The sequence below is a fragment of the Harpia harpyja genome, chromosome Z, assembly GCF_026419915.1.
Source record: "Harpia harpyja isolate bHarHar1 chromosome Z, bHarHar1 primary haplotype, whole genome shotgun sequence".
Classification (NCBI taxonomy): Eukaryota; Metazoa; Chordata; class Aves; order Accipitriformes; family Accipitridae; genus Harpia; species Harpia harpyja.
Genome location: NC_068969.1, coordinates 106,495,430 through 106,778,534, shown reverse-complemented (window position 1 = coordinate 106,778,534; position 283,105 = coordinate 106,495,430). Strand labels below are relative to the sequence as shown.

The window sequence follows — 283,105 nt, the reverse complement described above, 5'->3', positions numbered from 1 at the left end:
TTAATAATGTCATCCAGCAGCATTGCAAGCCAGGAAAAAAAAATTTCTGTCCACTGTTCCCATTAGTGGAGATGTTCCTGGGGATCTGCAATGAGAAGAGCCACCATGTCCATACTGATCTGAGATGGCCATGTTCCTGGCCAGACTTCCCAGGAAGAAATCAGTGTCGGACACTGCAGCCCATGTTTTTGGTAGCATGTGGGCTGTGGGACTCACTGAGATGTGAGCACTACAACACTGAAGGCAATCTCCAAGCATTTAAAACCCAGAAAACATGACCTGGAAAAGTAGCTCTCTGGGTGGCCTACCTTACCAGCAGCATATTGTTGCACATCCAAGCTGCAACCAGAAAACCCATACTTGCAAAAAATTCCAACAGTCCTGCAAGGGAGGGGGTGTGCTAGGTGCTAGAGGGAGGCTAGGAGAGGTTTGGATGGTGTCACATGCCTCATCGCCCCTCCTGTGAAGGACTATGTCCATCCATGACCTTGACCCCTCTACAAACATCACAGGTGCATCTTTCCCCGGAGGCATCTCTCTGGGTTGCCTGGTGGAGGAAAGCACTGCACCAAGGTGCAGCTGAGAGGGGACATTTTTGCAGGACACATCATCCCTATACCAGGACCCTCCCAGGTATAACTGACTGTAAATCAGAAATCAGTCCTCTCAGTGGCATTGATATGTGAAGTGCCAAAGCTGGGAGGAGATCCAGGGGAGATTTTGCTGAGTGGGAGAGGAAGTTAAAATTAAATGAGTGACCCTTGTGCTCTGCATGGGAGACCTAACTTTTTTGACTTGAGGTCAAGAGACATAAATGGTGCCAAGCATGGAGCTGAGGCCCTCAGTTACAGCCAAAATGCCACCACACTGGCTTCTCATTCAGGCATCCAGGGGTAGTGGTTGCTTTCCAGACCCCTGGTTCTCACCACACCAACACACCATTGCAGCCTTTGCAGAGGTGTCTGCAGATTTACAATGAGGAGCATTGACCTGCTGCTCCCCTGAAATGATGCTTTATGTTTCCATAATGAAGACAGGTTCATGGATCACCACCAGCAAAATCTGCCACCCCACCCCCCCCCCGGTTCCTATTGCAGAGGGGACTAGTACAGTGAGCATGGTGTTCCTCCTGGCTTCTGATGACTGGGCCAAGAACTGAAACCACACAGCACAGGGTCAATGTGCTTTATTAGTTTTCGGAGGCACAACCCCTCCAGGGCTGGCAGCTCCATGGGAGATGGGTCACGTTTGTTCTGGGCATCCTATCATGCCCTTTGTGGTGAATGACACCTTCTTTTGCCCACTGGCCAGGGTGTTGGCAGGCCACCCTGTTCCCAGCACCTCTTTGGTGTCCCTCCCATGCACACTCTGGCAGCCCTGTCTCAGTCTCCTAAGGCTATTCCTTGTGTAAAGGACAAGATATAACTGCAATAACCTGACAAGTCACTTACCCTTACAGCATGGCTCCGTTCCCAGTTTCTTTCCTATTATGTCCTTAGTCTGAAACAATTTGCATTAAGGTCATGGGATGAGACCATATAGGATTGGAGGCTCCCACATCTTCCAGTGGTTTGGGGAAAAAGAAACTTGCTAAGGCAGGCGAGGACTCTGTAGGGTGCTTTGCACTCGGGGAAGGAGAGGAACCAGCTGCCTGCACCATGAGGGGTAGGAAATGTTGGAGATGCCTGCTTCCCTGCCTGCATTTGAAATTGCGGTCTCTCACCAGCTCTGTCTTGCAGCAGTTTTAGGAGGGAGGGTAGCACCTTGCACCACCCTGTCCCCTGGATGACCAGGGAAGCAAAGTAGGTTTTGTGCAAATGTGCCCCCTTGGAGGCTGCGGTGAGCTGAGACCAGCTAAATGCTGATGCAGCTCATGCAGAGACTGTCATCTGAATGACTTGTGGGGAGCAGCATGGCTGAGGGTGGAAGGTGTCACAGGAATTAAAACGACTGTCTCCAGATTATTTGTGAGCCAAAGATGGAGGCATCCATCAGCAAGTCTCTCTGTAGAGTATAGTTTCCCAACCGTTCTGCATTTCTGCTGTAATGTGTACATATGCCTTATTGCAAGGGGAGAGATGGCCTGTAGTGCCCTTGGGGACACCCCCAAGGACCCAAACCATCTGCGCAGGGCTCACAGATACAATAGCGGACCCAAACATTTGCACCTTTATGAAGAGCAGATGGGATCTCCTGGACATCTCCCCAGGGGCTGGAAACCTCCACCAGATACGTGAACTCCTCCCTCAAGGTCACAGAGTGGAAAAGCAGCTGAAGTTGGTTCACATTTTCTTTTTTTTTAAACAAAACAGGCATTTTCCTAAGGAATTTCATCCTAGATACTGTTTTCAGGAATTTCACTGGGAAAGAAAACATACCTTTCATTTCAGGAACCCTTTCATAATGCTCCAAACTGACATGTACACTGACAGCAAAAACATTCTGAACCCTCCTACATTTTTATTTTTTGCACACAATAAAATTTGCATATGTTGCATATGTTAGCATATATATCCTCTGAAAAGTAATTAGTATTTTTTCAACCAGTTGCAATGATCACATGTTCCTAGGCTCCGTGCTGGCATAATTGGATGAAACTCTGTTGTACGTGTTACACTGCCGGTTTGAAGAACTGATCCAATATTCCCAACTGGCCTTAAGATTTCAGAATTTCTGTCAGTGCTCTAAAGCAGCTCTACCACGGCCAAAAGGTCAGTACAATGTGGGAGGCTGCAAGGACCGAGCCTGGGTGTTAAAGGTCATGTCCAAAAAAACCATCAGAATTTCTGCTCACTCCTGAAATCAGGAGGTTGGGGAGAGAAAGGAGTTTTGAAAGCTGCAGTCCCTGACAGCACACCTGAAGAGTGGGAGCCATGGCTTAAATAATATTGTTACTGCTTGCTTGCAGTTATCACATCATGCAGCTAAACCTGGAAAGCTACTCCTGACAGTGATATGTCATGGAAGAAATAGTTTCTTCTGAGGGCACTGTGATGGCTTCCTGAGGATAAAGAACAAGACTCATGCAACTTGTTAAAGAAGCTGCAGTACAGCAGGCAAACTTTTGAGAGGAGAACTCTGTGTAACGTTGGAGATACAAACTAGCTGCTTAAAACTGACTGCCAACATGCTCCTGCATGGGAGTGAAAGTTGGGTGAAAGTGCTCCTCATCCCCCACCCTGGCTAGAATTTGTCACAGGGAAAGTAGCAAGAGGCAAAATGCAAGAATTATTTACATGTTTTCCAGTGCAGCAGCTGGAGTATTTTTTTTTATCAGCAGATACAAAATGCTTTAAATCTTGTGAAGAGCTTGGATGAAGAGGAGTTTAAGAATTAAGAAAGGATAAGGTTTGCTTTCAAGTCCCTGTTTCGCTGGGAGTTTTGTTGATGCTCATGAGCAAAGCACTTTGGGCTTGAGGGGGGTGAAGTTCCCCATCTATAAAAGGAGGTCAGTTGCACTTGTCCACTTTGCAGGGGCATTGCAGGGATAAGTGCTGACAAGTGCTGAGATGCTATAGCAATCACACATAACACTTGAATTAGATGGTTTCCATGTGGCCCAGAGGCAGTCATTCGCCGGTTGGAAACTCACTGCATTGAAAGGTTTTGTTTCAAAGCAAACTCAGCAACAACAGCAAATGGCATTCCAACAGGTCTGGAGGTGAGGGATGCCATGCTGTGAGGAGCTCTAACAGCAGGCTTTAAAACACTTTTGAAGAAGCAAGTCTTGGTAGTCATGCTGGTGGATGGAAAGCAGCATTGAAGGCCAAGGTGAGGTTATTTGCTGCTTGTGATGTGTTTGTTGGAAAGCAGGCTCTGGCCATATGACAGCACAGGCAACTCAGATCTTCAACCTAGATAGAAATGAGGAATATTTTTGCTGGTTTCTCTCAATACACATTTGAGCTAACTGCAAAATGTGAAGGATGATGAACGGCAGCAGAAAAAATGCCTGACAACAGAAGGCTAGGGAAAAGGCACTGCATGTTCAAAAGAGTCTTGGACACTCAGAGGAAAATGCTGGTTCCCTTTCAGTCAGGCATCATCAAGGAAATGTAGCTACTGTCGTAGGCAGTGCAGAACCCAAAATGTTAAATATTGAGAAACTTAATTTAGAATGGCTGAGTGGGGGAAAGAAATTAGGAAAATTTTATTTCATTGGCCATAGTTGTGGATAAAATACCAATGCTGCTCTGGACTTTACACTGTTGCAAGTTTCGAAGCTATTGCTCTGTGCTTCCCAGTCAGGGGAACCTGGGCTTTGTGGACGTCCTCTGGTCAACACAGGAACAATTCATGTTAGCAAAAGTGTTACCACTTTGCTGACAGGGCAGGCTGGCCTCTGGCATGAGTACAAAATGCACAGCAGCATGGCATACAAAATGCCAGCCCAGCAATGCCAGCTCTTGGTGCTTGCTGTAGCCTGCCAACATGCTGTGGCCAGCAGGCAAACCATAGCCAGAAACACACCATGGCCAGGATACATGCTGTGGCCAGGCGACGGCTACATGCACACCATGTAACACCACTTGAAGATAAGTCTTTTAGGCTCTCTAATCGTTTTCTCACTCTGCCACCTGCTTTCTCACCAGCCAAAGAAAGGACTCCTGTTCAGGCTCTGAGCGTTACCATGGTGTTCAGGGCAGCAGGGTCATCTTTGCAGCTCTATCAAAGCCCCTTGTACAATAAACTGCTAAAATCACTGGATATCTCTGGGCATCCAGCAAAACAAGGGTTACAGCTCTCCTTTGTCCCCAGAGCAGATGCTCTGAGATGTCTAAGGGTTTTATGAGCCCAACCTCTGACCACTTTTCCAACGACTTGTGCAAGTTGGAGACAGAACTGTCCTCACCCTGATGCCCCTTGGCAAGCTTTTCTTGAGTCTGCAGTGGCATGAGGGACGCGACACTCGTGTGGTTCTCACGCTTGCTTATCTCATACTCTTATGAGGGGTACAGAATTGCAGCAATATTTTTTACAACTGGAATTTTTTTTACACCTCCAGGTGTTTCACTTCCTCTATCCCTTCCCACCTCTGGTGACACAATGAAGAGAGATTCATTCCTGGCGCTGGGTTAAGAACTTCACCTCCAAGCTTGGGCATTAGATTTTGGGGGATTGCTTTCAATTTGTCTTTTCTAAACTCAGGCAGCTACTGCTTACTGCCAGCGCTTCCTTCTGCTAGATGACGTGGCCATAGGCTTGTTCTCCCCTAAGAGGACTCTGCTAGCTTAAGTCCATCCCTGCAGAGCCCATGTGAAGCACAGACAGGCTTCCATGGCTACGCAGTTTTGCATTTATCTCACTTAGAGTTCTCCAGCTGCTCCATCTCCCAGTTTGATCAAATCTTTCTAGGCTTCTCACAATTCTTTCTATTTCTTCCCTCCTTTCATCCATTTCTTTCCTTCTTCCATTAACAAATAAAACCCTAAATAGTTTGATGCCACCTGGACAGATTTCACCTCCTGCTCTGTCCTCTTGCTTCTCCAAACCATTAATAAATATTTTCAGCCACACCCCTCCCAAAGCTAGTCCCTCGAGTCTCTCCCATTTAACCTCTCCCTGCTCCAAGAACCATTCATTCACTCCAAGTCTTTGTATCCCGTCGCTCGAGCAGTTTTTGACCCACAACAGGATGCTGCCCCTTACCCTGCAGATATTTATTTTCCTTAAGAGTCTCCTGTGAGGGACTCCATCAAAAAGCCTTTAGAAAAATCCAAGTAAATTATGTCCAGAAGTGCCCTTTATCCCATTTTCTGTATTAACTCTTTCCCAGGTTTTGGCAGGCTCAGAAATCACAGTTTTCTGGGTCTGCTGTGTTCGTGTTCTTCCCAGTGTGCTGTCTGTTCAGAAATGACCAGATGTCTGCAGGGCTGGGATGCTCTGAGGGCCTCACCCACTGTTGGATCCCTCAGGATCCTACCAGACCAAAGACCCAAAGGACTCCAGAACATGGTGCCATCTTAACACAGGGAGGGTTTTTATAGTAAGCAAAAAACTGTGGAGAAAGTTCCCACTTTCATTAGCCTGATCTCCCCTATGGAAAGTGTATTGAGAAGAGAAAAATTACTTCCTTGCATATTTTCAGATTTTGTTTAATTCTCTTTATCTTTCATTTGCTCTTTTTGCTTCATTTTTAAGTTTCTGTTTATGTAGGACTTTGTTATGTTCATGTTTTTGTTATGGGATCTTTTAGGCAATCAATCATAAGTCTTTTTCAAATAGAAAAAAATCCTTTTTCAAACAGAAAAAAAACTTTCTTGACATCACAGTTTTGAAAACAAGTATAAATGAAATTCAAGAAAAGGAAAAATATATTATCATTTTGCAAACCAGCTGATCTTTGCATTTGCCTGCACGGGACAGGGTTGCAGTTAGAATGAAACAAAACATGAGTTCTTGGTATATAAGACATTGGCAAGATCTTTGTTTGAACATCATCTTTAAGTTTGGTATTCAGCTTTTAGAAAGATGTTAAAAACTGAATGAGTGAACAAAAGAGCTGTAAAAATGATGGGAGGCCTAGAAAAAAACCCTTGGAAATGAGTGTGAAGGCAGTTATTCTATTTAGCCTGGCAGAGTGAAGGGTAAAAAGCAATTTGACCTGTAGGTATCTACACAGGAAGATGGTATTTGATATTACAGTGCTCTTTAATTGAGCAGACAAAGCAAAATGAGGTCCAATGGCTGGAAGCCGAAGCTGGAAAAATTGAAGGTGGAAATAAGGTGCAGCTTTTTTTTTAATAGGCAGAGCAATTAACCACTGGAGCAATTTGCAAGAATTGAAAAGATTATCCATCACTCGAGGTTCCGAAGTCAAGACTGGATGGCTTTCTGAAGCGCACATCCCACATCAGTGCCCAGTCGCAAGCGCCATGCAGGATTGCTGTAATTCCACGGATCAGGTCCTGCAGGAGGTCAAAACCAATTACCATAATTGCACTGTCTGACTTAAATTCCCTGAATCTTCACGGCCCTTTCTCCACCATGCTTCTAAGACATGACTATTAAGAGCTGCATAGCGGAAACCTCTTTTTAGGTTGAAAATATATATAAAAGAAAAATTACCACAATGTCCTTTTCCCTTGCCCTCTGCAGATGGCCTTTGGGAACAGAGAGGCAGCACTGAACCCCATAGCACCCTTCCCCACTGCTCTTGTCTCAATTGCACACATATGGAAAGGCTGCCTGAGGCTGATCCCTCCCTGCCCATCACCTCCCAGAGCTGGGCAGTGGACTTCCTCCAACCGTCATCTCTCTATCCTGGCATCTCCCCAGATGAGCTCTTCCCAAACCAGCTACCTTGAGTGTTTCCCCCAATGGGGCTTGTGTTTGTGTATTCCCTTCACCATGTTGGCTTTTGCTGTGATGTCTACCCCAATATTGACAAACCACGGCTGCCTGTGCCCTAAGACCACTGCCTGAAACTGGTCTCATTGTTTTGATGCATTCCCCCCAAATGTCTGCCACTTCCTAGTGTTTCATGCCTTGCATTAGGAAAGCAAGCTTTCCATGTGAACCCAAAACTGGGCAGCCCAAAGGTCCTTTTAGTCCTGCTGCCCATCTTTGGCAGTGGCTGAGAGCCAATGCAAAGGGTGAGAACAGGAACTGGGCATGCTTTTGTGCCTCGATTTCCAGGAAAATCTCCTTGTTGTGTGTTTATAGAACACCTCCCAGAGCTGGCCTGCAATGCAAGTTCCCCAGGGGCATTCTAAGAGGAATCGTTACTATCAATTATTGCAATTATTTCAATTATAATAATTATTATTCTGTCACTTAAATTTCAGCAATTAATTTTTCCAGAGTCTAGTTTAAGCCATTTTCTCTCTGCCAGATGCTGATCACAGCAAGAGCAAGGTGCAGCATCTGCTGCTGATCAGAATCTGCTTTAACTCATGAGACACCATGGAGGCAGGTGCCTGGTAAAGCACAGACCTGGGTCTCCTTGATGGGCTCAGAAAGAAGCAGTTGGGTGTGTAGTGTGATCTTTATGCTGCAGATCAGGCACGATGTTAGTCTGGGGACATTGTAGGCTGGAATAAGACTACAGTAAACGGGGCTAGATTTGTTCAAAGCCAGGATGTCCAGGACACCAGTTTAACTGATTTATCAGATTAATGTGAAGGGTGGAATAGCATTATTTGGCTTTAGGTAGCTGAAGGTTATGTCTCTGAGCTACGGTAGTTGTCTAACAACCCGCCAAGAGAGCCTGGACCTGCTGAGGAGCAGTTCATCCCATCCTCATAGAAGCGTCTCTGATCAGTGCATCACCTCACCCTCTGGAGATGCCTATTTTTCTCCACTGATATTAGAGTAGCCCAAAGGGTTCATTTAGTCTATACACCTAGCTAAAGTGGGAGGAGACGAAGCCTACCCTTCATGGTCTCAATTGTAGGTTTGATGATAAGAAACCTTGACATGTGAGAGGGATCCAGCAATCCAGAGGTTTGAGAACCACCAATTCAAGATAAGTGTAGGAAGGGCAAAGGTAGCAACAGTTTCCTCTCATCTCCCAGTATCAAGTGACACTAATAACACACTGCTTTGGCATAAATGAATGCACAGTATCCAGGTCATGTTCCTGAGTGACAGCTCTGAGACCTAAAATGAGTGTCAGTTGGACAGGTCCATTGAGTAGTATTTAGCCATTTCTATTTGCATCAGCTCAGAGCTGGCTTACACCATATTCAGGATGTACCATTAATCTCACACAATGAGATGCTCTTCCTTGGGCATCACTGCTGCTCCCATTAATAAGCCCTCTCTTCTACTGCAAACTCTATTGAGGAATTTCACATCCAGGCCAGCAAACCTTAAAATGAAGGCAGGGAACTATATCTCAGAAGGCAGTCAGTCTTGAAATGACTGAAGGTTCATAATAGATATTCAGTTCACTGAGGGCTGTCTTTGCACTGCTATAAGGAAGGGAGTGAATGATATCTTCGAATCTTTCAGCAACAAGACAGTAGGCAGGAACTAGGAGATTGCTGCTATCTTGTTATTTAATATTGTGTCCAATTCTGGGTTTCCGCTTTCAAAAAAGAGCTTTAATTAATTAGAAGTGGATGAGAAATTTGCTGCTATAATGACTTGATTTTGGGAAGGTTGTCTTCTACTGAGAAATTCACTCATGTTATTTATCCAAGGGAAGATTAAAAGGCAATTTGGTCATGGCCTATGGGTCTGGGCATTGAAAAAAGGTCTGGGGAAATAAATGGTACTTTGATCTATTGGAAAAAGGCAGACAAAAATCCATTGGTAGGAAGCAGAAATGCAGTCACACTGGGAAAAGAGTGCAAAAACTGAGGGGATAACCAGAGGGGGGCTTTAGGGGGTGTTCCTTACTCATCTTAAAGTCAATACTGGGGATGTCCTCTGGTGCACACAAATATTATGTGACTGATGCAGAAATTAGTGGGGTGGGTCTTTGCTCTCCTCGCTGCTGTTCATTGTGTTGGATTCTCTAACTGTGTTCCCAGGGCTACAAACTGTTGCATTACCTCCGTGACAATAGATACAAAGCCTTTCTCACATACCGCAGTATGAGTTAACGGTGTAGCAAATAATCTGCCATTTAGGCATCAGGGACAATATCTGGTCTTTAAAAGACAATACTTCACTTATGTGTTTGCTTGAATGTTTCTTGGTGATCCATGGGAAGACATCTGGAGAAAAATTAAAATAAATGGATTAGAAAACAGACATGAAACATCTTCCTTTCAAATTAAGAAAAAGAGAAAAAAAAGGGCCAGCTTCTTCATGATCCACCAGTAAAGGCCATGTTTAAGGCCATGTTAACCATGGGGAAGCTTTCTATTATTTCAGTAGCCTTTTTAGTGAGCTCTGCTTTAGTGAAGGTGTTGCATAGTTCCCTAGCTGAAAAAAGGAAAATAAGCATAAATTTTCCTATAAAATCCCTTGGTTGATGGCAGAGCTGCAGGAAGCTGCAGGCTGAAACCCAGGGCTGTGAGTGGGGTTCTCAGTGTGAGGCTGGACCCTGGCTCTGCTCTCACCACACACATTTTTAAAGGGCTTTGGAACATCAAGACTGGAGGGCTGGGAGTAAAAAGAGTCTTATTACATGAAGGCAATTCACCCAAGGTAGCTGATCAAAAAAGAGATGGAGACATGGGGCAAATAAATTGTGTAAACACCTTCATGAGGAATAAATACTGTTTTCTTTAATCTAGCGAAGGATGGTACCAGCCAGAACCAGCAGCTAGAATTCAGTTCAGGTAGGCAAAATCCAATTCAGAAGGAAAGCACAGGTTTTTCACTGTGAGACTGATTAACCACTGAAATGACCAATCAAGGAAGCAGTGGTTTCTTTTCCAGCCCTGCTCACATACTAGTCTGGCTGAGATCCCATAAGCAGCCACACGTGCATCCAAAATGGGGTGGAATTAGGCTATGTGAAGTGAGGGAACATCTCCCAGTGACGGTAACCAGGTGAAGCTCTGCCCTCCATGTTACCACTGGACAGAACTGGTGATCCTGTGGTTCCTTTCCTCTTTCAAACACAGACTGGACTTTTTAACTAGGAACATGCAGAGAGGCATTTCAGCAGGTTCTGCTTAGCTACAATTGCATAATGAAGTCCTTTAAGGAGTAAATGTTTCTGTTTAGTTCAATAACAGGGCTTCATTAAGAGCCTTTATAGACCAAAAGGGGAAGAGTAACCCAATCAAGAGTTCCTGATGAAGAGAAAACAGCAAAGTAGGAAAATCAGAATTTACTACATACCAGGAATGTGTGAGCCCATTCCCTGCAATGAACTAAGTTGTAGTTTCTTCCTTTACTTACAAAGACATTTAGTGCTAATTTGCATAATAAAAACATATGCACAAAGAAGCAAAAGCCCAGGGAGGTGTCAGCATTCCAAAGGATCAGTCCTGTCTGGGATGGAGCACATCCGTCTTGTTTTACAGAATGCAGTGAGGTAGATGTGAGAGTCTGGGTGGATGATGGATGCCTCTGGAGCATGGGGTCTGGGAGGGCGAGAGAAACTGCAGCATGGTTCTGCAAAGGGATAAGATCTAGCCCTGCCCATGCTCCGAGGAGCCCACTGTGCACATTTTTCACTCTCTGCAGGACCAGCCACATGCCTGGATGCTCCCAAAGCTGAGCCTGAGGTGGATGTCTCCCCAGCTGCAGGTGCTTCAGGAGGACGCAAGAACACAGCTACCAAGCCACCTCTCCCCCTACATGCCTAATCCAGGGGGTGGAGGGACCATGCAAATGATCCCAAATCCTGCAGCGCTTCCCTTGTTGGAAGGCAAATACAGCTCTACGACCTGGCCCTGCTGCACTCCAGGAGAAGACCCCCTCCACTATGCTTGGTCTTGACCCTTTTTCTTTACTGGCTGCATCTGCTAGTAGAGAAGGGTGGCTGGGAAAGCCTGCAAAGGGATCCTTGCAGACACAGTGGTCTCTGCAGCTTATCTTCTCTTGGCCATCGGAGGTGGGCAGTCCCAGCTCTCTCCAAGACACAGCATGATCCCTATGTCATGCCAGCCAACACCAGGGCCTGGCAGTGCTGGGAAAGGAGACCCTTCTCTCACAGAAGAGAACAGAGTAAAAATAAAATATGTCCAACAGTGAAATGTTTCCATCACAGTAAACTGTGGGACAAAATTTTCCATTGGAAAGGACCTCCTAGGCTGCTGCAGTCACTCATTCACAAGAACCAAATCCTCTAATCCCATTAAGAAACTTATCTTTCCTGATGGACAAAAAAGCTTTCCCCCATCAAATATCTATTCTGATGGAAATCTTTATACCAGAACTCTTTCTGTCTCACAAAGGGCCAGGGTGCAATCTAAGCCTTTGATGTTGTGTTTGGAGTATAATGAAAGGCATTAATTTGAATAGAATTATTGAAATGGCATGTCTGTTTCTGCTATTAATAGAAAAGAGTCTTAAAACAATGAGCAGCAGAGATGGGGCCTATTGCAGTGAACAGGAACAAAGGCAGAGGATTTTGCTTTGTTTGTTGCATTACAGGAATGGCCTGTGGTCTCCAATGTGCTAGGCTCTGTACAGAGCAGAAAGGACAAACCTTGCAGGAGGCTATAAGACAAAATCTTGGGACGTGGGCTCTGTCTGCAGACCTCTTATGACTCAAGAACTGCAGGGCATTAAGCAAAGCTGGCACAGAACAGCTTCAAAACAAATCAGAGGTGACAAGTCTTCATTTAGCTGGGGAACTCCTTGCCAGAGGATGCTGTGGCTGCTAGAAGTTTACCTGGCTCTAAGGGGACATTGAATGAGTTCATGAAAGAGAGATCCACTGAGGATCAACCCTGTAAGTCTCTAGTATTTGTAGCCTGGAAAGAGTGCAGGAGGGGAGCATCAATATCGTTGCCATGATATTATGCCTTCCCTACACATCCACTTTTATGAGGCTGCTGAGATATCTGGCCTTTGATCTGACTTAATAAAGTTGTTCTGATAGTCTTGAGTTCTTCTGATCCCTGTATGTAAAGAAGTATTTGTATTTTTATATCTGTGCAGCATTGCATAATAAGGTGAAAATCATAGAAGCGGGTGGATTCTGCGGCAAAGAAAAAACCCAAACAAGCCTTTCCAGGGGCTTGAATTTCTAATGAATTGTCTCTTTGTCTTTTGTGTTTGCTACCCAGGAACAGGCTGGCAAAGCAACTCCATGATTGCTGCTAATATGCTGGTGTAAGCTGGGAGCAGAGGCTAGCGAGGTGGTATGAAGCAGCGTGGACTTACCTGTGCTGGTTCCCCAAGAAGCTCACAATGGGAAACATCTTGAGGAAAGCTGTCTGCATGGGGTGAAATGACATTCTTCCTCTGTGGTCCAGGAGGAGACCTAGACCCTCTGAGGAGAGATGGCAGAAACATGTCCTTACCACAGGGTGCAACACTGAGCCCAATGGAAGAGGACAAGATGTAGCCTCGAGAAGAAACTACCTAGTGGTAGATGTTGCTGATGTCCTCAGTAGCTGTTTCCATGAGGGAAGGACCACAGGGAGGCATGTCAGTTTATTCCCTGCCTTGCCAGGGGCTTTCTACAGCTCTCTGTCTGGGATAAACTCTTCACCTGTATCCACTAACTTTACCTGTGGAGCTGGTTCAATGGGCACAGCGTGGCGCTAGTCCCAGACATAGCTTCGGTAAGAGGCTAAGGGCATCAATGGCAGTGTGGAGCTTGGGGACCAGCTGCAGGAGCACTCTGGAGAAAGCCCGTGCAGTCTGGGATGCCCTTCCCCAGTGTTTCCTCCTGTCCTCCACCATGCACGATGCAAGAAGACTTGCCTCGCACAGCTGCTAAGAGGCCCTCACACAGCTTTGCTTGCTCCCCAAGGCACCAACACCCAGGCTAGCAATATCCTCCCTCCTTCTGCTCCTCTGCGGCCCTGGCTTGCAGTGCACACTGTTGGGGTTTGAAAACATGCACATGCACAGGTCCTGCAGGCTTTGGCTGAAAGTAATCAAGGGTGGAAACGACCCAGGGGACAAGCAGAAAGGAGAGAAAACAGCAGTGCGTTTGCAGAGCAAAGGAGCAAGAGACAGCGATGGGAGGCTAGTTAAAATTAAAGCTGTGAGGTAGGGGAGACCAGAAGCAGCTGAGACAGGGAGGCAGCATTGCAATTTCTGATCTTTGCTGCTCTGGTTTTAATTACATGGCAAAGCCTCCTGTAACGTTCCCATCCCTCTCATTCATTGCACTGGGGTTTCTTTCTTGTTAATCACTGCAGCCAAAGCCAGTGCAATGTTTTACCTTCCCCAGCTTCGGAAAACAAGACTGAAGATTTGCATCTAGGCTACGATGGGAATGGGCAGCTTGGCAGACAGCGCCATTGTGTGTTGCTGCCATTATGTGTGTGTACCGCAACGAGGAGTCTGCTCTATATCAGTGCCACTGAGCTTTCTGCAGGAGCCGGCTGGGCCGGGCAGCCATCCCACCGGCCGTGCTGTGTGAGTTAACGCAGTTACTCTGGTCCCTGTGGGAGGGTGCTGGATCCGCTTGTGGGCCAGAAATCAGCAGACTGGTGGCCACTGTATAGCATTTGCTGCTTGGGGAGATGCTGCAGTAGCAGAACATTTTTCTTCTCCACTCTGCAGCAGTAACACAGCCCAGACCCCCTGCTTGAAAACCCTGAGCTGCCATCACTGCTGCATCACTACTACTTTTGCATGCTACTGCAGAGCGATGCTAGCTAGATTATCTAGCAATGTGAGCAACTTAGGGCATGTCTGTATGTGTTCAAGAGCATAAAACAAACTCCAGTGCAGTATGCAGGAAGCTCAGCTGGGAAGCTGGAAGCAGAAGACCTGCCCTAGCTTGCCATGACACAAAGCTGGTTAGCCCTATGGTGCATCTCCTGCAAGGATGCAGCCTCCAGCTCCAGAATGAACCCCACCGCATTATCCCCGGAACCTGCTGTGTACAAGGTATGCTCCATCCCTGACGCACCCTGCAGCAGAACCTGCCCCCAGCATGCATTTGCTTTAGTGTTGTATTTAATTCATCCCCCAGCCACTGCGTTAACCCCTCTGTCTCACAAGGCTGCCTCTGAAGCAGGGCTCTGCGATGCTTTTTGGGGGGCTGTGTGGGCTGACATAAAACAGATACAGAAGCTCAGTGTACCTGAAGAACTTGCAAGCTGTAAACTTTTCCCTGGTCACTAGCCTGGTTGGTTGGTTGGTTGCTGGGTTTTCACACACACTTTCAGAAGCCTGGTCTCCCATGAATATCAGCAGAGAGGACTGAAAACCAGTGTAAAATGGCAAAGCCAATGAAGATTTTAATGGAGTCAAACTGAGCATCTGCAGCTAACGTAGACACAAATATGACACCAAGTATGCCTTTAAAGGGTTACCTCTTCACTCATGATCAAAGGGAGCTGCAATGAGGAGAGATTTCTCCAGCCTTCCTTCTTTCCTCTTCTTACTCTTCCCTGAAATTCATCTTTGTTGAGGAAATGGCAAGACCTGCAGTAGGTGGGAGGAAGAGACCACATCACACAAAGCCTGGGACAGGACAAGCAGCAAGCAAAGGTCCATATGATAAAGCAGGGACAGTTTTGTTAGAGGCTAGCAACTCTGCTGAGTGCTAATTGCTGCTGCACAGGTCGGCTGCTGCACTGGTGTGGCCCCACAGCAGCCCCTGCTCCACCTCTCCTTGGCACGGCTCACCACCTCCCTCCTCTCTGCCCTTTGTTAAATCTGTCCTGCGCATTTGGAAATGATGAAATAAAGCTCCTGAAATGAAGAGGCTTTGAGCATGTGTTGGATCTATTGATTCGTCTGCTGGCCTTTCACTTATCAGGGTTCACATTTTCAAGTTTAGCCATGAAATCACAATGGCTTTAAATAAAACAAGCAGGCTGAGATTTTTCACAAGACTCCAGTTGCTAGCAGCTTCAAGAAAACAAAGTACCAAGCAGTACCAAAGTCCCCAGGATGGACACCAAGTGAGTCAGGCTGCAGTCCACGAACACTTCTCTTACCAGCCGTACCGGTGAACACATCTCTCACCATCTCCTCTGCCTCCAGCAGCTCTTTCTCCCCTCTCTGCACCATTTCCCTAGACACATTTGCACAACTGGTTGTGAGGCCAGATGACGAACTGGAGCTGATCTGGCTTAAATATAGGTGCATGTGAGTATTTCTGTATTTTGATACATATACCTATACAGGCAGCTTACTTTCTGTCAGTTCCCTGACTGGGGTTGTTGTTTGGCTTTGGAAAAAGGGGATGCTTTCCCATAATTTCCGCCATTTGCCATGAACAAGCACTGTGATCTGTCTAGCCTGCTGTTAAATCACTTAAGCAGCAAGTCCTCTGACACTTTCCTATGGAGGGGGTTCGACAGCCAAAACCAGCTCTCTCTGAGAGCACTCCTCCCTAATCTTCAGCATAAATTTTCTTTACCCTCTGCTTTGTGCAAGACAGCTGTGGTAAAACGGGTATTTTATTTGCAGCAGATCTTTTAGACAAACCCTCCTAGAGTTAAATACAGCTGTTGCTGTGCAAAAGCAGCTTGATGCAGGGGCAGAGGCTGAAGAGCGGGAACCCAGGGTGGGCTTCCCACAGCAGTGGGGGGGCTGCTGAGCTGGGGGAGCTGGCAGTGCACAGTGGGGGAGCAACCTGGCATCCCCAAGGACTCTTGTGAAAAGATGGAAGACAAGTGAGTGCAAGGAGACAAAGCTCAGCAGAATGATCTATGGCAAGGCTGGAAAGTGATGTTAATGGCAAGGAACAGAGTTTCATGCTAGGAGTCTGAATGCGATGGGGGACCACCAACAGGTGCTGAAGGTCACCTTATTTAAGTTCCCTTTTCCATTGCCAGAAGTATTACTAACAGACAGGTGTGGATGAACATTTTGGCTGAGGATCCTGGGGTGTTGTGTTCTTGTTCCTGCTGCTAGCTGCTCCCTTGTGTGCATTTTATCAGGCTGAGCCCCCAGAGCAAGTTGCTTTGACTCGCCGAAGCACTGCGTGCCAGCTGAGCTGTGGTAACTCAGCGTGGTGCAGCCGGAGGTAAAGGCTGAGCCAGAAGCTGTTGTTCGGCTGCAAGTGAGGGGGCTAAGAACCTCAGCCAAGAGCAAAACAGCTGCTTTCTCCTACCTGCTGGCACTGACGGTCCACACTGTGAAAGCTGCCCTGCGACAGAAGTGCTTATGCTAAAATTGCCTGTACTGCTCAGGGAGAAAAAAGGGGGGGGTCAGTACACTGTGAACTGTGCACTCCACTGCTTGGCACATTACTTATGTCTGGGACTCCATCTCCCTTCTGCAAAATGGGAGCTTGCAGTTGAACTTACTTCTGCCCAGCCTTTGCAAGCCCAGGGCTATGTAGGTGATACATATACAACCAGGGGTCCTGCATTTCGGTGGGGTGACTGTCCTGGTAGTTGCATTGGGCTGGAGGCAGTGGGGCTTTGAGCTGCAGCTGGGTGGATTCTCCTTTGGCTAGTAAAGTGTGAGCACCACCACCATACCACGGGGTCTTTCTGTGAACAGGAACATTTACAGGATTTCCTCTACTCCACCTGGTGCCCACTACAATATCCCAGAGGCTTCTCACTCTTCACATGCCCTCTCTCCTGTCAAATGGGTTGAAACTGGTCTGCATGCTCCAAAATGGAGAAGGGAGGCACAGCAGCCCCCCATGCACATCTTCACAAAGGCAGTGCTTGAGCAGATGTCTGTCCCTGAGGAAAATGGACAAGGAGAGCGTGGTGTGCCTCAGCCCGGGGAGCTGGTGTCCCCTGGGGGAGTGAAACTTGGCAGGGAATGTACAAGGACAATTCAGCGAGGCAGGTGGTAAAATGTAATTTCAGATCCCATGCAGGCAAGGGAACAGAAAGAAGAGACTGAGAAGACTGAATTATTTGCTAGTTTGAATGCTTAATTTTTCATCTTCTCTGAGGCATTTGCATAATCTTTTTTTTGTGTGTTTTTTTTGTTTTGTTTTGTTTTAGTTTTTTGCTTGGGAATTTTTTTAAAAATTAAAACTTTTTTGTCTGTGCTACCTTGGCAGCCTCTGTTTAAGCACCAGCAAAACATTCTGTGTTTACTGTCATCAGAAAACAACAGCTCCTGGGAGCCTCGCAATGCAATTACAACCGAAGTCTTGGAAGGGGGAGAAGCTGGGGGGGGTCACCGCTCTGGCTGGAGCCACCATCCCTGCAGAGCAAATACTTCCTGCACCCAGCCCCAGCTCCCAGTGCGGTAGCCTGCATGTATCCACAGCCTATCTCAGCCCTGCAGGGCCATTGTAGGTCCCTTTGGTTTTAAAGCCCATGGCTCAGGGTTCAGGCAGGGGATGGTGCCCAGTGTCATGTGGGTGGAGGTGTGCTAGGCAGAGACAAATCTTGCTGGTCTTTGGCTTATTCAGCATTTCTTCTGATCAGAAAGCACTAAAGCCCAGAAACTGTGAGTGAAGGCTCTGCAAGGGTGTTTCAACTAGTTTTTGAGATCCTTTGCTAAGTCCCTTCAGCACATCGTCAGGCTGAGAAGCACAAGCATCACTGAAAAACATGGAGACATTTCATTTAGAAATTCTGCTGAAACTCAACATTCAGCCTTCTCTGCAAGAAAATGTGATTAAACACCCCCTCTTTAACTTGGAAACACTTGCCAAGTTTAATCTGAAAGTTCATTACACCCTCTCCCCAGATACATTTTCCAATGAATGAACAATTTATCGTACCCCATGCAAAAAAAAAAAAAAAAAATCTGTCTCTTGCTCTAACACCAGACCACAGTGCTCATGTTTGGGTACAGAACCAGACTTGCTCTGAGCCTCTCCATTCCCCTGCATGTCCATAACTGTGCTGGAAATCTCCAGATGACGGGCTTTCAGTCAGCTCCTGGGGAAGGGAGAGGCCACTCCCAAAGGGAAAACTGGGTCAAATCATTAAAAAAAAAAAAAACCAACCCAAAAACTCTTGGAAAAAAAAAAGACCGATCTTCTAGTTCACTGGTTTCCTTGAAGTACCAGGGAAGTGATCCTTGATGGCTAGCACAGACCTATCCAAGTGCTTCACGTCCTGATCTCCCCAACCCTCCTCCTGATGGGTAATATTTATTCCATGTTGACAGAAACGTGCTCCAGGGTGGGAGCTAATATTAATTATATGACACACACATCCTTGGGCAGTGATTTGCATGCGGCCTTACATCAAACAACTCAAGGTCCTATAAAAGAGGAGCGGAGTCTGTTCCTGCTCCCTGCTGCATATTGAATTAATCCAGGCACGATATTTGACTGCTGTGACCTTCGGGAAGGTCTGAGCATGTTTCCAGCCCCTGCGCACCCATGCAGGTGACTGGCTTTGTGGAAGTGGCTGGCATGGACCTAGCAGCCTGTCTCAATGGGGCTGTTCAAATAGCTCGGAGAGCCTCTTGTGAAATACTCACGGGGGGTGCAAAGGCACGTGGTGTCACAACCTACAGGCTGCCTTCGTAAACCAGCATTATATTTACAGCTTTATCATCTGCAAAGAGCAGCTGGTGCCTCATCCCACTGCATACTCCACAGTGTGACTCTCTAACTTGCAGGCTGATTTATGGAGCATGTCTTGCTTTTCTCAGTAAAAATTATAAACGACACCAAAAAAAAGAGAAAGAAAAGTGACTGAGTCTCTTCACTTCGCGCTCTGCCATCATAACTGACAGGTAAAAGGGCAGATGGGAAAATACCTGCTGAGAATGAAGGAAGATCTACTAAACAGAGATCTATCTCAATTCCCCACGAGGTTATCAATGCTTTGGTGATCAGAGTATGAAAATAACATATTGTCAGAGCCAAGTGGCAGCAGAGGAATAGCCTGGCTACACAGGGCCTCATAAAGAAACAAATCTGGGGTGTTTGGAGCGGCCCAGCCAAGGGATATCTGATCCCAGAGCTGTCTCTTATTTTGCTTATCCATTTCATTACCCGTGGTTGCCTTTCACTGCCAGAAGACAAGGAAACAGCACCGTGAAATCCTCTGGCTCAAGGGGATTGGCTTGGAGATGTTTGGGAAATCTTATGATTTTTCCCCCCATCCAAAAAATAAATTCTGATTTCTCAAAACCAAAACTTGCCTGGGGAAATGGTTGGGATTGATGGATTTCCCAACTCTAAAGTAATTGTTCCCAATACCTTTTGGAATTGTAAAACTAAGGGTGTCTGACTTCTTTCAGTGCTCACTTAGAAATGCAACCCCAGGGTAACAGAAATGTTTGAGGCAGGAGCAGAGCAGTCGGCAATGACAGGAGTGAAATACTTCTATTGTGCCAAACCAGTCTTGAAGGATTATTATTCCTGTTCTAGCCCAATCTGGAATAGACATTTTGTTTGTTTTCTTTTTTCTCCTTTTCTTTTTTTTTTTCCTATCTTAAAAATGTTCACAGAATGGGAAAATAGCTCTGGGCCAGGCTCCTATTCTGCCAGAATCCCATCATCTGTGTGGGGACTGCATGGGTATGCTACTGGTAGAAAACCACCAAGGGTAAAGGATTGAGGTACAAAGAGTGGCCTTCTTAGAGAGGAGTTCCCCATGCCCTGATGACATGAAGCTTGGGAAACCCCTGACTGAAGGACAAGAGAAGGAAAATGAACATATGCATTAAACCAACTGTGTCTTCTTCTGAGTGTTCCAGCACTGGGCTGCACCTTAGTGACTTGAAGATAGGCATAAACCATTTGTGTGGAGTGTCTGAGGGGAATCCCTTTCAAATGTCCATCACCCAGAGATGAGAGCTCAGCAGCTTCTCATCCCCTATTTTCCTTAAACTCTTTCCTTCCAAAATCATTATTTGCTGGTCTTTTGTTTCACTTTTAAGTTTCCTTGAGCTCCTTTCTCATAAGTTGGGATTCAGGACCTGCATCCCCATCTCACTGGAGGAATTTTTTTCCTCAAGGAGTGTGTGCAGCTCTTGTCAGACCCCTGCCTTGCTCCTCCATTAGGACACAGTCCTGGCAATGCTGGGAACACCACAGGGCAGGATGCAGGGTGAGTCTTAGCTGCAGCCGATAGGAGCCTTCCCGTCAGTTACAGTCAGAAATGGAGCTTGTCCAGGCACAGTTATCAGCCACCTCACCCAGTAAGGTCAGAGTACTGCAGAAATAACCCTCAGGACATGGCGTCTTTATCTTTTCCTTGTTGATGTAGAAAAGCCCAAGTTATATGGGAATCTCATTTCCTGGTGATCCTGAGAGACGTTCCACCAAGGATGGAAACAATTTAAGGGAGGCTGCAGAACAAAAAGGAGGGAAATGAGGGGAAGATGTTGCCTGACAGTATGAGCATTCTGGAAACCCCAGTATCAGGTGATGGAGTAGAAAGCGGAGGTTGAAATGTGGAGAGCAGAAAGAGAAAAATCTGAGGATGAAAGAGAACGGCAGCTGCTGATACAGTGTGGCTTTGATAGAGAAAGGATATACACAGCTGCCAAGGTTTTTTTCCACCTTCTGTGTGACAATTCATGTGAATTATTTAATGAGCAGATTTACATATTTTCAAATAATTTGCAGTTACCCCTTCCATTGCTTCTCATAGTGTTGCTGTTGCCGGAAGCTGCTGCTGATCTTGGAGCTGGTTTTGTGTAAGGTTTTATAAGAGATGCTCACTGAGACACTGTTGCTCCTTCCAGGAATATACCAGGAGGGGGAAAGGCCCAGGAAAGGGATGGGGTTTCTCTTAGGACCCACACCAAGGTCCAGTTTCCCAGGGAAAACAGGATCTTTTACAGACTCCATGTTCCTTTCCAGCCAGGGTGGGAGGAAGCTGAGGGTGAGCTTGCAGTGGCATGAGGACCAGCGGAGTTAAAGTGCAGGGAGATGTCAGGAGACTGTACCCTCTGCAGACTGGCAGGCAAAAAAAAAATTGTGGTGTATTAACAGAGGCTGGGGATGGTTTTCTATAAATACGTCAGGGGAGTAAGTACCATGGAGGCAGGAGAGCTATTTCAGCCAAAGGACAGTGCTGGCATGAGAACAAATGTATATAAACTGGCCATGAATAAACTGGGCTGGAAATTAGTCAAGGGTTTCGAACCAGTACAGCAATTGGGTTTCGAGCAGCTGCCCAGTAGGAGCCATGAGGGCAGAAATCCAAATAGCTTTTAAGAAAGAGTGGACTCCAGCTCTGAAAGGGCGTTGTGATGTGTTGCTGCAACAGCAGGGATTGGATTTGGCAAGTTTGGAAGTCCTTGCCAGCCCCACATTCTTGTGTTTCAAGCATTTGGGATGTTTGACTTCTCTTTTGTAGATAAATATGGCTTTGTGAGCAAAACCAAATAAACTGCTGCTGGAAAAATTTATCTGAGCACTTTTCAAGATATTTTAAGAGAAAAAGAGTTGAAAACAGAAGTCAAAAAGCCAGCTCTCACCTCCCTACCAGTGCTGTGACAGCCTGGGGTGTCCTGTCCGGATGGGTAAGCTGAGAAATGAGGGTGTATTGAAATGTCACTAACCTGTGGGCTCAAAGGGCGCACGGAGATGGGCCATCTTGCAGGCAGTGCCTGCTGGGTTGCAGAGGGGTCACCCAGTCTTAGACAGGAAAAGTGTCCCACCAGGGGTTACCTGATGGTGGAATGGATTGAGTTGAGTTTCTGTACCAAATTCCTCTTCACCAGTGTCTTGACAGCCCTCTTATCAGAGGCTCTGGTTCATGTCCCAAACCAGTGACGGATCTCCTGTCCTGCCCCAGCCTATGTTTTTATTTGCTAGTTCCCACTAAGATGTGGCCCAGCTCAGCTCTGAGCACAAACTGACTTCTGCACAGTGATGTGGACATGTCTCTCACAGCTCACACTATGGCCGACAGCAAAGTCTAAGGAAGATAACAAGGAGAAGACAACTCTCCCAGACATCCCAAACCAATACTGGCATCCTTGTAGCTAACAATCACAATAAATCCACCCCCCACATACACCTTTCATATAATTTATTTTTGGACCCACGTAAATGTTTCATATCAACAATATCATGCAGTTTGTGGATGAGCAACCCATGCACCAATATATGCTGGGGGCCACCCAGCTGGAAAGCAGCTTGGAAGAAAAGGCCTTGGGGTCCTGGTCAACACCCAGTTGGCCATAAGCCAGCAATGTGCCCCTGCCACAAAGAAGGCCAACAGTATCCTGGGGTGCATTAGGCAAAGTATTGCCAGCAGGTTGAGGAAGCTGATGCTTCCCCTCTACTCAGAACTGGTGAGGCCACAGCTGGAGTGCTGTGTCCAGTTCTGGTTTCCGCAGTATGAGAGAGACTGGACACACAGGAGAGAGTCCAATGAAGGACCACAAGGATGATGAAGCAACTGGAGCATTTCTTATGAGGAAAGGCTGAGACAGCTGGGACAGTTCAGCCTGGAGAAAACACTGAGAGGGGATCTCATCAACTTGTATAAATACCTGAATGGAAGTTGTAAAGAGGACACAGCTAGGGTCTTTCCAGTGTGCCCAGTGAAAGGAACAGAGGCAATGGGCACAAACTGAAAGACAGGAGGCTCTCTCTGAACGTCAAGAAACACTTTTTTACTGTGAGGGTGACCAAGCACTGGCACAGGTTGCCCAGAGAGGACTCCCCATCCTTTGAGATATTCAAAAGCCATCTGAACACAGTCCTGGACAGCCTGCTCTAGGTGGTTCTGCTTGGGCAGAGGAGTTGGACAAAATGACCTCCAGAGGTCCCTGCCAGCCTTAGCCAGCCTGTGATTCTGTGTAAGGAGTTCCACAGGCAAATGATGTGTTGTTTAAAAAGATCTACTTTATTTCCAATCTGCCACCTACAGTTTTCATTTGATGTAACCTAATTCTTCCATTGTAAGGAACAGAAAACAACTGACTACTCTCCACCCCTTCCTTCCACCTCACAGTCTTGCAGACCTTTCTCACACCTTGGTTACCAGTTTGCCAAATCTTAGTCTTGGCTTATTTGTTTGTTTTTCACACAGCTGCAGTTCTAGTGCTTCGCTTGCTATTTTTGCCTTTCTCCAAACCTTTCCCAAAACTACTCACACTGAGGGAGTATCATGGCACTAGAAAACTGCAGCCACAAGCAGCAGAAGACATATGATGAATTTATAGGCCCCAGACATACATAGAAGATGAATTTGAGGTCATGGAGACCAGATAGGAGCAGTAGTGACTGGCGAGCTGATGGACCAACAGACCGCTTTGAGATGCTGAGTCTGCTTGGTTCCACCAGGAGGATCACCCTCATGGAGGAGCTCCAGGTGGACCTCCTAAACTAGTTCTAAACCTGTATCTCCTCACCCACACGAGATGGCCAAACCCCATTAAACTGTCTGTCTCTTTGAGGCCAGAGGGACCTGTCCAAATTTACCTCTAATAGACTCTGAGCATGATGTAATTGGGGTTCAACAGCCACTTCTTGTGGTGAGAGGGCTGGAATCTGTTACTAAGGTATTCTATGGCTCTCCTACGCATCTCCTCCTCTCCTTCCATCAGTGAAGCTCTCTTTGTTTGAACCCATCAGTTCCTGGCATGTGAATGGAGAAACAGCAATTGCCAGGAGTGCTGAAGCACTGTAATTTAGCTCCTGGTCACTGGGCAGCAATTTAAACCACTGTAATTTCAGGGGACCCATAGAGGAACCCTTCTCTAATTGAGCCTTTTCACTCCAGTCACTCAGGGATACTTACACAGAGGACAATGAGTCACTATAGGAAACATCAATATGAGAAGTCACTGGGAAGGGACAAGACAGAGTCCAAGCTGCCCTAAAACTGACTGCAAATTTCAGTTCAGCAACAGCATTTAGTAAAATCGACCTCCTTTAACACATTTTTGAGAGTTACTGGTTTAAAAAAAAGTGGGGGAACACAAAATCAAATTAGCAATAGCAAGTCTGTTGTCTCCCTCGGAAGTGTTTTCTGGTTCATGGACATGTGGGAAAGGAAATATGAGGCAGCCAAAGATGACTAGGAGCTCCTTGCCTCTAATGAAGCGCAGGGTGAAGCCACAGCTCTTCACCCAAACTTATGGTTAGAGGAACCCATGGTGTGGGAGCCTAGAGGGTTGGCTTTGGGACAGGGCTGTGTTCCACCACCCATGTCCACCACCCTTTTGCTTTGAGTCTGTGGGAGCAGAGGGGAGTAGGACGTGTGCCTGGGCGTAGGACGTGTGCCCACACCTCAAACCGTACCGCTTGTCTTTCGTCATTAATGCCAGCCCTGTTCCCTTGCACTCCCCTTGCAGCTCTGACCCCTGATATTCCTTCCTCTCGCCCCAGCTTCTGAAAATGCTAATTAAAAGTGGTCACCCATCAGTCCCCATCTGGGACCAGTTCAACCCCGTTTGCAGCTGAATGTCTTTTCAGTATTCATCAAGCTTCATTTTCTGGCACTTGGTGACAATTTTATCTTCCTCTGGGGACACAAAAGAAGGAGAGATGATGTTGCTGTAAAGAGATGCTAATCGCGCTATGGGGATCTCCTGAAGAAATCGCAGAGCTCTTTGTTGCGGGATGCTGGGTCTCGTTGTCCTCGGCTCTTTGTTTCTCCTCTGATTTCTGTAAGATGCTCCGCGGGCAGGAAGGGAGGGTAGAATTTATAAAGATATTGAAGGGCAAGGGAAGGGCAGTGCTTAATATTGCATTGCAGAGATTGCTACAAGCTGTTTTGAACTGGGTCTGCCTTTTTATTGCACATGTGTGCAGTGCCAAGCTCACGGGGACGGGGTTCTGCTCTCACCCCACATCAGTGGGGTGACTGCTTTTGTTACTCTTATGATTTCTGGTTTCTTTCTGGCTTGCCAAGAGCTGCAAATGTATCAGATGGGCCTCATAATATCTGGGAAGCTCTGACCATACATCTGCATTTCTTCTTCTGGAGTTTGAGAGGAGCTCAGGGAGTCTCTGGAGGAACATGTGGAGCCAGGTGTGAAAGGAAGATGCTTCTGGATTGGCGGTGACTGGTAGCTTCAGGTGAGTGGCTTTCCTGCAACACTGTGAGCAACAGTCACCACCTCCCGATGGCAAAACCCACAGGCCATGTGCTCCTCCTCCAATACAGCGTGCACAGCCTAAGGGTAGCGTTTTGCAGTCTGTAGCTAGGTATGTCCAAGATCTGCTTCTCTGCTCCCAAACATAGCCTAAGAAATAGGTCACCTTCTGCTTGGGTCTTGGTTGCAGGCGGCAGCTGGACTGTATGTTGCGTACAAGTACTGTGAAACCAAGTACTGGGCCTGCAGTCCCTTTGAGGGCTGCTTTGCTATGTCCATCAACAGTGACTTCTTCACGTCCTTCACCGTCTCCACAAGTGAAGCTGCACGTGCTTGGACTTGCCTTGCAAATTGGCCCCATGCCTGAGGGATATACATCTCGCCTCTTAGCCAGCCTGGCATCTCCTGACAGTGCTGGCCCTCTGCAAAGCCTTTTGGCTATGGTGGCCAGGGCGCACACTACATCCCAGGGGTGTCCCCAGCACGCTCCACGGACTGGCATTTTCGATGCCTGAGGAGGTCTTCGAAGAGTTAACTTCCCTCCAGATACTCTCAGCAGCTCCCTGAGTGCAGCGACTTGAAACAGGGGCGGGCGTACTGCACCACAGCAAAGACTGGAGCAAACCATATGCTTCTGCACAAGAATAACAGCACCATTAAAATCCTGAACCAAGAACTCAAAGGAGCATTTGAGGAGTACATAGCAGCGGGTCCTGAATCCTATCAGCTTCTCTTCCCCTCTAATCCTTCGCATGGGCTGAATGTGAAAGCAAAATGTATACTCGATCACAGCAACCCACTTCCTTCCTCAAGTGACTCTCCAGGCATATGCCCACCTCAGGAGTGAGCTGTACTCTATAACAGCAGGGAAACAGGGAGGAACAAACAGGTGAAACAACAGAGAGAGAAAGAGTATGGAGGAGAGAGACAGACCCCGGTCACTGCTTAAACTTTGCTTATTTACAGCAGTAGCATACATATGAAGATCTATAGCACTTACACCCAAATAAATCCTCCCCTGGAGACAGGTGGCAGATTTCCCCCTCCATTATTTACAGCCACTTCTCAGTGAAAACTGCAAGCTGTAAAATGCCCATACAGTGTTGGAGAGATTTATAGTCCTCCTGTATTTCACACACTGCCTTGCCCCGCTGTGCTGCCTTTGGGGAGACATGGCAAATGGACTCCAAGGTGTTTGACAAAGATGAAGACTCATTTATTACTTGATGCTTTGGAGAGAAATATTTGTACGCAGTAGCCTACACAGGTGGCGAAGGTTAATCCTCTCCTCTCCTGTCAATTCAGCTTTTTATGAGCAAGGGGAAAGCAATGTGTTGGGGAGGAGAGGAGTGAGGGAGGAGAGCCACTGAGCAGCACCAGTGACCCATGTCACCCTGCACCCTTGACCAGTGCCCGAGGAGATGGGGGACTTCACTCTGCCACTGACCCATCACCCAGACAAGGTCGATCTCAGCTTTTTCTTGCACAGATCTTGGTCCTACAGGAGGGGGACTGATGTCTTCATTTCTCTGCAGCAGATGGGATTTCCCGAACCCCGCTACTAGAGGAGACTTTTGGCTTACAGGGCAAAAGCATCCGTGACACCCATCACCCTGAAATCCCAATGTGATGTGCCTGACTCCCTCTGGCACAGTGGGGTGTAAGAGCATAAGGGCTTTTGGCAAACTGGGCTTCAGAGTGTCTTAGCCTAGGCTGGGGCCCTACAAATACATCTCCTTGTCCTTCTCTGCTAGCAGTGCCAACAGTACTGCTCCCACATCTCTAAAGGTGATCCCTGTGAGTGGAGTTGAGGCAGAGAGCCAGTGTGGTGCCAGCAGGCTGCTAACACGCTGCCTTCTCTGGATATAGACAAAGATCTTCAATCTCCGGGACTGTCGATAGAGTGCTTTTCAGCAGCACTAAATTCTTGCAAAAACTCGAACATGAAAACATAAAAATAAAAACATGGTGTAAAAAACACACAATAAAAATATAATACCAAATATATCACTTAACTAAAACCGCTGACCCAGCGGCTTTGATGTTAATGCATTGTCTGTAACAACGTGGCGTTCCAGCTGAATACTAACCGGCTGCAGAGCCCAAGCCCAGCCTTGCTTCAGAGGTTTCTGATTTTACTACCCTGATTTCTGCAGACAGTCTTCCTCTCCTGGGGTTTATTAGGTCTCCTCCCCTGCCACGATCAACTAAGAGCTGTTTTCACTTTCTCCCCAGTGTTAATTAAAGCTGGGATGGAGTAACCCCCAGAAGACTCCTCAGAGGAGGAGGAGGAGGGAGAGGAAAACTGAGCCCAGCATGACGGCAGGGTTCGATCGGTGGAGAGCTGTGTTAACAAGAGCCCTATGGATGTGAGAGGGATGAACAGTCGGTGGGGAAGGCAGGAACAGATGGTACCCAGCTACATGCAGCAAGACTCCCGGGGTCTGGAGGATATGCAGAAGCTCCTGCTCACTGCACATGCTGCCTCGTGCCTAATGACAGCACCAGGCACATCCTCTGCAGAGCCATCTCTACCTGTTCCTGTATGCACAGCAAGGAGACACCTAAGAGGGGATGTCTCCTGCTTCAGCCCTTGCACGCTGCTAGCATGGAGCCAGACAGAAGTCATTGATTCCTCTTTGATGGCAAGATATAGGAGTGTTCCTGTGCAGACCTGACATAAGCGTGACAGCTCTGTGCAGTAATTCAATGCCCAGGTGCAGGAGAAAGGCTGAGTGAAATCCTGGCATGAAGCAAAACAGAAGGGGAGTCTCCAGTTGGGGACAGTTTTGAACTGTGACACCTGGAGACACAGCCTTTGTCCCACACTGGAAGATGCACCAGTTATTCCAAAATATTCAGGTCACTTTCTTGATGGAGAGCCTGGTGTAGTCCAGTACAGAATTTCATTCCCATCTACTGTGGTCACCGCTGACCACCGCCAGACAAAGAACAAGGGAAAGGGGAAGCATGCCCTCTCTACTGCTAAGTCAAGCCCCTGCGCTATGGTAGCAGTCAAGGGGCAGGAACTGGGGCAGGACACAAACTGAGGGGCTTAACCCTGGAGACGTTCACTTCAGACAAACTAAAGATGCTGTTTCAACTACAGCTAAAAATGCAAGTCCCAGAGGTTGATGGCCCTGGGTGGCCCTGACACAGCTTGCTGAGAAAGCAATTGCCAAACGGACAGCTGGGGACAGCTTCCATCCAGAGCCTGTAAATACACACCATGAGCAGCTCCAGCCATGCTGTGTCCCTGGATTTCAACAGGTAGGGTCATGTGGAGCAAAGTGATCCAAATTTTCCATTCCTGCAAGATCATGGTGACTACTGTCTCTTCAAAGGATACCATCCCATCTGTGCATGGCTGCTTCATGCTGCAAAAGGCAGGTGGTCCCTCTTCTGTCCCTGGCTTAGCCAACATTTACTTCCACACCCAACCTTCTTCCAAAATACATTTTTATTCTCTAACATAAATCCTAAGACAAGCATCAAGCAAAGCAGTTGCTACGCTTTGTGGCTGGGCTACAGCTCCCTGCAGCTTCTCCCTTGGCCACTTCCCTACTGCTGGAAGGAGGACATGCCCTTCACTTTTCCAGCCTTCTACCCTTTTCCTGCCCTGGTACAGACAGTAGTGCAGGGCTAAGGCCCATGGTGAGCAGGTGGAGATGTGCTTGCTGTCTTTAATCACATGGCAGAGGCTAAGAGCAAGGCTGCAGCTGTGACGTGTTGGCAGCAGTGTGGCTTCTTCCCAGGTCTCTGAGATTGGATGCCCAGCGTGGCTGGCCAGTGGGGAGTGAAAGGCATCAGTCAGCTGAGACAAAGAAAACCTATTCTGAGTTGGTGGAGAAAGTGTCCCTCTTGACTTACCAGAATGAGAAAGGAAGCTAAGGAGGGGCTGAAGCAGCTGAGGAAGAACCTAAACATTATGTACCATCTTGATAGTCTGCCCTTTCTTTTTTTTTTTTAATTTTGGCAACTTATTCATCTTTGCAAGTTGGTATTTGCTCTTGCTTTAACCTAGGTCTTGGCCTTAAGTGACCCAACCTACAGCAAGCTTCTCTCCCACATTATGACACAATGTACTTGAAAAGCTCTGCAAAACCCTTTTGTTCCTCCAGGCACCTCAAAGTGTCCAGTGATGCTGCTGTTTGACAGCAAGGGATACGATGGGGGGCTCAGGTGGAAGGAGGAGAAATGTTTCCTAGTAATGAGTGGTCAGTAGGGAAATTCCTCCAGTAAGTGTATCTATCTACTCACTAGTGTCAGGGAGTAGGAGAGAAACCCCAACAGTCTCCCACTGAGGGTGTGATACTTACCTGCCTGCCCCTCTCACCCAGCCCTGGATCCAGCACTGCTTCCTGCAGCAGCTCCTGAAGTTGTGGTCCCACTCCACAGCCCATGTGCCTCCTACACCTGTGGAGGATTGAGGTGACCACCTCCCCTCTGCTCTCTCATGCTCCCTACTCCCATCAGAAGTCCCGGAGGAGCATGATGCTCTGCAGAGGGTTACACCTTGCCCTGCCGTGCGTTGTCTGCAGTGTCTTGCATTGGAAGCGCTCCCTAGTTTTAATTAAGGCTTTGAGGACCCAAGTCAGGCAGAAAGAAGAGAAAATGCTAAGAACAGCTAATTTCTTAAACTGCTCTCTGGCACCTTTTGAAACTTACCTCATGTAGCAAATTAAAAATGCTAATAGATGGCCAATAAAAAATACCCAAACCCCTTTCTTCTCTGTAATTTCAGTGAGCTGAGTGGCTCTGTGCATCAATTAGTGGTGGGAAATGAGATTTTCTCCACTGGGGAAGCACCAGGGTGGAAGCACAAACCCACAGGCTGGCTTCTGAAATGGATCGCTCTCCAGAATGTCTTCAGCAAAGGCACATGGGGCCATGCTGAGCTGCCCCTCTCACTTTTATAACACTTTCAGACTTATTTAATCCTCATTACCTTTTGTCTCAAGGCAGACTGTAATTCTGGACACTCAGGTGGAGATGGAGACTTGGAGCAAGCACCGTCCCTTGTTTTTCAGAGGACTTGATTTCATCTGGGTACTGCTTTAACAGCAGTAATTAATACAAAATTAGAACAGGCACATGTAGGTACTACTCTTGTACTGCCTTAAGTTGTCTTTGCAGAAATGCTATCTGTTATGTTCCCTAGCTGCTTGCTAGACTGGCTAGCGATCTCAGCTTGTGTTAAGCTGGGATCACAGCAGCTTTCTGAGTTTAGAAAGCAAGTGGGCTTTGAAGACCTTGCAGATCCTAGGGATAAAACATGAGAAAACCTGCATTCTCCCCCATCCACCCTTTGTCACTACAGGTTTGCAAATGAAACGTATATACCCTTTTTTGCTCCAGTCAGTGATTTGAGTACCAGGCTCCTGCTGGCCAAACAAGCACCGTATTAGTCAAGTCCAGAGACCTTTGGAGGAAAGATGGATATTGATGAATACTGAATAGTTTATCCAAAGCAGGACAGCCACTAGTCTCATGTGTACCTGCACAGGGTACGAGTGACTCAGTGGAGAGACGGACCTCAGGTCTCCCACTCTCAGGAGACTGCCCAAATATCAGGATGACTGAAACATGTGAAAAGGTCTGCAGTCCATTGGATCTTCCAGGCTATGCATCGGCAGTGTGAGATTGTTCCTGGAGCAAGAAGGGGGACTATGCTATTTCTGCTCAAGAGCGTGAGCTTAGTCCCTTCTTGTGCCAATGTTTACACCCGTTTCATTCTTGTCTCCCAGTTGTCTTTTTCCAGAAATACTGAGCAGTGATCTATGTCTTGGAGGTCTTGGCCCAAGACCAGCACTCAGTTAAATATACAGTCCTAGCGTATTGATTTTACAGGTCAGCTGGAACACCTGGGAGGTAAAAAGTCCAGAGAGCCTGAAGGAGGTCATGGACAGCATCACAGTCACACAATTTGGCCCATATCCAGTGGCTCTGCACTTAAAAGCTTTCAGCCAACTACAAGCAGCCTTGGAGCACCAGGAAAGTCTGAATAATAACTCTTGAGCATGGTTAATGAAGCTTCTGGGTTTGATGTATTTCAGCCACATCGTGTGTTCCTTCTCCTTCCACCCTCCCATCACTGAAGTGGAGCAGATGGGAAAGAATGAGAAAATTGCAAGTGGAAGCTTCTACTTTGCCTCTGAAATTGTCTTGACTTTTGAGTCCCTCGAGGGCTACATGAGTTTGTCGCACAGCAGGCTCAGCCAAATGAACAGTGACACCTTAATAATTGCACAGGGCAGGGAAGGCTGCTCAGCGAGAGCAGGGGGAGAGGACGGTGTGTTCCCAGGGGTCCATGACCTGCTCCTTCCACCATCACAGCAGGAGTAGAGGGAGGACGAAGATAAGGCAGCATTGGAGACCCTGGAGGAGCAGAGGAGTTTCCGAGCAGCAGCTGGATTTTGAGTTCAGCTATCACACACCAGGTGCTTCACGGGGTTTGAAGGCTGTTGTGGTCAGGGAGCCTCTCTGCAGTAGCATAAGGCAACAGAAAATCCATGTGGCTGGGAAGACAGGCTGCTCCTTCTGCGGGGCAATGTTAATGCAAGGGCCCCAGCTGGTGCCCAGTTGGGTGCAGGCAGATTCACAGGCATTAGTTCCCAGCGTACAGCAAAGGAAAGGATGAAGCTGTCCAAATTTGGGGTGTTGAATATTTCTTGTGGCCAAAAGACAGGACCAACCTCTCCACACTTGAAACCCCCCAACATTCGGTGCAGCACACCAAACACAACCCAAGGGCAGGTCTCCATGGGAGCAGTGCTAGCTTCCACTGCTAGAGTGCTGCTGCAAAGGATTTTCTCACTGTTTTTTTTCAGCTCTGTAGCAAATATGCTTCAGGCTCACTACTAGCTCTGTTACATTCACAGATATGTAAGGAAGAAGGAAGGGCAGGTCTATAGGTCCAGCTGTGCCCGGTAGAACAGAGAAAAAAACAGCGCAAGCTTACAAGACCTTGGTGATCTACATGTCAGCAAATAATGGCTGGATGGTGATGGGATTTGCCAGCACTAAGGAGCAGAACCATATGTAGTCAAGTCATTTTTTTCAGTGGATGGTTGGAAATCTTGGGAAAGCAGTGTCATTATGGTTGGTTTTGAAGATTCACCTTCACTCATGGTGGGACAAGGTGCTCTGTCCAGCCTTTGAGAGCTTCGCAGTAGTAGCTGTTATCTAGATACTTGCCTTATTTCAGGTCACTTGCAGACAGAAGTTGTCTCAGGAGAGGTTGCTTTTGATTTCTAGAGTTTCAGCTTTTTTTCTGTCACTACTCTCCAACCCTACACAGCAGCACAGGTGTCACAGCCACAAGCACCATTTCACCTAGCTAGGCACCCTGGGTAGGACAAGCTTCTGTGGTGTTTATCGTGCTTTCCCTTTCCTCTGCTGGGGGTCACTGCCTGAAACTCCTTGAGAAGTCTAAGTCTCTCCCTGATTCCCCAGCGAGAGGTGGTTGCACTATGAGCATGCCATAGCTGGGCTATCAGCAGCTGCAGCTGAGAGCCTAAGGACCAGGGGCCAGGGAGGAGAGGACTATGCTGCCCCAAGCAATGTCCATGGGGAGCTAGAACCAAGACATCCAAGGCTATAAGCTCTTTATCTTACACAAACATTAAATTCAATTCAATACAAAGGAGGGAAAAATTAGATTTATATCTTCCAGATTCTGTTGGCCTGGGACACAAACTTAATTAGAAAGACTGAAATGTCATCATCTCCTGGAGGAGGGTAAGCATCTTTTTCCAAACCCTTAGCATCTTTCTTGGATGCTCTCACTGGCCAAATAAATGTGATCCGTTATTTCTTAAATGGCAGTGTCTCATTGTAAAGAGTGGGGAAGCGACCCCGTGGAAGAAGAACAATACTCTGCTCATCCTCTAGTCCATTTAGGGAAAATTATTAACCTGTCCCAGCTTTACGTAGATTGTGCAGGTTTTTAAGGGAATCCTGGACCCGACTGTGCTTTTGCAGCCATGAAAAGCCCTGCGGAGAGTTGGAGGCATAGCATCTCTGAGCCGTGCAGCTCCCGGCTGTGGCAACAGCTGCAGGCAGGGCAGAGAGCATATGGAGGAACACAGGTCAGTGCCTCTTGGTGCCTGCCTCAGCTGTGCAAAGCATGAGCTGAGCAGAGCCGCAGTGACAAGCAATGATCTTGTACTAGTAGACACTGACATCTCCAAGGGGCCTGTGAATTTTGCAAGTGATTATTTAATCTAGCAGGTGATGAGCTGTCTGACCTGGACATCTTCCTAATGGAGTAAGTGGTACCCATGCTTGCAGGACATCAGGGCTATGGTTCCCACAAGGGGACCTTGTGCTTACAGCATGACAAGGAATTCACAGCAGAGGACCTGTGGTCGTGCTCAGGAACTGTACTAGTCAGTGTTTCTTCCTCAGGCGTACAAACAGCCTTACAACATTTTGCCTCTGCCACGGGATAACACCCAAGGTCGAACTGTTCCCATGGAGCAGCCAGGTCACGGCAATGTGCTTGTGCAGTATTTCATGTTTTCCATTCTAGCTTTGCTCCATTCTCTGCAGCATCTTTCACAGCATGGGGAGGGTGTGTGCAGGATGGAAAATCAGGAGGGTGTGGGGTGTGCGATAAAAAGCAGAGATAGGGTGGCTAGCAGGGGCTAGGGAAGGTGAAGCATGCATTAGGAGGCTGGGGGATGGAAATGGTCCCGGGACTGGAAGCTTGGTTTAGGGAGATATAACAATACAGAAGAAGGAGAGATGGAGATGGAGGGAAAGAGGCTGGATGGGTCTGTAGGATAGCCTCCAGATCTTTGTGGCAGTTTGCATTGTCTAAGGCCTGCTCCTGTGGGTCAAAATATTTGAAGACAAGTGTATGGGGAACAATCAGGCAGTGGTGATGAAAAAGAGAGGATGAAAGTTCAGGACTTCTCCATAGATGCTTGATCCTGCCTTGGAGGGAGGGAGAGAGTAGATTACTCCACGAGATACCCTTGTGATCCCAGATCATGCAGATCTGACATGAGTTCCTGGCTTTCAGGCAGCTTGGAGAAGGCTATGTTATCCAATCTCTGTGAAGAGATTTGCATTCAAAGAGAGAAGAGCCCATTGTCCTAGCAGGACCCACTACTACTGCGTGGGATCACCCAATCTCCTGGCCAGCTGAGGTGATAGCAATCACATCTTACCATAGCAGAAGATAGCATGGCAGGATCCCTTGAACACCATGGTATAACAAGGCAGGGCCTGTGAGCTGCTGGCTTCCACCAATGATCTGGCTGTGCTAGGGCTTTGCAGGGCTGAACCCTGGTTGTGCTCTTGGGACAGGCAGTAGGAGCTGCGTGGGCAACCCTCAAGTATGTTTGGAGCCCCTCATTAAATTATTCACATCCTATCCCCAGGGCTGTTAAACAGCCACCCAGTGTATCTCAGGGCAGTAGGGGAAGGCTGTGCCAGGGTTGATTGGGGACTATCTTCCACATGTTGTTGCCTGAAGGAATTACAGGATAAATGAAGGCAGACTCAGTCTGAGTAGGCTTGGCTTGACCCCTCTCCAGGACAGGACTTGACTCTTGGACATGCCTTTAGAGATGACTGATCCCAATCTGCAACACTGACAAGCCAATCCCCAAGGCCTGGTATCCAGTCAGTTTGGAAAGAAGGCTGGTCACAGGTCTTTGCCAATGCAAGAACATAGTCTATACGTGGCCATGAGACAAGAAGTCCTTTCCAGAGAGGTGTCAAGATGAACAACACAGACAAGATGCTTCTAAGGAAGGCTGGGGTGTACCTCTAGTGCTGTGACCTAACTAGGATGGGTCCTAAGCCTTGTGCCCAACAGCAGTGGTCTCCCTGCCCCAGTATGGCCCACAAAGCACACTATCCTCCCAGCTGAACCCCATTAAACCATTAATTTCTCAGTTTCCCCTCAATTACCGAGATCAATGACCCCTTAGCTCTGCTTTCCTCCATACATTTCCTGCTTCTTCCAAATGTGGAGCAGTTAATTGCAGTTCACTGCTCATCCTAATGTTTCCTCCCTCACTCACTTTCTCTCTCTCCTATAATTTACTGGCATTTCCTAAGCACGTTTAGGCTATGTTGGCAGCTGGATTCTGCGATAAGGTTTTTTGACATCTAGTGATTGTTGGTCGATAACATTTCTATCCCATAATGAACAGAGGAGGGGGACAGGGAGGGGAAAAGCAGAGAAGGAGTGATCTTCAACAGTTCAGAGATGAGATCATTATCTCTTGGAAATATGGGAAAGGCAGAAGTGAGAGCAGAGAGGCGAGGCTGTCATCACAACTGAGAACAACCTAATAATCGCCTTTCACAGGGCAGACATTGCTTGGTACAAACACAGGTGCCCCAGGGTGCTCTCTGTTTTCCTGGCTCCAACCATGGGGCGTCTCAGGGAGGGAGTCTGATCACATTGCAAGGGATGTGGCCAGAGAGGGGGAAATACAGGTCTCACTTTCCCTCCAGCTAGTGGTATCGCTTGCTGTTGGGTCTGCCTGTGTGTTCCTGGGTGCTAGCGGGCCGCCAGCCCACTGCTGGGGTCTCCAGGGTGGGGAAGGTAAGCTGGGGGACCACATCTCCCTCTGTCTTCCTTTCTCTTTCAGCTGATCTAATTTAAGACCACATCTGCACTGACAAACCTGTGCTTGCAAATTCCAGCCTGAGTTCAGTGTAGGCTGAGGCAACAGGGTGGGAAACTCCTTGAGCCTAGGCACCATCCAAGCAAATCAAGACTGCTAAAAGTCAGGATATGTGTGCTTGGGTTATCAAGACCCAGCTGCCCCTGGCCTGAGATGGTCAGGCTTCAGAGTACTTCACTATGTGATGTGGACTTACTGTTTCGGGTTTGTCTTGGCTTGGATCTCTGTGCTGTGCTCTGTTTTGCAGGATGGACATGTTCTACACAGGTTGAATGCACGTAGACGCAAATAATGTCTCTGATAAAGAGGCCAATGTGTTTAGCACAAATGCTCTTGTGTGGGCTGGGGACCATGGACAGGGGGTCATGTTGTGGCTGTGACATGGGCACTTTGTGTGGACTTGGCATGAGGAAGTCCTTCTTTTGTCTTTCAGGCTGCAAAGCAATGATGCTTCAGGAAGCTCCTCTGGCCAAGGGCTGCCTATTCCCTGCCTGCCTGGCATGCCGGAGCTTTCTCCTGAGCTCCCAGGCTGACACTTTTCCTCAAATATCAAAGCTAGAAGTGCTTTCATGACCTTGGGCTTGTGGTATGGGTGCTGTGCTGCTGTGTGAGCCTTCCTGGGCACTGCTCCATGCCTTCAGCACCATGGGGTGTGTGGGTTGAAATTGCAGCAGTAACCTGGACTAGACAGGGAGGTGCCACACCTCTGGGAAGTGCACAGTGCTTAATGCTCACATGGAGAAACGGGAGATGAGACAACGCTTGGCTCCTGACTCCATGCCCCATCAGATCTTCAGCTGGAGTAAATCAGCTGAGATATACAGCATGCAGAGATTCACCAGGAAGCTGGGCATCTGCCTGTCACTGGCTAATGGCATTGCAGCCTTTCGCAGTCACAAAATTTGTGATGGAATTAGCGAACAGAGAACTGCTCACTGCTAAGGAAGTCTCAGAGCAGCGGATTGCTGGCAGCAGGGAGGATATGCTGGGGAAGCACCACTACATGCTTGTCCTATCGTATTTGTTTGAGGTGGACACTGCTGGCTGCTGACAGGGACCTCTGGTGAGCCTCAGTATGGTCATCCTTATCATCCACCCTGTGACAGTGCCTCCATCTCTACTGACTACAGAGAGGGTTGAGAGCAATGGCACACCTTGTTAAGGAGGCAAGCTGAGATGCAGATGGGGTAAGGCTAGACCTGGGTTTCTTCTACTGCCTGCCAGTCTTTTCATCATTGGGGCCTAAATGGTGCTTCTCTCTGCTTCTGCCCGTGACCTGTCCCCAGCCCCACCCCAAGTGTCTACCAAAGACCATAGGGATGGTCAGTGAGGGTCAGAACCAGCCTCCTCCTCCCAAATCTGCCTTCTGCCACTTCCCACTAGTGAAAATTTTGGAGAGAAGCACAAAAGACAAGGTGCATATGGCCATAGCCTCTCAAGAGGGTATCTTTGCCCTTAATAGCTCTTGATGGGATTTTTTTTTTTTTTCCCCAAACATGTTGCTTAGTTGCTTTTGGAAACAGTCAAAACTCTTGTCATCTACAAGATCTGCTGGCAACAAGCTCCACAATTCAAATACATATTGGGGGAAAAAAAAGCACCCTTTTGTGTTTATTTGAAGCCTGTTGCCTGGTGAATTCCCTGGATGCTTCTTTGCCCTTGCATTGTAAGCAACAGCAAAGAGAAATACTTCATTTGCTACCTTCTTTAAACCTGTCAGGTTTTTCCCGACATCTCTATTCAGCTTTTCTTCTGACCTGCAGATTTGTAACCGATTTAGTCACTTTGTGTCCAGAGCTGTTCTGTGCCTCTGATTAGTCCTGTCACCTTTGCCTCTGCTGTTTCCAGCACTGTGTTTTGTCTGAGACAGAGGTCAAGGCCACATGCCGAATCTGAGATGCAGCTTCACCGTGGTCCGTGCAATCACACATCCATCTTCCCCATTCCTCTCCTAATAAGGCACAACTTTCTGTTTGCTTCTTTGACTGCTAATGACCAGGATAATAAGACTGGTAAATCTGTCCAAACCAAATCCACTTTCAGGAGGATAATAGCCTGTTCTCTGTTGGATACAGCTGTGTGCATCTCTTGGTTTTTCTCCAGCTGCATCACTTTGCATTTGCACGAGCCACACAGAGCCAGCAGAGCCACAGGCTACTCGTTGCAACTTTCCTAACTGTGTCAAGTCATGGTATGGAAGCAACAACCTAATTCAGCCACTGAGTTTCTGCACCCCAAAATCAGTCAGGGCAAGGTGGCACAGGGCTTGCTTTAGGCTGGTAAAATATTAATGTCTCTGCTGTTTGCTGAGCTGGTTTTTAAGGATGTCTTAAGACACTCTCTTCTCCCCAAGCCTGCTGCTGGCCCTCCTGGAAGACACAAAGCCTCTGCTTCCTCAGCACACCCATTCTTCCTCTTCCTCCTCTCACTGCTCTTAATTTGGTCCTTCATTTATTGGGTCAAGGAAAGAGAAACATCCCGTACATTCTTACCAATCACTCCAGATAAAATTAATGGGATTTCAGGCTGACAGGACTCAGAAAAGGATATTTTATCTGACTGAGAAACGTAACCACATGCCTCAAACTAATGAAGAATTACCTGTTGAGAACCAGAAATGGTGGAGAGGAGCTGCTGGATGCTCTGTTTGGTTGTTAATATCATCCAGCTTTTAAAACCTCTTAGTTATCAGAGTCTGCAGATCAGCTTAAAAAAGCTTTGCAAGATCTAAAAAATGGGAAGCATTTGGTCTTTGTTATTTTAGGAATACATTGGCCAGCTTTTCTCCACAACTAGGAAAGCAAAAGACTCTACTCTAGAAACTGAAAAAAAACAGCTGAAATTTCCTGGAAATAGCCCATTTCCACGATGGGGGAGGGCTTCAGAAAAATGACTACCATCAAATAAACTGATTAAATGGCAGGAACTGTGCATTGTCTTTCCATCTGTACAGCTAGCAGGACAGCAAGGAGAGAGGGTTGTAATGCCTGGGGAAGGATGTTTCTGGAGGTGCTTGTGGGGAGGATGCTCCAGGAACGGGACATCTGATTTTTCTGTCCTCCTCAAATGGGAAAAGGAGCTCAAAGGCATTTCTTCATCGTCCTCCCAGCAGAGGGAACTATCGGCCCTTGCTGGAGACAGGTCACTTCGAATCTGGGAAGTTTTGCAGATCTTCAGGGCACACGTACAGGGGTGGCTCCGGTCTGCACTGGGGGTCACATGTGCTGAGGTGGCAGGAGGTGTTTGCAAGCTCACAGACCTGTTTCATCCTCCAAATTAGAGTCCATGCAGCAGGTACCAAGCCCTGCCTGGTCTTGGGTAGGGTGATGGGAGCTCTTGCTGCCTCTCTTAGTCATCTCCTGCACCAAGATGGTTCTCTTCTCCTCAATACACACACAGCCCTGTAGGAAAGCAAAAGGAAAATTGATGCTTTATGTCTCCCCTAGCACAACCCCTGCCTGTTACAAACCCTGCCTGGATTGGCCATTTGATGCCCAAAGCCTGCAGTTAGCTTTGCTTTCCTCCCACCACCCAAGGGGCATCATAAGGTGCTGGACAGCTGCACTTATAATATAACCTTATTTTTATTTAAGAGGCATCACAAAAATGCTAAAAGCAAAAATCAACTGAACAGAAAGCAAAATTTATGAGGGAAAAGCTGTATCTAAGGCAGCAAAGTAAAAAACCCCACCAGATTCACTGTTGCCGGAGTACCTTATTTCTGCCCCTTTCCACCTGTGCTGCTTTCAATGGCACTCAATTTTATTATTTTTTATAGGTGCCTATACCTCATTTAATCCAGGAGGTAGATGCATAAAGAGGACAAATTAAATTTACCCAGATAATCATGAATTTTCCTTTTCCCAGTTTTCGCCTGTTTGACCCTGCAGCCCAAGTAATGTACTTTCAGAGCAGTTTTTATGTGATGCCGCTGTAGCTGTACACGCAGCCAGACATACACACACATGCTGTGGCCACGCTTGCAATGCAGGCGGTGTGCCGGGGCTCTGCGGGGAGGTGAGCGACTCCCAAAGAGCAGATTACACTTCTCTTCACAGGCACGTGAAAACGTTCAGTACGCTTCAAGCACAAGCAAATGGCTAATGAGAGGAGGAAGCTGGCGTTTTATTGTGCAGTATAATAGAATAGCAGAGCAAAACACAATAAAAGGCAGACAGCCATATCCCCGCAACATAAACCTGGCTGGGCTTTGGAGCACTTGGGGTCTATTACACGAAACTCCATGGCCTGGGGAAGGCAGAGGATTTCAGCTCCATTTACTGACATTAAGCAGGGCTGCTGTTAGCATAGGTTCACCCAGTTACAGCCACCTGGCAGGCTCTCCTGCAAGTTGGCTCTCCCTGAGATCTCAAGATATCTCCCCAGGAGACCTGGATGCTCCTGTAGGTGCCACAAGAGTCATGCCCAGTCCTTCCCAGTCTGGCTGCCTGTTGTGGTTTTTTTTTATTATGGCTTTCATGCTGCCCCCCCTTTCTGCTTTCCACATCCCCCCACTTGTAGTCCAGCCCCAGCAGCAAAAGGCTCCCCAGATGGCTGGTACAGCCCAAGCCTGTGTGTTCTCATGGTGCCGTGGCTGGTGGCTCTGTTTGGTTTGACTTCTTGCCAGTCTGGTTCAGGAGATGCATAAGCTTTGTTAACCAGCAAGTGGCTCTAGGGAGGGGACTAGGGGCTAACATACATGCCCAGAGCCAAGAAACAGGGTTGTCTTCTGTCCTCTGCTTTGATGTCTTGTAATGCATGTCACACAGAGAGGGAGATTGAGAACTCTGCAATTAGGGCTGATTAGTTAGCATTCGCTAGGCATATCTCATTCCTGAGCTGCAGGACCTCTGGGCTCTTTCAGACTGTGCTATTCAGCATCTCCATGAGCAAAACCTCTTTCCTTTTTCTTTTCCCAGCCTCGTGTGAGCCTTCCCCTCCTCTGACCATTCCTCCTCCGATGCTGGGCTCTGGGCTATGCTTGGTTGCTGATGGACCTCGACAACTCCATCAAAGATGCAGGAGAAGGCAAGTCCCCAGGTGCACACAAGCCGCCAGAGCAGAGGTGACCTGTCCTGGGGAATTTGGATTTATTTTAGTGGAGGGACCTGCCCACAGCTCCACAAGCACTGCAGATGGGGTGCTTTGCTCAGATACACTTTACAACCCCAGGTAATCACACCCTGCTTCCCTCTCCCTCCAGCCACCCCTTCTGCTGTGGAAGACCCCCAGCCTAGGTAGCTGCTCCCCACCTGAAAACCAGCCCTCTGCTCATCTTTGCCAGTATCCTCTAAATCTTTTGCCCCTTCATCTCGCTGAAAGACGAGGAACGGAGCTGCACCCCATGCCCCAGGCGGAGGTGTATGTGGTTCTATCCTGCACCATAATGGCATCAGCAGATGGTTCCTAATAATTCCTGCCTCTTGCTTTGCAGTTTTTATCACCACAATTCACCAAGCTGACATCTCACAGAGGTGTCTGCAGCTCCACAATTTTGTTCCTTTGCAGCAATGCCTTGATCAGAGCAAAGGAAGTGCTCTAAAAACCTAAGGAAGCCTTTTTAATATTCTTCCAGTAGGCTGATGGGGCAGCGAGAGGGACTCCTGACTAACACCTGCTGTATAATATACATAAGTACACCCTGCAGAGCCTGCCCTCTCTTCCTGCCATCTCTCCATTCCCCACAGCCAGGTTTCATGTGGAGAGCAGTGCTCTCTGTAAACTCATCACTCCTCCAGGCTGCTAGCACAAACCTTCCCAGCAGGACAGAGTTTGAAATCAGTTGATGTTGCTCTTGTATTTTTCCCTCCCTGGGAGCAATGAGTCCTCCACATGGGTCAGCGCACATGTGTGGGTGTGCAAGAAGGCAGTGAAACAGGAATTGTGATGCTCACTGTAGGAAGGTGGCTTTCCAGCAGGGCTTCTTGGAGCAAAGAGTCCCACTGGGAAGCAGGAGCCATGCAGGGAAGAGACACCGCTGCTCTGCAAGGCAGACGTGGCATATGAAGCCCAGGGAAGAGGGGGTAAATCCTCCCAGCCAGTGCTGTCCCCAGCCACCCTTGTGGTAGCATCTCACCATGGTGTTGTCCAAAGCCCGTCTCTGCACCCTTGCTGCCCTGCTGCACGTTGCAGTGTTGTGTTAGAGATGCATACATGACACCTAAAGGGTGAAAGGCAAAGGACTGGTTTGAAATTATGAAGTCTCCCCCCAAAATCTCATAGCATGGATGGATGTGCATGTGAGGGTGGAGGTAGGGGTGTGAGAAGAGCCGTATGATGGGGTCAGGTCAGGCATTTGCTTGCTGAATTATTTGGGGAGCCGACTGCCCAGAAGACCTGTAGTGAAAGGAAGCAGGAGGTCTTGGAGATGAGGATGAGGGCAGTTCAGATGTGCCCAGATAGGCAATGGCAACTAATAGGTTAATAAGGCAGAGACAAAGTCCTGCCTAAATATAACCACTGTGCTGGAGGGTGGTTAGGCCATGTCCCCAGCAGGTCATTCTGGTCCTGGCCTGACCCAGTCGCAAGGACGCGAATAGCCATCTGTGAGTTTTGGTGTGGAAAATATTACTAATTAAAATTAAAAAAAGGAAATCAAAACATCTGTACTCAGCAACATCTGTCATTCTTGCTTCTTCAGGGCATTGTGCTTGGAAACTTTAAAATGAAAGGGTATTTTTAGTTTGAAAAAAAATTAAAAGCATAATTTTAAAATTAAAAAAAAAAAAACCCACAAAACCTTTTTTTTCCCATTGCTGCCTGTGCAGCCACAGAGAAGCTCCTTGCCCGCTGAGGAGCTGAGCGTAGGGAAAGAGCAGGCATGCAAGAGGGCAGAGGTGGCAGTCCCATCACTCCACATCGAGACCTTGCTTGCTTCTCCAAAAAGAAGGGATGGCTGAGTGAGGACAAGGTCTGGCTCCAGGTGTGTCTCTGCCCCTCAACCTGCTGATGGTGTCACATGAGTTAACAGCAATGTTTTGTTAATTACCATGGGACTGGCTGGAGGCAGGGGGAAGCAAATTGGGCAACTTCCCTGCTAGCACATTGGAAGAAAATAAATAAATAGATATCCATGGCAAGCCAGTGAGAGACAATGTTAATTTAATTTGGTGGAAAAGACCAGGGAAGGCAGAGAAGAAAGCAGCTGGCACCAGAGGAGGGACAGGCATGCAAGTGCTGCACGAGCTCCCTGGGTAGTCACAGCCCCCATGGCCCCAGCTCAACCCCACGGTGCTCCCCTCTGGTTTCTCACTCCATCTCCACACCCCAGTGCCATCGCAGAGCCTGGTCCTCAGCCACCATCCAGCAGTGCCCCTGTCTCAGAGGAACCGTGCACTGTCTCCAGCCTCCAGAGCTGCGGAAAAAAGAAAAGAGAAGCCAAACTCTTGCCTAAGCAGCATCCATCTCGCCCAAACATACATGTGCTCTTGCCCTCCTCTCTCCTGCCCTATAAGCCCTCACTGCCTGCTGGCAGAAGCCACGCATTTTGGGGATGGAGGGTCACATGCCCCAGAGACAGCCCCAGACTCGTTCTGCAGATCAGTTTGATTCCTACAGCATCTGGGTTGAGCTAGCTGGGACATGGTAAGGCTTTTCTAAAGGGCAGAGGAATTGTTTTCGGTTTTTCTAATGAATATTTTCTAGATTTTTTTTTTTTTTTTTAGCGCATGGTAAAATTACCCTAGGGCTTGCATGGTTGCCTGTTTTAATGTTGAGAATTTTGCAGTTTTTAATTGGGAACCTGAAAGATTGTGAATGAAGTGGAAATCTTTGTCTGGAGGGCTGGGTCTGCATTAAATACAGAAAGCCTAAGGAGACAGGGCTGGCAGGGAGGTTTGGGCTGCTTTGTAACACCACCGAGAGCTGCAGGATGCTAGCCAAAGAAGGGGGTCTCTGCATTGTCCAGGCTCTCCTGTACCCCACGGATCTTTCACTTCCAGGGGTTTTATCTGTGGTGGTGGCACCGGCCTTCGAGTGGAGGCTCATCATTTCTTGTCTGCTACCATGATAGAGGGCAGTCATCCATCTTTTCTACTCAAGGTGAACCTAAAGCTAGGGAGATCCAGGTGGGAAATGCCAGGATTTATTCAAGGGCCAGGCATGGCACAGGCTACCCTTCATCCATGGGCCTTTCTTTATTAGGTAGGCTCAAAAGAAATAATTTCTAGGAGCAACCTACAAGGTACAACTGGTTTTCAAACACATTTAGGTGTCTACATGCGCATTGGAGTCCAAGTGCTAGTGTGGAGACCCCCAGAGAGATGTTCCTTCCTGGGAGCAGATGCTTCCATTTCTAAAGCACAGTGGAGAACATGGGGACCTGATCAGATGTTGCCTACCCTGTTGCCTTCCCAGTAGCAACATGCCTTTGCCCTGTGTCCTGCCCATCACCCATGCCATAGCTGTCTTTGCAACTAATGGGCAGACAGGGGCTCTGGAATAACAATGTGGTGTCTTGGGAGTGGGTATCTCAACCATTATTCCCCCCAAAAGACAAACAGAAAAGAGACCTGTGCCACCAGGACTCTGGGGTGCTGTGCCATTGCTGCCCTGTCGCAAGATGCAATTTGCCTCTCTAAATCAGCAGGGAAATAAAGATGATAATTCAAGGCACGGCTGATGGAGGGGTGAGGGGAGAACGCAGGGCAATCTGTGACTCCAAAAGTCTTTGTGCTTCCCAGACAGATGGCACTTGGCAGAAGCTGCTGTCGTACTGCTCGTGCTTGAAGCCTGGCTCGCTTTTCTGGGAGCGGACAACCCACGGACGGAAAGTCATAAATGCTCCCAGCCCCAAACTCTCCCTGATATCAACCCAGAGCTCTGCCCAGAGATTGGGGATACAGGAACTGTGCTGCGTTTTGGGCAGCAATCACTGGTTTGTTATTGTAGGGTCACTTGGGAGCACATTGAGCAAGGGCAAGGCAACATCGGCAGGGACACATGGCAAGTGCTGGAGGGGAAGGGCACGAGTTGTTTAGTCCCTATTTCTCAACAACTCACATGGAGGGGAGCTGCCGTTCAGAGTGTTTAGGGATTTTGATTAATTTCTGGAGTGTTTCCAGCGCTGCCTGGCCAAGGAGCCAGGGTGTGCCAGGCGTGCGTGGGCACGCGCGTGGGCACGGGGAGAGCCCCCATGCATGTGAAGCCGGGAAGCCGTTGCAGGGACAGGAGCGTAGCCTCGCGTTGCCTCAGCTGCAGCCCATTAGCTGACCATGCTCTCTGCTCCTAAATCATTTCCTGAAGGGATTTTTTTCAAACCAAAAAGAAAAAATTCCCCCTCAAGACGGTTGGGGGGGGTGGGGGGGATGGTGAAAAGTTCAAACCCAGCCTTGTGCCCCAGAGTGGCTTTCGTGCCCGGCTCCATGTACCAGGAGCCTTGCCCGGGTGTGCAAAAGGTAATGCCGAGCACCGGCAAACCCTCCCCTCCGCGGGGGTGGGAGCCCAGGGACCCAGACTGAAGCTTTTGTCTTTTTTTTTTTCCTGCTTGTGACTTTTTAGCAGTCCTTAGGGGACATTCCAAGTATGTGGCCAGGCATGGAGATAGTTTAAAACACATTAAGTTCACGGACAAGGTGTCATTAGGGCTTCTTTGGAGGGGGAGAGAGGGAGGAATTATTTGAAGTTCATTTACCCAGAGGGAGTGCTCTCTGAAGAGGAATGGTTTCGGGGCACGGCGGGCCTGTTTCAGGGTTTTTGCTCTTCCTGTGACTTCGAGGAGCTGTTTCTTTTGAAGACATCAGTTCTTACGGTGCGGGACAGGACGGGGAACAGAAAGCATCAAGAGTATTTTGCCTGCTTTGCCTTTAAAGTCAGTCTCCGCAGACTGTCTAGGAGAGCGGGTCGGAGCCCCAGAGTCCTGTTTCGTGGGAAATATTGACCTCTTTGTTGTTGTTGTTCCAAATAGGAATAAAAAATGTAAATTTCTGGTCAAGCAAACATTCCTCAGGGCTGTTCTGGAAAATTGAAATGACACTTTCTCAGCATTTTTGTTACATTAAAATTCAGCATGCAAATTGGGTGTGTGATATATATTACATAACATATTGTGAGCGAGTCGCAATAGAATATGAAGTATAAACCTAAACTTCAAATTGAATGGTTTCCCCTAAATACGTTACCAGAATGATACCTTTCTGGCAAAAGGTTTGGATTCTACTGAAACAGCTTCTTCTCCTTTTGTTTTGGAAAACTTGCCTGTTGCAAATAAATCTGAGCCGTCCGCAGGCATTGTCCCAAGCCAAGCCTGCCCTTCTTCAGAGCCATCTTTCCATCAGGGCCATCTCCTCCTCCTCCTTCCACTGCTCCCTGTTTAGATTTCAGAAGAGCTTCCTTGTGGCAGGGGCTGCATTTTTACGTGGTCTGCTGGGCTCTGGGTTCATCTTGATACTGGCCACCCACTTTCTGGAGGAGGCAGGAGAAAATTGGCCTGACCTGGAAGAGTTTCTCTTTTTTTCCCTGTGATACATCTGCAGTAAGTCCCGTGATAGAGCTGTTTTGGGGTTTTTTTCCTTTTCTTTTGGTGCTGTTGTCCATTTGAGGAATAATGCAAGAGAGCTTTTTTTAAGCCCTCCCAAGCAGAAATGCTACATCAGTACATGTACTGAAGGATGTTCTGGGTACAGAGGAAGATGAGGAAGTTGAAGAAGATGAGGAAGATGAGGTAAGCCTGGGCTGACAGTCACCGGTGGTGCAGGAAAGGCTGGTGGAAGCCTGGCGGACTTGGCAAGAGCTGATTCTTGGCCGTTCAGCAAGCTGGGGATCCAGCCAGCCCCCCAGCAAGTGAGCCCTTGGTCTGCCCTGGGAGGTTGGGGCATGAGGCACCAGCTCAGCAGGATTTGCCTGGGGATCTCAATTCCACGAGCCCATCTGGATTTCGTCATTATAAAAAAAAAAAAAACAAACGTGAAAATTGCCCTGCTTCCTTCAAGATGGGATATGGGCTTGTTCGGGCTGTAAGCCATGGAGATTGATGAATCTGCCTGCAAAGACTTTATTCGTGCACTTCCCAGGCTGGAGCAATATAACCCAGCCGCAGCTCAGCATGCCTCGCCAGTGATGGAGGTGGATCGTGTGTGGGGACAAGGACACGGTCCGGGAAGGGCTCTGCTGGTCTGCACAGGGAGGACCAAGGTGGGCTGACGCCAGGCTGGGTGCTGTGCTCGTTGGTGCAGCTGGCTGGGGCTCAGCAGCAATTCCTCGTGTCTGTGCCACTCAGTCACTGCGTGGTCTGGGGCACGTCCTGTACCCAGACCTGCCTCGCTTCTCCACATCTGAGACAGGAAAGCGGTTTCTCCCCGGCCTTGTTCAGGAATGACTCTGGATTAAGGACTTCCACAGAGACTCATGTCTATTCCCACCATTTTGGATCAGCCCTGTGTGAGAAGGAAAATGCAGGGCTTGTCTGCAAGACACCAGCAGGTTGTGCTTGCTGCTGTCTCTGGGCAGAGCTGGCCAGCGGCAGGCGCAAGCCACCGAGGCACATACAGCAAGGTCCTGATGAGGTTGTAGCATCGCCAGCCCCCAGCGCAGCACTGGACTGAGCACAGGGCTGGCACACGGCAGGCTGGTCTGCCCCATAGTGATATCTGGGGCTGCAAATAGCCCTGGTACATGTGGAAACTCAACAGGAAACAGGGAAGGACTGTTTTGCTCTGGAGCTAATCACAGGCGAAGGAGAGCAGACCTGAAGTGGCTTCTGAGGTTTCCACATGAGTACTTTCCCCAGCACTTCAAGAAGGGAAAAAGCAGCTTTTGAAGGTACAGTTAACTTCGTATTCATTGCACATGAGACCGACCATAACTGCTGCAAATCTGCCCCAGGCTCAGGAGGTACATAAACCTGAGCATGCCAGGCTGGTTCTGCGCTTCCCCCTGCATTTCAGTGAGTCTGGGGCAATGGGATTCTATGGGAAAGGGGCTTAGTGCAGGCTGCAGCGTGGACCTGAAGCCCAGATGCTACAGGGCAGCTGCAGGGCTCGAGAGGTGCCCCAATGAGGGAAGGAGCCCTCCACCTTCCCAAAAACCTCTCCCTTCTGTCCGTCACCCCACTGGTGACCAGACAGCGTATGAGGCAGGGCTACAAGTGTTTCTAGCTGTCTTTTTAAATTCACAAAGGAACTGAGAAAAGCAGGGTTACCTACGTATGTAGTCGCGGGATGGTTTGGGGAGGTATATTTTTTAATGACAATCACTCTGTTGAAGGCTGCAGGAGAAATTCTGTCCGTAGCCTGGTTTTTTTGGCCTCCCTAAAGAAGCCACCAGATTGGTAGGTTAAATCTGGGGCAGGGTGAAATGTCCCTACAAATTGAGGGACATTTGGAATTGAGTGGGGCAGGACCCAAGCCCCAGCTCTGCAGGAAGGAGAGGAGTTAACACTGCTCCAGGACGGCACTGATTTAAAAATAAAAACTCGCAATGTTTAAAAATGTCTTTGTAACAATAAAGAAGAAGGCAGGAGGGGTGTGGTGTCTGGGATCAAATTGGCTGTGATCAAAGCCTCACCTAGAAAGCTGTTACCTGCGAAATGATGCTTTGATGACGTGTTGCCGGTATACCAGCAGGCAGGGCACCCATGGAGCAGGCATCACCCCCAGCTCTGCAGCACCCACACTGGAACAGTGGTGGTGTTGGTGAGGCAAACCATGCCATGGAAGAGACTGTTCAACCCCCAGGCTGGTTGGTGCCCAAAGTGTAGAAACAGGCGCTGTGCCTCTCCATCTGGTCTCCCTCCCAATGTGCCAGGGCAGACCTAGCAGGTATGAAGATGCAGACCTCAAATGGTGCCTACAGGAAATATAGGCTATAGGAAATCCCTGCCAGTCTGCTTTTGCTGCAGCCAGCCTCTCTGGGACAGAGGCTATCGGGAGAAGGGGAATGACTTTAATTAACTCCATCTGTTTCTAAAGTGGGATGGTTAAAATTGTTCCCCGATCTCTGCACAGCGCAACCCAGGGAGAGCATCTGCTCTGAAGGGCTTACATTAAAATCATGGGGTGAGACACAGTGGGTGGAGGCAGAGGACCAACAGGTAGCCACGAGGTAGCTGTGAATAATGCAACAAGCAAACTACCTGCACACGTAGGAAGAAGGTGGCAGTGGTTTCATTGCTGTGACAATTGAAGCACCTAGGCAAAACCAGAGTTTAAGAGAAATTTAACTACCAGCAGACTAACTAGCATAGTCAGAAAAAAGCAACTGGTTTTGGAGCACGCCAGACCTTTTCCAGGTCTCAAATACAAGGAGTAAACTTCAAAGGAAAATGCAAATGGGGAAGCATGGCTGGCAGTTTAATTGGACTTGTTAATAAGCTAGATGGTTGGAGTGAAGAAGTAGCTGATACCTGCAGCATAGGGGAGAGCCTGTCCCCTGCCCCACCGAGCTAATGATGCAGGAGCACAGGCAGCTCACCAGATTGCACCAGATTGATTTTTAAAAAGTAGAATAAAATCAGGCAAATTACCCATTCACCTGCCAAGTTCAGGCAGCAGGTCTCCTGGGGACAGGGTCTGCCTGGTTTTGCTGGTGCAGCTCTCATCCCCACTGGGTGCCAGGGGCATGGCTTAGGTACAGGGGAAAGCGCTGCACCCCAAGAAGCTTCAGAGCCGAGCTGGACTGGGATGAGCACTCTGATGGGTGGCCTCACTGGGCTTCGCAGACACATCAGAGGTGACCAGAGATGGGAATTTTTCATTCTACTGAAATCTCTGATTTTTCTCCAGCGGAGGCATCACCAGAGACCTCACTGAGCTGTTGCTTTGGGGGAAACGTGCTGCAGAAAATCAGGAAACCACCCTGCTCACTGAGAGACCATTTGGGGATCACAGCCCCAGGGCTGCAGCTTGGGAGCTAAAGAGGGATTTGTGCCTGGCACCACTGAACAGAAATAGGCATGTCTGTACCCACAGTGGGAGAACAGGAACGGGCAGCTGTAAAACCCGGCAACACCCGCTCTAGAGGAAGACTTATGTTCAAAAGCTCAAGTCCTGAAAAGCCTGACAGTCTCATTTTCTCATTTTTGGTCACTACAGAAGAAAACTTGCAGCTTTCCCAGCCTGAAGCACTCTGCTTTAACTTTCTGAACTCATCCCAAGTGATTGTAGCTGGGTAAGCATCTCCTTGGAGCTGGACTTTGCTTTGAGGGTATTTCCCTTTAGGAGCCCAATGCTTGTTCTCACTGAGTCCTTCTCCTGGCTATGGGGCTGCATCTTCCAGTGTCTCCCTGGGTCACTGGGAAGCTTGTCTGGAGCAGTCTGTGCTGCATTGTGAAGAATGAGGCTTTTGGGGGGAAACTCTGCCATAGGAAAGGTTAATTCACTGGCTCTAGGAAATGCAATCCCTTGTGGGACCACGCTGGTAGATTTACAACTCCTCATCCCTTTTGCACAGCAAGAAACATTGCAAGACAACATCTTGCCAACCTTGAGATGCAAATCTCTGGCATTTCTGGAGGTAGCAGAGGGCAGAGCTTCGCGTTGGGACTGTGGTAGCAGCAGCGGTGTGTGACTGGCAGGAACTGATTTGAATAATTGGGTGTCACGTCTCTATTTTTCTTTCAGTTTAGCTACATGTGCAATTAATTAAAATAATAACCTAAACGGTCTCCTGCTGGGGTTGTGTTTGCTGCTCCGCTTCAGTCAGCCATCAGCACTGCTGAAAGAGTTTTATCGAGAGCTGCTTCTTGCTGAGACAAGCTCGAGCAGAAAAAGGCTCTCCCAGCAGAAAGACTTTTAATGCTTGTGGTGTCTGTGCTCTTCCCACCCATGTTGTCTGGGTGGTGGATAGCCAATAAATAGGGCTTTAATGTATCACTTCCCACATCCTCTGCTTGCCCTGTGCTTTGCCTGGCATGGAGAATTGCCTCATCCATGTCATGGGAGATGCGGTCCTTGTCCTGCATCCAAGGCAGCCTGGTAGTGCTGCAGAAGGGCTCATGGGGTGTGCTTTGAAATCAGGATCCCCCAGGTGTAAGCACAGGATAGCCCTGCATATATCTGATGATGGAGACAAGGTAGAGGAACACAAGAGCTGTGCTGCTGAGAGGTGCCCCAGGACCAGCCCATAGAGTGGCAGTGCGCCCAAGACTCCAGGCACTGAAGTTTTCCTGGAAGTGTCATCTCCTCCTCCTTGAATTAACTATTTCTGCCAGCTCATCACATGTGTAGCTGCCTCCAGACCCCATCTGCACCATGTTGCTGCCTGTTTCCAGCTGCATTCCCTTCCTCACCTCTGCTCTGCAGCCCAAGGCTGGCAGATGCCCTCAGCAGCCTTTGCAAGAGGAGAAAGCTCTGGTCCACGAGGAAACCATCAGAGGACCTTCATTCATTCACAATCCTCCCTAAGCAAAGGCCAAGATTTTGGTGCATGCTGTGCTGACCACATCCCTTGCAAGATTGTGGTGCAGCCTGTACTGTCTGATCCCATACTGCAGATCTCTGTGGAAGAAATGAAATTACTTGGGGAACCGTGCTCCCGCTTGTCACACTCCTCCCAAACACCCTTTATCTGCAAGCACATGGTGCTACAGTGGCAGCAGGACCATACTTTAAAAAATGGGGATGCTTACATCCAAAGCCTTTTCCTGTTGCCATGTTCATTGCTGGTACAAGAAACATTGTTCCCTTGCAGCTGAGTGCATTCATATCTCATCTTGCTCCTTTTTCCAGTTCTTTTTCTTGCCTGGCTGATTCCCTGTCAGCAGCCAAGACTAATCTATCGCTGGCAGTCCTCTCCCTCCCTGCTTTAGTTTTAAGGATGTTTGGGATACAGGGTATTGACATGGTTGTGATCATGGTGCTAACCAGCCCCACAATCCTTGCCTGCTTCTGGCAGAGCTGACATAGGGTTTGGGGGCAAGCTGGCAGGCAGAGCTGCCTGTCCCGAGATGGCCCTTTTCATCTGGGTTTGCTTGAAAAAGGCTGAAGCAGCCTGAACTAGATGGGTGAAAGAAGACAATGTTAGAGATTAAAGCACCTGGCTGGCAGGAATAAGATGATAAACTTGTCCAGAAGAAATTGAATTGGGATTTAGCTGAATGGGAAAGCAGCTGAAATTCAAAGGTTTTTTGCTTAAACTAACTGACCGAAGCAGAGATCCCAAGGTTTTAAACAGTATTCATAAACTTTAAGGCCAGCGAGGACCATTTTGATCACCTGGTCTGACTTCTTGTTTGGTGCAAACCTGGTCCCTCATGTCAGCCTGAGGACTCCTGCATCACGCACAGGACTTTTGTACCTCTTTTAGGAAAACAGCCTGTATTGATACAGAGAGGTCAAGAGAATGGCGAGTCTCCCGTGCTCTTCTGTGGTCCATAAGTGGAGGTTAAGCTAACTTATAAAGTCTTTGAATAAAAGGACGCCTCGTGCTTGCCCCAGAGATAGTGAGGACACACTTCTGCACCCACTTCTGGGCGCAGGGCTCCCAGATCATGAAGGATATGCCAGGAGGAAAAGCCAAAACACTGAGCCAGAAGAGAAGGGGAGGGAATCCAAGACCTTGATCTTCACTGCTTGGCAAAATGCTCTCACCCCTCTCCTCTCAGCCCATTACCTGAAAATAAGAGTCGATGTGCTTTTTTTTCCATCCCTACTTAAATTAGCACTGTGGGGACAGCCATTAGTACCCAGCACACCTCGCCCAGAGCCCTGACCTCCACAGAGGCCTCTAAGTACAGCTGTGGTCTACAGGTGAGGTCACTGCAATTATTTATCACTTATTACTGTAGTGAGTGACATGGCAGGAGCTGTTACACCCCATGTACCAGGGTTACGGCACATTCATAGCATGGGCTTCAAATGGTGCTGATCAGGGGTGGGGGTGGGAAGGCATCTTTTCTCTGGCCCCAACAGGATCCAAATGCTTGGGAGGTGCTGAGAGGCAATGAAAGGCGAAGTCCTAAATTGTGGTTTGCTCCCTGGCCAGCTCAGAGGTGGCAGGAGTTCGTGGGAAGAATCCAGCCCATGGGATACACATATGGGACGTTGCTGACCTGGGCACAGACAGAGCTGACCAGGACCGCTGGTGGGGACAAGCTGGGATCTGGCACACCGAGGTCTGGGCTGCCCCAGCCCCATAAGGAAATTTGGTTGCTTCTCTGTTCCCTGATCTCTCCTCTTGCCTCTGTCTGCCTTATCTGATGATGGGCTGTGTATCCTTGGGGGAAGACTAGCCTTACCAGCTGGCTCGTGGGTACCTGCTACCCCCCTCTTCTCTCTCCACAGATGTTCCAGGGCCAGTTCACATTGGAAGCCAGGTCCTGTGCTGAGTACACCTCTGCTGCAGCAGCCACTGCAGGTCTCAGATGAGAGCCCCCACACTCCTAAGTCCAAGTACACACTCCCAGAAGCAAAACTAGTGCTCAAACGCATTGATGGAGCAAAGGCCACTTGTAGGGGTGGAAACTAGTGCTTCTCAACTCTTCTCCTCCTCCATATGACTGCTGCTCTCCCAGGAGTGCCTGCAAAGCCCAGAGCCCACTGCTTGATACTTTGCAGACACAGAAGTACAAGCCCTTGCTTCTCCACATAGCTGCAAGAACAGGCAAATGACAGGGGAGGGATGTAGGGACAGCACACAGCCACCCTCAGAGCTTCTCATTTACACCATGCTGCAATGTCCAGCATTACTCCTCCCCTTCTGTCCAGGCATCAGATTTAGCAAGGGTCTCTGTCACCCTACATGTCAGAGAAAGCTTGTCTCATTCAGAGGCCCCTCATACAAGGCGTCTCTTATATTAATGCAGGGAAATGTCTGAGAAAACTGGGGGGTTGTTTGGTTTGGGGTTTTTTTTTTTTCCCTGCAAGCTCAGCCCCTCGGTGCTCAGCCCAGCCCCTGGCAGGCTGGGGGAAGCAGCCCAGGCTGAGCATTGCCCTCCCGAAATAGGCGCCCACCCTCGCCCCCCACAGCAGCTCGGCAAGCGCAGAGCATCCTCAGGCGGTCCCCGAGCAGGCCCTGCCGGGAGATGGCACTGCAAGCAAGGAGAATTATGCCGCGGCACACCGAGGGTGGCAGGAGTTGCCAAAGCAAAAGAGACCTTTTATTTGTATTTTCCCCTCCTTCCCCTGAGACCCTGCTGGAAAAATTCTCCTCTTGTCACCTGTGATGCCTGCATCCTCGCCGCTTATTAGCATTTCTTTCGTGCCAAGCAAAGCTTGCTGTTAACGAGGCAGTGGGTGTGCGAGACATGGCTGGAAATAGCTGGCATATCTCTATCAGCATCCGAGAAAAGAGGGATGGAGGGGGGGAAAAGTCTCTTCCTGTCCTTAGGGGATGAAGACAGCCCTCTCCATGCAGGGGGTCTGCAGTCTCAGACCCCGCCTCGAACCCTCTGGGGCATCAGTATTTCAACTGCAGCTTCCTCCAGTTCCAAAATTGCCCAAAACTTCCATGGGAACTTTTTTTCAGTTCCAACAATAACCTGTGCAAGTATAATGAATTTCCCCCCTCTAGGTGGGAAGTTTTGCTGAAGTGGCTGTCAAGGAATCAAAATTTACAGCACCTGAAGTTTTGCTAACTCTCTGTTTTGCATCGAGGTACTGGGGGAGGTGCAGACTTTCTTGTTTCTCATGAGAGCTTGAATCTCCACCTGGACAAAACTGAGAAATTTCAGCAGCCTTTTGCGATGCCAACCCAATTATCCAAGGAAATTTCATGGGCTTTTCCACACCCTGCCAGATTTTTCAACACCTTGCAGGAAGTCACAGCTGAACAGTTTTGGTTGGGATAGTTTTGTGTTTCAGGGAGAATACTTGGACCATTAGGTCTTCTCAGCAGATGATAGTTACTGAATGCTCCCAGGACCAGTGTTTCTGCTCCCCAGCAGTGTATTGTCCCAGGCAGCAAGGTGTTCCCAAAACAGGTGATATCACACAAACCCCGTGAGAAGACACCCATCAATTCTCTTGTGAAAACAGATGTGTTTGGGCTCAGATAAAAGACTCCACGCTGAAGCTGTTTGAGACTATTGGGGGGGGGGGGGGGGGGAGAAAGATGTTTTTCAATTGGAAATTCTCAAAACTGAAGTTTTGAGAACAGGAACGTGTTGGTGCCCTTCCTGCTCTGGGGCGATGATAAAAAGCAATTATACAAATTGTCTTAATGTCCCATTCTGGCATTTTTGCAAAGAAAGGGTCTGCTTCTCATTTTTGAGCAGGAGCCAAATTAATCTATACTGAAAAAAGAAGCAGTGTTAAAGGGTCACAACTGAAACATTTCAACATGAGGTAAATAGGCAGGTGTGCTTAACGCCCTGTGATTTTGCCAGGTTGTGGGAGAGGAAAGCAAACATTTGTCCAGTTTGGTCCTAGCAGTGGTGAGGCTGAAGGAAGGGATGGCTGGGACATGGCTAATGAAGGAGAGGACATGGAGGAAGATGACAGAGGATGCAGGATCAGCAATAAGAGGGGGTATTTCTCCTTTGCTGTATAAGGGCTATATGGTGCATAGCTGTGTCCATACTGTCTTCGTTAGTGACTACAGGAGTCACTCATCCTCATGGTACAGACATGCCCCACGTAGAGGCACCAAGTAGCTGTGGGGTGTGGATGGGTCTTAGCCCAAGAGGGTTTCACTTGCTTGATTGAGCTTCTGGGCTTATAGGAGTTTACCCTCAAGGCTAAGGAGGAGAAACCCAGCAAATCATTACAAGAAATGCATCTTTGAAAGGTTAATACTCATTGAGAGCCAAATAGTGGGGGGCATAGGAACGGAGCCGGTGGTGGCATCTCTTTCCAGGCATCATATTTGGGATGGTGATTTCACACTGTGGCACTCCACCCCGAATGCGGCAAACAGGAGCTCATGGGGGCTGCTGGCAGAGATGGGTAGCTCCCCCTCCTCTCTTCCCCTGCTCCCCACACCCAGCACTGATGTTTCCCAGGTGTTTCTGACTTGCAGAGTTTGAAACTGAGTCACCTTCGATTTTTCCTGACACTTCCCAGAATTTTTTTAACTGCAATATTATATCTACCCCAAATGTGGGTTTCTGGGGGAATCATGCTTTTCAGTTAAAGGCAAAAAGAAAGAAAGTGAAACAAAATTAATCTCCCTCCCTTAAAAAAAAAACAAACAACTTTTGAAAATTGTGGGGGCAGGGGTTTGCAAATTCCTCACCAAAAGACATTCAAAAAGCAGCTCTTTCACTTTTTTCTTTTAAACCCAACCTTTTCATGCTAAAAAACTTCAAACCGCTCTAATCCCTGGCTTCTGCTTTCTATGCAAGGAAGATGATTCCTGATAGAAGCCAGTCCCACAACCAGAGCAAGGAGCCATGCTGCAGCAGATGCTGCGGTGCCTCAAGGTGTTAATCTGCACAGAGATCATGGGGGACAAACAAGCCATGCCAGCATGGGCCACAGATTGCGATGCGCTCACACGTGGCTGGTGACTAGAAGCGTTTTGTGTCAGGGGTTCCCAATCCAAGCAAAAGCCATAACCATCAGGACATCCTTGCTTTTTCAATGGCAATGAAGGCACCTCTGCCACATGTAAAAGACTGCAGACCCTGTGGTGGTTCGGGTGCAGTCCTGGTACAGGAGGGGCTGGGGGCAGGATGCCTGGGTCCCCTCCTGAAGATGCGCACTAGCCTGTGTGTGTTCCTCGTGCCAGCCACTTCCCTCTGGACACCTCTATGGCCCCCAGTCCTGACAGTGGGACAGCATGGGCCCACCCCTGTAAGATGTCCTGATCCATGGTGGGAAAAACACCCCACATGGCAAAACCACAGGATCTTGGTGCTAATTTCCCAGTTCCAGGAGCGTTGCAACACCTATCCTTTAATTCAGGATATTCAAGAAACAGTGATGCAAAACATGATTGCTGTAAGGTCTTGATGCTTGCCTGAGATTATATGCTTGTGCTTGTGGCACCAAGGGAAAAAAAGCGCTGGGGGGAAACCTTTTCCAGACCCCTCTCTCCTGTTGTTCCTTGCTCAGAAAGACATATGCGAAAATGTATTTTAAATATGGCTTTCATTCTACGCTGAGCCTCTTCCGAGTGAGGAGCTGGCAGCAGTGGGCCACGTGCTGAGTGGGTGATGGGATGGACGTTATTTATAACAGGTGTCAGGCGGTACTTTGTCATCGAAATCTTACCCGGCAGTAGCAGCGAGGGGTCTTGCCATATGCCAATCTCTGTTTTCCAGGAGCAGTTTGATAACAGCATGCACCGAACTTGACATCCTTGCTGCACATGGAAACTTACTCACATATTTTAGCTGACTGGTGGGACCTCGTTCCTTCTGCACTCCTCTGCATCCCCAATCATGCTAATCATGCACGTCCAAGCCATTTGATGCCCGTGATCAGGGTTGCATCCAAGGACGTGATTTTCTCCCACGCAAACCTTTGCACACACATATGGCCACACCACACTCTGTCCAGGCTCTGGGAGGTCCCCACGGCCTTTCCTCGCTCGCACCTTGCTGTGTGCACACACACAGACGCTCACCACCATCAGCCTTCCCAGGCAAATGGGTAACAGGCTGGAAGGCTACAGCCAAGTCCTGTACTTACTATCTCCACCTTTGTCTTTCACATGCACCTCCTGCCATTCCCCGCTATCTACACAGGAAGAAGTTTGGCAAATGTAATAAAGACAAGGTGAAGTTTTACATAAATAATCTCTCTTGCCATGAGTCCTGAGGAATTTTAATCAGTCCAGGAGTACCGGCAGACTTCCTTTGCCTGCAATCTTTTCATGATCTTGCTTTCCCCTCTTGTTCCTCGTGGGGAGCATTTGCTGAGAAGATGATTAAATCGGGCTGGTAAAAAGCTCGTCGGCTCCATAGCTCCCATCTTTTCCTGCTTCTTTGCAAGATCATTTGTACTTTTTTCTGGGCTGCGGCATGCCAGGTCAGCTGCTTTCTTTGCCTACCCTGTACGTTTCCTCACCATTGTTGTGGGGTTCCCCCCCCCCCGAGAATCTCTTTTGTGCAAAGGCGAGAGACAAGGCTCCTAGCTCAGCCTGCTGTGTTGTTGTTTGCCTGAAGTCCAGCAGGAATTCAAGGAATGGTTCCCCACATCTCCCATTCACCTTGCTCCTGCCAGTAGCAAGGGGTTGGGCAGGGGGCGGATATTTTGGGGAAGCCGTGAGCGAGGAGCGCAGTCTTAGGGGCTGATGTGAACTCGGGGATTTTGGAGGACTGAAACTCATCTGCATGTTGCCTGCCAGTAGTTCAGTGTAGGAATTTGGGCATTTTACTTTGAACAAATGATTCACCAGTAATCATTCAATCAGCTCTCCCGATGGTTGAATAATCTGTGAGTGTGAGTAATTTAGTCAGATGTTTGCCATGAAGTATCAAATAAACAGTTTGGAAAGACACTGGCTCAGACTCTTGCCTTATATATACTCAGTTTTGGGGTACAACCAGGCAAATGCTGTCCCCTGAGCTTTGGCCCCAGATGTCCAAGGGATCTGTGTTTCTTTACAGCTGTCCAAGTCCAGCCCAAAAAGTTCAGGATCTGACCATGGCTCAGCTTTGTCATACTCTTGCCATGCAGCTGTGAAGCATCTGCTCCCCTGCTTGGGGTACCACTGCTGCTGGGGGCAAGTGGGCGGCACGTAATGGGGTAGAGCGATGTTTTTGGTGATAGTCGCCTGGTTGAACATCAATGTACAGGCTTGTGACGAGCCCCTTGCTTTATCCAAGTGGCTCCCATTGGGATACAGTGGATGGGAAAAGCAGCCCAGGGTGATGGCCTGATGCTGGCTTGTAAGCTAGCAGTGAATCATTTCCTTGGGTCCAGCTCTCTTCCTGGACCTATTGGTGCTGCGGCATCTTTCCATCCCTGTCTCCATGAAACCACCTGCTTTGCTGACATGTTTCCCAGTGGCATCTGAGAGTTGCTGCTTCAGGCAACTGACACAGCCTTTAGTCCTTCTTTTTCAGCCCTGATCCTGGCTGACAGGAGGGCTGGGGGGATGAAGAGGGAGAAAAAGGGGTTGGGATTTTCTTTCCTCTTCTACCATTTTGTGACTATTTCCATCTGGTCCAGAGTTTCTGGGCAGGAGGCTCTTTCTCCAGCTCTGCTGCAACCTGCTGAACAGCCTTGGACACATCCCCTCTCTGCTCTTAGTTTTCCCTCCTGTTTTTTCAGGACCTGCTATTATCTACCAAAAATGCCCCCAGAGCCCCAACATGTTTGTTATTCTTCATGGACAAAAACAATAACAATAAACAGATAATTTATTGTGGACCTTTGTCTGAGACAAAACATCATTATTTCCATCCAATTAATAGTGGCTTTTAGTAACATCAATGAAAAACTAGACGAAACCTGGCTTCCACCCAGCCCCCTTCCTCTGCCTGGGTGACACTGTCTGAGTGAGGCCAGGACTGCAGGGAGAGGTGATATCTTTAATTTGATCAACATACATCTAGTTGGAAGAAAACAGATCGGCTTTTGTAGGTTTGCCTAAAGATAAACTTCTCTTTTTTTTTTTTTAAACTTTAACAGGAAGATCAGGAAGAAAGTGTTGTTGTTGTTGTTACTACTGTTGTTTTCTGCAGCCCAGGAGAAGTCCTGGGATGCCAGGGAAAGTGGGAACATGCCAATAGGAGTATTTCTCCCAAGTCCTCTCTGCAGAGTTTTCTTGCATGTGTTGTTTCCTGAGTCACGGGGATTTGTGCTGGGAACGCTCAGATATCTGGAAGCTGAAACAGCCCTTACTGCCGACCCAAATGCTGATGTCCAGGGAGCAGCACCCCAGCCTCTCCACAGCCCCTGGGGTGGGGGCCAGGGCAGAGGACTCCCATAACGAGTTGTAGGGCTCTGCAGGGCTCCCCAACAAGCCCCCATCAGCACCGGTCTCTGCCCCTCACTGGCAACTAGCCCCTGGCAGTGAGCAGGCTGTTTCTCCATGGGCACTTGTCTCTTCCAGGCTGGGGAAACAGAGGTATTTATTTGTACGCTGGCAGCCAAGTGGGGGATGTGGCTGGGAAGGGCTATTCCTCGCAGACCCCCCACCCCATGGCACCCCCCAGCCAGTGTCACCAAGGTGCCAGTCAGCCTTTCCCCAGTTCAACCCCCCGAGTGTTTGCAATTGCCTGTGCGGGCAGCGGGAGCTGGGGGGAGGTAGGAGCCCTGGGACGATGCCTTCTCCTCGGCCTCTTGCCCACCCTGCCCTTCCTCACCCTGAGGCTGCTCGGCTGTCCTTGCTCACCCTTCCCTTTGGCTCCTGCTCGTTTGGCCTCGCTGCCGCTTTAATTTTAGCAATTCCTTGGAAAGAGTCATTTTCCATAACTCAGCTCGAAGCGAAGCCCTCTGCCTGCCAGCTCTGCCTTCTCGCACGTGTTGCTGGCGTGCCCCAGCAGCACACGCCTGCACCTGCCCGGCCAGGCCTGCCTGTCCCAGCCTTTTGCACACCAATGCCTCACACCCGGCTCTCGTCCCCCCTTGGCACGTTTCGTCCCGGAGCTCCCGAATTCCATCGTGCCACGGCTGGAGCAGGTGCCCTGGCCCGGCAACCCTGGCCCAGCTGCATGGCCATCCCTTCGGCTTCTGCCTCGTCCGGAGTCGTTGTGCACAGCACAAGAGGACACCTGTCCTCTTTGCCCTGCAGACCCCCCCGTGTGTGCGACAGCTCACTGTCTTTACCTCCGATGGGAAATGGGGCAACCCCACACGCCACGGGGGACCCCACAGCCGCGGGGGTGCAACGGATGGGCAGGGTGGGCTTGTTTGGCATGCACCAGCAGGTTGCATTCGAGTGGGAAAGGTGGGTGCACACGTGGGCGGGCAGCCTCGCTTGCGCATCGGTGGTGCAAGAGGGTGTGGGAGCAGAGTCTCGCGTGCGCTGCGCGTTCAGTTGTGTGTGCAGTGTGTGTGTGCGAGGGGTGCGTGCGGTGTTTTCATTTCAGTCTGCATCTGCGTGTGGCGCTTTTGTTGTGCACTCTGAGAGGGTACTTGTGCAAGGGGGTGTGGCACTCACAAGCGGGGTGTGTTTGTGTGTGTGTGAGGGCGTGCATGGAACTGTTAGTGCACTGCCTTCATTGGGTCTGCATCTCTCGATGGAGGGGCGCGGGGGGAGTGTGCGGAGGGTGCACTTGTGCAAGGCGGTGTGTGCGTGGCTCCACACGTGCGGGCCACGCGTGAGCGTGCATGTGCACGCAGGGGGGCTGCGAGCGTGCTGCCTTCGCTCGGGTCTGCACCTCGGGGGAGGCGGGGGGAGTTGCGGCCTGCCCCCTGCCCATGCACACGCAGGGACTGTGCCGTGCGCGGGGGGGGGGGGGTGCGCGCGCGCGTGTGGCTCACGGCGCTTTCACGAGTGTGCTCCACCGTGCGCATCTGCGCGGGGGGGGGGGGGTGTGCGCGCGCGCGCGTGTGTGTGCGTGTGCGTGCGTGTGCTCTGCCTCCCTCCGGCTCAGCATCCGCGGGGAGGGAGAGGCTGCGTGTCCGCAGGGGCGTGGGCCAGGGCGCGCGTGGTCGGCGGCGGCCGCGCGTGGGGGGGTGCGCGCGTGTGTGCGCGCGTGTGTGTGTGCGTGCGTGTGTGTGTGCGTGTGTGTGTGTGCGTGCGTGGGGCGGGTGCGCGCGGCGCGGCGGGGCCGGGAGCGCGTCCGCGGCGCTGTGCCGGGGGGTGCGGGCTGAGCTCATCGCTGGCTCCCCGGCGCTCCTTACCAGTGGCTTCTGCGGTCACATGGGTTATGTGCTGGAGTTTAAAAGAGCTTATAGCCCCCGAGCCGGTGTAGAAGCAGCCGGTGGTTGCATGGGGTAACGCCGGGAGCGGCGGCGAGGAGGGCGCCGTGAGTACCGGGCGGCCGGGGCCGGAGGGCGGTGCGGGGTGTCCCCCCCCCCCACCCCCCCCACCCCCCGCGGGACAAGGGGAGGCGGCGGGCGGGTGGGCGCGGGGGTCAGCGGAGGCCAGACCCGGTGCCAGCCGCCGAAGCTCCGCTGCCTTTCTGGGAGGCGAAAACGGGGAGGGAGTGGAGGGGATCGGGAACGCTTGCTTCCCCCCACCCCCTCCCCGCGCCTGGTGTTCCCTCCCGCCCCGCAGCCGCGCACCTTTCCCCAGCGCGCCCACGCGTGTCCGCGCCCCGCCGTGGGCCGCTCGTCCGCCCCCCGCGCCGCCGGGGCAGGGGCGAAGCCCGTGAGGAAACAATTTGGGCAACTTACTTTCCTGCTCCGCCGTGCGTGTGTGTCCGCCCTGCGCCCCGGTCGGGCGTTCCCGGCGGGGCACGGATATTGGGGGGGGGGGGGGGGAGGCAGGGGGTTTAAGCGGGCCCGCACCCCCCCGGGGCAGCGGGTCCGCGGCGGGAAGGCACGTCGGGACCCCCCACCCGAGCAGGGAAGGCATCGCGGCCGCTGGGAACGGCATCAGGTTGAAGGCTGGGAAGGGATGAGCCCTCCTGCCTGCTGCATTGCATGAGCAGGGCTGGAGCCGAGGTTGCGGGGTGGCTCTTTGTAAACCGGAGCCCCTGGATTTCCTGGGCGGGAGAGCAGACTTTTTCTTCGTTTCTCCAAAAGGCACAACCTGCTCTTTCCTCCGCTGTGGCAGTGCTGATTTTGGGGGTTTTTGTTTTTTTTTTTTTTTGAGGGGGTGGTGTGATTTTATAAGAAAAGCGTCTGGATGGCGCTTCTGTGGAACTGCTCTCCCTGGGTTAGGCAGTTCATCCCGAGTGTGAGTACGAGGGCTGCCTTCCAGAATTGCATAATACACACCGATCCCTTTGCTGCACAAACTCCCTGACACTTCCAGATCTTGGTGACTTCCCCCCCCACTGCAATCTTAAAACCAGATTGGGACTCTAACCAGAGCGTGAGCTAATTTGTGCTGCCTTTGCTGGGGACAGAACCTGGTCTGCCTGTTTCAGCTCCCCTGGCTCCTCTGGCAGTTGTTTCTTAATTGGCTAAACTTTTTTGGTATAAAGATCAGCACTTCTCCTTCACTCTCTTCGAAAGCCCCTTTCTTCCCCAACCCATGCTTACAGGCACATGCATAGAGTCTGTACTGAGCGCAGGTTGCAGAAAGTGGATTGCCTGCAAAGCTATTTGATTTCCTTTTCACATCTCTTTGTGTTTTAATTTGTGGGGTAGTCCGGGAGGTCCTTTCCTCAGGCTGCGTTTTGCTCGGGAACTTGCTGACTTTTGCTAGGATTTTGCTCGTTTAACTCTGACCGTGCCCGCTCTCAGTGCACACACGTTGTTTACCTCTGTGAGGCACAGGACCCGCACATGCCGTTGCCGGTCCTGCTGGCTGTGTGTGCAGGCAGCGAGCGAGGCAGGGACACTGGCTGCTTCCTGCGAAACGTGCAAATATGTGGGAGCAGCCGTTCTTGCTCCCTGCTCCCTGCCCTGCCCCTCTGTGAGGAGTTAGAGCTTTGCCGTGATGGCTGGAGATGTGCAAGGGATGCTCGTGTCCGACCCGGCATCTTGCTGGGACCAGGTCCTGGGACCAGAGCTTGCTGGGGCTCGCTGGGGAGGGTGGACTTCTCCGAGACGGGCTGTGCTTTTGAAATGAGAGCCCCGTGCCTGGCAGACTTCTTTGCAACAGCCCTTTTGGGCAACTTCATCAGAGCCTGATGTCAGAGCAGGCCAAGCGACAATCTCATGATCGTGCGTTATCTTTGGTCTGATTTACCCCGCGGGGACCCGATCCTGCCAAGGCACTGCGTCCCCATCCCCATGGAGGGTGCTCAGCACCTCCTGGACTTGGGAAGGAAAAAGCCCTGATACCTCTCACAGCCGCAAAGCTTGTGTACGTACATGTACGAATAACTGTGCAGACAGGGCTCAGCTTTGAGAGATGTGGCTGATGCTCTGAAGCCAGCAGCAGGAGTTTTGTGGGTGTGAGCCCCAGCTCCCAGCCACTCTCAGTTAATTCCCCGCAAGCCGGAGGAATGCATCCTGCTCCAGCTCAGGCTGGGGCTGGGTGTGCGCCTGGGGAGCCTGTCTCTCGGCTCTGTCATTTATTATTGCTGCCGCTGCCATTATGCCTGACAAATGGGAGTTGCTGAGTAATGTGCTGTTTGTGTGTAAATATCTGAGTGCTCGCAGCTGAGCTCACTCCTGTGACTTTGCAGGAAGCCGTCTCAGCACCTTTCCCCCCAATGAAGACCTGAGAGTGCAAAGGCGTCGTTCTGTGGGGACCTTCCCACCGCTCTCGGCAGCTTCAGTCTTCGCTCTCTGCTGCTTCCCTGCAAGCGTGAAGCCTCTGTCCTCTAGGGTTAACGTGGAGGCCCGGCTGCTTTCCCGAGTGTGAGTCAGGGGTGGGGAAGGGCTCTGTGTGTGTGTGTGTGTGTGCGTGCGTGTGTGTGCGTGCACACCTTCTTAGGGACGGTTGTTCTGAAGGGTCCTTGTCCGAGGCAGAAAGAGTTTGGGGGACTGTGTGTTTTGATAGAGACAATACACAACTAGGAAAGGAGTTTTATTTTGGGTTGGGTTTGGGGGCTTTTTTGCCTACCTACTCAGCCCCAAGTTCCCCTTAATTTCATCCCATTACTGCTGAAGATGCTAAATTATTCCTTCCCATATCGTTTTCATCCCATTTGCAGATTAGCATCTGACTGCTTCTGTCAGTACTTGCTCAGGCCAGCTAGACTGATCGCAGCTCTTTTAATCTCCCCTTGTAAATCAATCCCTTCTGCCTCCTGATCATTTTTGTCACTCGTTTTTCTGAAATCCCTCCAATTTGTCCATTTTGTGTCGGTGACGTATGCCTGGCCCTAAACATGATGTATACCAGGCATGGCAGCGTAAGGGAAGGACACCTCCTCCCCTCCCACCCCGCTGGGGCTTGTGATGCTTTGTCAGCACTGAACTGAGTTACTTCCCCATTATTCTAAGCTATAGTCCCTGCTCGGTGTTGCAGAAGAAAGCAGCATACCCAGGTCAGTGCCCTGGGGAGAATTCCTCCAAATTTTGGCGATGAGTTGCCAAGGTTTGCTTGCATGCTGCTAGCACATGCTGGAAAGGGCTAGTGCTCTAGGTGATGTCTGTGGGGTGCCTCTCCTCACAACAGCTAATAGCTGAACAAGGAGGGTTGAGCAAAATAAGAGAGGGCAAGCTGCATCGGGGCTGCTGGACAGATGGGGAAACTGAGGCACGTGCATGGGCTCAATGCACAATTCCTGTGCTCCTGTCCAGCACACGCCTCTTGTTTAGGTGCTCCGTATGGGGGGTCCAGGACCAGTTGCACCCATTAGTATTGCAGCCAGCATGGGCATTTTCCCAGGAGGTACTGGGCTTTGTCACTTGGTCAGAGCAGGCTGGCAGGCAGGGATGCTGGGTTCTGGGCTGGTTTTGTGCATTGCTTTTCGTGCTAATGGCCAGAGCTTGATGCCACAGGTGCTCTCACAGGGAAGAAATGTGGACTTTGTGCAAAGGCAGCGGTGTCTTGCATTCATGCACTTTTAAGTTCTGTCACCCCAAACCCCGAGCTCCTAGCACCGAGCATTCCCATTCCCTGGAAGGGCACAGCCCTTCCAGGGACCATCTATTTTTAGGAGGAGTTGTATTCTGGACAGTGTCCACCACAGATGCTCTCTGCCTCCTCCTCTTGGCCCCTCGCCAGGGACACCGCTCGGGCTATCTGCCGGTGGGGCAGATCTGTTTGAGGCTCTGTGGGAGCGTAACGGAGGTGGCACTGTGCCGGGCACGGCGACACTTGGGGGGCTATTGCTGCCCCAAGGGTGTTCGGGAGGGCCAGCGAGCTCACACTGCCCTTCACCTGAACTGTTGGAAATGGCATTTAACTGTGGTTTAGGTACCAGCAGGACACGGTGGCGGCTTGACTGTGGGATAAGTAAGGGCACTGCCAGGGCCAGGTGGTGCCCGGTGCCGGTGCCGGTCCGTTCGCCAGGATGACACTAGGGGGCACGAGATCTGCTGGAATCCCTTTGTCGGGAATGGGGAAAGGAGGATGCAAAGCCGCTCTTGACCCTTCAAGCCCCCTATATCATCCCCCTGTACATCATCCGCCTGCACATTTTGCAGGAATCCGAGTGTTAAACCCCACGGGCTCTCCCCGGGTACCTCGTCCTGCGGCAAGGGCAGGACACGGCTCTCCGGATGGATGCTGCTCCGCTGGATCTGTGCATCGCCAGCCGTGAGAGAGCAGCAGGAGTAAGGATGGGAGCGCTCAGCCGGAAACATCTCCGAAGCGAGGAGGAGATGGATGCAGCCAGAGTGCCAGGGAATCTCTGGGGAATTTGGGAAATCCAGGAAAACACCTAGCATGGTTTTAATGCCTCTCTGGAGGCATTGTCCAGAGCAGGGATTAAAGTTAGATTCAGGGCTGGCCTTCAAGATGCAGCGTATTATGGTTTCATTTTCTGCTGGATGTTAAGTTCACGTGTGTTGTCTCCTCAGGGTCATGTTTTCCCAAAACAGCAGAAACTTTAGAGAGTCTGATTTAATGAACGGTTCTGATTGATCTGAAACATGGTGGGTGGGTGTGTGTGTGTGTGTGTGTGTATATATATATATATAAAAAAATAATATACATATGTGTCCATGTATATATGTGGGTAGGGTGCAAAGAATGTGGTTTTGAAGGTATCTTTATGCATTTCTGCATACATTCAGCTGTAATATTGTCTTCTGTCCTTAAAATCTATTATTCCAGCTGTGAATGCGTGTACGTATATTAAAACACTGTATACTGGAGTCTCTCTCTCTTGTTATAACAAACCTCGTGAAAAGCAAATAAAGAGACATTGTTCTCATAGCAGGCTTGGAAGGACGCAATATTTATCTTCTATGAATTTTGATAGTTTTTGTTCAGCATGTTTACAGTTATGATGGTGGAAGGTTTTTTGCCTATCTACCTAAAATTTTGTGCTAGTGGAAAACTGAAAACATTCAGATCGTTGCAGTTTATTCATTACTTAATGAAAACAGAAATCAAGCTTCTGGATTGAAATGTTGATGCTTGATAACATCCTGGCATATTAATTTCTAAATGGTTAGTTTTTTTAATGCCTTCTGTCGCCAGATACCAGGCTCCTTTGCTGGAGCACTGCTTCTCTTGCAAGCCCCCAGGCAATATTTTTAGTAGGACACTGACGCATCACAAATACTCCTGTTCTCCTAGAAAAGACTTTGCTGACTGTTGTTGAAAGTAGCACTAGGATGGCTAGAAATGAGAGATCAGAGGAGGAGGATGCCGCTGCCTCAGTGCATTTGCTTGCCTCTGATGGAGGTTTTGTGTCTGGCTGTGCGGGTACGTGCCTGTGCAGATACGAGGGCACTTCCCCAGCTGGTTTCTGAGCCAGGGCTGAGGACCAGGGGTTTATTTATTTTGAAATACCTTGTGAAGTGGAAGGAGGTCCGGGAAGAAGTGCCAAGTCTACTTTTAAGTCAATTAGGGATCCTGTGCAAAGGCGTGATATGGTTTGAAGAGGAGAGGGTAATTTGTCTGAAGGTGTTACCTAATTAGAGGGTATAGTCAGGGCTCTAATTAGCCGTGACACCCTAAAGATGTCATCGAAGACCTTTTGAGGCACCGCTGATCCGGCAACGTGGCTGTGAGCTGTCTGGGCAGCTTGGCCATGCGTGGCTGGGGCTGCTGCCCTCTGCTTCGGAGGTAGCCCGGATGCTGGCGCTGGAAGAAGTTGTTTTTCTTCAGGTGACTTGCGATGCCCTCTGGGGCTGCTGCCAGCATCAAGTGATGTTCATAAAGTTGCAGAATGAAAGGAATGCTGCAGCGATTGGAAGAATGAATACTGTGTCCATTTTGTGGGAATCTCCTCTCTTTTTCCCCTGGGGGGATCGCTTTCTGCTGCTCCCCACTTGGGGGAAGCTAGAGGAGGAAGGCTGTAAGGGTTTGCAATAAATGATGCGGTACTGTAGTCGCGGCTGTGTTTGCAGCAGCTGGTGGAGGGATCGTGACCCCTCTCTTAGCGTTGCCTTCCAGAGGGGACATGGGATAAACTGAAATCTGGCTTGCCCAGACCTGGTTGCATTTAAATACTATGCAACACATCCTGTGAGAGGGGAACTGGTGGGGGAAGCGGCACAAGAAATGCTGGGTGAGGGGGAGAGGTTGCTGGGGAGGCTTTGCCCCGATGCAGGAGGCAACTCACAACCTGGACCTCTGCTGGCCCAGACCTGGGTGGTGGGTGGTTGGCCCCCTCCGAGAGGAGGGACTGGGGGCTGCTCCAGGGCTAGCTCTCACTCCCTGCTTTTTATCCATCGAGTCAATTGGTATTTACTGTGTCAGTTCACCCCATCCTGTGAGGAGAGGACAGTATGAGTTGCCTGTTCCCACCAGCAGTGCTAAGAGCCAGTAGGAGCCAGGTGGAGCCAGGGAGTAGGCTAGTGGATGAGTGTGGAGAGCATGGCCCGCTGTCATTCCCAGCATCAGTGGGTGAAAGCATCCTCTCCTCCATCAGGGCTGAGGTCCCCACCGCTGTCCAAGCCCTCTGAATTGCCAGGAGGGTTTGAATCCAGCCCCTCAGCACCCAAATATCCCCCAGGGACAATGCTCATCTCTGGGAGTAGCAGTGGATGGCTCAGACCTCTTTGGGGAGGAAAGAGCTACTGTTATTTCTGTTTTGATGGGAAGAGAAGGAGATCCTTGGGTCAGCTCTGTGCTTCATCAGTGCTGTGAGCAGCCTCGCTCTGCAGAGGGACTGGTGGCCGGCTTTGCTTTTGTAGGTACTATCACAGGCCCCCTAAAGCAAACACACAACCAACCACATACATCCCTGTGCTAGCAGTTATCGAGGGATGTGCCTGCTTTTAATTATGTGGGTGTTAAGCCAGTGAATGCATTTTGTTCACGAAGTTGCAGCCTGGCATTTTCCTACTTCTCGTGATCTCTGGTGGCTCTCCCAGTCTCTGGTCCATGGGTGAGAATAACTTGGAGACTGGATGTAGTAACTTGCAGGACCCTGCCATGGCCATGCAGGGCTGACCCATCCAGCTATCCCTAATCCACGCTATTGCCATGGCTTCCCAGTGCTGCAGTGGAGGACACTGCATTTGGGGTGCCATGGTGCCATGTTATAGGTGCTGGATGGGAAGGTAGAGAAGGTAGCTGCTTTTTGACCACTGCATCTTCTTTGCTCCAGAAAGAACTTCTTTTGGAGTGACCACCAAGGCTAAGCGCTTCGCAAATGCCCAGCAGCACAGCTGTGGACGAGCTAGGCTGATCCCTGCCCCAGTCCCGTGCAGGCACAGCAGCTATTGCATGCTGCATGGGATCATCTGTGAGAGGTGTAAAGCTCCCTTTGCTGGAGCTTTGCAAGCTGATCAATGCAGAAGGAGGGTTCTGCTGCTCCTGCCTGCCTGCTTGGAGAAGGCAGGCTGGGCTGGCTTCCTCGGGGCTAGGCACAAGCGTTCGCTTGTGAAATTAAATAATATTACATATAATAAAACAACCTTGTGCCTGCTTGGAATATAGGTACACTCTCTGCACCATGGTCCTTTTGTCCATGGCCTAAAAAATGCTGGTGATAATGAGGACACATCCTCTCCTGTGGTTAGAGTGTGGTTCCCAGATGCGAAGGGCAGGCAGCCTGTGCCAGACTTTGCCAATATGTGATTTACCCTCCTATGTGGATCTGAACTAAGGCCTTGAAAAATAAATACATTAAAAAGAAGGAGAGAGAACAAAACGCTGCTGCTGCTCTGAGATTCGATCAAAAAAAAAAAGCTCTGTCCAGTCCTCCGGGGTTCTCACTTAGCAAAGAGTTCTAGAAATAACAGCATTATGGCAAAAGTGCACCCACGAATAACTGTGGGTTTGGGGAGGGCACAGTTTTGTTCTGGAGGCACCTAGATGAAGTGGATTTTGGATTTTTTTGCTCCCAAAAGGGTGGGTTATTCTCACTCCCTGAATATGAGGCCCTTCAAAGCCACCTGGGATTGCTCAGCTTTGAAATCCTTGCCTAGCCTGTTCTCTCTCCCTGGCATGCTAAATGCCTGTATTGGTAGGAGGCTCTTTGATTTGGGAACCCAGCTGGGGGATGGGGAGAAGTCGCACCAAACAGCGGCCGCTGTTTTTCACAGCTCTCCTGTGCCGTGGTTCGGAGCGGTTTCCTCTCACCCCATACCCCGGACATGTGCGGGGCGGCTGATTCCCCACACGTGTTGCACAGACACGTTTCCGTGCTGGCTCTTTGTGCCTGCCCACCTATTTGCAGCTAGGGGAGCTGAAGCTGCTCTTTCTTGTGATTCATAAAAAAGTCTCTCTCTGGATGGAGTTGTCTGTGCTTTTATTGACCTGGTTCCGGGAACGACAGAGGCTTTTCCGTCTCTTGGGTGCGTGATTTCTGCAAGGGCTCTGGAGCAGGGACCGGCTCTTGCTGCTGGTGTGTTTCCAGTCCCCCTAACATGATTAGTTTGACAGGCCCATTGGGTACGTTGGTGAGTCTAGTTTTTATTTTGTGCATGAAAGTAAGTAAGTACTGTGACGGGGCACAGAGCACCGGCTAACGCTGAACCCTCTGCAGGAGGGAGCATATTGGCTGGACAATATTTTTGGCCATGCCACAGATGTGCTGTGCTACCTGGCAGAAACCCCTTGCCCTTTATGATGGGGCATTTCTGTAACATCTCAACTACCAGAACATTTTGGGGGCTTCCCTTTTTTGGCTGCGGTTGGAGTTATTTTGCCAGGAGGAGGTGCAGTTTGAGCTCTGTGAAACCCAAGTGTTGCAGGACATACCAGGCTTGCACCTGGGGACTCCCAGTGAAGGTATCCATCCTTTAGAAGTCCAGCAAGCTCCCATAAACCATTTCCTATCTGCACACCCTGCTTGCTGGGCTCTGGTTTGGTGCGCGTTGCCCTCTCCAAGCAATGTTGAAACACACCAAGTTCTTGGGGCTTGTTTAGACAGGACAAGGACTGGAAGGGGAATCATCGGTGCTCCATATCCCCACTCTGCACAGTGCTTTTTGCTGTATAGACACATCTGCTGCACCCTGGCCCACTTTACCTTGGATCAACAACTTCAGGTTCGCCCTAGCTTCTTCCTCCGCAAAGCAAGGATGAAGAGTAACTTCTCTAACAGCCTTGGTGGGTCCTATACTTCAAGGGCATGCAGTATTTGTGCTTCCTAGTTTTGGCACATCTTCACCTGCAGTAAGGCCAGCAGTGCTGTTTTTTCCAAGTAGGGCTGCCTTATGCACAGAGGAGAGCCAGTTGTGCACTGATGGGCTTGCTATCTCCCCAGGGCTGGCAGAGGGAGGAAGGAGAAGATGATGTGACTTGCCCAGGTCAGAGGTGTTAATGGAAAACAAAAAGGGGGGGGGGGGTTCATGATTTTGACTTTCCCTCTTACAATAAGGAATTGGGATGGTCTGACCTGTCTGAGGGTCTAGGACCCAAACAAGAGGTTAGGCTTATTGCACATCTGCAGTTAGGCTTGGAGGGTTCCCCAAGGCTGCTTGCTATAGTACATTACCAGGGTCAGCCTTTAACCTTGCCACCACCTGGGGTTGCAGGGAAGCATCATTGCCTGCAGAGAGGGGAAACTGAAACCTGGAGTGGCTTTGGGATTTCCTTGAGGTCCCAGAGCAGAGCTGGTGGCAGAAAACCAGATTTCGTGAGTTGCGCACAGCTCATGCCAGCTGCGGGACACATTAGTAAATACTCTGCATAGACCAAAGCAGGGCATCCGGCTCTCTGCGCAGCGCTGTGTGCTTATCTGTCTGTCTGTCTCTAGTTCTTCTGGCAGCCAAACCCCTGAGATGACATTTAAAGGCTTTACATTTTTTCTGTCTTGCCAGTTCCAGATCAAATTTGCTGAGTTGTCAAGCTGAAGATGCTTTTCTCCTAAGTGCTGGCCCTGCAACAGCTCACCCTACTCCATCCCTGCCTTGGAGGAGTCCAGCTGGGTTCCTCCTGCCTCTCTCTGCTGTCACTGGCAGTAACGTGTGGGGGCTGGAGCAACAGCTCTGCTGGTGGATGCATGAAGAGAAACAGATTTCAGCTTCTTTTTTCCCTGTTGCTCGGGCCATGCTGGAATCAGCAGCAGATGGAGTCAGGGCTTGCACTGGAAAAGAGGTGCTGGGATGGAGAGGGCAATGGTAGGGACTTGCATGCGATGCCTTCCTCCTCCTCAAGCCTGCATCCAACCTAGGGCTTAGTGGGGAGCATGCGTGCAATGAGCTGGTGGGTTCTCAGCAGAGTCCCAGCAGGCTGGGTGTCTGCCTTGAGACAACCAGGACGAGTGACACTAATCAGTACCTTGCCTGCTGGATTTCAGCAAGGAAGGCAAGCACTTGTCTGTGTGTGGTGAGTAAATTGCTCTCTTGTCCCCAGAGGCTGTCACTCTAATGCTTTGCCATGCTCTGCTGGCAGGGAGCAGCACCAGAGGATGCCTCTATTACTGCTGTCTGCCTTGGGGACAAGCACAGACACATCTCTCCAGCTGGAAGTCAGCTTGGGGAGAGGAGAAAGTTCCGCAGAACACGCATTTGCAAGCTCGGGTGTGTCATAGTCCCTCCCAGTAGTCGCAACCTTCTGCCACCACATGAGCTGGGAGGAGATGTCGCTGGGCTCGGCACCCGTTTCCTGGCATGAGAAGGGGATGGTGTCACCTCTGCTCAGGACTGCCCGGTGCAGAGAGCCAGGGCTGGCTGCAGGTGCTGGAGCCATCCCTTGGTCCCAGCACCAGCAGCCAGGTCCAGCTTCAGTTCTCCGAGCATTTTTGAGGGCTTCGTGCAGTAGGGTTTTAAATCCATCCCTTCCTCTTGTGCAAGCAGGTCCTCCTCCCTGACCAGACCTGATGATAAAGTCAATCCTGACACAGCTGTAGTTTACTGGCTTTTGCCAGGCTGTCGCCTCTCTCTTTACACCCACCAGACCCTGTGTGGTGTCTGTTGGCAGCTGTCTCAGCTGTCCCCGAGCAGCATTTTCCAGGAGGGATGGCAGTTCAGAGGACACCACATAACTCAGCAGGGTGATGCCAGTTTAACCCGGCCAATGGCCCTCTTGCAGCCCTGGCACTCACCGCCATGCCCACGGAGGACACCAAGCAGCTGCTAGACAGCAGAGACATGAACTGACCCACACCTTGGCTTTTAAGGGCAGAGTCAGCACACGTGGATGGAGCAAGGCTGTGACACAAGCAGTTACAGTGTTGGCTTCAACAACCAGAAGCCCAAGGTTGCTCCTGTCACCTAGGCTAGGAGATGGAGGAATTTAATTATCATTCTAACTTCTTCCAGAAGTAGCTTGGATGCCTCAGCAACAGCCAGCTTTCTAAAATTGAAAGGAGGGGACTAAAACAAAGGACCTCTCCTTTTGCTGAGTCCTGGCCAGTTAACCCTTTCAGCCATAGTGTGCCCAGATGGTGTGACCAGGCTCCCTGGAGCTCAGGATCATGTCTCTGAAGACACCCTTGGGCACAGCCATGTCCACAGAGCAGCAGGACAGCACCTCCTCCCTGCTGCAGAGGTGGGATCTGCCCTAGGTAGAGCCGCTGCCTTGGTAGTGCTCCATTTCAAAGCCCTGCCTGCTCCCTGTCCCCCCACAATTGCTGCTGTGGACATTAATTTTTCCCAGATTTCTGCTTCCCTTTGAATATCTCTGCTATGGATCATTTTCCTTGCATGTGTTAGCTGGTATTTTCCCAAAGCTGTATCTTGTGCTATTTCCTGCCTGTCTTTATACGATTTCTCTTGCTCCCTCTTCTGTTATGCCTAAACCCACCTTGGTCTTTGTTTCTGCTCACTTTAGAGGAGAGTATTTGTCCCTCTTGTTCTAAAAGGTTGTAAGAAGGGAGGAATCGGCCTTTTAAAAGATGAGAATACCTGTCTACCTGTGTCTTGCTTAGCACATCTCCAGCTGGAGAAAAGCGAGTCAAGTCCCATGATAGCCAGAGTGGGAGGATAAATCAGGTGTTTTGGGGGTGGGGAGAGCCTTGCAGGGAAAGAAGGGTTGTAGGGCAGGAGCAGGCTGCTAAGGCTGGCAGCAGTTTGCAAGGGCTGCAGGGTGAAGCTCCTGGCTGCAGCGGTGATCGGTGGTAAGCTGGGACCTCTTGTATGGGGTGATGGGTGTGTAAAAGGGTGAGGCTGTGATGCCAGGCTGGATAAGAGGAGTATCTACTCTGTGGTGTTGTAGCTGGGGTTTCATGTTGGGGGGGGGGCATAAAAGCTAGTCAGCTTATCCTTTAGCAGTGTTTTTCCACAGTTCTCTGGAGCTTCCCAAGTGGAAATTTACTTTAGGCTTGAAATTATGCCTGTGCAATCTATTCCTCTAGCTGTGTGTACTGCTCAAGTTGAGGCTGTGTGAGGAGTGTGCGATAACTTTTTTTGTGGCTCCTTGTTTAGGTCTTGCCTCCTTAATTGCTAGTTGTAGTTTTTATCTCTTCCAGCTGCTGCTCTTGTTTGTCTCTCCTGGAGGAGAGGAGGATTGCAGTAAGTGAGACAGGATTGCTGCAGATCCTCTGGCCCCTACAGTGTGCCCTGAGCTGGGGACAGAGCATCCCCAGTGTCGAGTCCTCTTGCTTTGCCCTAGTTCTCATGCAGCTGGCTGTGCTGTGACACCTCCAAAGGGGGCGGGCAGCCCTGTTTGCAGGAGGATGCAGAAACGGGGGGGGGTCTGAGAGGATGGTGTGGAAAGGGTGGCTCTTCCCATCTGGACCGATGAGCCCCTTTATGCACTCCTTTTATAGACCTTGCTTCCTTGTACACTTTGTCGAAGGAGCAGGATGATGCTGCTTTTCCCAAAGCCCGGTGCCAGGGGACCACCACCTCATGCTACAAGCTCGGGAGCTAGACAGTGGCTTAAAAACTAAATATATCTGCTGCTGCAGCTCTTGGCTTCTACAAAAATAAATCTTATGGAGGTAACTTTTTGCTGTGCAGTTCTCGGGGCTGGCTCTGCTGTGGTTTCTACTGAGATAGCATTTGGCTAACACAGCCAAACATGAGTGGAACAAGCCTGGAGCTGTACAGAAAGTGATTAAGATAAGGCAGGGTTATGATTTGCCTGTCTGATCCTGAAGCTTTGTACATTATTTAGTGTGTGTAGCAGGAGGTCAGTAGCCTCCTGATAATTTTCATTAGATTAGTCGGGGAGGATAATCACCTGCTCAGAAAAAAACAACTTGACACTGTCTGTTCAATAGTTGGGGTTTAACTGAAAATAAATAGTCTTGTAATTATAAAGACATTGTCAAGGTCAAGAGGCTCAAAGATTAACTTTCTTTTTTCTTCTGGTATGTTTACAGAGATCCTGCAATTCTTTGTGAGATTTTTTTTTTTTCCTCACTTAAATTCAAACCGAGAGCTTCAGAGCTCTTAAAGGAAATTCAACACTTCCACAGCCGTGGACGTGAGTGGTGTTGCAATAGCCAAGTGGTGCTTGTGCCCTGCTGCAGCTGAGTGACCCCATGCTAATGAGCAAGGCACTCGCTAGCAAGCTGGGAGTGCGTGCCGCCAGCCCAAGCAAACCTAACTGGGGCAGAGATGCTCTTCCCTCCTCATCTCTGCTAATTGTGGGATGGATCCAGCCGAGAAGACCAGCCTGTGTATTGCTCCCTGCTATGTGGCAGAGGGTATCCCTCCTTGGGAGAGGTCAGCCCAGCATGGGTGCCAGCCTGTTGAAATGAGAGTGTGCATTAGCTCCTGGGGGTGCCTCTGCTGCTGTAGTTAGCTGCTGCTTTCAGAGAGCCCAGGAAGGAAGAAGTGGGAGTGAAGCTGGTGCCCTAATTAGTACCAATGGGCTCTGCAAAGGGGACTCTGCTAAGGAAGCAAATAGGATATTAAAGCTGAGGTTGGTGATTGTGCACTGCTAAAAAGCCTGCCCTTTTCCACCCTAGAAGTGGCTGTGCTTGCTATTTATCTTCCTCAATCGCATGCAAAAATTAAGCCTGGAGAGATCTTTGTGATCTTCCAGTCTGGCCAGCTGCAGGACCAATGCTTGCTGGGTGAGATCTGGGCACGGCTTGCAGGTGCTCAGGCTAAGTTCAGAGCTGGTAGTGCCCCAAGTGATGGAGAGCTTGCTGCGTCCATGCTGGGCACTGTGGTACCTCAGCAGTACGTTGCAATGGCAGGTAGCCTTGCTTTGAACCAAGCAGTGGTGTGGAATATATGGGGAAAGCTCTCAGCTTGCTGTCCTGAGCTCGACCACGAGCCAGGAGAGCTGCAGGCTGTGCAGGGGGACTTCAAACCTGGTGATCTATATGGCAGAAGAGGCAGCGTCTGCATGCTTGTGCCAGCTGTGCATGTGTCTGCCATGGAGAAAGTGAGCAGCTGATGTGGCCAGATGAGCTAGTGCGTTGAGCCCTTGCTGCTCTTGAGTTTTGTTTTTCCCCAGCTTAATGGCCCACAAGTGGGGATTCTTGTCGGCAGAGCTGGTGGGGCTCGTGCTCAGCACATCTTCTCTAGGAATCTGCTGCTCTCGCTGCCTGTCACAGGCTTTGACGGATGCCCGAGGGAAAGCAAGGGCATGGCTCGGCCTGATGTGCCAAGTGACTGATGGTGTGGTCTGATGACTGATGCCATGCGTCCTCGGCAAGCGCACGGGTGCTTCCTCGCTCTTCCTCCGCGGGAGATGGGAGGAGAGGGGGCTGCCTTGACAGCTTGTTTTGAAAGCAAAATGACTCTAGGCCTGGATTCCTTTTTTTTCCCCTCCCCCGCCACATCATCTCCCCCACCACCACCTTCTTTTTTGCTTGACAGAAAAAGCATAACTGGTCTTTGTTTAATTGGTGCTTTGTGCCTGTCTCCTGCCAGAACTCAGCAGAGAGGGGGCTGGCTGGATGAAAACAGCTCGAAGTTGGGAGGCTGTTATACGTCTGGCCTGCATGTTTAAAACAAAAAAATCGACTTTTATTCACCTTCCCTCCCTCCTCGCCCCGCCCCCCCCAACGCTGCCAGTTGTAGGCCAATTCCTCACACAACAAAGCGGTGGATGCTGTTGTAAGCCCTCCTCCGAAGACACCCCATCAGAGGAGCCCGACTGACGCGGGGAGCGTGCAGCTGAGCACCAGCCAGACGGCACACCAAGCGCTTGACCTTCTGCTGAGCGTGGGGTTTGGAGCATCTAATTGGTGTGTTCGTGTAAGGCTTCAGACCGTTTCATGATCTTACAAATAAGACCTGCCGGTGCCTGAAACACAAAACCAACACATCACAGATCAACTGGGGAAGCGCTCTGTACTCCTCCGGCAGCACCGCAGCAGGATGAGCAGACCTGGCCGTGCTGCTTGTTTGGCAGTGCTTCCTATGTAAGCAGGGCAAAAGTAGGGTTAGAGCAGTGCCCCTAGCCCTCTGGGAGGATTGCTTCAATTGCCCTGTCTTGGTTTCCATCTCTGTTGGACATCTGTGATGATACGAGGCCAGGTAATGTCTCCTGGGGGGAGCAGGGAGGAAGTCCATGCCCTTGCACTGTCTTCAAGCTCTAATTCTGGCAGAAAACAGCATGGGGTTGCCTGCACTAGGAGACCTGCTGGAGCCTTTGCAGGCTGATCTCACCCTGGTCTTTGCAGAACAAAAGCAGCCAAATGGTTTGCTGCAACATGTGGCTCATGCCTGGCTAAGCGCTCATCCCTCCAAGGGGCTCCAGCTGCTTTTGTGGACTTCTGGAAGGGGCTGGGTGTCTCCTAGTGCTGCTCATTCCAGCCCTTCCCATTGGGGTGGTTGGGTCAAGAGCCTTTCCTGGGAGATAGGGCATGGACTAAGTGTCCCCTTGCCATCCTTTTCATCTGAATCTGTCCCTGTGCAAGGGGACAGCAAGAAAGTCCATTGCTTTGATTTTTGTCTCGGCTGTGGAGTTTGCAGGTGCTTCTGCCCTTCCTCAGCCAAAGGCAGGGGCAAGCCAGCAACTTGCAGCTTGTTCTGGTTTGTGGATGTGGCCTAGCCCTGCTGGGCTGTGCTTCTAGCTCCCTGCCTTGTACAAGCATAGGTGGCTTTTGGTGCAAACCAGCCCTGGTGCCTCAGCCCTGGGGCAGAGGAAATGGAGGTGATTGCAAGTGGCTTCACGGCAGTTGCTTGGTCACTTCTGAGGCATCAGAGCAAACCTGGTGCAGGTGTGATGCTTCTGTAGGTGTTTCTGGGGCTCCTTCTCAGGATGATGGGAACAAAGCATGAAGTGGCTTGTCTATGAACATTAGGCTGTCCTGTGGGCATCCTGGGGAGCCTTGCTATAGGTGATGAGCAGTGTTTTCCTTTGGGGGAAAAAGGGATCCTGGGAAGGGGCTTGGAGGAGGACACAAAGAGGGCAGTATTTGCAGCTAGAGGCTGGTGGGATCTGAGCGGAGCCCATTTGCCCAAGGGAAGGCAGCTGCAGTGATGAGCAGGTGAGAAAGTGGGAGCCTGGAGGAGCTGGGTGCAGCCGGAGGGGTAGAGTGGTGTTACAGCTGATCTCACTGGGCCAGGGAGGTACTGTGGTGAGCAGGTGATCATCAGGATGAGAGTATAGTTGCTGCAGAGGCATCTGGAGAGAAATGGGAAACTGGCTTGTGCTGGGCTGAATTGGAAGTGACAGCCCAGGTCTCCATGAGGAGATGTCAGAGTGATACTGCTGCATCTTACTTCGCACAGCCACCAAAGGGCTGTGAGTGGGGTCTCCTTAATGTTTGGTAGGTGCTTGCCTACAGAGGAGAGTGGAAAGGGCTGGAGCTGGGTCCTGGCTGGACTGATGCAAGTCCAGAGTCACTTTACTGCCTGCAGTGAATGGTGCTGCTACAATGATCTTACCCCGCTCTTGAGATAGGCAAGGAGGTGAAACGCTATCTGTGAGAGACCAAAGCCCTGATGGGCTGCATGTGTTGTGAGAGATGGGGATGTTTAGATTGTGGACAGGGCTGGATGCCCAAAGGAGGAGGTATTTGAGGGAAGCAGACCCTTGGGGCTTGTTCCTTATTGTATCTTCTATGGGAGCTTTGGACCCTTTTATGGGGGGGAAGAAAAAACAAATAGCAGCTCCGTCACAGTAAAATCCTAATCTGCCAAATCTTCTTGTCCAAGACTGTCTACACTCTGCATGTAGGATTTTTCTTCACTTTTTTGGGGACTGCTCGAGGCATCCTCCCTCAGGGGTGGTCTTTCTCTCCCATCCACAGCCCTTCTTGCAGCCACCCAGAGCCTTTCCCAGCTTGTTCTCTGCTCTGGGCTGAGCAAGGCATTGATGCTGTGGATTGGGCTTGGTTCTGAATTTGTAGAGCCTGTTCAGCAGATCAGTATTTCAGACCCTCCCCCAAGCTGGCTGTATGGATCTACCATTGTGGGAGAAGCCAGCAGTCACTTTTGTGGGCCACTTTTCTCCTATTTTTAGTTCCAGGTCTGCAATTGCAGGGCTCCCACCTCACCATGCTGACAGCTGTGGTTGCCCTCCTTGGGGATGTCTGGAGGAGAGCAGGGCAAGGTGCTCTAACCTGGTAGTTTAAGGGGTAATGCAATGAGTCTTTTCTGCTTTTTTCTTCTGACCCTCCTTCTACCTGAGCTTTAGTTACTGTTTTCTTACCAGTGGAAAATAACTGGTATATACCTATTCTTAAGTTCCTGAGGAGTCTTAACCTTATTTGTAGGCTGGAAATACCATACTCCAGAGGGCAGAAATTGAGGGCTCCAATAATTCTGGCACTGCACTCTAGTCTCTGGGGAGCGGCCCACTGCTTCCCCAGGACAGATGCTTTGCTGGTGTCTCCTTGTTCTTGCTGTGAGATGTGTGATGTACAGTGGCTCCTCTGCCCTTAGTCTGGGGGCAGGGCTATGGGGAGAGAGAGGAAAGTGGGGAGGAGTGATGCCCTCCTGCAGAGGAGTTTTGATTGGGAGCTTTCTGCACTGCACCTTCATCTGGGGACCAATTTTCTGCTCCTTTGACCTGATGAGACCTCAACCTGCTGCAAGATCTTGCTGTTTGTGCCTTTCCAGGTGGAGTAGGTGCAGGGGGCAGAGGAGGGGATGGCCCCCTCCTCCATCCCTCTTCCCCATCAGTGGGATTCAAAGCTGGGGTGGGAGTCCCCCTTGCAGTGGTGAGTGGGAGCCCTTAATTGCCCCTCTTCCCAAGGCTTCTGTGTGTGTTAACAACCTGTAATGGGATGGGTTGTGTTAGCCTATTAAGCCCCAATGGGGTTCCTTGTCAACTTAAAAGTGTGAGGAATGTCACTCAACCATGTTAAAACATTTCCACCCCCTTTAATAGCTTCATGCATTGATTTAACCCTATGGCAGCTGGCGTTGTTTGCTGGGAAAAGCCATCTGGCTCTCCCCAGCCTCCTGTCCTCCGTTCATGCAGCTACTTTGGCCAATGCTTGCATTTCTGGGGGATCTTATTAGCAGGAGGGCTGCTCTAACTCTTGCCTTTGCAGTCCTCCTGGTGGTTGGCTTGGCAGAGCCAGCATTGGAAGCAATTTTCCTTCCATTGCATTGAGCGTGGTCTTGCTTTGCTGCTTTTAATGAGAGTAATTTTGCCCTGGCTTCTATCAGCTGCAGCCCACCTGTGCTGCCAATTACACTGGTGGATTTGGTGTGACCTGCGGAGCTGGGATCAGGGTGTCCGAGGTTTAAGTGTTTCTGAGCTGCAAGGTGTGAAAAATCTCACCACTGTTGAAACGGAGAGGGGTGGGGGAGCAGCTTTCTGGGTTATGAAAGACCCAAGGACATGCTGGTATCAGGTGCTGTTGATCTCTGGGGAATTCAGAGAATCAAGGGCTTGCTAATTGCAGGCGTGTTGCCAGCACGTTGGGAAAGAAATTCTCCTTAATCACAGGCTGTGTGCCCTATTTTTTTTTTTTTTTTTTTGTAATTGAATTAGGTAAATGTGTATTGTAACACCTCCTTGGTGCCTGGGTAGGCTGGGAAGGCTACACGCGTGGACCTGAAGTGTGTGCCTGTATGCCAACACACTGACAGGGCTCTGTGGGAGTGAGGCTGGTGGTTCTGCTACATAAACACAATGCATCTGTCACACATTTCCCATTTCTGGAGAAGCTGGCATGCAGGCTGGTGTGTGCCTTGCTCACACTGATCCAGGCACTGTCCAAGATTAGCTTTCTGCAGTGTCCATGTAGCCGCGTCTTCCTTCTGGCTGGTGCCTGGTGCTCAAATTTGTTCCTGCCTCCTTGTAAAAACTGTTGTTTTCATTGTCATGGTTTCAGTCATTGCAAGGCAGGTTTGAAGGAGAATATTGGCTGGACTGGTGTTAGCCAATATCCTTTGGGGCCCCAGGCGAAAGGCAGTGGGGGGGGTGTGGAAATCAGGGTAGCTGGGTAATTGCAACACCAGTGAGCCCTGTCCTGGAGCACAGTGCCAGTGCTGATATTTCTGCATCAATGAGCAGCCCCTGTGTGCAAATATATCTGAGGCATGCATTTAAAGTTTTGGCTGGTTAGAGATGCTCTGCTAGGGCCCAGTGTCTAAGGGTTGGGAGAAGATACAGCATTTTGGAGGCTGGCTGGGCACTGCAGTGACTTGGAGGGTGCTTTGGACCTGCCTTGGTGCAGAGCAGGAGGCACACAGCCCATGGGGAGAGGAATCTCTGGCAGCTTGGCTGCACGTAAGGTATCTTACAGCAATAACAACTTGTGTCAACTCTTACTTTGTTGAGGTGTCCGATGCGGGGAGCAGCTTGTGTTGTCCTTAGCAAGCAGTGCTCAAGAGACTGTGCAGGAGGGTACTTGGTAAATTTTGGGGCAGAAGCTGTGCTGGCTCTTGACCTGTGTGTGGGGTCAGCTGTCTCCTTGGTGTGTCATTCAAAAGTGCTGTGCTCTGTAAGTAATACCTCTGTGCTTAGGTTCAGGGAAGACAGCTCCAAATTTTTAAGGTGGGGCAATTGAAGGGGGGGCTGGAAATGAATGAGGAGGTGTTTGTAGGCTCTGTCCTCAAAGCAGAGATGGGAGGGAATTGATGCACTTTGAAGAAATGTGAAGATGCTGATGATGAAATGAAGGCTAACTTGTATTTCAAAGGCTTAGACCTTCTCTGGACACCCTGGCATAGCCTGGCCTGGGTCTGTTCTTTCTTGGCAAGGATATTCTTGTAAATGGAAATGCTGGCCTGGGTGACCTTCTGTGTATGGCTGCTGGAGGAAATGTGCTGAGCCGAAACAAGCATTTCCAGAGCTGAGCTCTCAGGCTTGGTATCTGTTGATCTCCCTGCTGAGATGCTGGGGTTGGCAGCTAGGCTGCGGTCCTTCTTGAGTGCCTGGGCTTGCTCCCAACCCAGGCCCATCAGACCACTTGTGATATGAGCTTGCTTCTGACTCTGAAGGTCAAATGGCTTGCAGCAGGGTGACAAAGGAGCCTTTGATCTGAAAGCGAGATTGTTCTTGTGCCTCGCCCCAGGAGGGGTCTCATGGGCCAGGGATGCGTACTGGCTGAAAGGAATGCTTAAAATGTTCTTTCTTTACTCCTGTCAAAAGCCCTTGCAAATGTGAATCAAAATATCTGCCCCAGTGCTTTCCTGCTGCATGCTTCAGGCTGGCTTGTTCCCTGAGAATGGCTTGATCAGTACAGCCGAATGTCCTGAGATCCTGTCCCTGACAGTGGACAGTAGTGGACATGCAAGGAAAGGTATAAGAACAGGGTGGGGGTGCCCAGTGTAGCTCCAGTTTTTGACAACGTATGGCTCAAATGTCTTCAGCCGGAAGTAAAGAGATTTTTTTTTTTTCTTTCCTCTCCTGTGAATTCGTCCAAGTGCGTAGATTCAGGAAAGCAAGTCTTGATCACCCGCAGCATCCTTCAACCAGGAATTGCACCACTCTGCTACACCTCTTGTGAAGGGCTGGTCCTTTCTGAGTTCCCAGGGACTTGCTGTCTGCTGGCTTTTTCTGTCTGCTGCTGTGGGGGCTTGGGTGCTGTCAGGGGCTGAGTGGAACACTCATGCCTCACACTCCACCAGTGCAAAGCCTGTGCTTGTGTACCTCCAGCCCTGCAGCTGCAAGGTATCTTCCAGCAAGGCTCTGTGCTATGAGGAGTCTTGCATGATACTGTGCACCCCAGCCTCATGCTCCATCCCTTCCCTGCGTGGCCATGCCTTGTCAAGTCTCTCCAGGCACATGTTTCATGTTGTGCCACAGATGTCTGGTTGCACATCTCCAGTGCTGATGTGTGACAGCTGAAAGATCAGCTTGTTTCTGCAGGGAGGCAGCAGCTGCAGCTGGGTGTAAGTTGCTCCTGGGGTCTCATGTGCACATGCTGGGCTGTTGTGCTGCAGCCGTGAGGCACAGCCCAGCCGCATGTCACTGAGATTTTTCCGTGGCTCGCTCTGTTCTTGGAGCTTTGTTCAATTATGTTTTGGCAATGAAGCAACTGAGGACTCTCATACTGGGCAAATAAAATGTCAACATCTCAGCCTGAAAAATATCTCATAGACTTCTCTATACAATTTTAAATTAAAAAAGAAAAGCTGCAAATGGCAGCACCCATTCTGGTGAGCCTTTGGCAGTCCCCTTTTGATGAGGAGGAAAAGGGATTGGGGTGACTCTTGCATTGCAAGAAGTTATGCTGGGGTGCTGGAAGGAGGCTGTGATCATTAGATTGATCATCCAGTCTTAATCCATTGGTGATGGTGTGTTAATTACTGTCATCATGTGTTAACGTGACGCTTACACCAGGGGGACCTGTCATACCCTTCACTTCTTGCTAGCTGTCCTGATGGTGACTATCATTCCTGTCACATAAGCTGTGAATTGAAGGCAGTGTGCAGGTCCCTGGGAGGCAATGAGTTCTACTTACGCATGTCAGAGGGCTTGCCAGTTGGAGCAGCGTGGCCCATATTGCATTTGTAGCCTGATTTGCAAGCTTCCTGCCCTGCTCCTGCTGCAAGTGTGGCTTTCAACCATCTGCTTGCCCTTGAGCTGCAGAGCATGGCTCTTGGCTGGAGCAGTGATGTGCAAGGATGTCTGCAGAGCACGGATGAGCTGCCTTGAGCCCAGAGGGGAAACACCAACAGGGAGTGATGCTCAGGCAGATGGGATGTTTTGGTCTTGCTCCCCAGCTGCTCTAGGCCTGGACTGCTGAGCTGCAGGCAGAAGGCTGTTTGCAGTCTCTTGGTCCCCATGTAGATCATGGAAGGCTTGCTTGGTGCTTTTGGGTCAGGTTAACCCTCACCTGGGCCTATCCTGCAGATGTGGTGGGTTGCAGCCCTGGTAGCAGTGTGCCTACATGTCTGGTTAACCAAAAGCTGAGTGGTTGTAGCTCTTTCCTTAGGCAAAAAGCAAGTACCTGCTGGCTTGTGCTCCCCTGGATGAGGCAGTGTCTGAGCAACCAAACTGCAGCCAGAGAAAAGCATGTTCCTTGCATCCCAGTATGCCTCATGTGTTGCTATTACAGCTGGCTGTGAAGTGCTTGGGGGATTTCTCTGCTTTCTCCATGTAAGTGTGATACAAAATCTGATCAACTTAAGATGCATCCACTTCTTCCACCCTGCAACTCTAGGTCATGGATGGTCACTTAAAAATCACAGCTCTCTGTTCACACTTGAACCGAAGGAGGGTGTGTGACCTGCATGTTCTGTCCAAGAGATGCTGCACAGGCAGGTGAGGGAGAAGAGAATTTTTTTTTCTTTTTTTTTGTTCCTTGTACCCTCCCATTGAAATGCTCTGAGCTATTTAGGGAGTGGATGGTCAGGAGGCTGGCAAGGATGGGAGGATGAGGGCAAACTGTCACTTGGTGCTGCTCCAGAGTACGCGAGAAGCTTGTGCAGGGCTGCCCAGGCATTCCTGCTGATGGAGGATGAAGCGTCTGGGCTGTTGGCAGCTGATGGACAGCCCCACCGTACCCGGCTCCCTGAATCTGCTGGCCCAAGTGCTTTTCCCTGGGGGACGGGGGCCTGCCAAAGGGCACTTTTGCTTTCCCTTCTGTTGTTTTCCACAGGACACTCGGATGCAAAGCTGCCAAGTTGCTCTGGTGTCTTCCAGCTCCTGGGGGACAGGCATGGCTAAGCCCACCCAGTGCTACCTGCAGCCCACCTGGCTGGCCCTGGTGCCTCCCCTGAGAGATGAGGAGCATAGGGAAGAAATGGCACAGCCTGTGAAGGGAGCTGGCTTGTGTGCTTTGCTCTTCTCTTAAACAGATCACGCAGCTGGTCAGCAATCCTGGCAGGTTCCCTGTACCCAGGAGCGAGATATCATGGCAATGCAGGGAGCAGAGTATGGGAGGTCAGAAAGGGGACTGGGAGGTCAGAGCTCAAATCCAGCCAAGGTTATTGTCACCCCCGGCACTCCCAGGTGATTTGCAGGAGGATATTGCTGTTGTGTGGGCAGTACAGTGAAGGTTACTGTGATGGCTTTAACAGGACACTTTCAGAGACACCAAAGAATTAGGTCTCTGGCCTCAGATACGGTGCTTGGTGCCCGGTTGTGTCTAGGCTGGGCTGAGGACAGCCTGGCAAAAGGTTACCTTGTGGCAGAGCACACAGTGGGTTTCTTTGAAATGCTGTGGAAGGAAGTAAGTAAGTTTCCCCTCCTGTTTTTTTTCCAAATCCTCTTCTAATCAGGTGGATTAGGCTGACTGTCAGTGCTGTGACTGTCCAGGTGATAACTTCCAACTTTTTTGTCTTAAGTAAAAAGTCTGTTTGCAGGAAACGAATTTAAAAAACAATTGCCTGATATTTTTCCAAAGCTGATTGTTTCTCATCTGACCTTTGGCTGTACAAGAGCTTAAGCCAGCAGAACCTCAGGTGGAACAAGCTACTGTTTTGGTGCTCAAATGCATAAGGACACTGTGTCCTGCAGTTAAGGCCAAAGTGTGTGTACATCGCCTGTGTCCCTGCTCCACCAGGGAAGCCGTGGGAGTTTTGAGGCCCCCTTGGTTATAAGGCTTTTTTCTTTCCTGGTCTTGCTGTGGCCACAAAGATCTGAGCCTTTAGGACAGTATTCCCTGACTTTTTAAAGGCCACCTCGCCTCTTTTGACAAACATCTGTGGGATGTTTTGTGAAGTGTTGCAACATTTTTCTGCTTACAAACTTGCGCTCTCCTATAGCTGCTTGTGTACACAAGTGCTGCTGTATAGGTGTGAGGTTTTGCCTTTGCAGCTATGCTTGTGCTGCTCTGTGATGCCTTCGATGTCTCAGGTTGAGAAGTGCTGGTCTGGGGAGCTCTGTGCTGCTGCATGGGGCTAGCAAGGGAAAGCAGCACATGGAAAACCTCTCCTCCTAGCATGGGTTGCGTTTCTTTCTTGTGTCAGTCAGTAACGCCTGAAAGAGCTCGTCTTGCTCAGGAGATATTTGTCCCTGCCTTGCTAGCTTTGAGCCCTTCTAATTTGCTTCCACAGGCATTTGTTTCTGTGCTTTCTCCAGAGCTGTCACCAGCTTGGAGCACAAACCTTTTCAGGATTGAATGCTCTTGTGTTATCATTTGGTAATACATGAGGGAAAAAGATTTTTCTGGGGGATGATAATGACCTTGCTGTGTTTGAGGTCAATGAAACATCAGGCTGCATCTTCTAAGGGTGCCTGTGGCTCCCTCTGTGTGAAGCTGAAGCCTTTCTTTCAGGGAAGGATCTTTTGGTTGGTCACATCTTCTAGCGGTACCTGCAGCCTCCAACCTCCTGTGATAGTTATTCATCCTGGGAGATTAATATTTCCTTGATTCAGGGGTCTTCATACTGGGGATATTTCCCTACTAGGGGAAGCTGTGGAGAAAAGGGAAAGGGCTTTCTTCTTCCCCCCACCCCAAACTCAGTCCCTCAGTGCTGAAGCATCCTCAAGTGTCTCTAACACCTTGGATGCCCTCATGCTGAGGGTTGCATGCAATGGCACAGAGGGTCCATGCTTGCCCTCGGCCACTCCTGGAAGCCAGGCTGTGCCAGAGTCCAGCTTCAGACTGGTATCCCACTTGCCCTCTGAGCTGTGCCACTGGCCAGCAGATGCCAAAGCTGGTGGCCTGTTAGGGTGCAGTGCAGGAGCTTCTCTTGGCACCTGCTCCCATGCACTTGGCTGCAAGCCCTGTGGTGTCTGCCATCTCTGCTTGGAGGGGACAGGCTTGCTGAGGATTTGATCTTGCCAGCTGCTGGCAATAGCTCATTTTAATTTCCGTAATGGACCTGGTTCCTGCAGAGATGGTCTGGAGAGAGATAAATCACAAGACTTGGAGAAGAAGTGTGGGGGTGCTAGGTGAAGGAAGAGCCCATCTAGTTCCTATCCAGTTTCTTCCTCTGTCTCTTGTCTTTGCCAGGGCAGACCTGCTTCCTGTGATCCTGGATCTTCTCCAGTATCTTGTAGTTTACCAGGCTGGAGATGGTATAAATCACACTTGGAAGATGCTGAACCAGAGAGTTTCCTGACCCTGATGGGAGTGCAGAGGGAAGAGGAGAAGAAGGGCTGAAGGGGGGGGGAAGCTGAGGCTTGAGTGAGTGGGAGATGATTTCTGGGGAGGAGTGAAAGTTAAGCAAGCAGGAGCCTGGCTCTGCATGCAGCAAGGCTGTTTGGTAGGAAGGTGGTGTATTGCTGCAGCATGTCATTGCCTCTTCCCATTGCTCAGCATTTGGCACAGGGGCTGCAGGAGCTGGCTTGGAGGTGGGTGATGGTTCCAGGTCTGTGCATCCCACCATCCGGCAGAGGAAAACAGAGCTGCTGGGGGTAGTCCCATATGCAGCTACCCTCTGTCCAGGTTGGCCAGACCTCTGCTGCTTCCCTGATTGAGGCTAATGCTATGAAAAAGTGCTGTCTGGTTTTAGCACATGGGCTGTGTGCAGCATTGCTTCTGGATCTTTTCTTCAGGGCTCTTCTGGAAAAAGGGATCTGGAATGTTCTGCCAAAGCAAATTGTTTTCCTCTAAGTCTTCCTGCTTAGCTAGTTTTTTCTGCATGTCTACTAATACCTCCTGCTCTACCCAGCTTTCAGCACTGCTGAGCATAGGGCATTTTTGCAGTGAGCTAGTGAAATGCGGTCCCTGAACACCTTTTTGAAGATCCTCTAAGTGACGGGGAGCTGTGAGATGCCAGGGATGGGACAGTGAGTGACCTGGGGCCCACATGTCTATGCAGCTACCCTTGGGAGGCTCCAACCAGCTGTGGCAGCAGAGTAGAAGTAGGTAAAGCTTATTAGCAGAGAAGAGCTCCCTTGTGCTCATGCAATGGCAAAAAAATACCCCAAAGCTTAAAAAAATGACTGAAGAGGAAGAAAAACTTCCTTTTCCAAGTCATCTTTTTCTCAGACTGACCAGCAAGGTACTGTTGCCAAGGTGAGGAGGCAGCCAGGAGGATGGCAGGACAAAACCCATGCGAGTCAATAGGCAGATGGGAATTGAAATCTGCCTCTGGTGCTGCAGCACTACCCAGTTAAATCCACTCTCCTGCATAAGCTTTAGGAGGCAACTTGAGCTGGGCAAATGACCCTGGGCCTTTGATGTCCTGGTCCGAGTACAGGCCCATGTGTCTCTGTGGCTGCAGGTCCTTCAGGAGCTATTAAGTGGCTCAGTTTTGTTTGTAGCATTCTCAGCAGCTCTTCTGCCCCTTGTCCGTGTGCTGCAGTCTTTCCTGTTTGTGCTTGGAGCTGGTGGAGACCAGAACGAGCCTCACAGCTTGTAATAAGCATGGATAATACGGATCAGAAGTGCTCTGGGAAATGATGTTTTCCTTCAATTATCTGTGCTTGTTACTTGTGGCAAGGGGAGGAAGTGCCCTTGAAGGTGAAGGGTGGGTAGAGTTCATGCAAAACCAAAACAGCCTTTTCTTGGCTGGTGCTTCAAGTCTGATTCCCTCCCTCCCTACTCACACAGGCATTTCTTTGCACTGATGCCCAAAAGCCATGCTTGTGCAAAGATGTTTGAACTGGGCTGCTCCAGTCTCCATCAGTCCTGCAGAAATGGTTGCAGATTAGCACATCAGGCAGTGGAGAAGGAGCATGCAGCATGGTCTGCTCAGTGGCCTGCAACTAGTTGCCTTCCTCACTCCAGACCTGTGGTTTTTTTCCCCTACCTGCTGTGACAGTGTAGGCTGTAAATCTTTCCAGGCAGGACCTCTTGCTGTGTGTGTGGTGTTGGAGCTGCTGTCTCAGCTGGAGGCTCTAGGCATGCTGCAGAGACAAGAGCCCAAATGGATAGTGGGGACAAGATGGCTTGGCACTGCCCTGGCTGATGCAGCAAGCCTGGGAGGCTGCTGTTGAGGTGATGACATTGCAGGTAAACAGAAGTCTGGGGACCAAAGAACTTGTATTGGTTCTAGCATCCTTCAAGAGAACATGATGGGAAGGCTGTGATCAGTCAGTGAAGGACTGTTACGGGGTAAGAAATCCCTGAGGCAGGATTCTTGCTGGGATGGTGTAGGAAGCTTTATATCCCCAGAATACTTGCCCAGTTGCATTTTTAGATCAATGATTCAGTACCTGGGGAAACTGAAGTAGAAAGTGGACTTACAAATGACAGGCTCTGTGAGGTGTGAAGTGCCCCTAGAGGATTGTATCAGGGAAAGAACCAGGAAAGGAAGAAATCAGGAGGGAAAGTGCAGCAGTGAGGGATGTAAAATGGAGAACAGAAGAGTGCTTGTATATGGTTTTCTGGGGGGATGGGAAGAGTGGTCAAGCTTTTAAAAACTTGTAATGTCTGCTGGGATGCTGCTGGATGCCAGAGAGGAGCATGGAGGGTGGACCCTGTTGAATGCAACGGGATGAATCTTATGTTATGATGTGGAGGTGTCTGAGCTGTATGATCTCAGCACTTCCAGCTGGTGATGGAAGGAGGGAGAAAGGCTTTTTCAAAGTACTGCCAGGGAGAAGAAAATACAAGGGATACAATAGGTCTATTAAATAGAATTGGTTTCTTACCAATTTCTTTTCCCTTCTCAAATGACAGAGATCCTCACCATCTCTTTATACCTGTCTTTAGCAAGATTAAAAAAAGTCCAAAGAGGTGTAGGGGAGACTGGGAACAAAAGATGACTCTACAGAAATAGCTATTAAAGAAAGCTTGAGGGTAGTTTGCAAGCATCTTAAATGCTCGGCTAACCTCAGTAAATACTCTTCAGGGAATTAGTGGTTGAATGTAAGTAACTGGTGTCCCTTTGCTTTAAAAAGATGGGAGTCTGGTGCCAGGGGTGTTGACAGTGCAGAGTGGGTACCAGTCTGAGGGACAAGATGGGTTTGTCATTTTTTCTGGAAACCTGTCGGTTTCCCTGTCCCTGCAGGAAGAGGTGTGATGCCTCTGCTGTCTCGCTTGCAGTTTGACTCCAGGATGCAGCTCTTCGATGGGATTACAGCCCCAGTCTGGCAGCAGCTGATCTGTGCCATTTGTTACTTAGCTCAAGCAGGCATCATGGGCAGCCTTGCTTTGAAGGTGAAGTGAGCACTGTAATTGGAGGGAGGAGTGAAGAGCAGGTTTCAGTGCTGCAGCTGGGTTTTAGAGCAGTGTTTGATGCAAAGCTTCCCTGGTGAAAATGGTTTCAATATGGAAGCAGGAATGAAAGGACAGTGAGACTTCAAAGTGCTGGAGAAGCACATGGGATGCCTGTTCTGACCTCTTGAGGTTGCTGGTCTGTCCTAATTGATCCTCCTGCTGATCCAGTGAGGATAGCTGACTTGCATTTTAAAAACAACATAATCTGCCTTCCCTTCTTCCAAATGACCATCGGCCTGACTGTCTTTAGTGGGAACATGGGCTGTCTCCTTTGGTAACTCCTGCATGTGAAATGAAGAGCTAAAGGAAGGTGCAGAGGGACATCTTGACTACTTGTGGGTAGATGCCCTTGGTGTTGCTATGTGGCTTGGCTTCTGGTTCATCTTTGGCTGGTCTGGACGGAGGGAACCAGGACATCTCCACTGCTCATCTGCCTTCCACTGTTACCAGCTTAGGGCTTAAGGGTGGGGTGGCTTGCAACTGGAGCCAAGACCTGAGCATAATACTTCCCAGCCGAGGCTAGTTTGTTTGCCCTCTTACAGTGACCCACAAGCTGAGTTGTCTCCTTTGCCTTCATTGTGTGGGATCTGAGCAGCCCCGGAGGGGGGGGTCCCACTGCCAGCAGAAATCTTCTCCCTACACTGGTACTTTTGCAGGGGGTGATTAAGTCCTCTCCTGATTGTCTCTTGGCTTAGTTGAACCAATTGAGCCTGTGGCTGCACAGCAGGCTTTCCTGTTCCCGACTCATTCTCCTAATTCTTCTTGGAAGCTGTTCCACTTCTACAACCTCTTTTTTTGTGAGTGTGGACACCAGCAGTGAAGGCAGCAGGCAGCAATAGTCTCACTGTGCTCCAGCAAGAGCTAATACTAAGCTCATGCTGTTGAGGATGCTCCCCGGTGTATGCAGGGTATTTTTTCCCCTTAATTATACCACTGACCTTGAACAGCCTGACTTGTGTGTAGGAGCCATGGAGAAGATTTGGAACTGCATTTTAGGGTATATGAGGCTTACTTAGACCAACAAGGGGGTTGCAGTATTTGGCCGTGCTGGCATACATGGTGCTCAGACTGGGAGAGGAGCTTCAGCAAAGAGGACACAGCAAGGGGAGCCAGTTGCCCTTGTGACACTGGGTTTGCAGCTGATGCAGCGGAGCAGGGTTTTGCTTATGCTGTGGCCTTGCATCTGAGGGTAGGGATGAAATAGTGATGATTACTTGGGAGGATCGGTTTTCCGCTGAGCAAGTAGGTGGAAAGTCAGGCAACAGAATTAGCTGAATACACAAACAGTCTGGGCTGGAAGAGGTTCTCTCCCCGGGGAGAGATTAAGGCATGTGGTGTCTTACGTAGCAGTGATGGCCCGTGTGCTCTTGCCGTGCCTTGGCGCTCTGAGCTGACAGTTGTTGAGCTGTTGGCTTTGTGCTTTGTCCTCATCACTCCCAGCTCCTTTCCGGTGACCAGCTGGGGTAGAATATCTTGTGACACATGCTCAGTCCTTGCTGCTCTTTTCCCACAGGCGGTTGGGTGCTCTGCCCCAAGCCCTTCCTCCCTGGGACACTTGAGCTCAGTTTTGCATCTTGCCTGGATCCATATGTGACTCTCAGGGTGTGAACGGTGGTGTGGGACAGGCAGGGGTCTGCAAGCCCTGTGCCCAGTGGTTTGTGTCAACTGAGCTTTTAACAGCAGGGGCTGTACCTGTGAGCATCATATGAGACTTCAGAAATAGCTTTGATTGCACTCAAACAACCTCCCTGAGTTTCTGGGTGCTAATGTCAGCACATTGGGTCCTGAGCATGCAGCAACCAGCATCTCTCAGGCTCTTCCCTGACACTCAGGATCGCAGAGGGGAAGGTATGGGTGCAGTGGAGCATAGCAATAAAAATCTGCAGGTCCTCAGTTATTTGGCTCCTGGAAATCAACAGGATGCTGTTGGTCCTGGCAGCAGGCTCGTGTGCAGTGATTTTCCTTGGCTCCCTGTAGCAGTGGTCTCTGTGGGAGGCTGTAGCTGATCAGGACCCTGCAGGCAGTAGCTCAGTTTCCCATGCAGGTAATATCCTACCCAAATTCTGTGAAAGGAAGAAAAAAAAAAAAAAAAATTGTTGCATGTTTTTTCTGCAACTGGGTCATATCTGCTGTTCAGTGACAAAAGACCTTAGCAGGTGGAAACCCTTTTGCAACAAACTTGATGCAGGAACCAAAATCTTTCAGGAAAGCCTCAGGATTATCTTATTTCTGAGAAGGATGAGAGCTCTTCCCCCAAACCTACCTAACAGGATGTAAATAAACACTTGGCAAGGTCTGGATGTAAAGTCCCTTGGTGGGTCAGAATTCATAGTACGTGGCAAGGCGGTAAGAGGCTTGAAGGTGTCTCAAGTGGTACTGCAAATAATCTCTTTAATTCTGCTTTTAATTTATGCCTGCTAATGAGCAGGGAGGAGTAGCAGAAGTCTTAAATTCAGCTCGTGTAACTTGGAAAAGAGAATGAAACTTGAGGAACCGCCAAAAAAATAGCAAGGATGTGAAAAGAGTGTAAGGAAACTATAACCTGAGAGGATGAGAAGTGAAAACTGCAGGCTACTGCAGGGGGGAATTCAACCCTAAAGTGTAAGGACTTTGGACGTTTCCTGTGCTGAAAGCATCAGGCTTCAAGCGTTTTGCAAATGGAGTACAAAGGCTAGGTTTCCTTGTGCAGGACTTGGTGTGCCCCATGCTGGGTTCCCATCAGCTGCCTGGCTCCAGATGTACAGTTGTCCCGCTCAGGCAGGAGTGGGGATGGGAGGAGAGCTCTCTGGTGGTCTCCTTCTTTGGTGTGCATCCCTGGGGACTGCCCCCCTGCTCTGAGGCTGCTGGTGGCTACTTCTGGGCAGAAGTTAATAGTGTGGGTCTTCCAGGTGCTTGCAAGATAGCGGCTTGGCCTGGTTCTCCAGCTGTTTTTGAATAAAATGGTCACTCTGTTTCGCATGCTACTTATTTGGCAGCGTTTAGCACAGGGCCAGTAACATTGGTGTCTTGTAGCTCCTTTGCCGTAGATACGTGTCACCAGAAAAGCAATAAGGAGGGAGTAGGGGGTGTGGGTTTTCTGTTCCCGCTGTTCTGCCCCAAACTCAGTCTGGGAAACCCTTAGGACGTGCCTTGAGGTGGAAATCACATGCTGCAGAGGACTGGGACCATGTTCTGCAAGGCACAAAGGTGGCATGTGGCTCTGGCACCAAAAGCCAAAAAACCCTGGGCTGTGCAAGTGAGGGGGCTTTTGCCCTGCCTCCCCCAGACCCAGCAAGTGGGGCAGGGCTTTGCAGCTGGAAACCTTAAACCAACTATTTGGTTTCTGGCTCCTCATGCCCAATGTTGGACAAGGCAGATGTTGAGTTGCATCTCTTCCCTCTCTCATGTTCACCCGGAGACCCCCACATCCTTGGCTAGTAAATTACCAGCCTAAACTTCTCCATAGCAAACTGCAAAGTAAATAAATAATTCTCTTTTAGAAACCTCTTTTTCCCAGTTAAATTGCCCCCCTTGGTACTTTCATGCATTTCAAGAAGTCGGAACAGTTCACAATTGGAAACAAGCAGTGTTTAGCTCCTGCTGTGAAGGGAAAGAGTCAGGCACCAGAAAGACTGTCATTTTAGCCGTGCTCTTACAAAAGAGGGTGTTACAGTAAACTTCCTTATTTCACTGAAGGAGAATTCAGCAGGCTTGACGGAAACCGGATGAGACAGGCACGGTAAATGGATTTTGCTGGCCGAATTGAAAGCAAAGAAACATGCATGTGCGGTGGCTGGTCAAGAATTGACTGTATCTTGCAGAAACCAGGAATGAATTAGGGACAGAGAATTAGCGAGCCCTGAAACAACATCTGTCTAGCTGTATTCAAGGTTCTGTTCACCTGTGGTATGCCTCCAATAGTAATTGAATGCAGTGAGCGAGGTGGCTCTGTTTAACTGCCTTGCTGCCTTTTATCTCTATACGTGCGCTAGAAGGGTTAGGGGTGCCTGCCTGGGGTATGCTTGAGTGGTACTGTTGGGCTCCAGCAAGCTGCAATGCTGGTGTAAGGCAAGCTGAGGGGGATTCCTGTGGATGCAGCATCCCATGTGGTCGGCACCAGGTGCCGGAGGTGGCCAGGAGCCAGTGGGGACCACTGGGGTAGAGCAAGGGAAAAGGACAGATGTCTCCTGGTCCCTGATCCCCAGGAGAGGAGTGATACCCAGCCCTGCTTGGGCAGGGTTCTCCAGCGGTTCACCACCTTTTAGGGGCTGGATTTAACTCCCCAGTGAGCACTCTGTGAGGATCATAACGTTTTGTCCCTTATTGGCACAAAGCATTTGCTCCCTGTTCTTGATGCAGCATCGGCAGGGCCCCTTCTGATAAAGTGGGACCTATCCTGCCTTGCTGACAGCTGTGTGGAGGGCTGGGCAGGTGCTGTACTGCAGAGGTGTACAGCATCTTATCTGTGACCTCTTCTGCAACACCTCACTGCCAGCAACATGAGAGCGAGGCTGTTGTCCTGGTGTTCTGCAGGTTTTCATCTCTCTGAGCAAAGCTACTTGGTTGCACCATTATAGTTACCAAAAAGGACTGATGCCACCTTCCATCCTGGGCTGGGAGGATGTATTAGGTTTGCATGGCAATGTTTTGGTAGCAGGGGGGCTACAGGTGTGGTTTCTGTGAGAAGCTGCGGGAAGCTTCCCCTGTGTCCAACAGAGCCAGTGCCAGCCGGCTCCAGGACAGACCCAGAACTGGCCAAGGCCAAGCCCAGCAGTGATGGTTGTAGTGCCTCTGGGATAAGGTATTTAAGAAGGGCGAAATGTTGCTGCGCAACAGCAATGGCAGCCAGAGAGAGCAGTGAGAACATGTGAGAGCAACAACCCTGCAGACACCCAGGTCAGTGCAGAAGGAGGGGGAGGAGGTGCTCCAGGCGCCGGAGCAGAGATGATTCCCCTGCAGCCCGTGGGGAAGACCATGGTGAGTCCCCCTGCAGCCCAGGGGGGTGAGTGCAGGAGCAGATGCCCACCTGCAGCCTGGGGAGGAGCCCACGCTGGAGCAGGAGGATGCCCCCCAGGGTGGCTGGGACTCCATGGGAAAGCCCGTGCTGGAGCAGTCTGTGCCTGAAGGACTGCAGCCCGTGGGAAGGACCCACGCTGGAGCAGTTCGTGAAGAACTGTCTCCCGTGGGAGGGACCCCACGCTGGAGCAGGGGAAGAGTGAGGAGTCCTGCCCCTGAGGAGGAAGGAGCGGCAGAGACAGCGTGTGAAGAACTGATGGCAAACCCCATTCCCCGTGCCCCTGCACCGCTGGAGTGGAGGAGGTGGAGAAATTGGGAGTGGAGTTGAGCCCAGGAAGAAGGGGCAGGTGTGGAGAAGGTGTTTTAAGGTTTGGTTTTTATTGGTAATAAATTACCTGATTGGTAATACTCTGATTGGTAATAAATTAAACTAATTTCCCCAAGTCAAGTCTGTTTTGCCTGTGATGATAATTGGTGAGTGATCTCTCCCTGTCCTTATCTTGACTCAAGACCCTTTCATTATATTTTCTCTCCCCTGTCCAGATGAGGGGGGGAGTGAGAGAGCAGCTTTGGTGGGCACCTGGCATCCAGCCAGGGTCAACCCACCACAGGGGACTCCTTTCTTCCTGGGGACACAGAGGGGGCTCTGAGCTTCATGCCCTGGGGGGTCACTAGCTGGGGGCCCAGCAGGGTGGTGGGCAGCACAGTTCGGTGTGCTGTGCTCCCCTCAACCTGATGAAGGAGGCTCGGGTCTGCTGGGGGACTCTGGTTAGTGTGTGAGGACAGCTGCAGCAAAACAGCCTTTCTGGTGTTATCCTAAGGTACACCAGCTTGGCAGGGAAAAATTTGAATGCCAGATTGAAATGTCTTCCTTAATCACACCCCAACATATTCCTCTAGCAGAGAATCTTCTTTCTTAACCAGGTGTGACATTGGCCAGGTCTAACACACAACAGAGGGCTTTTGTGTAGTGAATCTGACCCAAGGTGTTAGGAGGGTGGGCTTAGTTCTTCCACATTGACTGTCTTGCTTCCCCTGTTGGCAGTGTTGGCAGCACTAAGGCAGAAATATGCTCGTTAATAAAAAAGGTTGTGCTCTGCCTCTTGGTAGTAGCTCCATTTACTTTTTTAAAGGGAAGTTATATTCTCTATCAGTATGAATCAGCAACAGTTGCCAGTGCTGTGTCCCTTGGCAGGCTGCTGAACTTCAGCTGGAGACGAAGAGCAGAGGGGCTTGAATAGGGGGCTGCAGTAACCAGGTAAAAACTAAAGAAGGAGGCAGGGGCTCTCAAGATTTGGGAGGCTGCTTGGGTACAGGTGGCCTGGGAAGTGCTTAAGAAGTGCCTGTTTAACATTAGAGCAGTACATCCTACAGCGTAACCCGTGCTGCATTTTGATCTGTGGGCTGATAATCCAGAAATGGCTCTTGGACAGTTGGTTTGCATTTTCTGTGCATTTGAAGTCAAAACACCTGGAGTCCCTCTGGATCACTGATCTTCTGTATGAGGTGGAAACTGGAGATGTGCTTGGGCTCAAAGCCTTGATTACCTGGATCTTGCTTGCTGTGTTGGAAATGGCTGGAGCAAGAAGCCTGTTTTTTCTGTAGACAGATGCTGGCTCTCTCTGTGTGTTGGCTGGTGACACAGACTGGCTCAGCATCATGGTTGGTGTTAAGGTTAAATGGAAGTCCCATGCTTCAGGATGAGAACGGGGGGAAATCAATCTTACACTGGTCTCAGTGACAAGGGTAACCTAAGTGTATACACTTCCAACAAAAATTAAATCCTTCAGCCTGTGAGGTGTTAGCAGCAGCACCTCGGTTTTGCAGGGGCATTAGTGTCCCTCCTGTTTCCAGTGTAGCCTGGTGCTACCTGTGTGGTACCACCACTGCTTTCCTCTGGTCTTGTCCTGTGCCAGCCTCCCCCTTGCACCCCAGGTGGCACGGCCAGTGCCTGGCTTTCCCCTTCCCAGCCGGGGTCCTGCCTGAATCCCCCTGCCTGGCGGCAGGCACCTGGCTGTCCCCTAAGGGGACATGGCACTTGCTTGCCTGGCGCTCCCAGGGGACTTGGAGGCAGCTGGTGCCTTGGGGAGCTGGAAAGCTATCACTTTCCAGCTGCTGTCATGTCAGCACAGGCTTGTGATGGAGCCACAGCTGCTGTGGGACTGGGGAGAGGCGCTCTGTGTCACGGGAGGTTTTGTTTTCTCTCGGCAGCCTCCTTTGCTGGCCCTGGGTTAAAGCCTTTGACCTGGTGAGGTCTGGAGAAGCTGGACTCCTCGTGAAGCATGCTCTGGGAAGGGCATCTCTTAGCATTGGGTTGTGGCTGTTCATTACAGGGTAGCAGCAAGATTTTTACCTGGTGGCAGCGTGCCTGGGCTCAGCAGCCTGGCAGGAGGCTGCCTGGACCCAGAGCCGTGTTTATCCAGCTGCTCCGGTAGCTTTTGCAGCATCCACTGAGCTCCATGCTTCTGCCAGTGCCGGAGGGTGCTGTGTGGGCTGGCAGTGCTGCAGGTGCAGTGGTGTCTGGCTGTCAGGTCGTGTCCTCTCTGAGTGTCTGGCTCCTGGTCTCTCCTCCTGCACCAGAAGGACAGGTAGGGATCTGCCTCCCACAGACATTGCAAGAGCAGGGCATTTTCAGTGTGAACTCCCTCTGTGCTGAAGAAGTGTCCTAATTTCTATGTTAATGCCCTCCACATGCTTCCCCATTCTCTTCTAGCGGGGCTGGACCTCACTGCCCCATACCTCCTGATTTATTGGCTCTTCCTCACCCCTTCATCCCTTTGCTTAGATCCCCCACCCCAGCCTGGCAGTGCTGTGGGGAGAAGCATCCATCTGGGAGGAGGTACCAGACGGCAGCGGGATTAACAAAGACGTGGTCTTGGTGTATCCTAGCTGGTATCAGTGCCACCTGCAGATGCCACATCTGCTAGCCAGATGCTGCCCGTGGGTCCCATCTCCCATGGGCAAGAGGAGGCAGCAGCAGGCATGGGGAGGCCATCGAGTGCCTTTTAGCAGGAGGCCAAGGCTGCTTCTCGAAGCTGGGAGGACAATGAAGGCGCTGAAGCAGCCAGAGCACGGCCGGGGGCAGAGGGGGACAGGCAGGCAAGGGGAAGCCATGCAAATGGGGACTTTGATGTGGCTGCGAGGAGCCGGGCTGGAGCATTGTTCCTATCACATCACATCAGTTTCACATTCCTCATGCAGGAGTGATCAACGCTTTCAGGGCCAGACAAAAGAGCAGGGAGATGAACAAAAGCGAGGGGGGGGGCTTTACCTACTGCAGAATAGAGGCAGAGGATGAATTGCTCTCTTGGCAAGCCATGGAGATGGGCTGGCGGTTGCTGTGCTTTAAAGCACCAGCTTAAAATTTTTCTCTTTTATTTAAAGGAGAAAAAAAAAAGGTAGGAGAAAGGGTTTCCTGTGTGCAGAAGGGCAGATAAATAAGATAGCGTGACAAGTATCTGTGGTTGTCTTACATTCCCTTGCTTGGTCTCCCCAAGTGATGACTCTCAGTTTATTGCAGAGGTGCATTGTGTCCTCTTGAGACGAGGGGCTGGCAAACATGGGTTTGACCCAGACTGCAAGATGAGAGTGCTTTTAAGGGAACCTTCTCCCCAAATTAGCAATGTAAGTGGGTTTGGAAGGGGGCTGGCTACATACAGCTGAAGACTGGGCTCTGCATGGAGGGTGTTGGCATTGGCCCTGGTACAGGGGGAAAGCAGTGTTGGAGGGAGCTATGGGTTGTGCCCAGCTCTCCTAAGCTGGGGTGTGAGGACGAGGAGGGTGGAGGAGATGAGGAAGCACTTCATCTTTTTTGCTGGCTGTTCTGGGGATCCTGCCTGTTGCTGCAGGGGAGACTTGGTGATGTCCCTTTGCTAGGCTGGGTTTTGCTGGGGCTGGAGAGCAGGGATGGGGCACAAGGCAGAATATGGCACAGGGTGCACATGTCCACATGTGTGTGCCCACGTGTGTACTTCCATGCTGCTGTCTCAGCCTTTGCTACAGCCTCAATGGCTGAGGCCTGGGTCATTGAGCTCTGGCTTTGTTCTCTTGCTTTCCCATCCCTGATGCCTCCTGGCTCTCGCCTGTCACTGACCTGTCTCCCCTCTCTGAGCCTGGGATCCCCCTTCTGCCTTGTCCTCAGCTCCCTGCTTTCGCTGGTGTACACTGCTACCCACTTACCTAGGGAAAAAGTACATTAAACCGACTCTCTTTTTTCCCCTTGTATGTGCTATCTGCAATTTGGCTTTTGCCGGTATTAAGTGGAACTGCATCCCTCAGGGATGCTCTAGTCTCTCTCATCCTTCCCCAGAAACCTTTTTCCTGTGGAAGCACAAACGGTGAGCATCGTCCCCACCTCGTAGCCATCCCCTGCTCTCCCAGCCCCATGCATGGCTCTGGCTGCCCCCGCTTAGCCCTGACCCACGGCCCCCTCCCTCCAGCCCCGGGCCTCTTTGCCTGAAAGGCTGTCAATCAGGCTGAATTGTCTGGTGGTTTTGTGATGTGGAAAGACTCCCACCAAGGAGTCAAGGGCCAGGCTGAGACCTTTAAACTCGATTCCATTTGTGTCTTAAATCTAACAGGAATCCAGGTCCTGGGATGGAGGGGGAGGTTTAAGGGGATGCAGAGGCTCAAAAGCCTCTGCTGCCCCCCCTGAGTTTTCCTGGAGCCCCTTCCCCACCTGCACCGTGTGGAGGCGGGGATGTGCCCATGGCCCTGGAGTTTAGGGCTTGTTTTCCTTCTGTAGCCCTTTGCTTTGGGGCTGTCCTGAGAGGCTGGAGGTTGGCAGCAGTGCTTCCTGTAGCGCTGGCCCCTTTGAACAAACCCTGCTGCCTGGGGTACGTGGCAGGGAGCGTGCCCTGCGCTGAGCCAGAGGGAGGGTTGAGGGATGGGCTGGGAAATGGCGACTCTGCCCTGGGGAAAGGGAGGTTTCAGGGATCCTCTGTTGCGAGCACATGGGGCTGGGGAAGTGGGCAGAGCTGTGCTCCCAACGTTTCTGGTCTCACCAGTTTGTGGTGGCTGCTGGTGCATGGGAGGATGTGGGTGCAGAGGACAGATCTGTGGCTCGCTAATGTCCTGCAGATGGTTGCAAGGTTGAAAGCAATGTTTTAGCCTCCTCCCAGGACACTACAAGCAAGCTTGACCTTTTGGGACAGTTGTCGCTGCAAAGGGGAGAGTGCCCTGGTCCCTGTCCCCGGTGTGTGTGTGTCTCGGTGGCTTGAATCACACAGTGCCTGGTGCTGCAGGTCATCCACGGGTGCCCTCAGGGGAGGGGCAAGACCACAAGGCAGCATGTGAGGTGTTCTGAATTCCCCATCTGCTGCCAGAATAGGGCATGGGGGCAGGTGAGGCTGCTTAAACACCCTCTGCCTTGTCCTTACTGTGTTTAGAGATGGGCTCAGTCTCCTGTCCACAGAGGGAAGATCATCTTAAATGGCAGGTTGATATTTCTATTTTTCCCTCTAGAAGAGGGTTTGACAGCAGCGGAGCTGGTGCTGCTTGGTTTCCCCTGGGGTTGAGCCCCATCCCATCTTGTGAGGGCTGCTGGGGTCCCTTGACCTAGCACTGCTGGAGAGAGGAGGGAGAGCAGGGTGGGTGGGGAATCAAGCTTTTGCAGCTCAGCTTGTGGCTTTCTCTGCCTGCCTGTGAGCAAGGAGTTTGCTTTTCTGGTTTTTTTCTTCCAACTACTTTCCAAAGTCCACGTAGGTGAGAGATTTCATTTTGTCTTCCCGAGGGAAAGTTGCAAATCTCTCTTCCCCTGACTGAGCTGTGTTTGCAGGAGAAGCCTGGAGCTGCCTTAAGACATGTACAAGCTCAGAAATGCAGTGGTTGTGTTTGTTTTCGTGTTCTGGGCAAAGCCAGGGCTGTTGCCAGTGCTAAGTAAATACAGAGCTGCCCTAATGAGTGACTGCAGTAGCCAGGGCCATGCTTGCTGCCTGTGTGAAGCCAGATGGATCTATCTGGGGACTTGAACAGCAGCTTTCTTGCAACTAGCAAAGGCAAAGCCACTGGCATTTGGATTACCAGCTCTCCTGTGCTTTTAACAGAGTGCCAATGTTTGACAAAACCATTAAGTTAAATTAAGCCCTACGCATTTCAAATGGATTCGGAGACTTCTGGCTGACTCGCTATTAGCAGAGCTGTCTCTTCTCCCTTTTGTCTTTCGTCTTTTTTTTTTTTTTTTTTTTCCCCCCCTTCCTCCTCCATTTCATTGACGTTTAAAAGCCACATGCTGGGACTCAAGGAGAGACCTGGCATTGGGGATGGCACCGCTGTGAACCCAGGTGTGCCTGGTCCTGCTGTGGTGGGCAGGGAGGATGCTTGGAAGGTGTTTGCTCAGGGCAAGCCCTGTGTCCTGCAGAGCCTGGGCATGGGTTGGCCAGGGATGCTCTGGTCCCTGCAGAGCCCACAGCTGCTCTGCTCTTGCCCATTGCCAGTGTTATTTATGGCACAGGCTGCTGCTTTGCTGGGCCATTTCCAGAGAGCGGAGAAAGATGCTGTCGGCTCAGAGGGGCTCAAAGCGCAAGGGCAGGGGATAGCAGAGAGCATTGGTGGGAGAAGGAGCAGCAGCAGCACGGCCTGTCCAAGTCACCTTGACTTGCTCGGGTGAAAGTGAAGGGCTTTAAAGAGCCACAGGGCAATGAACTTGTAAATGGATGCATGACCCAACTGCTCCCCTGTGCTGTCGGCTGCTTTGTGTCCCTGATACTGCTCTTCATGCCTGTGGAGAATCACCGGGGCTGGTGGGTGGTTGCTGGCATCTCATTTGCACAGCTGCATCTCAACTGTGCAAGCCCTGCTAGTCACTAGTGTGAGAAAAGCTGTCAGCTTCCTCCTGCCCATCTAATGTAGCTTTTCTCGGGGCAGGAGAACCGCTGTAGAACCTCACTGTGGCTGCTGGTGGAGCTGTTGCTGCCCTGGAGCATATTTTGGGAGTGGGCTGTGAAGTGTTGAAGAAGGTGAGCAGAAAGCATGAGAGGGTGGGTGTGGGGCACCAGCCCAACTGTGCCACCGAGATGTGGAGGGATGCCTCTGCTTGGGGACCAAAGGCAGCTGCATCACTGCAGCTGTGCTGGAGTGTGAGTGGAGTCAAGAGGGAGGGAGAGTGGTGGCATGGGGTGGGCTTAAAGGCCAGGGATAGAAAAGCACTGAATGTTACAGTATAGGAGTGAAGGCTTTCCAAGTAGTAAATGTGCTGAGTGGGATCTGATGGAGCTTGTGGACTACGGAGAAGATACAGCAGTTGGATGGTGGACCAAAGCTGGAAATGGTTTGCTGGTGTCTGAGGCTTGCGGCACTGTTATCTGCTGCCCTGTAGTCCTGGTCTGTGGAAGCGTGTTGTGCCAAGTGCTGTCCTGGCAGACAACATCCCACATAGCAGCTCCTGTTGCTCTGCCTGCAAGGTTCAAAATATTAATTGCAGATGATGTGGGGACTGCAAGCTTTGGAGAGGCTGGGCTGCACTGCTGGAACAGCCTTCTTGCTGAGCACGTTGCTGCTCCTTGCAGTGAAATTCCCTCAAGCACCTCTGCCCCTGTGCACCTCTTGCCCCTTGGTCTTTGCTGCCTTGGCCCCACATTTATTGAATCACTCTAAGATGTGACCTCTTGACGCACGCAGCTCCCCTTTTGCTCTCCCTGTCACAGCTTGCCTGGAGAGAAGCCAGGAGGTGCTAGAGAAGAGACTTCAGCAGAAGAACAACCTGATTGGTCTTGGGTGTGCAAAACTGGAGTATTAAGCCATGGGAAGCACCTCTGGGTAAAGATTTGGAGGAAGGTCAGCATCATGGAGCCCACTCCCATTGACACCTAGCACATGGTGCCCATAGCTGTATCTTCCTGCTGGGTGCAGCCCCCACCCCCCATCAGTGTCTTATTTCTCTGGGTGCTCTCTCGTTATTTCCATGTTCATTAATGCTGATATGCTCAATTGCATCAGCTCGCTTCCAGGGACCAAGTGCAATCCTGCGCCTTCATTTGCATCCCCGCTGCCTAGCTGTTGCCCAGGCAATGCCAGGTGCTTTGACATCATTACCCAGCCGACTGGCATCCTCTCTGCCCCATTAACCTTGCCGTAATTGACTTCAAATTGAAGGAAGCGGGGGTGGGGGGGAGCAGAACTGTGATGAAACGGCAACTGTTTGCATCGTTGTGGAGTAGGGCTCTTTGTTTTTTTGGAAGGAAAACTGTGACAGTCGGTTATGGCTGTGACTAGATTTGGGAAGGGTTTCTTGCCCTCTAGGAAGCTGTGCAGTCTGTCTTGGTTTACAATATTTCCCCACCACCATCTCCCATGGGAATGTGATGTGAAAACTTGTTGGTGGTTGTCCGCAGGGAAACTCAGAGGGTTAGTGGAGGGGAAGAATGGTGTCAGAGACGCTGGGAGCAGTGGGTCTGTGCAGCCTGGGGATGGGAAGGTGAAGCAGAGTGTTGGGGGAGTCTTATTGCTCTTTTTAGCATCTTGATGGGTGAGGAGAGGCAGGAGTTGGACTCATTTTTGGAAGCACCCAGGGACAGGACAGTAGACAGCAGCCCAGTTTGGAGTATCTAATTACCTATCAGGCACTGAGAAGCATCTTGTCCCCATGAGTGCATTCAAACACTGCAACAGGAATAAGAGATGGGAAAGGTCTAGCCTTTCAGATGCTCAGCCCTGACCTGCAGCAGCCCCTGTGTGACCTGAGCTGGCTGGTCCTGCTCCACCTGCATGGCATTAGGTTGAGATCTGGGCCAACCGAGGCTATTCTACAGCTCTGATCCTAAATCCATTCTAGTAACTACCGATATTTTCTTTCTTCTTGGTTAAACTTTTTTTTTTTTTTTTAAACTTAAATGTTGAAATAGCATAAAACTTCTCTGGAGTTTTTCCTATTTAAAGGTAGAATTGGCTTTTGTCACATTTTCTTTTTGCCCCCTTGTGAGCCAAAGTCACCCAAACAGATGCTTCACTACAGAATCTCTATCACTGAATTGGCATCTTCTAACGAGCTTCACTGTGCAGTTTTCTGTCAGCTTGAGTCAATTTTATTTATTCACCTTCTGCTTGCACAGCACCACGGTCGCCAAGTCTTCCTGTGTTTGCTCGTGACTTCTGCTGGATGTAAATCGTTAGGCTTAATTGAGCTGCCCAAGGAGAGGGTCAGTGCGAGAGCTGATGGAGACCTCAGCAACAGCTGCTTGATGGCCAAACCCAGCACAACTGGTCCTGCTCCATCAGAGCCCCCGCACAAGGCAGGTCTGTCCAGCACGGGCAAGTGCTGTGCTTCCCTGTGCAAGAGAGGAGCTTCCCATGTTATTCAAAGTTGGGGCAAAGGGATGCAATACTTCAAGCTTTACTACCCCTTCTTGAGGATTTATTATTCATTATTTATTAATATTACTATTTAATTACTTATTATCTGTTACTTATTAAGAGAGGAGGTAATTCTGCACTGTGTTTCTGAGCTTTCCAAAAGGTGGAGCTGAGAAACTTGTGGCAGGAGGGGTTTCTTCAGCTCTAGAATCTCAGCTGGCCTAATCTTACCTGTCTGGCGTGGACTGATGCTTCATTGCCTCATCCTCTGCAAGATGCAGAAGTCCGCATAGGGCCAAGCGAGATGGGGATTTGTCACTGTACAAACCTTTAAGTGCTGCTGGGATGTGGTGATAGGGAAACTGTTCACCCTCTCCAAGCAAGGAGACCTTTATTTGGGTGGAGCCCTGGGGTTGTCACACCTAATTGCTGTGTTACAGAAGAAGCTTGGTGGAGGCAATTGCTGGTGCTTGTGAGTGGTGACTTTGGATTTGCACTTGTGTCTGACCGTCAGCTAGGAGGGGGTGTTTGAACCTTTGGTTGTCACAGTGGTTGGAGGCAGGTCAGGGCTAGAAGTGAAGGATTAAGAGATCCCTGGGCTGGCATCTGCAGCTTGAGCTGAAAGTGGTGCAACTGTGTCCACAGCAGCTTTCCCAGGGAGCGCAGGCCCCCCATATTGCAGTTGCAGTCAGTGAGCTGTGGTGTGTGAGGAGCATAGCTCTGCCTCTGTTTCCCCTAGAGCTAACAGGGCTTAGTATCAATTAGCAGCTTAATTTGTAATTAATAACTTGATGTTGTTTTTTGAAATGGCTTGCGGAGGGGGCCAACACAAGAGGCTCACGCAGCCTGCAGCGTGCTGCCATCAACTGCCGAGGACCATCCTGAGATTTGGGGGGGGTGGGTTTGGACATGAAGGTTGTTGGAAAGCAGGGAAACAGCCCTGGCAGGGGGTGTGTGATGCAGGCTGTCCTGGAGGTGAGTCTGAGGGCTCGGAAGTCTAATGCATTTCTGTCTTCGCATCTAGGAGTGCTGGCTGATAATCCTGGGGCAAATCTTGCTTCAGCCTGTGGCACCACCATGCAGGGATCCATGCTGGGAAGATTTGGGCTTGGCTTGGGTGTGCCTCGTTGAGAGGGGCATGCAGAGCAGTCTGGGTGCTTCACTATCCTCCCGCACTTGCAATCCTGCTGTGACAGCCAGGCCAGCAGTGCTGGAAGTTGTCCGTGTGTCTGGCAGGTGATGCAAGGGCCTGACAGGTCCATCGCTTCCCTCTGCATGTGGGAGCTCCTCCAGCAGCACAGGGTGCATGTGTCCCGGACCTGCAGTCCAGCTTGGGATCTTCCTTTCTGGGGTTGACGTACGTCATCTTCCTTGCAGCTTTTGGTGGGTTTCCCTTCCCTGTCCTTATGGCTTACTGCTTTCCCAGGTGCACCAGCTCACGGTGGTGTGTGGGGACTCCAGCCTGCTGAGTGCCTTTTGCACGGGGAGCAAAGTTCCCTGCAGTGCAGAAATTTGGGCTGCCCTGCCAAAAGTGGCAGTGAGTGAAGAGAGAGGCAGCCCACAGAGATGCAACCGGCCCAGGGCCACCCAGCAGGGATGAACTTAGCCTTCCTCACACCCTGTGGCTATCTACTGACCATGTTGCTCTCAAAGTAACCTTCCTGATACTCTCCTGCAAGGAATAGCTTGATATGATGATGATGATCCTCCTTCTTCCTGTTTCACATTCTGCTCCATCCTTCTCTGGCATGCCTGCTCCATGTGAGCAGTCCAGAGGGCTCCTGCCTTGTGTGTTCCTCTGATCCCCTGCACGGTCTGTCCCTCTCACTTTTCTCCTTGCTGTACTTGTCATAGGACAGAAGAGCTGTGGTTCTTTTTATTCAGCATTTATTCCTGAATGACTTGTTGCTGCTTCATTTTCTGAGAACTCCAAAAAAGTGACTATGATATGTATGGGGAGGAGAAAGCTTCTATGCTTCACATTGCAGAGGAGATGGCAGAGAAAGCATGAAGTGGATATGTGCAGCCGTGGGAACCATTGGAGAACAGTGGCAGGATGCCAGGGCTGGGGGATGCTGTGCGTGTCCCAGGTTGGATGGGACACCGGTGTCTGAGGGACAGATGGTCTTATGTTACTCCAGCCTTGTCTTCCCTGTGTGAGTGATGTAGCTGGGTTTCAGTTGGGTTTTTTTTCCATTTCAACACTTCTCAATGCTCAGCTGTTCGAGCCAAGTGTTCCCTTAGCATTTGAGGCTCTCTCTGTGCAGGGAGAGATTTGCATCTGAGTTGCTTGGCATGCGTTTGCCGTCCAGTGGGTCTCATGTCTGGAAAGGTCTGCAGCTGGGGCAGAAGCTGAGTTAATTTGCACTGGAAGGCAGGCATGCTTTGTTTTGCATGTTGGTTTCTCCTTGCAGAAATCCCATTTGAGGTATTTGTTCTCTTCTATTATTGAAGCCATGTTAGGGGGCATGGCAGCCTCCCTGCAAGGCTAGGAAAAGAGAGCTATCCTGAATGGTGCAAATTAAACCTGTGCTCTGCTATAAAGAACTGTTGTACTGTTAATGTGGACCCTTCTCCAGAGTTCTGATGCTCTTTGCCTGCAACTGAGGAAGAAATGCTCACAGAGACGGTCCTGTCGGAAGCAAAACAGGCTCCAGAGTTCAGTTTGCAGCTATATTGGATGAAACGCTTCTAAAATTCAGGGGAAAAGTGCCATAGGGTCTTTAACACTCATTTGAATCACCTCATGAAATGATCACATGGGGCATAGCGTTTTGGTATAGCTTGCCTAGGAAGAAGGGTGCTTGGGAAGAGCAACTGGATCCAAGGGGCCCTGGTGCTGCAGAGAACAAGGGACAGGCATGGGGAGGTGGCTGCAGTGCTGCACAAGCTGGAAATGTTTCGGTCTGGAACTTGATTACACAAAACCTTTGTTCTTCCTTACCTGGGTGCCAGAGTTGGGACCCGTGGGTCATCTCCTATGTCTTCCCACAGTTGCTTCCTCCTGGGGTTGCCCCAGAGCCTGCTGCTAGCTCCCAGCAGTGTGCAGTGTCACCGCTCCTGGCTGTGCATCCTGGGGAGCTGTCACCACCGACAGCCCTCTGACCATGGGTGCAGCGGGAGGGCTCCCAGTGAGTGGGGAAGAGGCACCCCGAAAACATCTCTGTAGGGAAGGCATCTCCAGGTGCAAGGCTGGAGGAAATTAAAACTAGGAGAGGCCATAAACTCTATTTGCTATTAAGAAGCTGTTGGTGACTCCGTGCTCCTCAGTGCTTTGGAGATGCCCTTGGCACAGTCCCCAACTCATCCCAGCCTGGGGCTGCCACTGAGGCCCCAAATACTTCTTTTTCATGCCCTGCAGCAACACTGTCACAGCTTTGACAGGTAGAAGGTGATCGCTGCGGACTGTCATCAGCACTTGAGCTTTTCTTTATGTCCCCTCGTGCCCTGTCCAGCCCAGGAGGGAGCTGGGAGAGGCACCCATTGTTGGTGCCAGGGCTGTGCCAGCCACGGAGGGGCTGGTGTTGGTGGAGAGCTGACTGTGGGCTGCACAGGGTTAAGCAGACATTGACAGTAAACAGGAAGAGAGGACAAAAGCAAGTCTGCTGTAATTATGTAGCATTTATTATTAATACGCTGGAATTGCTGGAAGCAGCCTCTGTAATGTGAATACTGATACAGAGGTTCAGAAGACAACTTAGCTCTCATCTGTCTGTTTATTAGCTCCCTCAGCTCTGGTGGGCAACGAACTAAAGCCTCATTTGCTACTGCCTTGTTGCACCCCCTCCTTCTCCCTGCAAACTCCTTGCTGTTTCCATAAAGAAGCCTGTTGTTTGTTCATCCTCGCGCCGGGCACCACAGCAGTGCATGGCATGATCCTGGATAGCAAAGCGGACTTTAATCCTTGGCCTGAGCCTGCCTGTTTGCAAGGCAGGGCCCAAAGCGTGACACTGGGCTGTGCAGAGCCATTGCCTTTCCAATACAGCCATGGCTGATGCTGGCTTGGGATGTCCCAGCTCCTGGGGTGCAGAGGTGCTCATCCTTGGGGCAGCAGCTTTAGCAAGACAACATTGCATGGGCTGGCGCAGCTTGGGATCCCCAATTCATAACAGTGTTGTGATGTGAGGGCGGTGGAGCTATGTGTTGCTTTAGGAAGCTGGCTAGGAAATAATTAAAGGCAGCTAGGGTGGAGAGAGCAAGAAGAAGTTAAACCAGCTGTCAGGGGATGCAACAGGTTTCCTTTTTCTTCTGTGGCGTGGTAGAATTTGTCATTCTAGCTTCTGTCCAAGTTTCTGAGCTTCAGCCTGGGTTTTTTCTGCATATCCCGAGCATATAGGACATCTATTCCCTTATGTATTATACAGTAGTTTAAAGAGGATTAAGACAATAGCTAATCTAAATGATGAATGATGTAGATTGCTCAGCCTCTGAGCCACCGGGATTTTTCTTGCACACAGATTAGTCAGCTCAGTAGCTAAATATTGGGGCAAACAGTATAAATCCATGCAGATAAGCCTCTCTGGCTTGAATAGGATAGAAGGATTTTGAAATGGGCTTCGACACCGCTCTGCGTCTTGTCACAGCGTCTGCGGCCGCATCGCTGACACGACGGATGGGGAAGGAGGCCCGATGGCTGCTGATGCACAGCCCGGGTGGCTGAGGAAATAAAGCATGCAGCGCTTCTCAGTCAATGCCGTTGTCGGATAAGGATGGTGGCAGGAGAGGGAGGGGATCAATGCCGCTCACCTCCCTGCCACCAGAGCTGGCTGTTTGCTTGTTGAACCAGGGGTGGGGGGGCTGATCCAGCCTCGGAGACAGCAGCCTGCAGCGGGATAACGTGGGCTGGTGGGGTTTTACTTGAAAGAATGGGCTGGTGTGGCTGGTACCTGCCCTCCATCCCAGCATCAGCACTGGGATGGTGCTGGCAGCCCCCAGGGAGCATGACCCACAGGAGAGGGCTTTTACTGGCATGGGACTGACAGTGGGTTTTTCTTAAGCTCTGAAGCAGAAGGGTTTAAATCTTTTATTTATATGTCTGGTCGAGTCTGTCAGAGTTGTGTCAAATATTTTTGACAAGCAAAAATGCCATTTGCTTCAGCTTAATGAAAAATGATTTTTTTTTTTTTTTTCCTCAGGAACTAAAAGAATTGTAGTTTCAACTGCAAACCCAAAAAGCTCCTCAGGAAAAAAACCCACAAAACAAAACCAAAAAACCTTCCGATAGTTGTGAGAGTTGGCTGTTAGAAGACACTCTCAGTTGGTGTTTTGGGTCTGTGTAAAATGAGGGTCTGGAGAGCATTCAATCATATGGTATCTCCTTTTATGAAGCTTTCTGGGCATATTATTCTAATGATGTTTAATGGCACTGATTTCTTCATCTTAACTGAGTGTGTCTTTTCCCAGTCCCACATCATTTTGATTCATTCCTCTTATGAGAAGTATGAGAGCCAGGACTGGCTTGACTCAGTGCAGATGAAGAGCCATCCTGGTGGTTGTCTCATCCCTCCCAGTGGGGATGCAATCCTCCCAGCATCTGGCTGTCTAAGGCTGAGGGTTGTGTTGAGGCAAAGCTTGCATCAGGACCAGGATTTGTCAGAGGACCTGTTCTCCTTGAATTTTCCCTGCTCCTCTTGAAATAGTTTGTTTTCTGCCATGTTTTCTACCATTTAGTAAGGAGCTGTGTGAACATCATGGTTTGGCTAACACATTGTGTCTAGCCTGAGGTCCTGTGGCTAAGTCCTGTCTCCTCCTTCTTCCCTTTCCCTCTTCCCAGGCTGAAAAGTCTTGGTGTGTTTGGTGTGCCCTGATGCAGAAGCTGTTTTGTTCCCCTTCCCCTATACCTCTTGCAGTCTCACTGTTCCCTTTTGGAGGTGTGAGGACCAGAGCCGTGTGTGGTGTCCAAGTGACAGTTGCATAGTAGACTTGTACAGTGGCAACGTGGTCTGGTTTGGGTTAGAGGGGTGCTGGACCCTGTGGCATAGCTCATCTACTCTGCAGGACACATGTACAAGCTCTGCTCAGAAATGCAGGATGGATCTGTGTCTGGATTTTACCTGGTCTCCTCACTGAGTGAGATCTGGGTTAAAATTTAGCCTGGGTTGTGGTTGGCTGTGGAGAAGGTGTGGGTGCCACAGTTAGTACTGCACACTGAACCCCCCAGCTGGCTTGGTGGCGTGGGGCTGAGACACAGGATGCTGCAGGCTTGGGAAAAAGGTCTTCCCCTCACACAGCCACCTCCCTGAGATTCAGGCAAGGCTGGCTTTGCCTGAGCCCTTCTCCCTGGGGCCAGATCCCCCTTCTCCATAACCTAATCCAGTGCTCAGCAAGGGAGACCCTTGCTTGGGTACCAGCTGGGAGAAGTGTAGGACAGTGGGACAAGCCTACGAATGCTCACCACTTGTCCCACAGCTGAAAAGTTTGTCTTGTGCATCCTGAGTCAGGATCAGGCTGTGTCATAACCTGGTCCTCTGCCTTCTGTTGCATCCCCTGGGAGCTGTCAGGAGGCTGCCTGAGCCGTGCGGTAACACGGGTCTTGGGGATGCAAGCAAGGTCAGATGTCTGCTCAGAAATGAGATTGGCGATGATGCCACCGGTGCTGACAAATGGCCTGTCGTTAATCTCTGACTCACGGCAGCGGAGAGGGCAGTGGTGGAAGAAACCCATGAGGTCACTCGCAGCCTCTCTCCCCAGGGAGCTGCACAGAACTTCTACCCTGAACCTTTCCAGATGGGGTAGGTGCCCATCCCCAGGGATGGTGGGTCTCCCTATACGCCTGCCCTGAGTGTGTTTGTGTGCAGGTGAAGGTGCATGGCATAACTTCAGCCTAGCTCCAGTCAAGCTCCTAAGCACCTGGGAACTGGCCCCATGGTGCAGACAGCAGGAGCCCTGCAGCTGCTGTTGGGGACTGGATTCCGGCGTGCGACATAGCTGTGGCTCAGCAGTGGTGCAAACAGGGTGAAGGTTGAAACAAAGCTTGTATTATCAGCGTGTTGCAATACCATTGTGATACACGAGGTGCTGTGCTGCTGGGAGGTGCTGCAGGGAGCTGGGGGAGACCAGACCTGGGATGCTCAAACCCTGGCTGTGCTTCCCTGTGCTGGGGTATTGCCTGGGGCCAGCTCTGCTGGATGCTCAGACCTCTCACAGAGCAGCCTTCACCTCTTCTCTTGCTTTTTGAGTCACTTTCTGTGCTTTTTATAGAAAGAATGTCTTTCCTCAGTTGTAAAAGACTCCTTGGAGGTTATAGCCAAAACAGCCAGGACCTCTTGTGGTGCTTGATGCTGGTGGAGATGCTGCACTCACTGCTCAGCCATGCTGACAAGCTGTGCAGGGCTGAGCTGCCTTTTGGGGCTGCTGTTGATGCTACAAGTACAAGCTTTGCATATGTGTGGGGAATAGGTGACTTTCTCCTCTGAATTATTTGGGTTTTTTTTAATCTCTTTCAGGATGAAAGAAGACACAGTTAACTCACCTCTGACTCCCTCCAGACACTTGAGTCCCTCGGCTAGCACTGGGGAGTTGATGGACAGCAGGAGACAGGGGCATGTGGGATGGGGTTTGTTTGCCTGGAAGGGTGGAGGAGAAGGGTGCACTGATGGGGATGAGGAGATACTGGTTTGGGGAGTGCGAGGGCTGCCACAAGCCCAGGCTGCTGCAGCCGCAGCACAGCCTGAGCTGTGACCCCAGGATCCTCCCCCTCCTAGCTGAGCTACAATTTCATTTTTCACTTTTCTTCCATCCCCTCTTAACTGGAAGAAGTCCTAAATAAAGTTGCTGTCACTTTTATTTATGGGCGCAGGGGAAGAGACGGACAAAAAGCCTGTGTGCTCCTGACAGCTACAAAGCAGCCGGCTGTTTTTCTTTGCTCGCGTTGGCGAAGCAATCGATCTGGGCGCAGGCGAGCACCTTCCTTGGGTGCATGGGGCTTCCATGTCCCCCTGCCCGGGGGACTTCGGGAGGATGGATGGAGGGGGCTTCGCCTCCTGGCTACTGGCCGTGGGGCTATTGCAGGGCCAGGCTTGTCCAGGAACACCTGTCCAAAAATCCTGGACCCCCGAAAATACAGATGCGTGAACTCCCCTGCCTTAAAAATCCATCACAGGCTTCTTGTCTCCATCTTGATTGGTTCCAGTGAGGTCAACTTTTTTTAATAACTTCTGGACTTCGGCAGGGAAAACTATTTCCTTCAGGAAATAATATAATTAAGGTTGCCTGACACTTCTGATTATAAGCCCCTGTCTTCAGTTGCTTGAAACTACGCCAGCCTTTAACCATTTGGACTGAAACTTCACATGTCTCTGCCTCCGGCTGAATTTTTTTGGAAAATTTTAGCAAAAAGGGTTTTAAGCTGCTCTCAGAACACAGTTTGGGGGAGAAAAAGGCATTAGTTTATCCACAGCTTGAAAAAAGAAAAGAAAAGAAAAATTCTTACAGTTGTTGTACCGAAGAAACTCTAGTATCTTCGCGCTGTGAGAGCGGGTCTGATAGTTATGGGGAAAATTTTCAGCCAGGTGTCAAGCATCTGCTTGTTGCTGATGCCATGAAAATCCACTTTCCGTGCACCAAGTTGTGAGCCTCTGAAAAACACTGCTGTGTGGGTGTATTATATATGGCGTGTGCAGGGAGGTAGCAGCCGCTCTGCTCCCACATCAGGAACTGTGCTGCTTTGAGCACATGTGAGTGCAAAACCTACGCCCCAGCTCTTGCATGGGATGCCTTGCCACTGGGAAACTGTGGGCCCCTTCTGTTGGTACAAGTAAAACTCATTGATCCCTGATCGACATAGCCCTGCCTTGTGCTGGGTAGAAGGATTTTTGGCAAATGCTGTGTATTTGGCTTTTGGGTTTTTTTTGCAAGAAGTGGTTCAGTTACCCCTTAGCCCTTGCTGTAGCATGCAGATGTGTCATGTGAGACATACAGCATGCAATGGGTGCTTCCTTCAGGGTTTTCAAGGGACTTGTTTGAACAGTTACTGCTTTTGCATTGCAACGATTGCAGGTTTCTCCTAACTCAGCTTGTTGCTACAGAAATTGCCAAGAGTATTTCTGGGGGCAGCCCAGTCAGGCCCTATAAAGCAGGTGTCACCTTGGTGAAGTGTCCCGACTGTGGCATTGCTGGGACCTGAAGTCCTGGTGATGTGGGGTGAGCTCAAGACTGGTGCAAACCCTCCTGCAGGGACCTGCTGCAGGACTTGTCCCTGCTCTATGGCTGGTGATACTTGCTCTTTACCTGAGCTGTGGTCAAGGCTGTCCCCTCTTTTTGGGGCAGTCTAGCTCACAGATCTTACCGCTGGCTCAGTGGGAGCTCATGCCCTGAGCCAGGTCTTTCAGCTGGTGACCTACTTTGGGCGTGCTGAGCTCCTCCAAAACCCAATTTGACCTCAATCTGGGGTTCTTAAAAAACAAATCCATGCTTCGACTTCCACGGGGAAAGCTGGGCTGCTGGACCTGTGGCAGGGCTGGCTCATCTCATCAGGATGAGGCACAGAGGTGTCAGGGGGTGTCAGTCCTTTCCATATGAGCAGGTTCCAGGGACATCTCTCAGCAAAGGCATCGGGATTTTGCACTTTGTACCCAGCATAACACACTGTCCCTGCAAGAGCTACGTCCTTATGGCTTGCGCAGAGGATGCTGCAAAAACCTCCCCAAGGGTGCTCAGTGCTAAACCCATCTCTCTTGTCATACCCCTGCCAAGCTGGAGCGACAGCCCAGGCAGGTCTCTGGCAGGTAGTGACGAATGAGCCTTGCCGCTTGCTGTAGTCTGGTCTCTTCTGTTCCACTTCATCTGCGAGTAAAAAAAAAAAAAAAAAAAAAAAAGTTACATTGGCATTGCAAAGCAAGGGGAGGCTTGGTGGGGAGGAGCCCTCTCCCCTTCTTGCCAGTCACTTGTCAGCTCTGGGGTGCCTGGCAGAGCAGCTTTTGAGTGATGGGGCGTTGCGGGTGTTGGGCTTGGGGCAGCTGGAGTTAAATTTCTTTGTTGGCTGACACCTGACAAGCATGATAAATTGCGGCACACCATGGCTGCCGGCATGACAAACGGTCCGCTTCCCTCCTTTTAAGCTCTGGGAAAACTTTTTAATTATTTCCCAGCGCTTTGCAAATGAGGGTTTCTCCATCAGACACCCAGCAGAGTTTGGGGGAGTTTATTTGTTTATTGAGGTTTTGTAGGTGGTGGGGGGGTGGGTGGGAGTTGTAGTTTGGGTTTTCTGTAGCATCCTCCGGCTGACTCACCTGGGCTTTGGGTGGGGTCCCGGGGAGGGCTTTGGAGAAGCTCATAGACTTGGGGTCGGGTGCTGACTAAAGCACATGGTGTTCCAGGCGTGGAGTCACTGTCACCAGTGGGAAAGCGGCTCCGCAGGAGTGACTCCCAGACTTACCTCTTGCCAGCGGAGTTTGGCTCCTATTTTCGTTTTTAATAAAGCAGAACCATAAGACGTTTTTTTCCTCAAACTGTTTAAAAAGGAGGGGGAGAACAACACAAGCTCAGCCACAAGAGCTAGATAATGAGCGCAGATCTTGACTGATAATTTGTTTGTCTAGCACAAAAAAAGCGTATTTGCTGCTATAACTGAAGGCACGGCTGGTTACAGTAATGCCTCAGACTCCACCTCACTAGGCAGCATGTCACACATAGCACAGAAAGTCTCTCTCCTGTTTCCAGTCCTCAGTGTCCATGCTGCAAAGCCATATGTGCGTGCTTTCCTCTTTACACTCCCAGGTTCAGTCGGATTGGCCTCTCCCTGCGTGGTTTAACACGTGTGTGAGGCTTTGCGGGATTAGGGCTTAGGCAGTGCAAGACCTCGTGGGCAAATGCCTTGGTGCTGGGCTGACGTTTTAGTGCTGTTACGCTGTTTTGGCTGGGGAGCATTGCTGTCTGTCTTTAAAGAAGATCAGAGATGCCCCAAGCTGCAGTATTTTTTTTTCCCCTCTCCCCTTTCAAGTCTCTAAATCAAAATATTTAAGCAAATGCATGCTTTGGGGCTGGACTGTGACGCTCATGTGGGAGGGCTCTTCATCTAAACTAGCCTCATGTTTACACCGGTTACCCCCAGCTGTCAGGGCTGGAAAACAGATGCCCTCCTCCCTTGGTTGTTTTCTAAACCTGAAGCGATGGTGGAGCTCCACCTGGTAACCTGACAGGTTGTCTCTTCTGTTTTGTTGAAGAAAACCCCAGATCTGAGCGGCGAGGATTGGTCAAGCAGCCAGAAGAATCCCCCAGACGTGGATGAAAAATTGGGGACACCCCAAGGACTCTAGACTGGTTGAGAGGTAAGATGTGGGTTAAAACACTTGCTCATCTGGTTTGTCCTCATTTGGTGTGCTCTGGGCCACATGGCTGTGGTTGAGCTGCAGGCCATATGTCTTTTGACTAGGACGGCGTTTATTAAAGTGTGGCAAAAGGCTGTTCCTGGCTCTGGTGTGTGAGCAGCCCCATGGCCACTGTGCAAAGAGGGCAGATACTGACAGTGGTTATTTAGGTTGTAGAGGGACAGGTTTGTGTGAACAGCTTGGAAAATGCAGATGACGTGCACTGTACATGGGAGGCTTCTCCATAGAGAGCCCTTCCACTTGGAAGCCCTTAGGGCAGCTCAGGGATGTGTGGTCTGACTGGGGTAGCAGAGATTCCATGATGGCTGAACTACTCTGGAGCAGGTAAGTATTACCCAGCCCTGCTTTGTGGTGGGAGGTGAGGTGCCACCTCTCACAGACAAGCACAACCTCAAGCTCTCAGCTCTGCTGAGTGTTCTTTCTGCTTTCCTGCACTGGAGGCTGCAGCATCATAGATGTGATGAACTTCCCTGGGCTCTGCTCTGCTGAAAAAGGGCTGCATCCCCTTGGGAGACCACCACTATCAGCAGCCACAGTCAAGGGGTTGCTCCATCTCTGAGACGCGTTGCATGTGTTCTTTGTATGGGATAACATAGTGATAACATAGTGTTGCTTGAGGAGAGGTTTGGGGTCATCTTCTTCAAGCCATGGGGACCATGGTGGAGCAGGGGAGGGGCCTGTGGATGGGGCTGCCCCATCTAGGGACGCAGACCCTGTGGAGCCATGCTGGGGAACCGATGCTTGCTGGTGCTGTGCTTGAGAAATGAAAATGATGAATTAAAATTTAACAAGTCTCTAAATGCCAGGCAAGGACATCTTAAGTGGGAATTGTCACTGTTTGACTAGTACAGCCTCCCACTTAGCTAAAACTGAGTGGCTTTAATTATGTTGATCTTGAAAAAGCAATAGCTTACACTCAAGAGGAGAAACTGTTGGCAAAAATAGCATAAAGTGTCATGAATTTTCCCTGTGCAGCTCCCCTGCCCTCTTCCCCCACATTGTGCTTCCCAGGGGTGTTTTGCAGCCCCTTTCACCCTGGTTTGGCAGAGTCCTGTATCCTCTGAAGCCACAGGCAAGGAGAGAAATGCTCCCTGTGTGCAAGGCTGAACGTGGGCTGTGGAGTTAAAAGCTCAAAGTTAAGGGACCGCAGTCATGGGCAGCACCTGATGCAGCCACAGTGGGGAGCGGGCTGGGGTCTGGGCATGCAGAGATGCTCTGCAGCAGCAAAACGCTGCCCTCAGCATTGCCCGGTGGTGTCATCCATGGAGTGCTGTGGGATAAGGACCCCTTCCCTCCCCATCCTCGTTATGGACCGACCCACCCATGGGACTCCTCGCAGCTCTGCAAATAGAGCAGCTCGATGAGGGTACGTCGCTAATAATACCAATTACTGTTACATGCTGGCTACAAGGTACACTGGCAGTAATGGGATCCAGGGGGATGAAATGAAAGCGGTATAATACAGTGAGATAAATTAGCATTGTAAAATTAGCCATGGGTCTAGTCAGGGATCTGACAAATGTGTCGCAGCTTCGGTACAAGCTCTGAGCGCTGCTGAATTGGATTTAGTGGCCCAGAGCAAAGCAGATGGGAGCAAGGGAAAAAAGAGTTTATGAGGGGTCTCCGTACACACATGCTAACGGTTAACGCTGCTTGTTTCTTCCTCGGCTTTGCTGAATGATATGTCCCCTGGCACCTTCTCGTACGCGGCAGCGGAGGAATAAAAGTCCAGCCCCGTTGATGTGCTGTTGGAGTAGCTCGAGCCTGGCAGAGAGATGGGAAGGGGGCTGGAGAAGCAACGGCAGGCTGGTACTCCTACCGGCCTTGGTGCCTCAGCCACTGGTCCCTGCCCTGTGTCACGGCCCGTGGGCTTCCTCGCCCAGGTTTGCTCCCAAAGGGAGCATCGATGGGGTTCGGCTGGGATGTGTAGCAGGTGTTTGCAGAAGTCTTAGCCTTGTAGGGAGGGTAGAAAGCCAGTTTCTGCTTCCCATGTTGCAGCCTGACCTGTTTTCCCATGCCCAGCTGGGCTCTGGGGCAGAAGGATGGCTGGAGCTGGGCATCCCACAGCACGGGGGCTTTGCCTGTTCACCAAGGGTGTGCGGCCAACTCTTTCCAGTCCAGACACACACGTTATCCTTCCCCCTCTGAGGCAGAGGGTGGAAGCCAGGAGATGCTTTTTGTGCCTTGTGGAAGCTGGGAAATGGATGTGGCCAGTTCCAGTGGGATCTGCTTCCTGGTGGCTCATTAGGACAGGCTCCGTCAGAGGGATGCGAGTTGTCCTGCCCATGAGCGATGGACAGCCGGTGAGAGCCTCTTACAGATATGCAATTGCAGCCTAATTGCATGTTTAATGGCTGGTGCATTACACAGGATCTAGGGAGGGGCAGGCATGATTTAGGTCTGGTTTGATAAGGCATGTCATGTGGCTCATTTAATACTAATAAAAAAGGGGAAGAAAAATTCTGAATATGCTTTGCAGTGCTGTGCAGCGGAGCTGGCAGGGGCAGGGGGCTTGGAAGGGGGTCTGTGCAAGGCCTCTCCAAGTCATGCCACGATGGTGCAGGAGGTATGGCAGGTACACGGCAGACGTGTCTGCGGGAGAGGACCGGCTTGTCACATCCCTGGGGATGAGATTGCAGAGGGCAGGCTGCTGCCCTGTGTGGTTCTGCAGCAGCACCAGGTTGAGCAACAAATCCCAAGGGATTGTCTCAGCACTGCCTGGAGCATCCCAAGAGTCTTGAGTGAACTTGTGTACTGAGCCCACATGGATGGAGACCTGCAGAGATGAGCTCCAGTTTGTGGGAGGTCAGCCTGGATGCTGCCAGCTGTCCCTGCATCCTCTTGCTGCAAGCAAGGCACAAGGTGCAGTGGTGACACTTTTAGGGTATCTCAGACCCCAACCAGCCCCAGGGCTAAGTTGTGCTGGCAAAACCAACAGAGTGGTGAACTGCAGCAGGGGACGGAGCCCCCTCCTTCGACTTTGCTGCCAGAGAAGTCATGATGTGGGACTGTGGCAGGGAGCAGCAGGACAATGAGCCCGCGGTTGCAGTGCTAGTAGCACCATAAATAGAAATACAAATTCTTGGGTTCTTGTGCAGCAATGATACATCTTGTTTCTATTGACTTTCTTAAACCTCTAAAATACATTGTAGATTGATCTACAAATCTGCAAAAAGCACCTGTTTTTTTTAAAGTCTAAAGCAATTTTCTGCCTGCTCCTTGTGGTTGGCTCTGAACAGACACATGTTCTCTTGTCCTATTTGAGGCTGGCGTGCTGCCACGGTGGTAGGAAGTTTAGTAATACTTGAGCTGGATCGATTCAAGCCCATTATCTGTGCTGCCTGGGACTTGGCGGCAAAGGGGAAAAAAATACTCTCCCCAAACGCATCAAAGCCCTGTGATAAGGACACACGGTTGGGCTCTATTTATAGATGGACAGATGTCTTGCCAAAGCTCTGCTGCTGTCACTTGATTATGCAGTTTTTGAGTGTTTAGCAGTGTTTGGGTCTGAAGGAAGCTGTTCTACCTTCTGGCTTAGGTGCGTCCTGTCCAGGTACAGCGCACTGTGGTACTGCTTCGAGCCGGGATCTGTCCTTCCTTCAAGTAGGGACCTGCTTTTTGGATGGTGTGGTGGTTTAGGCCCAGCTGGCAGCAAAGCACCACGCAGCAGCTCGCTCACTCCTCCCTGCTGGTGGGATGAGGAGGAGAAAATATAACAAAAAGCTTGTGGGTCGAGACGAGGACAGGGAAGGATCACTCACCAGTTATGGGCACGGGAAAACAGACTCAACTTGGGAAAAAACAAAATCAATTTAGTTTGCTGCAAATCAAATCAAAACAGGATAATGGGAAGTAAAACCAGATCTTAAAACACCTTGCCCCCACCCTTCCCTTCTTCCCCGGCGCAGCTTCAGTCCCGGTTCTCTCTCCCTCCTGCCCTCCAGCAGTGCAGGGGGACGGGGAATGGTGGTTGGGGTCGGTTCCTCACACCTTGTCTCTGCCGCTCCTTCCTCCTCAGGGGGAGGACTCCTCACTCATCCCCTGCTCCACCGTGGGGTCCGTCCCACAGGAGGCAGTCCTCCACGAACTTCTCCAACGTGAGTCCTTTCTGTGGGCTGCAGTTCCTCACAAACTTCCCTGGCGTGGGTCCTTTCCGCGGGCCGATCTTCAGTCACAGACTGCTCCAGCGCGGGGTTTCCCATGGAGTCGCGGCCATCTTGGGGGCATCTGCTCCCCCGCTCCCCTCCCTGGGCTGGGGGGGGACAGTCTGCCGCCTCACCACGGGCTGCGGGGGCATCCCCTCCTCCGGCGCTCCTCCTCCCCTCCTTCCTCACTGACCTCGGTATCTGCACAGGGGTTTCTCTCACATTCCAGTCTCCTGTTTCTCTCACATTCCAATCCCCTACTCACCGCAGGTTCCCCTTCTTAAATCCGTTCTCCCAGAGGCACTACCACCATCGCTGATGGGCTCAGCCTTGGCCAGCAGCAGGTCCGACTTGGAGCCGGGGAAGCTTCTGGCACCTTCTCACAGGAGCCGGCCCTGCGGCCCCTCCGCCACTACCAAAACCCCGGCACACAAACCCAAAACAGATGGGACAAATGAAGTGGCTGGGAGTTCTTGTAGGTGCTTGTGGGGTCAGTGACCAAGATAAGGTCTGGCCAGCAATCCCTCATCTTGTTCTTGCATCTTCATAGACCCACAGGGACCTCGGAGGTCTCCAGAGCAGAAATGCCACCAACGCTACATCAGATCAGTGTGGCTGTTTAGCTGAGTGTTCACAGCTTAAGCAAGGACATCCCCCATCTCCCAGGGTACCTGGCCCTCAGTCATGCCACCCTCCCAGCAAAGAGGTTTTTCCTTCTGTTTACCCTAAACCTCCCAAGCAGCAACATGTGGCCACTGCCATGTTGCATCTCATGCATTTTCCTCCTTCATCAAATACCGTCAAGGACATTTGAATCAGTACCAGCTATGCAAACTGCATGTTTGGAGTGGTTCCTCAGGCCACATTAGCACAGGTCTTGCAGTGTATGCGCACATACATCTTCAGTGAGTGTATGTTTTTTGATGGGATGGTGGAAAGGGTGGGATGAAATGGGTCACCAACTCTAGATTCAGTTCCTGGCATGAAGGAGTGCCTGTGCTCGTATGATAGAGTTGCACTTCATTTGCTTCCATACATTGCTTTGTCACAATAGTCATGAAACTGGGAACAGGAGAAGGGCAAAGGCTTCGTTCTGCCTAGCTTTGAGTGGTGGTGTTAAAGGTGCTGTGGTGGTTTTCCCTCAGTTATGACCCTAGGAAGCAGTGGCCTGATGTGACATTGCAGCCACAGTTTTTCACAACAGACTTGCAAAACCATCCAGTTTGGAAGGCAACTCAGAGGTCTCATGTCCAGCAGAGGCTCTGTCCTGAGCGGGAGGCTGAGACTGGACATGGCTGCTCAGGGCTTTGTCCAGCCTGCTCCTGAAAGCCCCTGTGTATGGAAAGAGCATACTCTGTTAGGGCCACTGTTGCAGTGCTGGTGGGCTCTCGAGGGGGGCAAAGTTTCTCCCTGCATCCAGTGGGGACCTTCTGTTTCAGCTGGTGCCTGCTGTGACTCATCCTCTTGCTATGTATTGTTGTGGAGAGCCTGGCTCAGTCTTCTCAACAACTCCCCTGACCATCTCAGTGGCCCCTGCTGAATTAGCTCCAGTTAATCAACATGTGTCTTGTCTTGGGGCTCCCAAAGCTAGGAGCAATGTCTTGATGTGGTCCAAGTGCTGCATGAGCTGCTGGCTGTGCCACTGGTCCCGCAGCCCAGCCTGCTGTTGGCCCCCTTTGTGCAGGGCTCATGCAGGGCTCGCTGCCTGCCAGGACCCACGCTGGCATAGAGTGGGTGTCCCTATGCCTAAGCCCTGCGTGACACCATGGCAATGGGCTGGATATTTCACAATAAGTGCATTTTTTGTAGGCTTCAGTGGACTGTGGCTGCAGGAGGGAAGGAGTTGTCCATGGGCAGGTATGGGGACCAAGACCTGACTTTTTAAAATTTTTTTTAATTTTTTTTTTTTTTTTTAACACATCCTCTTGATCAGGTGCAGGATAGTTGTATGATGGCTTCTGGCTCTGTGCCATTCCCAAGCCTGGGAGAAGGGAGATTTCTCCTCCCCAGGGTGTTCATAATGTGTTCGTCTGCATGGCTCCTGCCGAGCGCTCTGAGCATCTCTTGCTCTCCGCTTGGTTTTAGTCCGTCTCCAGGGTGCTGCTTAGCTTCGCTCATATATTCCTCTGATGAGTGGGCAAGACAGGAAGCAAATACCTTTGTTACAAAACCACATATGGGCTTTCAACAGGTGATGACACTTCCCCAAGCTATCTGTCTAGTGAATGCACTTTTCCCCGCTTGTTTATATTCACGGGAGTGTTACTTAGCTGCTCAGGTGGGCCATAGATGTCAAGAAAGATGTTAGTGTCAGGAGAAGGCTTTAATGCAAGGCTTCCTGCTGTTCTGTGTGACGGGTGGTGGATGAGAGCCCAACGTGCCAAGGACTGTGGGTGTAGGAAAGGGACTGTCTGCTGGGTCTGGCACAGGAGCTGTGGCTCAGGAGAGAGGCAGCAGTAGTGCTGGGGGTGACTTTTTACAGCTGGCCCAGGATGCTGAGCTGCAGCGTGACAGAGATGATCATTCAGTAAAGGAGGGCTCCTATGGAGGCAAGCAGTGTTTTCCAATTAAAAGAAATAACCATCAGCAGGAGGGACTTACTCCCTCTGAAACCATTTCAGATGGTGTCATGGCTGCTGCAGGTCTCGTGGCTCCTGCAGGACCACGGTGGTGGATGCCCCATGCTCTGTGCAGCAGAGCTGAGGATCGCGGGGCCACAAATGTGGGGTGCATTTGCCTGGGCTGGGAGCTGCCCCGCTGAGTCCTGGCTCTGAGCCACGGGGAACTGTTGTCAGCCTGGAGGTGGGCATATGGCTGCGTAAAGCCGGGACCTGCTGCATCAGATGGAGAGGGGCAACGTGCAGACCTGCCTCCTCATGGCTCCCTTAATGCCGAAGGAGAGTGGGTGCTGGTGGGGATCCGTGGGAGGAGCTGTTCAGCTGCGATGGAGATGGGCAGGATCCCACATCTGGGTGGGAAGAGGAGCGAGGGGCTCAGCTGCACACACCTGGATCCCTTCCATGGCCATGGTGCTCCCAGGGTCATGTTTGCTCAGCACCAGGAAGGCTGTTTATAGAGGAGAGGGAGTACAGTGCTGATGGCACCCCTTAACAATGTTTACTGCATTATTTTTCCCTTTAGGATGACTCTTTTTAAGCTCTGGATAGGTCTAGGAAGCCTGAACTGAGGCCCCATGTCTTCAGGGCAATTTACAGCACACACCAGCCCCTCAGCATTTGTTACAGCCCCTAACGAGGACGGCTCAGGGCTGCCCTTCAGTAAGATCACATATTACCAGCTCTTTTTGCTTCCTCTTGCCCTAAATTGTTGCACTTTACATTGAAAAGGAGGGGCATGCACGTGGGGGCCAGCACAATTTATGGATCAGAGATTTATATGCCGCTGCGACGCTGTATTTTTTCCCCACAGTGACACTTTATTGCCACAAATTACCAAACAGACAAGGTTACACGAGTGACAGCAGGCAGAGTTGTAAAGGACAGGAACAAACGGCAGCAGGAAAAGTACCCAGAGGAGAGGGGGAGGTCGGGCACCAGGCAGAAATAAAACAAGGCGGGAGGCGGGACAAGCGTCAGAAATCAGCTTGCCTTGCAGGGGGATGCGTGGGTGAAGCCTGGGAATCAGTGTGCCGTCTCCTGTGCATGGGCATGCCGTGGGCTTGAGAGAGTGGCAGGTGGTCTGAGTTTGGATGCTGTAAATCCTTGATATCTCTTCCCCCCCCCCCCCCCCCGCAAAGTTGCTGGGTGCTGCTGCAGGCTGTGTTTTGCAGGGGGAATTGCAGGTTTTTAGTTGCTGAAGGTTTTTCCCTGTATGCTGGGTGGTGTCAGCAGGAAGAAGCATGCTTAGAAAGTGAGACTTCATCATCCTTCTACGCACCCTCCATCCCTAGCAATGTTCAGCCCTTAGTAGGGGTGCTTGGGGAGGAGGTGGGGTCCCTGTGCTTGCCTCTGCACTGGCAATCAGTAAAACCCTGAAGCAACCTGTGCCATACAGAGCAGATAGATCCAGCTCCCCAGAGGTGGGAGAGCTAGCAGACTCTCATCCTGGGCTGGCTGAGGTCTTGTTGTCATCCCAACCATGGCACCAGCGGTACTGGAGTTGGGGCTGCTCTGGGCAAATCCCAGGAGCACTGTGACTCCCGCGAGAAAGTTATTTGGAGTCTTGTTTTCTCGGCTTGGTTTTCAGCGCTCTGCCTATGTGCTGCAGGGACGGTTGGGTCATCTCCTGGCTTTGTTTGGACATCAGGCTTGGATCTGGAGGCTGAAGGCTAGTGGCATCAATTTTTCTGCCTCCTTGGTAGAGGGAGGGAGGTGCTGGGGGGGTGGGGGGCAGGCAGCATTCAGAGGGTTAATAAGAGGTGTTCTGCCTTGCAAATGGTTGTTATATTTCCTTGCTTCATGGCTGCGGGGGGAGGAAATATCCCAGGCTTGCCCTTTGGTGGGACAGGATGGTCATTATGTCCATCTATATTAATACATTCAATATACATGATGGTGTGTGGGGGACAAGCACCAGTCCTTGGGCGGAGGGGCGTCTGCTTTGCTGCCAAGTGTCTGCAGCAGCCCTGCTGCGACATGCTTTGGCTTTGGTTGAGTGACTCCGTCTGCGCCCACTCACCCAAGTTAGATCAGCTTAACTTCAAACGAATGTAAAAACTGAAAGGCTCGAGATCGGCGGAGGTATTAAGGCTGCCTTTGAGCTGGAGATGCTACTCAAAGCTGCTGGGGAGCTGTCACTCTATTGTTCTTGCAACAAAACACTACCGGAGGAGCTGAGAGCCTCAGAGACTCTGGAGCCACAGCTAAAATTGCATTTAACTAGCAGAAATGTACTACAGCCACAGGGCTCGCTACACCAGCCCTAGGGAGAGCCGGCACTGCCATGTGCCACCCTTCCTGGCAGCAAGATGGAGGGGATTCAGGTCACCTTTGCACCATGATGGACCATTGCACAAGGCAATTTGACTTGTCCATTCCCGTGCTTGTAAAAGATAATTTCCCTTGAACGCAATGCCGTAAGCCAGGTATTTAATCTTGCTTGAAGGGAGCATGTCTAACGCACGCAGGGCATCACAAACAATAGTAAGCAATCAATAGGCTAAATCCTGAGGTCTCTTACCCAGACTTTGCTGGAGTAAAGGTTGACAAAGTGCTGAGTAGTTACTTGAGACTTCAGCCCGGTGCTGAGGGCAGGAGAAGTGATTGACTGATTTATTGATGCTGCATTTCACTATGAATCTAGTCTGTCTGTTAGTCACAAATGCTCATTTGAGCATAAATCCTGGGCTGCCATGAGCAGATAGCTTCTCCTACAGCAGAGCTGGGCAAAAAGATTTCAGATGAATGGCTTATTTGGTGAAAAATAGTTTTGGATCAACGGGAATAGCTTGTGTTTCTGTGTTGTGCTTGGCGAATAGCCTCAGCAGAAGAAAGTGAAAGCCCACTTCTGAAAAAGATCAAGCGCTGGGTTTTGACACAATGTTTAGATCTCCTTTCAAACCGGTTTTAGGTTTTCTTCCCAAATCAAAAAGCCAGCCGAGTTTCAGAAGATCCCTCTGAAACCCTTTTTCCTCGCCCTCTGTGCCTGGCTTCTGCAGTGAAGCAGCGAACATGGCACTTCTTAAACCTGGCGCTGACTGGCTGCGAACCCGTACTTCATTTATTTTTAGTTCACCCAGCGGTGTCAAGGCTCAGGCGCTGGTGGGCGTTTGTGCGGTGCTGCTAAGCTGGGGGCTGGGACGTGTAAGGCTGTGGAAGGGGCAGCTCTTGCACCTCTGGGTTTGCTCCTGCACAGGGGGACTGGGCTTATCCTGCCTCGCTGGACCCTTGGAAGGCTTGGGGGGGATGACAGTAACCAACAACGCCTCATCCCCTGTGCAAGGTTAGGCAAAACATTAGCTGTTTCTGTGGAAGAAGAGTGTGCAAGCCCTTTGGAGGTGTCCTATGGAGTAACCTTCACCCCAAAGCCTCAGCAGCTGGGGCATGGCTTGCTTGCCCCCCTTTTCTTGAATCGTCATCTTTTTTTTGATCCCTTAAACTGAGTAGTTTCTTATTAATTCAGGAATAAAACAATGCCACTCTGTCACCTCCATGGCTGTTTCTTTCCCCTGTAGTGTTGATTCTTCTTTGTTTTGAGGCTGGCTGCTGCTAGCTACCATGCTGCAGCTCCTGGAGCCTGTGCTTGCTCTTTGCAGCTCGTGGATACGCCCGTGGTAGGTGCCGTAGGAAACATCGCAGACAGATTTGTGCGTGTGTATATGCCTCTCTAAGTATTTCCCATTAATTAATGGACACTGGAGTCTGTCGTCTGTAATGAGCACTCACTGGCAGGTGATAAATTGCTTGTATGACAAGATGGCAGTGAATGCTGGGCGAGCCGTGGCTGTTGGCGCTGGGTTTGGGAGCAAGGGGCGAACATTAGTCAATATCTGGATGGGAAGCAGGATGGTGAAAAGCCCAGCAGTCGATCGCAAGATCCCCAATCGCAGCAATGCTGCACCAGACGCCACTGTTATGTGGCAAACCCCAGCCCCATTGCTGCTTTTTGATGTGGAGGGAGGAGGAGGAGGAAGGGGCTTGCACCGTGGTGGCCACCCCTGCTCCACAGGGACACTGGCTGGAGCTCAGATGGATACACTTGAAGCAACCCCTCCTTGACCCACACTGGGTTTTGCTGCCTTCCACAGCCCAGAGAAGCCACTGTGTGCCAGGGGCTGGGATCTGTGCTCCAGCAGTGCCACCACCAGACACCCCTGGCATGCCTTGCCTGCTGGCATCACCTTGCAAACGGTGGCACAAGGCTTGGCTGGGCACCTCTGAGCAAGACCAATGCTGTTGGTGGCCTCGCTGGGCATTCAGGGAAGCAACTGTGTCTATACCACCAGCAACTGGGTCTCAAGCCACCAGCAAGTAGTGGTTGAGGTGCCGCGTTGCAGAGCGATACAAGGCTGGTCCTTATGGATGTGCTGGAGCACAGGGCTGGGTATGATGGATCTGAGTTGCTGGTGTTCACAGCCTGTTCAGTCATACTCCTGTACCGAGCCCAAAGTCTGAGCCCCACATGGGACATCCATGCCAGGGAAGCAGTGCTGGCACCAAAATCTACAGGCTCCAGGGAAGCAGACACAGACTGAGACTGATTCTTGCTGCAGCCCCAGTGGGACTAATCCCTGCTGCATCCCTCTGGAGCACACCATGCAAGCTGCACACTGTAGATCCATCTCTGTTTTGGCTGCCACTCTGAAGCTGAGGTTCAATCACCCGTTGTGCTCATTAGGACTCCAGCAGTCAGAGCAGGGGTCCTGCTTGGAAGGACATTGTGGGTGCTGGGCACTGTGTGGGATCCCCCCTGCCCTGGGACCTGTCACTCTTGCCACAATGCAGAGGGAGCAGTCTGCATTTACTGGGGAACTGAATTATCTGCTTCCCCGAGTGGGGAAAATAATAATAATAAAAAAAGTACCTTCCACTAGGTCATGAGCTATTACCTCGAGGGGCCCTTCATCAGCTGATGAATTCTACTTAATAAAATAAATACTGAGAGAAAATGTAATTGGATTTCATTTATTACCCAGTTCCGCCTAGCAGCCCCAGATTATACAAAAGCAATTAGAGAAAGCTCTCCATTAATAGCTATCTTCAAGCCGCCCAATGGGCTCATTCCATCAAACCTTCTGGCTCGTGTAATTTCCTTTCTTGGAGCTCGCTTCTGGCTGGGGGAGGATGTGGGGTGCACAGCGCCATTGCCAGCGGCCTGTAAACAAAAGCAGCTCTGTCTCTAACGCTTGCACAGGCATCGTCTTCCCAAACACGTGGCTCTGCCAAAGGGTCTCCTGGTTTGGGGCGAGAAGCCAGAGCACCTGGGCAGTTTGGCTGCAGACTAGGACTTGGTTGTGCCTGCCCTGGGCTGGGAGCATCCTTCCTCTGCTTGGCATTGCCATGCGGTGAATCTGTCTGTGCTGCTTGGCAGTGGATATGCAAAGTCCCACAGGGGCATCGGGTGTGATGCTGTCCCCCTTGGGATGCAGCTGTTTGTCTGGTGCCCATCTTTCCCCTAATACCATCAGGTTGCATAGCAGCTTCTGTCTCTGCCAGCTTGTAGGGACACAGCAGAATACTTCTGCTTCCTTGCATTTTTGCTGGGAGCTCAAGGAGTGCCTGGGACAGCTTGCTAAGGTTGGGTAGAGGAGCGTGTCTCATAGCATCTCTCTGAAAGTCTTATGGCAACACAGGGAAGCATGTTTGAGGCCTGTCACAGGGCAAGGACAGACGTCTGGCACTTGCATTGTCACTGAGGACAATGTGCAGGTTAATCTGCAGCAAAGGCTTAGCCTGGTGTCTTTACTGCTAGTCCCTGTTCACAACAGTGGATGAGGAAAGACAATTACAGTGGAGATGGCTTGTAGGGGGAGAGATGCTGATTGATCCTGGTACATGGTTAGTGGTCTAGCCTGGCTGGTGGGAATACAAGGGATGTATAGTGTGTGTGTACAACAGTGAGAGGGTGCAGCCCTCTGCCTCACTCTTCCAGTTTCTGCACTTGCAGCCCTGGAGGGAGGTTGTCCAACTATGCTGCCTGCTTTTGGGTCAGTCTCATTTTGGGGGGGGGCCTCTAAGGACCATCACAGCAGACCCAGGGCTGGATGGAGAGAATGGATTTTGAAGGTTGGTCCCCTTGATGTTTGGAGGAGAAAAGGCTTTGGGGGCCAGGGAGACTCTGGGCTCCTGCCTGGGGTTGGTATTGCCTTCTTGTTGCCCAGTTGCTGTCACCGCGGGGAGAAGCCAGTGCCCTTTCTCACCTCAGACAACTGACTCTGTTCCAGCTGGTGGTTCGATGGAGCTGTAGTGGCTCAGCAGGGGTGCGCCAGCCCCACTCTTGAATGGGAACCTGCGCTTGGCTCCAGAGTCTTTGATCTTCCTTGCTGCAAACGCGCTTTCTACCTCACTGCCTTTTGCTGTCACCTTTCCTGGCTCACTTTTCACCCCTGCCTTTTTGCACCTCCCATAGTCTCATCATCCCTGGCAAAGGGTGTAGGCGAGGGGAACGGCATGGCTGGGAAGGAGCTGATGTTTAGATTCAGACAAGAAACAACATGAGGCATAATGCAACCAGGAAGGCACAGGCAGATGGAGAGGGGTGGCAAGAATATGTGGCTCTTTGTCTTCGTTACAAGGCTCGTGTCTGTGGTCTTGCTTCTGTGCTGCTTGCCAGCAAGGGAGGGATGGCCAGCGAGCAGAGATGTGCAGGGAGAGTTTTGATTGCAGGCGGCAGGGCCGGTCCTACTGGATGGTGAGGCAGAGAAAAGCAAAAAGGGATTTATTAGGGAAAGCGAGCATGGGAGCAGGGGGATGCAGGAGGGTGATGTGATGGAAGAGCCAAAAGTGACCAAGAGGGATGCACCCCTGGGAAATGCCTTGCAAGCTGTCTGTTCACCCTAGGTGCTCTGGAGAAAGGAGAAGTGAAGGGGGGTGTTTGAGAGCACGAGAGGGGGTGTGGTTGATGCTGATACAACTGCAGAGGCAGGGGATTTGTCTTGGCTGGTGAGATGGAAGGTGGTATGGGGCCACCTTGCTCAGAGAAGGAAGAGGTAGAGCATGAGATGGTGAAACCGCAGGTCTGAGAAGAAGGCTGAGGTGTGGAAGAAGGTGGAGACCTTTCTAGCATGGAGTGAAGGATGTGGAAAGATCAAACACGGGGTGTTGGGCTGGCACCAGCACTCCCTCCTCCCCAAAGTAGCAGCTTGTCTTTGGCCTGGCATAGAGGAGGGTCTGGGGGTAACCTTGAGCTCAGATGTGAGATGACAGGACAATCTCTGAAAGAAGTAAAACCATCCTCTAAAGAAGAGAGAAGACCTCAAATTTTTTTTTTTCTGAGCCAGCCAAATGCAGTGACCACATGAAACCTTCCTTTTTCATCTCATTGTTTATTTTTCACAGGGGGCTTTTATTTATATCCCCTTAACATCCATGCCGTTAAAGCAACCTTATTAGGATGCTGCCCTTCACCAAGGAACTCTGCTCTCGAAAAAGTGCATTAAAGATTCAACAAATAGCTGAGAATTGGGATTGATCCTAACCTCCCATAAATGGGAGTACCTTCCCCCATTAATCAGCCTTGGTTTTCACTTACAGGATGATGGCCTCAGTGCTACACTTCTTCAGGACTAAAAGCACGTTAAATATTTATCACAGCTGAGTATTCACTTCCCCCTCTATTGCCAACTAAGATCCACTGCTTAAGCCTGTGTCGGCTTGACAGGTTGCGTAGTGAGGTGGCATGCCATTAGGAAACCTCTTGTGCCAATGTGCTCCACTCATTTGCTGCGCTAAGCACGGAGAGATGGTGGCATCTCTCATCTTGAAGCATGGTCAGCATGGGACTGTATTATAAAGTCTCTCTGCTGGCATTTGCACTAGTAAATTAAACATGCTTGTGTTTGCTCTCTAGCAGAGACTAGAGCATCCACACTCTTCCACGTCTCCTTTAACCTCCAAAATAGGATTATTGCATCCAAACTGCTCTGTGGGAGCAGGCTCTGGTCTGTGCTGAGGCTTTGCCCCATGGCAGGGACTGCGTTAGTGGTTCAACACGCGGCTGTTCGCATTGCAGCACCTGGAAACATTTCCCAGCTTATGGCCATACACATGGCTCCCATGTCATCCTCCCGTGCTGAAAGGATGCCGGCAGTGCTCTGCGTTTCCCTGGCATGCTGGGAGAGAGCTCTTATTGCCTTGCGAGGCTTGAAATGATGGCAGGGTGTTTAGTGGTCCAGTTGGTCTAAACATATGCAAGTACGTCCTTGGTAATTGTGCCAGGTGTGCCGTAGCATTTCTGAGAGCAGCTATTTTAGGAGCATCTCTGAAAGCTGCCTTTCCTTTTTGCTCTCCGGTCTTGTGCCGGCATGTCTCAAAAGATGGGTCTGACTTTGAGAGATGCTGATAAACCTCAGAGGCTGGAAAAGGCACGTACTGCTCCACACCAGTGCCCTGGGGTGCTGCTGCGAGCAAGCCCTGAGCCCTCCTGAGCTGCAATGCTCCTGCCCTGTTTAGCTGCTAATGAAAAGCTCCCTGCAATGTTGGAGGGAGTTTTGCTTCTGCACCGACCTCAGGGCAGATTCCACTCGGCCAACTCCAGCAGCTGAGATTGAGCTGTTGTTGCTGGGTTAGTGTTTTATATATTTAACTTATTGGCATTGTCGTGATGCATCTCCCTGTCTTCGTGTTCATCCCCCCCCTGCCCCCAGTTTGAATTACTGATGTGTGCAGCCTTGTTATAGTCATTTACACGTACAGGCGCACAATGTGTTTCATTATCCTTGTATCAAACTTGTTTTGCTGCTGTCACGCACCAGAAAAGTTAAACACGTCTGATCAAAGGCATGTAAACACAGCTTCAAAACAAATGCCCTCGAGTCCTGCCAAAAGCACAGAGCTGTCTCTGAGCAAACCACGTCTCGTATTCCCCTGCCTGCGCCTCCCGCTCCTCTGAGCGGGTGTGTGATACCGCCTGATCTCAGACAACCTCGTGGGCTGCTGTTTGAGGTGGAGAAGGGTTGCCCGCTGTTTGAGCAAACCTCAGCGGGGTTTTGCACCAAGCAATGCAGCTGAGGAGGGGAAGAGCAGAGCCTTGGCTGCGGGTCAGGAGGGAAAAACTTGCTGCGTCTTTGCATGTGTGAGACGGCAAACCCCAATGGTCTGCACTTTGCAATGTGCTGCAGCTCCGGTGGGTCGAGGGAGAGGAAAGCATGATAGGAGTTGGCTGGAAGTAAAGGTGCTGAGTATGCTTTTTGCAGGTCTCCCGTGGGGCTCCAGCTGGTGTATTATCCTGATGCGGGAGGTGCAGGACCAGGAGCGCGCTCCCAAGGCTGCTGCTGCCTGCGCTCCCAGGGCATCGCTCTGGGGTTGGGGCTTGGCTGGAAGCACAGGCAGCCGATTGCATCCTTTATCCCCCTCTTGTCGTAAGCGAGATGAGAGGGGCCAGGCAGAGGGACTGGGGAGGGTGCCAGACCAGGAGCTGCTTCTGCTCTGTCCGGTTTCCAGCCCTGGGTGGGCAGGGAAGGGTGAGGTGAGGTGAGGTGAGACTTGCACCCCTGGCTCAGGGGCCCTGATGTCACTTGGTCTCCCTTGAGAATGCTAAAAGGTAGGGGATGCTCTGTAATTGCAGACAAGTCAAGTTTTCATCTTATTCCTGCCTCTGGGAGGACTAGATGCGCATCTTAAACAGGAATGGAAATCTGTGGGCTTTAGCAGTCTCTGAAGGCAGGTGTTTTCAGAAAACAGTAGCTCCTTTCAAATCTGCCAAAAACCTATTCACAGCTTGGCTACGGGCATGACCAGCGAATAGTTTGGGAATTCATGAGCTTGTGAACTGACCCGGACTCTACAAATGAGTTGCCCAAGGTCTTTGCCAAATGCTTTTGAATAATGGGCATGTCAGAACCAGATGGGGTTGCAAATGGCAGGTTATTAGTGCCCGCCACCTGTGCCAAGCAGTGCCGCAAATGTGTGCAAGCACTCCGGTGTGAGCAGCACTGCTGCGCGCAGGGCTCATCCTGGGAGCGAGGGTGGGAGAAGCGGCTGAGTTGCTGCAGGTAAGATGATCCAATGGGTCTCCTTCAAAGCACCTAATTGTGCTAACGGGGGAGATAAAAATGCAGTCATACCCCCACGATCCTGCCGGACAGTCCCAGGCAGGCTGCGAAATGCCCTGCAGGCAGTGGGGACATGGTCAGAGGTTAACGACGGTGTCAGCTTTCATAAATCATCCCTAATGAGACTTGGGAAAATGTTGGGTTGGAGCCTCTGATCATGGCTGTGCTGAGTTGTCTTTCCTTTACTTTGGGATTTTTTCCCATTTGATTTTTTAGGGTTATCTGGGTGAAACCTTTGTGAGGCGGAAGGTGCTGGAGGCTTTCCTACTGCTCTGGGCGGTGAGGGGTCCTGGGCTCTGCCCAGTCTCTGTTCCTGGCAAGGGCTGGCTGATGTGCTGCAGACTAAATACATTTTCCTCCTTTTTTTGTCCTTAAGGAAGTAGTTCATGCATCACTAGGGTGCCAGAAGTCAGGAGGGTGCCAATACCAGGAGAGTATTGCTGGGTCCTGGTGCGGAGGAGCAGCAGGCTGCGTGCTCGCTGATGCTGGGGTTGGGATGGCTCAGGGTGAAGCCTGAGTCACAAACCCTGGCTGAGCCAACGATGCCTGTGGGCAGCATCCTGCCTAGCCACCGGACAGCCCAAGGGCTGCAGGGACCTTCTCTCGAGGTGTCCTCCCAGCCCTTCTCACCAGCATGGGGACCACACTATGGGGTCCAAACACTTTGCCTGGGAGAAGTCCATCCGGGAAGCGGGACCCCAAATAAGAGGCTTGCAAGGTGGGAAGAAGAAGCAGAAAGGAAGTTATTGAGGTCCCCACCAAAGGCCACCTCTGGGGCTGGCGGTGGTGGGCTGCTCTAGCCCGTGTGTGGTCCCTGCGAAAGCTGCCAGCCACTGACTGGGACACTGGGAGGAGTGAAGCAGGGTACATTGAATATTCCCTCCGATTTATTATTTATAAAGTACTGTCACAGCCCTGGAAGTGTTGGGACTCTCAGAAAAGCTGTAGGAATGTACTAATTAAAGAACACAATGGGAATGTAAATTGGGAAAGCTCCCCAGGGAGAAGCAGCCCTGGGGGGAGCTAATTTGCCAGCCCCCACTCCTCCCCTGCAAGCTGGCTGAGACACTGGAGCAATTAAGGAGGAATTTGAGTGTTAAATATAATCTGGAATTGTGTTTTTGGCTTTTTTTGTAATTGGTTTATTTTTCTCTTGGGTAACAGTGTTTCCAATTCTGTAATTGGGACTGTAACCCTCTGCTACAATAAAGGCTGGGTTTTGGGGTGGTTTTTTGGTGCTTGTTCAGTGTTGAAAACAGATTCAAGTGACTCTGCCAGCGCCAAGGTGGCAAGTCACCTCCTTAGAAGTGATAAAGCTAGATGGAGTGGTCACACAGATGGCATTGTGGGATCTTTGCAGCCCAGGGCAAATTTGGGAGGCTCCCAGAGAGTCGTTTTGGGGGCTGCTGTAGCTCCAAACTGGTGCAATCAAGTAGATATGGCACCAGGGCAGGGGTAACCCCAGCTGATCTGGTAAAAGGCAATCTCTGGCTTTGGAATAAAATAGCAGTTTTCAGAGTCATCTCCTGAAACCCATCCTAAGAGTATGGCTTTTTTGGTTGGTCTTTTTGCCTGCCCATTTCTCTTCTCTGTGGTCTGGCTTACTCTTTTGTGCTGGTCTGACTCTTGCCTTGCTTGGGAAATACATGCATTTGGTATCATTTGAACTGTGGCCAGTAGGGTGGACTCAGGGTAGTGGCTGTGATGTATTTGTCTTTTTCTGTAAACTTCTTTTATACAGTCCAGTGCAAGAAGACAAATGAGGAGACTCTGTCACGGATACAAGGTGAAGTAAAGACATGCTGAGGCTATGGTGGTCAGTGAGGGATGACCATCAGCTCATGTGCTGCTTGGTGTTGGGTTTGTGGGTCAGCTGTGTCCCCATGGCCGGGTTTGCAGTTGAACAAAGGGTTTGTGTTGTTCTGGGTTTTTTGGTTTCCATCACCTTGGGCGGACCATTTTTATTGGAAGGGGTCCTCAAAGCTTGTAAAAGGGCTTTGAGAAGAGAAGCCAGTGATTGCAGTTGGGGTTTTGTGTGATGGCTTGGTCATTGGATCATTTAAGTTAGTGCTCCCAGTGTCAGGCAGGAACTAGCCTGTTGCCAGGTCTTCCTCCCTCTCTCATTTTTATTTTTCTGATTAATTTGAATATTTATTCTGTTTTTTTCAGTTGGCATTAGTTACCTGAGATTCTCAGCCATTGCTAGGTTCTGTTGGCAGGGGTTAGAGGGGTCTCTAAGCTGAGACATAGGAAAATATGATAGATGTACTCATGTAATATGAGTAACCTCAGAGCAGTAGGATTTTGCGTGGCTGTGGGCACTGACTTGCTCTGGATAAACTAGTTCTTTGTCATACAACAGCATCCCTGGTCCCAACCCTGAAAAGCCTGAATTCAACCTAGCCTGTTGCACAGCACAGCATCCCTCTCCCCTCCCAGGGATATTGGGGAGGGAAGCCCCCATCCACCCAGCCTGCTGCAGCTGGCGGTTTCTGCTGCCACCAGACCAGGCTCCATCCCCAGGGTCAAGCCACGATACCCCATGGCCTCGTTGCTGTGCCTGTTCCGCGACAGCCCAGCAGCTCTTCATCTCCTCTCCCCATCTGGATCCAATAGCTGCATGCAGTGAAAAGTCACACCGAGCCTGGGAGCTTGGGGAGAGCCCCTTCCTGGCTGGGGCTGGGCGAGCTGCTCCCTGGCCAGGGCAAGAGGGTCACCCAGCAGGGCTGCCACTGTGGTCCACACATCTCCCACCACGGTCCTTGTCTCCCACCAGGGAGAAATGGGCCCTGGGGTTTCAGCAGTATCAGGAGATCACCGCCAGGATCCGGAGCTCTCCCGGCAGTTTCCCTCTAAGCCTGCCTGTATTTATTGCCATTTGTTCTGGTTTATTTTTCCAAAAATAAAAAGTTGGTTGAAGTAGCACAAAAGCTTGGGAGGAAACAGGCTGAGGGAGCCTGGGGAAACAAAGATTTAAAGATTGTGCTGGGTCCCCGCTCCTCCTCCTCACCCCATCTCTGAAAAATAGTGTAATTGTGCGATTAAAAACCCTGCCATCTTTATTTACTACAGACTCCATCTATTGCCTGCGCTAGGTAGTCTGGGGAGGCAAAATAGGAGAAAAATAGTATTTTCCCTGTATTTGGAGGTGGGGAGGGCAGAGCTGGTAGGACCTTCATGCTTCCTGGGCTCCACACCTCCAGAGTCGGGGCTGGGAAGGTGCGGTGGAGCCAGGAGCATGGCCCGCGCCTCCCAGATCGCTGGCCGTCCCTTTCTCTTCCTCTCCTGCCTGTGGCACCCGGTACGGTCTTCTGGGGACTGGGCTGGGACCTGCCGACATTTGGGGTTGCATCCAGGTTCCAATACGGCGTTTTCCTGTGCGACCTCCAGCCAGCCCGCCCCAGGGCGTCCGATTCCCCCCGGATCTGGTGCGGATCATTCTCCCTTCCTGCCTCTCTCACCATCTGAAGTTAGTTTCCTGTAGATGACAGGGGTCAGGAGTACTCGGGTGCTGACGGATCAGCATGTGCTTTCCTGGATCGGGGCCTCGCATTCCTCCTGTCCATCCAACTGGATGTGGGATCCCTCCTGGGCTGCAGCGCTGGGGGATGCTGCGGTGGGGGATGAGACCCAAGCAGCGAAGCGAGCCCTCTCGCCTGCAGTCTCTGCCGCGGCACAGAAACTTGCCTTGACTGCAGGGATAAACTAAAACTGAGGAGCAACTATGTGCTGGGCTGGGTCAGGCTGACGGTGGCTATCGATGCTCGGTCCTAACCCGAGCCAGCTTGTTTAACGCGCTGGTCCGTGAAACGGTAGCTTCCCGCTGGGAAACAGCCCTCGGCTTTGTCCCATCTTTAGGCAAGGGGAAAGGCTTCCTGGAGGCGGGGGGTCTGCGATCTCGGCCGGGGGCCAAGGTAAGTCACCTTCTCGGCAGGGTTGTTTGCACAGCTGCGGGTGGCCGTGCCCGCTCCAAGAACTCCACATTCTTCCTTGCACCGAATATCCGGGACAGGCATCCCTCCGCGCTCAGCGCGCTTTCATTTCCGTCGGCGAGCTTGGGAAGCTTCGCCAAGCATCTGAGCACCGGGTCTGACCCTCCATCCCGCCAGTGCTGTTTGCCTGGCTGATGGCAGCGTGATGCAACCGGCTCCGGTCTGTGCAAGACCACCGGCACTCCGTGCCTGCAGGAAAGCAGCATCGCACGCTTTCGAGTCTGCGTGCAATCGCTGCCCTCCCGCTTGCACGCTCCAGCGTGGTTCGCTGGAAGCTGGGCTGGTGGAGCTGGAGGCTCTCTGCCACCTCCGGGCGCTGACAGCCTCCCTGCGCCGAGCCTCCGCTGTCACCCGGCGTGTTGTTTTCTTTCTTGCCAGCCCTCCCGCCGACCGGCAAGCCCTTTGCTGCATGCGAATTTTATGGCAGTGCCTCCGAGACACTGACAACCTGCTGACATCCGTGGGTTGTGGGGTATTTTTTCTTTGCTTGGCTGCCTCCATCACCCCAAAACCCCAGCACCCAGCCCAGCTCCCTGGTAGCGGTTGCTGTGAGAGTTTCATGGCTTCTCTCTGTTTTCTTCCTGCTTTGCAGAAAGCTTTAATGTTGCCCTGTTTGTCCCGAGACTCTGCAAAGTGGCAAGCCTCACACAGACAGCACACCAGGGCAGCTGCCCGTGCTGGCCCTGGGATTTACTAGAGGCGGTTTATTTTCCCAAGGAAGTTAGTTTCCAAGATAGCATCTGGTTTTTATGAGGTCTGATCAAATAAGGTGGTATGTGTATGAGCAGGGGCTTTTATGTTTGTACATGTATTTTTAAAGTTTTATAAATAGCGGAACGATATGTTGCTTGCTTCTTCCAAAACTGCATCTCTTGCGACCATGGTTTTGCTGAAATTATTACTGAATCGAGAAAGCAAGTTGTTTCTCTGAAACAAGAAAACGGCAATATAGATACTCATGCCTTACAACATATACATATTATCAGTAGGTGCTGTTATTTTCAACACCAGTGCAGGATTATTCTTAGGTGCCTCATCCACAGCACAAGAGGCAGTCAGCCCACAGACGTTATGCGTGAAAACCAGACACTTTCTTGCTGGCCCATTGAAGCTCTTCTGCAAATAGTAAGAGAGACGTAATGCCTTCTAGGGTGCTTGGGCTCGGTTTGCAAGTAATTTGCCTGGAATAAAAAAGGTTAGAGGTTTGAATGTGCTTTTGTGGGCAGAGCTGGAGAGAGAAGCTATGTGCAAGTTTCCAAAGGGACTCTGGGCTTTCATCAGCGCGCAGTGAGTCCTGCATGGAAAAAGGACTAGATGGAAACTTGCTGTGGAGCTGCTTCTGCTTGTGTTTGTTTCTTTTAAAGCTTTGGTTGAAAGAAAGGAAAAGAGAAATTAAAGCACAGCTCTTGGGTATTAGCTTTTGGAGGAATTTCTGGAAATAAAATTGGAGAGGGAAGGAGGAATGGCTGAAAAATATTATAGTAGTAGAAGATGGGACTCTGGTATCTGCAGCCATTTCATTAATGGGTGATTAATAAGTGATGTGCTAATGGTGTGTGGGGACCTGGTTACCTGTGGCTTCCCATCCGGGTAGGTTTAAAAGTATCTGCATAACCATCTTGTCTCATTTATATTTTAATGCTCTCACCTCTTCCTTTTCCCTTTCTTCCTCCATGTGCATCCCCTTCATTCTTCCTAGGTTGGCTGCACCAAACCAGGTGGGAATCATCCCATCGCGTGGGGTTGTCTCCTCCATGGGAACGCTGGCCAGCAGAGTCCAGTCAGGGAGATCACCAACATGCTTATCTTCTCCAGGTCCCACCAGTGCTTTTGCCAACCATGCAACCCGCAGGGATAAAACCATCCCAGTGAGACCTGCCCTCCTACTGGTTTTTGGAGCAGCTTCCCCGTTCCACCCGCCTTTACGGAGGCATGTCCCCTTGTCTGGATGCAAGTGCTTAATCCCCTCTCCGTGGTGACCCCCACAGAGCCCACCCTGCTGACAAAGATAACACCGTGCTGCAGCCACCCCTTGGCACATCCCCGGCTCTAGGATTTGTTTTTCATTTCCTCTTGCTCTCCCTTCTCTCCCCCTGTGAGATGTAAGAGTTTGGCAGCAGATCCTGTCACCCCGTTTGCTTTCCTGCAGAGAATCATTTCTTCAGGGTGTTGTGTGTCAGCAGCAACAGGAATCTGAGCTGAAGCCGCTGGATGTCTTCTTGGAGAAGACATGAAAAGCAAATCTGTGCTGCGTGACCTAACTTCTTACCTCCTCGCTACTCCCCTGGGGACCACCACCAACTTCCCCACTCCCTTCTTTTTTGCTGTTCTGTGCACGTTAGTTTTTCTTGAAAATTTTTAACCTATTCCTAGAAACTTATCTCCCAGAAAGGGGAGACAAAATGTCACCCCCGTGAGACAAATTGACAACATAGCTGGTATTTCCACTACGTTAGAGCAAGCCAGCATCAGCTGGAACCAGGATTTTCTTTGCAATATCAGAAAAGCATTATCTAGATGCAAAAAAAGATGCCAAATAAACCCTACATTCTTGCTGAGATATAGCATTACCATCTGATTTAGCATCTACATCCAGGCTTTGTTGCTCAGCTAAACCTGCGTCCCAGTGCCATTGCAGTCATTTCCAGTTTTGTACCAGCTGTCCTGCAGGCATCTCTGAAACATTGCCCACGTTATGAGAATATGATGCTGTGTTCAGGCACTGGCTTTTATGAAGATCGGAGCTGCCGGTCAGGAGCGGGTGATGTTTCACTCGATGAATTTCTTCCCTTTCTGCTCCAGGAATTGCCAGGAAGCAGTTCATGTAGAGGGGAAGATGTTGGGGACCAGGAGCTCGTGCATATGTGCATGTGCACGTTTATAAGGGAGACGGGAGAGGTAAAGCCTTCTGATAGCTCAATAAAGGGCCTAAGAAAATACAGCCTTGAGCTTTGATTGAAAGCCTGGGTGCTGCTTTACCAAGAAAATGCTACTTGCTGTTGTTTGCCCTGCTGCGAGTTATTTACCCAGTGCTTCCTGCCAGCAAATGTTTACACTGCTCAGGAGCAGCTTGTCCAGAGTTTTCAGCAGCAGCAGCCTGCCTTGCATTGTTTTTTCTGGTTGCCAGCGAGGCGCCCAGCCATGCCTCTCGAGGATGAGGATGCTGGAATGAAGGTGCTGGGCTCCCTGCATCTTCAGGGAGGGCAGCTGATGTGCTGGTGGCTCCTGCTTTAGGTTTTTCTTGGGGCACAGTGTTCTCCCCAAAACTTTTGCAAAATCTTTCTTGGTGCAAGCAGGAGGAAAACACCTCCTCCTTTTTGTCCCTTCACTCTGCCTCCACTTTGGCTTGCTCAGCAGTGGTCTTGCTCTCAGCAGAGGACAACTCCAGTGCCATGAATGAATAGCACAAGGGTGAGGACTGTCTTTCTACACCCAGTCTGCCAAATGCATGTTCATGTCCAAGTTCAAAGCCATCTTTCCATGAGCATTTCGTAAGCCATGCTGCTCCCATGCATATTTCTTACCTTTAGCTGAAGTATTTCTGGAAAACAGATGCAAACTTTTCATGGGAAATTATTGCAAGGTATTTGCTCAGTTCTGGCCACGCATTGTGGAGGAGCAAGCGATGCCTCGCCATGACCCAGGAGTCTCTACTAAATCATCTGCCCATACAGAGGAACAGAGCAGATAAGAGATAGCTGCCTTATGTTACACACTTGTTTTTTTCCCAGCCTCTCATTTGAGATGAGGTGAGCATAAGCAGGGATTAGTTTGTTAAGCTGTGACAGTTCATTAAACTTCTTGGACTTTTTCTCTCCAGACACTGCTGATGGCTGAGCCGGGGGAGGTGCATGTGTGTGTGCAGATACTGTGGGACAAGACAGGCGGCGGAAATTTTCATGATTTTAGTTTCCAAATGCCCTTATCTATTTGCAAAGCCTTCTGAGTGCCTGCAAGAACTGTTGCATTTCAGGTACTTTTATTTCAAAAAGCCTGTGGAAGCAAAGTTCATTTTTCTTGGCTATTTTTTGCCTTGAAGCAAGCCTCTTTTTTGTTAGAAACTGATGGCTGAGGCTTAGATGTGTAAAACTTGTTGAAATCAATGGGAGCTGTGCCCCAAATCTCCTGCATGGCTTTTAAATTCTCTGACTTGTAAACAGGGAGCCTAGTTTGCAGCTGGCTTTCAAGTCTACCAGAGGAAAACCCAAAAGCTTGAAGGTAAAAGGAGAGGGATGCTCACAGGGAAGGGGAAGGGAGTGGTGCCGTGTTCCTCAGTTAATGCCTCATTGCATTAATTACCACACAAAGAGTGGGGTTGGAGCTTGCGGGCACCCTCAGGTGAAGAGTGTCACGACACAGCAGAGCCATGCCAGTTGGTATCACCATCACACCGGTCCCTCTTGGCTTTGAAGCCTGTGTAACCCCATTGCTCAGGCTTTGCAAGGAGACCCCAGCTTGCAGAACTCTCTTGGGCTCTTGCAAATAGTTTGGGTGCCCTATTGGGTAACCATCCACGGGAGCATGTTCCCAGTTGTATTTTTCCCAATGTGAAAAAGTCATCATTGAGGGGAAATTATTTGCATGCAAGGCTGTGCCACCCCACGGTGGGTTTCACCCTGCACGGAGCACAGAAGGGGCAGCTGAAGGGAAGACATGTGAGCATCTCTGTGTAGCCACAGAAATCTCATTTGATCCTCAGTGGTGGGAAAGGAAATGGAGCAATAACCCAAGACAGTTTAATAGAGTTTGGGTGAAATACGGTTGTTTTTGTAAGCTGGTCTCTGTGCAGTGAGGGCTCTTTAGCCCGTTTGTTGTGCTTGGCTCTGCTCTGGATGTTGGCACCAGCTGCTCTGCAGGTGCACGTGTGTTTGGCAGGAAGGAGCTGGGATTTGGGGATTCGCCTTGGTTGGAGGGGGGAAGAGGAAAAAAGCAATGAGAGATGATGTTTTGTCTTGCAAGTGAGGAAGACATGTCACGGAGGGGGAAGGACAGAACCTGGGGTTCAGTCCAGTCTCGGAGAGCTGGCTGGAGGGCAGGGTCCTCTCCTGGTGGCACCTTCTGCCTCCCTGGGACAAAGCAGGAGTGGATCCTACAGGCCCTGGGGCTGCAGAGCCCAGATGAGGCCAGCTCCGGTGAGCAGAAGTTTGCCCCGGAGCTGAGATCGGCTGAGACAGGGAGCAATAGCAAGTATTGCCTGTAATGTCCCCAAAATCATGAAAATTGAGGGGTGGGGGGGGTGGCATTTCCGGAGCTGAGCCCATAGGGGTGCAGAGAGAAGACATTTTTGGAGGTGCTTGCCCTGCACCTCCCTATCATTTTCACCGCCACCTTTGCTCCCTCCTTCCCATCTTGCACTGTGGCAGTAGATCCCGGGGACCAGCACCCTGACAGGGCAGAGCCCAAACCCCAGGTACCCCCGAGGAGGCAGTGATGCTGAGCGGACCCGGCTGTTTCACCCTCCCGGCCGGTGGTGGGGCAGCATTCCCAGGGCAACTGGTCCCCGTGGCCCTCAGACGTGGTTTGTGGGGAGACTCAGTGTTCTCAGCACCCATGTGCTTGCCCACCCCTGCCCAGTTTTGGAGCACAGGGGCTGGTGGGAGCGGACTGGGAGGCCCTGGGCAGGGGGCTGTTTGGTCCAGCAAGCAGAGAAGGGGAAGAAGCTGATGTTTCCTCTAGCAAAACCCTGCGGTCGAGCCAGAAGCGGCAGACCTCCACACACTGGCACGGGCCCAAGGCGTCTTTGCTTCCTGCCACCCTTTCAAATTAAGCAAACGATTCATTTTATTTCTTTAATTTTCCAAATGGAAGTGAATTGGCCGCGCTGGCAGGTGCCTGATTGACGTTCCAGGGAGGACAGGAGCCGGGGGCCGGAGGGGCTTGCCTCTCCACGCCTGCCACCACACTCCCGGTGGGGATCCAGCCCTGCCACTTGGGGCATGGGGGCCACTTTGTCCTCCTAGGAACAAGCAAGAGATGCCCGGGTTTCATGCTACGGGTAAAATGATTGCAAAGCTAAGCTCCTTCGGGGTCCTTTCAGGGCGGAGAAGAGAGCTGTGGCACCCCCGGTGCCCCCTATTAACTCCTGGCATTCGGTGTTTTATGAGCGTGGCTTTTCCTCTTGCTTTTATTATGCTTTGCAGAGCCTTTCTCACACATCTGCTTAGTCCCCTGCCTGCCTCAAGGGGACACTATCAATAAATGACACTGGCTTCACCGGTGAAAAGGACCAAGTCCTCACCTGCAAGCAGGTTTTGGGGTGGGACGCTCCTACAGAGATGGCCACACACCCTGCCTAGCACCGCCACGGTGCACTCATGCTGCAGGGCTGAGCATTCACCTGGGTGCACATATCTGCACCCCTAAACTTTCCCAGATCTTCTCACGGGTGCGGGGTTCTCTGCAGAGAAAGGCTGCAACTCTCCCTGCAGTGAAATAAGTGCCGGGAGATGGTGAGGGGAAGATTATCCCCACTACGTGGCAGCAATTATCAAATCTATATGCTGCATCGGTGAAACGAACAGCAGCCGGTGGCTCGCTGCCGGATTGCGTGGCGTGTAATTACGTCTAGCTCCCCAATCTCTGTTAAATCTCAAAGATCTCTTCCTAATCTCTGGCACCATGGTCTCTCTTGTGGCTTTTTCCCACTGCTGCTGTTAAAATTTTTCAGTGCTCTCTTTCCCGTCGGCTGCCCCCTCCGTCTGCTGGTGGGTGGCAGGGGGATAGAAATCCTCGCCCTGAGCTGGGCTGGGGCGCTGGAAATGCAAAACCTCAGGATTTTCAGACATCATCATCTGTCCTGGAGCTGAATCCCACTCTGCTGTGCTACTGCATGCCCAGGACTTTTTCACCTTCCCTCCATCTCCCCTTGGCTTCTCCACAGGGTCCTTGGGAGGGTCCAGGGAACACAGCAGCTCTGGCTGAGCTTGCAAACCTTTGAGCCACTCTGCCAGGGAGCGAGAGAAATGTGGTTGTGTCATGGTGATGATCCCAGCCCGGGTATTAAAAACAGCAACTTAATTGGCCTTTTGAGGGGGGAAATAGCAATTCTCATGCCGACCTCATCTGTTCTCAGGAAAGAAAGCCCCCCTTGGTTGCAAACAGACCATGTGCCTGGAACCCGTGCTGCTGTTCCTCTGCTTGGCAAAGGTGACACCACACCCAGACTGTGGCGATGGGGAAACTGAGGCATGGCATGCTAATGTGTTGCATTTGGGGCTGCTCAGCCTGTGTCCCAGGCCAGTGGGACTCCCAGCAGGGCAGGGACAGGCCGTGGGACAGGGGAGCCCATGACATCCCTGTGCCAAGCCCTCGGGTTGATGGGGTACTACCAGCCACACCCCCTCTCTGCAGCATGTCCCTCTGTCCCAGCAGCCAGCCATCAGCTCTGCAAGGGCTACAAGCCCCAAAAACTGAGTTTCTGCTCTCCCCAATGCCCTGCCTGTGGAGTGTACTATCCTCCTGACTTTTGTGCAGAACCATCAGCAGTTTGGAAGAGAACAGGCAAAACATGAGCTGTCTGTGAGCTGCGTGGCAGCCGGAGGGATGGAGATGAAAGCTCTGCTGTCTACCACCGAGATAAATTTCATCTCTGCCTAATTTAGGGGTAAAAAGGAAACTCGGCAGCTGTGTTTTGCAATCCTATGCGGGCGAGGTTTTCTGGGAGACACTGGAGCTGGCTCATTTTTACGTGGGCATTAGGGATGTGACAACTTAATTGCAGAGAGTTCTCCGGAGGGGGAGCAGGAATCAATAGGTGTTGGGTAAGGCGCTTGTTTTAAGATAAAGTCTATTTGTGAAATTATAGTCATTTGTCTCCTTGCAGCCTCAAAAGCAGTTAATTGCGAGCAGCCTGGAGGGGCAGCATGCTCTGCCCCAGCTTGAAGCCCAAACACCAGCCGTGCCCTTCGGATGCCCGGGATGGAGATGGCTGGCGGTGCTGCCGGCTAGCGGTGCCGCTGCCGCAATTCAGGCGGCAGGGACCTGAGCTCTGGGGGAAGATGAAGGTTATGAATTCAAGTCCTTAAGCGTGTCCTGTAATCCCTTTTCTGGCCCGGAGGAGTGGCAGCCTCTTCAATTACCAGGGCATGGAGGGCTGCAGGGTATGCATTTCCCAAAGGCCAGCCCAAGGCTGCAGGGAGAGCAGCCAAAAATACTCAGCTTATTTGGGCGCCGTGGGGACTCGCCTTACAAGGCTGGAGAGTAGTTCGTTAAACAAAAAAAACCAACCCACCCCAGGACCAGAGGCTGAGTTTTGCATGCTGGGGTGGCAGGGAGGCCTCTGCAGGCTCCTCAGGGCCAGCTCTGCCCCAGATGTGTGTGCACAAATCTCCCTGCTCTTGTCCTGGCCCTGCTGTAACACAGGTCTCCTGGAGCCGATGCTGTTAAGCCTTTGCTCTCTGGGGCCTTGGGCTGACACGGTCTCAGCTTAGAGGTGTGTTGCAAACAGGGGATGCTGCTGCTTTTGAATGGGTTTGGGGAGAGGGCTTTGGTGCTGCACGATTGGATAGACATTTTCCCCCAGCTGGTGCATGCTGCAGACTTGCTGTGTGCTTGCGGTAGCGCCTGGCTCCACAGCTCTTTGGGCCACTTTGGTAGGGAGCAGATCTATCGGGCCACCCTGCAAACCCATGCACGAAGCTGCCGCAGGAGGATGGGACAGCTGGAGGTGATGGGGAACACCTGCAGGAGCCATGTCCACCAGCCCTGTACAAGCCCCACTGCCAAATACCTACATGTGTGTATTTTTGCAGGAGGTAGGATGGTCTGGACCAGTGCAGTGTATTTTCTGCTCAACACTTTGCTTAGGGCGTCCTTTATTTTTCTGTTTGTTCTCTCTGCCTTCTCTGGCCCTTCCCTCACTCCCCAGCTGTGTGAGCACAACCTGCTGCTGCCCGGTGAGACCTGTCTGATGCTACGCATCCCCCTGGGCTGGGAGACTTCCCAGGGCTGCCTCCCTCCCTGCCCACCTTTGCCCTGCCTGGCTCCTTGCGGGTGCGTTCACACAACCATCCTCAGCACTAGTACCCCAAAGCAGCAAGAGGCTGGGAAGAACAGCATCAAGATAAGGAAATTAAGCAGGAGAGGCTCTTTATGGAGCAAGGCGTGGAATATTCTCCCCGTCTGTCACTGGGGATATGTGCTGTGCTGCGATTGGATAGACAGTGCTCAGAGCATCCTCCAGAGCTTGTGGGAAGGAGCACTTGGAGCCGGTTTAGCACTTTGCTGTGGGTCCATGCCATGATGGTCCAGCTGAGGGGCAGGACCAGGTGGGCCCTGGATTTCCCTCTATATCCAAAATGGGGCTCAAAACTCATGGAAGAAAGCCCAGGGACAGTTATTCCTGCAGCTCAGCCTTTCAGCACTGCACAGGGTGAGGGCCTTACGGCCATGGAGCACAGGAAAGCAGCAGCCACACACGGAGACCTTGCAGAAGGGACAGGCTGTGTTTCTCCTGGGAGGTGGTAGGGCAAGGGGGAAGACAAGGAGTCCTAACTCATGCAGCCACACCAGTATCCCTCCCTCAGCACCCTGGAGATGGCTGGGAAGCTCTCTGGGGAAGGCAGAACACAGGAAGGATGGGAGAAGAGTTGCTCAAACCTCCTCTTGGTCAGTAGGGAGTGAGGGACTCCTCTCCGCAGGGAGCTTGAGGCAGTTTCCTTTGCAGGCCAGGTAGCCGGTGGGCTAGCACCGCTCACCCAGGGCTTTCAGCCTTCTGCACAGGCTGCACCATGCTCCCCTGTCTGCCTTCGTCTTCCACTTACCTGCCCAAGCATTGGCCCCTGGATGTGGTACTTGAGGGTTAATCATTAAAGTCTCCCTCTGGCAGAAGCTGGGCTGCGGAGGCTGGTGCTGGAGGCAGCAGGATGAGGCTTTCCCACTCCCGTGGTCTCACACCATCTCCCTAACCACCAGCAATCCTGGCAAGAAGGGTTTAGCCACTGTTCCCTGACCTGGGAGCAGCATCCAGCCCTGCCTCAGGGCAGGCAGCTCTGGCACAGCCGAGCGTGGAGCAAGATGGGTGGGGGGTGGTGGTGGGGTGTGCTGGGGTCCAGGGCGTTTGCAGGCAGGTCCTGCCAGGGCAGCCAGGAAAGTCCTTTGCATGTGGGCTGTATGCGGCGGCGTGCACCAGGCTTTGTGTTTGCACGTGCAAAGGGACACGCGTATTCATACGTGCACGTGCTTGGATGGACAGGGAGGATGCCCACACCTTGCATGCCCGGGGCAAGGAGGTGGTTGTCTCCGCTTGCAGCCTCCTTGGGGGGACGGAGGCGCACACGTGATGGTCTCTGTGCCTTGCACGCCGTCCGTGTTGATCTCATGTGCTGAAATTCTCGCAGGCACCCAAAGGAGTCATCGAGCTGTGCGCCGATCACTGCACACTGCCAAAATCCTCTGGAATCTGCTCCCCTGCGTCGCCCCTTCCCAGGTCAGCGGCGGGCTTCGCGGCAGCAGGTGCTGAAACCCGTCCCTCCTCGCGACCTGCCTCCCTTGCTTTTCCAGCACATTTTCTGGAGGTCAGTCGTCCCCTCCCCGCCGCTGGATTGCTTTCCTGCCCCTTCCCACCTGCTCTGTCCACCCGGCAGCTTTTTTGGAGCTGGAGAGCAGCTATGGGGGGGTCTTGGGGGGGAAACATGAGTCCGAAGGAGAAATCAATCCTATCCTGGCTGGGGCTGAAATCTTGGAAACACCGTGCTCTGATCCAGCGGCTCTCGAAGAACCAGGGCTGAACATGGCACTAGCTATTTCTGGCCACTGGCGGCTATTCCTGGCCCCGACCCCAAGGTCGGTCCTTTTTCCTCGCCTCCTTCCCTGCGCGCTCGGGTGAACTCGGTGCGACGTGCACGCTCAGCGAGCTATAAATAACAGCAGCCGTGGGCAGCCTCCGGGAAAGGCATTGAGGGGAAAGCATCCCCGGCTCTGCGGGCAGCCGGGATCCCCTGCCCCAGCCCAGCTGAGGGCAATGGGGGGCCACCTTCCCCCTGGGGGGAAGTGGGATGCTGCAGAGCCATCATTGTGCGTTTTCCATGGGATTTTGAGCCCCAGAGCCCTGCTCTTTCCTGCAAGCAGCCAGTAGGGCTTTCGGGCTGAGTGATTGCTTGGGGACGGGTTTATTTTTTTAATATCCCTTGTAAGCAGCTCAAGCTGGACTTGCTGCCCTGCAAGGCGCCTGGGTTGGGATGTCTTTTTTACTCCAGATCTCTCTTTTCCTCTGGGAAGGATTGAGCAACCCAATGGATGGGGCAGAGGGAGCGTCCAGGCGGAGGCAGCTCCGCGGGAGCCTGCATGCGGCCATAGCCTGAAGTTTCCTGAGTGCTTTTCTCCTCCTCACTTGTCCCTCTTTCCTTCTCCACGCCCTCACTTTCTCCACACTATCTTTCCCCCTTTCTCGTGCTCTCGCCTTCCCTCTCCCTCAGTTCCCCTCTGTGCTTTTCATCCCTCCGTCTTTCGCTCCATTGCTCCCCCGCGCTCCCACGCCCTCCCCTCCCTACTCCCACTATTTTTGCCCTCCTCCTACCCTATCCCCTTTCTCTCCTCAACGCTCCCCCTGGCCCCTCTCTGCAGCAGGGTACTGTCTTGCTCTACAAACACCAGCTGCCTTGTTTTTCTTGCGGTGCAGCAAATGTTTCCGCAGCGCTGTGGAGATCACGGGAGCCGCTGAACAAAAGGACCTTTTCATTTTAGCAGCGGGATGGAGAGCGACTGCGCTGCTGGCCTGAGAGGTCAGCACTCAGGTGGCTCCTATGCCTACGTCCAGCCACCTCACTGGCGTGAGCACCGTCCCCCCATCTCCAGCCAGAGAGTGGAGGGGGAAGCCCAGTGGTCTCAAAGTCGCTCTGGGTTTATTTGGAAAGACCCAGCTTGTTTTCGTTTGTTCCCCCTCCCGCCTCTCCTGCTGCAAAACTGGTGTAATTGGAGCAGGAAATTAAACATTTGAAGCGTTAACGTGATAATCTGCTGGTTTAGGTTTGGGGGGGGCAGGGAGCTGGAAGCTGAGTGCGCTGCTGCTGCCCAGCATGCCGGGAGGGAGAAGGGACACGGCGCCAGCGGGGTCTCCCTGGCACATCCCACCCTCTTGCCCAGCCAGGGAAACCACAGGGAGGGCTCTCCTTCAGCTCGCTCTGGCCTCAGGTGGTCACGAGGCTCTTGGTTAGGATGGTTGTGTTTTTCCTTTGGTCCTGATAGCCGTGCCTCATGCCCGTGCTGGTGGGACCAGGACCAGTGCTGGTGTGTGGCTGCACCCATCACCTGTGATGAGTTTCTCAGTGCTTTGCTGATGCTGGTGGTGGACAAACTAGCCAGGGACCTGAGCATGTCCCACATCCCCAAGGCCATGGTTTGGGAATGTTGAGGCTGGAGAAGAGAAAACCCAAAAAAGCTGTAAGCTTTCAGAGATGCAAAAAGCTCTCTGGGAAACCAGCCCTTGTGTCCCTGGAGCAATAAACCATGGGTGTAAAATGCAGTGAGGGAAGTTCAGGCTGGGTGCCAGGAGAGCTGAACCTCATGGGAAGGGTGGATGGATGTCCAAACTGACTGCCAGGCAAGTAGGTTTGAGTCTCCATCTCTAGAGACACTGAAGAGCTGAGCAGACCCACATCAAGATGGCTGTGCCAGGATGGTCCCAGAGGTGGTGGAGGGTGCATTGCTGTGGGTGTGTTTTGGCACCAGGCAGGCAATGGAGAACGGGTGTCCCAATGCCTTCCCTGAGCTCCTCAGTGGTCTATAAAGATGGCTGGCATGAACATATTATGTTTTTTTAATTCCTTTTTTATGTCAGGCTTGGATTGTCTAATAGATGCTTGCATTGTAATTTTTTACTTTAATAGGAATCATTTGTAGAGAGATCTGCTGAGTTCAGCATCCCAGCTAGAGCTTTTGCATTATCGAGAGTCGCTGTCTTTGCAGATGGATGAGTTTCAAGGATTTCTAAATACACAGGCCTATCTGTCTAAACAAAAGTTCAAATGCTGTGCAGTTCACTGGTTCAGAGCAAATGTCAAAGAGGCAGGACTGGGCTGTTGCCACTAAACAAACCTCTGTCCCATTTTCTTTTGCACTTTCCACAAAATCCTGCACAAATTTGGTGTGACCAGCCCGTTTCTAGCTATGGGGAGATTCTAACCAGCATGGAGCAAAGCTGCGGGGTTTTTTGTTCTGCTTGGACTTACGAGGGTGTTTGGGGGAGGAACAGTGCCACAATTGCTATAAACCCATTCCCTTTCCAAAAAGCGTTTCAGGGAGGAGACTCATGGCCTTGCCTGAGGAGCATCAGGCTCCGTTGGCCTGAGGTGCTGGCAGAGTTGATGCCTTTTCCCAAGGATCCTGGATGAAGGTGAAGGTTGTCCGACGTGCCCCCTTCTCCGGGAGCAGGACCGGACATTCTCTCCATCACCCCTGTGGATGCTTGTCTCACTTTTCCTAAGTAATACCCTGAACGGGGGCTTCAGAGCCACTGGCTGCAGAAGCGGGGTGAGCTCATGGTGTGTATCATGGGTTTCAATGTGCTGCACCCTCTCTGAAAAAAAAATACAGTCGTTTGCAGATGGGAATGTCACCAGGAGATGCCTTGGGGTAGTGTTTAACTCCTGGCCTGACCCAATGCCTTTCTGCCTTTCCTGCAGGTCTGAGGGTAGGGAAAGGGGACTGTGCTTTCCGCAGTGATGCCTGGGATAAAAATGCCCCCAGTGATATTTGTAGCTGAGTGGTGAGGTGGTATCTTGGCAAGGGCTCATATGTGTAGCTTTTCACGTCAGCATGGACATACTGGAAGCCTTCAAGGCTGGATACCATCTCCAGATACTTCTTGGTGCTGATGGGCACAGCTGGATGAATCCTCTGCCTCTTCTCTGCCTGGTCCAGGTTGCTGATGAGCTGACAGAGGGAGAGGGTCCCCTCCAGGTACCAACCCCGCACAGGAAGGCTTTGTGTGATGGAGATAGCAGCCTGGCGTGGGAGACGGGAGACCTTTTTCCCTGACACCTGCATATGGTGCGACTTCGGCACGGCCTCTCGCGTCCGGTGTTTTTTGTGTGTTTTCCGAGGCGTTTTGTGTTCGCTCCTTGGCCGGTGCTGGGAGGACTGGATTGGAAAGGAAAGGGATTTTCATACTTCATCTTTTTCTCGCCGGGGCCTGAAACGTGAGCGCCTCCGAGGCGTTGCCGAATGAGGTGGTAATGTGTTCATCAGCTGGGAAATCACTGGACCTCAGAAAAATGGGGAGGGGAGGGATGGAGAGACGTGCAAGGATTTGTGTCCGCCTGTCCACCCCTGGGCAACCGTGGTTTTAGGATGCAGCTGGTGGATGTGGGGAGCGCAGTGTTGAGGAGCAACCCAGTGGTGTCAGGGAAGGTGGGGACTCTGCCTCAGTTTCCCCATGCTGAGCAGTGGCTGCCCTGGAGACCCATATGGACACTGCGTTCATAGTGGTACCCTGGAAGCGGTGCTCCTTATCAAGGCTTGAGGGAGACATGTGAAGAGAGAGAACCCAAGTCAATAAATACCTAAAATAGCACTAAGAGGTGCAGTGGAGAGCCTGCCTGCTGCAGAACATGGGTTGACCCTTGGCTCTGCCCAGCTGGGACCAACCTCCTGTGGGGAACAGGTCACGTTTTCCTGGCTGAATGCAGGTTTTGTCCATAAGACCTCATGATGGCCATGGTGGCGTCTCCCTCAGCCTTGGTGCTCTTTCCCTGGCACGGCCCTTCCTACACTCACCACCCGCCAGTGCCACCACACACTTATGAGTCTTCTTAGAAATCAAAGCATTTAATTTGTGCTCTTAACTCTCCCTGGTTTGGGTCTGCAGGATGCTCGGAGGTGGCACAGCCCAGGAGCCGGCTGTGCACTGGGCGCTACGTGTGCAGAAATAAAGCAGCTTCAAGTCTCCTTTTCAGTTTTGTGGACTCTTCTTCTGCCCTTGCCATTTTTTAAGAGCATTTGCCAGCTGTCTTTCGTTGCTCCCTGCACCTCCTTCCTCTTCCTGTTTATCCACCTCCTTTGTAAATTAAAGTCTCAGACTCTGCTCTTTCTCTACATCTCATCGCTTTTATTGCCCGTCTCTGAACAGAAACCCTTTTCCTCTGTTTTTTTTATGCAGGATATCCAGGATTGATCAGAGCATTCCAGGTCAGGGCATACCGCTGAGTTACACCATCGCATATTTTATAATCCCGGGTCTTTATATGTCACCTAACATTTTGTTTGCCATTTTAGCTGTGGCCGCAGAGCAAAGGCTGACATCACTTTGCTGGCTGTTTCCAGCTAATTTAGACTGCAGCAATGTGTGTGATTAGCTCAAAATCTCCCTTGCAGTGTGCAGTGCCTTTCATTTATCACCACGCTGGGCTTCCTCACTGCCTGGCACTGCTGTTCACTTTGATGGTTTCCCCTATCCATCATATTCTTGATTAGCCTAAATAATATTGTCATCTGCCAGTTTTTCCTCCTCGTTGCTTGGCCCTCTTCAAAGCATTAATAAACAGATTATAACATGCTAAGCCTCGTCCAAAACACCAAGGTGCAGAGAGCTGACAATGCCATGCTCGGTCCAGGCTGCTTTGGCTGCCTAATAAATTCAGGGTCTGAGACGTGAAGAAGGTAGTAGTGAAAGGAGGCAGAGAAAATACTGTTGGTTTTATTACAAATAAAAAGCGTTTCCATTTTCTGACATGCCTATGACTCTGCCCCATTCACTTTATGAATGGTTAATACCAGTCTGCATAACCAAATACGCTCTTGGTGTTAATACTTTGAAACGCAACCGTTGTGCATTTAAATGGCAAGGGCCTTTTTAGGGAAATACTTAGGAGTTTGGTTTCATGGGAATAGCATAGTTTAATATGAAAAAAGTGTAGAGTATTATTGATGTGTGATATGGTAAAATTATGTATGTGGACATATGCTTGCAGTTAGATCAATAGATGTTATTAATGTGTACAGATATCATTTTTATGTTTCTTTTTTCCAAAGGGTTTTGTGGTTAGCTTATATTTTGAGCTTATTGATGAAAGAATAGTATTTATTTTGAAAAGTCAATGATTCAAATCAGGACAATTTTTTTAATGGGCTGTAACTTTTAAGCAGTGTAATAAATTTTCTTTGTCATTTACAGAAGTATTTCCCTTTGCGTTCAAGTTGAATGTGGCAGTCTGCAGGTCAATGGCTCTGGTTTTCCCTAAGGTAAATTCTGGAGGTGCTGAGCTGGCCTGTTTATGGTGGAAGCAGCTTGCAACTAAAATGCCTTTAAAATTTGTATTATTGGGAAAGGAAGCAAGGGAGAAGTGATCACAGCCGTCTTCACAATTTTCCTAAGTATTGCCCAAATTGAAATAAATATAATTCTTAAAGAGCATAGGAAACGTGGCAGAAATAGCACGTCTGTGCTCTGGTTTGTAGCCTCCCAGCTTCTTGCAAGCAGCTGCTGCTCCAGCGGTTGCATCAGCGTCAGCAGACCTGCGCTTCTTGAAGGTCCCTTCCCTTCTGCAATCAGGATTTTTGCTCAAATCAGGGGGTTTTGCTCAAACAATGTGCCCTGGCAGTGACTTCTGCTAAGTTTTACTGCGTGAAAGCACCATGAGAGTTGTGTCTTGTGCTTGCTTTAACCAACTGGTTGGTGGTTGTATTGGGCAGCCTGCGATTGCAGTGCTGCGTGGAGGAGCAGCCAGTTGCTCCCTCTTCACTTTCCCGGCTTTTGTTGTTTGTTTTGCTTATAACTTCACTGTGGAGAGGGTGGGAAGTGCACTGCAGCTTGCCTGCTCCCAAAAAACTCTGCATAACCTGCTTTGAAATGCTGGCTGGGAAATGGGAGGAGAGCACCCGCCTTCAGGGGGGTGCCCTATGGGTGCTGTGCCCCCTCCGCTGTCTCCAGCTTTTTTCTTGCCTCAAGCAAGCTGTGCTCTTCGTAACCCCGAGCAAAAGCTGCTCGGAGATGGGAGAGGTGCTTGATTGATTTTATTTGTGTCTTTGCACCAAGTGGGACCAAGTTTCTGTTCTGACTCTGAATTCAGCTTGCATCCCTGCTCTCTAGACTCCTGCCTCACCCCAGAGCTGTCAGGAATATTTGTTCCTCCAAACCCGCCATTTCCCCTTTGAGAGGATGGTGGTAGCTCTCTTCTGCTCTTATTTTGCTCAGTAAATAGGATGAAAACAGATGAGGTCATTGGTGTCTATACAGGCAGATTTGGCCTCCATTTTCTGTTTACTAGGACTGCATTAGTTATGAATAATGGCGCGTCAAGCTACTCGCTCCAAGCAATTTATTCATGGGATTTGGCCCCGCTTGCTGTCTGAGAGTTGCCTGCCAACAGGATCTGATTTTTAAAATACACTCACAAACACACAGCCGTTTGCCCGATCTGTTTGCAAACATATCTGGGCCTCTGGGTGCTGAGCAGCTGCTCAGCCCCGGTGTCGGGGCCGCGCAGCCGGGCTCCAAAAATCACCTCCTGGGGTTTCAGTCCACGGACAGGCAGCGGCGATGTCCTTTGAAGCAATTAAAAGAGATGGAAGGCAAGAAGTCATGGGAGGTTTTAAATAGTCTTCCTTCTCTTTTTGCCTCAGGGGACATGATTATGTGAAGCTGGAGGCACACACGCAATCCCAAACCTTTGAGACAGGATTCCCTCCCCAACCCAGGAGAGACCGCAACAATTTCTAGCTCGTTTCTCGACGTCTGGCAAATTCTATGTCTAATTTTTTGCTCTGTCACGTCCCTGCAGAATAACCATTGATTTATATAGCGGCTGAGTCCAAAACAAATGCTTTTGCTGGATACCTGTATTCTCTCCAAGAAAGGGTCCTGCTCCCCAAACTTGGATAAAAAGGCCAAAACCAAAAAGAAACCCCCAGTTGCTGTGATGTTGGTGGAGAAAGGAACACAACAGCCCACATGTGATGGGAGGCAACCATGGGTCAGCTCTGCTTGCCCACTGCCTGTACAATGTGCACCACGCACTGCTGTTTTCCAGGTTATTGCTTGTTTGATTGATAGCTTAATTTGCACGCTTGTGTGATAGTGACTGTCATGCGATGGCTCTTTTGTCGTGCTGGACTGAAGGATTTTATTCTTGGGAGACAGCTCAGGCTCCAAGATGCTTCCCGAGAATGCTTGGGCTGATGTTCCCATGGGCCATATTTGGAAATCCCAACTGTTTCTGCTTGGCCAAAAGCACCAGTTGATTTTAAGGGATGTTTTGTTTGTGTTACAGTGCGAGTTTCTGGCCCCTGATGGTCTTGAAGGAAAAAAAAAAAAAGATTCCCAGCTCACAAGACATTTGTGCTAATTAAACAGCGGGGGATTTGCTTCTCTTCACTACGGGTTTGGTTTTTAGGCTTCTGTCAGGCTTTTTGCACACAGATTTCCACAAACCTCCTTAAGATGGGTGGTAGATGTCACACAAAGTTGGGCAGATTTTTTCCGCTTGAGGTTGGTGGGATGAAGACCAAAGATGAAGGATGTATTCCCAATACCTGGCTCCATTGCCTGCAGTTCCAGATCCCCTCCATCACCTGTCCAGAAAGGAGGCTCCTCAGTTTATTAGGGGGTGATTTATGCCAGGAGCCTGTCCTATGTCCCTTGTGCTGCTGCCTCTCTCCCTGGCTATAAAGGGATTTGGGGAGAACTGCATCCCGGCCAAGACAGTGAGAAGGATACACACCTTCCCCTAGGTACCACACCGCAACTGGAAGTCTTATTTTTTGGCCTTTTCTAGCCTTTTGGGCAGGGAGAAGCAGACCAGGCAAGGTTGAACCTTCTTTCCCCTTCATGCCCATGGTGCAGTCTTAGAGTGTTTGCCCTCCCCACCTGGGAAGGCTGTAAATCTAAAGCCCAGTTTCGTTTCCCTCCTCCTTGAAGTCTGAGTGATTTGTCCATAAAAGCTGTAAATTCTGGAGCCGCTGGTGAACTCGGGAATCCCCCTTCATCCCAGGGAAGTGAAGCAGTCCTTGGAAGGCCATGGATGGACTGGTCTTTGGCAGTTAACCTCTGCTTAAAGCCTGCTGCCAGGGGAGCAGGCTGGGTGCCGCGGCAGGAGCCCTGCTCAAGCTCTCTGCCTGTCCCGGGCTCCCCTCCCACCGAAACCCAGCGGCTTTGTTGAAGGGCAGTTCCAACTTCCAACACTGATCGCGACACACCAAGCGTGGACCAAGAGGTTGGGGGGAGCCCAGCCATGCCCCGCTCCCCCCGTGCCTCTGTGGTTTTGCTCTGTTAATCTACCCTAGTTTCATTTTTGGCTGTAGGGAAATGTGAGAGGGGTTTTGGGTGGAGGAGGATTGCAATCCAGGATCCTCTGGATTGTAGTAGATGCCCTGGTGTTGCTTGAGGCATGGGAGACCACAGGAGCAGAGCTCCAGCTCCCCCCGATTTGGAGCAAGGAACTAAATCCCACAGCCCACGGCAGGGCGAGTGCCTGCTGCTTGCTCCGGCAAGGTCTCTGGTTTCAACCATGAATTCCCCTCCTTCATCCAAGAGATTTGCCCTGAAATACCTCCCTTCCAGGGAATCTGCAGGATTTTTTTTCTCCCTCTCCTGTGCAAAATCACGCAGTCAACAAAATCTTTTCCAGCGCTAATCCTCGGCTATGCAAGAGGACTCCTCTGGCCCCGCTGTAGTAGGGGAGAGACAGATGTTCAGCAGATAATTAGCGCAGTTGTGCAGCACCTTCCTGCTCAAAGCCTGGATGCCAGAGCCCCCAAGTAAGTTGTTGCGTGTCTGCCTGCATTGCTTCATGCTGCAAGACCTCTTTGGAAAACTAAAGCCAATGGGACTTGCTGCTTCAGGAGACACTGTGCTCCCCAGAAAAGTCTACTCTCGCCCTGGTTCCCGGAGCCATTTCTGCTTCATTATCCGTTTAAGCACTGCTGAGCTTCTCTGAAGCCTTTTTCCTATGGCTTATCCCCCAGAAAGGGCTTTTTTTTTCTTTCAAGGGGTTTTCCAAAGTTAAGGGTTAAGTTTTAGGACAGAACCAGCTCTTTCCCGATGAGGATAGCAGCACTGAACACAAAGGGAAGTGACAATCTCAGCGCAGGGCAGGGAAACGCTAACAGTTTCTAGAGGTTTCATTTCCTGATGACATTTTCAAATGGTTTTTGGAAGCAGCCAGAAATGGCATAGGGTGATTTCGGTTGAAAACCAGGGGAAGAGTCCTGGCTCCCATTTAACAACAGACGTGATGCTGGGTTGCAGATCCTTTGCAGAAACCGGGCCCTGTGCTGAGCAGGTGGCTGCCTTTCACATTTTTCCATGGTGGTCCTAAGGTCCATCATCAGCTTAATTGTTTCTTAGTAATTGGATAGCGTGGGCGTGATGGTAACCCAGGTCCTCTGTGGGACGCTGGGGTGCAGCTTGGGGGGTGTGCTGCCAGCCCTGTGCTCCCAGCGGGACTCCTCGGCTTGGCCCTACATCAACATGTAATGACACCTGTAAGGAAGAGCTGGCAGCTGCAGTGGTCGGAGGTGCCCACCCTGTTAGAAGCATTAGACCTTCCTGCAAAGACCCCGAGAGGTTTTCGTGACTCAATTCCCCCTGGCTGGGAGGGAGTGGAGGTGGGGAATGCTATTCGGGTTTCCCAAGGCAGCAGCATCACCCCCTGAGGACGGGCACCCGCATCCCGCCGGGGGTCAAGAGGACCTGCCCAAATTACCCCTGTGGCGTTCCCCATCTGCCTCTCCCTCCTGGAGTCCATTTGTTTTCAGACTGGCATGGTTTGCAGAGCTCCTGCTCCCCAGTTCTGTCCCCCCGGTACCTGCTCCCCAGGAGGGGGTAAGGCAGGGCTGTGCCTGTGGTGGCTCATCGGGGGTCTGATGAGAACTGGCAGCTCATTGCACCCATGTGAAGGCAGCCTGGCACTGGGAGACCAACACCAGGGTACACTCCTTTAACACGCTCACCAGCAAATTTAGTGTCGTCTTCTAAAACTTGGTTATTTATTCAGGCGCAGAAGTACTGCTTGCTTTCCGTGTGCACGTGGGATGGGGTTGACCTGAGAGGCGGGCGGCCATGCTCGGCCCCAGCAGTTGGAGGAGTCTGCAGGTCGGCGAGTGGGATAGCAACTGGAGAGCCCGAAAATGGAGCCAAATCGCTTATCCTTCCTCTGTCCTCCTTTGGGCAGCCTTGTAGCTTGCTCAATATTCACTCTGCAGCACGAACTGACTCTGTACGCAGCACCTAGTGCTGTGAGATTAGTCTTTTGGGGGTTTTCTTTGTTTAAAAGAAAACCTTTCAACAAAAAAAGGGTAACTTTTGATGCATGTCATTCTTCCCCTCTTGCATATGTTCATTTTTGATTCAAACACACTGTCGAAACCTTTCTTCCCTCACAGAGCAAAATCCCCTGGAAAAGAGCAGAGCCTGCTTGTGTGCATTTATTTTTACCAGATCTTGAAATAATTTGTGACTTAAAAGCAGAGAGGCTGGGGGGGGGGGGGAGGAAAGCCTGTTCCTGATTGAGGCCACTGAGCATTACTGTGATAGAACCAAAAATAATAAGGTAACGAGCAGCTCTAACCTTAGCTTAATTAACACATCGTTAAGATCAAGTGCACAGAGAGGTAGCAGCTCTGTGCCGCTGTGCCTGGTGCACTGCTCTTACGGCTGAACTGGGAGGCTTGGCAACCCAAGATATGCATTGCAATTTATTTCTTTTTTAAGTGTTTGTTCTCTAGCCCCAGTGAATAACCTAAGTAATTTCTCCAGGGGAGACCTGCGACACGCTCATAACAATTTTCAGGTACAAGTGGGAAGAAATGAGCAATGTGAGAAAGGGCTGCATGTGATGAGGGGAGGGTTGCTCAGAAAGATGCCTGGTGCAAGCAGGTCCAGATCTGGATCCTCGGCTGTTGAGAGCAGTCAGGAAAATGGGAGATGACTGAAAGCTTTTAGTGCCAGAGCTATTTGTTGACGTCCGAGGCAGATCGCTTTCTGATCTCATCTCCCCTTGCGCTGAGCTTGGAACCAGAAGGAGAGGTAAATGGGTCAAGATTCCCAGGAGGGCAGTGAGAAGGGCCAAAAAGCAGGCGTCCGCAGGGGGAAAACAGTCGATTTGGCAGGTCTGGAGTTCATTGAGAAGTTATTGCTTTGGAAGGCACAGGAATATCTGTTGGGAGTCATAGAAGAGTTATTGGTGTTGGAAGTTATGATGTAGAATTATGGTGGAGGATATAGAGACCCTTATAGAAGCTCAGCAAACCTGTGAATCCATCTATCTAAGCACCCTCAATTCCCACTGAAATCCTCTTGGAACAATAATAATCATTTAACAAAGGAAATGGTTTTTGACCCAGACAACTAAATGCATTTCCGCTTAGTGCTTCCCAGCCCTCGCCTGATGCTCAGCCGTGTGTTGAGGTTGCCTGTTATTTTCCCAGACATCAAAGGCTTTGAAGGAAAAAAATGCAACTTAGGAAAAATTGATTGTTTGCCATGAAAATCTCTCCTGAAAAGAGCAGTCTGAAGAACAATTAGCCAGAGGCATGTGAGCAGATTGCAAAGCAAAGATACAGCATTGGGGCATGAGCAAGGATTCCCCCGGGAGAGGTGGTGCAATGCCCTGCTGGTACAGGAGCAGTTAAGGAGGATGAGGGCATTGCAGAGACCTTAATTGTTTCCTTTAGTCAGGTTTTGTTACAGCAGGTATTGGAGGGAGATCTGCTCCCAAGCGAGTGCTGGCAGGAGGGAATGGATGAAACCTGGAGCTTTGCTCTGCCTCTGGCATGCCAGGTCCTGTCTAATACAATAAAAGCCCAAAGGGCACCCTTCCCTGGATGGAGGGACTGATCTGGTGTTGCCCTCTCTCCTTCAGTGGGGGAATTGGGGCTCTGAAACACTGCCTTTCCTATAGCTAAAGGTGATGGTACCCATGCACCACTGCTGCTGGAGATCTGTAGCCTGGACACCTACATGGACCAGCTGTCCTGTTACAAAGCCCTGGTTAGGTAATGAATATTTAAAGCTAAATGATAATTTTGGGTCATGAAAGCTGACTTTCTGCCTGCAAGCTGCCACAGCTCTTCCTTGATGTTGGAGAGGGATGGAGAAATAAATCCAACTTCGTATGATTGCATCTGTAGAAGACATCACGAGCGGCTGGGAAGGACCTGAGTCCCCCTGCAGTGCCAGTGCCATGGGGCCGAGTGCCAGCGCCAAGTTCGTTTTGCCATCACTAGCTCATTCCTTCATTTTTTGTGTATTTTGGACCCAAAAGAATGATTGTTCTGAGAAGGGATCAATAGCTCAGCCGAGCGTCCAAGTTATTAACTCACAAACAAACAGCGTTGGGGCTGGTGGGAGGAGGAAGAATGTCAATTTTCTGTGCAAACGTTATTGCGGGGAGCATTCAAGGAGTGTTTTATTTAGCAAATCAGGGCTATCAGAGACAGCTATTCCCTTGCTGGGAGAAGGGGGGGAGTCAGGGAATCAAATTTTGTACCTGGTAAAGTGTCTCAGGGGAGTAGACCTTCAGGCTGAGGGTCAGTCTGAAGGGACCAGATGGGGTGGGATGTCATGTGTGAGAAGGATTCCTCTCTTTCCCTATCCATCTGCCCATCTAGCTTTGCTTCCACCAGTGGAAAGGGCTCTTTGCTGAGTCCCCTCTCTCCTCTCCCCTTGTAGTTTTTGGGTCGTTTGCCTTCACAAAGGACATGAACCTGCCCTGATTTTTTCCGTAATGGAAAAAAAAGGGCTAGAGTGTTCAAGCCAACCTCCCTTGGAGGTGGGTAATAAAAAATCGGGAGTCACCTCCTCAGTTGCGCTCATCACCCTTAGGGCTACCTGCGGGGCATGTCGGAGGGCTGTGCCTCATCCTCATTTGAATCCTCATCCTCTTCTTGCCTAGTCTGGTGTGCCAGTGCTCTATGTCGCCTCACAGCGTTTCAGTGTCTCTGCCTTGTGCCCGTAATGAAGAGTGGCAGAGGGCTGGAGGGCCAGGCTGGCAGCTGGGGCTGTCCCAGTTCTTAGATCCAGCCATGCATTAAAGTCTTTGAAATCCCAGCCTTTTTCCCGTGCTATTTCCAGTGTCGGCAGTGACTCAATATGTAAAAAATATTACCAAGGTCGGAGCTTATGCTTTGAAATCTCAGCTGCCACAGAGGAGGTGGTTTTGCAACACATAAAGTGCAGTTGGTATCTTGCCACATCCCAAACTTGCAATGTACCGTGCAATATGCTCCCTCATCTGACATTTAGGAAGTAGATGGAGAAAATCTCTATTTCATCCCCCTTCACTCAGGTTTGTCCTGAAGCTATACCTTGCAACAAAACCGGGTAGGGTGGGGTTGGATTTTTGTAATGTTGTAGTACAGATCTCTTTTATCAAAGTTTTTGCAGCCTGTGTGCTTAAGCTTTATCCTGCGAGGGTATTGCTGTGACACCGAAGGGCACTGTGAGGGCAGTGGTGGGGAAATCCCAAGCCTGCGTGCTCGGGGTTAATCACAAGGTGCTCTCCGCAGCAGCGTTGCCTGCCAAGCTTGCAAAACCTGGTGTTAGTGTCAGGGAGTGGGTGGCCCGCAGCCCCTGGTGCCATCCCTTCTGCCCCTTTCTGCATGGGAAGTTGGGTGCTGATTTTGGGGAGGCAATTCATTGCTCTGACCCAGCGTGGGTGCAAGGGGAGGGAGGGCTGGCTCCTTGCAGCCACACCTGCCCGCGCAAGACCCTCGGTCAGCACCACCAAGCACACCCTCCTCTTCTTTCTGCTGGTAAAACCTGATGGATGGCAGGTCCTCAGGAAAACAGAGCCTGACATTTCCAGGGAGCATGCAGCCACTTTGCCTTTACAGTCCCGTAAAAGCAGAGTGGAAAAGCGCCCTTCTACTGCCATGCAGCCATCTGACATTTAAGAAAATGGTGTGTGATTAAGGCAAACATCTGCCAGAGGTGGGTTAGTCCTGCATGATCTGGGTCTTCGATGCCTCCGTTTCCATGACCCCATTGGGGGTCTGTGGGTGTATTGGGCAAACCCCTGTCCGCTGCAAAGGGGTCTAGCTGCAGCGGTGCAGCACAGCCTGGGAGCTTCGTTACCCACAGAGCAACCCTGAAGCAGCCAGCCTGTTTTGGGGTTGAAGGTTGTACAGTGCTGATGCTGTTCAGGTGAGTAAGGCAGAGGGGCCTGTTGCTCCTGGACCCAACCATTGCTCCTCTGCTTGCTGAAGCCCATGTCTCAAGCTGGATTTTTAGGGCCTGATGTCCCTGTTGCTGGAAGCAATGGATGTCATGCTCTTCCCATGGCCAAGCTCGCTTGGCTGCACCATCGTTCCTTTATATACCCCTTGCACACAAATCTGCATGTCCCGGGCACGCTCCTGTGAGCATTGCAGTGTCTTATCTGCTGATGAAAAGCCTTTTCCACAGCTAAAGGGGGAAAAAATAGTAAAGGATGTCATTGGCTTCATATCCAGCAAACTTCTCCTCATGCTGGTTTGCAGTACAGCATCATGCTGGGCTCCTATAAGGAAGCGCCTGAGGTGGGTGATGCCTTGCTGAGCAGCAGCCGTGTCCCAGAAGGCAGTTGTCTGCAGTTTTGTGTCGCATTTCTCACTCCCAAAAGCTCTTATTTTCAAACACAAGCTGGTAGCAACTTGCTGCCACGCACTTCATGCCCTCACTCATGTGCCAGAAGAGTTCTGGGGGGTTTTGCAGGGCAGAAGAAGCTGTGTAGAGCAGGCAAAACAGAAAAAAATTTTGCCCTTGAATGAAACAAGAAAATCTGGCCATAAAACCCAACATTTTATTCCACACACAGCAATTCCTTAAAAAAAAAAAAAAAAAAAGAAGAAGAAGCCCTTCATATTCTGCAGAGCTCTGGTCCCAATCAAATAGCTGGACTGGGAGAAGCATTAGAAAATGGGGGAACAATCTCATGTTAGTCCATTGGGAAAGTTAATAGACATTTTCCATCCCAAGTTTGTAGGATTCTGGGCTTTTCGCAATAGCTGCTCCACTTAAACCGCAGCTCTGTGCATTGCCTCGCTCAAACTGACGGCTCCTTCCCCTGCAGCGGCCCCGCTTGTCTCATTAAAGCTCCCACCTTTCCGCTGCTCAACTGAAAATCAACAAAGGGAAATTTAGGCTGGATATCAGGAACAATTTCCTCAAGTTGACTGTGAAAGTGCCTCCAGGGAAGCAGTGGAGGCTTCATTGCTTGCAGTGTTTAATGGGTTTCCCATCTCAGCGTGGGAGGGAGGGCAGCCCGGGCTTGGAGCCATCCGAACAGTGCTGGGCATCTCTGGCTGCAGGTGATGGTCTTGCTCTTTTTTTGATCATTTCCCTAGGGAGGAGCAGAGTGGGTTGCTGCTTCTTCTTCCCTGCCACTCTCACCACAATGCTGCAAGCATGTCAGCGCGGTGGCTTTGCCCATTAATAAACCCTGAGATAACTCCCTGCCTGGGAGAGTGGCCCGCGCATGTTTTGCTTGAAACAGCATGTGCTCTCTAGCTGTCCAAAAACTGATTTCAGGTGAGAATAACTCCACACGTGTGCTGGAAGAAGCAGACGCCTTCGTTCAATGACTTAAATCCTTTCTGCATCTCATCTTTGGCCTCACGTTTGCTGGAGGGGGTTTTTGCTCCCAGTTTTGCTGTCCCAGGTCGGCTTGTCCTGGCTGTTCCCTGTGTCAAAGTAAGCCTGTGGCTGTACTGCTGGGTATTGCTGCTCTGGTATTTATTATATGGCTGGGAAAGTGTTTTTCCAAACAGGGTGTGGGGTCCAGCTCCATGCCCCCGCAGGGCGAGTGCATTGAGCATGGTGTCTGCTGGATCCTGGCAGCACATTGCACCTTCTCTGCAGTCCCTAAAGGACTAACACTGGAGAGGCTCCCAAAATATTCTCTCTCTGGGGAGGCTGGTTGTGGCACATCACTGGGTTGGACCTTTAATTTCAAACTGGGCTTTTAAGCTGATTGTTTCAATTGGAAATGCAATGTCTCGTGTTGATTCCACTGGTCCAAATGAAAGGGGTATGGGGGGTGGAGAAGCTGCCACTTTTCTGAGGTCAGTTTGAATGGAGCAAACTCTGTTCTCCTGGAGGAAACGCTTGACGCGAGTTTATCGTGGATGATGCTTTGGGGAGGAGGAGGCCTGGGAAGGAGCACGCATAGGCAGGGCTCACTGGTCATTCCTGGCTGGCAATGCAGGCAGGAAGGGCGCACAGATGGGCGGCTGTGAATTAACATGAAGCAAACGTCCAGCAGAGCTACGCTGAGAGGGCAGCTTGCAACTCAGGCAGCGTGAGAGATGGGAAGAAGAGGTGATGAGGAAGAAACAAAGCCCTAAGGGGAATTAAACCCTTGCCCAGACTCCTGCAGCATGTTGAGAAATTCCTTGGAGACAAGTGGTGTTGAGGAACAGGGTAAGTAAGCATCTTGCAAGGATATTTGATCTCGCCTTGGATCGCTCTTAGCCCAGAAGCCTGGTATGTGGAAAGGGGCAAAGAAGGACCACATAGTTTAGCAACCCATAAACATACAGTTGCTGTTGCAGGATCTTCGAAGGGAGAAGAAGACACATTTGTGGTATGAGAGGGAGATGAGTGCTTTGGCAGTCCCCATTCCTCATGGTGCCATGTGAGCATCTTATGGCTGCTTGTGGGCTTATCCTTTGCAGTGACCTTGTGAGGCCATAAATACAATGGAGAGAGAAACCCCAGGACTTCTGGGGACCATCGGTTTGGGGTGTTGGCACGTAGTATCCTGCAGTGATTTTTCTGGGTCACACATCCTTCCCTTCCCACTCTCCCTCCACAGCTGGTGCTGAACAAATGCATAGGAGGACGTTTAATCCTTTCCTTGAATAATTTCATAACCTAAGGCTAAAGGCTACAGATGAGTATGGCCTGTGGGGGACAGGGAACAATCGAAGGACCTGGTCAGCATGACAGGCAGTGGTGTCAGTGCAGCAGCTGCCAGGCTGTTTTAAAGCAGAACCCTCTCTAGATAGCTTTTAAAAACGTACGTGATATCTCACAAAAACATGGTCAGGGTGTGGATTCCAGCTGTGCACTTCAGAGATTTCCGATCTTTTGTTTCCCGTGCATGAACCCAACGCACTAATCTGCAATTTGGGGTCTGACTCTGCTCTTTGCTCCAGCCGGCGGAGCTGTGCCGGGAAGTGGGACACCACGTGTGACCTGCAAGGGCTCGGCAGAGAGCAGGCCAGGAGCAGTGAGGGGGAAGGGGAGCAGGTTGGGCTTGATTTCTGTGGCTCGGTTTGCAAAATGCTGTCCTGCCGTGCAGGACGCTGCTGGGAGATGGGAGACCCCCTTGGATGCTCTTCCAGAGACCAGAGATCCTTGCAGCAAGCTGCTGCCCCCACAGTGCAGTAGAAGCACAGTGTCTGGGCTCCCATGAGGGGAAAGCTGCCACCGGCCTGAGTGCAAGCTGGCTCTGAGTAGGGGCAGAGGTGTTGCAGAGCACGGGGGTCCCGTTTTTATCATGCATCGCAGTGGGGGTACCTTTCTGCAGGCTTTCCCTCCACTATCATTGTTCTTAGCACCTTCGAGATGGGCCCTGCGTGTCTGTGCCCTCCTGGGCGCAGGGGCTGCTGGTGGGCTTCCCATGGCATCACTGGGGAAACCCGTGGAGAAGGATGGATAAACACATGCAGCCCACTGCGGGAGCCAACACCAGCAGCAGCTGGGTCAGAACCAGGGCGTACAAGCCATGCAGGCAGCTGGGTACGCAGGCCTGAAGAGTTTCTTTGGAAGAGGAAGCCAAGGCCATGTAATGCAAGCAGGGCTGCTCCTGTAGCGTGCTGTGGGCTGGGAGCGATTTCCTTTGGGGATCCCAGACCCAACCCTGCAGCCTTTCCCCAGGCTTTCTTAATTTCATCGCTGTCTTTAGCAAAGTCAGGATTTCCCTTGTGCTAGCTGTCATGAATGCACCTCTTGCAATGGAAGTGACATTTGTTTTCTGCAATGGCCACACTTTGCCCTCCCAGAGCCAGCTGAATTCCCGCTAATCCTTCCCTCCCTCATTTCACACATTTTTTCTTCATTCTGCTCCTAGACCACATTGCTTTGCTAAGCGTCACGGTCAGCAGCAGGTAATTTAAGCACACATCTGCTTGCAATCTGGGAGGAAGGAGAGAGGCAGTTTGTCTTTGTTAGAAGCCTGCCGGTCGTGGCTGTTTGCTTACCTGGTAGCATTAAGGCTTTTTTGTGGCTCTGTGGGGGCCAGGTGGGAACCAGGGGTCAGATAGGATGGGGACAAGGTGCCCTGCTCTGGTCCCTCGCCCAGGGGTATCATTGGGGATGTTTGATCAAGGCTGATGGGCTGCACAACCCAAGTTGAGTGTTGATACCTGCCAGGTTTGGCTGTCCCCATCTCCCCTCCCTTTCAGTTCCCTTCTTGTGGTCGGCTGGGCTGTCAGCCTTCCCTGGTGAAGGCTTGCCATCCTGCTGGCCAATTGCCACTGGGTGTTATAGACAGAGAAGGCCACTGGAGTCGGTGGCCGGGTCCGTGCCCTCGTTTCAGGAAAGCTCTGGGCTTTGGCTAGCCTCCCTGTGGATGAAGCAAGGGACACAGGATGAGCAGGAGGAGGTTGGAGCTGTTGCTGGGGGCACGGGAGGATTAAATGTCACAAGCCTGTAGGAGACCAGGGCTCGTCTCCTTCCAGTGCTTCAGGGCAAACTTATTTCAGCAGATCCTCCAACTGCTGTTGCTATTCCCTCCTTTGGGTTTCCTCTTAATGCACGGACCTGCTTGATTTATTTTTGGAGCCCCGCTCCCCACCGGCAGCAGAGACATGCCAGGGCAACCGCGTGTTGGAAAGGCTGAAGGTGGGTGAATCAGGAGATACTGCTGATTTTCCTGGGGAAATGAGGACACATCCCTGCGTTTTTCCAAGGAGCCGGAGGAGTGGAGCAGTCTTGCGATGGTCACTCTGCTACCGAGCAAGATTGGGGCTGTGGAAGGATGCCACGACCCTGAAACACTCCTCTCTGCATGCGCCCCTTGCAGACCTCTCCTTTCCCATTCAGTCCTTGCGACTAGTTTTTAAATGCATCGAAGCCTTTCTTCATGTTTTGCTAAGTTTAGGCTGTTTGCCTTTTCCCTCGGTGTCCCAAAACAGCTGCTGAATGAAAGGCAATCGTTTTCTGATATTCAATACCATAAGCAGGAGTGATTTGAAAATGTGTTGATTCCTTAGACTGTGGGAAAAAGACCTGTACTGCTGGCAAAACTGGGCTGAAAAGTAACGTGGGGTTTTTCAGGGTGGGTTTTTTTTTCTTTTTTTGATGGGCTCATGGAAAAACAACTCATATTTCTTCATTGCTTTGAATTTTCCCTGGAGGCTTCCAGGGGACTGAAGTCTTGTATTTCTATACACTTGCTTGCAGAGACGGCAAAATGTGGTGAATTCACACAAAAGCCTCGGATTTGGCAGTACTGGAAAAAGGGGATCTGTGTAATGCCCTGAAGCATCATTCTTACAGCCCATGAAAGCCAGATATCCCAAGGGGAGCCCGATGCCAAAATTAGCTGAACTCACAGCCACATCAGTGGGATGAAGGGGCTGTCCTGTGGCTGGTGCCGGAGGAGTAGTGCTTCCCGGCCCTTGCTTTGACACAGATGTTTTGTGTCACACTTGGATCTGCTGGCAGCAGGGACTGGGCTTTCCACTCCCTGTGCCTCTAGGGCATCCATGAGGGAATTGCTCCCGCCATCAGCCTTCACCCTCCTGGCCAAGTGCAGGGTGAGATGCCAATACCCAGGCTCGGTCTGGATGCTGCGCTGAAGGCTCTGCGTGGGCTTTCCTCCATCCAGCCGGCAGCCTCAGGTCCTCTAAAGATTGCGTGTTTGAGATATGTGTAATATTAGTTCGCGTAAATCACATCAAGCCTATGGCTTCCAGCGCTGCTGGCTTGGGTTCTTGCAGACTAGCTTGCTGTCACTCAGCCGCGGGCTGTCTAGGTTAGCTTAATGAGGAAGCCAGACTAAGATGAAATAATTAATGCAGCTGTAGAGTGGAGATGTAGGAGTCTTCGGGGGATAAGGGAGCTGGCCCAAATCTTCCTCCCCAACCGGAGCGCTCCAGGCCTTCATGAAGGTTCGGAAATACTCCATTTCCACTGGGTGCCGAAGGTGGGTCTGTGGTCCTTCCAGCCCAGGATGCTCCCGGGAGCTCTCCGAATCAGCTGCGTAGGCACAGGGGTCTGGACTGGGTTCAGGGCAGCAGCTGGGCTGGGGCTGTGAGCTGAGAGCATTGTGGGGGGCCGTAGATGTTTTGGGAGGGTAAAAACCCCATGCTAGAGGACAGGAGAGTGGTGGCAGGCTCTAGAGGATGCTCTGTTGTTGGGATGCTCTTCTTGGCCCCAGGACTGGGGAGATGGGCCAGACACCTTCTTGCTTGGGGCTGGCCCCGCTCTGCCAGTGCGAACGGGCAGCGTCGAGGGGAGGCACCCACTCCCACTGCAAGCTCCTGCTGCTCGGCGCGAGCCCGAATTAAAGCAGGTTTATTTAGCAAACCCGTTCCAGGATAAAGCTTTTGATTTATAGGCGCCCCGATAGCGCTCCAAGGAGGACTTGTACAACTTTAACTGCATTTTCTCAGCATCACACCAGCCCAATAAAAGAGAGTTCATATGCGCTGCACAAATTCTCACTTCCAATATAAAAAAGGTTTTATGAGACTGGAAGTCTCGCTGGCTCTGCGGGGCCGGGTGTATTGGCGGATACTCCGCATGACAGACCCTCGATTCCTCTTTGAGTTGTCAGACTTCAGTAGCATTTACAGCTATTTAGCTATCAAATTTTATGTGCGGCTCTGAGAGAAATGTGTCTTTTAAATACTGCTCTGTCTCATAAACAGCAGTCTGTTAAACCATGTCAATGGTACAAGTGGTTCGTGAAGCCCTCCGATGCAATCGCCTACAGCTCTGCTCGTTACCTGAGTGGCAAAGTGCTGAACAACTCACTGAGTTAATTTTCCAAGCTAGTTGTCTTGGCTGGGGATGGGCTTGCTGAGCAAAAGCTGGTAATAACCATGCTCCAGCAGCCCAAATTTGGGTCTTGTTTTACCCCAGTGTACATCTCCTTCCTGCTAGACTCCGTAAAGCCCCGCTCGCTTGGTGCTCACTCGGGCAAGGATCTGGTGTTTGTCGTCTGCACCACGGTTGCAGCAAAAGGCCACCAGCAAGATCACGTCCCTAATTTTCCAACCCAAGGCTTTGAAGCTCAGGATCGTCTCCTTTCTGTGGGAAGACCCTTTGGTCTTCCCTTTGGTGCTCCTCCTTGGAGGAGGAGCTGGAGGCAGGAGGTTCCCGGGGTGCTAGCCTTGACCTTGGTCATAACAAGATCCCTTTGTTGCTCCTTCAAACCTCCCCCTTCCCATCACTTTCCCCCTCTGTGCTTTTCCCAGCAGTGGTGCAGGGCAACACTGTGTACGACTTTGCATCTCCATGCTATTTATTTGGTGACCCAAGCTGAGCCTGTTTGCACCAAATGAGGAACAGAATCTTGCTCATCCTCTTTGCTGATAGTGCAACCGTGCCAGCTCCAATGCTTGGGATATAATTTACAGACTCTAAGCAAGGTTTCAGAGCTGAGCCAAGCTTGAGCTTTCAGCCTCTTTTATTTTATTGTTTTGTTCCTTTTTTCTTCTTATTTTAGTGCAAAATGGTAACTTTATGTGCGTTTTCAAACCTGCGCTGCTTGGAAGGTGCAGGTGGTGCAGGCGGTGTGGAGAGCCCAGGCTGCGGGTGCCTTTGCCCAGAGGCGCAGGGTAACGAGCGCTTGGATGTCTAATTGCTGCCGTGTGCCGCAGACTGGGAAGTTTGCTCTCCCATCACTGCCGTTTCCGTGTGCAATGAGCCAGGGGCCAGGGAGGAAAAAAATATATGTGCGTGTGCAGCATGGTTATTTTCAAATATGAAATTGCACCTGCAAAAATAGAAGCCAGGAAGGGACTGGCGAGCAGCTTGGAGCTGGGAGGTGCAATGCGTGCAGAGCAGGGATGGGGACAGCATCTCTGAGTTTCTTTCCCATGCTCGCGCCGCCTGATAGTTTCAGCGGACGTTACTTTTCCTCCCCCTTGCATTTCAATTAATCATCTGCTTGTCAGCGCTCTTCCCCCCAGCTGCCCTCCCCGCCAAGTCTCGGGGAGCGGCGTGCACACACGCAAGCGCCCATGCACGCAGCCTGCATGCTGACGGGCTTGGCCGCTCATTAATCACTTACCGGTGTCGTGCAAGTCAGTCCCCACAGAAGGAGGTTTGGAAGAGAGGAAGACGGCCTTCTCCTCAGTCTCCACTTCATCAATGAGGATGGGCTAAGTGCAGGATCTGGCCCTGCTGCGTTGCAGCTCCAAGGTCTCCATCCCTCTCCATGGTCTCTGTCCCACGCCAGGCGGAGAGCTGGTTGGACTTGTTCAATCAGATTTTGCTTTCCAACATGTTTGAAAGGAACACTGAGCAGAGACATCCACCTCCCAGAATTTGTGGGGGACTTCTTAATATTTAATTTTTCCCAGCAATAGCGTGCTTATACATCCGTCCAGGTGAAAAGTGACCTTGGGAGGTCTCTAGTCCAGCCTCCTGTCCCAAGCAGGGAGAATACTGAGTGCAGACCCGTTTAGTTTGCCCGTCTGGGTCTTGAAAACCACCAGGGCTCGAGATCCCCCAACCTGTCTGGGTTCATCTTCCAGCAGGTGACTGTCGCGGGAAAACGTCTTCTTTATAGCACGCCCGAACCCCTCCTGTTGTGGCTCATGCTTGTTGTCTCTCACCTTCCCACCATGGAGGGAAAGGGTCTGCCTCCCTCTTCTCAATAATCTGCTGGTAGGTACTGTCAGGCTGCTGTTATGTCTGCCTGAAACTATCCCTTCTCCGGGCTGGACAAGCCCTGTTTTCTCAGCCTGTCCTCATCCTAATGTGGTCTCCCATGTCCCCATGTTCTCATCACCACCCTGATGGCCCTTCACTGGACTTGCTGGAGGTCAGCAATGCCCATCTTGTACTGGAGCCCCAAAACTGGGCACAACGCTCCAGATGTGGTTGAAGGACTTTTTTTTGCTTTGATTTTTTTTTCCATAGTGGGTCTTGCAGACCCTGCCTGGGCATGTACCTGGCATCAAATTTCCCCTCTGGTTGGGAAAAGTTGCCAAAAAATAACAAAATTAATCAAGTGTACATGTGTGTGTGCATGTTTGTGTGCACAGTTACTTAGGAATGATTCCTGTTTTGAAGATTCAATAGATTTTTTTATTAATACTTCGCATGAATTTAAGAACTGCAGTCTGACCCTTGCACAAATGCGCTGCTCTGCTCAGAGGCTCCTCTGCAACCCCAGCAGGAGCTGTGCCCTCTCCCTGAGCTGCCTTCAGCTTCACTTCAGCCACAGAGACAGTGAACTCAGATGGTTTATTTTCCTAGCCCCTCTCCTTGCCCAGAGTTTCTCTTAATTAGTGCTCTGAGTTTTCACCTGCCAGGAGGAAGCTTTTTTGGGGCCAGGCAGAATCTGCTTCTGCGAGGGCTGTTGTACACTGTGCTGGGAGCAGCTTGATGGGTGTGAGGGGTGCAGCCAGAGATGGGGAAAGGGAGCACAAACCATTTAGGAAAGGTTAAAGAAGGTCGGGCAGCTTGAGCAGGCTGTGGGGCAGGAGGTAGAGCACCTTGGAGGTGGGGGCTCATGGGAAGAGGGGGTCTCAAGTGGACAAAGGGAGCGTTTACTGGAGGTGAGCATCCCCGCAAGAGGGCAGGAAGATGCTTGGTGTGAGGTTGGCTCCTTTCAGAAGAGCTCATTGGCTTGTTGCAGAAAAACCCTGAGCTCAATTGCTGCTGAGCCAAAAGCTGAGGGTGAAAGGGAGGGAGACAGCAGTACCGGTGGGAGATGAGGGACCGAGTGAGCTATGGCAGTCATCCCCTCGCTGGGACAGATTCAGCTCTGTGGCCATGGTGGAGTACTTCCACCCTCCCTGAGTTTTGCAGAAGGGCATTGACTAAAGGGTATGCTCAGCAGCAGGTCCAGGATAAGCCATCTCTGCATCCTTGGGGTGGAGAGTGGGGTTCTAACTGAAACCTCCTGCTGTGCCAGGGAAGTGGAAGTTGGGCTCCCGCTCTCTATCTAGGCAGCATTGGAATGGGGTCAGGCAACCAGAAAGGAGCAAAACCAGGGACAGAAATGTGTATCCCCACATTTGCTGCTCATCTGTGGCTTTACCCTGTGGTGAGTGCAGCAAGCTGATGAGTATGAGTAGACCTGACTCTGGCTCAGCTTTTCCTTTGTTCTGCCATTGACGAATATTTGGGGATTGAAAGTGAAATACAGTGCTTTCCTCTTCCAAAGTGGAAAAAAAAGAAGGGAAGGGAAGGGAAGGAGCCCCTCTTGCATGCTGCACCGGCAAACCCTCGTCATCCTGTAGCAGGAGGCCAGCGCACATGAATATTCCTGTGCAATATGCACGAGTGATGAGCCCCATATGCAGGCCTTGGGAGAAATTAAATATTTTCTACAGCGTTTTCCAAAGAGCCTTTCTATCAAAGTGCTCGGTCGGGAGCCAAAACGCCCCAGCATTCGCAGCCCCAGCTGGTTGACACTTTTTTTTATTATTTGATTTTTAAACGCTGATGAATATTTTCTAATTAAAAAGCAAGCCCTCCCCTAAACTGAGTCTTGCCCCAGTAGATGGAGTTGAGCCAGAGTTTGGGAGGGGGCTGGAGGCCGCCAGGGACTCCACGGCTGCTCTCGGCTGCTGGTTTTTTTCCTCCTTCAGTTCTGGAGCTTGCAGAAAGGGTCCTGAGATAAAGCACACACATGGTCTGCATCTGCCTGGCCATGCATGGTGGAAGGCAGCTGGCTGGGCAGGGGGTGGCAGCCTGGTCCCTGCCTGCTGCCTGGCCCCAGAGAGAGGGGAGGGATGAGCGCAGGCTCTGGGCAGGAGGTTTAAAGAGCACTAGCCTCCCAGGATGGAGATCACTGGGGTGCAGGTGGGCAAGGGGGACTACCAAGCAAAGTTTGACATTGCAAGGGCTGCTTTTCATATACTGGCTGTTTTGCCTGCTGGTAAAAGGTGAGAAGGAGCAAAGACATGGCATGGTTCTGGGGGTGGAGGAGACAGGGCAATGGCTGGAGCGAGAGGGAGCCTGAGGAAGGGCAGATATGCAGGATGAGACCTGATGCTGGCTCTTGTCTTGAGTGCAGGGCCAAAACCCCTTGCTAGTTTTGAGGCGTACGAACGTGGTGCAGAGGTGGAGAGGAGCTGACCTGTTGGGGGCACAGGGATGGGAGGTAGGTGCTGATTCTGTGGATTGGAAGGAAAGAGAGCCCAGAGAGTCCAGCAAGGGCCTGGCCAGTGGGACAGGGTGATGGGCAGCAGGGTGATGTGCAGCAGCAGTGGCAGAGAGCGTGGGGCCAAGCAGGAGGAGCATCAAGTGCTCCTGTGCTCGCTCCTGGGGTCTGGCAGCATGGCCACCTCTGGAGCCACAGTCCTTAGAGTTGCCCCAGGATGGATTTAGGCCTGGATCCATGCTCCCTGGATGCGAGTCTCCGTAGCAAGTCACAGCGGCCACTTGCATTCATGTTTAGCACTTGGCTTTGGTGGTTTACTGGTGGAAAAAGTGTCTTGGAGGAGCAATGCTGGCAGCAGCCGCCCTCGCCTTCAGCCTCCTCTGCGACAACTGTGGGGCTTGAGAGCGGAGCAGAGCTTGCAGAGCAAAGCTCCGGTAATGGAGAAGAAAGCCACTGGGATCTTGCAAAGTGGGACCTCTCCCAGCTGAGTTGTTTTTCTCTTAAATAGCCAGATTGGGTTCAGACTGTTTTCTTCTCGCTGCATCCAGTGTTGGTAGGTAGGAAGGTGATGATATATCCACCTTGGATACTGTACCCTGTAAAACATGAGAAAGAAAGAAAGGATTCGTACAGTTTGACATCACTAAATCGGTTCCAGGGCTTGGTACCAATGTGTGCATCTTCCCTCCCATGCAGGGCAGGAAACAAATTGGATTTTAACCCAATTTCTCTTATATTGAGTATTCATTTAGTTCTGCTGGCTTTACATGCAAAATCTTCCTCCGAGTGTACATCTTCTTGGCTCTTTCTTTCTCGGAAAGAGGCTGAGACCTAAATACAGTCTCGCACCACAGCTCACCTGCCAGTGGCAGCACGCAGCGATGCTGGGCTTGCCAGAGCTCACTGCTGCTAGCAAGAGCCGTGCTCAGAGGGGATCTTCATCTCCAAAGGGGTGTTTTGTTTCCCCCACCGCCGCCAAGCCCCCCACGCCGCCCCGGCACGCGTTTCGCATTTCGGTCGCTCTGTGTCCCCCCCCTCACCCTCCGGAACTGCTTCCCTGATGTCAGACAGCTAATACCCCCTAACAAACATGCTAATTTAAGAGCTGTTAAAGCCAGGGGGCAGCGGGAGGTCACAGTCCACACAAACAGATGGTGTTTTGTCCTTGGTAATTAAATTTTCCTGTAGGTTTGGGCGAGAGACTTTCTTGACTTTTATTTCAGCACAGCTGCCTCGGGCCAACTCCGTTGCTGCCTCCTCATCCTCTGCTCACTCTCAGCAAACGCTGTGTGTGGGGCTGGGGCAGGACCCCAAGGAGGGCGAGGGTCCCCAGGGGGTTTCAGAGGTGCTCTCGGTGGCCCACTGGGCTCACCCCATGCACTCTGCTGGCTCCAGGCTGCAGTGGTCAGAGCCCCCCCCGAAGAGGCAGCAGTTGGAGGCCAGGTGAGCAGCACCAGCCTGGGGCTTGTGGGTGCCCCCAGCCCGTTTCAGCAAGGCTGGTGGGCGAGAGACCCTGCGCTTCAGCCTCTCACGGCTGCTTTTCCCCTTCTCCCAGCTCCATCCAGGCAATGCCAGGCTGGGGGGCGGGGGCGAGGGGGCTGGGGTCAGTGAGGTCCTGCTGCAAACCGAGGCGGCGGTGACGGCTGGACAGCTGCCGGCGCATGGCGAGGCTTGATGCGCGAGTGGGGCCATTTGGGGGGTTGGAGCGAAAAGGGGTCGATTCCTCCCCCCTGCTTTCCCAGGAGGGTGTTTGCAGGCAGAGGGGTCAGGAACATCACCCCAGTTCCAGCGCCAGCCCTGGGCTCAGCCCTGGGGCAGACCCCTGTGTCTACCACAGGGGCTGCTGGCAGCAGAAAGGCCCCGAGATGGGCTGCCCCGGCAAAGGGAAGGACTAGTTCCTCCCTGTGCTACCACTCTCCTCACTTGTCCTCAGGGCATCACGGAGCAGCCCCATGCCTCAGCTTCCCCAAGCTCACCATTTTGCAGCCAGCTCAGTTGCCCGCTGCAAAAACTGGGTGCCGCTGTGGCGTTTGGGAACAGTCCCCAGCAGGCTGCACGGGGGGTGCTGGGAGCCTGTGGGACAGTGTGGGGTGAGCAGGGTGGAGAAACTGGATGGAACTGGGAGAACCAGTGAGCACCAAACACCATCTGGCTGCAAGGCGGGCAATGTTTCTCTCCAGCCTGTGCTTTTCCCTGCCCAGGTTTTGGGCAGCATCGTTGCGGTGGGGAGGAAGGCCAGGGGCAGCCCATAATATGCAGGTGCAGGACAAATGTCCCCACCGTCACATCTGTCCTGGCCGCCTGGGGTGGCCTGTGTCCCCACAGCAGCTTGTGTGCTCGTGACCCCACGCTAGTTGGTGGTGTGAAGGCGTTGCTGGGACCACTGTCCAGGACACTGCCCCATTGCATTGTTTGCAAATTCGTGCCCCAAGTGCTCTTGCAGGTGTTTGGAGCTGGAGGCATGCGTGGTGCTCATGCGAACCCACAAGCAGGAGGCCATCAGGCACAACCCACCATGGCAATCCCCCCCGCAAAACCTGCTGGTCAGCTGGGAGGGAGCCCGGGGCTGCGGAGGTGGGGTGGGTCGGGGTGCAGAGGGGCCGGGGGACTCATGAAGGGTACAGCCGGGCAGGCTGTGGTACAGCTGTATGCATTTCATCAGCAGATGTCTGCAGAGCAGCTTGGTGAGCATGCAAGCTGGCGGTGGAGTGCCTTTCATCCCACTCGCCCACCTGCAGCAGCATTCCTCCATTGGGGCACCCTATGTGGTGAGGGTCTAGAGGACCCCCTGCACCCTGCGGGGCAGTGGGTGAGAGGAAAGGGCTGTGGTAGGCTCACAGCCTGGCCAGACCCGTGGTCCTCGGACCGTCCTGATCCTCTCCCCATGCCATTTGCTGTCCACCGTGGTCCATTGTGCTGAGAAGGAGACCACATGCCAGGGGATGGAGGGAGCTTCTGGGGCGGGTGGACAGGTTGCAGGGTGGGGAGGCCAGCATCTCCCATGGGACCTGGATGGGAAAGGACAGCAAGCAGAGACCAGTGGGGAGCACATGGTCCCCAGCATCTTGAGCCCTCGACTGCCTCCAACAGCGCCCGCTGCCTTCCCTGGGCCTCGGAGGCTGCCTGGCCCCTGCCCGCCCCGTCCTCCTGCCAGCTCGTACTGCAGGCATGGGGGAGAGATGAAGCAAAGCAAAACAAATCATCCTGAGGCATCTCTGGGGGGAGGCAGCGTCAGAGTCATTGGAGTGGCTTCCTCTGTGCCAAGCACTTAAAGAAAAAAAGCCCCAAAATATAAACAAGCCAAAATTTAAATGCCCAGCAAGCTCTATACAACTGGATGCTCCCTGCCTTATGCTCCCTGCTGCTAAGCCAGCGTCTTATTCCCTCCCTGGACAAGATGGGCTGCCAAGGTCTCTTCCAGTGCTCCTCACTCCGATCATGCTCATGTCCCTGAGCCCCTGTAACACTGGCTTCAGGCTCTCATCCTCCTCCAGCTTTGTCTCAGCACGCCGGCAAAAAGCAAACCTGCTCAGCATTCTGAGCGGCGATGCTGTGGCTTCAGTCCTCGGCTGTGTTTGTGGATTTCAGAGTGAGCTGTAGCTCTCCCTGGCTTGGGAACATCACCACTGGGAGTTTTTCTGGGGCCAAGCCAGAGTGGTCCTGCCTGCGCTGGAGGGAAGGGGTCCTGCGGGCTGCAGGGTGCCAGCAGTTGGGTTGGGGCAGCAGCTGGCAGTTGTACCCCACTTGCCCCTGTGCTTCTGCAGCATCGCGGTGCCCTTCACCTCTCCAACGTGGTAGCATTGGGGTAACCCCAGCACCAGCAATTTTGGACCCAGTGCCCATGCTGGTGTCCAGCCGCTTGCATGGGTGCTGCAGAAAACAGACCTCCAGAGGAGCAAGTTTGGGCTACTAAGAGGTGCAGTCTTCATATTTCAAGCCAAACCCCTTTGTCCCTGTGTCCCCAGGTACCATTGAGGGGGATGTTAAAGCTCCTGTCTGTGGCCAGACCCCCCCCACATCCCCACTAGCAGCAGCAAGGCTCCTGAGGCTTGGAAAGGCTTTGGTAACACCATGCTGCCCTACACCATGTCCGCTGTGCCACGGGCATCCAGCTGATGGAGGAAGTCTGGACAACAAGCTCTATCTGTCCTCCCTCTCCTCTTTGTTTTGCTCAGGACAGCGCGTGACTATGGCACGGTCTGGATTTTAACACTAGGATGTTTTTCTCTGCCCTGGAGGTTTGCATCTTAAGGGGGGCTGGGAAGTTCATAAAGCAGCTTGGCCACAGACTCTCCTCAAGGCAAAAAGCAGGGTTGTGAGCAAAATCCTGGGGCGTTTGAAGGGCAATGCATCCTGGCGGACAAAAATAAGAAATGCTGCAAGCGTTTGCCTGGAAATCACAAAATGAACCTGGCGTGAGGAAGCAGGACCTTCCTAAAATGGTTGGGGCTGTTTGCTCGGTGTACGGCAGTTTGGTTTTGCTTTTGCATTTTGTTTTGGGTTTTGTTCCCCATCATTAATATTCTGTTTTTGTGAGTGGAGACTGGGAATTGAAGTGCCAAAATTCATTGTGACACCAGGAGCTCCTTCCCACAGTAATCACAGCCTGGAGAGGTGGAGAGAGTAGGATGTGCCCCCAGATGTGTCCGTCTTGGGTGATTTCTCCAGCTTCCAGGGAGGAGCACTGGGAGACGCCTGGACCACAAGCATCTCCCATGTCCTATCTCCCTCCCGTCTCTGTCCGATCTCCTCTGTCTGTCCCTGGCACGGTGCCATCAGCTCCATGCCATTGGGGGAAGCATCAGTGGAAAAACTCAGCTCAAGACCACGCTTGAATGGAGGCACCAGAAAAAACCACCATCTTTGGCACTTCTTTAATAGAAGCAAACATCCGATTGATTCCTGCAATCTCTATCTGCAGGGAGCTGGGAAATGCTCAGTGCAGAGGAAAGTTGAGTAAAAAGAGGGAGAAAATGACATTTCCGACTGTTGGTCCAAGCTTTCCTCCATCCTGGAAACTGTCTGGGCATGGATGTGGGGTGTGGAGGAGTGGGGCTTGGGTATGGTGGCTCAGCTGAGCTTCCTGTCCGGGTGGCACTGGTGTCCCTGAGGAATAGGCCTGGGGCAATGTTTCTCTGCAACCACTGCTGTGGGGATTCAGGCACCCTCCTGCCCTGCTGTGCTTTCCCCCAGCGCTGATTTCGAAGACATGCGATGCTTATTAGTATTCTGTGCTTTGCATTGGCTTTTATCACTGCTGGAGCAGATGGCTGGGCGTGGACCACTGCCCTCCACTTGCAGAAAGGCCGGTTAATGCGATGGTAGTTGCGAGGACAGGTACGGGCTGTGGGAAACGTCGCCCTTCAAGGCTCTGAGCAGTAAGAAGGGATGGGCAGCGGCAGGCAGCTGCCTGTGCAGCAGCATTGCCCCACAATGGCCGTGGCACCGAGGGCTGTTGGTAGGCAGGGTCGCTGGAGAGGTTCCCAGCAGTGTACCTGTGCAGTGCTCTCCTGACATGGCTCATGGAGGTAGGATGTAGCTGGCAGGGAGCCATGCCACAGGGACGGTTCCCCTGCCTGTCCTCAGGCTACGGAGGAGGCATGTCATAGCAGCCCTGTGTGTGTCCCTTGTCCTACCGGGAACAGGGTGTGGGATGCAGTGTCCTGATGCGTTAGGGCTCGCTTTGTCAGTTTGGAGGAGCTGCGATGTGTGGGTTGAGAGGAGAGGAACCCACCTTGCTCCTGGAGCAGAAATCCCCCAGCCCCTGCAGCTGCAGGGCAGGGACCTTTCTCCTGGGGGTCTCAGGGCCCTGCTGGCCTTTCCATAGCTCCCGGCCCCAGCAGAAGCACATCACTGTGATCCACACGAGCAAGAAATTACCTGTCCTGGGAGCCAGCTTGCCAGTCAGGCAGGCTCCCAAACAGTATGAGACATTTCATGGGTTGCTTGTTCCTCCCCAAACCATCCCAGCTACTCCTGAAGCCCCTGGCCTCTGCAGTACCCCCTGGAAAACAGCTCTGGTTTTAACTGGGCTGATGGTCCCTCCAGGAGAGCCTCTTTCTTTATCCCTGTGGGCACGGGGAGCAACTTTGGTTGCTGCCTTTCTCACTGAGGCATCCTACCTGTGACATCCAGGGAAGATGGAGCAGCTCCAGGCTTCAGCACGTATGTTGGAGCCAAGAGACCTGCAAGCCTATGGCTACCTTCCAGGGGCACGTCTTCAACCAAAGCAGCTGGGATATTTTTTGAGGGCCATCCCTCCACCTTCTGTCCATTGCTCCTAGACCACGAGGGCAGGAGGGTCTGCGCAGCCGCCCGGGAGTCCAGTGGCACTCCCCAGGCCAGCAAAGGCAGAGTGATGGAGGGGCTCTGCTGTGGGGGGGCTCCTTCCTCCAGGGCATCCACTCACTCAGCGTCTCCACTTCGTTATGAGAAAGGGAGGAGGTGGAGGGAGGAAAGTCGCAGTCCGCGAGAGCCATGAGCGAATTAATTTCAGCTGGCCCCAGTCATCCCTGTGGCGCTCGTGGTCCAGGGGGGCAGTGCTAATCACCCTGTTGACAGTGGGGGTTTAAATTAGATTTAAGAAGGCTTTTCAAACAGCAGGGGCTCTGTACTCTGCAGGTAAGGCTTTCTGAGAGCACATATTAAGGAGATGATAAAGCCCCTTTTTTCTCTCCTCTTAAGCAGCAAAGTGGAGTTCAACGCTGATGGGTCATTGTAAGGCCAGGAGGTTTTAGGGCTGTTAGCAAGTGTACAACATTAAGCGACAACTATTTTTTCCTCTCCTTTCCCTTGCCTTGCTGCCAGGGGTGATCTGAAGGGAGGAGGCGGCGCTCTGCTTTTGGGCTCCCAAGCGCTGCTCCCGGGGCTGCCCCCTTGCCCACAGTGCTGCCCAGGAGTGGTGCAATCCCTGTGGGAACTGGGGCTGGAGGGTGTCCTGCCCACAGCAAATGCTCGTCCCAGCAGCATGCACTGCCCTCCAGGAGTGATGGCATCTCGCTGGAGAAACCCCAAACCCCCGGGACTGGGGAATGTTTGGCAGGACCTCTGCTAGCAAAGGGCTGGGCTGAGCAATTGAGGGTGGCTTTGGTAAGGGTGTTTCTGTGGGGCTGGGGCCCAGGAGGTGTCTGCTGCAAGCGTCTCCAGTGCAGGTGCACTGTAATGCCTACAGCTGGCGTCTGCACTACAGGCGTCGTAGCATCACATCTTGGGGACAGGCAGATTGTGACCTCTCCTGCAGGATAGGTGTGCTGCAGTGTCTATGGTCAGCATCTGCGGTACAGGCGTATGGTACCATCTACAGTCAGCATCTGCAGTACAGGTGTGCTGTAAGGTCAACAGTCAGTATCTGCAGTACAGGTGTCCTGTAGTGTCTGCAGTTGGCATCTGCAGTATGGGTGTACTGTAGTGTCAGCAGTCAGTGTGTGCAGTACAGGTGTATCACAGCATCTACAGTTGGTGTCTGCAGTACAGGCATAGTGTAGCAGCTACAGTCGGTGTCTGCAGTACAGGCGTACCATGGCGTCTACAGTCACTGTCTGCAGTAGAGATTGTACCAAAGCGTCTACAGTTGCTGTCTGCAGTACAGGCACACCATAGTGTCTACAGTGGGCGCCTGGAGTACAGGCACTGCAGAGCTCCTTTGGAAGGCTCTAGGCAAGGCTGCAGGGGGGGCGTGTGGGAAGGAAACGACTTAACGGAGCTTTTTTCTCCCCCGACTCACCACTTCAGAGCCAGGCCCTGTAACAATACCTGGTGGGGAATTGCCCAAGGGAAGACTTTGTCGTGGAAACAATGGGTTTTGAAACTACCACTTTTTTTGTGTGTGAGCCACCCACTTCCAGAATGAGGTCTTACTTATTTATCATTGCTGGGAGGGGGCTGTGGCAGGTGAGAGTTGCAGGGGAAGGCTGGGGTGCAGCCCATGTCCCTCACCAGCCAGGGATAGCCCTGCCCTGGAGTTGCTGTTTCCAGCTGCCAGTTGGTACCCCAAGTGAGCATCCCCAAGGCTTTGGGGATCCTTCTGAGGGAGAGCTGGAGAGATTCCTCCCTCTGCCTGCTCAGAAGAGGACACTGGGACTGTTCAGCAGATGGTGGCACCCTACTTTTTGTCTGGATACACGATCCCCTTCTCTCTTGCTGCCCACCTTGGGACTGTCCTTACCCCATCACACCACACCAGTCACATCACTGTGCCCCTTCAATCCTGCTTGCAGGGGCAGCTTCTGGACTTGTCTTCATGTAGGTCTGGCCACAACCCCCTTCTGCGTAGCCTGATCCAGCTCAGGGAAAGCATGACTGGAAATGCGTTTGGTTTAGACCAAGAGCTGCTGGAGGGGACCATATTCATGTCCATGCTGAGTTGTCTTCTGCTAAGAGTGACCGTGACTGATGTCCTCATTACCCTTGGTGCAGAGGACAAGGCAGGGAAGGATCAACTAGTTTCTCCCAAAACCAAGAAGCTGGGGACAGCAAGGAAGGCTGCCGGAGGTGGCCCAGCTCCAGAGCCACCAGGCCACTGCATCTCGTGTGCCCCCTTGCCTCCCTCCGCTCCTGCTCAGGCTCTTCTTTCCCCTCCGGCACCAAGAGATGATTCACTGCAGGGTCAAAAGCAAATATCCTCCAACCTCTTTTTCTGCAGAAGGCTGAGTTTCCCACTGCTGGATTTGCTGTGTAATAAATGCAGTTCACCACCATCACCTTTCTACTGGTCCCTGCCAGAACAGGGATGCAGCCCAGGGAGCTGCACGCCTGGGGAGCTGCTGCTCACTGGCCCATGCGCCCGCATGCTGGGGTGCTGGCTTTTGCTAGAAAAAACATTAAATGAGCAAATACAGCAAATGGGAATTTGCTTTAGAAGCATCTGCAGAAATTGTGAAGCTTTTGTTATGTGCTTTGAAAAAAAAAAAATCAACATGGCTTTGGGAAAAACAGGCAAACAAAGCAAATACTGCATGCGAAATTGCAATTCGAGTGAGAAAAAGTTGGTTTTCTGGTTAGATTTTTTGCACTAAAATAACTCCAGCTCCTGCCTGGTGGCAGGGCTCATCTCTGAGAAGAAATAAGGTTTTGCAGGGCGAAAGCAGCTGAGCAGTGAAGTCTCTGTACCTGCACTGGGAGCCTCTGCCTATGTCCTGGCCATGCCACAGAGTCCCCAGGGACCTCAGCCGGGTCCCTCCTCTCTCTCTTTTTAGACCTGTAGCCAAACAGCATCACCCTTGAGACTGTGAGTGCTTCCGGACAGAAACCATCCCTTGCCACCTAACTGTGGTGCCTGTCTCCACTCTGATCCAGCCTTGGGTGAGGCTGCCAGACACGTGGGCGGGAGCAGCAGCAATTATTTTAACAACTGATAAGATGAGGAGCAGCAGGGGAGGGTGGATGGCTTTGCTCCCTGGCAGGACCAAGAGGTAGAGCATGATGGTTGGTGATGATATTTGCACAGGCACAAGCCAAACTGAAGGCTACAGCGAGCAGATCTCATGCTTTTCAAAGAGCAGAGTGATTGCAGGGGGGTCAGAGGGGATCCTGTCCTGCCTCCCATCATTGCCACTGTCCCCAGAGATGGGATGGCTGCGCTACCTGGGGGTACCTGGACTGTGGTGCGGGGCGGGGGGGGGGCTCTGGCCCTGGTGCAGCTCCTTGCCTGCTTCAATTCCTGGTGCCACCCACCAACTTCCAGGGTTGCAGGGAGGGAATATTCAGTGGAAAATGAATTTGGCATTGGTAGGGAGAGTCGGCTCCTGGTTTGCAGGCAGGTCCTCCCAAGCTGCTTGGGGCCCCGCATGCCAGCACTGCCCCGGGTTACGGCATTGCCACCTACCTCGGCTCCCGGCCATCGCCCCACTCCCCGAGCTGCCACTTGCGATGGCAGCTAGCGCACAGGCAGGGTGGCAGCAGGGGGGCCACATTGTGGGCACAGTGGGGACACATGGAGGAGACAGAGCGGAGAGCATGCATGGGGAAAAAGAGAAGCAGGAGAGAAGAAGCGGAGTGAATGATAACAATGTTGTAATTAGCACTTAGCGCTCCTTGCCCAGAGCTTTCAAAGGAAGGTCACCTTCATTATCTCTGTTTTACAGGCAGGGAAACTGAGGCACGGGGGAGGCAGTGAGAGCGATTTGCGCAAGGTGACCCGGGAGGGCTGGGGCTGGGTTGGGAGCCAGGGCTGGGGCTGGCATGTCTGTGCTATGCAGCCACAGCACAGTCTTCCCAGCCCAAACCCAGCACTGCAAATTCAGCAGCGAGGTTGTGGGTCCTCTCTGCCCATCTTCAGGCTCCCCATTTTCAGACCCCCCCATCTCCCTGAGCATCCCTTCCCCTGAGAGGCATTTGAGGCCGTGCTGGTCCAGCTCCACCCCAAAATCTGCTCGTGATACCGCTCCCAGACGCTCTTGCCTTCCCCTCCAGCCCTGCAAAGGCTCATGTCCTGCTGCGAACCCAAGGCCATCTGGGCTCCTGCAACAGCCGTGTTGGGTAATGGAATATGTTTTGCTGGGTTTTTTTCTCTGGCCAGTACAGCTCCCCCTTTATTTAGGTTTAAATAGATGCCATCTGGCTAACGAGCCCATACTCATGTTCTAGATTAAAAGGCAATCCTCCACGCGTTACTGATACGGTGCTGGAGATTAGAGAGGTTTAAACGGTTTTGAAGGTGTAATTTGCTTTTCACGCATGGTGTTATTTACCTCCTGGCGGGTGGGCCGGCATCCCCGATGCTGTCCCCAGCAGCTCCCTCCCGGCTCCGGTCTCCTCTACCAGCCCTGGCTGCAAGAAGAGGAGAGTTTGGGCATCTCCAAGCCTGACAGGCCTGCGCAGGGCATCCTTGCGGTTGTTGCTGCCGTTTGGGCACTCCCAGGGCGGCTCATTGATGCAGGGAGGATGTTCCCTGCTTGTCCCTAAAGCTCAGCATGCCTCCACCCGGCTGCTTTCTTAGCTGTCCCCTCTTCCACACCTCCCTGCACCCCAGCATCCCCTGGGACACGGCACGGCTCACCGGGACAGAGCAGCCTCTGCCCCTCTCCCAGCCCAGAGAGACAGGGCTGGCTGTGGCCCAGCAGGCAGGTGGCTGAGGCAGCGTGCTGCACCCATCGGTCACTGCGAAGGCACCGATGAGGGTTACGCGGTCCCTGGCATGCCCAGAAATACTGCTGCTGTTGCACTGGGCTGGCGGACAGCACAGTGCTTGGCGCTAGCAGCAGAAGGGGCCACACCGGAGCAGCAGCTGCCCATGGTGGGATCTGTATCTTGCACAGCCTAAGCACCGGCTGCTGCTGTGAAGTGCCTGGGTGTGCTCCCATCTCTTCAAAATACCTGTGCAACCCACTTGCAGGCAGTGTGTGCTCCTAGGGTGATGCTGCAGCTGCCAAGGAGAGCCCAGCACCGGGGTTTGACTTTCTTAAGGGAAATGTTGAAAATGAGACGAGGAAAATACAGCATTTGTGCAAGGCATATTGTAACCTGCGGGCACCTGGTTGTGCTGGCAGCTCCCATGGAAAGTGCCACAGGCTATTCAATGATGAAGCACGTGCTAGGAAAATGCCTCATTTTACAGTGAGTTCCCCTGTGGCTGAGATGAAGTCTCACTCCGTGGCCATCTCCTTGTGGTCCCATCACGCCCTGCGGCTGCCTGGGAGGGACCAGCTCTTGGCATGCCACGTGTGAGGTCTCCTGGGGGCAAACCCTGACTGCTCCTGCCTGTGTTTGCTTCCACAGATGGCTAACCCTGTCCTGTCAGCCTGCTGTATGGTGCTCGCCGTGGTGGTGGTGGTGTACGCCCAGAGACACAGCCAGCAGGGTGAGTCTCTTCTCCCACCTTGGAGGTCCTGAAAAATGTGAATGCTGCTCCTCTGGCCTCTCTCCTGGGGCGAGCCGGGTGCACCCTCTTGGCTTGCCTGATATTACGTTTCTGGATGTTGTCACTTTTCTCCTCTCCGTGACACATGCATCCCCTCCTGCCCACTGCTGTGGGGTTTGGGCATCCTGCATCCCCCTCAGTGCCCACTGGTGCCCCTCACCCTGCCCACATCCCTGCATGTCCCAGGGTGCTGCTACAGCCAGGGCACCTCTTCCCATCTCTGCACCCCCCCTTTTTTGCATGTTGCCCTGTGCAACCCACCCGTAAAGGGATGAGCAGGTGGGAAGAAGCAGCAGCCTGACAGCCCCAAGCCCTGACACCCTACCTGGTGACTGTGTTGGATGCCTCATCCTGCTCTCAGCTCCTTGGGGTGACTTTGTCCCCATTGCCACCACACATTGGCGCCCACCACTAGCTTGCTTCTCTCCAGGTTAGCAGAGGATTCAGGGCTTACCTTAGTGACGGCTTGAGAGAGACGACTTTTTAGAGTCACTGGTGGCATTTGGAGCGGGAGGACCCCATGTGATATTGGGTATAAGCAGGAGCAGGAAGGTTATGCGGGGGACGGTTGGGTCCCACTGTGGGGTCATCTGTGGCAGCCCTGCAAAAATGGGACAAAATGGCAGACCTCCAAAATTCGCTGGCTTTCCTGGCAGTCAGCCTGGCTGTAGTTGCTTTTGGTGGATTATAGGGGGGAATTTTGCTGATTAACTCCAGTAAGGACATCTGTGCATCCATGGGCTCTGTGGGATTAAGGAACCCAGCCAGAGTACCCTGCTGAGTTGCCCTAAATCCATCTGGGTGGGTTTACATTGCTGGAAGCTGCCAGCTTGGACATGAAGCAGCTGGGTTTTGGCAGCACGTCCCCATCCGCTGTCCAGACACAGAGGGAGCTTGCTGGGTGGTGTTGCAGGAGCATTCCTAGCACCTTCCCAGGGTGCCTGCTGAAAGCATTCGGGTGCTGAGCTGTATGCTCCTTGTGGTGGTGTGATGCTTTCTGCAGAGAAGCAATGCTGCTTGGTCCCGCTCTGCTTGCAGGACTGCTGCCTGGGAAGCCTTGAAGAAGCCAGTGTCAAGGCTGCCAGAGCATCCTTTAGTTGCACCATGCTGCTTCCCTCCATGCTGTGGGGATGGCAGCCCAGACAGGGAGATGCACAAAACACAGAAGTGCCAGGTACTTCAGGATTATGCATACTTGAAATGTGTTGTCTAGCCAGAGAAACACACTGGCCAGCACTGGCCAGAGCCATGCATTTTGCTGCTGGCAGCAGCACGCTGGCACAGAGAGCACGGCTCCGGGTAAGGCCCCTGGCCAGGCGAGCTGCAACAACTGTCACCTTCTGCTCTGTGATCCAGCAGGATTCAGGGATTTGGCAGCATAGCCTCCCCGTCCCTGTGTCCCTCCTCTTTCCCTTGCCTGGCTGCACCCGGGAGGGAGGTATCTGGGGCACCAGCTTGAAACCAGAGCTGCTGAGACCTGAGGGCATCAACAAGCGCCTGAATGGGGTGCGGGGCATGAGGCAGGGCTCTCCCCATCTGCAGGAGCCAGAGAGACTGCTCTGCACTGGGGGACATAACAAGGAGAGAGGGGGGAAAACTGGGTATAAGAGCTGGAGGAAAGTTTGTAGGGCACTTCCAGGACTGTCCTCAATCTGTTCCCCAGAGGCACCATGTGTCCCTCCTGGGCTCCTCTCTGAAACACTGATGTGACGTTCTGGGCAGGGACTTTGGAGCTGCCCACCCCACCGTGCCTGGCTTGGGGAGGCTGCACGCATGCAAGTGAAGTCGGGGAGGATCTGCCCCGCGTTGGAGACCCAAGGGGTGTGCTCCATCCTCCCCACCCAGAGCTCACCCCCTGCCCCCCTGCAGCCTCCCCTCACCAGCCAACCCTGGGGCTCATCCCCCACCAGCCGGGTACTCAGGCTGGAAAAGCACAGCAGGAATGGGGTGGGAGGATGGATTAATCCCACTGGTGGCAAGGACTGGGTGGAGTGGGGGGAGGACGCTGGCATAGAGTCCATTTATCATGCACTTGAGGCACGCTCGTCTTTAATAGCTCATGAAGCACTTTAAGAGATGCATTAGCACTGAATACTTGAGTGAGGAGGATGTGACAAGCTGTTAAGTGAGCACGAGCACGACGAGCACGACGCAGCGAGCCTGGCCACCGCTTCTGGCTCTCACGTGCACTCTGGTGATTACTGGAGCTCAGGCTCGGTGGAGGTGAGGCTGTTCATGCATTAACCCCTCTGCTGCTCACCTTTGGTCCTTCTCCTTGGAGGTGGCAGAGCAAAGGGTGCATTTGTCTGGGATGCAGGAGCCCAGGATGCTCCCCTGTGTTGGCAGTGAGGTGGGGTGGAGGGGCTCAGAGGTCAGCAGGTTTGGGTACCCTCCCTCCCTCTGGTCACAGAGCTCCCTCGCTTAGCATCTGTGGCAGGTTGCTAAAGTTACACCTGCACCACCCTGCTGGGCACTGCTGCTTCCAGCTACCCTTGGGGGTGGGCACTGTGGGGTGGGAGACCAGGGCCATTGCTCAGGGCAGCCCCAGGGGGATGCTTGCAGGGTTGCACTAATGCGCTGGCTTGGGCATTGGGTTTTGGGTGTCCTGCTGCAGGGAAGGGCAGAAGGGCAGCAAAAGAGGGTGTTCGTGAGGCACTCTGCCATAGCACAGCCCCTTGTGTCACGCCGACCAGGAGGCATGTGGATAGAGCAGAATGCCTGGCTGCGGGTGGGGGATGCCACCCCCCAGGAGAAACATCCCTGATTTCTCAGGTTGTGTCTTCACCCCTAGAACAGCTCAAGCCATTGAATGGGGATTGCTCCCAGCCCACGTCCACCATGGGGTCTTTGGTTCTGGTGTTTTGGGGCAGCCGGGTTGCGACCACAGGTGCCGCTGGAGCCACCAGCGCTGCTGTCAGATGGGAGTTGCACAGTGCACTCATGGCTAATCCTACTGCTGCTGAACCAGTCACCCCATGCCCCTCAGGCCCTCACGCTGGGTGGCTCTGGCAGGCTCCGACGGCGTGCTCGGTGTGGGTGGGATTGCTGCTACTTGCTGCCGCTGCATTGAATGCGCACCCTTCCCCAGCCCAGCTGGGGCAGCTGGCGCAGGGTTGTTTTGAACAGCCACCTCAGTGCTCCTGAATTTAGCAAAGGAAAAGGTGATGCACTGAGTAAAATTGAAAGTGGGGGAAAAAAAGAGTTGAGGCTTGCAGGGCTTAGCTGCCAGAATAGGTTGGCATAAGGTGATGTTTGGCCCTCCTGCTGGACTCACTGGGCAAGTGGTCCAGGGATGTCCCCCTGGTGCATGGGTAAGCACTAGAAGTAAACCACCTTCAGATGGGGCTGCTGGGTGGGGGGCAGCCCGCCTCCAGAGACAGGCATTGCCCTGGTCAGCCACAGGGCTGTTCCCACCAGCACAGCTCCCAGCAAGCACAGAGGGATGGACAGGAGCTGCAAGAAGAAATGGGAGGGGAGAGAGGAGGCAGAACTGGCTAAGACCGTACAGGAGAGCCCGGTGCCCTCACCGTTATTGTGGGTAGCTCAGTTTTCCTTCGTGTGTTTCCTTCTCCAGCCAGTGGTTTCTGCCGATTTATGTCAGAGTAGAAGGTGGTGATGGGGAAAGCTCAGCAGAGCACAGAAGTGATGCTTCCTGCTGCGACACTCGCGCCTTTGGTTAGCCAGGGCTCCATCGTGTGAGAGCAGTGCTGGCGGGGGTCTCTGCAGTGCAGAGACCCTCTCCCTAGCAGGGCTTGGGCACCCTCAAAGGAAGGGGAAAGGCCACAGCATGAGCCCTGGGGCTTTGCTAAGGCTCCTTACCTGGGAAGTGTGTACATGGTGGAGATGCCCAACTGCGTGTCAGGCCATAAAACGTATGTGCATGGGTGATTTCAGCTCTTTCTATTCATTGCTGTGACTGCCCATGGCTGGACTTAGCTGTTCCCAGCAGACCTAAGGGCTACAGCAGTCCTGGAAAGAGGGAACACTGCTTCCCCAGGCTCCTGCCACGACCAAAGCATCTTCCCCATCTGTCACCTCTCCCAGAGTTATGTCCACGTCTGTCTCAGATTGAGATTTCTCTGCTTTTAAGAGAGGAGTAATTCTGCTTTATTGATCCTCACCTTGCTGAATTAACTCATGTTTAAACAATAATTATGTTTTCACCCAGGAGAGGAGACAAAGAGATAAGCATCTCTGGAAATGAATGCATTTCAGATGCCACATGCTGGGGTTAATTTATTGATGGGCGCAGAAGCTGCTATCTCCTCTCTCACCAGCAACAAGCAATTAGCCCCCATCATTCCTCAACCGAGGAAAAGAAAGAGAGATTTTGTTTCATTACTTTCCCTTCTCTCTTGCTCTCTTAAGCCCTGGCACTAATCTTTTGCAATCGGTTCTGCTGCAAAGCCTCCCGGGAGCTCCAGTTTGCATGCACCTCGTTAGAAATGCTGCCCACACTTCAGCTAAGACAAAGCCTGGGCCGGTAAACAGCCTTCAAAATGCACAGCAAAGCCATGCAAATTGGCTTCTCGAATAGAAACCAACTGTAGATATCTCCCTCTCTCCCCTCCCCACATTGTCCAATGTTTTCCGTGTGGCATTTGTTGGCTGACGCGGATGCAACCAGCTCTTTTTGGACTCTGCTTCCTCCCACATCAATCAACCCATGCAACTCCCCAGGGCATCTGCCTGGCACGGTTAAACTAGTTGCTTTGCTTTTGGGGGTATTCCCTGGGTTTTCTGTGTAGGAAATGGTTTGTAGATTCATGCAGGAACGTGTGGTTTGTTTGTAGACATCTGAGTAGGTTTTGGTTGTTGCGCAAATGCTGTTCAGTTAAGGTGCCTCGATTCAAGTGGTGTGATGGGCTACCTGGGCCTGGAAGCTTCGTCTTCTGCCCATGGGTGTGCAGGGGTGGTGTGCATCCAACCTACAACAGCACTGCAGGAGTAGTCTCTCCAAATATACATACAGAACGTTCTCTTCTCTTCTCTTCTCTCTTCTCTTCTTCCCTTCTCCTCTTCTCCTCTTCCCTCCTCTCCTCTCCTCTCTCACCCACCACGCTATTGGAGTGCCCTTCAGTCATGCATTAAGCGACATGACTAACATCTGTCATGTGTTGTTTGTTTTTCCACCCGTTCCCCAGGGCAAGATGCGTGTGCAACAGAGTGTTTTGGAATTTTTGTAATTGCCCGAGCGCAGGCACTCGCTGGGGAAGGCAAGGTCAAAGGGAGCGCCTGTGTGTGTGCTGAGCAGCCGACTGGGTGGCTGGAGATGGTGTGTGCTTCCCGCAGAGCCTTGTTTCACGCTCAGGCTGGGGCCAGTGCAGGAGAAAGCTCTGTCTCCTCATTACAAAGTACCTTCCCACCTCCCGTGACACCTCCTTGTGTCTCGGGCCAAGTTTTGCTCTCATCACAGCACACTGGCACTTCATCTCCGGGTGGCTCCTGCCAAGGCCTTATCAGCGTCGTCCTCCCCAGGATGCAGCCCTGCCTTCTGCGAGTCTGACCTACATTCCTCCACTGGAGATGAATGGATTTGTGTTTGGCTGCCTAAAACACATGCTCTTGCTGAGGGAAGGCTAGTATATTAACTGCTCCAGAGCTCTGCGTGCAATGGACTCGTCCTTTCCATTATATACATTTGTGTCACCGGCAAACTTTGCCAGCAACAGTTTTATGTTGCCTTCAAGATAATTGATAAGACGAGTGATTAGCAATTGGCCAAGAACAGATCCCTGCAGGGCCGCGCTGGGAACACCCTCCTGCAATGACGATTCCCCATTAACAATTAATTCCCCATTAGCAATTCCATTTTTTAATCCTTCCTGTTATAACTCTGGATGCTTTCATTATCCAGCTGGCTGAAATACCAGCCTCGCTCCAAACTGCAGCCCTGTTCAGCATGTGATCTGGTTTCAGAGCATTTCCAGGACCTCTCTCCAGTTAGGAAGCAAGGTTTGGGGTAGCCTTTACCTGCCCCACCATCCCTCACTCTTTGCAAGCCTTCTCAAAGCCAAAATACTCTTCAAATTTGCTTTGTGGAGAGCTTGGAGATCCAGAATCAAGGCATAGTGCTGGATCTATAAAAGGACATGTCTTAGCATTGGAAGGATGTTATCAGGGTTTGCTCAGTGCAGTCAAAGTCGGGGGGCTTAGCTCAGCCTGTCCTCAGGCCAAATGAGCTCAGTTCATGCTGGTGTTCCCACAATTGCTGAAGGAGCCGGCTGTACCTGGAAAACCTCGGTCCCAGGGCATGTCATGAGTAGATGCTCCTGCCTTGGAGCTGAAAGAGGGGAGAGACATAAACACTGGGACAGCAGGGGAAGGCATTGCCGAAGGTGAGGGCACCCCTGGATGGCAGCACCCCTGGCAGAGCAGCGCTGCCCGTACCTCTGGGCCCCCCCCAGCATTCATCTCGCTTCTGTAGGCAACTCGTGTACCCAGTGGGTGAGTCAGCGTGACTCACCGGGGACACATTACCCCTCACATGAAGGCTCCAGTGCCAGCAGCTTATGTGCAGCGATTACTACTCGAGCTTCTCCGTGAGACGGAGCCTGCTTAAATCATTCTGAAGGCTGCCGTTCAAGGGCAGGCATCCGCTCTTTGCCTCCTTTGCCTTGCTAATTGCTGCTCAGGGCTAAGCTAGCCCAAGCTCGTGGCCGTCCACTGGGGACCAGCATCGTCCCAGTGGGATTGCTGCATCTGCTGGGGGCCAACCTGCTGGCCTATCCTGTACGTACCTCTGCTGGCCAGAGGTACAACCTGGCTGTAGTTCAAATTGCCCTCTGATGCCTTTGCAAGGAAGGTCCATCACCTCCATCCATGGGCATTCATTACTGTATTGTTTTCCCCATTGCCTCCCCATATTCCCTGCCAGCCCACAGCTGCAGGGAAGCAGCAGAAACAACTCACCCCACCTGCAATGACACCCCAGCTGCAACCCATTAAACTCTGCTGCATGCTGTTAGGGCATTTAAGAGCCCATCAAGGTGTGGGGTCCTCCTTGCTGCTCTGATCTTTCCTGGCTGCTTCCCTGCCCTATGTGGTGAAGGTAAATCTCTCTGATAAGAAGAACCTCAGACTCCAACAGGCACAAACTTCTGCACACACATCCCATCCCCCCTTTCCTTCCTACCCCTCTGTCTGTCCCAGAGCACCTGTTTTGTTTTTTTTTTTTCCTCCATGTCATGGTTTAACACCAGCCAGCAACCAAACACCGCACAGCTGGTCACTCACTCCCTGCCCCACCCGGTGGGATGGGGGAGAGAATCAGGGAAAAAAAAAGTAAAACTCGTGGGTTGAGATAAGAACGGTTTAATAGAACAGGAAAGAAGAAACTAATAATGACAATAATAATAATAAAAGGATTGGAATATACAAAACAAGTGAAGCACAATGCAATTGCTCACCACCTGCTGACCAACACCCAGTTAGTTCCTGAGCAGTGATTTGCCCCCCAGGCCAACTCCCCCCAGTTTATATGCTAGACATGGCATCGCATGGTATGGAATAACCTGTTGGCCAGTTTGGGTCAGCTGCCCTGGCTGTGTTCCCTCCCAGTTTCTTGTGCCCCTCCAGGCTTCTTGCTGGCTGGGCATGAGAAGCTGAAAAATCCTCGACTTAGTCTAAGCATTACTTAGCAACAACTGAAAACATCAGTGTGTTACCAACATTCTTCTCATACTGAACCCAAAACATAGCACTATACCAGCTACTAGGAAGACAATTAACTCTATCCCAGCTGAAACCAGGACGCTCCAGCACAAGATGCATCTCCCAAAAGGTTCTCTGTCTGCAAAGTGAAAGAAAACAGCAAAAATAGCCCCAGGTGCCGGAACATCTTTTTCTATTACTGGACATGCCTCTGAGCTCAAGTAGATTTCCTGCCCAGACACAGAATGAATTATGGCCAAGCTCTCAAAGGCTGACCTTGTGGTCAGCTGGAGCATAGGCTTACTAATAAATGTGGTCAGCCCCTACCGCAAACAGCCTATTTTTAGTGCCTGTGTTTCCTTGCCCGCTGCCTCATCACCCCGCAGGTCCCAGAGCAGAGTATCCCCTGGGGGTCCAGCCAGTGGTGCAGGATAGCCCCACACATCCTAGGCTCGCTTCTCCTGCCTGGAAGGTGGGAAGTCGAGATGTTTGATGTCCATGTAGTGTCTGTTAATTTCACACCACAGAAAGCTGCTGGTGCACGGAGCAGGGTGGTCTGTCTTGCTGGGGCATGCTGTGGGAGCGTGGCTCATGCCTGTCAGACAGGGAGTGGAGAGCTCACGGCTCTCGCCTAGGGTCTGTGCTTGGAAAATAGCCACAGGTCATTGTGAGATTGATGTCCCATTGTGCCAAGTGCTCTCGGATGTATGAGAAGAGATGCTCTTAAAGTGCAGGTGGGAGACAGAGGAGAAGGACAGGAAGAAAAATAGAGGGACTGGCACTTAGGTGAGAGGGAGCACAGCTTGGTGGCTTCAGGGCTTTGAAGACCTGCTCTTTGCAAGTTACCAAGATTTGGAGACGTGCAAAGGATATTGCAAAGAATCTGCCTGCTTTTGCTATACAAGTCTGTCTGGAAGCACTTGCACTGAATTTACCCCTTCTGGGAATGTTAGAAGTTATCTGAAGTGGAGATGATGTTCTGGAGTAAAATGGGGATCTGTCCTCAGGCCCACGTGAGCCATCCGAGAGCTTGGAAGGAAATCTAGTTGGCAATATCTGTGATGCTAACAAAAATATGAACCCTTCCATCAGTTGCAGGTCCTGTGTATTGAAGCAGATCACAAAGCTGTAAAAGAATAAAAAAGGAGTGTGGATCTGGCAGGTTTTGGACAAGCGTGTGATCCCACAAAACTGGTGAAAATAGTTCATGTCTGTGGTGAGAAGAAGAAACCACTGGGAGGATCGCAGTCTGCCAGGATTCATTAGTTCTGCCAGTAGCAAGGAAAACCGTGTCTCACTAGTCTCTTAGACTTCATTAAACATAACGACAAGCAATGAAGGAGGAGGAATGGGGTTTGTAGTCCACCCAGACATCCCAGAGGAGCTTTGGTTGGAGAGTGTTCAGCCCAGGATGAAGCCCTGGGAGTTACTGCTGACGTGGGCAAAGCTGCCAAAACCCACAGGGAGGAGGCAGGAGGCACACCTGGATGTGCAGAGGGGACAGCGTGGGACAAGGAGCAGCACTCGGTTCATGGAGCAACTGCATAAGCCAGCTGGGTCCTTGCCAACAAATCCTTGCTGAAACCCACTGCTGGACAAGCCCTGCTCTTTGGGGAAAGGCTGGAAGGAAGGGTTTGGATAAAGGTAATTTCCTTCTTGGGATGGCATCATCCCACTGTGTGGAGCAGGAGTATTTGCTTCCTCTGCTGACGCTCAGTTGTAAATCGAGGCATTACCATAGCAGCTGGGAGCCCCAAATGCTGGTGGAAGCCAAAATCTCATTTGCACAGATTTTCAGACGCAGGGAGCTGAGGCATATCCCAGCACGTGGGGTATAGCTGTGCGCTTTGCTCTTTGTGTGAGCTCTGGCTGCTGAAGAAGGGCCGTGTCCTGTCCTAGCACTGAGCTCCTTTTGGCGAGGGAGGAAGCAATCCTCGTCCATGGGTTATGCCTGTTGGTTTTTTTATGCCTGCTTTTACATTCTCAAAGGCTTCCAGAAATGGAAGATCTCATAAAACAGTGACAGTTGGAGTGGAAACCTTTAGTGCTTCAGGGGTTTGGCTTCAATTAGCCTCCAAAAGCTCGGAAAGGTCTCGCCTTGGAAGTCACATGTGGCCATCCCAGGGACCCAGCCATCTCACATTTCCAAAGCAGCCTGGTCCCTGCCAGCCTGTTCAGAGACATGTGTTCAACTGAACTTGGGCTGAAGGTGCCACTCATTATTTATCCCCTTTGAAGGGTTTCCAGTGTCTGAAGTCCTGGATCATAGGCTGCCCTGGGACTGCAATGCCAATCTCCGGTCAGGCTGAAAGAGCAAAGTGCTGCAGCTCTGGGGGCAGCTCTGGGTACTGCTTGCAGGAGCCCACGACCTTAGCAGAGGGTGCTACAAATCATCCCTGGAGCGTGTCAGAAGAGTTGTGTGAGGCAGGCGCCGGGACCAAAAGGGCAGGCAGGGCTGGGGCTGAGATGTTCATGTCCTGCACATCCATCAGTAGTGTTGAGAGTGGAGTGAGTCACTTGCTGCTGTCTTTAGACCACCTGTGACACGTCTGTGAGCAAGCAGAGCCCTGGATAGTGGGAGCACAGCCAGAGCAAGACACTGAGCCTAAATAGCATTATCTCTGCTTCCCGGGGAGAGGATTTTTCTAGGGTGGGAACAGAGCAAAGGAATCATGAAGCATGCGCAGGAGAGCAGATAGTGGGACATGGCATGCACAAACTTTTATTATCAAAGTCTTTGGAGGGGTTCATTTCTGTGGGCAAACACTGTATTTCTGTGCAAAGGGAAATACCTAATACCCAGATTCCTAATCTGAGTGGGAGATGCTGGAGTGTAACAAATAAACAGAAGAATTACTTGCAAGATGTGCAGTCTGTCCTGTGGATGAAAAGAGCATCTTTCAGGATAAGCAGTCTTGGGCAGCACTAAATGGAGTGGATCCATGCAGAGAAGCCAATATAATTGTGGCATATTAAAAGGAAAAGGAGAAGAAGGATTGAGGAGGGGCTGTGGCAGGCTCGTTACAGAGGGGAAAAGCGATGCGTGTCACCTTGTAATGAGTGCTCCAGGAAGGCCAATCAGGTGGAGAAGTGAAGTGAAACCGCAAAGCAATCTACGGTGATGGAGGCAGGAGGGGTTACAGGGGTATTAGTCCAGTGTATGGACCATTGATCTCTTGGTGTAGGATTTGCTGGGAAAGATTGTTATTTAGGCTTAGCTGCCACCAGATGCTAATTGAAGCTGAGGAGTCTGGAGCCTCATTGCACTGCCTTCCTTTGCTTAGAGCCATACTGGGGAGGCTGGTGTTGAGGAAGCAGCTTTGTGTATGTGATTCACAGCATGGAGATAAAACAGCCTTCACTTCCACTCCGGAGACAAGGGGAAGGGGCTAAAAACTTCTTCTTGCACAGTTGCATGCACCTGCATCCCTGATACATCCACCTGCAAAATTCCCTGTGGAAAAGGCAGAACGTTGCTGCAGGGTGCACACGGCTGGCAGAGCCATGCACCACCCTTCATCCCAGGTTCAACATACTTGACCTTTCTAGCTTTTTTAGCTTGCAAAGCCTGAGGTGTTTCCCCCAGTGCAGATCTGTGTTAGTAGATTTAAGCCATCTGCCAGGAGCCAGGCTCTTCTTAGTTATCTATTCTGGAGTGTTGCAAAGCAGCCAGAGATCTGCAGAGCTGATGCTGAAAAACATTGACCTGCAAGGCTGGAAGCCTGGAGGACTTCTGCCAGCCAAGAGCTGTGTGCTTTGTAGGCAGAAGAGAGCTGGCACTGTCACACCGAGGAGCTGACTGGGATGCACAAGCTGAAGCAGAGATGCAGTATGTAGTGTGTCTTGCTTGATTCCTGCTGAATTTGCTAAGGTGTAATGAGGTGTGCATGTGTGTGCATGTATTTCTGATGTCCAGGCGTCAGAGGCGTGCTGCTGGATAACACAGCTCTGCTGGCAGAGAGCTGGTGTGGAATAGATGTTTTGCTATGCCGAAGTGTGCTTCTGCTCTCTGGAGAGAGGTCCCCTCTGTACTCTGCCTGTCTGTGCTGCTCGCAGGGGACCACGCCTGCTGCTGCCAGCATCCAAACTGAAATAAAGCCAGGGAAGTTGCTGAGCATCCCTCACAGAGGTAACAGAGCTATGGAGGGGGATCAGGGTCCCATCCTGTTGTGAGTGGCAGGAAGGCAGGCTCACAAAAGCAGCGGCTGGTGCAAACCTGCATCGTGCAGACCATATGCACAGGCGTCCACTGCTGAGGGCTTGCCCTGGTAGCCCCACGTCCATGCATCTGTCCAAGTGCAGATCTTCTCCAACCAGGCAGGTGAGCTCTGCTCACCATCCGCATTGTTTATGTGCAAACTGGGTCCCAGAGGGATAGTAAGCCGAGCCTGGGGCACTCCCGAGGGGAGTCTCCAGCCGTAGCCGTGAACTTGAGATTCTGTAGGATGAGTCACAGAGAGCCTCTGACTCCAGCCAAGCCACAAGCCCTGGCAGGTCGGACTCTGCTGAGTCTGTGGCTTGCCCACGCTGCAGTGTGGTTACTCCAGCCGACAACATGCTGTGCAAGTGAGAAACTGAGGCACACGGGAGTCAGAGTACATTAAATCCAGAAGCTAATGTCTGTCCACTCCTCTCCCTGCAATTTCTTCTGGGAAGCTTCCATGTCTGGCCATAACTGGGTGTCTGGAGACCTGCCACAACCTGTGCCAGCTGCTGGGACAACTGGAAAGGCTTGGAGCAAAGCATGAAAATCCAATGATGTTGCTCAGGAGTGGGATGGGGCTGCTGAGCCCTGCAGGACTCCTGCTGTTGGGAGGGGATGTTAGCATTACCTGGGATGCAGCAAGTCACCTGGCTGGTGATCACATCCAATTTCCTGTGCTTAGCAGACTTGAAAATTAGTTTTACTTTATAGTGGGAAGCACAAGGCCTTGTGTTTGTCTCTTTTTTTTCCTTTGGGTGAGGATCCCTGCTGTGCGGCACAGGAGAAGGGCAGCTCAGGAGCTTGGGTCCCCAGTGGTGCCTCCTAGCTCTTAGAGCATCACACAAGCCCCTTGGCAGGGGAGGAACCGTGTGGCCTTTGCCAATGGCCACAGGCTCACTTGCTAGTGAGCTGCAGCACCATTCCCACTGGCGCTCCACCTGGAAGTCCATTCACTTTACTGGGACTCTTCTCTGCCTCCTTTGCCCTTGAGGAGCCTCCCCAGCTTTGCCCAGTAACAACCAGCCCTTGCCTTGCTCTCTCCCAGCATCAAAGGGCACAGCCCTTTGGGTGCTAGAGAAAGGGTGTTGCTCCTCCTTGGTCTTGGAGGTTGCTTGTGCTCTTGTGCTGGGCCCATCGCAAGCATCCTCCTGTTGGCCTTGGCTGGGTGTAATAGCTCTGCCAACTCCATGGTTCCTGTTGGCGGAGAGCCTTTAGGGATGCCTGCAAGCTGCCTTACTGCCCTTCCCATCACGTCAATGGCATTTTGCTGATTTACAGCAGCAGCGCACTGGTTCTGTCCCTGCGCAGGTGACTCTTCCAGCTCTCAGCCCTGAGACGGACTTGTCCATCCATCCCTCCCAGTTTGCAAAGAGAGTTTCTGTTGTTTTCAACCCAAGTTGCTGGAGACTGATCCTTGCTTTTATGGAGAGTGAGCCCTGAATATTCAAGAAACAGCACTGAACTCAGTGTGACCATGGTTGGCAGGTTCTGGCCCTTAATTAATTAGCATTGATTGTACTTCACTTCCAACAGTGGAGGAGGGAGCTGCAGCTCAGGGAAGCAGTGAAGTGTTGCAATACAATCACTGCAGCTATTTTCATGCTGCCAGTCAGTGCTCTTCGAAAGTTACATAGCTGCTGCATTGGTAATGTGGGAGACAGAAAGGAAAATCCTGGGGGAATAGTAATGACATGGGACTTCAGAAGCTGTCATTTTTGAAGAAACATTTGTTTATACATTTATGCAAGGTTGGTTTTTTTTCCTTTTTTTTTCTGGTTCTTGGCATTGTTATAGCTTGACTTAGCCTTAGCGAAGGTGCTGCTCGTGTCTCCTGCATGGCAGCAGGGTCCATCAGCCCACCAGGAGATATGGTCATTGAAGCGTGGGACCTCCATGTGCTCCCTTTGCTCCCAGCTCCCTTATCCAAGTGCAGCAGCCACCTGGCAACTCCTGGGCCACCAAGAAGTGCTATTCAGGAAGTGGAACATGCCTTGTCCCCCAAGAAATTTGGAGGAGGTTGGGGGTTGTATCAGTCATTTGAGAATGGAGGTGTTTACCCTATCTGAGGAAGATACCCTGTGGTCAGCCTTTCTCTGTGTTGGTGAACCTTCCCTCCACCTGAAGTTGTCCATCTCGCTCCATAATCTGGGCAAGTCTTTTCCACTGAGCTCTGCGAGTCCATGGGCTTTTGTATCCATGATGCATTTTCTTTCTCCATATTTTTGCAATTTCTTTCTTGGCAGCTCCACAGAGATGGCCCCAGGCGTCCTTCTATTGATCTATGAGTAGGACTTTGGGATATAAACCCAGAAGGAAAAGTTCAGGATTTAGTTAGGCAGATTTAATCCTGTTACATTCTTCATCCTACCCTAAATCACAGCTCCAGTGTGAAGACCGCATAGCAAGAGCCACCAAAAGTGTGTCACAGCTTTTTTAATGTGTTGCATGATGTTGCAAATGTGTCTCCCAGCCTGGTGAACATTGAAGCCTCCTGCAAATGTTGAGTGTCTTTAATTCATGCTGTGGCCTGGGACAGCAGCTCCTGAGTTTGTCCTTGCACAACCCATTGCCAGGGGATCCCAGTCAGGCTGTGACTGCTTGCTGGGAGCCCTGGGATCTGGTGGGCTTTCTCTCCCACACAACAGGCATGTACAGCTGCCTTGCCAGGCTACTGGGAAAAGCAGTGCCAGGGCTGGAAGAGGGGTGGGAGGTGGGTGTCAGCAGGCAGAGACATTCAAGTCGAGCCTGGTAGCACAAGGGATTAGTGGATATGGGCTGTTAGGTGATTTAATTGTGTTTTCCTTCCTTCAGTGAATTTGGGCCATTTTTCTCAACTTGCTTAGCCCTGAGGAGTTAGCATAACCAGTATTTATGGAAGGCTTTTTGCTTGCTACTTTAGGGGGAATCACCATTGTACACCACAGCAGCCGTCTCATAGCCCCACAAGCCACCCCTGCAGCATCTGAGTGCTGGCATCCCAAGGGGCGTACAGGGGTTCAAGATGGATAAAAAGACACCAGCTCAAATGAATCCTGCACTTTGGATGTTTGTATTTCATCAGGGTCAGGAGAGCCCAGCCAAACCCTGGCGTCAATGTAGCAGGTGGCATAGGATCACAGAGGAGGAGGAAAACCAGAGCCTAGCTCTGATGCAAACTACTTGCGCACCCTTGGGCCGGTCATTTAATCTGCTTTCGGGACTTCAGCTCCATCTGTTAGGCAGGGAGAATGATGCTCTCCTCATTTGTCTCATCTGTTTGAGTTGTCAGCTCGTTAAGGCAAGAGCTGCATCTTGCTGGGTGCTGGCACAGAGCAGTGGGTGACAGGGTGCCCATCCCCAGGGGTCTGCAGGCAGTTTAGCAGCGTGAGTGCTGGGGAAGAGTCGCCTCCATCCCCTGCGCCAGGACCCTGCGCTTCCCGTGAGCAGCATCTCTGTCAGGAAGCGAAGCGCTTGCTGCCAATCTGTCCTGAGCAGAGCTGACGGGCGAAATCCTCAGGGGAGCCATTTTCTGTTGGAAAATGAAGTCTCATCAACATCCGAATGTTTTACAAAATCATGTTTCTCTGTCAGAGGGAAAGAAAAAAAAGAAGTTGTGGGGGGTGGGCTGTGGTTTGTCTTTTTGATATTTTTCAGAAATGGTTAGCTTCTTCACTTTGAATAGACACCCCCTTTCCATAAAAAAAAAGGGTTACAAAGCCTTTTGTACAACACAGTGGAGTGGTTTAGAAAAAACCTAAAAGACATGAAAACCTTTGGTTTCCTTCTGAAGGAAAGAACTTTGCTCTTTTTTTTTCCCCCTTCTTTAATGGAGAATTTCTGGAAGTTTGGACTTGTACCCTAATGGGGCCGGAGCAGCGTTTCCAACTTCATGGCATCCTGAGGTTGCCCTGGCTGTGCCAGAGCCACGGGGGGCTGCGAGCACCAGAGCCCAGAGGAGCAGGAGCATCTCCTCTTGTCCATCCCTGTGCAGGCGGCTGCTCTCCCCATTGCCATTTCCCATGGGCCAGCAGCCGCTCTCCCTGGGTGGGCTGCAGAGCATCCTCTTTTTGCTCTGCTTCAGTTTGTTTTCTATTCATGGGCTTAAGCTGGAGGTAGGGCAAGAGCCACTTGCTGCCTGTAGCTGCTTTCCATGCTTGTATGCATAGATTTGCACTGATTTTTTCTCCTTATGGACTTTCTCGTATCCCCCCTCCCGCAGGCAGTGTGTGCGGTTGTTTGCAGGCTCCTGCCTGTGGGCAATTTCCTCCTCCTCCTTACTACCATTCACTCCCTCATCCCTTCTCCTCTTCCTTCCTCCTGATGGAGACAGCCTCTCACAGCTGACTTATTTCAGAGATGTATTTTCACCGATGAAGCCAAGATTTTTCTCTCTCCCATCACGCTTAGTCTGGAAGTGGGAGGGGGAAGCAGGTTTTGGGTTTGTGGTTTTTTTTTTTTTCCCAGCAATAAATAATTTCAGCATGCTGAAGAGGCAGGAGAGCAAAGCCGGCATTAGGCTACATTGAAATACTCCATTTGTTCTGGGATTCTTTCTCCCCCCTCCAGAAAGCTTCCTCTAGTGTTTAATTTTAAAGCAAGTCACTATTAGTTTTTATTTTCTTACTTTCCAGAAGAGATTCCCTTATTATTTTGGCTTGCCTGGAGATTTCCACACACACTAGAACTTTTTGCTTTGGCTTTTCTTTCCTCTTTGCTTTCTTTTTGCCGGGGTTAAAAGCCCCAAGTCAGCAAGGTACTTAAACACATGCTGAAAGTTAAGGGCTTGCCTAAGTGCTTTTCTGACTTGGAGCCAAAGATATTTTCTCAAGTCCTTTAAATGCTTCAGAAACTGAATTCAAAATGTTTGACAGAAATTCCAGAATTCAAGTATCTCTTCTGCTAATAATAGTTGTAATTCAGCAGTGCCTTCAGATAACTGGAGCTCTAGATATGGTGAGGTTCTGTATAATCTTACTTTCAGAAAATACGCTTTCCTAAAATCCTCTTCTGCTTCAAACCGAAGAACTCTCCAGAGAACTGGGCACGTTTATTTGTGTTTTAGTCAATGAACATAACTGGCCTTTTAGCTGTTGTTTTGCAACAAGACACTCGAAGCTTTTAAGTGTTGAAATTTAGGAAATAATGGGCAATTAGTTCAAATCATACTGAATGAATGTCTCCTCCTAAACTAACATTTGCTCATCATCCCCAACACAGGGAAGAAAAAAAAACCCCACCAACTTAAGGGCTCTCTGAAACAGCAGTATCAGTAATTGGAGGGTAGGAGATGCTCTCAAAGGCAAGCTGAGCTCCCGTTTCACAGAGCCTGAAAGCAGCGCTGCTCTCTGCGTTTGAGAGTTTAGTCAGAGCAATGGCAATAAAAGTGGTACGAAGAGGGAATAGTGGTGGGTAGACGAGCAGGAAAGGCTCTGTGGAGGAGGGGGTGTTTCCAGAAACGGAGAGGCAGCCAACATCGTATAGAAATTACAATGCAGTTGTTTCAGGTTCTGCATGATGAACCTGGGGGCCTCTGCTGCCAGCCAGCCAGCCAGTAGGGGCCACTTGGAAATGCTCAGCTGCTTAATGAAGAGCATCTTCTTCAGAGGTTTTGGAAAGGGTGCTGGACACTGGTGCATGGGGCACCAACGAGGGAGCAGGAGCAGGCAGGAGCTGGCTTAGTTCATGACCCTCCAAGGAGTTGCTTGCACCCTTCTCTGAAAGCACTCTGTTCTGCTGCCGGGAATGGGAAACCCAGCTGAAAGCTCCCAGCTTACCATCCTCATCTTAAGGCTTTCTTTTCAGAGGTGGTATGGTCTCTTGTGAGCTTCTGCATTGTGCTTTGCAGGGATATGTGTGCATCTGCACAAGAAGGCATGTAAAGCCTCTGTCTGTATGCCTCAAAGCATCATGTGCTTTCAGTCTCCTGCTGTCTCGTAGACATACATCTTGCTGCAGGGATCATCCACATAGTGCAGAAGACATCCTGTCTCTCCTACCTGCCCAGAGACAGGTACAAAAGGTTGTGCCACCCTCGATAGTTCTCTGACTGTAGACTAAGTTGCAAATACTCAGGCAGCCTGTGGATTTGTGGGGTTCTCGAATAGTGCTGAGCCCTATGAGGAGCTCATAAACCATTTGGGGATCACAATCCTGCAGTCATGTCATCCATGGCTCAGATACACCTTCCATCCCATAACCAGAGACCCAGCCTCATTCAGCCCCCAGCTGGAGGCTGCTTCCAAGCTCTGCTCAAGACCCAGGAGCTCTGTCCTGGGGTCCTGTCACGGTCTGCAGTGCTCATTTAGCTCAGGGGTTTATCTTAATGTCTCTGGGGGAAGTAACGCTCTTTCCAGTGTGCCGTGGGTCTGATATATTGCCGTCTTTCACCCCTGAGGTGCTTGCACCCAGCAGATGATCTGTGTGACTGTCGGGCTGCGGCTCCGCAGCGGTGCCACAGCTTAGCACGCGCCAGTGATTGCTTCTAGCCTTGGCTTTGCTTGAGGATCCTTCAGAGTGAAAGGCATGAAATGCAAGTGTAACATCTCATTATTACCAAGGCAAATTCTGAGGCCTTGGTTTAATTGTTAATACAGCCCTTGATGGGCAGAGTAGGTGGTTGCCTTATTATGAATATTGCTTTGAAATCATCACCAGGCTCCAGAAGTGCAAGTGTTACTTGAAGTGAGTGATGGTGACTGAGTCCAAAAAAAAAAGAAAGACTTGGGAAAATGCTTCCCATTTTTTCAGCATCTATTCTTTCCACCCTCTGTTCACTGTGCTGTGCTGGCAGCAGCTCAGTTCTTCTGGTATCCCATAGCCACATGCACAAAGAAAAGTCTTGGTGTTGGTGCAGGGAGAAGAAATCCCTCTCTTGGGAAGAAAAGAGTCCTGGAGCGTAACCTCCAGTGGATGTAGGGATGGAGGGAAAAAGTATTGGTGCTTCTGTTGGAAGTTCCTGGGAATACTTCAGTGCTGCCCTGTCCCCCTGTGTCTCGGTGCTGCAGGTTGTACCCCTGCTTTGATTTCTAGATCTAGCCTAAGTGGTAACTTTGAGTCCTGGCCCTGTGTGCAGTGTGCCCTGTACCTCCTCCTTGCTGTGGCTGGGCCATAAGGAGGAGCATGAACCTCCAGTACCTGTGGTTAAGAAAGCGGAGGAGGTTTTCTATCCTCAGGCCACAGAAGTTCACGTGTTAAGTTGCAGTGGTCCCAGCTTCAAGCCCAGCTGCTGCTGATCCACCCAGGGGTGTGAGCGTTACATCTGTAAGTGACAAGCCACTGGCCTACAGCAGGCAAAACCCAAGCCAACAGACAGACAGAAAGAGCCTGAGGGGCTGAATTTTAGAGCTATTAAATGATTAAATGCAAGGAAAAAAAAAGTTAATTTAACATCGCGGTTGTGATTTTACACACCCAAGAGCCTGGAAATTGAGAGCTCTGCTTCTCACACAGGGATCGTAACTTGGCACTGCACAGGTTGTACAGTATGTAAAATTAGACCGGAGAAATAGTAAATATGCTGCAGGGACCAATACTGTCTTGGCAGAAGGAGGATGGACTGAGTGGGACCCAACAGGTCTTTTACGCCTCTCTCTTCCATAATTCTGTGCTAATAAAAAAAATAATGCACAATGCTTGATGCTAATCCACAGCCCTGAGTGGGGTGAAGCAGGAGACGGGTTGTTATGTGAACAAATAGCAGTTGCCCCCAGTGTATTCACATGGAAGAAGGCTGTTATTTGAGGGCAGGCACATGGGCATTGGCAAACAGTGTTGGGGAAGTGTACGCTGTGCACCAGGCTTAAAAGGCAGGTTGTGGTCAGCCGGGTGCGAGGCGCCCCGATGTCTCTATCTGGCTCTGCCCCCTCTCCCCAAAGCTCAGTAAATACAGGCATCTTTGCACTGTTGCTGGACCACAGTGAGCTTTTCTTGTGTTTACGGCTGTGATTTGGACACCTAATTCCGAATCATATTGATTTCCCCTTAAATGGCATTGAAAAGCCTGATCTAAGCACTCTTTTGTGGCCTAGAGTTATTTGTCCTGTCTGCATGAAAAAGCAGGACCAGAAAACAAGCCTTTAATTCATCTGTGGTGCTAACACCAGTCACCTGGCAGCAAAGGGCAAAGGCTCAAGTGACCCCAACTTGGAGGATATCGGTGGGATTTTTCTGCTGTGTGCTGGTTCTCATTAGTGCCATTCATCTCCCTCTGGTCCTCCAACACCTTCCCTTCCATATCATACCACCCCACTTGCTGGGGCAGCCATGATGTAGATGCAGGGGATCAGAGGAGTTGCTGCTTCACCAGGAGACTGCTTTTCCTCAGGATGAGGCATCTCAAGTTGACTTTGCAAGGAAGCCAAGCGGGCAAGGTCCCATCCAGCCTTCCCTTTGCCTTAGGATGAAAATGGTGTCATAGCTCAGCCTGTCCCAGCAAGGAGAGCACTTGGAGTCCCAGGACACAGGCATTTTTAGACCAGAAGAACTAGGACATCCAAGTGAAGGTCTTACCAAGACCTCCTGCTGGAAAACAGATCAACTCATGACCTCAGGTCCCCTCCTAGGATGCAAGAGCAAAGTCTCCTGGAAAAAAAAAAGTGGAGAACACCAGCCCAACAGCATCCAGGGCTCCCTGCTGCAGTGCTTGCTGAGACAGAAAAGCAGAAGTATCAGCAGAGGTGCATCTTCTCCTGAACCTGCCTGTGGCAACACAAGATGGTCGGTGCTAGAGGTGTGCAACCATTGCAGATGAGTACACAACAGCATTAGCACCCTCTGGCAGAGCTCAGTCGTACCCTGAAGCCATGGGAAAGGGCAGCTTCTTTGGGGTCTTCTACCCATGCAGGGCTGGAGAGACTCTGTTACTGAGGCAGGATGGACTTGGTTTGCTGTTCCCAGGTTTGCTTGTCCCCTGTGGCTAGGGACAAGTTGATGTTGGGGCAGCACACTGCTGTACAGCCCCTGCTACTCCCAAAAAGAGCTGAGTGTGATGGCATGTGGGAAAACAAGGCTGTCTTTTACATGGAGCCCTTCTGGCATGCAGTGAGGAGGACTGCCAGCATGAGGCCCCAGGCTGATGTGGTTTGGCAGGTCTAAAGAGCTGTGAGAGAGGTTCTGTCCCAACATAAGGCTGCCAAAAATGCACCAAGACCAGTACAAGACACGGACATAGCAGTCCTGTCCTGGCACAGGAAGGGCACGCTCTGCCCTAGTGAGATCCCGCTCAGACAGGGCCAAAGCTGTTGGTTCAGCCAGTCTAATGATGTGATACAAGCAGAAAAAATGACACTGAAGTTACTTGTCTGCTAAGGCAGCTTCCCCCATCCTGCTACCATGCCTCCCAGCCAGGGCTCAGCGTGGGACCGCAGCCCACAAGGCACAGGGAGCTGCCGCATCCCTTGGGGCTGAGCCAGTGCTGCAGCAAGGACTTGGCTCTCGCTTCTGCTGCGAGTTTGTGTCGCTTCTGCTTCCAGCGGTGGGTCTCTGTTCTGTGGTTTCCCACTGGGCTTAGCACTGCGTTTTCTCTCCAGGAGGGTGCTTATGCCCTGCCACTGCATAGCCTTGTTGGCCCCTGTGCACGAGCCATGCAAGTGCCACCATCTTGACTGTGGTGCCATCCCGACTGTGCCACCTGGAGCTTGGTCCCAGGGATGGCATGCCAAGCTGGTAGCAGAGCAGGCATCACACCTCCCCGCTGCTGGACCATCGGGTCCAAGAGGGAGCCTGTGGTGTGGATTATCATTTGTGACAATGGCATATTTGATTGCAAAAGTGTCCCTTCATTCTCAGAAAGTCCCAGTAGATATTTCATTAAGTTTCATGGAAGAAGTGTCAGCCTTTTGCAGCTGAGCAGCCAGAAGGGCCACGAAGTCCCTTTTCACCCCATGATGGACATCCCTAGCTGGGTGTGGGGTGTAGCTGCAGAGGGAGGTGGGTTCTGCTGCAGAACAGAGGTGGGAGGTAAAGCTGCTGCAAAGCTGGAGGAGAGCTTCTTTGGGGTCAGCAGGGTTTTGTCAGCCCTCACAGGAGGATGTTTTGTGGTCACATCCAGGCTGAGTGACGAGACTCTCCTGCCCTGGAGCTTGCCCTGAGCTGAGCATGTCGGAGGGGGAAGGTGCCTCCTTTACAACACCCCTGAAGTAAACTGAGGTTGGCTTCCAGGCTATCATGGAGTGATTGAGTACAAGTCCTTTAGCACCCATCTGTTATCTCTTAATTAAAGTTTCTTGCTAATTATTTTTTCTTGTCAAGAGAGCAAAGCTGCTGACTCCAGAGATTTACCAAAGTAGAGCAAACAAACGCAGGCTCTGCTTGCTGCAATTCTTCATTAATGGACAAAATTACCTTGAACAGTCCATATCTTTGGCTACATCGATGACACTTAATTACGCCTGTTTCCTAACAAAGATGTATCTAGTTTTAAATCACTCATGGAAGAACTGCCTCCTTAAGCAGGAAATTCCTTCTCCTTGAAGGGAAAGTGTCTGCTGGCAACAAAAGCTGTGCAAAGACCAAGTGGCACCAGAGGGAGTAGATGTGAGGAGATCAAGGTTGGGGTGTGCTGTGGGAAGCTGGTGTCAGGAAACCCTCTCCGGTGCCAGAGGCTGTTTCATCTTAAGAAGGGCAGACCTCAGGGCTGTGAAGCTGCAGATGGGAGCAGAGCCACCGGCATCCTGTGGACATGGTCAGTGCTGCTCAGGCCGGTGAGCAGGGGTGCTGGAGCAAGAGAGAAGCCACAGGGTTGTGCCACCACTCTGTCCAATGGCTGGAGAAGGCCAGGAACGTCCCCCCTCCAGAGGGACGATGGTCAGGCTACCTCTCTTTCCCCTTGCCCTCTCCACCCTTTGGGGCTCCTCGCTCGTCTCCTGTGGGCTTATTCATCTTATTTACCACGGGAAGTTGCAGGGTGTGAGACCTCGCTGGTTTATCTGCTTGGAAAGCTCTTGGCATAGCCCTGGCACTGTGTAAATATTAAATGTATAATTTATGAATACATACACAGAGAGGTAATTAGCCGCTGAGATAATTATTTGTGGGTAGTTGCTTAGCTGTGGGAGGGAGGTACAGAGGCTAACAGGGTGACGTGAAGGCCTCTCTGTCCAAAGGCATGTACGTAATTCTCTGTCCTGCTGCAGAAGTGCTCCACAACCTGTCGGGGGAAGCGGGGACGTGGCCTTTCTTGCTGCCTCAGTTTCCCCATCTGCAAAAGAGGGGCACAGCCAGAGGCTGTTCACCCTGCAGAGGAGAAGAGTGCTTGTGTCTGTCCCCAAAAATGCTGCAGTGGCTTCCTTTTGCACACTCTCTGCTTACACCAGCCACAACCCCACAGTGCGTTTGGGCAGAGGGCTCCGGAGGGAACAGTTGGCCCAGTCTGCCTGCAAATTGCTGTGACAGTGAGGGCGGTTTTGGCCCCTGCGTGTGCGTGCTGGAGGTTGGCTTGCAACAGGCCCTGGCACAAAGAGCCCCATTGAGGGGCTGCAGTGAGCACGGGCGCCGGGAATGCAAACCATCTTCTCCATTTCCTCTGCCCCCTGTTCAGAAGACCCCTCGGGCAACTGGGCACAGACACCCAGGGCCACATCTGTGGCATGGCTCCGTGCATGCTGCATAGGGCCGTGCTCAGCAGCATGCTTGCCCTGGCAGCTGCCTGTGCTGGCAGGGTGGGAGCCTTGGCAGGAACAGAGGGAGAGCAGCCAGTGGAGATGGAGGATCCCAAGAGGAGTTTTGCTCCTTCCCAGCATGGCGCACGTCAGGGCAGTCCTCAGGTTTGCGGGATTTCCCTGTGTTGTTGCCCTTGCAGTCTCGATGCAGGTCTAGATTCAGTAAGAAGGAAAATGAGGGTCATGTTTCTATTGAGGAGCTCCAGCTGCGCAGGATGGGTTTGGGAAGGATCAAATGTGTTCCCACGGGCCCCGTGTGTCAGTTGCTTTGTGTCATCTTTGCTCCATGTCTCTCCGCTGGACCGCTGTCCCGTTGGTCCCCGTTGTGTTGCAGTTGCACAGATCATACTGTCAAGTTGTCACTCATCATCGCTAGGAGGACAGCAAAGCAGGTCACAGCTTATTTCACCAAGCTGCCCCAGGTCCACCACCGGGAGCTGTGTGTGCCTGTCCCATGGGTGGCTCCCATCTTCCCTCCACTGGAGCTTTGCAGGGCTGTGGGTGTGAGTTTCTGCCCTCGTTATGCATCACCACAGCTCCTCTCCAGCTCTGGGACTTTATGTCGTAAGCCATGCTGTGCCTGGCTGGCCTGCTGTGCTGCTGCAGAGGATGTGGCCTTTGGTGGGGTTGAATGCTCAGAGGTTGAATGTTGCTGGTTGGGGTGCAGCATTACAACCTTTCCATCATGTGTGCTTCACCCTTGTGCTGTCACCCAACCCAAAAAGCAGCATACTTTGGAGAAGCAAGGTGATAGGGGTAGGGCAGCATCTCTATGTATCACTTCTAGCTAATGATCACAGTAGTGTTGGTGGGAAGGGATCTCTGGAGGTGTCTAGTCCAGTGTCCCACTCAGAAGAGGACTGTCCTCAACAGTAGACCAGATCAGCCATGGCTTTGTCAACAGAGCCCTGACAACCTCCAAGGTTGGAGATCCCCCTTTCTCTGTGGGTACCTGTCCCAGCACCCTCCTGGAAAATAAATTTTCCTCCATGTCCAGCTCGGACCTCCTGAGCTGCAGCCCCCAGCTGTTGGCCCTTGTTCTGCCCATGCCACCAGTCGACGTCCATCCAGCAGGGCTGGCCCTTCAGCACAGACACTATCTTGGTCATCGATCCCATGTGTTACCAGTGACGTGATGACCAGGAGGGTGGACAAACCTCCCTCCCCTCCCTGCTCGAGGGAGCCATGAGGCTCTGGGTGGGCTGGGAGGGGACTCCTGCCCTTACCCAGCCTGTGGGAAGTGGAGGCTCCCAGTAAACACTCTGGTCACCCTTGCCCATCCTCATCCTAAAGCAGAACTGGTGTCTGCAGCACGAGACAGGGCTGCTCCAGTGTTCTGAGGGTGGGGGCTGTCCCCATGGTGCCCATTCCCAAAGGGGCTGCCATGTGTTCGCACCGCAGTGTGGTTGGGTGGGACTCCTATGTCTGGCATGGGGCAGGAGGGATGTAAGGACCTGGCTTAGCTCCAGTAAGAGCCTCAGCAAACCTGGCTGTGAGAAACGCCTCCTCCGAAGCTGTGCTTTGGGTTTCTCCTTCGTCAGGGGCCTTAAATCATTGCATTGGAAGGGAGCGTTGCTTTCAAAGACCTGTCTTCCAGGAATGGCTCCCTCAGCCCTTCTGGATGAGTGCCAACGTGTTTGTACTGTGTTTAAGGACAAATAGGAAATAATTCAAGGTGCCTTTTCCCCCTTCCCAACTTAGTCCTGCTGCCACCAGCTACAGACAAGCTCAGCCACAATCCTGAGAAGTAGAGCTGGGCACCCCAGAGCTTTCCCCCACTCTCAGACCTTCCCTGGGGCTGGGCACTGGAGCCAGGCAAGGCAGGCAGGTCTGTCAGTCCACTGCTGCACTGGTCCACTTTCTCCACAGAAGGCTGGTGGGTGGTGCAGCATCTCCAGTGTCTCTGCCGAGCAGATCCCCAAGTGTAAGGCCAGGAGAGACAATGGCCTTTTGTGAGCTAGCAGGAAAGGGGAAGAGAAAATGTCTTTGCCTTATGCAATAGAAGAAATCAGAGGAGAACTTGAGTATGATGCTGGGACTCTTACTTTAACTCTGTTATCTGTATCTATCCTTCCACCCATCTGCCTAGTCATCTGTCCATCCATCCATCTATCCATCCACCCACCTCCACAGCCCTTTGAACAGCCAACCATCCACCCAACACCACTGCCATTCATTGGTCCTTCCATCCCTCCCTCCCTCTACCCATGCACACATCTGTCCACCCATCCCTCCATCCACATATGCAGCCAGTCAGCCAGCTGCTTATACGCTTATCCCTCCATCCTCTTGCACTTCTCTGCATCCCCATATATGCCCATCCATTCATCCATCCATCCATCCATCCACTTGCATAGCCATCCATCCTTTCGTCTTCATACACTTCCCTTCATCCCATCTGTGCTCATCCAGCCAGCTGTCTGTCTGTCTGCGATCACACACATTCATTCATCTGTCCACCCATCCATCTTCTTCCACACTTATGCCTGTCTGCCTGTTTATCTGGGCCCATTCCAGCTACCCCTCCTCACACAGATGCCTCAGGTTTTATGTTCTCCCCTCTTTCTGCTTGTCAGTATATGCTCTAAGCTTTTTTAAGACACTTGAAACACACTTGTCTGATCAATGCAGTTTCGCAAAGGTCCCCATCCTTGGCTAGTGTCTGAGATGATCCTGAGGCATCTCACCAGCATCTTACTTGCTACAACCCAATTTTTCCCCGTCTGTTCTTAGCGCCCAATTTCCCAGCAGGGATAGCATCCCTAAGGGTGCTGTTTCCCTGTCAGAAGTAGTTGTCCTGACAGACCGTCTGCAGGAGGGCTCAGACCTGCCAAGGACTTCTCCAGGACCAGCTTCACCCTGGGGCTCTCTCCTTCGCAGACAGGCTCACGCTGTGGTCGTTCACACAAGGAATGGCTGGATCATGCCCATGTGGTCCCACCTATCAAGAGGACCCAGGAGCTGATGTCTAGAGAGGGAGAAAGAAGCAGGACAAGCACAGGAGGTGCTTCTCCTGTCCCTCCCCACCATCAGCTGCCTGCAGCCTCCCCAGGCTCACTGGGCAACTCAGTGTTTCACCGCCCTGGGTGGTGTCTTCTGTTATGGATTCATTTAATCACTATTTTCCCCCAAATGTTGACATCCACAGCATCTGATGGACATGAGTTTCTGTAATTTAATCACACTTTGTGCAGAAAAGGACTTTCTTTTGCTTGTTTTCATTTGCTGCCAATTATTTTATTAGGGCAAGGAGCAAGTGGTCTTTCTCTATTTGTCCTTTCCACGTCACTCATCATTGCTTAGGTGTCTATCACGTCTCCACTCAGTTGTCTCCTTTTATGGATGAAGGGATCAAGTCTGATAAGCCGTCCTTACGTGGGGGCTCTTTCCAGCCTTTGCTATTCCTGTTTCCTTTCTCTGCTCTGTTTTCAGCTGAACTGTACTCCTAATAGCACGGGGACAAATTTGTGCATGGTTTTTAGGGTACAGAGCATTCCATGTTGTTCTCAATCCCTTTCTGAATAATTTCTAGCATTGGGTTTGCGTTTTCGGTCACCACTGAGCTGATGTTTTCAGGGAAGTGAGCGTGATGACTCCAAGATATGTTTCCATGGAGGCTGCAGCTCATTTGGAGCCATGAGTGGTAGGAGAAGCAAGGCTTCATTTGCCCTGTGTGCATCCCTGGGTGCTTATCGACACAGTGTTATGGCCTGGGGGGTCTGTACCATGAGGTCGTTCTGCAGCGCTTTTGCACCCAGCTGTAACTTGGCTGCCCTGACAGCCTCAGCAGCACACTGTCTCCTCTCACTGCCTCGACCCCCTTTTCCCCATGAGTTATGAGGGTGTTGGGCAGCTCAGATCCCTCTCTGATCTCTGTTGAACTTCACTGGTGACATCTTCTACTGCCACGTCGGACCGCTTGTTCTCACCTTTGGTCTCCTGACCTTTAGCTGCTATAAATCCTTGCAAGGACTTTCCTCGTGTGTCAGGGCTGCTTGGTTTCCTTGGGAGGCACCTTGTCAAATGTGTTCTTGAAACCCAGGAGTATTTTGAGAACTGAATCACCCTTGTCTATGCACAAAGGCTTGATGAAGCCTTGAAGGAACCTCATCCCCTGCTCATCCACCTGTCCTGCTTCACCCCATGTCATGCACACACACACACATGGTTTTATCCTTGCCACACGCAGCTTAGCACAGCCAGTGTAGCAGCACAGGAAAGATTCAGTTGCTAAGGATCATTAATGAATGTCAGCTCGAGCTCCTGTCCAGAAACCTGAGAAAATTCAATTAGGCAGCTGGTGCCCAATGAGCTGTATTGCCCCACTCACAAGCTGCTAAATCAAGCAGCTCAGCAAGGCATCATGTTATTGCAGAGAGAGAAGAAAAGCCAGGCAGGGAGACAAACAGCATAGCATGCACCAAGCAGCTGCCCCTTTCCAAAGCCCAGCACGGGTAGGTTGCGATCCTCCCACCTGATTTCCTGGGCAGGGAATTGCAAGGGCAGGGGCCTACTTTCCACCTCTGCTAGTAAATAACTCAGGTTTGCTGGTGGTAAGTCCTGAGGCTCTGTCATCTCTCTGCTGGGAGTTTCTCTTGCACGCATTTGGTTTGCATCCTGCAACAAGTTACGCAGATACAGGAGTGGCAATGACTTGCTGGTGGTGAGTGTCTGGCTGTGCCATGGGGCATTTGGCTGGTAAGCTATACATGCAGCCCTTACATGTCTCCTCCAAGATAAAGGTCAGAGGAAAGCATCCTGTGAGATAGAGGTGGTCCATGAGTCCTGATCCCCTGGTCTTTGCCAGCTGATCCACTCTAGTCTGAGGTTAAAATGAATCATTATCGGGGCCAGGAGGAGAACCTGGCCACAAACACAGTGTCAGTCCATGCCCCAGTCCTTCTCTCGCTTCCTAGACGTGATGGTAAGATCCTATTGCCAAGGCAGCCATTCTCATGGGGCTCCGAGCTCACCTGTTTTTCTCTTCTTCCTCCCCACAGACAGCCACATCCAGTATGAGCGGGTAGGCGCGGACGTGACCATGAAGTGTGGCTCCATGGACTGGGACGCAGCCGTGACCTGGACAGCCAATGGCACTGACATCGATGAGTCCCACCTGAACGGGTCCTACCTGATCCTGAAGAACGTCGACCTGACACAGAGCGGCCAGTACTCCTGCTATGAGGGCTCCTCCTGGCACCTGAAATACCAGACCTACCTGAGGGTGGGAAGTGAGTACCCCAGCATGTGACATTGAAGGAGACGGAGCCACACTCTCTGCTCCCATATTGACCCCTCACAGCCCCCTCCTGCCATGCCAACCCCTATACTTTCTATACATACAGTTGCCTGCTGCACCCTGCCAATACAAGCCCCTTGTGGCATACTAATCCCAGGAGCAGGATGGGAGCAGCCCCTCCTGCCCCAAACTTTGCATCAAAGCCAGTAGACTAAATGATGCCCCAGGAACAATTTGAGAAGCGATGTTGCTTCTGCATCCAGCCCAGTACCACAACCACCATCTCTGCAGGTGGAAAGAGTTGGGGCTGAGCTGTCACAGGGGATTGCAGCCGGAAGGGAGAAGTCCTGGCCGGGGTTCCTGCAACACGGTTGTTTCAGAGGAGCAGCCAAAAGGTGGTGGCAGTTGCTGTGTGTTTGCAGGAGCCTCTGTGCACAGACGTGTTGGAGGACAGCTGCACGTTTCCCAGCATTTTGCATATCTTAAGCTCGAGACGCACTGATTCACAGGTCTCGGCGTGGGAGATAAGAGTTGTGCTATATTTCACATGATGCTGAAAGCTGATAGCAGCTGTGTGTTCGGTGGGCTGCTGTATTTGTACAGCTGATGGCAACTGTGTGTTTCACAGTACGGCGTCTGCAACTGGCAGCAGTGGGTGTCTGGGAGCACCAGCCGGCAGAGCTGGCTGTGGGGTGGTAACTGCTGTGGAGGATGCTGCGAGGCACCAGCTGGGACCCCCACCAGGTGGGGATGTGTTCTGTAGGTAGCCGTATGTTCCCAGGTTTGGAGGACACGGCAGAGCGTTTCTCTGCTCCTTGTCTCACTTTCTGCACCTTGCATCAGAGCCAAAGTGATGTTTCCAACCTAGACCATGGTCCAGGGGCAGAGGGTTGCGGGAGGACCAGCCGAGGGCTGCATAAGCCCTGCAAATCAGGCAGGAGGGGCTTACTGCACCTGTGGGTCAACTGAAGAAATCCAAGTTTGAGGGATGCTGCATGGTGTCCAACTCATGGTTTCGGGTCTGCTGGGAGGGATCCTGGCACATGGGCCAAGAGGAAGGGGTGCTGGAAGAAGCTGAAAGGCAATGTGAGAAGCAGGCAAGGGGAGAGCAGTCAGCGTAGGGCAGTGGGTATGGCAGCAAGTAGGTGTCAAGGCTGGGAGCATGGCAGACAAAAAGACCGTCACAGAAGGGTCAGGGGCTTCTCAACTGCGCTGTTGGGGTGAGGAGGTGTTCATGTGTTGTTCGGAGACAGGGAACGCAGGAGCTGGGTGTAGTGCAGGCGGCAGCAGGAGGAGGCTGTGCTTGGGCAGATCCCATCTGAGGAGAGGTCCCAGGCTCATAAGGCCAGTGCGTGGGGGGCTGCAGCCTAGGTCTGGAGGAAAAAAGGGGACAGAGGAGGGGACTGCAGCCTCCAACTACCTCCTCTGCAGCTGTGGCATCGCCGTGACTTTGCAATGGCTCTTCCATCTGCTAAGCACCTCACTAATAGTAATCCCTGTCAATCCGCTCAGGGACCCGTGGGAATTGCTCAGCGTTAGAGCCCAAATCCTGCTGTTTCCTATTACCGTGTGTTCCCATTTGCTGGAGGCTCACAGCCCCCCTGAGCACTGGGCAGCTGAGGAGCCTGGTTGAACGCTGCAGGGGCCACCAGCCCCAGGAGAGAAGGTGACAAATAAATAAGTGAATGCCCGGTGTTGTTAACACAATTAAGTATGCAAGGAACTAATCAGGTGAGACACTTTTAGTGGTAATTAATTTAATTGCCTGGATTTTAATTTAATGTTCTCCACGAGGTTTCTTTTCCCAGCGCTGCCACCCGCAGCCCCTGCCTGCACCTCCCCCAACTTTCCTGCCTCTGCAGGGCATGATTGATTCCCTGGAGGTGTGCAGGCTGCTGCAGAGGAGAAGGTTTGGGAGCATCCCAGGAGGATATGGAGATGGAGATATGGGCATGTTGATGGAGATGGAGATGGGCGGCTTGGGGGAGGTTTGCACCATGGCCCTGTGGTAGCATCCCTGCTGCAGCTGAGCATGCTGGGAGCCCAGCCCTGGGGTTTGAGGGATCTTGGATTTGTTTTGTTTCAATTGCATGGGAAGTTAAATGAAAACAGGCCTGTGCCTGCATTTTCCTCTTACTGGGGCAACAAGAAAGATGACGACAGCAGGACTGAGGGGCTGGGGCCGCACATGGAGAAGTGTCGGGGATCTCACTAGATAAGTGACGGTACCTGGAGCATGCACCCCAAGTGAGGCAGGGGTGCTCCTGGGCTGACAATGCCGCAGGAAGGGTGTGGGGAAGGAGCAGAGAAGCAGCGAGGACGAGGAAAGAGTGTCAGTTAGGAAAGCAAGCTCCATCATGGGGGTCAGCGAGCACAGGGATGAAGGGAGACCTGCCAGGAGTCAAGCTGAGCGAGACCTTGCAGAGGAAATGAAAAGGGGGGTTAGCCGTATAAATACGGAGCAAACAAGGAGAGAAGAGCGGAGCTGGCTCTGCAGCCAGGTTTCAGAGGAGATTAAAGGTAAGCTCAGCAAAGCCTGATACCAAATGAACTCTGAGCAGCAATGCTGAGAGCAAGGGCAGCCCAGGCTGGGGGAGAGGAGGGAGGATAAAACCTGGAGATGGTCCTCTGTCGTGGAGGCACCTTCAAAGAAAATGATGCATTGAAGTCTTGGGGAGCACCTCATCCCCAGGTGAGAACATCTCCTCATCTCCTGTTCGTTAGCAAGGCTCATTAGCAGCTGAGAGGTCAGTGGCGGTACCCAGTGCTGTGGGGAGAGGGGACGTGTCTCCTGTGCTTGAGAGAAGGAAAAATCTTGATCAGACAGCCTGGCCCCACAGCACAGCGGGGCCGCAGGGCGCACTTGGAAGAGGGAGCAATTAAAGATGTGGAGACAAATGGAAAATGGGAGAAAAATACAAGGGGGACTTGCCAGGGATATATCACACCAGATTAACCTGATAGCTCTCTTTGATAAGGGAACTGATTTCCTAAGCCCAGAAATGTGGTCGATGTAATCTGTCTTGACTTCAGTGAAGTATTTGCTATGATGCCACATGGGAAATTATGAGTTAAACCAGAGAAAATGTGGATTAGTACGAGAGTTGGAACACGGCTTAGGAAATGGCTAAAGGGGATCAGATTGTGCTGAAAGGGGAGCTGCTGGGAGGGATGGGGGAGCTTCAGCATCAGCCTTTGGACCACTCTCAGTGGTGTCTACCATAATGGCTCTGGCCCACAAGCACCAGGGAGCTCTGGTGGGATGTGGGGGCAGAGCTGTGGGGGGACCTGGGGATTTCTGGGGTGGGAATTTCATGCTGGAGGGGCCAGGATGCTACGTAATGGTGCAAAAGGCACAAAGTGCGTGAAGGTGTCTCATTGGTGTGCTTCAGCAGGCGGGCGGGAGGACATGGGTAGTTCAGCTGGTCCTTGGGGTGGGGTTTGACACCCGGGTCCACATCATGGGGGATGTGGCTGGGAGCCCAGCAACACCCCACAGAGGCTGGGGGTAGCCAGACTACCTCGTCCCCTGCAGAGATGGGTACACCGGCACACATGCAGTGGGAACAATATGCATCCAGGAATGGGGTGGGCAACAGATGGAGAGCCCACCTCGGAGAGGAGGAAGGGCCCGCAGGCTTGCTTATCCCTAAGGGTCCCAGATCACCCATCTCCAGGGCGTTAATCTTCCTGAGCACAAACTGGCCCTGGGGAAGGTCGTGCTTCTCCAGGGCAGCCTCTTCCAGCAGACTTCGAGCAGCGACATGTTGCTCTGCCTCCTTTTTTCAGGCAGCTGAGCATGAGGTGAAGAACCAGGGTGCTCTGTGTTTATCTCCAGTGGGTCACCTGCCCCGCAGCCTGGAGAGTGACAGATGCCTGAGCATGGTCAGAAGCAGCAGGCGATGGGGCCGGGGCTTTTTGCACACCAGGCATCCCTGGCCTGAGCCCCGGACTGAGCGCCAGGAGCAGGCAGGAGGGAGGGGAAGGCTCCGGGTACCGGGAGCACGGCGCCGGGCTCCCGGCTGCCCCCGTGAGCCACAGCTCTGCATTTGGAAACACGCGGCCAGAGGGCCCGGGGATGGATATAACAAAGACGTTGGGAAATAATGTGCTCTTGAGGTTTGGCACACGGCTCCGTGCATTACAGAATGTTATAAAAATACTGCTAATGGGCCAGAGAGGAGTGGAAACGCGCGGCGGAAAGGCTGCCAGAAGCCGGAGAGCGCACATGGGAGCCGGGAGGCCTTGTGTGCAAAGAGGGGAGGGAGGGAGGCAGCCAGGGCGGGCGTCTGTCCTTCCACTCCCATCCCTCTGTCCCTTTCTAACCTGCTTATCTCCATCCTGACCCGGCGACTCTGCCCATTTGCACCTCTGCTTTCACCCCTCTGCCCAGCTTTGGGGATGCCCAAGCGCTGCCAGCTGTGCTGCTGGCCCCCGTCGCTCTGCCTGCTGCCTAACGAGGCTGCTGCCTGGTGGGCTGGGGTGCAGGCAGGGATGGGGTCTGCATGGGAGAGGAAATACAGCAAAATCCCCTCCAGCAGCAGGGACACAAGTCAGGTTGCAGGCACTGGAGTTGCCCTCCGCATTGCCGTGGCGGCACAGGGGCTCATCGCCCGGTGCCAGCCCCAGCCCTGCCCCATGGGCATTGCTGCCTCCCAGATGATGGTGGGAAAGGCACTGGCAGTGGGCAAGCGGCTCCAGGCTGGCCTCCTTCCTCCATGTCTGTCACTGCAGCGGCTGGCGAGAGAAAGGGGAAAAAACATGCGGTTTGACGGAAAACGACATGGAAAAACAACCAAATTAACAGAAACACAAACAAAGCAAAACCAGAGAGAGGGAGGGGGGAAGGGGCACAGCAACAGGAACCACATGTGAGCAGGGAGGCAGGGAGAGCCCGAGTGTGTTCTCTGGCCTGATTAGCAAGCGATCAAACATCGGCCACTAATAAATAATCAGAGCCTCCCTTTTCTCTGTCTTAGAAGTCCCTTTTCTCCCAGCTGGGCTCCAGCTGCAACCAGAGGATTGGACTGCAGTTTGCATCTTTTTTTGTTGTTGTTTTTCTAACTTTTTTTCTTTTTCACCCATCCAAAATGAAGAAGAAACAAAGAAGGTAACCTCTCAATGTGAGACGTACACCTCCAGCTCCCCAGGAGAGGGATGCAGCACCAGGGCAGGTGTGAGCATCCCGTGATGAGCACTGGCTAAACAGCGGAGGAAGGCAGTGCTGGGGACCGATGTCTGCCTACCTGCTTCCACTGGTTGTTTTGGTGGGAAAAACTGCAGGAAGGCACTGGAGACATGCCGTCTTGGGAAAATAGAGGTTTGGCAGGCTCCAACAAGCCAGCAGCAAGGATGCCTCTGCCACAGGGCAGGGTGCTGTCAGTCAGGCCAGTGCTCCTGCAGCTGGCACGGCTGCTGATGGAGAAGCATGGGCTCAGGGTCAGCGCGTGCAGATATTTCCCTGCTTGTGGCCAGTGATCTGTGATGCCAGGCTTGCTTTTTTTTAAAAGCCCTTTTGATGGATTTTTCCCCTATGAACTTATCCAATCCCTTCCTGCAGCCATGTAAACTGAGGCTATTTCGAGAGCAGCAAGTTAAACATGACTGCGACCGTTCCCCAGCACCAGGGCCAGCTGGCAGAGAGCAGCGCCTGCCCCTGCGATTCATCCCTCTCACCCTCCAAATGTGCTCCTGCCCCTGGGGGATGGCCCTGTGCAAGGTCAGCCCCAAGGCTGTGCCCAAGCAGTGCTTGGGGCAGGACTACGTTAACCTCAACCAAATCTGTGGCAGGGATGGAGCTAATAAATTTAAGCATGTGGCTGCTGATACTCCGGCATCGGGAGATGCACCCCAAAGCTGTTGGGTTTGTTGCTATGGTTGTGGTTGATTTTTCCCCACTTGCCTGCAGCACTGGGGGCTGGGTAGTTGCAAGGGCCCTGGGAGACTTCACAACCAAGCATCACCTTCCTGGTTCCCAAGAGCCACAGAAAGAGACTCTTATGGACGAGGTCAACCAGATTGCAGGATTGCTTTGTTCATCAAAATTCGGCTTTATTTCATGAGGCATGCAGGCTCTCCAATCACTGCCTTTCCATGCCAAGCTGTTTGTTCGTGGCTGGGAAAATTCAACAGACGAATTTTGCTGCCTGTGCCCATTTTTTGGGTCTTGGCCTGGCTAGGAGCTGGAACGGCATGCTGGGTAACAATATGCAAATTGCCATCCCAGGTTTTTAAGGAGAAGGCAAAAAAAACCCCAAACCCAACCAAAAACCCCACCACGCTCCCAAATGCAATTAGTCCTAATCGAATTAGGAGCTGGACTAGACAAACAAACACGTTTGCAAGCAGCGGGTGACCTTTCTGCCCCATCCGGCGGGATGCACGCTGCCGTGCCACAGCGGGAAGGGCTGAATGAAGCTGTGCCCCATGGGCCACGTGTGCATGCACTCGCACGCTTGCACCCACACATGCACACACCCGCACCCCGCTGCGTTCCTCCCATCCTTTCCCTTGCTGGGCTGGGCAGCCTGCCCAGCTGCAGCATAGCAGAGTGATGCTTCTTTGGCTCGCTATGTAAAATATGATAATCTGGGGCAGCCGGTGTCAGAAACAATAAAAATATCCCCTCTCCCATCCTTGCGGCCCCTTGCTTCGTGCGGGGGAGCCGGGGGCAGCGAGGAGCGTGCGGCGGTGGGGCGAGTGGAGCGGCACGTGGCATTTATTAGGTGCCGCAGCACGAGACCGCAGCGCCGGCAGCTCTGCCCTGGCCTCGCCGATGCTGTGGCCTGCAGAGGCCCTGCCAGAAGGAAGAGCATGCCTGGGAGGTGGCCAACGCATGCAGGGTCCCATGTCCCATGGCAGGTACCTGAAGGGACATGGCCTTTTGCTTGATCCCACTGACCGATAAGCTCATGCCAGGTTGGGTGCTATGGAGAGCTCATAGCTTCACCTGAGTCATGGCAGGAGCATCGCATGGCATGAGGGCACCAAGAAGTGGAGAAGATGGTCACCCCCTTGCCAGCCCACTCCCCAGGGCGGAGGTGGGGGAGTTTGGGGGCTGCTGGTGACCAACCAGAGCCAGGGATGGAGTGTCCATTAGAGAGAGGGTGCTCGAGGTGCAAGAACCCTCTTGGTGAGCACCCAGCGGGGTCCCAATCTTTGGACCTACATGTGAAATGAGCCCAGAGGCTCCCTATGCATCCCCTCCTACAGCAGGGCTGGGGACGTACTCATGGGATGGGGTGGGGGGCAGCCTAGCTCTTGCCCCCTGCCCTGTCCCAGCAGCTGCTGGGCTGGAGAGAGGAAAAAGGGCTTTGGGGCTTGGCAGCACCCTGGGAATCCTTCCCTGTCCTTGCCTAGCATGAATGCCAAAGGCTGCATGCAGCACCAGCATCCCGTGTCCCGGGCGGATGGCAGCACAGCCTCCTCCCGTTCTCCTGAGGTTTGTTTATCCTCCTTAACATGACAAAACCAGCCCGGTAATTAAAGAATCCCAAGTCCAGTCTAAACAGCTTCCCACAGCCCCTGCTCTGCAGTGCTTGGAATTAGGGATGCCCGGGGCTGGGTGGCCTCTGTGCCAGGAAAGGTTTTGTCTCGGCTGCTCTTAAGTGCTCCTTGTCAAAATATTTGGTGTGAGCTTCCTGGCACCCACCGGCAGTGGGTCCCCAGCTTCGAGGGCACTGGGAGGGGAGGGACCGGCCACCTCCTGTCACTGCAGCCGTGGGGCAGGAGCAAAGGGGTCGATGCCCCACATGTGGATGCTGCTTTTCCTTCTCCACTCACAGCTCCACACGGCTGTGTCACTTAAAGAAAATCACAGTCTGCTTCCCAGACAGTGCTGGAAGAAGAAACCCTGCCGATGTCACCAGCATGAGGAATAGCTCTTGCCTGTCACTGGCCACATGTGCCCATGTCTGCAGGGACCCAGGCCAGGTAGTCTCTCCAGGGACAGGAAGACCCCACAGTGGGGATCCTCTGTGACCGCATTCCTCCCGCCTGGAAAGAGAGGAGATGGCAGGCAGCAACGAATCCTCATCTTTTCCCAGCTCCCAGTGCTTCTCCATCCCTCTCCAAAACTGCTAGTGGTGGGTGGGAACCACGGTGGGGCCCAGGCAGGCAGTGGGGTCCTGGCAGAGGGCTCAGCAGGGTCAGGGCAGGATCCAGTGTACTTCAGTGTGAAAGACATTGTCATTAGCTATGGTTTCTCAAGCCGGTGCGTCTGCTGTAAATAATTTAGCAGAGTAAATGTGTGCTAACAGCAGGTCAGGGCGGGGAGGAGAGGAGAGGGAGGAGAGTCTTGGGTCTGGAAAGCAGGGAAGGGCGCTGGGAATAAAGCGAGATTATTTCCCTCCCGTTAGCGGGACAGGGTGGTGTCTCCCCCCGGAAAAGGAGTCAGAGGGTTCCCATGCCCGATGGATCCCTTCTTTCCCCAGTCCCCTCCTGAGCTGTCAGCATCGGTACCAGAGGCAACTACAGGACAATTTCCAGTTGCTCTTGCTCCAAGCACTTTAATGCTGTTTAAACAATTACGCAGTTGATAAATTTTGACAAGAAGAGATAGAAATAGCCTGGGAGAGCCACGCAGTAGAAATACTCTAAACAGATGTCCCTTTTCTCCCCCTTCTCTGCTCCCTGGGGGTCTTTATCATTTGCTGCCAACTAAACAAGACAGTGTTTGCATGAGTCGGGATGGTGGGGAGGGGGAGCAAAATGCCTTATTAAAATGGTTTAAGATACCATCCCTAGGGTGACGGCTGCTTGTTTTCTCTCCAGGATGGTCTTCTCTGCACCGACAGGAGCCGTGCACAGCCTGCCAAGCGCAGATGTGGCTAACGGCGGGCCGTTCATCCCTCTCCCTGCTAGCTCACAGGGTACCAGACTGGGCAGCCTGGCTGCCAGTGGTGCAGGGGACGCAGAGGGGTGTGGGGCATTTGCCAAAAGCAAGTGAGTAATGACAACCTGCTGTGCCAAGCAGCATGGGGAAATTTGGTCTCACTCTGGGCGTGTGAAGAGCTGGAGCCCAACAGTGCCTGCACAGAACCTCATGCAGCAGGGACCAGCAGTGGCTCCCCAGTGCTGCAGTTTGCCCCAGCTGAGAGATGTGGAGGACAGAGCGACCACAAAATGAGGGCCGGACCAGAGTCAGGTCTACAGGGGAAGCCTGATGGCATCCGTGGCTGAGCTTGGACATGTAGGGAGAAGAGATGATGCTGGAGGCCAGGATATCACTCAGTGGGTCAATGCCAGGAAACCACAGGGAGGTTAGGAGCCAGAGCCGAGACCTTGGTGCTGTATTCTTGCTCATGTTGGGCTGCCCTGTTTTGACCACTCCCAACCCCAGATGTTTTTTCCTTGCCACAGCCTTATATTGTGTGTGGCTTCGAGCTGAGCACACTCCAACTCAGTGCATGTTCCACAAGGAGCAGCCTTGTGCAGCATGGGTTGTCACGTGTTATGGGTGCACGTGCCGTGTTCTCTCAGTCAGGGAAGAAAGCAGAGGGCTGCAAGCAGCTTTCTGCCTTTCAGCTGCTTTCTGGATGCTGTGCAACCTGTGTTGGTCTGAGCCAATGCCTGGGGACTCGGGCAGGCTGGAGCCAGGGAGCTGTGAAATACATTGTGTGCATGGCGAACAGGCTGGGAATTGTTGTCTGTTGTTGTCTTGGGAGTTGACATGGTGCTGTTCACTTTTTTGGGCAATAGCTGCCTTGCTGAATCCCTGCCTCTGATGGCGGGGGACACACTGATGGCATGGCCTGCAGGTCCCAAAACACACTTCTCCCGGAGAAGTGCGCAAGGTGGTTTGCGCTCTCAAAGCTATCCCTGTGGCAAGGTGAGAGCCCAAAGGATCCGGTGCTGCACAGGTGTTTGTCTGAGCGTCTGAGCACAGAGCGGAGGGTGCTGGGCAGAAAGGTGCCCATGCAGGTGTCTGTGCAGTTGTTGGTTCGGGCCATGACGACCTGCCCATGTGTACCTGTGCATCACTACCTGCATGCTGCAGCATCCCTGTGTGTACAGCGGTGTGGTTGCATGGCCCAGCCTGCTTGAGAGACTGTGTGCAATGGCTTCGAATGTGCTTTTGCAAAGAGGGGATCCTGGCATGGAGGGTCTGTGGCTGTTGTGGGCACTTTTCTGGCTCCTGATTGATTTCCTAACACTCAGTCCTTGCTGCTGGATTCCTCTCTGCTCTCTGCATTTGGACCCAAGCTGCTCCCCCTTCCCTCTGTGCCTGACTTCCTTGAGTCACCAGCCAGGCGCAGCTGCCCTCTGCAAAGGCTCTTCGGCCTCATCAGCTTCTTCCTCCTCTTCTTCCCTTGCCCTCACTGAAACCCAGGGACCCGGACTCCAGTGCTGCGCTGGGGACACAGGGCAGCCCCTGCCACCTCCCATTCCCCTCACTGCCAGGTAGAATAGCCCCAGCTCAGTGGAAAGCAGAGGGGTGAGAGCCTAAATGAAAAGGAAGAAGCAGAAACTGAGGCACAGGCTGGGGAGCGATTTCCCAAAGCCACACAACTAAGCTTAGAAACGAGACTAGTGGTTCAGTGCCCTCCTCACCCTACATGGCTTCCCAACTGGGGTGTGCTGGGTTGGGCTCCCCCCACCCCAGGGCTCTGACCCACCACAGCCCACCCTGGGGAAGCAGCGCGCTCTAGTCACAAAGGACTGGGTCCCTGCATCTCACTGTGGAGCGGGACAGCTCATGGGCAGCCAGCCTGGAGGCATCGCCCATGGGCAATGTCCACACGTGCTCCCCTTTCTGCCACAGCCTTCATCACCCAACCCTTCTTCCCATCCCTCCTCCTTCTCCCGCTGCCTGGCCAAGCAAGCCAGAGCTGGCTGAGCATGGCTGTCCAGCATGGGGGTTTATTTCTGCTTCTCTCTGCTCCCTGCAGCAGCTCCTGGCCTGCAGCAGGGACACAGAGCCATGAAGCCTCCGGAGGGGGGAATTCCCATATCTCCAGTTGACCTGCCTCATTGGACATAAGCGGTGAAATAAGGTCCAAAATCAGATCCCTGCACTCCTCCTGGAGAAGAGAGCACGGAGGGAGCTGTCTGGTCCGGTGGCCACCCCTGCTATTCAAATTAATGCAAAGCAGGTGGGAAAATGCTGCTGGGTTGGAGACTGTGCAAGAGCACCAGGCTGCTCCTTGCTGCAAGTGCCGGTGGTGACACTTGGCTTTTGCAACTGAGGCTTGCCTTGCAGGAGCAGCATAAGCACACCAACAATGCTCCCATTGCCTCCAGAGGCTCAGGAGGTGAAACACCACTCACTTTTTTAGCTGCCAAGGCAGTGTTTGTGGGTGTGATTTTTGCCGTAGTGGTGCGGGGGCTGCTGTGTCGGCCCATGGAGGATGCTGAGGGTTTTGTTCAGAAGCGAAAAAGAGTGGTGGGCTTTTTCACAGGCATTAAAAAGCTCGCAAAGCTGCTGTGACACATAGTCATTGCAGGCATCGTTTTGCTGCATTCCCTTCTCTCGCTTCCCTGTCTCCCAGTGAGTGGTGGATCAGAGCAGACCTCAGAGATGATTCTCACTTGGCTCAAGCAGAGCAGCTGCCTAGTGCTGGTGGCAGTGTGAGGTCTGTGCTGCCACACACCTCCAGGGCTTAATTATGATGAAAACAAGCAAAATTGCAGAGAGCACAGAAGATATGTCCTGCAGGAAGGTGCCAGGATGGAGACACCCCAAACTGTGAGTTTGCATTGGGACAGGATGGCCAAAAAGACCATTCTGGGGCTTTCGGAGCCAGGATTGAGCCAGCTTTGCCAAATGCTGCGTATGTCCAACAAAGAGAAAATTTTACCTCCTTGTAGATTGGTCCTGGGATGTTAAGGGAGGAGTAGTTTGAGAAGGACCTTGGAAAAGCAGGGAAAGTAAAGAAGGATGCAAAGGGAGCAGGGGGAACTGCTGAAAGGAGAGAGACTTAAAATAGTCTGTTCAGTGGCTTCAAGAGGAGCTGGAATGATGCCCTGACTCCCGTTGGTAATTACCTCCAAGCAGAGAAGATACTGTATACTAAACCAGCAAGCAAAGCCATAACTAGAGCCAATGACTGGAAGCTGAGCACAGCCACGTTCAAATTAGAAATGAGGCTCATATTTTTAATAGAAAAAATGATTAAGCATCGGAACAAACTGCCAAAAGAAGTGGCGGCTTCTCTGTTGCTTGTTATCTGCAGAGCAAGGCTGGCTGCCTTGCTGAAAGATGATTCAGTCAAACACGAGTTATGGGGCTCAATAGAGGAGTCACGGAGGGACGTAATGGCCTGTGCAACCCAGGAGGTCAGGTGAGATGAACTAATTTTCTCCTGTGGCCTTCAAGTCGGTGAGTTAAGGAAGGTGCATATCCCTGTCTTGCAGATTTAGCCTGACGGTGGCTGTTTCTTTTGTCAGATAATGTGAGTCGGGTGTTTGGCGGTGCAGAGCAGGGCTGTGAGGACAAACCTGCAGCATAACAGGCTGTGGGGCATTTGGAGGATGCTGCATGTCCCTGCTAAGGATGGGGCTGAGACCATGTCCCTCATCCCCTGCATCTTCTGAGATAACTGGTGCTCATATCTGGCCTGAAAGACATCAGGAGAGCGGAGTTTATAAGGAACAAAATGAGGGAGGTGGGGAAGGGCAGAGCTGCTGTTGCTGGCTCTAAACTGATTTAGTCCAACCCTGTGCAGGGATGCTGTGGGACAGTGATGGGATGGGAACGATGGTGGCTTTCCAGATGTCTCAGCCAGCCGTACTCCCTGCAGTACTGAGCTGCTCAGGCCAGCGCGGGGAAGTTAAGCAAGGCACTGGGGCAGCTGCGAAATAGCACCCTGGAGCAAGATGCCTGGGAAGGGGATGGTCAGCAGCAGTCCTGCAGAGCTCAGGAGGATCACGGCTCCTCACCCTGCTCCATCCCGGCTCCCTGATGCCTCAGCTTTCTGTGCACCCTGCTCCCAGCCAGGAGGAGCCGAGCAGTGGCTCAGCACCGGGGTGTCTGCAAGCACAGGGAAGGCAGAAAAGCAAAATGGACCAAAATGGGATGAGATGGCTCGAAGCTGAGAAAGGGAAGGGGGAAGGGGGACAGGGAGGAAAGACTCATGTGAGACATTAGCGTGAAGGAGAAGAAGCTCCCGCAGCCTTCCTCCGAACGAGGGACTGACAGAGAGCTTTTGATTAGGAGCCGAACGGAGATAATGTGCCATCAAATGGCAGTGGGGAGGGAGCCGTGAGCAGCTCCCCGCTAACCTCTGCCTCCAGTGTGCAGACAAGAGCTTGGCACAGCGAACCCAGAAGCACTTACCTCCCTTAATGGCCCGGCAGAGCCTCCCAGGCTGCCCCATTAGGAGCTGCCTCCCTAGGCGAGCTGGCACAAAGTGCTCAGCCAGCCCAGGAGCAGTCATGCCACGGAGCCGACGATGCCACCTCCAGCCACGGCACTCCCGGCCCCTCCAACTGGGCGTAAGGCAGTCCGTCAGAGTGCAGCGGGGCAGCACACTGGTTTAGCGTGAGACCGTGTTAGTTTGTCTCTTTTTGAAGCCGTCTGACACCTCCAGGAGCAGCAAGAGCCATGCATCCCTCGGGGGATGCTGGGCACCCTGCAGGTTGCAGTGCAACTTCCTTGTGCAAAGGTGCTGACATTGCACAGGGGAACACAGCCCAGGCAGGAGGAATTGGTGGTCCAGGGTAGCAAATGGGCCATGGTGGGCTTGCAACTGAGCTGGAGATGTGGGGTTTCAGGCTGGTATTGCTCATGGGCAAAGCAGCACCTATCACCCCAGGCTCTCCACCAGCACCCTGCACACAGCAGACATGGGCAAGCCTGTACAGGGCAGGCAGCCCAGCAGAGACACAAGAGGAGGAGGATGCAGGCCCAGTGCAGGGCAGCTTTTACCCACTAAGGAAGCTAACATGCCGGTGGCTGCTGCCAGACACGATCTGGGGCACATATCGGCAGGAGGAGCTGGCTTTCCTGGTGCTAGGAGGGGGCCAAGTCTCATTCACCTATTGCTTCAGCAGTGCTCCCTGCTTTGCATGAAAGAGGTGCTTTGATTGCTGACATCTGTAGACAATCAGATAAGAATTAGAGTTATTCCTCTTGGCATAAATGGTATTTCTAATCTCATAATCCCTTAATATTGTTCTCACCAGGATGTGGCCACTGCTAATCCCTGAGAGTTTGTTCTTGGGCAAATTTCAGGGAAGCCAGGGAGGTGCAGGAGGAGGGGTTGACCACCTTCCCTCCCCTTGCCCACAGAATCCCTCCCGGGTGTGAAGCAGGCGCAGAAGAGCTGGTCAGGCAGCAGTCCCTCTTGCCAGCCGGAGGATGCTCACGCTGGGATGGAGGTGTTTGCAGAGCCCTTTCACCACTGCTGCAGAGAGCCTCCGCGGGTCTTCCTGTCTGCATCCCTGCCCTGGCTTTGTCTCTTGGCTGGGCAGCTCTGTGGCACCAGCAGCAGGCTCCAGCCTGGTTTTGCCACTGGGCTGCTTTCTGAAAGCAGAGGCTGATCCCTGAGGAACAGCCTGGGGCCTCTATGTGTGTGCTGGAGAGGTGCAGCGAGGACAGCATCCTGCTGCTGCGGGGCTGCAAAAGCCAAGGTCCCCAGGCAGCTGAGGGTGGTAGGTGCTTTGTAAGGACCCTGGGCTACATTTAGCCCTAATTTTGCATCCTCCTCAGGCTAGAGTGGGCAGAACCACTTGGGTTGCTCCTTACCCCCTGTCCTGATGTTGGTGCACTGGATACAGATGTGCCTCTCTCCAGCAACCCACCATGGCCTTCCCTCCTGGCCATCTTGCTGGCACAGTCGAGGTGAGAAGGGGGCTGGAAACCTCCTGCCGTTTACCCAGAACAGGCAGGCGTTGACATTTCTCTTGTCCCCGCTGCATCTTCCCTTCCACAGCCCACCCCAGCTGCGCCACAACAGCTCCACTGGCTGATACTGAACCACAACAGGGGCTTGCACACAAGCTGCCAGCGGGAGCTGGAATGAAATCCAGCCTGGGTGGTGTCGGACTCCCCTGCTGCCTGCAAGCCATGTGCAGCCCACTGTGGTGCAGGGATGGAAGTCCTGCCCTGGGTGCCAACCCATCCCCGTGCGTGAGGGCTGAGCTAGCAGCCGCTCAAGGGAGCAGCTTGCAATGCAGAGGTGAGCAGAGGGGCTTGGTGTGCTGGTCTCTGCAGGCACAGCTCTATGCCTTTCCTGTCTTGTGGGTTCCTTCACTTTTACAGCAGCTGTTGCTTCTGCCACTTCAAGTTTTTCCCCCCTTTTGTTCCCCAGACAGGTTGGGGACAACTGCTTCAGCCGTGTCCTGGGCATCTTCTTGATATTGGCAAGGTGAAGGTGTTGGAGATGGCTTGGTAGCCATCAACAGCCGATAAGTCTGCGTCTGTCCATGAGGTTTAGAGAGCCCCATGCTGGTACAACATGCCCATGGCATGGGCACGCAGCAGGGCAGAGGGTGCAGAAGGAGGCGGCTTCCCCTGGGAAGCGTGCCCATCACCATCCCCTCTGTGCTCCTCTCCCAGAATCCTACCCACCAGGGTACCAGCATCCCTCCCCTCTGCCATGCTGAAACCTGTCTGTCATTGCCTTGCAGCCCTGAGCGATTTGTTACTATAGCTACGTTTTTCCATGCAGGGAGAGCACAGATCTCTGCCCGGCTGAGGTCTCCCTCTCATTTCTGCATGGCTGGAAGGAAAGAAGGGGGCTTAGCCTCGAGGCCAGGCAATGCAGACTGTGCTGCGAGGATGCCATGGCGGCAGGATTCGGGACACAGAGGTGCAATGGTGCAACTTGTCCAGGAGTCCCTTTATATCTTGCAAACACCAACACTCTGCAAAGTCCCTGGGGAGGGAGGGGTGGATGGTGTTGGCTTGTAATGAGCCAGCATAACACCATGGTGCATTTCGCTCCTGGTCTCTGAAGGCTGGCAACTGGAGAAGGAGCTAGCAGATACCCTTGTTGCACTGGGAGACACTAGTTTTCAGATTCATAAGCATTATGCCCGGAAAGGGGAAATGAATGGGTTTTGCTATTCACTGCCAGCTTCGGAAAAATGCCCTAGAAGCCAGAGCCAGCTGAAAGTTTTTGGTGAATCGGGAAGTTAGAGAATTAAGTGCTTGGGTTCAAGATTTTGCTCATTTTATTTTTGTTTGGTGAGGTTTTTAATGAAATTGGAGGGAGCTCCAAAAGGAAAAACCCTGGAAACTCAACCTTCCATTTAAAATCACCAGAAGCAACAAAACTGCTGCTGTTGTCGTGTTTCTGTTGGAAGCAAACAAGCTGCAGAGCAGCCACAAATATGTGAAACCCTTTGGCATGGCCAGATCCCTGGTGTTCACCAGGGTGAGGTGCAGGGAGGACAGTTTGCTCCATCCCCATTTGGGTGTCCCCGTGGCTGCAAACAGTCGCTGCCTGCAGGTGTGCCTGCACTGGCTGGGGAGGGGCTGGGTCTGTGACTGTGGGTGGGTGAGCAAACACCCTTCTGGGCACCCTGGGGCTGATGTGGGTGCAGAGCTGCCAGAGCAGAGCAGGGGCTTACCAAGCCCTGAGACAGGAGGGGTGGGAAGGAGACAGGTAAGTGTGTTCACTGGCCCTGGGACCATGGACCTCTGCCCCTTCCCGTGCTAGGACGGTGCTCTCCCCCTCGCTGGGGTCTCCTTCCCTGCAGGACCACCACCCGTCTGCCCAGAATTTGGCCTTGCCCTGTGCCAAATCGTGGGCAGAGAGCCCCTGAGGGCAGATAGACGTCCCAATCTGGCCTGGGGGACAGCTTCGGCCCCAAGCTGTGCCAGCATACTGAAAGATGCTGTAGGGCATTGCATCTGTGGTGGGAGGGCAGTGACAGCATCCCCTGGACTCTGATGACCTCCAGAGTGGATTGCACCTGTGTTATCTCCATCCCCTTGGACAGCCCAGTCCCTATCTCTTAAAGCTTGTTCAAACCAGCTCCTTTTGTCCTCGGGGCTGGGATAACATCTCTGCACACAGCCAAAGGCCCTCCTGGCTCCATGGTAATCACCCAGAGCTGCACCAGGAAAAGCAGATAATTAAATTCAGGCCCTCGCTTCTCCCCCAGCAAGCAGAGGCAGCGAGGTGGCAGTCCTGCAGAGACTTTATCTGGGGCAGGGGGCAGAAATTTCAGTCTTGATCTTCCCCATAGCTGCTGCTGGTTTGTGGCCACTGAGACAGAGGCCTGCTCCCCCCATCCGGCCATGCCTCGCTGGCTTATCATTTCCAATCCTATCAGAAACAAAACTGCTGCTGCTTAATGCTTCATTACAGGCTGTTATGTGTCTCCTGCACTGCCCAAGAGAGCAGCAAGGAGGGCTCTGACTCTATTTAATAACTGTTTCATGGTTCCTAATTGACAGATAAAAACGCTACTAACTCAGTTTCATCGAACATAATCCATGGGCAGGAGCAGTGGTGCCCTTCTGGAGCCCGGGCAGCAGCTTGAGTTTTGATCCATTATTTTGACATGGGAAATCCGTAACACGCCTATCTGCTATTGCATTGACGGGTTTACACCTCACTTTTTCCTCTGTTGGTTTTGGCTTTTACAATCTTGGGGGAAGCCGTTGGGGAAGTATTTGGGGAAGGATAGCCAGCGCGGACAGAGGAAATGAGATGGTGGCTGGTGCTTCATTTCGGGGGGCTGTTCCTGCAAAGGTCTGCAGCACCCCTGGCACAGTGCTTTGCAGCAAGGTTTGGCTTTGCAGCACATCCCTGTGGGGCTACTTCTGTGGTCCACTTGGGGCCATGCCTCACGCTGGCAGGTCCCCAGCTCCAGGACTGTCCCCCTGTGGCTGTCAGGCTGAGCCATGCTTGTACCCAGAGGATATCTGCCAAGCCTTTCAGCTCTGGTAGGAAAACACCCATACTTGCTCAGATGAAACAAGAAAGGATTTATTCTTGTAAATTCAAAGATATCAGGAAACCAGGGCGTTTCTTTGTGCACTGCTCAGTTAGCAGGATCTCATCAGTGCTTGGAGGTTTCCCCTGCCCCTTTTTGCTGGCACAGGTGACCAAGTGACCCAGAATTCTTCCATGCTCCATGTTGAGAAACACCAGCCAGACAAGCCCCTGCTCTCCCAAGGGACACACAGGCAATCACACGGCCAAAAGTGCAGGGCCAGAATGTGCAAATAGGAACGAGGGGTGTTGCAGAGGCAGGATTCAAAAGCCAGGTGCTGGACCTGAAACCTGCTATTCAACCCAAACACATGGGGATTTGCTTTATCAGTTCCCACCTGGGTCCGGCACTTAAAGAAAGTCTTTGGAAATGTGATTTTTCAGAGCTTTCTCCTCCCATCACAGTGGCTGGAAACTTAAATACAAGCTGGGAGTCCCACAAATATTTGTGACCACTGGAGGGGTTGAATTGACGCGGGGTGGAAGCAGAATCATTCCCAGGTGGCGTGGGCAGAGGTGGATTTGCAAAGGAGAAATGTCGCAGGCCCATAGCTCTATGCAGAGCAAAGCAAATCTGACTGTGGCTGAAGGCATTCTGGGAGGATGAGAGGTTATTAGGAGTGAGCACTTCAGGGACAACACGGAAGATATTGATTTAAATAAAAATGACCATAACGGCAGCTCTAACAGGACCCTGTGGGTCACTTGGAGGAGAATCAGAGGCAGCAGAGCTCCAGTGCTGGCACACTTGGAGCATTTCCTAGCTACAAATATCGTGCTGGAGAGAGCCAGGACTGCTGCCCGTGCTCCTGAGTGAACCAGGAGCAGGGACCAGGACAGGGGCGCAGGCGCTGTGCCAGGGTGTGCGGTGCACACCGGGATGCCTAAAGAGCATTGCTGCAGCAAGGTTAGAGGCTCGACCCACCGTGACCTGAAGGGCACGCCGGACCATTTGCAGCACTGCCAGGAGCCGCAGTGCCGGGAGATGGATATCCGTGATCTCAGCCAGTCGCGGGGCCGTGATGGAGGTCAGATTCCCATGGTGTGAGTCAGCTGCATTCCTCCCCAGGGTCAGCGAACTATGCTGGGCTTCGGCGGCCTCGGCTGTCTCCGGCCTTGACGCTTGCAGTGATTAACTGCACTGAGGATGCTTGGTTGGGTGGACAAAGCAAAGGCTAAGGGGCTGCAGCCAGCTGGGGACAGCTTCATCTGCTCATCCATGGGAGAGAAGAGCCGTTTCTTGGCTACCCTTCATACCAAGAGTCCTTTTATCAATGGGGTGTTAAGGGGTGATAAAATGCTACCAGCTATCTCCATAGACAGCTAATCCATTGCTATGGATTTGTTGTTAGGGAATCCGGCAGACCCATACAGTTCCTTGTAGCTGGCTGTAACTCTCGTGCCATGGTACAGCCACCTGCAACACCAACTGCTCTCATCATGATACGGAGCTGAGTCATGCCGTGCTATCGGCAAATGGAGACATGATGCAAGATAATAGCCAAGCTGACAAGAGAACAGGAGTCTCAGCATGTAACAGAAATTTTTGTCCACTCCAGGGATTTTTCTGCTTGAAGTTTTTGGAGTGTTTCATCCTGATCACTGTGCTTCCATTGGAATCGGGCATTTTGCAGAGGAACCCTCCAATGCCCTTCAGCTTTCCCATCAAATGTGATGGGTAGACCATCTGCTGGACCTGCAGCACAGACAGCAACAGGCTGCGCCAAGGTGGCTTTGCATTACCAGACCTCTGTCACCAAGTCCCTTCCTGCTCAAGGGAATTTAAACCACCTGGAGCAGCTCCTTCTGTGAGGACACGGCTTCCCTGGGGCCAGCTCGCAGCCTGATACTTGCATCGAGCAGCTTGTGTTGAGTGCAAGGCTTAGTCCAGCACATTCATGCATTAGAGTGGGTGAATGGAGATATCGATTCAGCCCGGATCCCGCCCACTGGGTTGTCTCAGGAGCATTACAGACCCTATCAGCATCGGCTGCTTTCTGAGGACAAGAGAAGATGGGCAAACCCACCTGCTTGGTATAGCTGCTGGGAGTGTGCAGCTGCCAGGAGCTGTGGCTGGGAGCTCCCCCGTGCTTTGTGAGGGCTTTTCTGTGGTATGGCAGTCTCTGCTTGCACTCAGGGTCTGCATAGAGACAGTCATTGAGGTTTAATGTCCTCATAAATGACGTGGGGTTTTTTCCAAATCAGCGCAACCTTCTTGCAGGTGTGGAGCTCCCAGTGCAGTGCTGCTGGTGCTTCACAGCACTCCAGCAGCACCCCAGTGCTCTGCAGCCCCCTTGAGGTGTTCATTTCAACATGGAAAACCCCAAATGGGGCAAAATGAAGAGATGCTGCACAAGCATCCAAAATCCAGCTGTCTGGGGCTGCACAAGCCCTGCTGCTAGTGAGTCCCAGCTGGCAGTACTATGAGCCTGGTGTCAGGCAGTATCTGCAGCAGGGATAAGGATATTTCCAGCATTCTTAGAGGCCGGTTTACAATGCTGGGATAGTCTCCAGCCAAACCACTTGGGTTCAGATTTCCACTAACCCACCTCATTTCCTTATTTGTTTTAATCTCCCAGAAAAAATGAAACCATCGGCTGCTTTGACCAGCTCCTTGCCTGGAATTAAATGACTAACTCCTAACCACTGGTGGTCCTGGGCTGGCTTGTCCCAGAGAGAGGGTAATAGAGACTAAAATCGCAACCAAGGAGCTGCAGCCGAACAAGCAGCCTTGTCCCTGAGCACTGCAAGGTGACCGACCCTGCAATGTCCTTGTGCCACGGGCAGAGGCATGTGTGTGTATCCCCTGCAGCATCCTTCTGATGTGGGATGTGAGGGAGACATGGGGGACTGCTGCTGTTGCCTGCCATGCTGTGTGGCCCCTGCCAGGGCACTGCCCTGAATGAATCCCTCCTTTTACTGCCAGGAGAGCATTCAGCCCTGATTTAAAGACTTCCAGTGGCAGGGAATCCACTGGAGCCTTTGGTGAGCTCTTCCAGGCTTTAATTACCCATGTGTCAAAAATGTTTACCATTTTTCTTGGTTGACTCTGCGCAGCTTTGGCTTCATCCACTTGGATTCACACTGGCAGATGGAGGTTCAGGTCAAGTACACCATCCACACCACTAAGCCACAGCCAGCCTGGCTTTGCAGTTCATGCCCACCCTGGGCAACAAAGGCATTTGTTGGGCATTGTGTTGGCGAAGTTAAGGGGCTTTCTAGCACAAATGCATTGGCTACCCTCCCTGTACAAACATGAAAACACTGCAGACAGTTGTGTACCCCATGTAGAGGAAAGACTCAATTTGCCTTCCCCATGTGCCTGTCTGTCCCCATTGAGCACAGCAAGAGCAGAGACAGACTTCTTGGCCTGGCCAGCTCCTGTCCAGGTGGTTAAAGATAGATAAAGGCAACCCTGAGAGCATCAGCCCAGCCCTTCGGAGAGGTGACTCCATTCAGCTCCATTCCATGGCCTTCCTGCAGAGCCTCTCTCCCTGGGCTTGGCTCCCATCAGGCTGTCCTCTGATCCCGCTGGTATCCCTCCCAACTCAGGTCTTGGGGAAGGCAGGATCTGCCCCGCACGCCTCCATCACTGGGGGAAGGGCACCCCGGAGGGGATCACTGCGTTGAGCAAGCATGAGCTTGTGAACGTCTGAGCAGAAACAGGTTCTGGGCCAAAGTGGTCAACACGGGGGCATTTTGTTAAAGCCAGATGGGGAAAGGGCTCTGCAGCCACAGGAAGCTGCAGGCAGGTGCCGGTGATCGCCCAGGCACAACCCCCGTGGGAATGCCATTGGCATCCCCCCCGTATAACACCATCGGCACTAACGCCTCTGGATTACGAGCAGCGCAGGTTCTCTAACAGCCTCATTATCCCAGTAGCCACCTGGCAGCTGCTCCAGCACTGGGCACATACTTGCCCCCATGCATTGGTGCACAAGAACTGAGCCTATGACTCAAGTTTTCTAGATCCTGCCTTTTTGCATGCCTTGAGAGGCATCCTGCATCTTCGGAGGCTTTTGGTCATGCTGAGGCCAACATCCCCATCTTGGGTATAAACCCCCAGCTCAGGCAGAGCCCTCCTTCCGTCTCCAGCTCTTTGGGATTTCAGGTGGCTTTCCTTAGCGAGATCTATTGGTTGAGTTACTTTTAATAGCATGTACGTGACGTGGAGTGGGAGAGACCACTCCAGCTCTGGCTGGCACGTTATAAATCTCAGTGAAAAAAAATGCAAAGGGCCAGGAGGGTGGGGGGTGAAAAAAAGCAGAAGGAAGAGACCGTTTTCCCAGAGCCCAAAGCAGGCAGGGGTGGGGAGAGGGAAAGGCAGGGTCGTACGGCTCACTGGGGCAGAGTGTGCAGTTGTTTATACTGGAAATGAGTTTCTGTTTATTGCAAGCTATGGCGGGGAGACCACAAAGTGAACGTAAAACAAAATGGGAAGGGTGTGGGGAAAGTCAGGGGAGGGGGAGCGGGTGCCTTTGACAAACTCCAGAAGTCACGTCCAGTAATAAATCAAGCCGGAATCTGTCCCGGGATACAGGACCCAGAACATCTGCTTGGGCTGTGGGGAAGCTGGGCGGGCGAGGAGGGCTCTCCCAGCCCTGCCTGGGGCCAGATGGGGTGACGTGGGTTTGGGCAGCTTGGTGCTGAGCCCAGCAATGCTCTCGTGCAGGCAGAGGTGGACTGAGCACCCGGGTTCACCAGAACACATGGGGAGATGCACGCAGGGCCCAGGGATTTAGCAGGCATCCTCAGTCAGCCTCTCCGTCCTCAGTGGCCATCCCTTGGCTGCTCTGTACCTCCATTTCCTTGGCTGTAAGGTGGCACAGAGTGCTTTTCTCCCATTTATCACTTCTCCCAGGCTTTGCAGCAAATGCCACATGGGGAGGCAACTCCTGCAATGTCTTAGAGCTGGGGCATGGTGTAGGTGCCCCTGGGCAGGGAGGTCCCGTGCCCTCTCATGGGGCAGCAGGAATTAGTGTGTTAATGGGGCTGCTGGTGAAATCAGAGACAAATCTTCCAATAACCGCACCGGGGCCAGCATCACATCCATTCTTTGTACAGGCTTTGAAGGTATTAAGTGCTAAGGATTTTGGTTTGACATCTGAATCCAGCTGCATTGTTGTGTGAAGCCCTTGTAGATTATTGCTCTAGACCAACCTTTCACATATAATCTATTGCCGTGGGTTTAGTGCTTCAGAAGGGGTGATGGACGTTTGTTTTGCAGATTTAAGCATTCCCCTCTTCTTCCTTTTCTTTTCCCTTTCCTTGGAAAATGGATCCTATTAACTGCTGCAGATGACACAACACATGCCAATACATTTGCAACCCATTTGGCTCACAGCGAGGGCTGTGTTCAAGCTACAGACTTCCCCAAGGGTCCAAGTAAAGCATGAGGATGGGGAAGAGAAACAAAGACCATGCATCTGCCCTCCGGGTCCTTGCCCAGTTCTTGCCTTTCCAGCCCATATTAGTGCAGAAAGCAGGAGAGACAGCCACCGAGATGCATGTGTGAGCTATGACCTCAAAAGTCATTTGCATTTCATTATGCCGGGCCGTGGCTGAGCTGCTCTGCCGTAACACCATGGTTGCTGTTACAGGAACTGCTCTCTGAAATGCCCGTGAACAACTTTCTGGGCATGGGGCAGGTACCAAGCTGTGCCTCCAGCATCTCCCTGTTGCAGACAAACCCCAAATCCTCCCATACTGGATCTTGGGCAGGTTCAACCCCATGTCACTGCTGGAAAGGTGAGAAACTTTGGCAGCGTCATGGCACTTCTCCACTTTCTCCAGGTATGCTGCCTTTTGTCCTGTGCTGTTGGTGGCACATATGCCATGGGACAGACCTAGCTGCACTGACATTAACACAGCCAGGGCTGCTTTCTCTGCTCCAGGAGAGGATGGCAGGGTATTCAGGTTAAACCAGACTGCCCTGCCCTGTCTGTTTTTCCCCAGCACATCCTTGCAGCTCTCATCCGCAGCCGAGCCCCTGCTCTCGGACCTGTCACTGCTGCTCACCTCCTCTCGGAAGGATGCTGAGCCATCTGTGTGCATCGAGGAGAGAGTTGTCCCTGTTGCAGAAGGCTTTTGCAGTGCACACAGCAACAGTGTGCTCCTGGTCCATGACAGGGCAGTGGGGCTCATGTAAGCCAGGACACCACAGCATCCTTCTGGTGCTGGCAAGGTCCAGACCATGGGGCTTGCTGTTCTGCAATTTTCTGTGCAACGCTTCAGAGAGCACAGCAAAATCCTTCAGTGACTCTGATAACGCTCTAGGGTATTTCCCCCCCATCCCTCTGAAGTCACGCTTCAGGTCTGCTGAAATCCTATCAAATACCTCCTGAAATCCCCTGGAGCCCCTACGACAGTTTATTGAGAGTCCAGGACTGTTTGACCTTGGAGGGGGTGAGATAGGCAGGGGAAGAAAGAGCAGCCCTGGGCTTCCCTGCCAAACTCCTTGATCCTGTGCTGAGCCTCTTGCAGAGACCATGACCCAGCCAGGAATCAGCCTCAGCCCATCAGTGGGGTATCTGGGCACCATGCCCTCCTCTCCTCTCTATCCCAGGTCTCTTGAGTGTCTCCTGCTGCTCTAGGCAGTGCTGCTGCATGAACGGTGCAGTGCCTCCCCCAGAAAAGCAGCAGTACCCCAATCTCCTGTGTGCAGTGCCCATCCTGGCATCCTGCCCCCCTCGCCCTGCCCAAAAGAGATTTGGGGACCTATGGGTGACAGCTCAGTCCCCAGCTCTGGTGCTTGGCATTTGCAGGAGGATTGCCTGCCCCGGGGGAGACCTGCCAGCCCTCAAGAAATAATTAAAATACTTATAACAATATTTTTTATAACAGTAATTGCTTACTATTTGTTCTTTGTTGGAAGCAAATCAGAGGATAGGTGAGAAGCCGTTGTCCTCCGTGGGGAGGGACAGGCTGTGCTGAGCATCCACATTATTGCTGCTGGGGCAGAGCTGGCAATGATGCTGCTCTCACCACTGATCTGGTGCCGATGCACTCAGGAAAAGTGCGTTCGCTTCAGGGGGTTTCGTTGTTAAAAGGCCATCGATAAATTACAGGGAGTCCACAGGAAAATTGATTAACGGATTAGAAGATAGCGTATGACCGAAAGGGAAGATTAAGGGAATTTAGTGAGGTGCTTGCTGCAGAGCAGAGCTGGCGGAAGCAGGGAGGGAAGAAAATGAAAACAACTTTGCAAAGATTTTACAGGTGATGATTAGAAGGGGTGAAAACAGTCACTGTGAGTAATCGTGTCGGTTTGTGCTTCACGCTTCGTTTTGCAAATTGTGGGCTCTCACGCGGGTGGGAAGGGGCTCCCCAAGCCCCTTGAGCTGTTTGAGCTGCCCTGGCCATGCACGCCAGGAGCATCCCCCAGGGCTTGCTTGCTGCCACTTCTGGGGATTGAAGTGTCAAGCCAGGATTTGAGGGAGATGAGCATCATTTTCTTAAAGCAAAGAGGCTTTTTTTACCTCCATTTCTTTACAGATGGGCTGAATAATGGGACCTCCCTTGAAGTCAGCTGAGTTAAGGATGCAGCTATTACTTCCAAATGCAGTGAAGTCTGAAGTTGTGTGACTTACATCATCCCAAGGACCTCATTGCTGTAAGATAAGAATGAGGCCAGGGCCTGATTCAGGCCTGAGGATAAAAAAAAAGACATTTGTAAAGAGAGCAGTGGTGTCAAGCAGTGGCGTTAGCCTAGCTGGTATCTCAACCCACCCCTTCCAGAAATGCAACACTCCTCTGGGTTTCATCCCCTTGAAGGATGCCCTTTGGGTGAGCTGCAGAGACTGATGCTCTGCAGTTGCGGTCCCTCCTCCTTCCTGCCTCTACCCCTTGGTTCCAGCAGCACAGGGCAGGATTTAGGCTTGAGCTGGGCACCCTCCTGCTGTTAGTGACATGCCTGACTGGTATTTTCTGAAAGCCAGGGAGTGGGCAGCTAAGGAGACCTCATTTCCTGGGACAAATTAAGCATCTTCCCTGATGCATGTCATTAACGGGCTAGCAGCACCCCTGAGCAGCCTGAACATCTCAGCCCCATCCCCACCAGAGTCCGGTGCTGTGATTTTCCAGGGTATATTATGCAGAAGGACATGTGGGATGGTCCAGGTGGCTTCACTAGACACGCCAAGGAGGCTGGCTGCTGCTGCAGGAACTCACATGGATTCGGGGTGGGAACATCACAGAAAGAAGCCATATGAGGCTACTTCTGGTCCTGTGTCAGCTCTCTACAGCCAGCTCTGGCATCTCTTGGGGGACCTCTGGCTCCAGCCCAGCAGTTTTCACAAGGTGCCTGGAGTTGGTTTCCCAGCAGTGACACAAAGCTGTGTGAAGCCACCAGCATTGCAGGGGCTGGGGCTCTCGCACATGAAGGGCTGCATGGTTCCTGGGGCTGAGGGACGGACACAGGCTGCAGATCAGCCCCATGCAGCAGTGTAGCATCTCACCAGGAGAGCAGTGGTACAGGGCAGAAGGGCAGTCCTGAGGATGTGAGTCGGTGGCCAGGGGATACTGAGTGTGTGTGAGCAAACTTGGATGCAATCCGGATGGCCAAACACAGGGTCGGCTCAAGGATGAGCAAATGGCTCTGCTGCCTGTACAGACACCCAGTGTGCGGGGGGTACCTGCACACAGATGCCCACTTCCAGGTCCCCTGTCCCAACTGAACCCAAGGTGGAGCAGCCAGTGTAGGCTGGAGGGTGCTGTGGGGTCTGCCTTGTAAGGGGACAGGAGTGCAGCCTGTGGCATTTCCTCTAGCAAAATGTGGGAGAAAAGAGAGGGTGTTTTTCCATAAATGCTGAAGGAAAGGAGCTTTTCATGCAAAAGCCAGTGCGGGTGCAAGAAGAAAGTGGATGGGGGGTATGTCTGGTTACTAACCGCTCCTATCAGCTCTTTCTCCTGCCCAGGCAGGAGAATAGAAGCCCAAAAATATCCCTTTCTCTCCTCCAGAGAGTCAGAAATCTCTAACTTCTTCCTCTCCATTCCCCGTGGGGTGAGAGGCCCCTCTGCCAGCAGGTACCCCCTTCGTTGGGGTAGTGCGGAGAGCAGCCTGGGGAAGAGCAGAGCAGAGAAGAGGATGTATCCAGGCTGAATCTCGAGAGGAATAAGGAGAAAAGAGGCATTTTTGGAGAGCCGCTGGCTGTTAGAGGCAGCCCACACTCCCCTGCTGGGAGTGATAGCTGGTAATATTCGTGGCTAGCTTGTTGCTCGGTGCATGACAAAGTGCTTGTAGCTTCCCCCCAGAGGCTCCTCCTAGATAAATATACAATTTCCAGGAGTTCTGGTGGGACAGCTTCGCCGAGGATACATGGCTGCTGATGGTCCCAGTTGTGTCTGATTGCACCTGGTATTTTCCCCATCTTCTCCATCTGGAGAGGCTGGGAGGATGGATTGCTTTCTTGCAGCCTTTAAATAAGGTGATGGAGGGGGCAGGGGCATTGCATGTAGATTGTGCAGGGGATTTGTGCCTGGAGCTGGGAAAAGAGGAAGAAGGGGATGCTGAGTTTTCTTCTGCAAGCCCCACAGGCATGGAGGCAAGGGGCTGCCATGGCACAGATCCTTGGTCTCCTCAATAACTGCCAGGGAGTCCTCAGGGGCACCCCGCATGCTCCCAGCACAACCAAACCAGGAAAGGTACAACAGGCAGGGATATTCCCTCTCTCTGGCTGGCAGCTTTTCCAGCTGAGCTCCTGGAGATTTCCAGGGTTCTGCACAGATTCCGGCTCTTGGACTGCATGTTCCTCACAGCTGCTGTGGGCTGAGATGGGGCACAGGAGAAACCAACACTTCAGAGCAGTTTGGGGCTGCTCTGATCAAGCCTTTTATTGAGGGGTATGTACCAAGGGAGACAGCTACTCCTCTCTGGAGATCGGGGCTATCACAGCTTCCACGTGCATCGACCACAAGCTCCTTTGAGTGAGGAGCAGCTGCTGGGGACCCATGTGGGTGCTAGGAAGCATTTTCCCCCTGCATTGCCTTGGCACAGTGCATCCAGCCCCGTGTTGAGGAGAAGGGTCCCCTGGAAGCAGAAACTATTTCGGGAGCGACTGGAAAATCCCATGCAATTCATGTCCCACATCCTTCCTGGCCATTTTGTAAGGGATAGGCACAGCATTTGGGCGGGAGCTGCGGGGGCATCAAGCTCTCCTCCCTAAACCCCAGTAGTGGAAAACCCATGGCTGCCCTAAGAAAGCAAAGAGCACATCAGCCCCCTGCTTTCCGCACAGGGGCTGCAGCCCCTTCCCCGCTGGCTGGGCATGGCAGCCTGTGCCCTGGGATGCTCCCAGCCCGAGCTGCCGGCAGGGATGTACTTTCCATCCCCGGAGCCTCCCTTGGCTCCGTTTGCCAGCACCTTCCCCTGGGAGCTGCACAGTCCGTCACCCCACACAGCTCTCCAGGTCTCCAGGAGCTGGACAGAGGCCCGGCAAGCTCAATCCCAGAGCAGCCGGTAACTAGGTTTGGTCATTACTGCCCGGGGCTATGTGCGAACCAGTGACCTGGCTCTGAAATGGTTTATGTTACATGCAAATCCCCTCGCAGAGGTGTTGGGGGAGGAAAGCCGGCCTCGCCGTGAACTCCCTGGGCTGGAGAGCAAAGCCCAGCGCTGCAAAGGACTTCCCATGCCCGGTGTGCTCGCTGTGCTGCCGTGTGCTGCCTTGCTGGTGTACCCCTCCCGGGTGTGCCGCACTGAGCACCGTGGGCCCCGGCCTCGCTCGAGGCCTGGCGGTGCTACCGTTATACACAAAACAATAATCAGCTGCCGTAACGAGGATGCAGAGTAGCTGAGCTGGCTTCCCTGCTGTTGTGCCGGCTCCAAGTAGAAACAGCTGCATTTGGTTTGGTTAAATGTTTTATTTACTCCCAATTATCCCAGATAACAGATTTGCTTTCTTTTGTTCAATATTTAATACTGTTTCGGAGCAAAGCTGCTCTTTGGTTTCCGACGGAGGACGGGAGGGTTAGGAGGGAATTTTTGCTGTGGCACGGTCCCAAGCGAAGGCTGGAGGTGCCCAGCATCCCCCTGTGCATCGGTCCCTAAGGCATTCAGCCCAGCATCCTGGCCCGTGGGGACAAGGTCACCTGCAGGAGCACAGTTGGGTTTGGGGTGCCATTGTGCCAGGCGGGATCTCCAAGGAGCCATGTGGGCATTGCCCTGGGACAGCAATGCTGCCCAGCACCGGCACTACTGGAGGGAGTCAACTCTGCAGCTGGCAGCATGGGGTTCTGTTCTGGGTGTGGGATGCCTGATGGCTTCACCTGCCTAAATCTCCTTCCTGCAGCATACCGCACCTTGGGGAGCATCTCCGGAGAGGGCTGCTGTGCCAGCCAGCCACACCATCCCATACCACAGTTGCCGGAGCCCCTCTCCTCTTGCTCTTTCCTTTCGCTGTTTCCTCTCGCTGCTTAACCAGGCTTGCTTGCTAATTTTTTGAAGGCCTGAGAGCTCTCAGGTTTGAAGAGCACCTCTGCTGTGCTGCAAATAGCATGGCCTCGTGCAGTGCAGGATGAAGCAAAGTCTGGTGAGCCTGTTATCACGCTGTCCTGCTTCAAGGCAGCTTTTAGGGCTAGGAGCTTGCACTGTGATTTGGGCTTAAAGCGTGGCTCTGAGCTCCCTCTTCTCTATGAGTAATGCCTCGCCCAAAAATTTACAGTGCTGCCTCTTGACGGGTGCGCTGAATTTTCTGCAAGGGAAATGAGAAAATCCATAGCTTGGTTTATGAGCCCCAATCAGTGTAAAACAGGGCCTTTTAGAAATTTATCTTTTGCTGAGTCCACCTTTTCTCCGGCACCTTCTGGGGAATAAATTCTTGCTCTTTGAGACTGGGGAGGTGGCTCCTAGATGGCAACGGGGCTAGAGGACTCCAGTTACAGCCGCAGGTGTCCCTAGCCCATTTTGGGAGCTCCCAGGGAGGTCCTGCAGCATGAGGGTGTCAGGGCTGGGCTAGGTGCTGGCTGAATGTGGGCAACTCTGGTGTTCAGCTGGGGTAGCTCACACTCCAGAGGGATACGTTGTCAGTGGCTAACTTCAGGGGGGAGGAATGTCCCCTGAAAATGTCCCGTGCTAAGGTTGGGATGGCTTAGACTGACTGAGAGAGACCTAAACCCCATCTCTATCACTTGCCCAGCTCACCCAGGAGGTCAGTGAGGGATAAGCCCATCTCACCCTGTGCCCCTACACCCCTGGGCTCTCTAATTCTCTCTCACATGAATTTTGCTGCATTAATTTAAAAAAAAAAACTTGCTTAATCCTTCTTGAAGAAGTGGTGGTTATGAACATGATGTTCCCAGCGTACAGAAGCACAATGCAGGGGAGCATCACCTGCCTCCGTACCACCCCGCCGCTGTCCTCTGCACCCCTCCTCAGCCTCACCTTTATCCAAGAACAGCCTGGACAAGGGGTAACAGAGCAAACTCAGAGCTTCACCTCCCTCCCTTTCTCCAGCAACAAAACACAGCCACATCCCAACGTTTGGGATGGCGAAAGGAACCGTCCCCAGCCACAGCCATCCTACACTCCAGCACAGGTGGTGCACGGCAGGCGGATGCTCCCCTGATCCTCCGGGCAGTAGAGATATGATTTATTCATCATTGTTTCTTTGTTGTTTCCTACCAGCCGGCTGTACACAGACAATTTTAGTAAAGCGGTGTTAGATAAATAATACATCGTGCTTGCAGCCAGAGTATGCATAACAAAAGCACCTGTGTAGGTGCATGTGCAGATGTGTGGGGTGTGCTGCTCTTATGCACGTGTGCCCACGTGCTCGGGGCTGGCATCTCATGCCTGGGTAGGTCCCCGCTGTGCCCTCCAGCCTTTATAGCTTTGCTTTTGGTCACTTGGGTGTCTTTTTACTTATCAGCACATACCCACCGCCTGCAAGGTCGTGGCTATGGTGCAAAAAAAGTCAGCGGCTGAGGATGTGGAGGGCGTGTTAGGCACAGGCAAGAGATGGGGCAGTGATCCTGCCATGGGCACTGGGGAGAGGCAGGGATGATAACAGTGGGAGTCTGGTGGCAGGACAGCATCGGGGCTGGGGTTGTCCTCCAGCGTGGGGCAGCATGGGGGTCTTGCCCACATGCAGGCAGGCTGTGTCATGGCTGTAGCTCTAGCACAAACCCATGCTGCTGTCATGGACCCTGGAGGCTTTGCTGGCTGAAGACCAGGATGATGCGTTATGTGGGTGACCCTACAAGCATGCTGTAGGATCGGTATCCCCCAGCAGCCTGGCGCCTGAATGTGCCCCTAGTGCACCAGAAGAAATACCTCCTACAGAAGTGTTTGAGAGGCCTCTTAAAACTTTTATTGGTACTATTTTTTGTATCTCTCCACCTGTGGAGCAAGGCATCTTTAGTACGTTCAGCCCTCAGCAGGAGAGGAAAATTATAACTGATCCATTTCAGAAACCTCTAAAAATGACCTAAAATAACTTTTCTATATATAAAAATGCCATGATTTTAATGTCCATTATCTCATGACCTAGCAGGGCTAGGAAAAGCTATTGTAGATCATTTTTAGTGGTTTCTAAAATGGATTGGTCACACTTTTCCCCTGCGCAGTGGGACTCAGGGTACAAGGACAACTGGGCTTTAGAGATGGGAAGGGAGACAAAAATCTGTGTCTGTGCTGATGCATCTAGAGCTGTTTCATCCTTGAGGACCACTTGTTGTGCTCTCCCCAGCTGAGCAGAGATGCTGGAGCTGGTCAAGTGACAGCTATTTCCAACAAGCCAGAGAGACTGCGGTCAAATGGATGCAAAGTCTGGGGCACCGTGTGGTGGGAAAGCCAACCCTGTTCCTGCCACCAGTCTTCTGCAGGGTCTGCAGAGATTATGATCCTGGTACCAGCTTTTGCTGCCTCTTGCAGCTCTGAATTTTGCTGGAGCATTGCATGGCTTGCAAGCAGCGTGCCCAGGTGGGATGCGCCCAGCTCTGGCGCAGCCTTCCATCCTCTTGTCCCGAGCTTTTGCAGCAAGGCTGGTTGCAGCCCAAGCTGCTGGGAAGCTGCCACGGCCAGGCATTAAACACGCCAGGTTTGCAGAGAGGACATCAGCAGAGCGCGTGGGAGAAGTGGCTTCCTGCCATGCGAGAGGTTAATAGACAGATTAGAGAGGGCAGGCGCTTTTGCAGAGAAAGGAAAGGATCTCTGCCTTTACAGAGTTCAGCAGCTCCATGAGGTGACGGGGAAGTAAACATTTGCCAGGATTAGGGAGGCTGCGTGCTGGAGCCTGGGGATAAGTGCCCATACAGGGGCAACGTGTTGCTCGGGCTGTTTTCAGCGTCAGGCAGGGGCTGAAAGCTGGACATCAGCTGGGGGAGGATGGAGGAGGCTGGGGCGGGACAGCCCTCACCCAGAGGCACTGCCCAAAGCCTCAGGGCAGAAAAAACCTTTAATGCTCCCTTGATGGCTTTGTTTTCCTCCACTGCCTTTCTTGCTCTCTCCATCGGCCCGACAGGCTGGCCCACCTCCAAAGACAGCATTACGGAGCGCTGGATCGATTGGAGCCTGCAATTTTATTTGCTCTCTTTAAGAGCCTTTGATGGGCAGAATGAGCTGTGCTGGCGAGCGCCTTTCCTGGGAGAGGAGGGGAGAGGAACAGGGTTGCAAGCCACCATCTACTATGGGGAGATAGAGACCCTGCCACCAGCTTGGAGAAGACACCAGGGCAGGGTGGGCAAAGACAGCCCTCCTGATGCACCATGGCTGCTGAGAAGGGGCTTGCAGCTCTCTCCTTCGTGGCACCTGGCGGTCATGGTCACGGTCACCAGCATGGTGTCAAGGTCACAGCCCCAAATGGCACATCACACTGGCCCTGCACTCTCCTGTGGGGTGGACTTTCTGCCCATCGAGGTGGAAAGTGGGGTAGTTGTTTGACATCCCCCTCCCAAAACACCTGTGGCTCTGGGACTGATGGCTCTTTGGAGAGACAGAGGTGGCAGGAATGTCTCTATGAGACAGCTTGTCCCTGCCTAGAAAGAGAGGGCAATGGCTGGGGCGAGACAAGCTTCATACAGCAGCATCCCTTCAGATGCAGTGGGCTGAGGATGCTGCATGGGCACCAGGGTAGCAGAGGTATGAGGGCTATTTTGTCCCCCTTCCCCAGCCTCTCCTTCCACCTCTGGGTTGCTAAAAGGCATCAGAGGATGGAAGGTGGAAGATGCTGGGGGCACAGAGGTTAGGCGCTGCATTTGGGGCCCCAGTCTTGGAGCAGAGGACAGGGTCTTCAAGGCATTCAAGGCTGTGAAAATGGGGCATCTTCAAAGGCTGTTGCAGAGTGGGGATGGAAGCGGGAGGCTGTTTGGGCAGCCCTCCTTCTCCCAGCAAATCAAACCTGGAAGCACGAGCCCGCCCCAGCCTCCTTGGTGGAGGAATTAGCACAGACCACCAAGAGCCGGATCCGGCATAATACCGGAGACAACAGAGATAAATTATCCTCAGTAGCAGTGCATCATCTGGGGCTGTGCATGTAGGGCAGAGCCTCCTCGTCGGGCAGGGACAGTGCAGGTCTTCAGGGATGCTCGCTGAAGCCTCGGCTGCCTGTACGCGGTGTGGCTCCTGGCGTCGTGCGGCACAGCTGAGCACAAGCAGCAAGTGGGCGAGAGGTCCACAGTAGCATCCCCAGCATCCTCCCTCCCATGAAATATTTCCAGCCCCCAGCCCGCTTTGCCGGGTCCCAGGCGGGTGCTGTTAGCCCACACTGCCACCACGCGGTCGCTCGGACCCCAGAGCTGTCCCTAAATCCCCTCCACCCCTTCAACCCCTCCGAAACACCTCCCAGGAGCCCCCGACCCTGCCCCATTGCCCCCTGCAACGGGCGATGCTGCCCTGCGTCTGCTCCCGCCTCACCCCGGGGGCAGCTGTGGGGCAGGGAAGGGGTTAAGGAGCCGGCGAGGAGGAGGAGGATGGAGCTGTAGCAGGGACTTGTCTCTGACCTTAAGATTAGCCACTCTGTTTTGCTGCGGAGGGTCTGCTTGAATAATTTAGCTGGGAGGCTCATTAACCAGGCTCTGGCCTTCGTCTGCCGGCTGAAGGCTGGAATAGCCATTAGGAGGAACACGTGTCGTGGACTGGCACAGCCTCCCCTCCCCGCCGGCCCCCTCCTTTCCTTCTCCCTCTCCCTGCTCCCTGACTCTGCTGCCCTTGGCTCTCTTGTCATCTGCTTGCTCCCTCCCCAGCCCTGCCCCGGGGACACCAGCGTGTGTGCAAGCCCCATGTCTCGGTTTCCCCTCTGTAGACTGCAGTAGGGTGCTACAGCTGGACGTCCGGTCATCCCACCAGAAAGCTTTTCTAGCAAAACCCATCATTACTTTCTGACCATGGGCTCTGCTCTTCAATGCCAAGCCAGGATCCCAGCAGCCCACCCTGGCAGCCTGTGCTCATGGCAAGCTGGCTGGGTTGGCACTCTCCAGAGGGCACGATTGGGCTGCTGTTCCCCGTCAGGGTCCTGCTCCAGTCCTGGGTGCATCCCTGAGTGTGTTACACCAGTGAGGCCTCGGCTGTGCCTAAGTGGGGCTGAGGAGACATCCAGGAGACCAGCAGCTCTGCATGGCTCTGCGCCACATTGCGGATTTGCACAGACATGGCTGCAGGGATGTCCCATTTTGCATTTATATCTTGAATCTTTGGCATCCTCCTGGTGCTGCCAGCTCACTGGTGCAGTGAGGGCACCCTTAGCCGACTCACTGCATCCTTTTCTTCTCTGGCACGGCATGCAGAGGGCTGTTAGGTTGGTTCACAGCTTCCCTGCACCATCAGTGTGGGATGCTCCATAGCAACACATGGTGGATGCACAGTGCTGTGGGACTTGTGATTTTCCCTTGCAGCCCTTGGGGGAAGGAGTTTCCCGGCCTGGGGTTGCTCCCTGAACTCTTGCATTATTGCATCCCAGTTTGCATCTCATTTTTGGTAATGGCCATGGCTAAGGCATCTGCCTCAGCAGCAGGGAGGAAAGTGGTGAGCCATGTGGTGGGGACTGCTGCTGGGACCGCAGTGGGGTGGTACGCAGCGATGTTTGTGCTGAGGCTGCCAGATCTGCTATGTTTGTTTGAAAACCTCTGCTTGGAGAGAAGTGTGTGTCCTGGGACATTCTGCGTGGATGCATGGGGATGAGGGCTAACAAAGGAGGGGAAAGAGGGACCACCACAGGTTCAGACAGCCTTTCCGAGGGAACCATGGCGCACATCCAGCCCGGGGAGTGTATTTCATTGTAAGGTGCTGTCCCAAGGTGCTGCAGTTAGAGCCAAACTCTGCTCTTGGCAATGCAAGTGTCCAGGTACTGAGGAGTTTACTTCAGTGTCAGTTCAGATAAGATTTTTACCAACCTACATGGGCAAAATTTATCAGCTGAAAGATATCACATCTCATTCTCCCACACACACTGGCCCTCGGCATTTTGCAGAGTCTTCCCACAGCTCTGGCTGTGCTCCTGCAAAGACCACAGAGTACACGTATATCCGGGAAAGCCGAGTGCAGTGTGAACACATGATTGGGTTTAAAATCCTCTTCTGCCTCTAAGCTCTAGAAATGGCTGATGAGGCCAGAGGAAGGCTGCTCCCCGCTGCACGCTCTTGTCCTATCTCCAGTTGCCTCTGTGTCCCCTGGGAGGCAGGACCCTGGGGTGGGATGCTCTGCCCCACTGCTGAAAGCATTAACACAGCCAGTCCTCCTGCAAAGCTGAATTTTCTCTGCTGGTTTCAAGTTGTTCCTCCTCATCTTGCCATAAGCAGTCCTTCTTCCTCCCTTTGAGGACCTCTGGTCTTTTGGAGGATCATCCCTCAACAAGTTTATCACTCCCCAGGGATGTGGCAGAGAAAGCCGTGAGCACTGTAGCTTAATGGGGTCAAGAGAGCAGCACCTCCTCCCCATCAGCAACGTCTCTGTCACAGCTTTGAAGACGATTTCCCCTGGTACCTGCCAACCTTCTCTGCCACCCCATCTCTCATTTGAGCTGGTGAACTGCCAGAGGAGAAGGCAAGCTGCTGTGCACAGCCCAGTCCAAAGCAAGTTCTCATGGAGGACCTCAGCAGCAGACATGGGACAAAGGCCCCCAGATGCCTCAAGGAGCTGATAAACACAGACCAGGCTCCCCTTGTAAACTGTGTACCCTCCTGAGCTGGCAGCAGTTGAGAGTGGAGGGACATCCCCTTGTTCAGGACCTGGTGATAACCCCACCTCAACGGATAATTGCTCTTTTCTTTTTCCCCGGCAGCCCCCCCAAAGGAGCCAGTGCTGATGTGCCGGTCCAACAACTACCCAAAAGGTTTCTACTGCAGCTGGCACCTGCCCACTCCCACCTACATCCCCAACTCCTTCAACATCTCTGTCATGTAAGTGCCTGGGAAGGAAGGGTGCGGTGGGGTGAGTTTCTGTGTCTGCAGCCTGGAGCAGGTCCCCAGTAGTGCCTTGAAGTCTTGGGGCAGTGGGTCTGACCTGTGCTGAGCGTATGGGATTGGTTTCCCAAAAATGAGCCTGGGGAAGGATGCTCCAGGGACATCCAAACTGGATGCTTTGCACTGGGGCTTTGTCCCAGGAAAGTTCTAGTTTCCCAACAGGGGACCAGGAAAGTCCCCAGCTCCCAGATCCCCTTTCCATGGCCATCCTCTCTGCACCACTTGTCCACATGGGAGGTTGTGCCCACTGTATTTTGGCACATTTGACACAGCCATGCTCCCTTGTGCTGTACACTGGCTGTGGCTGGACAGCAGCAGTGTCCCTCACCTAGAACTGGCCATGGTATGGCATCATCCCCTACCCTGTGCCCAGGTCCTGGCACAGCCTTTATATATGTTGGTGCCATGCATTTTCTTCTGGGGCTTGTGTCATCAGAAGAAAGGAGGTGCTGTTCCTCTCACAGGAGGGACGGAGCCAACCCCAATGCCAGCAGAGTCTCATCCTTTCCTTGGGGCCAGTGTGAGGACATTCACCACAGTCTCTGTGCAGGCTTAAGATAAAACATCACACACATGAGCCCTCAAAATTCCCTGGCAGGAGGAAAGCAGCCCTTCGGCTGTGGCAGGGGCTGGTGCATGGGCACCGCAGGCAGAGCAGGAACACAGTGCTGCTCTTTCTGCCTCCTGCCTCCAGCAGCATGGGTGCATCCCCACCCCGAGCACTGCTCTGTAGGTAACAGCTCTTCTCACCCCTGCTTTCCAGACACGGCACGAGAGAGATGGTCTGCGAGAAGGATGTCTTTCCCAAAAACAGGTGTCACATCAGATACCTCCAGCTCTTCTCGACAGTGAAGTACAAGGTGACTCTGACAGTCACGAATGCTCTGGGCAAAAACTCCACCACTGTCACCTTTGACGAGTTCGCCATAGGTAACTTCCGCGGCAGCAACTGGCCTCTCCGAGACGGTGTTGGGGTTGGCTTGCTCTGCATGCAGCGTTGCCCGCCGGAGTGATGGGCCAGGGAAGGAGCAGGTTCTCCAAGTGGAGACTCTGCCTATCCATGCATGAGATGGAGCCGGGGTCTGAGCCACTCTGGCATCCTCCTTGAGCCTTTCCTGATTCTCCCAGCCCTGCTGTAACTGGTGCCGGAACCTGAGCATCCTGGGGGACCCAGGTAGGATGCCCACAGGCAGCCCCCATGCTGGTCACATCAGTGGCCTGGTACCCTGCCTGGTCCCCAGTGGTCCAGGTCTCCCACGGTTGCTGAGCTCCTCCCTGCTTGAGGGCTGGGGAAGCGGCTGCCATGTACCGGGGCAGCAGGCTGTGGACCTGGTGTGGTCCAAATGGTATTGCCCTTCTTGCCCCTCTGAGCATTCCTAAAAGAGAGGTTTGGTGTTTGTGCTGGAAGCGGAGTCATGGAAGTTAGGATTGGAAGAGAAATTGAAATGTCCCATCCTCTTGCCCCCAACCCTAGGCAGGCTAAAGCCCCACTGAAGTCATCCTCCTCCAGCCTTTACCTAACATGCTCCTAAAAACCCTATTCCCCCCTTTGCACCTCTTCACTGCCCCGTCTGGGCAGTGGATGCTGTGCAATGTGGGACGGGGAGCAGCAGGCGCTGGGAGAGGGGGGTGTCTGTGCCACCGGCTGTGCCACAGGGATGCTGCCCGACTGTGTCCAGACCCATGGTGTGGGTGCTCCTCTAACTGTGAAGGACCAGCATGGACTGGGCAATTCAGTGCCAGGCATGGCAAAGCAGGGAGCTGGGCACAACAGTTTTGCCACCAGCCAAAGACGGATTACAGCTGGTGCTGTGACAAGAGTGTTCATCCTCAAAGAACAGGAAAAATGGGAGAGAACAGGAGTTCAGGAACACGTCGAAAAACAATTTGCTGGTTACATGTGGCAATTACTGGACCGGAAAAACAAATAAATGAATCCTTGAAGTGCAGCCAGCAGTCAGTCTTTGCCTTCGGTGCGCTGCATGTCCCAGTCCCAGGCGGCTGGAAGTGCCGGAGCGCAAGAAGAGGAGCTCCACTGCTATCACAGATTTTCCCTTTCTACCCCAAATCCTGGAAAACATCAAAAGATAAACAAGGTGCCAGCTCTGAGCAGAGCAGGGAAATTATTTTGGAGCAGGGACTGTCCTGCCATGTCCCTGCAGCCACAGTCGATATCCGAAGCTTGTATTCATCAGTGCATTGTGAACGTTGATAACAAGGCAAGGAGCTTAACAGAGAAGTGGTGGAGTTTCAGTCACTTGGGTGCCTTTAAATGGAAATTGTTGTGTTTGTGGAAGATACACTCCTTAAAAATGAAGGTAACCTCCAGCCTGTGGGGCCCAGGGCAGCAATTAAGCTGCATTTTCCAAGTTCCTTGCATTCCCTCCTGCAGGAGTTCAGGGCATCGTCCTGTAACATCTGCATCCCACCCATGCCCTCCCTGGCTTCCCAAACATCTGGTCCTCCATCCAGCACGTAAGGGCAGCCCCCTGGGAAGCACACCCAGCCCAGCAGTTTGAACTCAGCCTGGGTCAGAGGAGCAGTGAGCAGAGGCCAGTGCTGCCCTGAGCCAGCCATTAGCACGGGTGCAATATCGCTGCCTCTTGCAAGAGTGCCTGGAGGGGTGCAGGGTGCCTGGACACATCCCAGCGGTTGCAGTGGGAGGTGAGACCCCCCCGGCACCACCTGGCAGATGTTCTAACACGCTCCGGACAGCACTCAGGGAAGGGACGATGTTGCGGTGCTGATAGGAAGGGCTGTGTCCTTGCACCCCAGAGCCAGCCCGCTCCCATAAACACTTCAATATCTAGTGACCTTAAAATCTCCACATTCTGTACAGCTATGAAGTTCTCTTTCTCAGGATTTGGTATGGCCACCGTGCATAAGAAGCAGAGCTGCGGTGGTGATTGAGTGTTCAAGCAGGCAGTCGACAGGCTTAGTGGAGTCATTACAGGGTGAGCTCAGCTGCTGCCAATCAACAGCCACCTACCCCGAACGGAGCTTCTCCTTGTGCCGTCCTGGTGTTTCCAATTAAAACAAGTGCATTGCATTAGTGTATTTTGCCACACAGTTTTGCCCCAGGTTGCTTGCTCTCTTTGCAGAAGCCTCCGCATTTTGGTGTCTCTTTTGGCTCTCTTCCCTGTGGCTGCAAACCTGGGGCTGTGTCCCAGCATGGGGGATGCTGGCAGTGTGGATCTAGCTGGACTGAGATCTCATCTTGGAAGTTGTGCTGTGTTTTGCTCTGCTAGATGGAGGGCTGGAAAACCTATGGCTCAGGACAAAGCCACTGCATCGGCTCGTTGGAAAAACGCTGCGTGGGAGCATTGCGACATGGGCACGCATCCTGCTAAAATGGAGAGACGGTGTCAACCAGCAACTGCATGATGCCTTTTCTAAAATCCCAGGGTTGGGAATATCAGAGCCTGCCTTGCGTTTTCCCCTTATCCTAGAGAAAACCATCACACCTTTTGCATGGAGGTTAAACGCCAGCCATGAAGCCCTGATCTCATACCCTGCTGGGGACGGAGCAGCCTGGAGCCAACGCAAGAGCAGTGCAGGGCCACCAGCTCTCCCTCCCGGCACCATCTGAGCCAGAAGCAGACCCACTGCTGGGTCGGACCACCCACCCAGCCTGGGCAAACATAAAAAGCCCCCTGTGAAGGAGTGACCTCCTTTGGTTTTGCTTCCTCTCCTTCCTCCCTCCCTGGAGCCCCCAGCAGAAAATCCCTTCCCCAGCCTCTTGGAAGATGGGCTCTAATTGAGTGGAAAATGACTGGTACTTTCTTTTGCTATCCTGAGCCCATGCCTTGCTGGCGGTCGTGCCGTGCTGGTTATTAGCAACCAGCTGCGAGGGGTCACTCTGCATTGTCATTTTCAATGATGACTGGAAAAGCTTTTCCAGCCCTCTGGCCCCCATCTCTCATCAGTAGGAGATCCGGGCTGCCTTCCTCCTCATCTTGCTCCTGGAAATTGTTTTCATAATTACGTCTTCTGCAAAGGTATCGATATTAATAAAGGTGACCATGGGGAGGGCAAAGTTCTGCAAAGCCCTGCAGACATCAGGGCTCCAGCCTAAAGCAGGAGGAGGTGGGAAAGGGGTTGGAGAAGCTGGAGGGGAGAGGGCCTGGAAGCAGAGGGAGGTGCCAAGGAGGAGTGAGGTGCTGTGTCAGGAGCTGCCACCTCCCTCATGGTGGCTAGGGCAGCATGGGGATGTTTGTGGCCCTCCAGGACACAACACCACCTTCCTCACTTGTGTTTCAGCCCAAGAACAAGGTAGCTGGCACACGCATCCCCCAGGAAAGCAGGGACATCACCACCACGCAGCAAAGCCAGCATCCCACCTCAGCACCTTTCTCCTTGTGTGAGCCTGAGGCAAATTAGCAGAAGATGCACAGCATTAAAAGGAGGAAAGCGGCTTTGGATGGGGCCTTGCAGGCATGGGTGCCTTCCCCAAATCTGCCACCCATCCCTTGTGTGACCTTGGGAAGGTCATTTGATCCTCCCAGCTCCGACTCTGGGGTGATTAAGATGCAGAGCGTCTCGGAGGGGCTGCATGAGGACAAACGTGCCCATGTCTGTACGAAATTCAGAGTCTCTGAACACGGGTATACAGTTGCCTAGGCAGAAGGTCAGTTCAATTCATACTACTTAGGGAGGCAGAATTAAATTACCTAGACTGACATTTGGCTAAGACATGGAGTTTAATATCCCTCTGCTCATGGAAAATGCCAGGGGATATTTAACGGCCACAAGGGATCCATTTTAGCACTCGTTGGAGAGACGGGATGGGCGATGGGCCCCTCTATGCTGCAGGGTCTCAGCTGCTTTTCTGAAACATCAGCTTCATTTTGGGATGTGTCTAACAACAACCAGGGGTGGTGGGTAGCTCAAGATTTGCAGTTAAGCGTGAGTGTGCAGAGCCTGTAGGAAAAGCTGCTCTCCGCGGCTCTTCTTGCACACTGAGCCCTTCCTTGGATGCAGCAGCCAAAAACCAAGCGGGAAGAGCTGTGAGTTGCCTCCCGGCCAAGTCCCCTTCCCAGGAATGTCTGATGATGCTCCCTTAGCTCTGCGGGATAATATTACATCTGGTTTTGTAGCCACTTAACCAGTACTCAGCCTAATGCCCATCGTCCATTATTATTATTACTATTATTGCTTTTATTATGTTACTGCCTGCAGGCCCTCACTGAGGACAGGGCTCTATTATGCTGGCTGATGTACAGCCAGACAGCCCCTGCCTCACCATGTGCAGGCTAAATGGAGGCAGACAAAGGCTAGGGAAGGAGGAGCACTTGTCCCCGTGTGCGGAGCCCAGACCCATGAGGCTGCGGAGGATAAAGGACTCCTTCAAGATCACGTAGAAATCAGGGAGCTGGACATAGCCCATCACTCCTCACTCCTCAACTAGCCTCTGCGGGACCAGCCCTGATGTTTCCCATGATGAGCACGGCATGATGAGGTCTGTCCTAAAAAACATAGGTCTGTCCTCACTGAACCGCCTGCGGTCCCCTCTCCTGGTCCTTGCATCCCCACCACCTTGGAGGGATGTGGCAGGAGCAGCTCTGGCTTTGTGCTTTTGGAGGGGCTGGCACTGCTCCACTTTCTAGCCTGGGCAGGAGTCCCACGGATGGGAGGACACATGAGGAGGTAGCAGGGACTGCTGGTTTTCCCATCAACCTGCAGCGCTGTTTGAAGGCTCGCCGCAGCCAGGAGCGCAGCCGCCTTCAATGGCTGCGCTCTGCCGTGCTCACTCAGAGCCAGGGCAGCCCTCCTCTGCGCACCAGGGACGGTCTCCAACCTGCAGGAGTGGGCCTGGGGGGTCACATCCCAGCAAAAGAGGCAGGCGACTTCCACCTCAGCATCAGGGCACCTTTTTTTTTGCTTTTCTCCAGTCCACCACAGTGGCATCTCTCATTGCTGCCCAAGCACATGTGCCGTTCCCAGCACAACTGCATTTAAGCATCCCCCTGCCATGGCCCCAGGCTGGCATGCCAAAAAGCAGGGGCTAGGCTTCCTGCGTTACTCCAGGGAGTATCCCGTCACGTCTATCTATCCCCAGCCCAGCGCTTTCCTTCCCACTTCCTCACTGCAGAGCCGCATTTCGCAGTCATCTGCATTCGTTCAGTCGACCAGACTTGTTTTGCAAACTGAGTCCACCGAGCCAGCAATGGATTTATACTTTTCTGTATGCATTTGGACTCCCAAGTCCCTGTCGATGGAAGCTGATGTCCAGCCCGAGCCTTGGGATTCGAAGTGAGCAGAGAAATTGCACAGCCATCTGGAGTAGCTCAGCACGGCGCAGCCCCAGCAAGTCATCCCTCCTGCCAAGGATAAAGCTGTAAATGGAAAATTGTATCCCATCCTGCTGCAGAGAGGGGTCAATGGGAGCTGGGAGGTGGCACTAGGCACCTGTGGTCAGGCACATGGGTGCTTGCTCACCAGCCGCTCCCCAAGCCTCCAGGAGCATCCTCTGAACACCAAATGCAGTGGGGATGGAGGAAGCTGTCCAGCCCTCCTTGCATCCACCATGTCAGATGGAAGGCAATGGGAAGCAGAAGAGGCTGTCAGGGTGGTGGTGAAGATGACAAGAAAGGAGGACTGCAGCAGGGTGTCTGCCAGGGTGCTGAGCGGGAGGGCTGGGGAGAGGGAGGTGGTGATGGGCTATGTCTTGGAGAGAACAGGGCCAATTCTGGGTCCCACCAAGGTGGCTGGGCTGTGGCTTCATTTCAGTGCCACCCTCTGCCTCACCCACAGCGAAGAAATTGGGTTTGAAGGCATCACAGCCTGGTTTCTCCTAAGAGGAACAAGGGGTGGTGGTGGCAGTGAACGGCACACACACGACTCCACTTGCAGCAGACTGGCCCCACATCAGCGCCCGGTCCCACACAGCTTCAAGCAGAGCTAGAGGTGCCCTTCATGCATAGGGCAGGGCTGCAGGCAACAGGCAGGCAGGCTAGCAAGGGAGCAGCTCACTCATCACCACCACCTCCTTCCTCTCCCAGGGGAGGCAAAACCCCTGTGTGGACATCACCTGCCACCCGCAGCAGGTGAACCCCTGGGGTCAGCATGGAGGAGAAGACCTCTGAGTGCAGGGCAGGACCTCTGCCAGGCAGAGGGGGGCTCCTCACAGCCCCAGCATCCCTCCTCCATGCTTGGGAGTGGAGTTTGATGCTGGCACCTTCACAAACTGCTGCTCAAGGTGGTCAGAGCCAGGGGACCATTACTCAGTCCAGAGATGTTTGGGCCAGGGGGGAGCTATTGGCCTGCATGTGGACTTTGGAGGGGGTTAAGAGCCCTCCCAGGACATGAGGACTCATGTGCATGGCTATTCTTAGAGTTCACAGAGAGAGCCCTCTTCCACCTGCAGCACAGCAGTGTACCCAGCTCCCCATTCCCAGCTCCTTCCTGGCCATGAGAAACGGAGAAGCGGGGGTGTACCCAAATCTCAGTCTTTTTGTAGCTTTGCTATTGCAAATTGGGAGTTTGAGCCATCAGGAGTTGAGCAAACCTTTGGTGAGGAGCAAGGCTCACTCTGCAACAGGCAGTGCCGTGCATCACAGCCCATCTGTGATTTGCTCCCAGCACTCTAAAAGTTGCTGCAACTTCAAAGCATGTTGCGTAGCTTGCAGCCAATTAATATTCACTTGAAATACTTGTCGGGTAGCAAGAAAATAGCCCCAGTATCTCAAAAGCAGAGCAAGGCTGAGAGAGAGATACCTAGGGTGGAAGGTGACCACAGCAATCCTTTGCTCTTGGCAAATATGATGTGCCAACACTTTGAATCCCCCAAACCCCAGCCCTAAACCCAAGGGCCAAACTCTGCCACATTACCACATGGTAAGCGGGTTTGAATGTGGGTCAGACCCCCAAAAATCAAGAGGTGTGAGAAAAGTGCAGGATTTGGGCTTGGTGGGCTCCTCGCTCTGACCCAAGTAGGCCTGGGGAGGAGGGATGCTCTCTACCCTGGCCAGGTTGTTTCCATGTGTCTTCAGCAGTGGCACCTCCTTGACGGTGGTTATTTTGAGCCAGGACAGCCATACCACTGACTTGGAGAAGAAAAGGTGATTTGCATCTAATTAGTTTAGGAAAAGGATATTCTGTATGTTGGCTGCTCCCCTTGGAAAGCACACGGTGCAAAGCCCAGGCAGCTGTGCCAAGGGGTGTAGGGAAGGATACCATGTGCAAACCTTTACCAGCCACCCTCTTCTCTTCCAGTAAAGCCGGACCCGCCGGAGAGTGTGGTGGCCAAACCCGTGCCCAATAACCCTCGGAGGCTGGAAGTGTCATGGCAAAACCCCTCGTCCTGGCCCGACCCCGAGTCTTTCCCGCTCAAGTTCTTCCTGCGGTATCGGCCCCTCATCCTGGACCAGTGGCAACACGTAAGTGATGCTGAGCTGTCCGGGACGGGAGGGAACGGGGGGAGCTGGTGCCTGGGAACAAGTTGAACTGGGAACAAGTGGTCAGGGACCAAAAAAAATGTCTGTTTACTGCCCAGGCAACCCAGATTTTTTTCCTCTCCTTCTCTGTCTCTCCTCCCTCCCTTCTCTCTTCCTCTCCATCTTTCTTTTAACTCACATTCTGCCTACAAATGGCTCTGCAGGTTCTCCCTGCTTCGCATTTTCATCCACAGCCCCTATCTACTTTCCATACATATGTTCTATATAAAACCTGCCAACGAGATGTAAAAGGCATTTAAAGTATAAATGTCACCACATTTAAATGCGCCTCTGCCACATTTAGATTTTGAACTGAAGATAAAATACCGCTTGCCGTAACTCAGAGCACAGTCACGGAGTGATTGCCGCGATGTTATCGTATTTCTTACTTTTATTTCTTGTTTCTTTAAAAAAAAAATAGTCAGTGAAATCCTTGGCAGCCCGGAGGACAGATTTCATTTGTTAGCTGCAGGAAGATAACGAACAGGCTTTTTTTTTTCCTCTGTGTGCTTCTTGCATGCTCAGCTTGTGAAGGAAAGCAATCTGCTGCTCGAGGAGAGGTGCTGCTATGCTGGCATGGCTCATCCAGCATCCCCTCTGTGCTCAGCTGGGCCAGTCGAAAGCCAATTAGGTTCTTTGCTTGATAAAGCATATTGCCCCCCCGCCCCCCCCCCCAAAAAAGAGAAATAGGAGGCAGCACCCAGTCCCCTGGGAGCTCACTTGCGTTGTGGAGCCAAGGGGGATTTTCTGCCGGCCAGCTTTTCCTAAGGAGAGAAATGGCTGAGAGAGGGGATGGCAGGATTTGCTTGTGTCTCTGCAAGATGTCAGTATCTCAGCGACTTTTTCATTTTGCCTTGCTTGGGTTTTTTGACAAGGCAGCACCGCAGGTTGTGTTTCAGATTGAAGCGTTTGCTGACAGCTTTGAAAATCATTGGGAGAGGTTTTTCCTGCTTGTCTCTTTGCCCTTAGCTTCCCTCCTGGGAGCAGGAGAGCATCCACAGACCATCCCGAAGGGTAAGAAAGCAGAGGTGGAAATTGGGTATTAGTTTGCTGTGGATACTTTTTTTCACTTGGGGGACAAATGCTTGAATTGTAGAAGGTGTGAGAAAAGGGGAAGAATTAATGGGAAGTACCAAACACAATGTCATTTTTTTCAGGGCGTGAAACTGTTGTGGAAAAAGCTGATGTTTTTATCCTGCCACAGCCTGATTCAGCCAAGCACCCTGCAAATGTAGGGGTTTGCACCCAAAAATGGTGGGAGAGCCAGTGAGCTGCCTCCCACCTCGACACCCTCAGGGGGGACAGTGTGGCCTCCCCAGTGCTCTCAGACAGACAGCAATGGTGGGAAATACATGGAGGTGTTAGCGACACTGGTGGCAGGGCAACCCTGGCTGGAAAAGGCAGTTCTAGAGCAGTAAAAATTTGATTTCTCCTATTTAAAGATACCCTGAGCTGCAGAGAGGGCTTGAGGTACCAGCCCTCATGGTAGGTGCAAGGAGGGCCAGGAAGGGCTCATTTCCAAGCATCCCAGGAGGGCACAGCAGTCCTGAGTACTGCTTTTAATCAATATCTCCTTGCAAGAGACATGTCCCCCATCACTGGCTGATGGAGAAGTGTGTTTGGGGAATAATTTGCTCGGCAAGCAAGTGCAAGCATTCAGCGAGTGAGGTACCAGCCTTGTTTTCTGACTCTCTGCCCCACCGGCTGGGTAATGAAAAATCTGATTTGTGGATGATTTGAGGAAAACTGCCACTATTCATCAGATGAATTATTTGCGAAGCCTAATTCAATCAGCTCCCAAACACCAGGGGTTGGCAGCGCTGCAGCAGCCAGAGCTGCTCTGAGCCCAGACCCCCTTGGCACGCTCAGCCTGCTTAGCCCAGCTGGGCACCCTGCAAATGCAGGAGTTTGCCCCCAAAAGTGAACCGCACCGATGCCAGCATGCGGGGAGCATGCCCAAGCCATGCTGAGCTCTGCTTTGCTTGACCTATTGCTTGTTGGCATCTTGGGGGGTGTCCCCGCTCCCCCAAATCCAGCCAGGAAAGGGAAGGACATGGTTTGGTAGGGCCAAGCCTAGCTCAGCCATCCAGCTCGTCCTACGGTGGTGGTGTTGGGTCTCTCTTGAAGGGACAAGTGCCCTGAGAAAGGATGCAATGGTCATGCATGCCATGCTTGCATGGGAGTGTCTTAACTCTCTTAACCGAGGTGAAGGTCTCCTGCTACAAGCTGTCTTGCATCTTGGTTCTTGCTGTCCCCACTGGCTGCCGGCATGGAAAAGCCATTGCATACAACTTGCTTGCTGACAACATGACAGCTTGGGAGCCTGGCACGGAGAAGAGAAGTCTCCACCAGCAGCCAGGAGGAGCTGGGTAACCTCATGCTCTGGCACATCCCTGTGTGCCCAAGGTCCCCATGCCGAGCCCCATCCTTGCCTCCTCATGGCAACCATCCATGCACTGGCTATGGGTTTTAAGCATCTCCTGCCACCCCCTTGGCAGCCCCGCAGGAAGCCCAGCATCCCTGTGGGAGCAAACCCACAAGGGAGCACCGGAGACTGCTCAGAGCCAGGAATATCCATGCAGGTCCTGCTCACATGTGGCATTTCTTGGCAGAAGAAGCAGCTCCCCTTTCTCCCCTCCGCCTCCCGTTATCTTTGCAGGGTCTGATTTATGCACAGCACCTCGGCAGGCAGGACTGAATGAGCACTAATAGGATCAGATGGATGTCGAGCTGTCGAATACCATAGGGCCTGATTCAATCAGCGCCTGCTTTCTCCCAGGCTCTTCCTTTCAGGATTTTAATAATGCCAGGGCTTGGCACCAGAAGATGAAGCCATCCGTGGCGGGAGTGGTGGATCTTACTGAGACCACCACTATGCAAGCTAGCCATAAGTGCAGTTTCCCCCCCAGAGAGAGCCAAGCAGTGTTTGGCCCAAGCATCCCCCCCATCAAGCAATATCTGGGGCTGACCCGAAGTCAGTGGGACACCCTCATCCCCTTCCCAGTGCTTTGCAAAGGTGGGTTTGAGCCCCAGCATGCCATTTGCACTCCCTTTCCCCTGCTCAGCAGCACCTTTCTGCTCAGGCCACTTAGCAGCTCTCGTGTTGCAGTTTGCTCTGGGAGTTATGATGATGTGCTCTGGGAATTATTATCATGGAGGGATGATGATGATGATGATGATGAGTTTCCACGTGAGTGGGCAGCGGGGCGTGTGCCAGATGCTCCTTGCACCATCTTGCTGCCTCGCAGCAGCTCCGTCGAACCTGGGCACCAGTATTTCCCGGCTGTTCAGGATGCAGCCGTGTCACATCGTGCCACATCGGGTGGCCACTGACTCCCCTCCACCCCACCAGCACTGAGCTCGCTCTGAAACCCAAGTAACTTTAAAGTCATGCTCCTCCCTTTCTGGAAGAAGGGCTGGTGGTTTCTCTGCTGCCAGAAGAGCGATGGGATATTTGTAGCCTAAACAGGTTTTTTATTCTCTCCTTTTGGCAGAATCTCCCCTTCTGTCTCCTAAATATAAAACATTAAATGTTTAGGGTATCCTTTATTTTTCTCCTGCTTTTAAGTTTGTAATTCAAGCCAGATTAGCGTGGTTTCCTCTTCTGTTTTATAGCCCCATCCTGGCCCCAAGCGAGCTCTCCTAATGCTCTCAGATGTTCCTCTAATGGCTTACCTAGGCTGGAACTGGATACCCTTTCCTAATGGATTGCTAATAGCCTGTTTCTGGTTTTACAGGCTCCTTCAGTTAACTCGCAACAGCAGCGATCGCCACGCTCACACATGTGATCTCCCTGCAAGCATGTCTGCATGCACACCCCTAGATGCAGGCGGGTGGCCAGGCACCATCCTGAGCATCTTTGGGGAGCCCAGGGCAGGTCTTGCACCCAGTCTGCTCCCACCCGATAGCATTTGCGGGAGCAGGCTCTCCCCTTTTCCCAGTTTTTGGGGGGAGATCGCAAGCACTGAGCACTGACCAGCTCAGTGCATGTCCCAGGAACGTGGCAAGGCTCAGAAGGTATTTCTTAAGCAGCGTCAGAGCTGGCGGCCAGGCTGAAGGAGGATTTCCTCCGGTGGGTTGCCAGCAATTTGCAGATGCCGTCGCGAAGTCTAATTGAACCCATTGGCTGCGCTGACAACATGAAATGTTAATGAACCGTGAGGCGGGCTGCGCCTCAGATCTTGAGATTTGCAGTAAAAGGTCATGAGATATTTAAAGCTAATAATGTGGTTGGGTTGTCTCCTTCCTCTTCTGTTTTGGAAGCATTAGAGCCATGTCCGTGAGCATTTGCAAAGCCTGGAAATGTCCTTCTTTGGAAAAGCAAGCAGAGGTGCTCCCATCACCCTGGGATTTTAGGAGCTGGGGCCACAGAGCCCCTGATGCAGGCATCTGTGCCGGCTCTACTGCTGAGCAGCTCTGATTCGGGCAAATGATGGGGATCTGGGGACAGGAATGGGCAGTATGAGGGTATTGCCAAATATTTAGTGGTAGAGTTCATTGGTGTGAGGAGGGCCTGGTTCTCTGGGCCAGCCACTGTCACTCATATGTTGGTGGGTGGCTGCCACGGTGGGCTCAGGCTTATCCCCCAAGGCAAAGCAACATTTTTCAGTCAAATAGGTGAATCTCACAGGCTGTCTCTGTAAGTTCCTGCCTTGGGGCAGCCTGGAATAACCTGAAAGTGTGTGTTAATGTGTATCCTGCCTGCAACGGGCAAGGGGGAGGGATGGAGCTGGGGAAGGCAAGTAGTGCCACCGCCTGCCGCAGCTGCATCCCCGCCGGCGTGGCAGCAATGTCACTTTGCGGTGGGTGCGCTTCTTCGCGCCCACTTGCATCCCCCTGTGCCTCTGCTGCTTTGCCTGCGCTCCCCCTCTTTGCAAGGCAACCTTGGCAGGGAGGTCACCCTGAGTGAGCTGGGTTACAGCTTCACGCCTGGTAGCTTTTATTGCGGCACTTCTCTCCCTTCCCCTCCTGGCTGCAAAGTCAGTGATTAAAAAAGAAGAAAAAAAAAAGAATTAATAGGTGGGAGCAAAATTTTGAGGCTGTAATAGTGTCTCTCACAGCTCGGCATGGGACAAGCAGGGCTCGAGCAGAGGGTGCCTCAGAGGAGGAGGGAGGTGGGAAATTCTCAGAAATCACCTTTTCTATCCCCACCCCAGCTCGAGGGATGGAGCCGGGCTCGGGACTGTTGGCTGGCACTGTCTGGGTGCTCTCAGCCCCCTTGGGAACTGCTAGTGACCTAGAAGTTCTGAGCACCTGGCAGGATCAGGCCTCCAAAGGCAGCTGTAAAGGTGCCACTGAGCAGCAGAGCACTCATGCACACACACCCGTGTGCCTGTGCTCACCTCCAAGCTCGCACAGCTACATGCAGGTAGGATGGCGCTGGCAAGTTTAGTTTCCCTGTCCGCATGCAGACCATGCCGGGCAGATGCCCGTGCCCTGCCATGCCCACACACAAGCTGCATCCATCTGCTTTCACCACCAGCCCACTGCATCACTGTGGTAAATGCGTCTGTGGGCAGCAGATGCCAGTGCTGGGCGGGGTTAGATATGGTGCTGAGCGCCCAGAGCATCCCTGATCCCACCCTACCCACAGCCACAAGCGAAAGCGAGCTCTGCCAGCTGTCACTTGGCAGGAGGGGACAGTGCATCTGGAGAAAGAGTCCCGTTATTGACGAGCTCACAGCTCCACTTTCAAAGATACTTTTTATTTTAAGCCAGAAGGGAGTCATTTAGCTGCATCTGGTGTGACACAATGCAGGCTGCAGAGGAGCCTTGCGATAACTTGTCCTCCCAGACCAGCAGCACAGCAGCCTTTTTTGGGGGGGTGACAGCAGGGACCGCAGCTCAGACCCTGCTGGGCTCCTCCACTACCCAGCTAGCAGAGAATAAGCGGGGTTCATTCACTTTTCCCAACCTTTTAGTTATTCCAGAGTCCACGCAGAAAGTTTTGTCTGGGGTTAGCCCAACTGATTCCTGCGGTGCTGCAGAAGGAGGAGGTATTTGGGGGCTCGCTTATTAGTAATGAATGTCAGACCTATTTGCTCTCCAGACGTGGCTTTGAAATGGAAAAACCAGAACATTTATTTTATGCTTGGTGACATCTTTTTGCAGGCGGCAGTGGCTGTTTGCAGCGACGCTCCTGCACTTCCCAGCATTGGGGTGGCTTGCTTTAGGGTTGCTCCTGCTTTTGGTTTAGCCTGTTCCCCAGAGCAGGTGGGAGCCTGCCAGGATCCCCCTACAATTGCAGGGACTGAAGGTACCTGAAACAGCAGCTACTTGTGTAGCATGAGTCCCAGCAGAACTCATTGCAGCCAGGTGGCAGGATCTGGCCACTTGTTATGGGGAAGAGAGGCTGTGAAATCAAGCCCACTTGGATGCCCCGTCCCCCTCCCAGTTCCCATTTCCCCCATTATCCAGGATAACCCAGGGAGCATCCAGAGGTGGAGGAGGTTGTGAGGACGTGAGATGCGTGGCAGACCCTGGCTGTGCTCTTACGAGGGGTTTCCTTCTGTGTTCCCCTGCTTGCTGTGGGTGGCACAGTCTGTGTCAGCAGATCAGCTTCACCCTACAATAGCCAGAGTGCTCCTTTTATTTTGGGCAAGGCAGGCTCATTGAGGCTCCATACAACACCTGGGACAGGCATGTGGTCTCTGTCCTGGCGTGCACAGAGGTGGTGCATCCCTGCCATGGGACTGAGGGATGCCAGTCCCCCATCCCCTCATTGCCAGCTTCCTGGCAGCAGAACACCCCCTTCCCACACTGGGAGCCACGCTGGGGAGCAGGAGGTGTCAAAGAATGGAAAGCAGAGCCACTGCTGCCACAGGGGAGCCAGCAAACACATTTTCATGTGGGATGCAGAGAAGGAGGCATCTGATCCCCCCTTCTCCTCCTCTGCCTCCTTCCAACATATACCAGCCCCCAGCCCAGCTGCTGGGGCAGGGAGAGTTGGGGTTTTCTTCCCCTCCATCCCCTTCTAAAGGCCATCTGGGCTTCAGACCTGCCTGTGCATCACCCTGTTTGCAAGTAATTGCTACCTGGTCACGCTGGACCAGGAGCAGAGCGCGGGTGGGAACAGAGCACAGTGACATTTTTTACTGCCGGGGCACTCTGGGGCAGGGTGGGCTGGGGGCAGCAGGAGCACAGGGAGCTGGGGGGTGGGAGGCAGAATGGCTTCCTTAACTCCTGCTGTGCCGAGCACTGCAAGGCAGTGCCAACACTCTGCGGGCAGGGACTGGGACAAGGGCACGCATGGATGTCCCCTGTTGGGGTGCATGGTGTGGATGGCTCATGTGGATGTCTCCATTCCTCCAGCACATGTGCAGGGGGGATCAGCATGGACAGGGGGAAAGCCAAGTGCTGGGAAATCCTCCCGTTCACCTACCCTGGGTGTCTGTCCCAATCCCATCAATATTGCACTGGCCCCTGGGCTCATCCTGGTGCTCTGGGCTGTGGGTGGGCACCGGCCATCCCTCGGCAGCCCTGTTATCTTTCTAAGCAGGCTGATGGGGGTATGTGGCCATGGCAGGGAATGGGATCCCAGCCCACACTGTCCTCAGCAAGCTGTCAGCTGAATTACTGGGTTCAAGGGCTTTTTTTCATTTCTCTCTCTCTTTTTTTTTTTTTTTTTTTCCCCAATGCTAATAGCTCTGCATTGCACTGGCTACTGATCCCTCATTAATCTGGGCAGTGCTTCACAGCCAGCCGGAGTGACTTTTGGCAGTTGCACAAAGGCAGGCAACGACACGCAGACTCCCCCGGCCAAAAAAATTACCATGTGCAGCCTTCCTCCAACTTTTGTCTCTGTGTGGCGGGGACGCGGATTAAGGAATTTCTCCCTCTGCCTTTGATGCTGTGTGTCCATCCATCCCCCCACGACCTCCCCAGTGTGTGTTCTGCCCCATCTCTCCCTGTCTGTGTCCAGTTGGACCCGGTCCCTGTGTGCTTTCCCATCTGCTGCTGCACTTCTGTGCTGAGCCACGGGCACCCACCCAGGGACTTACCCACCATGGCAAATGTTGGATGTGTCCCCTGGCTGCCCAGCTCAGAAGTGCTACGTGCAGACGTCACTATGTGTGGGGAGGTATGGATGCTGTAGTCTATGCCTTCTCTTTTTGTCTGCTGTCTAAAGAGGGGCTTAGTGCAGCATCCTGCCAGGTCCTACAAGGAAGGTCCTCCAGGTCCTCCAGCCTGGGTCCTGGAGGAACGTCCCCCCCAAGGCAAAGCACAGCCTTGACCCTGTTGTGCCTGTGATGCCCCATCTGCAAACACAGCTGCAGGCTGGCTGCGGCTGGCGAGAAGCAGGAATTGCTCCCAAGAGGAAGCGCTCAGCCAGGAGGGCCCTCTGAGCTGAAGAAAACACTCTGGATGGAGCAGCAGCCTGGCCAGGCCAGCAGGACCTCAGCAGGGCTGACCTGCCCGCAGCCTGCTTGCTGCGGGGCTCAGGGAGCAGCCAGGGGGGCTCAGGGGATGCTGAAAGACCTAGAGACACCCACACACCAGCCAGATAACCCCAGCATCTTTCTGAGCCCTGTGCTCATTCCCTGCTTCCAAGGCATCCACAGCCAAGCACAGGCCAGGCTGGAAGAAACAGGCTTGCAGGGGACTGGCAGCTCACCCAGTGAGGTTTCATTTAATTTAATTGGCATAAGGAATTAATTGAGCTTGATCACCTTGGCAGTGTAAATTGGTGGATGCCACAAAACAGCTCTGAGCTTATCCCATCCAGGTGGGTACCTGCTATGTGATGTGCACGGTGCTGCACTTGCATGCTGTCCTGCTCTGCCAAGCAGCATGCCTGCGAGCAGTGACTGGAGCCAGTGGCAGAGGCATGAATCCCAGGGGCTGGATGGCAGGGACAGCCTCAGTGTGCCACGAGGCTGTGGGGAGGTGCCCTGCCAAGCGCGATGCTTTGCACAGGCTGGGTGATTCACAACCTGGTGGGTCTCCTGTCTTGCCTACCCTGGGCCTGGGCCATGAAGGTGTGTCCTTATGAGAAGAGGGTGCAGAAGTTGTCTCCTCAGCTCTGCTGGGTGCAGCAGTGATTGCCAGGAGCCCGTCACCTCTGAGGACCCTGATGCAGCTCTGGGTTTGGTCCTGGGCTGAGCAGGGCTGGAGCTTGGTGGGATGTGTCTCAGCCAAGACCCCCAAGGGCTGGAGAATGCACAGCCATGTCCTCCAGGAGGGACCGGCATCCTCTTCATCTTCTTGTCCGCATTCTCCTCATCTTCCTTTCCCCATCCTTCCTTCTGCTGAGACCTCACAGGATTTCAGTTTTCACCTATCCCATCAGTGAAATGGTCCAAAACCCTTTTCCTGCGGGATGCACTGTGCCCAGCCCCAGGATGGGAGCAGCCACCCCCCCAGTATAGACTGTGCTGGGGACCTGCAAGCTGCTAAACTGCTCTAAGCCTGAGCCCATTATCTGGACAAGAGGCAGCACTTGTGACCCCAGGGCTGGCTCTCAGCCTCTTTGGTGTGCTGGAAGCTCAGGAGACCCTGCACGGAGCCCCACTGGGATCACTGGGCTCATCTGCCCCCCATGCCAGGTTCCTTCCAGCCAGGCTCTGACCTCGGACCCCCTTGGCAGGTACCCCAAGTAGCTGCCCCCATGCTAACAAGTCAGACCTGATGGTGAGACCTGTGGTGCGGTGGGAAGCTGTCCCCTGGATGGTAGGCATGGACTCGGGCACCAGTTGTCCCAGTGCTTTGACTAATGGTGTTTTAGGGCTTAGGCATGTCTCAACTTCGCACAAGCCCTGCAGTGAAACCACCAGCATCCCCTGTTTGCATCCCACTGGCACCATGGGTGTCAGCCCCAAGTCAGCGGTGCAAGGAAAAGCAGGACTCGGCCTCCCCCATCCAGCCCCAAAATCCTCAGTGGTGAGACGGACACATGCCTTTCTCCTTGCTGCTCCCCCGCTGAAGTTTGGTAGCAGCTTTGCACCTCACAGGCGGCAGGAGGCCCTTTGCTCCCTGACAGCTGGAGAGGGGACAAGCCAGGCCTGCCTCCAGATGTGCTCCAGATGTGGAGCTCCGGTGGGCTCTGGCCGGGTGGTGTGGGCAGCTGGGAGCACAGAGCCCAAGGGCCCTGCTGTGCTGGGCAGCAGGCTGGATGCCACCCTGGGAGAGGGAAAAAGGAAAGGAAAGGCTGTCACCTGGAGCAAGAAAGCAAAAGTGCACCCCTCCCTGGTAGGGATGCCCCAGAGCAGCTGTAAAAGCCGGGGGGGGGGGGGGGGGCTGCAGTTTGTGTACCAAAGGGATTAAATCTGTGCTGGGACGTTGCATGTGCTATATTGGGGGGACTGGAAAAGCGCTGGGTCTTTCTCAGGGTGGCTTCCTGCTTTTCAAGTACCCCTGCAAGCAGCAGAGTGATGAGATTAACCATGCTGGCCACTGGCTGGGCCATCACATGCGTCCCTGCTATGCACACCATCCCTGCGTGTGTAAAGTCGCAGTGCCAGGGCAGCCTTATTCCCCAGGTACATTGGCTCAGGTACCCCCAGGCACCTCAACGGTGTAGCTTTTCTCTCTTTGGGCTTCGGGAGGTGATCAAGGACCAGGCAGAAGTTTTTGGCTCCATCTTGCTCCTGTCATTGAACTGAGATCTTAAACTCAGCTGTCGGTGCTCCCCAGGGCAGTGGGATCCTTTGCCTGACCTTCGCCTGGGTGGCTGGGGAGATGTGGAGGACCCCACAAGGGTTACATCATGAAGTTCCGCACACCCGTGAAGTGCTGCTTGTTCTGCTCGAGCATGAGCCCCTGGCTGGACACCAGCACTCGCAGATGGGCTGCATCAGACCCACACCATCCCTCATCCCCCCAGCATCTTTATTATCAACATGTGTCCAGAGAGAAGGTGGTTTGTGTCAGCCAGGGCACAGGGGAAGGACAAGGGGTGCCCTGTGTCCCCCCCCGTGCCATGAACAGGCAGTGCAGGGAGGGAATGAAGCCGGCAGCGTGTTGGTCCTCAGCCTCAGAGACTGGATGGAGGGTGATCTCCCACGCAGCCTCTGCAGGATGCTCCTGCCCTGGTCTCCTCCGTGCCCTCAGCACCCTGAGGCCAAGCCTGGCTCCATCCCTGGAAGGTCACTAGGGTGCTGAGCCCTCCTCCTCTATCAGCCAGGCATGTTTTCTCTGGTGGTGGCTATGCGATGTGGGTGCATTTCTGCTGAGCACCTGCATCCCTCTGTCCTTGAGCCAAGCACCAAGTGGATCAGAGATCCCCAGAAGGTGTGGACTCAATCTGGGGTTAAACCATTGCACCAGCAGCCGCATCTCCAGGAGGATGGCAGTACCTCCCATGGCCCAGGCTGCAGTCACAACAGGACTGAGGGAATTTTTCTAGGAAAGATGGCTGCACTCGGCTTGATCCTTGTCCAAGGGCCCAGCCAAAGGGATGCAAGCCAAGCTGGTGGGACGCCAGCAGGCACAGGAGCAGGGTGGCCAGAGGTGTGCTGGTGGGGGAAGCCTCCTCCCAGCAGTGGCAGCGATGCCCAGAAAGTGTGTGCGTGCACCCCAGCCGCTGCCCTGGATGTCGGGCTCCCAGCCATCCTAACACGTCCAAGCGGAGCCTGTGTGCACATCTGCTAGTTTCTGCTGACCTCTAGAGGAAGCCGCTCCGCTCCTGCACCGTGAGTTTGGGAGCGGGACAGGGACTCACCAGACCTTTGGCTTAGTTGCAGCTGGAGCATTCTCCCCCTGCATCCCTGTCCTGGGTTCATGCCTCTGCCCAAAACCTCATAGCACTTCCCAAAGTGCTGCAAAAGTCTCGTTATCATCCTCTAGCCGAGCTGAACACACTGATCGTCTTACACCTCCCGGTGCCAAGGGTTCCTCTGACCGTCCCCCCCTCCCCGCTGCTGCCCGCAGGTTGAGCTGTCGGACGGGACATCGCACACCATCACGGACGCCTATGCTGGCAAGGAGTACATCATCCAGGTGGCGGCCAAGGACAATGACATCGGCACGTGGAGTGACTGGAGCGTGGCCGTCCATGCCACCCCCTGGACTGAGGAGCCCAAGCATCTCACCACGGAGGCCCAGGTCACAGGTGAGAGCCCCCCTCCCAGTATATACAGGCTGTGCCCACAGCAGCGGGGGAACCCAGGAGTCCTGGCTCCTGAGGGGACCCCCTGTCCAGCTCTATGCAAGTTTCACCCCCAGCCAAGGAGATCCCCCCCAGCACCCAGGGGTGCTGCAGCCCTTCACCCCACACTTTGCCCCCCCACCCATGGCCCTGCGAACGGATGCAACCGTGGCCTGAGGGGTGCTGACTCAGCTCACCTGGCTCCAGCATCCTCCTCACCAGGATGCTTGGGGTCTGATAACAAAGCTGGGATTACTATTACTATTATTATTATTATTACTACTACTACTACTACTACTACTATTATTATTATTCCTTCAAGTGCTGCCCCCCTCCAGCCCTCCCTCTCCAGTCCTACCCCCTCCACACCTCCGACCCCGCACAATGGCTCGGAGCGATGCCAATTCAAAATAAAAGCCACAAAGTTAACAAGCCTCTGTTTCTAGGAAAGAGCTGGGACTGTGTCCAAATGGGCGTTATCAGCCCTCCATTTCCCAGAAGGGCTGGAGCGGACCCTGCGCCAGTTCCCCTGGCTGGCACCAGCAGCAGGGCAGGGGGAAGCACTGGTGTGCAGGCAGGCAGTGACCAGACTTCTAGTTGGGGCGGCACATGTGAGCTGGCCAGATGTGCATGTGGGGAGGGGGAGTGCTCAGTGCCCCCACCCTCCAAGCTCTAGCCCAGCTGTGCGTACAGATTCCAGCACATGCGTGCAAGCCATGTGCTGCCAGAGCTGTGCACGCACCTCTGTAGGCCCTGGCAATGCTCCCTGCATGGGGATGTGGTAGGTGCAAGCCCCGCTGCCAGCGGGTGGAGGTGCCTCCTACAGGGAGACACCTCCTCTTGCAGAAACAGCATCCAGTAGAGCAACTGGGGGTTCAGGCAGCAGCAGAGATTTGCAGCCCCTCATCCCCAGGGGCATAAACCGCCACAAGGAGTACAGGCACACCATGGCAGCAGTGCTAGTGTCAGAGTTTTGGGTTTGCTTCTGTACCCACCTGCATCGTGCTAAATGCAAATGCCACTCCCAATGGCACGTGCCTGCTCCCTGTGCAGGCACATGCGTGTCCTTCACACACGTGTCCCTCGCACACATGTGCCTGTGCATGCAGCTGGCTGCAGCCATGCAGGGCTGATGTGGGACACCCCAGCTCCACAGCTGAGCCTCACTGTGACACCTCAGTGGAGTCTGAAAGACACGAAGACAGACACCCTGTGGCCCTCAGCATGCCCCCCAGATAGCCTGGCCAGGAGCACTCTGAGACCCTCAGGATGTGACTGAAGTTGCCCTAGCCTGACTGCCCATCCAAGCCCTCCCTGCAATCTCGCGGCCCTCCACAGGGACAGGCAACCCATCTGGTCCTGTACAGAGGAGGACGAGCCCTGTAAGCCAGCCCACCAGCTGCAGCCATGTCTGGGGGACATTCCCTGGCTGGGTGATGCTCTCTGCCGAGCACTTGTGGCCATGTCATCCTGAATTCTTAGCCAAAATTCTCACAGAGCTGATACACAGAGAAGCCTGGCTGGGCAGGATGGGACCAGGAGGGATGCCCAGCTCTGCCTGGGGGTACTAGCATTTCCGAGCAGTAGGTCCAGTGCCAGAGCAGGGAAGGTCTCATGGACCACACCATCCCCTGGCTTATCATCCCAGCCCCCCAGCTCAGCCCTAGTGTGGCATGGCAGTGAGAGGGGCAATTTGGGGATGGGATGGTACCGTGTCACCATCGGCAGGGGAGTGGGGCTGCCCCTACGGGATGCATCCCAGGACACCCTGGGTCCCCTAACCATCCACTCTCCCTCCCTGCAGAGACAACAAGCGCTAGCACCTCCTCTTTCATGCCGCCCCCCACCACCAAGATCTGCGACAAGGGGGCTGTGGTGGGCAGTGGGGCCGTGGCAGTGTGTTGGACAGCTGGACTGGTCTTGGCTGCCTATGGTGTCCTCTTTATTTAGTGAGTATCTTCCAAACTGGGGGCGTAAGAGAGGGGATGAGGGTGCTGGGAGGGGGCAGGGATATGGGGACCTCAGGGGCTCAAGCATGGTTGGGAAGGGGGTGGTCCAACCAGGCTGTGGGCGAAGGGCATTGAGAGCAAGCCATTTGGGTTTTTCTTGCAGTTTTTTGTCAATGCACCAAATCTGGCTGCTTTTCCAGATTGAGTGTTCTGGTGGAGATCTCAAAAATGGGTTTTCAAACATTTTCATGCAAAGGAGTCAGTCTTTGATGCCTTGTTCTCAGCAGTCCTCCCCCCTTCCCACTGCTGTTTTTTAAAAGGCAAAGAAACCACATGGAAGTCTAAGGCCTTTGTGTAGTGATGGAAGAAGAACTGTCTGAGATCAGAAAATTCAGAGATGCATCTCAAAAATGTCCTTGGTTTGGCTTAGAACAGAGCTGGCAGCCTGGAGAGCCCCAAAATGCCCCATTCTGCTCCGGGTCACGGCTGCAGTCTCATGGGTCCCCCCATCCCCATGCCCTTTCACTGTACCCATGCTGCCCAAAGACTGGGGGATCGATCCTGGCAGCAGCCACGTGTGTCACTTTGGGGGATAAAGGACATGCCACCCATCCTTCGGTGCCCAAGCAGGAGCCATCACAAGGCAGCTCCCGTGGGTGCAGTGTCCTTTTCTCTCCTCCAGCTGTGTCATCTCCACGTGTGACATTAGCAGTGGCAATGGAAGAGGTGGTGGCACGCAGCCGGGGGTGGATGGGCAGGGTCCAGCCTTGGGAGGAGGAGGTGGAGGTGATGGGTTTGGGCAGCTGGGTTCTGGGAAGGGGTGAATTACCCTATGGAAGAAGGCCAAATTCTGCTCGGTCTGTCCCCTTGGTGGCTGGGCACAGCTGAGCCTGGGGCGGGACCAGTGACTCCTCTCCTCCCTGCTCGCAGATCCCCATCTGTCTGTCCGTCGCAGCCCAGCGCAGACGCCTCCCCACCGCCCACCGCCGCCACCACCCCCCACCCTGCTGCCCCCCTCCCGGGTTGAGTCTCTTATCTCTTCGATTTTGCACACGTTGAGGACGTATCACACTTCTCGCCATCGCTTCGGAGGAGGACAGAGCTGCCGCCGTCCCCTGGGGAGCTGCAAAATCTTCTCCCAGCCCGGAGCGAGGAGACGCACTTGTCCCCCCCCCGATCCCCGTCCCCCTTTCCCTAGCAAAGCGAAGCGAGCCCGGGCACCGCATCGCAGCCGAGGACCCCGCTCATACAGCTAACCCCCCCATGCCAAAGACGTGCCCGCCGCCCCACCGCCCACCCGGGTGACAGGGAGCGTGACGGCGCACCGAGAAAAGGGGATATGAAAATGGGGGTGGTGGTGAGGGGAATGATGTTCCCAGCTGTGTACCCCCATATGGCAGAAGGGGGTCTCCCAAGGACCGGACTCGCTCCCCCAAGCTCTTGACCATGTGGCGAAGCTGGAGGGGTGCAGAGGTGGGGGGTCTTGGAACCCTCCAAGGGAATGATGGAGGGAAGAACTGGTGGCTTTCACAAGTGTGGTGAGGAGCAGGGAGCTGGCAGGGTTTTAATGGAAAAAAAAAGGAAATGAAACACCGATAAAACCCCCCTGCCCCCTGCCAATCACCTGGGAGAGCTGCCCCTCCAGCTCCCCCCCCTGCTGCACCCTGCAGGAGCCTTCGCCACCCCCAACCCCATCCCCATATCAGCCCCAAACTTTTAACCACGTTGGATACAGGGAATCGCCCCCATTGACGTCTTTGTCTCATTCTCCAACAAAAGCAGAATAGCTCTGCTGTTGCCTTTAGAGCTGGAGCCCTGCAGACCTGTCCCGCGCTGTCCCCTGCTGCCCCCTGCTATCCCCCGCTGTCCCCATGCCTGCTCTGCTCTCCTCCCCATCCTGCCCCAAGCCCTGTTTTGTAAAGACACCTCCTTTTGCCCCTGCCTGGACCCAAGCGCAGTATTTAATACCGTACGTCCTAGTATTCCCACTGTTGACATGCTGTATTTGAATTTTTTATAGATGTATATATATAAAAAAAAAAATCAAAAAAAATGATAATAGAGGGGATAAAAAAAAGCTCACACAGAGACAATGCACACACGCACACACACACATGCACCAGGAGAGACGGTCTTCATTAAATGATCATTTCATGATGACTGGCAGCTCTGGGTGTTATTTCCCCTCTGGCTGGAGTGGATGGGTTTGGCTGCCTGCTCACGTACGTGGTGCTGGCTGTGATGGGGAGGACATGGGGATGGCAGTGAGGGGGACACACACACACCCCCCTCCCAGAACCTGCCCCAGGGCTTGAGCCCATAGCATCATCTCCCCAGGGGGTGAGGGACCCAAAAACTGGCCTTTGGGACATCCTGAGAAGGTGCAAGGGGGGTGCCCACCCCTGGATAACTCCTGATAATGTAAAGGGGACGGTTGTCACCACCCCGTGTGGTACCCACACTGCGATGGGAAGGTGCCACATGTCCCTGTTCATGGGTCCTTGGGGATCTGATGTGTCCCAGAGGTCTGATAGCACCCTTACACCTCTCGGGCAGGCAGGAGCATGGAGACCTGCCTGTGCCTCGCTGCAGCCCAGAGGCTGGAGGTGGCACGTAGTCTCAATTAATGCACTTTCCTTGTCTGATTAATAATTTCACGTTAGGAAAATGTCACTGACCCAGATGCTCTGAATTAAACTTCCATCAGGACAGGGCTCACAGAGACCCAGCGTGGGGGTGATGGGTGCAGCAAAGCACACCGTGTTGGGGTCTGGCCTCTCCCCATGTGCCTTGCTTGTGAGCACCAACTGGAGCAGAGATGTCATCGAGCTGCAGTTCATCCCAGGGGCAAGAAAAGCTCAATTTTTTAGCAAATTGCCTGCCGAGTGCCCCAACAGCATCTCTCCAGTCGGCAGATGCGTGGATGGATGGATGGATGGATGGACGGATGGGTGGATGCATGGGTGGACAGATGGATGGGTGGATGAGTGGGTGGGTGGATGGGTAGAAGGAAGGATGGGGGTGAAGGAGCCACAGCCCTGGCTCTGCAAGGCCTGAAGGCAGCACCAAGCAGGTTGCTAGCTCCCACCAGGCACTTGCTGTGATTTTTACCATGCTGGGGCTTTATTAGAGGAGAGCTCAGTCCCACGCAGCCCTGCCTGCGGCTTGGCGGTGCCGGCAGCAGCACTGCCCCGCATGCTGGCTTGGTTCACTGGTTAATGTTCCATTACCAGACAACATGCTTCCGTCATTTATTAATGTTTCATTAGTGTTAAAAACATCTGGTAATTAATTATGCACTAATTATGGATTCACAGTGCTAAAAGCCAGGGTAATCTACCATAGCAGATGGCTCTTTGGGGCAGGGGGAAGGGACAGCTCTTAGCAGAGATGAAAATGTCAGGCCCAGCCCTTGCCTGAGGGAAGCATCCCAGACAGACGGATTGCCTTCATCTCCACCCAGGATCTCCATGCCTGGTCCAGAAGCATGCTGTCTTAGGTTATTAAGCAGAGGAAACCTGTCCCTCTCAAGCTGTGTCAGGGACCCAGGGAGCAGTGCTCTCACTGCCCAGGGCAGCTGTATGAGAAGCCATCTGAGAGCGGTGGCTCTCACACACAGCCACAGGCACCCTCTGGCACCTGGAGTTGGCACACAGCCTGCCACTGGCTCTGGGATGCCGTTCATCAGCCCTCCGCAGTGCCTGGCCGGATTAAGCGGCAGTCCATAAAGCAAGGGGTGTCATAAAAGCCCACTCATGAAGTGCCCCAGCAATATTATGTACAGATGTGCAGAGATGTTTCAAACTGGGGAAGGTCCCAGGGGAGCATCCCTGCCAAGCAGAAAATCCATCCACTTAGCAGTATAAATCCATACAGGAAGAAAGAGGGAATTACAGTGCTCAGAGAGACCTGTTCATCGCATAACCTGAAATCCAATACATCAGCCGGGTGCAATGGGTCCCTGTATCTTCGCAGCACACATGTGGCAGTAAATCCCACCTTAGGTGTTGTTTTCGGCTGTTGCTGATGTGAGAGCAGCCTTGCGCTGAGCTCCCCAGGCTCTGCAAGAGGGATCAGAAGTGTGGCTGGAAAGCAGGAGCTATTTCCTGGCCATGAGGCCTCGTAGGAAGCAGAAAGACCCCTTGCTTGAGCGATGGGCTGAACAGTGGACTGGGTCGGAATCACTGCACCTCTTGCATCCTTTCCTGAGGCGGGTGCCAGCAGAGATCTCACCTTCCTCAACCCAATAGTCGGAGAGGCTTCCCACTCTCACACCAGCCTCCCAGGAGCCTGGAGCCCCCAGGTGATAACAAGCAGCATATTTATCACAAATCAGGCTGACAGAGATGAGTTGTTGGGCTTTGATGGGGTAGCACGCTTTGGTGGATAAAGGATGAGCAGTGGGCACGGTGCTGTGCGTTTTGGCTTTGGCAGAACATTAGACAGTCCCAGGTGAGAGTAGGGAGGCAGAGGGGTGTGAAGGCAGGCTCAGCTGCCAAGAAAGCACACTGATAGCCGCAAAGCCAGACCCAAGCGCGAGAGCATCCTGCCCAGCCAGGTAAAAATGCCAGGTGGGATCCATCAAGCCAGCTGGCAGAGGAAAGCTGCTGCTTATTTGCACAGGGGTAGACCTGGTCCCCCAGGGGCAAACGTCCTCCTCCATCACAACAACAGGGAGAGGTGGGGAGTGGAGGTGAAAGCAGCAGGAACTGGTGGAATGTGGTCCCCAGGGTGAGAGTGTGAACAGCAGCATCTGCGAGGGGTGAGGATGTAAATAGAGTCAGCTTGACTTGGAGGAGCACAGACTCTCCCAGTCCTCAACTTGTAATGGTGTCAAGTCTAGCAAAATACAAGAGCCCACACCAAACCACAGGGTATTGGTTCAGAAAATGCCTACGTCTCCTGTACAGAGATGTAGCACTGGATGGCCTTGGCAAGTTATAGCCTTCCTGCCAGGACTTTCTTCCCCAGTCGCAGGAGGGACGGCTTAGACACCAGGGTCCCACCATGAGGAAAGGCTCCTGCCTGCTCCCAGTGGTGCAGGAAAAAGCCCAGGAGCTTTGAGCGATTTCAGCTACCACCACACAGAGACACAGACGGAGCTGCAGGTGGGGTCCCTGGGGCTAACAGCAGCCCCGAGCATCCCCACAGTGCTCTAGGGCAGAGGCCTGTAGCAGCAAGAGGTGACGGGTGGTCACAGCAGACTGTGAATGACAGCCTTGGACCATCTTATTCCTTGGTGGCTCCAGATCAGGACTTGATGCCTCTCCAGCAGAGGCCGTCTGTTGTTTGAAGAGCCTCAGAACAGTGACTCTCCTCTTCCTCATGTCCATCCTGAATGGCTCAGCCTCTGCCCTGGCACTGTGTCCCTGGTCCCCAGACACCTTCGCCTGCAGCCTCATGCCCTCCTTCCCCACCAGACCAGCTCTGACACCTCCTTGCCCCCAAGCTGCACTGTGGCTGGATGAGCAGCACCTGCCATTGCCTTCCCAGGTCCCCATCACCTCCCCAGTGCTGTGACCTCCCTGTGCACCTCCAGTCTGCCCCAGTCCCTTGCCTGCTCTGGCCAGTGTGACCCACACAGACCATCTGTTCACACCACCTCAAAGCTCCCCGCACGCAGACACAGCAGCCAAGCACAGCCCACCTGCCTCAGCTGCAGCACAGAGACAAGACCACAGCAGGGTCCCCTAATAAGCAATTGACTCCTTTTTCCTCCCTTTCAAGAAAAAGCCAAGCATTAATTCGGCTTCTGCCACTCTGTTTATCTAATAGCATCGCTGATTGATTGTCTTATTTATAACCCAGATCCGGTGTCTGGGCTGCTCATGGAGACGGGGTGATTGATGGAAAGAAGACAGCCAGAAGGGGACTTAATGGAGCTGTGTGGCTGAGCAGCAGAGTAGTGGCTTAGGCATGAAATGAAAGTGTCTCCCAGAAGTCTGGGCTCCTCTTCTTCTTTACTGCACAGTTCCCAGGGAAGCTGCTAAGTGCTGTGAGAGAGCACTGTGCTTCCTACACCCTGCCAGGAGTGATCAGGGACCGTGCTCAGGTCTCCTCCAGCACGCTGGAGGAGGACAGGTCAAGGGGACACAGCCAAAAGAGACTTGGACTGCTTCCCAAGAAGGCATCATATAATCTCTGAGAAGGTTTCCCCCTTCCAGGATGGAAGGGGTGGTTCGAAGGCATGAGACAGCCTGTCCCTGCCAAGCCACCAGCCTGCTGTCAGGGTGCGTCTCCTACGGGCTGGAAATCAGGTCCTTGCACAACCTGATGGTGCAGAGAGGGGCCTTTCCCGTGGGTGACAAGGTGCCCTCTTGCAGGCTGGCAGCATCTTCCAGAGGTCTCAGTTTTGTCCAAGGCTAGACTGGGACGTTCCCACATCCCTAGGAGAAGTTTCCCCTTTCCTTACACCTGGGGGGCACAAACCCCAGCAGAGTCACCAACCCGTGTGTGAATCACCCCACGGAGACAGTCGCTACCATAAAGCACCAGCAAACAGGGAAGAAGCTGCAGTCCCAGGAGGTGACATGCCATTATTCAGAGTCATGCTGGGGACGTGTGACAGCCTGGACATGTCCCAAACCTCCAGCCTGCAGACTTACCCCAGAGCAGCCTGTCCCCCAACCACAGGGCCAGGTTGTGGTCAGAAGATGGCTGACAACTCCAAGTCCCCAAGAAGACATTCAGCTTTGATCTGAGCCAGAACTAAACCCTCATCTTGTCCATAAAGACCATTTTGGGAAGAAAAAACAACATACTGGTTCAGTCAAAATATTTCACTGCTGTTTAATGGTCCTTATTTCATGTCTGATTGTAACAGATAATCTAATACAAGCCTAGAGCAAAGCCAAACACAGTTGTTTCATTATGAACAACCCCATCAGCCAGCTTTGACGTGGCCAGACCCCACTCCCTTGCTTGTTTTTTGTTTTTCTTCCTTTTTTTCCACATCTGAAATTTGAGCAAAACCAAAGCGGCTTCACAAACATTGCTGTTCCAGTAGACTGAATGAAGCCAGCCTGGGGACAGGCCTCCTGTGCTCGGCATATTCGTGTTCCCATCACCAGTGCCTGGCAAACTCTATCCAGTGCCTTACAGTAGAGTTTTATTGCTTCCAGGAGAACCCCCCCGCCTTGGAAAGTCCCTGTGGACCATCAGACACGAGCAGGCTGATACACGCTCCCTTTGGCTGGGGTGTCCCCTGCCGTGGTGGTCCCTCCGTGGGTGATGCCACTACCGCCTCACCACGCGCCCGGGGCTGCCGGGGGGAGGAGGGGACCAAGATGGGGTGATCCTTGCAGGATGTTAGAAGATGGAGGGGCCCCAAGCAGCGGGAGCGGAAATGGCCTTTGATGTGGAAGCTCTCCTTTCACAAACACAATGAGTTGCAGAGGAGTTTTATAAACATGGCTATTGTTGCTCCATCCCTTTGGTGGGAACAGATGGTCTGAGCTCTCTGTTTGGCCCCCCTCCCCTTCCCTCACCCCCCACCCCCATTAATAAAGCCCGGCAAGTCCAGCACCGCTAAGGTTTTCCCAAGGGGGATCAATAAATAAATGTAATAACAACAAAGGGGCCCATGCAGACGAGATTGGGTTACAAAGAGGCCTCGGCCCCCCTCCTCCTTTCCGGGTGAGAGTCATTGCGCGCAGGCACTCCAGCCAGTTCGGGGAGAGGTTGCTCCATCCTGCAGGAAGCAGGGATGGGATCTTCCCGCTGAAAGAGCCAGGCACCACCTGGAAGTCCCCATCCTGCAGTCAAGGATGGCAGCGTGTGACCTTGGTGGCCACCTCACAGCCTTTGCCATGGGACATTGATGGCACGTGGCTCCCAGCTCCCCATGGGCATCTCCTCCACCTTTGGAAGTCGCCTGGTGCTGAGGCAGCCCTGGGGACAGGGTCAACCACTGTCCCTTGGTGTGCAGAAGGCAGGTGCCTTCTTCTTCCAAGATTTCCTAGCCAAGCAGTTGTTCCAGGTCCTTTCCCAGCAGGATCCCACCCAGCACAGGGCACTTGTGAGCAGGTGTCCAGGCTTCACCTTGGCTCACTTTCTGCCTTGCTCTTGCCTGACACCAGACCAGGCAATTTTCCAGCCAGCTGAAAGGCACTGGTGACTCTGACCTGCTCCTAAATGGCATGGTGAGGTTTTATGCAGGGCTAGAAGCTAAGGCTTGCGGGGATTAAACCAGGGCAGAGCAATATGCAGACAGAGTACCCCTGTGGAAACCACTGGCATGCACCAAATGCTGCCTGTGAGGCTGCAGGGCAGGAGAGCAACTTCTCCAGGAGAATCATTGGGGTTTGAAAGTGGCCACAGCATCTCACCAGGCTCTGGATGTTGGAGAAGTCATGCTCAGGCACTCCATCAAGTGTGCTTTCCTTTGGGGAAGAAGGAGACCAGCTCAACAGAGCTTTCCAGTGACTCCTCTACTGAAGAAGAGGCTGAGCCTGGAGCAACCCCTTGGGCAGGGACTGGAGGGGAGTTTGGTGATGCGCAGGAGGGGCTGACCAGAGGGTTTGGTCCACAGAACCAAATCCCAGCCCTGCCACCGCATCCCTGCTCCAGGCAGGCTGCTAGCAGCCATTGTCCGACCTCTTCCCCAGCTGCTCCCCGCTGCTCGGAGGTGATGGGATGCCGTTTTTATCTGTGCAGGACTCCTGCAGCTGGGGGTCAGCGGGACGAAACGTGTCTCACACACGGACATGCACACACCACCGCCTCCCCTCCGAGCCGCCCTGGGACTCCCCTCCTCCCCCCAACCCCTCACTCATAAAAAAATTAAAACTCTCGATATCATCTCACATAAACGTGGATTTGAGGCCCCGTCAGTCACCAGACACGTCCCACAATCTGCGCTGGCTCCAGACAGCTGGACGGGTTTGCTGGAGGACCAGAATGACTTCACGCCGCCTCCCACGGACCAGGGGTTACCCAAAGTGCTTGGTGTGGGGAGGGGAACTGGGGGCTGGGAGCGCTGAGGCCCATTCCCGCCGTGCTGCCACCGTGCCCTGCCCTGGACCCAGCGGGATGGGTGCTGGTCCAGAGCACGGCCCCAGGCACCGACAGCAAAACGCGCCCAGGATGTGAAGGCCGTCCCCGCGGCCGCGAGAGAGGCAGCTGGCCCGGGCTCCGGTGCCGGCGAGGTTTATGAGGGCTGACCCCTTGCACCGAGCGCCTGGGGCAGGATAAATCCCACTCCGCCTTGGAGTGCAGGTGCACGGGGCTGCCGGAGAGGGGAAGGGACTACAGATGCATGGGGGATCCAGCGAGGGGGAGCTAGGGCCGGCCTCAAGCTGTGTGCTGCTTCAGGTCCATCCCTGCGGTGGGAACGGTCCCCTCCGTCCGCTCCAGATCCCAGCGCATTGCCTTGCACACAGCCTACCATGGTGATGCCGGGGCGCAGAAAGACATACACTGTGCCAGTAGATGTGCTCGGGATGCCCAGAGGAGACTCATGGCATTCTGGGGGACAGAGGGTGACCGCTGGCATCCCCTAGGTACCACAAGCGTTTGGGTACCCAGATCCATAGCTATGTGACTCACATTCACCCCTGGTTTATGTCCTACCAAGGACCTCCTTGCCCTATAATGAAGGAAACAGGCAGGATCTGGAGAGATCATCTAGTCCCTCTTCCTCCTGCCATCTCAGCCAGGTGGCATGAAAGAAACTGTGCCAAGTGCCTCAGGACAGGGTGCTGGTCACGTTCACAGCTGTGGGGACTCCTGCCCTTCCTCCAACACTGGGAGACAGTCGAGATCTGCACTGAGAAAGACACCCAGGATCAGACACAGCCCATGATCCTGCAAGCACCACCCCGGGCAATGGGTCCTGCTGGGACTTGGACGTGGGGAGCATCATGCGCGGGGCCAGCAGGGAGCTTTGCAAGAGCGACAAGGATTTTAGCCCATAGCCCATCTCCCCGTTTCATGTAGCACTGATGTGAATCCTTGCCTCAGGAGCCAAGCAGGGGGTTGGGAGCATTTCTCCAAGTGAATTATAATCGTCTTTAAAAAAAAAATAACACAAAGCAGGCGGCTGAGCTTGAAGGTGGATAAATGCCCGGCACAGAGCACCTGGCTGAAGCCAAGTGCAAGCCTGGCTTCAGACTCTTTGAAGTCAGCGTATCTTCGTGCTCTCAGTAGGTTTGGGGCTTAAACCCTCCATGCGTGCCTTCTACCAACGCTCGGATAATTTATAGATGTGCAAGGCTATCCAGAAAGCTCCTCTGTGAACCTCCAGCATCAACCCAGTCCAGCTGGCCAGGTTGTGTTTGCCTCCCATGAACAGCTCGGTAGGAGCACTGTACAGCACAAATCACCCCCAAAAGCAAATGCTAACACTTGGTGTCCAAATCACGTTCATAGACCTGCCTGCATCCCTCAGGCATACCCTTCTCTAGCTGCATGCTACCTACCCCACCTGATGGGCAACCCATTGACTAACAAATGTGCGCACCCTTTAATTACAGCACAGTGAATCCACTTAGTGCTGATTCGTTAGATAGATGGAGCAGTACTTACTCAGCTCAGCAGCCCAAGTCTCTGGATTTTCAGGCCTTTAATATTCACTCTGATCTGTTCATAAGTTATTCATAGGGAGTGGGAAAGGCCTCACAAGAGAACTCACTCCAAATTGCAAGTGCTTCTGAAGCATCTTGCAATCTGCTTGCACAGGGAAAGGAGGGGAAAGTAATAAATAAATGATTGTTTACAAATTATTTACTTGTCTCCACTAATTTCCATGCTGTTTACCTGGCACCAGTCTGAAGTCAGGAACTGAAGTCAGGAACAGTTAGAGAAGACTTTCTCCTGGTGTATCAGTGGCTGGAAGTTGTGCAGCATGGGGGGAAGAAAGCCAATGCAGCAGAAGAGCAAGGAGCTAGTTTTGGCT

General features: G+C 52.2%; 1 protein-coding gene across 8 annotated transcripts; it reads left to right on the top strand.

The window, feature by feature from the left end:
- The first annotated feature begins 61,606 nt into the window (after window positions 1–61,606).
- CNTFR (ciliary neurotrophic factor receptor) lies at window positions 61,607–274,371 on the top strand. Of its 8 annotated transcripts, none has more exons than XM_052778588.1 (10): window positions 61,607–61,821; window positions 115,695–115,799; window positions 184,588–184,669; window positions 213,223–213,453; window positions 249,562–249,679; window positions 250,506–250,672; window positions 257,957–258,120; window positions 270,046–270,226; window positions 272,067–272,211; window positions 273,142–274,371. In XM_052778588.1, coding segments are annotated over exons 3-10 (1,089 nt in total). In that variant the 5' UTR covers window positions 61,607–61,821; window positions 115,695–115,799; the 3' UTR covers window positions 273,143–274,371. The 8 variants fall into 8 exon arrangements, with proteins under 8 accessions (XP_052634548.1, XP_052634550.1, XP_052634549.1 ...); XM_052778590.1 differs by having other exon boundaries at window positions 115,695–115,806; XM_052778589.1 differs by lacking the exon at window positions 61,607–61,821 and adding an exon at window positions 102,182–102,200.
- The last annotated feature ends 8,734 nt before the right edge of the window (window positions 274,372–283,105 follow it).

What these genes read in the sequence shown, in the direction of transcription:
- CNTFR (XM_052778587.1), top strand. Translation starts at nt 131,622, where the DNA reads ATGCAGCTGAGGAGGGGAAGAGCAGAGCCTTGGCTGCGG. An exon ending in CCAGAGACACAGCCAGCAGG is followed by an intron (nt 184,670 to 213,222) that starts GTGAGTCTCTTC and finishes TCCTCCCCACAG; the next exon opens with ACAGCCACATCCAGTATGAG. An exon ending in CTTTGACGAGTTCGCCATAG is followed by an intron (nt 250,673 to 257,956) that starts GTAACTTCCGCG and finishes CTTCTCTTCCAG; the next exon opens with TAAAGCCGGACCCGCCGGAG.